The sequence below is a fragment of the Anastrepha ludens genome, chromosome 2 (genome assembly GCF_028408465.1).
Source record: "Anastrepha ludens isolate Willacy chromosome 2, idAnaLude1.1, whole genome shotgun sequence".
Taxonomy (NCBI): domain Eukaryota; kingdom Metazoa; phylum Arthropoda; class Insecta; order Diptera; family Tephritidae; genus Anastrepha; species Anastrepha ludens.
In genome coordinates, this window is record NC_071498.1 from 120,422,859 (window position 1) to 120,675,725 (window position 252,867).

The 252,867-nt window shown below is 37.6% G+C and overlaps 1 protein-coding gene and 4 pseudogenes across 1 annotated transcript; 2 read left to right on the forward strand and 3 right to left on the reverse strand.

Moving 5' to 3' along the window:
* Positions 1-47,913: 47,913 nt before the first annotated feature.
* LOC128871989 (uncharacterized) lies at positions 47,914-188,007 on the reverse strand (annotated as a pseudogene).
* A 15,481-nt stretch (positions 188,008-203,488) lies between these two features.
* Positions 203,489-208,963, forward strand: LOC128871993 (uncharacterized). The gene is made up of 2 exons (XM_054114236.1): positions 203,489-207,371; positions 208,290-208,963. The coding sequence occupies exons 1-2, from the start codon at positions 203,489-203,491 to the stop codon at positions 208,961-208,963; spliced, it is 4,557 nt and encodes a 1,518-aa protein (XP_053970211.1).
* A 21,475-nt stretch (positions 208,964-230,438) lies between these two features.
* LOC128859242 (maltase A2-like) lies at positions 230,439-232,396 on the reverse strand (annotated as a pseudogene).
* A 5,433-nt stretch (positions 232,397-237,829) lies between these two features.
* Positions 237,830-241,706, forward strand: LOC128871996 (putative nuclease HARBI1; annotated as a pseudogene).
* A 211-nt stretch (positions 241,707-241,917) lies between these two features.
* Positions 241,918-247,976, reverse strand: LOC128872003 (maltase A2-like; annotated as a pseudogene).
* Positions 247,977-252,867: the final 4,891 nt, after the last annotated feature.

The window sequence follows — 252,867 nt, forward strand, 5'->3', positions numbered from 1 at the left end:
AGTTTTTGTTTATCGCACCATTACTCATTACAATAATACTGGTAGCATCGCGAAACGTCATGGGGGTAGTCGTCAAAAGACTACAACGTCACGTGAAATGGTTCGCAAAGTATAGAAGCGACTTCAGTGAAATCCCTGACGAAGTGCCAATCAAATAGCGAAAGAACTTAAAATATCTGAAAAATTATCTCAAAGTCAAACCTTATAAGATCCAAAAGGCGCATGATCTCACAACAAAGCAACAAGTCAGACTTGAGAGCGCGAAGGAGCTACTTCGCTTTCTGCGATCCATTTCCGATCATTGTGTTTTCTGACGAGAAAATTTTTCGAATTGAGCTATTTGTAAACTCCCAAAAGGATGCGGCTTATTTGACCGACCGCTCATACGAGAATTTGAGTCATCGATTGGCCACCAGAAGGCAGCACCCGCCACAGGTGATGGTTTGGGCCGCTGTAACCGCAGATGGGTGCTCTCCAATCGTTTTCATCGAGTCTGCCGTCAAGGTAAAAGCCAAATATAATATTATCGGGAAATTGTTCTGAAGTTTGCTTTGAAGCCGTGGGTAGACAAACAGTTCGATGGCAGACCATGGATGTTTCAACAGGATTCGGCACCATCTCACAAAGCTCAAGAGAATCAATAATGGCTAAAAAACAACGCTCCGAACTTCATAACGTTCACACAACGGCTGTCAAATTCACCAGATGCGAATAGAATGGATTTTTCTCCTTGGACCAATTTCGAGAGTAAGGTCCGAACTAAAAATTCCCCAGCCTGGAGGCGCTGAAAAAAGCCATTGCCCGCCTGTGGGCTAAAATACCTGCAAGTCACATTCGGGCAGCTTGCCATTCGTGTCTGGACCGTCTCAAGGTCATAGTCAAGACAAAAGGTGGTCATATCAAGCAAAAGTAAATTGATTCTTAATTTTGTATTATTTTCTCACACCTTTTTTACTTTGAATTGAATAAAAGTAATTTTCACAACTAAATGTATGGGAATTAGTATAATTACATTTAGGATTTCAAGACAAGTGTTGAGAAGAGTAATGCTGTGAAAAATAAATACAAAGCAGTGAAAAAATAAATAGGATAGGTTGAGAAAACAAGGCAGTTAAATCGGAATAACATTCAAGTTATAGAACTAAACACAATTGTGAGTATTGTAGTCACTCCGATTCATAGTAGACTTGATTGATTCTGGAAAAGAATTCGAAAGCCCCACAGCATTAATGAAGAAAAGCCTTGATGAGGGCAAGCAATGATATTTGGGAAAAATCAAAGTTTGATACCTATAAGATTTTGTCAATCCTAATTTGTCGTCAGGGTGTTCAAACGTTTTGAATACAATTACAATAGCTTATACGTAAATATAAAATTTCTGGCCGCAGATAATCAAAAAAACTACAGCCTAAATTTTGGTTTTCTGCAAAGAATAGTGGTGATATATTTTAAGACCCTAGACATAACGCCTATTGAGCGCAACAACAATTTAATTTTAAATTGAAATTATTAACGAACACCAATTTTAAAGCCATATTGAATATCTCTCCCTTTAGTTTGATCATCACTCATATGTCCCCATTTTCTCACCCGAAATCTTGGACTTAAGCTTAAGGATTTGCGTGGGAAGTTGACTCGATGTCCCACAGTATTGTCAATGGTTTTTCTGTTGCTATTATCAAGGAGTTCATCAAGGACCTCAGCAAATTTGCTGTAGCCGCTGCTGCATCTGTTCCAGCTGCTGGTGCTGCTGCCGAAAAGAAAGAAGAAGCCAAAACGGAGAAATCAGAATCCCAAAAAGATGACGACATGGTTCTCGGCCTCTTCGACTAAAGAGCTTCACAGTACTATTCGGGAGTGTGCGGATTCCAAGCCCGCTGTGGGCATGGAACACTAAATAATAGAAAAAGTGTTTTTAGTATCGGTCGCCCCTCCACCGGCAATGGAAAATCGCAGAGTACGTCGAACGAGCTTACTGATCGGAGCAGTTAGGTCCCTATATTTCATAAAAAAACACCCAGACGCACAACATAAATTGGAGGAGCAGCTCGGTCAAACACCATACAAGTGCAAACCTCTATTAAAACTAAAAAAAAACAAAACGCGTAAAAAAATATTTAAGAACCAACAATACTTACATATATTCAGAACATCAAACATTAGTACTTTATTGGACTTATAAAATTTTATTCACAATAAATTATGGTATTTTCCTTGAAAATTCGCTGCCATTTTGTTAATTTTCAAAACAGGACCTGGACTATGCAGAAGAAGAAGTCATCTGCCTCCTCCCACTCACTGACACGCAAGCGAAGGCGGACAGACCAATCACGCTGGCACGCACCGTCGAATCGAAGGTCAACATCACCAAGACCAAAGCTATAGAAGTCAACCACAATTAAGCAAGACATATAATGGTTGACGGGTGTCCCGTAGAATTTGTCGAAGGGTTCTGCTACCATGAAGATGTCAACTTCAGGCTCAGCAAACCAAGGGCGGCGTTCGGGCGTATCTAAAGAGTATGAGCGAGTTCGCAAATTTCCAGGCACTCTAAGCTGCGAATATTCAGCTCTTGTGTGAATTCAGTATTGTTGCACGGAAGTGAAATACCAGCCACCGCTAACACCATCACACCGAGGTTACAACCTTTCGTCAACAAACGCCTCCGCATCATCTGTAGAATATTCTGGCCGAACACCAGCATCAACGACGCGCTGTGGATGTCAACGAAAGAGGAACTCATCTTATGGCATTGAAAATCAAACGCAGAAAGTGGCGATGCGTAGGTCACATGCTCAAAAAACTACCAGATAGCAACACGAGAATGGCGCGGGACTGGAACCAGTAAGGGAGCAGAGATCGCAGTGGCCAAAGAATACTTGGAGAAGATCGATGTTGTGCAAGGCCGCAGATGCAAGCATCACACGGGATGGCGTAAAAACAACAGCGCAGAATCGTGTGCGATGGAAGAGTCATGTTGAGGTCCTACGCTCCCGAGTGGAGTATACAAGGTAAAAATGGAGGCTCCTGCCTGTCTTTAATAGTGATTGCACCCATTTACTGACTTCCATACAAAAAAATGTTTGCGTTTGAGTAATAAAAGACAACAGTCAGAAAACATGATTTTTTTCATGTGTTAATATTTTCATGTCCGCAACTGTATATACCTACATATGTACGCCTGCAAGTGTATGTCTACGTTGTTTATAAAATCAAGCTTTTTTCCTTGTTTTCGTTTTGCTTTATTCCATTTCACAGGCTCAGACTGAATTAGCAAACGCACAAAATGCACAAATACACGCACACACGCATATAAACATAGCATTTTAAGCATGTATTGTATAAAAATATGTTGTGGCACCTGAAGTGCCTTATTCTACAGATTTTTTCGAATAAATCCATATCTCATATTCGTAATGTTACTAAGAGCTGCCAATTCAGATATTTGTTTATGTCAATTAAGTTGGCAGTTGCCTTAGCAACAGATGATAAATATTTCAAATGAAGTTCGTGGAAAAATCATTTATAAAGTAACTAGCAAACCCCGCCCGCTTCGCTGGGCACACTAAAATAGAATAGATATGGTTTAGAACAGAAAATATATGGTTTTCATATTATTTATTTCTTTATTCTTTATTCAAGCGCTTTGGCATAAACAATATTTTTTGTTTTTCTATTTTTTGAGTAAATATATAATGCTGTTGGCTTCCCAACACGTGAACAGCCACCGTATAGTTGACCATGGGTGAATACTGGTTCTTCTAAATTCATCCCGCATATTTCTAAAGTTTGCCCTTGTGATTTATTGATAGTTATTGCAAATGCTAAACGAATGGGCAGTTGCAAACGCTTGAATTCAAATGGCTATTCAGGTGGAATCATTGGAATTCTCGGTATTAGAACGTCTTCATTCTTGAATTTGGCAATTAAAATAGTTGCTTATTCACCAGTCGTTTGACTACAAGTCTAGTTCCGTTACATAGCAGCTTTGTTCAAATTGATGTCTCTTGGTCGATTTGATCTGGACCGTGCCATTCGTTGCCGATTTGCTTCATTTTCTTCTTGACGTTCTTCTGATGTCGCGTTATTCCGAGCATTTCTCATGCGCCTATTATTATTTGTCGAGCGACCAATATGATTACGTGATTGTCTTGGCATTTGTACTGTAATAAACACTATTGTAATTATGGTATTCTGAAATTTTGTGGATTATATTTTTTGTTTTTTTATTTGATTCACTCATGGTGCAACGTAGTTTATCGCATATGAACCGAAAAAATAAATCCACTAAATTTGATGAAAACTTACATTAATTAATTCCAATTTACACGTGAAAATTCCTAAATGTATAAGAAAAATATAAGCACGTGAGCGATTGTTAATTGAAAAAATAATAAATTTCTTTTTTCTTTTTGACGATTGTTTCTTAGGTATTCATTTGCGTTGATTTGAAATTTAAAAAAAATCTTCTTTTTTCATGATCATCAAGTGTTAACAATGTGTGTAAGTTTGGTTTAATTCGGCGCAAAGACACGGCGGGTCCACGTTTTAGCATATATTTCGAGACCCTAGTCATCAATAGGTATGAAAATTACCCCGTATTAAAGCACTTATCGACAGCTTTCATTTGATGCCCATATTGTACATACACAACCAAAGGTTACCCGGGCCCACGTTTTGACCTATATCTCGAGACTCCAGTCACGGCGCGGCATGAAAAATACTCTGTACTAAAGCATTCGCCAACAGCTTCAATTTGATATCCATATTGTACAAACACATTCTAGGTTCCACGTTTTGGTCTCTATATCGAGACCCCAGTCACGGAGCGGCATGAAAAATACTCTGTACTAAAGCATTCACCAACAGCTTCCATTTGATATCCATATTGTATAAAAACATTCTAGGGTCCACGTTTTGGTCTCTATCTCGAGACCCCAGTCACGGAGCGGCATGAAAAATACTCTGTACTAAAGCATTCGCCAACAGCTTCTATTTGATATCCATATTGTACAAACGCATTCTAGGGTCCACGTGTTGGTCTCTATCTCGAGACCCTAGTCACGGAGCGGCATGAAAAATACTCTGTACTAAAGCATTCACCAACAGCTTCCATTTGATATCCATATTGTATAAAAACATTCTAGGCTCCACGTTTTGGTCTCTATCTCGAGACCCCAGTCACGGAGCGGCATGAAAAATACTCTGTACTAAAGCATTCACCAACAGCTTCAATTTGACATTCATATTGTACAAACACATTCTAGGGTCCACGTCTTGGTCTCTATCTCGAGACCCTAGTCACGGAGCGGCATGAAAAATACTCTGAACTAAAGCATTCACCAACAGCTTCCATTTGATACCCATATTGTACATACACATCCGAAGGTTGCCCGGGTCCACGTTTTGACCTATATCTCGAGCCCTATCCACCAATAGGCATCCAAACTATACGTAAACCATCTTCAATACCTACTTAACAATGTGTGTAAGTTTGGTTTAATTCGGTGCAAAGACACGGCCAGTTAGCGAACACACACAAAAAGTTGACTTTATTTTATATATAAGATGAATGCTTGGCAAATATGTTCAAGGTATTTTATATGCAAATATTTATATATATACGCACTTCTTTAAGGTATGTAGCAGTGTAGCTGTTTGGCACTAAAGCAATAATGCCAACATTTTCCGAAAATTTTAATGGGAAGGTAAAGAGAAATATAAATAATCAATCCGACGCCATTTTTTTTATTATTAAAAAGTATTACAAATAATAATTTAAAACTTAGCCTTGGGCCTGAAATGGGTTAGCTGCTTCATTGAATGGTAGGGAAGGTTATTTTAAAACACGACTGTCTACATGACCAACTCTGCATATGTAAAGTATATTCGGTACCTTTGGACCACACTTTATATGCCGTTCTTATATTCCACCTAACAGCTTGAAGTATTTGTATATTGTTCATATAAAAATTACTATTAATTTGAAGGTAAATAATGAAGATATCAATTTCTACATCTTAGACGATGTCAACCTAAATAAAATTATCGGGTTGAATTATCACAATAATGTGGTTCTTACTCCAACTAATATCAACACCTCAAATCAACTTAACTTTTTAGATAGCTTTTTAAGTATTTCCCTTATTCAAGTTAATTATATTTCTTTTAATAAGCTTGGCAACGCACTAGATCGTATTTTTATTAGTGAGTATATTATTTTTCACATTGATGAATGTAACTTTCCAATCTGTAATTCGCATATGCACCACGTGGCCTTATCGTTGCCGCTAGAGTTTTTTGATTTGATACCAGACTTTGAAAATAGTACTTCAACTCTTTAAACTCAATCTTTTGTGATAAAAGTATATATGAGTACTCTGAAGCCTTCTTCTTCAGTATATCTGAAATGCACCAAGAACTGTCTTTCTGACGTTAGCGTTTTGCATGTATGATAACAGTGAGAAGTTTAGAGTCCCTCCCAAGATCTGAACTGAAGAAGCTTATCCAGGGGCATGGAGTAGGTAGTGTTAGCACGAGGAGAAACGTGTTATTGCCTTAATCCTGAAAACATATCGACTAATGTTATTAAATAGTGCATTAAGCTTTTGTTTGCATGCACAACCACAAAATTTTCACAACCATACAATACCGTTGGCATAACATATATTTTAACGATTAGAATACGGAAGCGTAGAGAAGTAAAGTGTTGTGTAGTTCAGAGCGCGAGACATTCCGTTAAACTTATCCACGACTAAATGTATGTGACTATCCCAAATACAAGTTAAGACTTGTAGCCGTATACAAATGATGGCCATGCCGCCAAGTAAGATTTTTGGAAGAGTTGAAGTGCTGATGGGCTAATAGATACTTTAAACTTTTTAGGGTTAGGGTGCATTGTCAAATACCCATATGTTAATGCGGCTTAAGTTTTGATTGCTGCTAGGATAGGTTTTTTTGTTCCTGCTAAGCGTTTTCCCAAAGAATATTCTAGAAATTATTGAGGATACCAACACTTATTTTTGCTTGGTTGCGCTTACGGGAAAGTTTCATACGGCACTAACCTGAGTTAGCACTGGCGTCATAGCCCTGAGTGGGACTAATACACAGCAAAGAGCAGAACGAAATATATCTTGAAGTTACAAAAAAAAAACCCAGTTCTTTCTTCTGACACAGGCTGTATATTAACCAAATTCTTAATTGGCTTTAATTACAAGCTTTACCTATAAACTTGTCTAAAAGGCATGCAGATTCATTATTTTTATTAGAAAATTCTTATTTCTAATCGAAAACGTTAATAAATAAAGTTAGAGTAGTTTTCCTGGGTATCAAACAACTCGACAAATTTTTTGTTGGCATTTAGTGCCATTAAGACTACCAGCTGACCCTTCCTTCAAGTCATGCAACTTCGCGGAAAGCTGTTTAGCACGTATTTCGCATAAAAAGATTTAAATATTTCTTAGCAAATCCTGTATTTTACATATCAATAATAGTTGGATCTCTTAAAATGTTGGCCGCGGCGTATGAGTAATACCGGAACTAGCAAAAAAGAACACATTTTCAATAGCACAGAACAACTAGCACCTAAAATGCGAAACTCGTCTTAGCTCACACTTCCAATTGTTATAATCGCATATTAATTGTAATTTCTTAGGTCCACTATTAGGACGCCTTCACATTGCAATGGCTACGCAGAGGACATCTGTCGTTCTGCATCATTTTATGCCAATGCCAAATATTTTTTCTAAATGCGTTTTATTTCCTACGTACGTATTGCGTTAAACACAATGCAATACATTTTCCAATCATACGGAATTCAGCTCCTGGCCCTGAGCTTTTTTGGTAAATGAGAAATTGACGAAGAATGGCGATTAGCACTCAGTTAATTATCGCACCATTTGACAAATGAAACCACGCTGGCTAGTGCTTTAGTTGCAAAGAAGTATTTGACAACCAGAAGGGCATACTGCGGAATGAAGAAACGCTAACTCAGTGGAAATCGATTAATTTGGTAATAAACTGGATTTATTTGATTCCTTTAGTTGTTAGCTTTGATTGCAATGCCATCTATCTTTGATTATGTAAAGGAAAAACTATAAGAGTTTTGATTGTTCTGCGATAGCCAAAGGAAGTATTGAGCGACAATCTAAAGGCAATAATTTGAGCACAGAGAGTAAAGATTAAATTAACTAATCGCCACCCAAACACTAACTAAATGTGTTAATTGTTTTCTTTTCTACACTACAGCTGACGCGAATTATATGTTAATATTAACTGAAGCCAACTTATTCTACGTTTGAGACTTCCAATACAGCAACAGTCTTCGCTTTACTACATAAGTATATGCACAAACTGTGTGCAGGTATACAAAATAAGTACATCAGTAATTTTTGTGAGCGGGGCCTTTTTGTTGGAAGTACTTTGTAGATGAATTAAGCCTCACCAGGAGCATTTAGAAGCTTAAAACAAAGCTTGAGTAGGAAAATTTGTTCAGTAGAATCGAGTTTTGTACAACTATCCCGACATGTGGTTAAAGCATCCTTATCGTTTAGCAAAGTTAATGCGTCCGTCCAAAGGAATTGTGATAAAACTACTCTGACTAAGGCAAAAAAAAGGAATTCAGCTGTCGAAAGGTTACTACTCGAACTGCGGTGTATTCAAACAGAATGAAACTAAATGAATTCTGCCTCTTCCTCATCTTCCACTGTTGTGAAACAGCAGGACATATAGCCAATAGTCGGGTACTTCGATAGTATTTCCAAGAAAATCGATGTGTTTAGTTCATCTATCAATGACCAGAGTGACCGCGATATTGCGCAGGTGTCCATATTATTCGCCTTGATGACAGTAGCTGATATAGCTCTCTCCTCAAACGCAATGTGCTCGTAACTACGCGAGCACATTTCTCCGCATCATTCTGATTGCACAGCGCTAGCAAAAGGTTGGTGGTTGATTAATGAGTAAACAGGCAGCTGAAAACTTACGTCTGAATGCACTTCTGCTGTTCTGCATTTAAATTAATTTTAATAAATGGATATTTACTATATGGAATGTGAATTTGATGCTGGAATGCTGCGAAATTTCAATTATTTGCCATGACAAATTTATTTCGCTGCTTACAGTGTGTGGGCAAAATTAATTTAAATATACAGACGGCCTAGGCTAATGAATTTGTATGTGACTACCAAACGATTGATCTCAGATTCGATGCCTACTGTGAACGTAACAGAACAAATTATAGAAAGAGTTTTTACCCAATTGCAGTCGCCCCACCTCAGACGATTTCAAAGCTGTAAATACAATTATGACATGATAAAGCGATTCCTGTGTGCAAACAATAAAATATCGTGCATACGTATACCTACGTGCGCATATAACATTTTTTATTTTTATTTTATTTTTAACGAAATTATTTATTGAACGAAATTATTTCGAGAAATGTTGGATATGAGGTTTTTAGTACCCTTCCATTATGATCTGAAAGTACCGGGAATGGTTAAATAAAACGAAACAGAGTTAAATTTCAGGCAAATTTATTGTATCTCCTTCAAAATATGACCCGTCTGAAGCAACACGCATGTGCCAATGTTTAAACCAGTCCTCCATGCACCCTTGGTAGGCCGACGAAGGGATGGCCTTCACCTCCTTCGTCGCATTCTCTGTGATCTCCTCTATCGAAATCTGAAATCTCCTTCCACAAAGTGGTATCTTCAATTTGGGAATCAAAAAGAAGTCACACGGGGCCATACCAGGTGAACACGGTGCTTGTACGGTGGTATTCACTTGGTGTTCTCTCAAATAATCCAGCACAATTTGCGCTCGGTGCGATGGCGCATTATCATCATGGAAAATTCAAGAATTGTTTGCCCAAATTTCCGGCCGTTTGCGTGGTCCAGGTCGACACTAATGATCCGATGGCGCTAGAAAGTGACAAATGTGTGTCTTAAAGTCCTACCAACATAAGCAAAAAATATCGACAGGTTCCCACGTGCACGGTTAGTGTAAATTAAACATTTCCGCTACTTTATAATCATAGGGTATATGCGCACGTTCGGCTGCCGTAGCCGAATGGGTTGGTGCGTGCCTGCCATTAGGGACCGTGTAGATTCGATTCTCCGTGTATGAAACATCACATCATAGCAAAGGTTTTTTCTAATAGCGGTCGCGTCTCGGCAGGCAATGGCAAACCTCCGAGGGTATTTCTGCCATGAAAAATATCCTCATCAAAACTATTTGCCGGTTTATAATTGTAGACCAAACACCTGACGCCAGTTATTTTATTTTTTGCATGCAATTTTGTATACATTTGGCACATGTAATTGCCAGAAGCTAAATTGAGATTTGTGGGAATAAGTATTTGGGTATGGGAATAAGTCTCCATCCTTTCTTAGCCAAAATTACGAATTATTTAATCAATTAAATAATAAACGATATTATGTAAGGTATGTGCCATTGGAAGCTACAACTTTACTCCATCTTTCAGGCAGCATACGGATTCCTCTGACGAAAAATTCGAGTTCTTTTGACTTGCTCTATTCATTGAGCCAGTTTGCGATGCTCTCGTAAGAAGTGAACCGCTCCCCTCTAAGGGCTAACTGCATTGATCGGAGTAGATGGAATCAATGTCTGGGGAATATGGCGTGTGGGGCAAGATTTCCCAATTCAGTCCCTCTAAATATTTCTGGACCGATTTAGCAACGTGTGGCCTGGCGTTGTCATACAGCAAAATCAGTTGGTCATATTTACCGTCCCATTCCGGCCGCTTTCCTTTGAGAGCTCGATTGAGACGCATTAGTGTTGGTTTCAGAGATGGTTTCAGATGGCTTAAGGAGTTCATAATAGATGACACCCGTCATCTTATCCCACCAGATGCACAACATACCCTTTGAAGCAAGAATATTTTCTTTCGCTATAAATGGGTTCCTCTGGCAGGCTCCAACATTTTTGACGCTTAGGGTTATCATAATAGATCCATTTTTCATTGTCAGCATCTCACACGTCACCAAACGGCTCTCCATATCCGCCTCTTTCAATTGATGAGGGACCCACTTACCTACTTTCTGGACCAGACCCATCGCCAGCAAACGTTTGCCGACGGTTGATCTGTCAACATCCAACTCTTTAGACATATCATCAAGAGTTGGACATGCGTCTTCATCCAATAATTGTTGCAGTTGAGTATCCTCGAATTTTTTACACGACACGTTTCAGCTGCTCTTTTCTTTTAAAGGTATGTAATAATGAAGAATGGCTTCCCGCAAATGTTGTTTTTTCGGGACGAACGTCTAAATTTTTGACGTCAGATAAAAAAAAGCCTTTACGCTTCAAACGAATGTCAACTACTGCGACCGAGATCTCGCATATACCTACAAATCCCCAGTATATTACTAGAGCGAACACAAAAGTTGTACCTATTAGCAGCAACACCTCTTTTATAAGGCGGGAAACTTATTGCTATATCCATGTGTGTATGCATGTATATATGAGATAATGTATGTAGAACTGAAATTAAGTCGTCAAAGTGTCAAGTGCTTATTCTGCTAGTGGGGTATAGCCTCTGCAGGCACACTCCCTGCGGGAATAATAATATTTTTCGTACTATTAAAACTGCTTCAAGACTTGTATGGTTTTAACAAATTTCAAGCCACTTTGCTACTTGCGTTAAGTGTAATAATAACTGTATTCAGATCATGATAATTTCTAAGCATAAATGTTGGACAATGACGTCTTTGAATTCAATGAAAGTAGTAAGAGACCGTGTCATCGTTAAATTTCCAGAAAACATAGAGTACAGGGACCAGCAAATATAGGTGAAAGTTAATTACCGGAACTCAAAGTCTCCTTTTGCAAATATTTTTGAAATGCTCAGTTCAAATCTCGGATCATAATTGCGGATTGCTCAGTTTGCCAAGATGTTTTACACCAAAAGCGCAAAAAACGAGATTTTGGCCTGTGTGAGGGGATGTTTTTTCTGCTGCGAGGAAACTATCGGTATCGATAGCTATGGTTTTTCAGCTGAGAATGGCAAACTATGTAGACATTTCTATTAAGTAAGGTTAAGGTAAGGTAAGGTGAGTCACCATGATTCGTTTAACGCCAGAATAATACTTCCAAAGTATGGAAACCTACTTAAAAAAAAAAAACTAAATCTGTTAGCGAAGTTGATAGAGCATCATTGGGCCTTATTTCTTTTGAAATAAGGAAAGTGATGCCGTTACGGTGAATGATGAGCGCTGAATGGCCCACTGAAGTTTTGTTTCCAAAATTTAATCAGCTAAACATCGACGTCATGTTGTTCTAACAAGACGGCGCAACTTGCCACATAACGTGATTAACAATCGATTAATTGCCATATTCAAGCCACCATTAACGTCATACGGCCAGATTTATTGGAAAAGTATTCGAAAATTGGACTGATCGAATAGACCATGTAAGTCGTAGCTACAGCAGACATATGTCGGATATTATATTCAAAACAGATATGCAACGAAATTATCTACCGGACTATTAAGAAAATACAAATCAAAAATCATTCCAGTAATATTTCTGGCTTGTATTAATATTTTAAGGTCCCCAGCTAATAAAAAACATCCCATGTAAGTATGTGTACCATGCACAGAATCTTAAAGCACTGGTCTTCCTCTTTAGAATGGCTTTGAGCTGATCCAATATTTTTTTTTTTTTTTTGATCTTAAAAATTAATGTAATTAGAAATTTTCAAGATGCAATGCCTGAAATACTTAAAATTTAATTCAACACCTCGGCAAATATCTGGAAATTGTATTTCTGGCAAATTTTCAAAATAAGGAGACATCCAGCTTAAAGCAGACAGAATTGCAGCGGACAGAAAGGCGGCGGGATGGATTTCTTGCCGTCTGTTTTTTTTTTTACGGCAGCAAATAATTAGATACATTTCTATTTTCTCCGACGGGCTCAAAATTCGGGGCTGCTTTTCTGATCACTCGATGGCAATTTGTTTGCTTACAAGCAACATCAGGCCAATGCAATAAATAATATCCAGTGTGCATAAGCCACAACCCACAAAATTTCAATAACTTAGAAATAAAATGGTTTTTTGTAACAATGAGCCTCAACGATGTGCTTCACAAATATAGCAAGCGAAAACATTTCACTACCACAAAATGTCAGCTGAAAACCGTTCCGCCGCAATTGTGTTTAACCGACCGAATTTACAACAAAAGTGGATCAGTTGATCACAACCCGTCAACCAGTTACCCACTGTCCCGCTGCAATTCTGTTTCGCGCCTCACTTTCCATGTGCTGTAGGTGCCATCAGTGTCCATTTCTCCATAGGCACAGAAGCAATTCCACTCGCTCCTGTAACAAATCAGGGAGAGACTCTTTATTTTTCTTATTCCACTTCAGTTCCTTCTTTCTAGTTTTGCTGTTATTCATGAAACAAATGAATAAGTAAATTGATTATAAAAAATAAAAAAAATTCCATTCACTTTTTCTACCATTTATTTGTAATATTTTTCTTCTTAGGTCACATGACACTACGTTTTCTCATTGAATAGACTTCGCAGAGTTGCATGGAGCATTTGGAATGTGCAATTAAATGATAAAATTAATTTGATTAAATTAAAATTAAAAAACAAAATGTATTAAGTTAGTTATTTTATTTTAAACTGAGCTCAATTAATCTCTTAATTGCTTACATTCCTTTACTGCGTAATTTAGGTGCATGTCTGAACTTTGTACAATTACTTTGAAGCTTCTAAAAAGAAGTACAAAGCATATTGAAAAAATCTTCCGAATTTAGTATTAGCTTCGAACCAACGAAAAACGGATGCAAGGAAGAGTATTTTAAATAGAGACAAACAATTCCGGCCTCTAAATGCACAGTATAGTGACCTTACCCGCAAGTCAGCTACATACGGATGTGTATGTATGAATGTGTGTATTAATTTATTGCATTTAAATCACATGTTGTTATGCCGCGTATAATTTATGACAGATGCTGATGTTTAAAACGAGGATGATATTTATAGCCAATTTGGTTGCTAACATAAAAACCAGCTGTCAGCTGTTGTTGGTAATTTATCACTGATGTCAGAACGCAACTGCACAGAAATGACAACAAAACCCCTTTTTTGGTAAAATATAAAATCGACCTCATGAAATACGTTCGAAGTGTGAAGTATTAATAAGCCAAAAGTAATATTATCTCGAACACAAATATATTGCTTTTCTTAGTCTAATTTGTAGTCTAGAGTCATCGAGGTAAACTCAGAATGCATTTCGCGCATGTTTTCAGTGCATTATTTCATGGTTGATAGTAGAGCGTAGCCGTAGATGATAGTGCAAAGCACAGAGAAGTATAAGCGAGAAAAACTGCGATACTAGAATCGCTTTGAACCGAAAAATCCCTGAATGACTCAACTGTTAAGAAAAAAATTACGATATAACTAAATCCGCTGAAAGGAATACATGTTTAGCCGGACTTCTGTTCACTCTTAACTCCAAAGAAGCCTTTCTATTATTAAGCCCAAGATGTGTAGTCTTTTTGAAGCATGGATTGTCATACACCTCATTATCACTTGTAGAGCTTAGTAAGAGGCGAGTTTAAGGGGGGAGTAACGTTTTTAAATTTTTTTTTTTGCATTTTTTTTTTATTTGATTTTTTCAATGAAGAACCTTTCAATAATATTCTGTGAAAATTTTAGATGAATCGGAGCAAAACTTACAAAGATATAGCCACGTAAGCGTTGCTACCTACCTGGCTCAACCGCGCGCCATTTGTACCTAGCAACTGTTTCGCTCACTATATATTCTCTTTCACAGAAGATCATTTACCGACTGTAGACAACATCTACGACTATAAGTACATAGTGCCCTCAGGCGGTATAATGCCATAATAACAATAATAATAATAATAATAATAACAATTATAATAACAATGAAAGTAAACATTCGATCGAACAAAAATACACATGTGTTTTCTGAATCATTTCAGTTCCGTTTTCCCACAACTTACGTTTTCAAAGTCGGTGCCCCTCATAACTTTGAAACTACTGCACCGATCCTTTTGAAATTTTGAACACTTTTTCTGTATATGTTTTACAAGGTAACGCCGAAGAGTTTCTTTTCGAATTTGTTAATACTTTTGTTTTTACGGTAACTAATTCACCGATTTTTTACGCGAAAATCGTGATTTTGACTTTAACGAGTTCCCAAAAATCGAAAAATTTTTAATTTCAAAAAACCCTCTCGGCGTTACCCGGAGAAAACGATTATCTAACGAAATAACTTTGGTTTTTTGATTTCAGATGATTTAACACCGAGTTATGAGGGGCACCGCAAAACTACTTTTTTTTGAGATGCGTCCGAATAATTTCTGCCATTGCCGTATTTTTAAATATTTTTGGATGAAAATTTCACAAAATATACTTCAAATGCTATAGTTTTATGTAGTAAAAGATTTGACGAATAAATTTTAACTGAGTCATCAAAAAAAAATCATAAAAATGTGCCTTTTTTTCCATGAATTAACGTTACCCCCCTTGAGACCATTGTAACGCTTTGAAAACTGATAGAAGAAGAGCTCATTAGACCAAAAGCAGAACTGACTGGTGCATGTAGGCGCTTCAAGCCCCGGTTGTAGAAGGTTTGAATAATTTCGAACGCCAACTGAACCAAGATGCGTGCAAATGTAATTATTTTTCAGTTCAATACTCCGAATTTAACTCTTCGACTTTGTATATTTACGTCCAACTGAGTGCACTATACAAAAATATGGTCCAGTCATAAACGTGCTTACAAAACAAAAACAAAAAAAATCAAAAAAAGGAAATCTCTTGTTCTATCAGTGTCTACCGGTGCATATTCCCTGATTTTCTAATCCAAAAAGCACGTGCACGTAGTCTTGAAGATATTCACTTGCAACCTTTTCGGGCCACATATCGTAATTTCGATGAAAGCATCAGCATATTAATAGAAGTGTTTGGAGGTGAGAAGATATCCATACAGATTGAAAAGTAATAAGCCTTCCCGCACGAAGCGTCTGCCAAGCGATCAACTGAATCGGCTGGTGGGGGAAAATGATCGTTGGACCTTCCCCTTCCACTAGAAACCCGGTCCCAGTTCCCTGGCAACAGCGGAGCAGTCAACATCGCTCCAAGCGTGAAAGCTGTTTTAAAAGTGTCTTAGGATTTTGCAGTTGCGAGAATGCAGCGATCGTTGGAGCAACGCTACTCGATCATATTTTGCGTAAAGCTAAACAAAATGAGTACCGAAACCATTGGGCTACTTAAGAAGGCTTACGAGTACCAATCTCTGTCCAGTACCCAGTGGTACACGAGCCAGTCGCCATGACCCAAGAAGGCGCGCATGTCGAAATCCAAGGAAATCCAAGGACAAAACCATGCTGATCATGGTCGATGTCGACTCTCGAGACATCGTCCACAAGTAGTGTGTACTTCCAGGAAGCACTGTAAACGCGGCATTTTACAAAGAAGTGCTCCTTCGGCTGAAAAACCGCGTTGCCCCGGTTCGGCCCGACCTCTTCAACAATTGGACCCTTCATCACGACAATGCGCCGGCGCACACCGCCTTCCTCTGCACCTCTACACTGCGAATTGAACGCAATTCTGGCGGATGAGTTTAAAAAATGTGGAAGGACCGCTACCAGCGGTGTGTTGACGCTCAAGGGTCCTATTTTGAAGAATATTAGTTGTATAACCCTTACGAGCATGGTGGGAAGCCAGGTTCCCACCTTCTTTTTTCTCTCCATATATCAAAGAATGTAACTGAAACTAAGAAAATTGTTTTGCGTGAATTTATAAACAATTACAGATAAACAAATTGAAAAAATCGTCTATTTTCAGGAAAAAATTCATTTTTCAACAAAGTGCATAATGTATAAAGATGGGACATGATACTATAAGGTTTTTGGGGTTGCTGATTACGAATCTGAGGTCAGATTTGAGAAATTCAATATGGCGGATACAAAATGGCGGACATATTTTTTGAAAAATTGTTGGATACTCAATAAATTTGATATTAGGGAGTTTTTGGGGTCGCTGATTACGAATTTTGGGTCAGATTTGAGAAATTCAAAATGGCGGATACAAAATGGCGGACATATTTTTTGAAAACTTGTTGGATACCAAAAACTCCCTAATATCAAACTTGGTGAGTATCCAACAAGTTTTCAAAAAATATGTCCGCCATTTTGTATCCGCCATATTGAATTTCTCAAATCTGACTCAAGGTTCGTAATCAGCAACCCCAAAAACCCCCTAATGTCAAATTTGGTAAGTTTCCAAAAAATTTTTCAAAAAATAGGTCCGCCATTTTGTATCCGCCATATTGAATTTCTCAAATCTGACCTCAGATTCGTAATCAGCGACCCCTGAAACCCTTAAAATTACATGCAATCATAAAAGCGGTTGGTAAGTAAAATGTGTGCTTCAAAGGGATAAGCCAAAATGCTTAATAAAACTGCTTAAAAAAAATAAGGCTTATTACTTTTCAATCAAACCCTGTACATCCTATACCATGGCCTCTAAGATTAGGTATGATTTAACAATTTGGAAGTATTTCCTTCTTACATTTTTTAGTTACAAGTTAGGGAAAAGGGGTGACGGAGCTCAAATGCATGAAGACATTGTGCCTGGAATTTGTTGCAGGAAACAAATTACTGCTATTCATAAAAAAAGATCGTAAGAAAATTATAAAATCTATCTGACTTCCAGTTTTATAAAAGCTAAAAGCAGTTGACTGTTGGAGTCAACATAAAATAAATTTTTTATACGGGGGAATTTTAGATTCAAAATGAGGTAAACATGAACCGAAAATTTTAAAAGCAAGTTTCAACTCTCAGTTTAAGTGTTAAAAATTGCAGAAACTCTAAGATACCGGAAGTAACTTTAAAACATCCAAATAAAAGTGAAAAATATGCGTACCAGAAATATTACAAAATTACGCAATTTCATGTGATGCAATCGCAGAGAAGGAGCGCGGTCAATTAAGCGCCAATTATAAAACCCTGTGTTGAAGCGAAAACAAGTTACCGTGTTTTAACTATTGGGTTGGCAACTAAGTAATAGCGGATTTTTTTTTTTTAGCAAATCATAGACAATTTTTTCATGGAACTAAATAACTTTATTCTGCAATGTATTGCCCATTTTCATCAATGACCTTTTGGCATTTTTCAAGCAGCATCATAATCCCTCGTTCATTAAACTTATGGGTTTTATTAGCAAAAAACTGAATCAGGTACGATTTGACATCATCATCATTATTGCAATTTTTACCATTCAAGGTTTGTAAAGATCGAAACAAAAAGTAGTCAGATGGTGCAAGGTCAGGACTATACGATGGATGTGGCAAAACATCCCAACCAAGCCCCAATAATTTTTGCGGAGTGGCCAAAGATGTGTGTGGCTTTGCATTGTTATGATGGAATAAAATACTTTTTCGATTTGTCAATTCGGGGCGCTTTTTTCAACTCATTGGTCAATTTTGTTGGTTGTTTAATGTAGACATCAGAATTGATCGTTCGGTTGGGTGGTAAGAGTTCAGAGTAGACAATTCCTTTGTAATCCCACCAAACTGATAACAAAATCTTCTTTTGATGAATATCATCTTTTGATGTTGTTTGAGTTAGTTCACCTGGCCTGCTCCACGACCTTTTCAGCTCGATATTGTTGTAACCAACCCATTTGTCATCGCCAGTTATCAGTCGTCTTAAAAATGGATAATTTTCATTACGTTTCTTTAGCAAATCGCAGCTGTTAATCCGTTGCGTTAAATTCGTTTCTTTCAGTTCGTGAGGAACCCAAGTATCGAGTGCTTGAACATAGCCAAGTTACTTTAAGTGATTTTCAAAGCATGCATCTGATACATGAAGCTTTTTTGCAATCTCACGGGTTGTACTGTGACGATCCGAGTCGATTATTGCTTTGATTAGGGCATCAACAACTACAACTGGACGACCAGAGCGTTTTTCATCTTTGAGTGAAAAATCACCAGAACGAAATTTGGCAAACTAATTTTGACACTGCCGTTCTTTTAAGGCTTCGTCACCATAAACAGCCATAAACATAACTTTTTATGAGCTTGCGATGCGGTTTTTCCTTTGGGGAAATACAAAAGGGAAATATGACGAAAACGATCCTTTTGATTTTCCATTTTTCAACGAACGTCAAACGAAAACTACGCAACCGATGAAAACAATTTTGACGTGATAACGTCTTATAATTCGATTTAACAGGCTGCACGCACGAAAAAATGTGTCGTTACCTTGCTCATTAGTGTTACTACCTTGCTCATATGTAGTTACCTTGCTCATTGCATTGAATGAACTGCAAATTCTTTCACCATTCGAAAGCTACATCCTTCACGAGTAACAAGGATTATATTTTGTTTTGGAAATAGGGCTCGAGATATAGGTCAAAACGTGGACCCGGGTAACCTTCCGATGTGTATGTACAATATGGGTATCAAATGGAAGCTGTTGGTGAATGCTTTAGTCCAGAGTATTTTTCATGCCGCTCCGTGACTAGGGTCTCGAGACAGAGACCAAAACGTGGACCCTAGAATGTGTTTGTACAATATGGATATAAAATTGAAGCTGTTGGTGAATGCTTTAGTACAGAGTATTTTTCATGCCGCTCCGTGACTGGGGTCTCGAGATATAGGTCAAAACGTGGACCCGGGTAACCTTTGGTTGTGTATGTACAATATGGGTATCAAATGAAAGCTGTTGATAAGTGCTTTAATACGGGGTAATTTGTTATGTTATGTTATGTTATGTTATGTTATGTCATGTTATGTTATGTTATGTTATGTTATGTTATGTTATGTTATGTTATGTTATGTCATGTTATGTTATGTTATGTTATGTTATGTTATGTTATGTTATGTTATGTTATGTTATGTTATGTTATGTTATGTTATGTTATGTTATGTTATGTTATGTTATGTTAGGTTATGTTATGTTATGTTATGTTATGTTATGTTACGTTATGTTATGTTATGTTATGTTATGTTATGTTATGTTATGTTATGTTATGTTATGTTATGTTATGTTATGTTATGTTATGTTATGTTATGTTATGTTATGTTATGTTATGTTATGTTATGTTATGTTATGTTATGTTATGTTATGTTATGTTATGTTATGTTATGTTATGTTATGTTATGTTATGTTATGTTATGTTATGTTATGTTATGTTATGTTATGTTATGTTGTGTTATGTTGTGTAATGTTATGTTATGTTATGTTATGTTATGTTATGTTATGTTATGTTATGTTATGTTATGTTATGTTATGTTATGTTATGTTAAAGTATATGATGTTATGTTAATGTTAACTCATTCTCTATATCCATACAAAATATCTATCAAACAAATAAAATTAAAATTTTCTTTTGAAAAATGCAACCATTCAATCAGTATTTTCTTATGACGTTATCACGTTAAACTATCGTCAGTAAACCGACTTTACAGACCATCTCTTTTTTTACTTACTGACAGCTGAATTACCAACTAACAAATAACAAAATGTGTCTTATATTTTTACTACGTCTGTTAACCTAAAAATTCAACTAAAACCATCTATGAGTAAAATCCGCAATTGCTTAGTTGTCAACCCAATATTTATTTTTTTGGACTTAATTTTTTTTGTAATTTTTTAAGCAACAAACTTTGTAAACAACTTAGCAAATTTTAAAAATAGTTTCACCAAAATTTCAATTTTGTAACCAGAATTTTTAGAAAACTTCAAGATAAGCAGTTTATTAGCCCGTTCAGTATTAAGATAATAAGGGGTCAGTTTCAGATCGCTCCAAAATTGCGTTGATATATGAGCTGACCTAGCAGTGGAAAAATTAATACAAGCGGTTGAAAACAAATGGTTGGTTAAAACAAGTAGTTGTTTTTCAAAATATTTTATTTGATTTTCAAAATATAAATAAACTCTTGCAGCCGCTTGAATCAATTTTCGAAGCGCATTGTGTAATTACGTTTCCAGAGCGATTTGTAAATTATGCGAGATCCAATACGAACACAGCTTTTTACCAAACAGAAGCCAAGATACCTATGTGCTAGGCATTTTAAATTTTAATATAAATCAACCAAAAATAGAAAGAGGACAGAGTCTGAAGTATTTGAACATAAAATATGATGAAAAGCCAAAATTTATTGATCCACTCGATTATACCATGAGCAAAACAGCAACAAACTTATAATTCATGCAACGTAAGTTACATAGTGTGAATGTCTAAGGACAATGGTAAGATAATTCCGAAGTATAAAACCATGCAGCACTACTTTACGCATATGCAAGAATCGGAATGTGTGCGACACCATATCTCATTGCTAGTACAACATCGGTTTCATGATAGCTTTTCACCATCACGTCAAAATTTGATTTTAAAGAACCCCCAAATTTCAGTTAGAACTAAGAATTTAAAAAATTATCTTAACTCTAAAACGAAGAGTGCCAAGAGAGTTCAAAAATATGTATATACATTAGGGTGTCCCTTGTATGACAAAAATTAGTATTTATTCTACTTTCAAAATGTATACCCACTACATTGTTACTAATGCTATAAGATGCTCAAATATAGAATTTCATCTTTCTAGCATAATCGCAACCAGTGTCGCCGAGCTTCAAAGTTAAGTAAAAATGGTGTTTGGTCCTAATATTTCGGTCTGCTATAAAATCGCTCTAAATACAATAACTTAAGTGAACACAAATAAGAACTAATATGATATAAATGAAAACTAATATTTAATTAAAAACATAAAGTAGTAAAAATCTATCAGGGTCACTTCTATTTACAGGGTCCAGCACTCGAAGTGTAACCAACTAAAAAATCCAAACATTTAGTTAGGAAAATTTCTTTTATTCAATTCAAAGTAAAAAATATGTGAAAATAATACAAAAATAATAATAAATTTTCTTTTGCTCGATATGACTACCTACCTACGAATCGCAAGCTGCCAGAAGTATAAGCCAGAAAAGCTGCGATACTAAAGGGTGATTTTTAAGCTACTATCTTTTTAAACAGCTGGTTTAAACAACTGACGCACGTTTGGTGTTTTGTTTCACTGTCAAAAATCTTCAGCTTGGTACAGAATTTAACCATAAATCGTCTTAGAAGCGAACAACGCTTGCAAATTATTGAATTTTATTATAAAAATGTGTGTTCCGTTAAGAAAGTTTATCGCGTGCTTCTTCCATTTTATGGTCAGTTTAATCGACCCACTGAAGCGGCTATTCGCGCTATTGTGACTAAATTTAGAACCAAATTTACATTATTGGACATCGAACCACCAACACGCTTACGTAGAGTGCGAACTGAAGAAAATATCGCCTCTGTATCGGCCAGTGTTAATTATGACCATCAATTATCGATTCGTCGCCATTCGCAGCAATTGGGCTTCTGTTACTCAACAACGTGGAAAATTTTGAGAAAGGATTTAAGTGTGAAGCCTTTCAAAATACAGCTGGAGCAAGAATTGAAGCCGAACGATCTACTGCAACGCAGAATTTTTGGTGAATGCACTCTTGGAAAGTTGGCCGAAGATCCACTTTTTTATCGAAAAATTATATTCAGCAACGAAGCTCATTTTTGGATCAATGGGTACGTAAATAAGCAGAATTGTCGATTTTGGAGTGAAGATCGACCAGAGGAATTGGAAGAGCCACCAATGTATCCAGAAAAGGTCACTGTTTGGTGCGGTTTATGGGCTGGAGGCATCATTGGACCGTAATTCTTCAAAGATGCTGCGAATCGTAACGTAACTGTGATTGGTGAGCGCTACCGTGAAATGATATCCAACTTTTTTTTGCCCAAAAAGCAAGAGCTTGACTTGCATGACATGTGGTTTCAGCAAGACGGTGCCACATGCCACACAGCAAGCGTAACAATCGACTTGTTGAGAGGCGAGTTCGGTGAACATTTTATTTCACGTTCGGGACCTGTCAATTGGCCACCCAGATCGTGCGATATAGCGCCTTTAGGCAGGAGAGCCTGCTTCGATTAATGCATTGGAAGACAACATTAAAGCATTTATATGGGAGATACCGGCCGAAACATTGGAAGGAGTATGCCAAAATTGGACTAAGCGGATGGACCTTTTGAAGCACAGTTGCGGTCAATATTTGCATGAAATAATCTTCAAACATTAAATTACATGGATTGTACTATCGATTTAAATAAAAATGGCATGCATTTTTCTGAATTTTACGTGTGTTTTTTTGAAAAACTTTTCTAAAAATAATCACCCTTTAGAATGTGACTGGCAGGTATTTTGGCCCACTCGCGGGCAATGACTTTTTTCAGCGCCTAAAGACTAGTGGATCTTTTAGTTCGGACCTTGTGCCAAAATGGGCATCACCATCCAAGTCCAATTTTTCGGGAAGGTCAACTTCAGCGCTATTTTTAAAATTATTAATATTAAAAAATTTGTTTTTTTTTAATTTTTGTATGTAAAAGAAGTTAAATAAAAAACCTAAAAAATCTAAATATAGTTTTTCATTTTTTTTATTGTAAAAATTAATTCCTGAAAATAGTGGTCTAGACCACGGGGACCCCTTAATGGCATAAAATGTGTTTTTTTTTGTGGAATCAGCAACATAAATCACTACAATAATATAATATTTAAGTGTTTCATTTCACTACGATTTATGCAGTATACGACTTCTTATCTTAGAAAATCTTAGATATCTTAGAAAAAAATCACCCTTAACATAAGTGAGCAAAACATAAGATACATCTGAATCTTTATAAAACCCTGACACAAATTCGAATTCATAATGAATTCCAAAACAAAATTTTAATCAACCAAAGTGCATCGCCACCTTTCCTTCAACCGGCTTTGGTGCCTTTTATCAATTTTACAATAATTATAACTCTTAAAACAATTGCCTGGACAGGATTTTCTTAACTTTCACCGCTAATTGAGCCGTCGTCTACATATAACTGTCGCAAACACCGGCAGAGGTGGTGGCGGTGGTGGTGGGTGGTGCGGTGGCAGAAAGTTGCGTTTTAACTTCTGCTGCGGACACTTTGAGTTACAAAACTTTCTACTCTTCGCTAGCGCATTTTTTTCAAGTCACTGTTTGTGTTGATGTTGTTGCTGGGGAGGACACCACTTGGTACCATTTTGCGTTAGTAGTTGTGGCTATTTGCGAGATTGGAGTTTGTTTACTTTTCAAATTTAATGGATTTTAATGGAATTAGCAGCCAGAAGTTTCTGTGGCTCCGTAATTTGGATATTTTGTTTGATTGTTTTTATTTTTTATTTCATTTTCTTTTGATCCATTATTTTTGTCTTGTTTATTTTGAAACATTCAACTGTAAATCGATGAAACTATTTATGGCGCAGTATCAATAAACAAATGAATTTCTACGGCGCCGAATGGGGTTAATGGGCGATTTTCATTACTAACAATACAAATAACAACAACTAAAAATACTCAACAATAATTGCCTGGCTGGTATGGAAGGAGTATTTTTATAGTAAAATAACTGTAAGCACTTTTATTCACCTCAAATGAATTATTTAGTTTTATTTTATTTCTAAACATAACCCTTTTAATAATTGCCAAAAAAGTTTACGAACGTGGAAACATTGCTAGCTAGAAAATATCAATAAAACAGAAACAATAACAAATGGAAATACAATAAAATAAAAACCTAAAATATGCGGTATTTATTGCAGCAGAACTAGTTGGAAAATTAGTTTCATATTTTCCATACCGGGTGGTCCAAATACAAAAAAAAAAATTAAGTTAGAGCTCTGTTAGCGAAGAGTTATAGTGTAATTACCCTAGATGTATACCTACTTACTTAGCTGGCAACTACAACCGATGGTCGTTCTTGGCCGCTACCAAAATGTTGCGCCAATCGCCTCTGCATTGCGCGCGTTGACGCCAGTTAAAAACACCAAGGGCAGGCAGGTCGTCGTGAAGATGTCCTTTTTTGCGAGGTTGGCCAGTGTATTTCGAAAAGAGCACTAGTGTCCAATCGTTCAACGTGACCTAACCAGTGCGCGGAATTTTAATGCGCTTTAATACATCGGCGGCCGTCGTAGCCGAATGGGTTGGTGCGTGACTACCATTCGGAATTCACAGAGAGAACGTTGGTTCGAATCTCGGTGAAAACACCAGAATTAAGAAAAAAATTTTTCTAATATCGGTCGCCCCGCAAGGAACACACAACAAATAGGAGGAGGAGCTCGGCCAAACACCCAAACGGGGTGGACGGGCCAATTATATATATATATAATACATCGATGTCGGCGTACAACTCATATAGGTCTTGGTTCCATCGTATTCGAAATGCATCATTCACGCAAATCGGACCATAGATATTGCGAAGAATGTTTCTCTCGAAAGCTCCTAATAACCGTCCATCGGTGTCCGTTAATGTCCAGGACTCAGCGTCATATAGTAATACGGGGAGGATGAGTGACTAGTACAGCTTTTTGTTCATGTATCGAGAGAGGGATCTGCTGTTCAATTGCCTACTCAGCCCAAAGCACCACCAGTTGGCAAGACTTATTCTTCGCTGGATCTTTTGGCTGACGTTGTTGTTGATGTTAATGCTGGATACTAGGTAGACAAAGTCCTTGACTACGCCGATCTCGTAATTGTCATCCACAACCTGCTGTCCATTACGCGTAGACTTTTTGGTTGTTCACACAAGGTACTTTGGCTTGCCTTCGTATACCGCAAGACCCACTCGACGGTATTCTTTTTCATGACTGGAGAAAGTTGGACTGGCTGCCCGCTGGCTAATGCTAACAATGTCGATATAATCAGCGTAAGCGAGTAGAATGACACTTTTATAGAAAATAGTAACCTAAGATGTGGATGTTGGCGGCGTGAATAATTTTATCCATCATCAAATTGAAAAAATCGCACGTTGAGGGATCGCCTTGTCTGAAATTCCGCTTCGTTTTAAGTGGCTCTGAAAGATCTTTGCTAATTCTCACTGCGCTGGTGGTGTTTGTTAGGGTCATCCGACAAAGCTTTGCGAGAATGCCAAATTCAGATATAGTGACATTGAGGTGATTCCTTATCGTGCTGTGGAATGCAGCTTTGTAATCGACGAAAAAATGGTGGATATCGATCTGCTTTTCTTGGGTCTTCCCCAGGATATGGAGTAATGTGAAAATCTGGTCATCGATTTATGTATAAAACTTGATGTAGATGTATACGTAACTTAAAAAACTTAAAAGCAACCTGCGAAATTGGAAAAATGCATTTTGTCAATAAAATGTTATGACATACTAAATTATTCAATTCATATAAATTATTGTACACTTGCTTTTATTCGCCGTATATCTATAAATTGCTTCAAATTTCTCTGGTACGATCGAGATTAGGATATGTTATTTCCATCCGGGGTCAATACTATGATTGTCGTATCAAAAGTTTTGAGAGAGTTCAAAAATGTTCAGAGAAGTATGTGCGCCTAGAATTAGAGAGATCATTTTCGTAGAGCCGCGTACAAAAATATGTTTCAGATGAGGTTAGCCCCTCCCCACTATATCTGATACCGAAAGAGATTTTTCGTGCTGTAGATTTAAATGACACAGTCACCGTTTTTTTAGGGGCATTTGCTGGTGACATTGATTTCAGCAAAAGTAGAGTTTCTAAATTAGGAAAAGAAATCAACCAGCACTAACGCTGTCAGCCCTGCAAGCAAAAACAAAAACTTTGGCTGAATAGAGAATTTAACAATAAAGTTACGTGCGAAACAACATTTTATAAAGCTTTCTTTATATCCGTCTCAATGTATGGCGCAAACGCTGGTCGGTAGCATTAACTAAAGAGGTGGTCTCTGGGATATGCGCGACAAAGTTTCCGCGAAAGAAATATCAGCTGTTGCTGGCGACGAATAATACAGACGATGAAACGAGCATAGAATCCTTTTTGGTAGTTTGGCCGAGTCACGCCTCCTATTTGTGGCATGCATCTTGATTTTTTTCCACAAGTGGGCACCGACTCCGAACGGCAAATGGTTTTTATGAGGAGCTTTTTCATTGCAGAAATATACTCGGAGGCTTGACATTGCCTGCTGTGGGCGACTGTTATTTGAAAAAAACGTTTCCTATCATTTTGTTGTTTCATGCGCGGATAATCGAACCTACGCACTTCCCATGCGGATACGGCGGCCGCATAGATACATAGATACAGCAAATATTAATACAACGGCTCCGCGGACAGGGTCGAAGCATACAAATAGATGCATATACTGCAGTGGTGAAAGTATTCGATTATTTGCTGGTGAAGGCAAAGTAAGTGAAAGAGCTTTTCTGGACAAACCAAAGGGCAAAGAATGTGGCTTCAAATGAAGTTTCTAAGTGATACCGCCTGGCACGATGACGAGAAAACTACAGTCAATCTTTGTTAAACTCTTACTAAGCCAAAGAAAGAAGAGAAGAATACGACAAAGCTATGCGTGTCAAAATAATACAAATATATGATGAAGAAAGAAACATGTTTCTTGCATCACCCTGTATATGTATTAACACCAACAAATACGTAAATTGGATTAAATTTGTTAAGCAGAATGCAAAATTGTGCACAGCTGCTAACATTTTTGCAGAATTGCAATAAATCATTTTACGAATTCTAATCAAAATATTTTATTTACAAGCTCGCATTTATTTCCAGCTGAGCTATTTTCTAGTTATTTCAAGCTTTTAAATATCGAAAAAATATTTATTAAAAAAGGATATGCATATTTATGTACACATACGCTTTTTTTATTGAAATTTATTTTAAATACTCGTACGAATAATTGGATATTAGCTGATTTTCTGGAATTCGAGAATATTGTTTGAAAATAATATAAGCTCACTAATCGTTATCAATCGTTTGATGAAATTGCAATATATTTCATTCATGAAAACCTAAATATTTTTTTTCAGCTTACAAAAAAAAAAATTTACACATTTCAAAACAAGTGTCATCAGGAATTTTGTGATAATTGCATTTGTAATAAACCTGGAAAATAATAATAGGTAATAATAAACCTTCATAATAATACAAAAAATGTATATTAGAGTACATCGCTTTCTATGCAAAAGAATCGTTGTTTTTTATCTACTATCGGAAAAATAATAAATCGAAACTTCACACATGAAAAACTAATTTCTTTTTTTAGTACACAAAAAAGAAATTTACAACTTTCGAAATAAGAGTGGGAGGAATTTTGTCATAATGGCACTAAGTATTTGTAATAAATCTGGTAAATAATATTGCACACAAAACAAGGACATTAAGATGCATCACTCATCAAGAATCGAGCTAGCGCTTCCGCACCGTTTTGTGGCCACATCCTCGCTACCAAATTTCTTAACGGTTATTTACAGCATGACTACATATATCCAGTCTGTGCGGTTTAAGAACCTTTATAGGTTTGGTTTACGTCTAAGCCAGATAGTTGGCTTAACATTCTCTTCACCCAGTGGAAGAGGAAGGTAGTTTCCCTTTCCACCGGTTGATTATAACCACGGCAGTATAAATTGTAAGGGATACCTAAGTATTTTGGCTGCTTGTCCCCCGTTAGGCCAGAAGCCAGTTATCACAGCCGTGAGTCTGCAGGTATCCCTACGATTCATATTTATCAGTATTTATGTTTGTTTGTAGTAGTAGGTGAGTCATAACGTTCTGCTCACTTTGCATGTTGTCTTCCTCTGCATTCCCCGATTTGCAGGTATTTAAGGAAATTCTTGATTATACCCAGTAGTGTGAGTACCAATTCTGCAAGACTTTTATTCATGCTAGATGCCCCTCTTGTCAGTTCGCCCGCTGTTTCATTTCCTTCAAAGTTCCGATGTTCTGGGACCCAAGTTAAAGTTTTGGTTTTCACTCAAGGTACTGAGGCAGTCTCTGCTTTGTTCCACAGAATCCAGCGCTTGAATTGCAGCTTTGCTATCCGACGGATTAGCGATACTGCCCTTAAAGAGAAGTCTGTAATTAGTAGTGTAGAAACTTCTCTTATTGCCAATACTTCAGCCTGGAAGACAATGCAAGTATGGGGTAGACGCACAGATTTTTCAATTCTAAGTCTAGACTCCAATACCAAAATCCAATTTTATACCATTTGTGTGGACTGTAGTGCCGAAGTTGTTTAGAGAGAGAGATAGAGAGATAGAGAGAGAGAAAGAACTAGAGAGAGGTAAAATTCCTATTAAAAATCACCGTTGGGATGATGTAGTCCGTCCTCCCCGTAGTGAACTGAGTTTGTCGCAATAATGGACCGACATATGTTTTTTTCCTTCCAGCCACCCGCTTTAATTCACCTATATGCACTCATGATTGCCACCTTTTTGATACGGAGTTCTATCGGAATTACATGTATCAGTGCATTAAGAGCCTTAGTAGTTTGGTATTGTGAACTCTTCCAAGAGTTTTCCATCTAAATACCTGCTCGTATGATAAAGTTGGTCATATAACCCCGCCTTATACAGCCATAAAGTATACTCAAATTGAAGGCCCCATCTTCTTTCAAACATACGTTTGCAGGCACACAGAACAATTACTGCAAGTTTGGAGTCCAAGATTACTCCTAAGTACTTTGCGTTGCATAAAATAGGAAAAGTTTGTCCTTTCATTAGTGGTAGAGTAAAATTTCGTAACAGTTGTCTTATGCGTTATCCTGCAAAAGGAAGGGCCAACGCCAGCTCGAACGGCAAATAGTTTCTATGAAAAGCTTTTTTACAGAAGAATGTATTCGTGAGTTTGCCTTTAGTTACCGAAAGGCAACCGCCATTAGCTACAACTTTTAACTTCCTTCCAAATGTCTATTAAGGGCATCGCATCCGGTGCCAAGCTGTGAAAGTCAGTCGAGGCTGCGACGGGTACTCACTAAAACCAAAGAATCCACATATTAAATGGCTTGACAAAAAAAGAGTAAAAGTGCAAAAATGAAAAAGTGTTCACTCAGCAGCATCAGTATCATTAATTAATCTCAAAGCATTTTCATGTCTGACCTACTCTGCACTAAGTGCCCCGAACACAATTGAAGGGAACGCCAAAGGAACCACAGCGAACTTAGGACAAACACACAAGCAGAAGCTTACCCAACAAACCATTTTGGTTGACATCAAGTTGAGATGCATTTGATTTGAAATGACTTTCTCAAATCTTCAAATATTATTACTATTAAATATTACATAAATAAATTACATTAATACTAAGTAGATTAAAAATCAAATATATGAAAAGGAGAATCTTTTGATCTAGTGAATAAAAGAAATTGTAGAATTTGAATTAATACTATTAGATTTTAACTTAAAAGAAACTTTTCGATGAAGATTTTCTTAGATTTCAAGGTGAGAAATTAGTAAATATCCACTTGACTTTAAAGAGATTTCTCCAATTGGTCTTAAATGAAATATTTTTTTTTTTTTGTGTTTTACAATTTTTATTAATTTATTATTTTATTTAAATCTTTGAATAAATTATCTAGCTTAAAAATGTATTACATTTTATACAAAATAAAATTTAAAAAAATGTACTCCATTTGCGACATTAATTGATAGGTGAAACTTACAAGTTGCTCAAAATGCACATTAACTTAGAAACGATACAAATAAACTGAGATTAAAAACGAGGGTCGTTTGGAAAGTCCGTAGCAAAATAAAAACTTTTTAATTATTTGGGATAAATATTTTTTTTTTTTTCGACGTAGTGTTCTTTTAGGCTTACACACTTCGTCCAATGTTGTTCTAATCTGTTGATCCCTTCTTAATAATAGGCTTTGTTCAAGTCTGAAAAATAGACATTCGTTTCTGCAATCAACTTTGCGTTTGAATAAAATAATTTTCCCTCGGGAAAATTTAGCAACAAATAGTAGTCCGCGAGGTTCGAAGTACCCTTATTTGGAGATTATGGGCGATATGAAACGAATTGGAACCTTATTTCCATTAATTTTACCACTACAACCGCTGATCCGTGAGTTGGTGCGTTGTCACGATGGAAAAGGAAAATCACTTCCACGATTCGTATGTGTTTTTCCAAGACGTGCTGTCAGCTAAATGTAAACTCAGTACGCGCTAGTAGTGCCATTTCTCTAACTTTGCACTGAATTTTCAAACGACCATCGGACGCAAGTAGGGTTCACTCCGACACAAAATATCGGAAACTTTATAATTAATCATAGATTTTTAAAATAAATTTTTCTTATATAATATAAGACTGCAAGCAAAATATTATTGATGTCAGAAAGTTGCTATTGGGAATAAAGTTTGCGAAAATGAGAACTAAGAGTTTATCAAAAATTGGAGTACATTTATCTTATGCTTGCTGGGCACATGCATTCATGCATAACTACGTACACACATTCTACTGCTCAGCATATTCCAACTCACTCATGCATTCACACTATCATACAGCGGCCCATGAAACACACCCACCTTCACCTTACTTGGCCAGCTTCCAATCACTGAGATGGTAAAAAACACTTAGAGCTTACAATGAAATTTAAAGCCGCAATGTAAGCTACTTAAGTCTGCAGGATTAGTATGCACACATGTTAAGCGATTTTTCGCAACAAGCCGCCGCAACCAACAGCAGTTGCACTAACCAACAACCAAAGTGCTGAGTGGCAACCAATAAAATCAGAGTACAAAAGGTAGTACTATCGATAGAAGTGAGAGTTTTCAACTATCGATAATTTGTTGAGACTATCGCTATATAAGTGGATTGGGCATCACTGGTGACAAAACGCAAACGCAAGTAAAAATTTTATGTTTTTAATAGAAAAACTTATAACCTTGAACAAAAAGTACCAGGAAGTGCCGCTAGGCGACGCTCAAAGTGAATTGCTGTGGGTTCTGTTTGTTTTCTTTTCTTGTTGTCAGACTGTCAAATCTGTGATAAATATTCCTACCCAAATTTTATAGCCATTGCTGGACATTTGTAAGACTTACGTCGTCTTGGCTAAATCTACCTCTGCACATGTTATCTAGTTTTAATAGATAGTGGATTTGGATTTGTAACAATGAGTGTAAGTACTAAATTTTGCGTTAAAAATGGATTCAATGGTGCAAAAATCTTAGAAATGCTGGGAAATTCTTTTGGTCATGCTGGTCCAAAGAAAAAAGCCGTTTACCAATGACCCGACCGCTTCAGAAGAGATCGTGAGTCCATCAAGAATGACGAACGTAGTGGCATGCCGTTGACATCGAAACCTGACGAAAACATCAATCAAGTGAAAGAAATGTAGATCAATAACCACAAATTAACCATCAGAGAGCTGGTAGAAGACTTGAGCATTGCTTATGATTCCGTTAAAGACATTTAAATTAAGGATTTGGGTTTGCGCCGTGTTGCTGCGAAATTGATCATTGGTCCCAAAGGATCTGAATTTCATGCAAAAGGAGGGCCTCGTTGATGTCGCCCAAAATGTGATTTCCAAGCCTGAATCCGACTCAACATTCATTAAAGGCATCAGTACTGCAGACGAGACGTGAGTTTATAAGTACGACACGCAATCCAGACATAAGGCTAGTGAAAGCAGAACTCCGAATAAGCCAAGCCCAAAAAAACCACGTCGTTTTAAGTCAAAAAAGAAAGCGATGCTCGCGGTTTTTATGGATTATATGTAACATTTACCACAGGTTTTTGCCGAAATATCAGACAGTTAATAAGGACTACTATGAGACATTTACTATTTATGAGACGTTTACGTGAAACAATTCGCCAAAAAAGAAACGATTTGTGGGAAAACAACTCGTGGATTTTGCACAGTGCCATTATTGTTCCTGAATTTTTGATCAAAAACGAAACGAATACCATCCAACAGCCATCCAATTCACCTGATATAGCTCTCGGCGATTTTCTTCTGTTTAATGAAAACAAAATATATGCAAACAGCCGAAAGGGAGTAGCGGAAAACCCGAAGATGGCTCCAATGACCGAAAATCAGAGTTCCAGAAATGTTTCGAGAGCTGGATCAAAGACTGGCATAAGTGCGTAGTAGTTGATGGAGAGTACTTTGACGGGGCTAATATCACTTTTAAGGAATAAACTTTTGAATTTTCTGAGTATATTCCGTTAACTTTTTAATGAAGCTGGTATGTATATGTGCCCAAATAAAATGTTTGATTACCAAACCTCAATTCGGCACCAACAATTCAATTTGTAAAAAAGCCTCTGTAAAACACCACTAAAAAATCGCTTCGAAAACTATCAAGTGGCGCCACTATCGATAGTAGCCCATCTCTAGCAAGCAACACACCTTAGTTCGTTCTTGTTCTCATGGGGCAACAATAATAACTGCAACATTGAAAATTGTCTAAGCTGAAGCTGGCAAAATATACACACGCATATGTATATGAACTTATTCATATACAATACATGTATACATTTACTTGCATACACCTGCGCTATATAAGTATGTACTCGTATGTGTGCAAGAACGTTTTGCAATTTCCATGTAAATCAAAATCAATGGGATTAAAAAGTTAGCTCAGAAAACTGTTGCCAGTATTGCTGACATTGTTGCTTTGGCTGCTGTTCACTCGTTGCCAGTACTTTTTTTATTATATCCTTGTAAGTGCACACTGCCAGTGTGTAAGTTGGCGTATAATTGCCTGCCAACACATGGCCATGGCTGATGGTGTCAAAGGAAAGATACAAAGTGAAACTCTCATTTAGTATTGCAAACAGGTATTCTACCATACACCCGCAAGTTCATACACACATACAACTGTATGCCAACCCAATAAACCGAAGTTCACCTTTTTCTAATGTGGCCAGAGCTTGAAGTTTCATGCTAATTATGCAATTTGCAGAGTGCAGAGTTTTAACTAGAAAAAGTGCCATAATTCTTGGAAAATGAAGAATTGTGCTCACCCGAATTCGACCAGAAATCGCAATGCTTTTCATACGCGTGCAATAGTTGGGATAGTTTCACGGAGCGGGTATTATTAGGCTATATAGAGCAATGGTTTCTTTTATATTCTCCGTATAAATATAAGGAAAGAACAGGCAGGTTCTAGACCGCACAAATCCTGCAAGGATCATAAAAATATCATACGAATATTCGTTGAGCAATCAAATGAATGGTGATCCCCACTCTACCTTATTTTTATTGATTTTGAAAAAGCATTTGACCGCGTAGAACGCAATGCAATTTGGGAAGCGATGAGATGCAACGGCATGCCATGAAAACTAATAAGGTTAGTAAAGGTACTCTATGCAGACGCCAGCTGCAAAGTTAATCACGAGCGGATGGACCGTGAACGAATCCTAACTGAAAAAGACATACGCCGGGGATTCGTACATTCCCCCTACTATTTAACATCGTTCTCGATATGATACTGATGTCGGCTCTCAAAATGAAAAAAATTATTCGCAGGGGCTTAACAAATCATCTAGAAGACTTAGATTATGTAGACTATGTCTGTGTACTGGCACATAATCATACTGACATGCAAGCGAATCTGGACGGTTATGGTAGATAACATTGCAAACTTCACCATAAATGGATCTGCGATAGAGAAAGTTAAGTGAACGGAGGATCCAGTGTAGATATTAAAGAGCAAATAAGGAAAGCACAAGCAGCGCTCAGTCAAATAAGCCCCATATGGCGCTCGTAAACCGCTATTTGCGCAAAACCATGCACGTATTCTGGCCAAATACAATTCAAACTCCGCGCTCTGGCAAGCCACAAAGCAAAATCCCATTTAAATTGAAATCTCTAAACGTAAGTGGAACTATTTTGGCCACTCCTTACGCAGATGAAAAAACGACATCACCAGAAATGCAGTTGAGTGGAACCCGCACGGAAGCCGCCGCAGAGGAAGACCGTTAAACACATGGAGATAGATGATAGAGATGGAGATGGAGAAGACGAATAAAATATGGAACGAAATCAAATTACTGGCGTAGTGGAAACTATTTCTTGAAGCCTTATATTCCATATAGGAATAACACGATCAAATATATATACTTCTAAGAAGCTATAATACTTTGATGATTTTGTTTTCACCGTGGCATAGTTTGTAATTTTAGCAGGCAAGGGTTTATGATATATAATAGAATAGCTGAATAAAAGTACGCAATACCTCCTGATCTAAGACGCAACAACTTCATAAATTACAATAACATCGAAAATAACGGGAAATCATTCAGGGAATCTCTCTGGCCAATAAGTGCTACCTTGGCTAGCCAATTGAACAGTGAAGTGCGCTCTAGTTGAGCAAAACCATCATCGCTAAACGATATACAGCCCCTCATAGCAACATCCGATGATGTTCTTCGTAATCTTCACGAGAAAGATTCTACTTAAGGTTTAAGGACTGTTGGACATTCGAGCGATGAGCTTTGTGAGATTTGTAGCAATGTACTTGTAGATACATATATTACCTCGAATTCAGGCCGCTCCACTGCTAAGACCATATCATACAAAAGGGTACAAACACTACAGCCCTGGAAGTGGTCTCAGCCACAGCCAACCTAAAAGTGACTGAAGTATACCTTTGAGTAGTCAGTTAAAACATGTAATCTTCAGCTAATAATATCAATAAATAAATGAGATTAAAGCAAACAAAATCAAAATTATTCGATGCGGTACCAGATGGTAAGGGCAGAGAAAGAGGAAGGATCGAATGCAAAAAAGGTAAAAAAAAAACAATTAATAGATTGTTGAACTGAATTGAATCCGTTTGAAATGTATAAGGCGTTAACTGGCGAAAAACAGCTATTAGCCAAAAAGAGCAGTTATTGTTATTTGAATGCTAACTCTTAATGATCAAACTATAATTGGCAATAAAAATCGGCAGGCAATGGCAAACCTTCGAGTGTATTTCTACCATGAAAAAGCTTCTCACAAAAAACCATTTGCCGTTCGGAGTGGACTTAAAACTGTGGGTCCCTCCTTTCCATTTGTGGAACAACATAAAGACGCACGACACAAACCCCTAAAAGAAGTGTACGCGCCAATTATTTATTTATTTATTATTTTTAATTAGTGGAATACACCCAATCCTTTCTTTACACGGTAGATACGTTCCTTAGAAAAGCGTGCACACAAAAAAAAAATGGTGTAAAAGATTATATCCGAGATATGATAAATTTGGCAATACGTTCCACAACTTTAAAAAATTATATAAAACAAAAAACTTGAAATATTTTCCCAAAAAACCGTTCACAAGATGTAATAATGAAATCCATAAGTATTTTTAAAACAAAAACAATTCATTTTTATTACAAAAAAAATTATATTAAAATTAGTGTACAGTGGAAATTCAATCCATAAGTACAAAACATATAAGAATTCGAATTGAAATTAAGTAAAAAACAAAACAAAATTTGCAACTATTCAACACTACTTGATAACGCAAGTACATTTATTGCAGACTGGACCAAAAATGCTGTCATCAGTAGATATGTCAGTTATGTTCAGCCCATCTGTTGTTTTTTATTCAAATTATTAACGTTTTCTGTTGTATTTTTCGTTTTAACTGAGTCTGTGATTAGCCATTGCTTTTTTTGCTTTCTCGAGTTGTCAATACAAAGTGGTGCAAATTCAATCACCCTATCGAAAAAAATGTAAAGTTTTTCCAACCTATTTTTTATTCGGTAAAAAAAATTATTCAAAAACAAAATTGGATGATTAATTTTGCGCCAATTTGTGCAGTACTTGTTCCCCAGCTGCACGCGACCTAAAGAATACGTTGAAATTTTAATGGTACAGTTAGACTTTGTTAGTTCTAAGATGGACTTAATGCTCTTATCTTAAACGAACAATTTTTTCTTAAGGGGTGCCGGAGGTCTAGACCTCGAAAATTTAGGGTATTTTCAGGATTTTTTTTTTTTTTTTTACAATGAAAAAATGAAAAACGATATTTAAGTGAAAAACAATTTGTTTGTTTTAAATTTTAATAATTTAAAAAATGGAAAAATTGGACCTGGTTGGTGTTGTCCAATTTGGCTTCTCTATTTATCTGAAACACAAAAACCAACAAAATTATTATTCAGCGTGACTGCAGCTATGTCCCGCTACTAGAATAAAAAATAAAGAAAATATGACAAAATGGCGCGGTTTTGAATTTGACACTCTAAAAATCGGGTTTGATCTAAAAAATAGGAAAGAACTAAATTAATAATATGATTCTAGTCCGGCCGATAGCCATTGACGTTGTGAACAACATATTAAAATTTCTGATTATTCGGTTGAATAGTTTTTGTTTTTTTCAACACCAGGCCAGTAGTTCTGAAATAATTGAGTTCAACGTTTTGAGGGTGGATAATGCGACCATTGATGCCGCCTCCTGACAAATCTGACTCTACTTACTAAAACGGTTATAGAATTGAAAATACTGGGAGCATCCTTCCAAAAATTTCACAGTATATACTTTAGAAATATCGAAAAAAGCAAAAAATCGATTTTTTGAAAATTCTAGACCACCCCTTAATAAAACATCCTTTTAGGAATTGTGTTTTCTTTAGAAACACTTTTTTTTAATATTCGTGTAACAACAAAAATTGTGTATAAAAAAATTTATTAGTTAGCTGTGTCAAAATCGTTTAAAAAATACCGCGTAAAAAACGAGTTTTGTGTACTTTATATTTTACCTATTTTTATAAGGAAATGCTTTGTCTATAATGCAGATGGGTAGCTAGAACAAACGGGTTGCTCTAAACAAGAGTTCACGAGGTAGCCACAGAGTCCCAGTGTGATCCGTAGAAGTAGATTTCCCGCAAACTTTGATTTAAATTTAAAAAAATTCATAATCGTATGCATAGCATTTTTCTTATAAAAATTCGACTCCTGAGTTCCCAAAGTACTGTTTTTTTCAGCTTTTTCAAAATTGTTTTCCCACAATATCGAGATTCAGAATAATTTTTGTTCGGAATTTAAAATTATTTTCGACTGCGGCAACTTTAATTTAGCACACACTGGATAAAGTACTTTCCCACTTCTGCTTTAATCAAACTTTGTTTTCAACATAAATTCCTGAAACTAGTCTTTGCTGTGTTACTACATTCTAAATAGTTATTAAATGCCAACCAGTGGTGTTAGTAATTTGTATTCCTTTTATGTAATTTGCCAGGGAGTATCATCCACATAGCCTTGTTAGAGAGCTGCCCACACGCACAAATTCAGACATGCATGCATGAGACTCTACGCTTTACATACTTGAATTAGTTTCTAATATGGTATTAGTAACTTTGTTGCGCAGAGTTTATTAAAATAATTAAGGTTCATACTTTCTAAAAGTACTTAAAAATCCCTAAAATGAAAATCAATTAGTTGTTGCACACACATAGGTACGGACGAGTATAAGCTAGTTAAGGAGAGATGTTTAATGGCAGGAAAAAGGAAAGTAAGGCTTCGAACTACTCTGTTGTTTAATCTCCCTGCTTCGGCAAATTTTGTTGCATAAAATACGAGAAGAATATTCAAATTTCAATTCTGCATCTAATGTGCTCGTATGTCGATTAAGCACAAAGTATAATAATTTCTTAAACTTTTTGCTATACAACGTCGTCGAGGTAACACCCGAATGTTGAATATAATCGGCGATTACACCCTTTTGTTGGCTGTTTGGATGTTTGGCCGAGCTCCATATAAGATGGTTATACATAAAGGGTGGTTAAATTTTAAGGGCCGATGAACCACACCTAAACGTCGAGCTTTTTTTTGTATTTCATTTCACATTTTTCAATTCTAGACTAACAGAATTTGAACCATGGAAAGATAGATAACCGAGCAACGCGTTAAAGATATTCAGGCTTATTATGAAAACGGGCGTTCAAATCAAAATGCATATCGTGCACTTCGTGAAGAAAATCATCTTCAGTGATGAGGCACATTTTCACCTCAGTGGATTCGTCAATAAGCAGAATTTCCGCATTTGGGCGAATGATAATCCAAAAGTAATTGCCGAAAAACCAATGCACCCACAAAGAGTGACTGCTTGGTGCGGTTTACGGGCCGGCGGCATCATTGGGCCGTATTTTTTCCAAAATGAGGCCGGTCAGGCAGTTACTGTGAATAGTGTTCGCTGTCGTGAGATGATTACGAACTTTTTATGGCTCGAATTGGAAGATATTGATGTGGACGATATGTGGCTTCAACAGGATGGTGCCACTTGGCACACAGCCAACGAAAAATTGCGCGAAAAATTTGATGGCCGAATAATCTCTCGTCGCGGCGATGTCAGTTGGCCGCCAAGATCATGTGATTTTACCCCGTTGGACTTCTTTCGTTGGGGTTATTTGAAAGAAAAGGTGTACGTCGATAAGCCAGCAACAATTCAAGAGCTAAATCATGAGATAATTCGGTACATTAACGTCATAGAACCTCAATTATGCCTCAGCGTCATCGACAATTTGGACCATCGGATGGAGGCGACCATTTGGCCAATATTTTGTTTCATACGTAATTGAACTATACCAATATTATCATAATAAAGAGAAATGGCAATAATTTCCTAAAAGAATTGTATTTTATTCAAAATCAACACCGGCCCTTGAAACTTAACCACCCTTTATATATAATTGGCGCGTACACTCTTTTTGGGTGTTTGGCCGAGCTCATCCTTCTTTTTCTGGTGTGCATCTTGATGTTGTTCCACAAATGGAGGGGCCTACAATTTCAAGTCGACTCCGAACGGCAGATATTTTTATGAGGAGCTTTTTCGTGGCAGAAATACACTCGGAGGTTTGCCATTGCCTGCCAAGGGGCGACCACTATTAGAAAAATGTTTTTCTTAATTTTGGTGTTTCACCGAGATTCGAACCCACGTTCTCTCTGTGAATTCCGAATGGTAGTCACGCACCAACCAAATCGGCTACGGCGGTCGCCAAATGGTTATGTACTTAAAATTAATCATATTTGGATGCTTATTCGTATAATAATTCAGCCGAGTCTTGAAGCGCCGATGAGCATGAGCCAACCCTTCTTTGCCCATCGTGGACTTTCACTTTTATTATTATGTTCCTCAGAGCATTTGAGGATTCGCGTTAGTCTTTACTCTAACTACGCTCTACATTTAAATAATCAGGAAGTTTAGAGTTCCGGCTTGAAGATCCTTATACAAAATTGAATCTTCCTAGCCTCGCAATTAGATACGGAGTTCTGCTAAAATACGTATTCTCTTCCAGCTATTAAAAGATTTATTTAGGGATTAAGGATTAACTCTTTTCAGAACATGATTATCTCGTGTATCTTTCAAATAAACCTACCGGCTAGTTAAACTTTGTACTAATTACTGTCTATAGCAAACCCAAGCGTATGCCACTAATACTCGTAACTAGCTTGCTTTTGCTGTTGCTTTAACTTATGCTTCTGAGAATTTGTCAGTCACTGCCAAGGCAAAAGTAAAAAATGATCGCTGAAAGATTGCGAAGTACTTCAGTAGCAGTTTGTATTCAACTTAGGACAATTGTCACTGCGCAGTTAAGCAATAATTTTATAACTTTTGCACCTGAAATACACTACAGTAATTAAGTAAGGAGTATGAAAGGCTTTCGGAGATCAAATTGCGTATAAAAAATAGCTGCTCCTACTTCTTCCGCCATTTTGAACCCATCTGTAAAGAAATTGTGTGAATGGGATATGGATTCTGCCATACCTTTTGTTCTGTAATGACGAAGGCTTATTGCCGAATTTAACTTGCGGAATTACGTAGTCCGGTCTTCCGTTTGAGTCCAGAATGACTAGAAAGCATCGGTCATGACGTATTCAGTCTTAAAGCAGATCTTTTGACCGAGTTTCTTACTACTACGTAGTTTGATTGGATGACAATTGAGAATTTTTCCATTGCCGCTGGTGGAACTGTGCTCATAGCGCCGGTGGAACATAACACATGGGCTGAAAAGTGTCGGAGCTAACGAAGAAAACACCTTCTTTTTTTTGTTTAAAATTTGCTTTTATCATCAACGTAATATTCATCAAGAACAACGCAATCATTTCAGCGTCGCACTAACATTACAATATCTCTTCTGTAGAACGATTTATCTTTGCCTCAAAATAGTCCTCAATTTCAATTCCATTTGAATTTCGAACGAAATTTCTTACCGTTAATCATTTTTTTAAGATCTGCGAACAGTTGGTAGTCGCTGGGAGCTAAATCTGGTGTATATGGTGGATATGGGAGCAATTCGAAGTTCAATTCATGTAGTTCTGCCATTGTTTTTATTGACTTGTGACACGGTCCGCTGTCTTGATGAAACAAAACAGTAAACAAACGCGGCACCCACTTTGAGCAGAGCCTTCTCATACTCAAATGCTCAGCCAACACATTCTTTTGGTATCTTTACGATGTCAGCTAACTCCCGCAACTTCAATTTTCGCTCATTCAAAACGATTTTGTGGATTTTTTTGATGTTTTCTTGTGCTACTGTCACATTTGGACGTCCACTGCGTTGTGCATCATCGATGTCTCTACGACCACGTTTGAAGTTTGCAAACCATCGTTTTGTTGTTGCTTCGGAGTTCTCAAAGTACTTTTCAAGCCTTTGCCTCGCTTGAACGGCTTTTTCCCCCATCGAGAAGAAGGTTAAAATTAAAACACGAAATTGTTTTGAAAATAACAATATTAGCGTCACTCTTAGCACAATAATGAACAGAATATTATGAAATTTTAACTGCTGTATTTTTTAAGTTAGTTTGTACTAACTGAAAAAAGGTGAAATCAATAAAACTATATTAGTACCATCTATGTGTTAGGCCCGGGACTTTTCAGCCCGCATGTATATTTATTTAAGGTAAGTAATTTTATCGCACGCCGTCCACCATACTAGTAGTTCATTCTCTCATTTTCAAGTTTGACCACAATTGGGGGTAGAGTGTTGTTTTTTTTTTTTTTGTGTCCGGAGGTTAAAATTATAATTTCTGAAACAACATCAAAGGCGTCGTCGCACCTGAGGTTTGAGGGGCATGATCTCACTAATACTATAACAGTCCTCCTCCTTGGGTACAGAGTGTTAGTTTTGTTCATCGAGAGAGGACTTTGCTACTCAATTGCCTACTTAGTCCAAAGTAGCACTTGTTGCTAAGAGAGATTCTACGTTGTATTATTTCAAGTATTTCAATAAAACCTAGGTATTTTACCGATGTTTTTGGTGTCAACTCAACTCCTCCAAGCCTCGGAGGTGACGTGCTTGGAATCTTGTTCGCCCCTGTAAAGACTACTAAGTCTGTCTTATCTGGACTTACGTCCAGCCCGACCAGATCCGTCCACTTGTACATTTCTCTAGGCATCCTTGTATCTACCATTTTTATAAAAAATTGTAATCGCGTAATATGCGTATGTATATTTGTATCTATAAGGTTTTTAATAAAAGTTGTTATTTTCATATTCGAAGAAAAATGCTATTTTTTTAATATGAACGATCGGATTTTTATTTCATTATAAAGAGGAAGGTATGCCGTTAATAGTGGAAAATAAAATAAGGCAAATGATCATCACGACCACGCTTACAGGACAATATCCTTTTCATGAAATTTTCCATAACCGAATTGCAAAATGACTGCCCTATGCTTACGAATTCCATCTTTGAGGTCCTGAATCGACCCTGGGCTGTTGGCGTAGACCTTCTCTTTCACGTGGCTTCAAAGAAAAAAGTCACAAGGTGTTAAATCGCAAGATCTCGGTGGCCAATTGTGATCACCTCTTCGAGAGATAACACGGCCCGGAAACTTCCCGCAAAAGATCAATGGTTTCGTTTCTTGTGTGGCACGTAGCGCCGTATTGTTGAAAATAAATGCTGTGCAGATCAATACCATCCAATTCCGGCAATACAAAATCGTTAATCATCTCTCGATAGCGCAATCCATTCACCTGTAACACCTGTGATTGGAAAACCCTTTATAAGAATTTTCCAGCTATAAAATCAGCACAATAAACAAACAAAAATGTCCATAAATGCATTTTCATACAAATAAGCTTACCCTTCTATAATATGCGGATGTATCAGTTGTGCTCGTATATTAGCGTTTTCAAACAATTTAACGGGTTTGCTCCACATTTATAATTCACAGGCAATTTTGAGCAGCTAAAAAGTGGATAGTGTTTGAGCGCCACTATGGAAGCATATGGCGAAATACATACAATGTGCATATGTATTTGTGTATGTATACTGACTGTAGTGTGTGCCATTTTGACGAAGTGCCGTTGAACTGTGTAAGTACAATAAATGAAGACATTAACTGGAAAAGTTGCACGCAACAGTAGTAGGTAGGCGTTGCAGTATACGGCAACATAAAACATAAACTTAACCCTTCTGCATGATTTTATTCGCCCGCCTCCTCGAGGAAATGTTTTAGCACTGCAATGACCATGGCAAAGGATGATGGGGAGAGCGCCTATCGGGTGGTGAGTGCAATGTGATTATTGGTAATTTTGTGTGCAATAAAATTGCCAATGATATGAAACATGCGAAGACCGGTCATGCACGCCAATCCAGCCACCGGATGGGTAACGTCATTAATAATGCAGTAAAAGCCGGCGAGTCACGGCAAATATGCTTGATTGTGTATGTATGTATACTATATCAATATTTACATGCATACATGCATGCATGCTAGGCGGCAGGATTGTGTGAATAGGTTGCCCTTTTGCCAGCTGCTCGCCCCCAGCTCAAATATTACTATAGTATGGGTAATGATCATACATAATAACGTATGCATGCGGCACACATTTGAATACAGGTTGTGGGGATGCCTCAAATATATTTGCATGGACTTGTATGTTTAGCATTTTCGGTGTTTACTGTTTGGACGATAAATCGTATAAGAGCGTTAGGTAATTTTCCTACTAACTAGCACAACATACATACATATATGCTTGTATAGGTGCATACATAGATTAACTGCGTGCGTATTTAATAGGTATATTTATAAGTTCGTGCGGTTTTACAACAGATGGCGTAACTTGATTATTATTCCATCGATCCACATTTCCAAACATTCATTGGAGAGCTACTGTCGTAAGGCACAAACGTCAGTATAAGTTTTTTATTTGAAGTGTAAACAACAATATTTTTACCACACTTGAAAATGTCGAATTTCGTGCCAAATAATGTGTTTTTGCGGGGAATTCTTCTTCATTATTTTAATATGAAGAAAAAAGCAGCCGAAAGTCATCGTATCTTGGTGGAAGTTTATGGTGAGCATGCTCTATCTGAGCGAACGTGCCAGAAGTGGTTTGCACGCTTTAAAAGTGGTGATTTTGGCTTGGAAGACGAAGAACGCGAGGGTGCGCCGCCAAAGTTCATGGATACCGAATTGGAGGAATTGCTCGATCAAGATCCGGCTCAAACGCAAGAAGAGGTTGCAAAAACTTTGGGAGTTGATCAATCAACCATTTCCAATCGTTTAAAAGCCATGGGAATGATCCGAAAGGTAGGCCATTGGGTGCCGTATGAATTGAAGCCAAGAGACGTTGAACGCCGTTTTATGGCATGCGAACAACTGCTTCAACGGCACAAAAGAAAGGGTTTTTTGCATCGAATTGTGACTGGCGATGAAAAGTGGGTCCATTACGACAATCCAAAACGTCGGGCAACGTATGGATACCCTGGCCATGCTTCAACATCGACGTCGGCGCAGAATATTCATGGCCTGAAGGTTATGCTGTGTATCTGGTGGGACCAGCTGGGTGTTGTGTATTATGAGCTACTGAAACCGAATGAAACGATTACGGGGGATGTCTACCGACGACAATTGATGCGTTTGAGCCGAGCACTGCGAGAAAAACGGCCGCAATACGCCGATAGACACGACAAAGTTATTTTGCAACATGACAATGCTCGGCCACATGTTGCACAAGTGGTCAAAACATACTTAGAAACGCTCAAATGGGATGTCCTACCCCACCCGCTGTATAGTCCAGACCTTGCGCCATCCGATTACTATCTCTTCCGATCGATGCAACATGGCCTGGCTGACCAGCACTTCCGTAATTACGATGAAGTCAAAAAATGGATCGATTCGTGGATTGCGGCAAAACCGACCGAATTTTTCACAAAGGGAATCCGTGAATTGCCAGAAAGATGGGAAAAAGTAGTAGTAAGCGATGGACAATATTTTGAATATTAAATTTGTAACCATTTTACGTCAATAAAGTTTCAAATTTCGAAAAAAAAACCGCACGAACTTATTCATAGTCCTATTACATGAATATCTTTTGTGCACAAAGTACTCGAAATTTCTCAAACCAATTTTTTTTATTTTCTAGTAAGCTGGTGCATACCATTTTTGAGTGCCTTCTCTTAGATGGTGTGTGCGTAATTGCTTTGTAGCCAGCCAATGTTTGACATATCTGCGGATTTTATTATGTGAATTTAATTTGTGCAATGCCGCTGTTGGCGGCCGCCGTAGCCGAATGGCTTGGTGCGTGACTACCATTCGTAATTGACAGAGAGAACATAGGTGTGAATCTTGATGAAACACCTGCCCCTCGGCAGGCAATGGCAAACCTCCGAGTGTATTTCTGCCATGAAGAAACTCCTCATAAAAATATCTGCCGTTCGGAGTCGACTTGAAAATGTAGGTCCCTCTATTTATGGAATAATATCAAGACGCACGCCACAAATAGGAGGAGGAGCTCGACCAACACCCAAAAAGGGGGTACGCGTCAAATATGTATGTATATACTAGCAAACCCGGCCCACTTCGCTGGGCACACTAAAATAGAATAGATATGGTTTAGAACAGAAAAGATATGGTTTTCTTATTTTTATTTCTTTATTCTTTATGCTTGAGTGGACTCCAAAGCGTAAACACCTCCAGTAGTCTAATTAAAAATATTAAAGCAGCACTAAATACTCATCATAAAAAGATCAACTTATTATGGGTCCCGGGTCATGCTAGGATCCCAGGTAACGAGGCAGCAGATGCGGCCGCCAAACAAATCCATCTCCAACCCTGCCTTACTTTTGCAACATTTGAAAAACACGATTCGATTAGGACCGTTGAAGCTTATATTCAAAGTGAGAAATATAAGAATTGGAAAGAATTTTCATCCTGGTACAACAAAGTTAACCCATCAGGACAAAAGCCCCACTTTCCAAATAATAACACTCGGAGCCAAACCACTACCTTTATATGGTTACGCATTGGGCACATCCTCTTGACACACGAACACCTCCTCACAGGGAAACCCAAAAACACATGTCCTTGGTGTGGATCACTTTCCACGGTCGACCACTTACTAGATGAATGCTCCAATCTCCGAAGCCACAGGATCAAAATATTTGGCGACATTAAGCCCTCCGCACTTCTTGAAAAAACTTCTTCTGAAAACATTCATAAAATATGTAACTTTCTGAAACAATGTAAGTCAATAAAGATTATTTAAACTCCATAATTATAACTAAATCAACACAGGTATTATATACTTAAAGAAAGAGTCGTAAGCCCTGGCAGCTAGTACTCCTCTATATTTAGATATAAGCATTTTGATATATCTAATAAATAATAATAATAATTCTTTATTCAAGCGCTTTGGCATAAACAATATTTTTTGTTTTTCTATTTGTTTTTGAGTAAATATATAATGTTGTTGGCTTCCCAACACGGGAACAGCCAACGTATAGTTGACCAAATGGCAATTCAGGTGGAATCATTGGATTTCTTGGTATTAGAACGTCTTCATTCTTGAATTTGCCAATTAAAATAGTTGCTTGGATAACATTATTCATCAAACGTTTGACTACTTTATTTTGTTCTTGACGTTCTTCTGATGTCGCGTTATTCCGGGCATTTCTCATGCGCCTATTATTATTTGTCGAACGACCAATATGATTACGTGATTGTCTTGGCATTTGTACTGTAATAAACATGATTGTAATTATGGTATTCTGAGATTTTAAAACATGTTTTTTTTTCAATTTTGTGGATTATATTTTCGATGCATATGTGTTTAAAAGCCCAAGTCCACATGGTCAGGATTATTTTATTTTGTTGTGATTTTCTTAAATCATCTCTTTTCTTCTGAAAATTGTTGACAATTTGCATGATAAGACTATTAATTTTTTCATCAAAGTTACGCATTTTTCGTGCTCTTCTTTTGCATCCTTTAACATGGTGTATCGTAGCTTATCGCATATGAACCGAAAAAATAAATCCACAAAACATAATTTCATTTAAACATTCGGATTTCACATTAAATTCTCAAATTTCGTAAGAAATTATTCACTGTTCCAAAATCCACTCTAAAAAAATTCACAAAACATGTTTACACTTTGCACTTACGTCTTCTCCTTATGGCGTCCAAATCAGAAAGAAATATTGACTCATTGCAACTCACACTGTCAATTTGACAGTTCAGTTCCACCCCAAGCGTTAAAAAAGTAAACGACATTATGGCTGGTTCAAAAGAACGCTGTACGCGTTGCCGGTGTTCCGAATTACAACTAAACTTTACGAAACCCATTTTCAATACTTACTTAACAATGTGTGTAAGTTTGGTTTAATTCGGAGCAAAGACACGGCGGGTCCACGTTTTGGTATATATTTCGGGACCCTAGTCATCAATAGGTATGAAAATTACCCCGTGTTAAAGCACTTATCAACAGCTTTCATTTGATACCCATATTTTACATACACAACCAAAGGTTACCCGGGTCCCCGTTTTGGCCTATTTCTCGAGACCCTGGTATCCGATTCTTAAAACTTTAAAACACAAACCTTCTCCACATGTGTCTCTTCAATGTGGCAAAGTTTGGTTAAAATCGGGTGAGCCATTCTCCGTAAAGTTCATCACAACGCGAAAAACGGCTGAATTTGTATATATATAGAAGAAGATATAATGCCACTCTCTGATTTTTTTCTCTCCATCGAGCAAAATCAATGCAAATAGTAATATCCACTAATACTAGGCTGCCTAAAGGTACCCGGGAATTTAAAATTTTCGGAACCGCCAAGATGTCCCGATGTAGGCTAAACTATGTATCTTTCATAGTGATCGATGACTTGTTTGCAACTGTTCAATTAAAATTGATAACTGCTATAAGCATTGAACCAATTGCAACACATTTTCCTGCACCTTGGCTGCATTAAAATCATTAACATTCTCTAATGAGTCTTCCTCAGCAGTGGCCAGTTCAAAATGTGATGTAGCCAAGCTCTCTTGTTGTTCACGTATTTTGGTCACTTGTTACATCGTGCATCCGGACCCAAATGTCTTCTGTCTGCCGAAATGAAAATCGTCAAGAGGACCTAAAAGGCAAATGAGTGATGTTTAATAGGACTCTCATCAAATTGATCGAAGTTCGAGCCACTGTCGCCATTGCTGGTGTTGAACAATTTAGAAGGATCAATACTACCCACTTTGTACGTAGCAGGCACGGTTTGCTTTTATTATCTGATCTGTCAACACTTTCTTTGTCAGTAACTCTGTTGTTGATAGCAAAATCTTTTTTATTACAAGATCGCTGCTGACTATCCTGATGCTGTTGATATTGTGTTCGTTGCTGCAGATTTCATCGGCGTCTTTGAGCAACTTGTGCGGTCGCGATTTAACGAGATCATCATTAATACCTACACCCGTAATGGGATTTCCATGTAGATGCGGGCAAGCACGACTCTCATTCACGTAAATTACTCTAGCAAGTTAGCTCTATAGAGCAACTGGCTGTCTTTCTACTACGCGTTGCGTCACCACTGGTCAGGTCATGTTTTTATATTAATTTTTGGGGACACTGAGTTAGGGCAGATATAAGAGCAGATTGTGAAACAGCCGTATGGTTATGATTCTCCAATGTCGATGGGCACTAGTTTTTGTCCTTCTCCAACTCCTCATTAGTCTCCATTTTCTCGTTTCCCAAACGCAAGCAATTCCACGTCCTTGCCAAACAGCAAAATCATTAAATTTCTTAACAAAAGTATAAAAGAACTGTTATTAATAATATATTCTTTTCGCAATTACATGAACTTTTTAATATGTAATTAGCTATTTCAAAAATAAAACCGTGCGAACGGCAGGGTAGAGAGTTTAAAACCGATGTTACTATGACTGATACTTCATTCAGTCCTTTCAGTCGTCCATCAACCCCTATGACTAACGAAAACCACAGAAAAGCTAAGAAAATCACACTTGAGAATAAACGCGCGAGCATCGAGGATATATCAACCGAAATTGGTGTCTCGCATAGACGCGGACGGAGTGCGGACGTAGCTTTTCACTGCGCCAGATTTTGCCTCTGAATTTAAATACTTGGTTGGTTGGTTAGAGTGGTGATTCATCCAGAATCCAACTAGCGCTTCCGCACCATTTTGTTGCCACATCCTCGTTACCAAAGTGTTTAACAGTTATTTGCAGCAGGACTATATCCTGTCCGTGCGGTTTAGGAACCTTATCAGGTTGTTGACATCTAAGCCAGACAGTTGCTCGAGACTCTCGAACAGCGGTTTGCCCCAGCGGCTTGGCTATCCGAAAGAATAGCGATATTGCGCTTAAAAGAGAAATCTGCGATTAGTAACCTACAGGCTTCCCCAATTGCTAGTACTTCCGCTTGGAAGACGCTGCTGGTATTAAGGAGGCGCACAGATTTTTCAATTCCAAGTCTATGAGAATATATACCAGCTCCAACACCACAATCCATTTTACTGCCATCTGTATAGACTGTGGTGTCGAAGTTGTTTAGAGAGAATCCCTTATTCCATTATTTTTTAGATGGAAAGAGCGTGGCAAAATTCCTATTGAACGTTATCATCGGGACGATGTAGTCAGTCCTCACCGAGGTTAACTGAGTTTGTCGCAATAATAGACTAGCGTGACCATAAGTTTTTCCTTTCCAGCGACCCGCTTCATTTAACCTAAATGCACTCATGGTTGCCGTCTTCTTTATATGTAGGTCTATTGGAATAACGTGTGTCAGTGCATTGACAGCCTCTCTAGGACATGATATGATTGCACCGACCGTTATTGCACAGGCTGATCTTTGTATTCTGCCGAGTAATTTGGTATTGTACTCTCTCTCCAGAGCTTTCCACCAAACTACCGAGCCATACGTTAAAATTGGTCGTATAACCGCCTTATACAGCCATAATGTATGCTTAGGTTGAAGACCCCATCTTCTTCCAAGCATACGTTTGCAGGCATATAAAGCAATTTCTGCTTTCCTTACCCGTTCTTCGATGTTTAACTTCCAGCTAAGTTTGGAGACCAAAATTACCCCTAAGTACTTTGCACTGGTTGATAAAGACAGAGTTTGTCCGTTGATATTTGGGAGGGTAAAAATTGGTACCTTGTATCTGGTGATAAAAAGCATAAGTTCTGTTTTACGCGGGTTTAAACTTAGCCCACATCCTGTGGCCCAAGAGTTAAGCTCGCCTAACGCCCTTTGGATGATCCCACTGATCGTATTTGGACACAGTCCTGACACCATTAACACCACATTATCAGCGTACGCCACCACTTTTACCCCACCTCCGTCAAGTTTTGTTAAGATTTTGCTGATCACACATAGCCAAAGAAGTGAAGATAATACTTCCCCTTGTGGAGTGCCCCCGTGGGCCTTCTTGGTTATGTTGATATTAACCATATTAGCTTTGATGATCCTGGTTTCTAGCATGGAGATGACCCAGTTACTAACGCAACTGTTCACCTCCAGGTCTATCAACGCCCGTTGGATGGCATCTGTGCTAACATTGTTAAAGGCGCCTTCGATATCCAAGAATGCCGCCATGGTATAATGTTTGCTCTCTAGAGAGCCCTCTATTGTTCCGATTACCTCGTGAAGCGCTGTCTCAGTAGATTTGCCTCTAAGGTATGCGTGTTGTGCAGTTGATATACCACAATGCTAAACTCGACAGTGAAATGGGAAGTATTAAAAAATTTAGTAAGGATTGTAATAAAACTCCGAAACATAGAATGAGAGTGGAAAGCGGGAAAAAGGCGAATGCAACCGAGCTAGAGCAACCAACAGATGCTTTATCCAAACGAGTTATGTTGAAATAGACGTGACTATATAAGTATTTACGGAACGATTAATGGAAGCGAATGATAGCGTATAGTCGCCATGCACAACTAGGAAGCGAACCTGGACTTAGGTACCGGACTCAGACACAAAGGCGGCTCCCCTTGATGAAATGCTTTTAGCAGTCCCAGTGTGGAATTAGCCGGGCGGGGAGAAATATTATAGTGCTCGTGGGGGCATGCCTCACATATCACTGGCCTCACGGCACCTTTTATGGTGTTTCTGACATTTCGATTTTAATCTCCCCTGGCACAAAAAACACAAAAAAGGCCTTATGTAACAGGTTTAGGAGACGAGGCGATTTGAAGCGTAGCTTAAATTTTTGCAAAAACAGCAACGCATTGCCCTTCCTTTGGGTCCTTGACCTTCTTTTGGGTCCAAATATTATTAGAGACATCGATCACGTGGCATGAGCCTATAAATATTACATTGAAAAGAATGGAATCTTAGTGAAATGGCTTTTCCCAGACGCTGTAGCCGAATAGGTTGGTGCGTGATTGCCATTCAGTAGAGTTCAGGTTCGAGACCCCGTTCCTAAAACACCAAATAATAGCAAAAGGCTTTTTTTAATAGCAATCGCCCCTTGGCAGACAATGGTAAGCCTCGGAGTGTTTTTTGCCATGAAAATGCTTCCCATAAAAACCATCTGCCGCTCGGAGGTGGCATAAAACTGCAGGTCCCTCTCCTGCAGGTCAACTCTCTGAAAGTTATTGGCAGTTGAGAGAGTTTTTATGCTCCAAATCCGAGCCGCTAAACCTGCTTGTGCTAGGGTATCGACTCCGTTCATTTTTGGCCAAAAGTTAATCTCTCCGCGAAACTTGAACTAAGCAAAAACGGGAAAACTGACACTAACTGCGGATATAGTATTAGCGGCGGAAGAAAAGTATACTTCTGCGATTGTCTGAACGGTGCTATTAGAAATTTGATAATTTAAAAATATAATTCCTGCAAAACAGATGCACAAATTTTTTCGGCATTATGTTCATCAAATTGAGCTATGTAATATGCTTTTAAAAGTTTCAAAAAATATGATTCCATTAACGCGAAAACACGTAATTGCGATCGCTCATTTAAAATTACACCACGCAGTTTGCGCAATTTGTATTCACTCATTGGGAAGAATCGGCGAAGCTCGGTCAGAAATATATCCGCATTATGGTCTGACAGGATAGGAAAATAAGTATGCGTCAAGTGAGCAAGGCAAAACCCACAAAAATTTCATTTTCTGATCCATTCCGCTCTTGTGGATGACGACCGAACGATGATTGAGTTATGGTTGTGTTAATTTTGGGAAGTTCATCAAATGGTTTATGTCAAGGCCTGCTATATTAGCAGGCGTAGAAAATAAATGAGGGCCAAGATACTTAACTTTTAGACCTTCGATGATTATACCTCATTATACCTTACAGCAGACTCAAAAAAGAAGTAATACCGAGTCGCAAAGCACGCATACCATTTGCTCTAAGAGCACCCACAAAATTCAAGAGCTGAGATTGCATTGAACTTAGAAGCTCCTTCGCACGCCTCTAAGTCACTCCTGACCAGAATGATTTCACGACCTTGCAAGTTGGTGTACTTGCCCAGTGTTCGCTGAGTTAACGCAAAACCCAGCCTTCTAGCAGCAGGACACAGGTAGTCAAGGGGAACTCAATCCTCGTATTATGCAGCGATTGTTGACAGTACAAGATTATAGGGTTATGCATATCTTCTGTCGATCTTGCATATTCAGCAGTCTCTCTAGAATTTTTTAAGGTGCATGGAATTATTATCCAATCGCTGGAGATATGTGATGATTTTCTTTATCAGACCAGACTTTTTTATTAAAATTCTATAATTCTTACTCAATAAAAGTCGTGCGAGAATTTCCATCAGTTGCTTATTATTAACATCTCTCAATTTTATTACATTTTGTGTACTATGCAGAGAACATTCAAAATGTGATTTCAATGTTTCTTTCTCGAACTCCCACTGAAATATTATATTAATCCTTAACATTTTAAAGTTCATATTTTTAATATGAAATGGAGGTTCAATACAAAGCTGTGTTTATTGCAAGAAAATTACCCATTTGCGAGTAATAAAAAATCTCCTCTTCTTAAGCATGGATAGGCCAAATCTTAGACCCTGGTTTGATACCTACGAATAAACCTACACTAAATCCTAAATTGACCTACAAAATACCATTGAGTTTTGACAATTTTTTTTTAACTGTGGTTTATGTGCACGTTCTTTGTACCAGCACCGTCAACCAAAACCGTCACATGAAATTTGCACCTTGTTAAACTAAAATTCAGGGAGCTATAAAATGCATACCCAGGCAATTTTTTTTAAATTTTGGTTTCGGCAGTTTAGATGAAATTTTTGAAACATTTTGTACAAAGTTCGAAATTTTGAGTTATGTGGATCTTTCTTTAGCATGAAGTATATTTTTATAAAAAAGTAGTGGTGTGTTTATAATTTTTCAACCTGATGCATGTGAGAAAAATTCGTAAGAGTACGAATTAATAATGGTTAGGGAAAGTGTATAAATAGACAAGATTTACTGTCCGTTCCCATGATACCAAAATGTTTTGGATCTCTGGTCGCTCAGACAAAAACCGGTAACATTAGCATGATTGGGGCAACACACTTTATGAAGGGCACCTAAGGGAAATAGAGCATCTCTCAGACTATATATAATCATAATCATATATAAGTATATAGTCAATATTAATAAACAAGTGATCATCGTACAAAGCTGTGCTTCTTCTGGCGTAACTTATAATGCAAGTTGTTAGTCTCAGTCTCTAACCATTCCCAAACTATACGTCGACTTTTGTCATCTTGTCCTTATATTGAAGTATTTTTTAAAAAGTATCGATCCTCTTTTATTTTTAAATAAATAATATCCCTTTGACACGTATTTTTCGTCAAAAATACCGACCTCGTTCAACGCATTTGTTATCGCCCTAACCCACATACCAGCCGAAACCTTCCACTGTCAGCGGTGCGTTGTATTATAGGCTTATGTAATAATTACTTTTTAAGTAAACCTTTTCAAAATAAAATATATAACACATAAAAGATGAAACTGTGAAATTTTCCGTATATTGAAGTGACTTGAAAGCTTTTGAGTCCATTGCGAGATTCGAAAGAAAATAAGATTGTCGCACCAGTTGGCAACTCAAATACACATACATACATGCGTTAAGCATGTGCGTGCATATGTGATGAAAATTTCGCAACCAGGCAGAGACATATCACTTTTGCGTTGGCATCTATTTAACGGTTCCTTGACAACTGGCATATGGTGTGACATCAAATATCACGTAATAAATTAAATAAATGACAAAAGGGACGGCTTGTTGGCAAATACATAAATTGTTGTTTTTTGGAAAGTTCCGAAGCGCACACATACATACGCATACATATATTATATATAGAAATATGTTCATACACATACACATATGTACAAAAAGTGTGCAAAAAAAGCTTAAAAATTAGCTCAACATTACACAGCTGAAAAAAGTGTATTTTAAATAAATAAACACTTTGGAAACTAGGGCAAAAGTAGAAATTCCGTTTACTGTGGAATTTTATTTACACTTTAATTTCACTTTTTTAAATTGTGATTGCCAACTTTTGAAATATTTTTCGCTCATTGAAATATTTAATAACGAAACTATTCTTTAAGCGCTACATCCATTCGCAGCCACACAAACACGTTCTCACTCATACACAGAAAGGCACTAAAAGAGTAGCGCAAGCAGAGTAAAACTAATTTCGTGTGTCTGGGTTTCATGCAACTACTCCACAGCTTGGCAATGTCGCTGCCCAAGTGGCGAGCACTCCACGGCGTATGAGTGACGTAGGTAGAATACGCTGTTTTGCGCGATATGCGATATTTCCGCGATGCCAGCTGCAACAAATTTCGCGTGTGTTTGTATTTTCCCTTTTCTGGTGCACAACACAGCAATTTACGAAGATTAATTGCAAACTGGCACAATGCACGCCCGCTAACACCACCACAATAACTACTATATACATACATATATGGGTGTTGCATGCATATGTATGTATGTAGATACATATACAAACATAAGGGTGGGTCGAATGTTTCTTTTGTGTTATTGGCTAAATTGAAAATCTGTAAATGTCATATAAGAGAATAGTCTGTGCCTCGATTCGCAAGCTTAGTACAAACGTACTATTTTATGTAGTGGAGAGGTGATGGGAGAGGAGAGGGAATGCAGTGATAAGAATTTATTAAAATTGTGAAACTGTGATTATTTTCAGTAAATAATAAATATCCACATCTATTTTTATAGAGATTATCGGTGAATTGAATACAAATCACCACTAAAAGTATGAATTAGCGATTATTGTATTTAATTCATTTCACTAGTACAGGCTCCGTAAGCTCAGAGCGATGCTCCCATATCAATGTAATGTGCTTTCGAATCATATCTCACAGACAGATATTTTAGAGTGAAACAAAGACAAGCACACTCAAACATTAAAGAAATTGAAGCTGGTGTACCACAAGGCAGCATTCTTGGGCCAGTACTGTATTTGCTCTACACTGCAGATCTACCTGTTTCAAATACAAGTAGGATAGCCACTTTTACTGATTACACGTGTATCTTAGCCTATGGAAATAACGCAAATGAATCAACTAGAAAGTTACAGGCATCGATAGACGAAGTTGTCGCATGGACTGAAAACTGGAGAATCAAACTAAATGAAAGCAAGTTAGATCACGCAGACTTTACAAACAAGAAAGTAGCCTATAACCCGGTGAAAATATCATCTGCTACTGTTCCGTATAGTAATACAGCAAAATACTTGGGTATGACTTTGGATGCAAAGTTCAAATGGAAAGAGCATGTCAAAATGAAAGCAACTGAAATCGACTTAAAAATTAAAGAAATGAAATGGTTAATTACCAGAAACTCTACATTGTCAATACAGAGCAAATTATTAACATACAACCAAGTAGTTAGGCCGGTATGGACATACGGCATTCAACTATGGGGATGTACCACTAAATCAAACATTGAAGCTGTACAACGCCTGCAGAATAAGATTCTCAGAGACATGGTCAACGCACCTCGGAATGTGCGAAATCACGACCTGCAGAATGATCTGTCGGTGAAAAAAGTCGCTGACATAATCCCAATTCTTGCAAATAAGCATGAAACCAGGCTGAAAGAGCACACAAACCCGGAGGCCAGAGAGCTTATCAAAACAGTCTGCACAAGAAGACTTCGAAGAACTAAGCCACGAGATTTAGTCGCCAACACTGTATAATTGTTTGTCAAATTTTTATAATTGTTTTTAAATTTCAATGTTAAGGATAGAATAATGTTACTTGTTATCCTAAGCTAGGCGTAATACCATGAAATTTATATAAATTTTATAACGTTTATATAAAAACAAAACAAAAAAAAAAAAAAAACACAAAAACAAAACCAAACTAGCACAGGAAAATTTAAAGCGTGATTTTGTTGGTTATGAAAATAACTTTCCGCCCTCGTAAAAGAGGTATCGCTGCTATTTTTTTGAGTTCACTGTCGTAATATATGGGCGATTTGAACGCGTATATGTGAGGTCTCGATCGCAGTAGTTGGCATTCGTTTGAAGTGTAAAGCTCCTTTTTTATCTGACGTCAAAAATATAGACGCTCGTCCCGAAAAAAAACAGCACTTGCGGGAAGTCATGCTTCATTATTACCTTTTAAAGAAAAGTGCAGCTAAAACGTGTCATATATTGATCAATATTTATGGTAATCGGGCTCCAATAAATACAACTTGAGTGGTTTCGACGCTTCCAAAGTGGCAATTTCGACGTGAGTGATACAGATCGCGAAGGGACATTGAAAAAATTCGATGATATTCAACTTCACCAATTATTGGATGAAGACGCAAGTCGAACCTTTGATGATATGTCTACTGAGTTGGATGTTGACAGATCGACCGTCGGTAAAGTTTGCATGCGATGGGAATGGTCCACACAGCAACTAACTGGGTGTCACATCAATTGAAGGTGACACATTGAGCTTTTCCATGCCATAAATACTCACAGAGGTTAACCATTGCCAGGGGACGACGTAATAAAAAAAACCTTTTTCTATTATTTGATGTATCATGCCGCAACCCAGACTCTCGAATCGTAGTCACGCATCAAACTAATCGGCTACGGCGGACGCTGTTTTGCTTATTTTCGGGAAATAAGTTGTTACATTTTATTGCCTGATCAAAATCTGCGCGAAAAAGTGACTCGAGGTAGAGGCATTGGCATTTCCATGCCGACAAATTCGATAGTTATTTCGACCTCATACCAGTTTTTCGTTCCATTAGGATGGGTTAGAATGAATACCCAAGCAGTGGGCATAGTTGGACGAGTAAACCAAATTCATTCTTTGTGATACCATTGCAAGGAAGTAAGGTGCAGAAAACCGAAAGAGAGAGGAGAAGGTTGGGGAAAGTAAAGGGATTGAGTATTTGTGGATTACGAACGATGACTAAGTTATGATTGTACTAACCGCTTTATGTTACTGATGAAGTTCATCCAATTTTTTATATCACGACCTGCTACATCAGAAGGCAAGAATTAAAACGCCTGCATCTTAGTCCCGCGAGACCAAGGCAACTAGGAAGAAGGTGCTAAGATACTACCTCTTCCTCCATAAATCGGACGCAAAAAAGATTCTAAGTAACTCCAAGTCTCACGGTATGAAGACCTCGCGATAGTGTCCTAGTAAGACATCCACGAAATTTGAGACCTGAGATTTTGTCACCCTCAAAAAGCGCTCAAACGGCTTCGATCCGCACGTGGCTAGAAGGATTTCACGACCTTAAAATTTTGAGTACTTTCGATTCCTTCATTTTTCGATATCTTAATTGAAAATTAGAACTCTGGAACTCTTTGTGGTTAGAGTCATGATAGTATTTTGCGCTTATGCGGTAAAACAAAGTCAGGGGAGGTTTAATATAATCAAAAGAGTATTTCATGAATGCACGAGATGTTTTTTGTGTACGGAGAAAATGATTAAAAATCAACGAAAATTAAGAGCTACTTCAAACTTCCACTTTTTTATAGTAAAATTTAATGGGCTCTGAAACCGTATACCCAATTTTTTTTTTGTTTTTTTTTTAATTTGTTGAATTTTTTTAAAACCTGTTCAAAGGTAAAAATTTGGATTAATATTTCCGTCTTTATTATGGTATGGACTACATTTTTATAGAAAAATCATTTAAATTTCAAATTAAAATTTAAGAAGCAAAGAGTTAAAACATCTCAATATTTGGAGCCTTTATACAAATTTCGGGGCATGTCGCATGGTACTACAACAGAAAGTTAGACTAACAGCTGCGGTTTATAAAACGTGTCGAAACAAAGTGGAGAAATACTAAAAATTTACTTACGTAATGGTGAATCAAACCACAAGAAAATCATAACGTATTTGGATTGAGATGAAGCGCAACTTGTGCAAATTTAATCCGGTGGGAAAAATTATACTTTTTTAAGATTTTTTTGTTCATGCGTCACAGATAGTGGCAAAAATACGTTTGAGTAGTATTTGCCAAAATTTTGTTTGCGGAATATTAAAAATTGAGCGGGTGATAATAAATTTCAATAGCTGCCTCGAAAGGAGCTGCTCTGAGCTGTACATCATAACTCGCAACAGAATAATGTCAAGCAAAAAATTAAAATGCATTTACTAAAGAAGATGCTTTTCGAAGTATAGGATTTTTCAGTAAGAGCGCTTAAACTTTTTTTTTTGAATAAAACACAAACGGTTTGACTTTTTTAACTAACTTTTTCTTTATTATCGAGTTTGAACATATACATTTGAGTATGAAATTCGATTTCTTTTGCATGACCACCGCGTGCACGTTTTACGAAGTCCAATCGTTGAACCCAATTTTCGACCACTCTTTTGCATAAATCGGCCGAAATTCCAGCAATTTCGCGTTCAATATTGGCTCTGAGCTCACAAATCGTCGCCGGCTTGTTACTGTACACCAATGACTTCACATAACCCCAAAGAAAATAGTCTAGAGGCGTCAAATCACACGAGCGCGGCGGCCACTCGACCGGTCCATTTCTGGAAATAATGCGCTCATCGAACTTACTCTTCAACAAATCAATTGTAGCGTGTGCTGTGCGGCTTGGGGCCCCGTCCTGTTAAAACCACATGTCGTCTAAGTCCATACCATTCAATTGCGGCCAAAAATAATCGTTTATCATGTCGCGGTATCGATTTCCATTCACAGTGACGTGGCGATCGCTTTCGCCAACGAAAAAATATGGGCCAATTACGCCGCCGGCATGTAAACCGCACCAAACAGTGATTTTTTCGGGATGCAACGGTGCCTAATGAATCACGTGTGGATTGCTTTCTGCCTAGTAACGCATATTTTGCTTGTTGACAAACCATTGAGCCAAAAGTGAGCTTCATTACTGAAGATGATTTTTTGGAAATAATCTGGATCATTTTCGAGTTGATCTTCAGCCCAATTTACGAATCGACGTCGCTTGAAATGGTCAAACGGCTTCAGTTCTTGTGTCAGCTTGATCTTGTACGGATGTAGGCCAAGATCTTTTCGCAAAATTCGCCACAATGACGACACAGAAATGCCCAATTGTTGAGAACGTCGTGTGAGCGACACATTTGCGTCTTCTTGAACTGAAGCCCTGGCGGCAGCAATATTTTCAACACTTCGTGCACTTGTTGCTCTCACTGGCACCGGAATATTATGTAGCGAAAACGTAGATACAAATTTTTTCACTAGACGGTCGATTGTCGAACGGGACGGCTTGTTAAATGGACCGTAAAATGGCCGTAATGCTCTTAAAGTAGCAGCAACAGAACGATTATTTTCATAAAAAATTTGCACGATTTGCAATCATTGCTCACGTGTGTAGCGTTCCATGATGAAATGTATACTAATGAAGTTTACAAATGACAAGCGAAAAATAAAAAATATTGCGTCGTTCGCCCTCCCTATCGGAAAAAAGTTGAAGCGCACCTATTGAATAACCCTATATCAGAGGTAGAATTTTTTTCCGAATTTTCAGTTTTTCGTAGCACATGCAAGCCAGAACACCGAATTCGCTAAATAGGATTCATAACTATTAAACGAAAAAATATATAATAAGCAAGAAAAAAAAAACAAACAAGATCCAGGGCGATTAGTTTAATAGATTTTGAATTATGGCTCGCTTGGACTTCGAAAATACAAAGTTGAATGTCAAGCAGCTAACGAAACACGGCCTAAAGCAACGGACTCATTACTTCTTCAAGATTGTTTCGATCCACTTGAAAATTTTGAGCGATATTTTTGAGAAATTATGTAGGTATAATGTAAAAAAGTAAAAAAATAAAATAAATATATAAAATTTTAAATCCCTTTACCAAGGTTTGCGTGGCGGCGTTATTTAAACTAAAGTCAACTAAATACCCCTATTACCATATTTTCCAATAACTTTCATATTTCCCCATACATTAGCGACCCACCCTAATACGCTTGTGTACCACATATACGTTTGTGTATGTTTATTACGCTGTTGTTTCCCTTACGTTCGCAACAAGCGCACACTGAATGAAATGCTTGTAATTTTTCTTAAATTTGTTTTGTGTTTGTTTGCTGTGAAAATTGCTGTTTACTGCACACATACTCGTGTGCATGTATGCGTGGTTTCGCTTGTGTGAAAACTCTAAATTCGTTACATGCGGCTGCTCCCTGCCGCTTTCATTGTCTGTCCATTTCAGGGCTCGTGTTAACTGCCACTCTCCACTTCCACTTGTCAGTGATGAAATTCTTTTTTTTGGCAGATATTCATTTATACAAATCATTTGGAATTTTGAAATGGGTTCTGACACATCGTACGAAGAGCTGGCGTGTTTCAAGTATTTATTGGGTTGAGAATGTAGAAAAAAAGTCTCAGAAGTAAAATTTTTCATACGCAATTATTGCACAGAATGGTTAAGTAAATTTTATTTACTGTTATTAAATGGAGTTTCTTTTATTTAAAATTTAAGCGACATCAAATCTAGTTTGTAAGATTTCATCAAAATCGTTCTGTAAATACTTGAGTGAGTAGTATTATTTAATGGGTAGTACTTTTTCATTAAATTTAAACTAAATTATTTACTAAGAAATATTTTCGAAAGTAAAGTAGTACAAATTTTCGAGTTCAAACTTTTCACTTTACTATAAGAATGCAGCCTGAGATAAATACTTGAAGTTTTTAGAAACATTTCTGGTAAGCAGTTTTAGTTTCTTATTATAAAAAGAGGTATTTTTAAAGCTTCTAAAAATTCCGCTGATTTTTTTGTAATTTTTTCCCCTGACTTTGTTACGGATTTTCTCCATATAAAAAACGTGTGCATAAGGAACTCTCAAATATGGGATAAAAAGTCAGTCGAATTTTAATAATTCTTGTATAAAATTTGACAATTGGGACTACATGGTCTTTGTTAGATAATAGACCTATACCTTTATATAACATACCTTTATTAAAAAAAAAACAAGGAAAATTTTCAAAACTGATCAACATACCAAATGTTAGGTTAGATTAGGCTGGAATGGTTACCCAAGAAATGGGCCCACTTGGGCGAAGATAAACGGATTCGTCCTTTGTGATGCCATTGTGAAGGAGGTAAGGTGAAAGAGAAAACCGATGGAATGATGATGGGTTTAGAAAGAGTGCATTATGAGTGATAGCTGTACTGCGTTTGCGTCAGAAGCTTCGTGAGGTAAGGTGAAAGAGAAAACCGGTGGGATGAAGGGAGGGGGTGGGGAGGGGGTGGGGAGAGGTGGTGATGGGATGGTTAGGAGGATGGGCTTAGAAAGTGTGGATTAGGAACGATGACTGTGCTGCTGATGAAATTCATCAGATTTTTAATGTCAACACCAGCTATATCAGCAGGCGTAGCAAAGAAGTAAGAGCCAAGATGCCTAGATCTTAACCCCGCCAGAGCAGAGCAGCTAAAGAGAAGGTGCTGAGATGATTTTCCCTCATCCTCCATACATCCGACGCTAAAAGGAGTAGAGGTAATTCCAAATCTCACTGCACGCATTCCTCGCGCATAGTGTACAGTGAGAAAATCCACGAGATTCGAGAGCGGAAACTTTGTCAACCTCAGAAGCTCGCCCAAGCGCTCCCGGTCCACACGTGGCTAGAAGGATTTCACGATGAGTTGGCGCGAGTCGCATCTTTCCAGAAGCAGACCGCAGTTAGTCAGGCGGATCACGATTCTCTCCCTTCGCGGGGAAATCATCTCACATGTCCCTTGTCTGGCAAGCTCATCTGGCTCACAGTTTCCCGCAATGTCGCTGTGACTACAAATCCAGATGAGGCTTATATCGAAAAGTTCGGCCGCAGTCGAAAATGAGGCCAGGCATTCCCTGACCAGTTTCGACTGCACCGTTACTGACCCGAGGGCCGTTATTGCGGTTTGGCTGTCAGAGTAAATATTTACTTTCTTGACTGTTAAAATGCATGTGAGCAACCAATCAGCTGCCTCCTGGAACACACTGCAGTTGTCCAGTAACCTGAATTTGAATCTAATGGGGAGCTCCTCACAGAATACTCCTCCGCTAACCCTTCCTTCCAACTCCGATCCATCCATGCATAAGTTCACCAGGCCCTGTCCCCAAGTGTAGCTCCTCGTCCATCCTGCCCTTGATGGAATAGGAGTGGAGAAAGTTCCGCTTGGACCAAGCGAGAGTACCTATACATTAATCTGTTGACAGGGAGATGAACTCAAAGTTTCTAAGGATGCTTAAGTGCCCATAAGTGAGGTTGAGCCTATAGCCTGAACCCCTCAGTCTGATTGCGGTACGTGCAGCGGGAATTCTGCCTGTGATGTCTACGGGTACCACATTTAACATTGCATTGAACGCCTGAGAAGGAACATTTGAAGGTGCTATCATTGGGCACGGGCTACATATTTAATCCAAATTAAATTTTATTAAAATATGTCAAGTAAATTTCCACACGAAGAAAATTTCGCCTTTCTTACTTGTTTTAGCATTAATATTTAAGATATTTTCACAAAGTTATTTTGTCAAACCCAAACTGATAAAAGCAATTCAGACTTGCGACAAATATAAAAAATCCAGGCATAGAAATTTATTTTTCTTAATCTATTTGATATTCTGATCTCATTCGCTTTCTTCACAAAAATTCATAAATCACATAAAAAATGCGTTCAATTTAGTCATTCAGCTGTGGTACTGTCTGTTTATTTGTTGTTGTCGGCTTATTTGACGTTAATGTCATACTTCCATCACAACCGACTGGTACATGTATACATATATGCTAGTATAGGTAAATGTATGTATGTGCATCTATACTTTATAATGATTTCTAGGGATTGCCAACAAATACAGTTATAAGTATTCTTCAAATTTATTTTGCTAAAAGTCATCGCATTTGCATAATTTTATTTGTACACACCCATGCAGATTTTTTGCGAAAAATAAGAAAGTGTCTAATTTTGTGAACTTTATATGCCCAGCGCATAATTTTATTGAGGAAAGTGAAATATCTTTTATATGTGAGATGTGAGTGATGCGGGGCTGCTGTTTGATTAGTGAGTGAATTTCGTTTGGAATGTGATTGATGAAGAGAAGCTTCCTTTTTTAGGTAAGGTTAAATTAAATGGATGTTCCTGTAAGAGCCCACTTCGACAAAGAGCTGATTCCTGATACCACTCACAAGACGCCAAAGGGATACAAATTGAAAAATAAAACCAATAATTTGCGCGTACTCTTCTGTTAGGTTTTTAGCCGAGCTTCTCCTCCTATGTGAGTGCGTCTTGATGTTATTCCACAAATAGACTAACAGAATAGAGAGGAAGAAGAAAAAGGGAGCTTGGTTGGAGGAAAATTATGACCAAACGGTGACTAAATATAATTCCATCAATCACTTCCAGCTAATGATAAAATTCACCATGTGCGTCATAACTAAACCAGCAGGTGTAGCAAAAAAAACTGAGTCAAGATGTCAGAATTTTAGCCTAGAATAGCTAAAGAGAAGGTACTGAGAAGATTATCCTCCAAACAGCTCTCACAAAAAGGACTTGAAGCAATACCAAGCCTTACCGTAATACCCGATAAAGATACCCACAAAATTAAATTTTTCAACTCTCTTGAATCTTATGTTATAGTTTTTTTTAATATATATAATATTTAATATAACAATAATTAAATCTAAGTTACTTTAGTATCTTAGTCCGTAATTCATAGACCTAAATATGAATAAATAAATGAATAAAATTCGAGAGCTGCGACTTTGTTAGCCTTAAAAATTCTAGTTCGATTTACTCGCGGCCAGAAGGATATCGCGACTTTGCACCTTTGCGCACTCGTTCAGTTTGCGCGAAGGCCATATTTCCAAGAGCAGACCACAGATTCTCAGGGAGCACCACACCTCTCACTTCGCAGTTAAACCGTCTCAAGGGTAATATTGAAGTATTCGGTTGCAGTCGACAGAGAAATCCACAACGAACAACGAACCCAGACCCCATTTGCCGCTTAGGTGTCGGAGTAAATGTTTAACTTTCATGCAGTAGTCTCCTCTGGTATACACTGTTTTGCGGTATCTAAACGCTTTTCGAATGAGTGTTTCAGGTCATTGACCGCAATCCGGAATGTCCTTCAGGATGTCGGTACAAACCTTTTGGTTGGCCTCAACGGACGCAAAACGTTTTCCTTTCATGGTCAAATGCCATATCAGGCGAATGCAATGAGTGATTAATGGCTAAAACGCAATTTAGAGTCAAAAAATCAGTCACAAGAGTGGAGCGATCAGATGGTGCATTATGATGCAATAAGTGCGCGGTATTCAGGGCGAATTCGATAAATGCGATGCAACGAACACTTCAAAACGACGAGATAGAAAATTGCATTGGCGGTTTGGCCTGTTGGCAGAACTTCCTGTGGACAATTCTCTTGGAAACCAAAAACAAATTAGCATCGCCTTAATTTTGACTTCTCCAAACGCGATTTTTTGGGTAGTGGCTCATCTGGGGCCTTCCATTCGGCACTTTGACTCTTAGTTTTAGGTTCATGTTGGAAACACCACGTTTCATCACCAGTTACAATGTTGTAAAGAAAGTTCTCTCGGAAGTTCTTTTCTCGCCGCATTAAGGGGGGAGCTTGGTTTATGAGGTCTAAAAATTGCATCTTTTTGCGATTTTTTTTTTTTTAAGGAAAAAATTAATTTAGCACTGCAAAGTTTTTTCTATCTTTTAATGAACATTTAAAAAGTATTAAAAATTTTTGTACTGGTTAAAATAAGTTGAAAAAAATGTTTAACATAGAAATTAGTAGAGCGCTGCAACGCTGGAGTTTCCAACTGGCGTACAAGATACAGCTCGTAAATATTATCTAAAGCAAAAAATTCAAATGGATTTCTAATTATCATGATTTTTTATTCTAGATGAACTAAGAAAACTGAGAGAAATTCCAAAATTTCAACTTTTTGGGGGTTTTAAAGAAAAAAATGCCTTTCTATAAAAATAAAATTCACTTCAACTTGGTATAAAAATCTTGCAAAAATTTCTTTCATCTATTTTGTTAGCTCAAATAGAAGAGAATTTAATACTGAAGGGAACGAGCTATGATTCATTTCAAAAGGTTCATTAGTTTTTTTTTCATTCATGTACGCCAATTCAAAGAAATCATAAAAATGAAAAGTCGAGAAAAAAAGACAAAGTTTGTACTATAGCTGTCCGGTCACGCTCGCCTACCTTTGGCTTTGTATCTACGGAAATATCGAGAATTAGGCTCCGTAACTTTGTTTGAATATTCTGAAATATATTAGGAATCGCTTAAAACGAAAAAAAAAATTGATTTTTTTGAACTTATAAACCAGGCTCCCCCCTTAATGAGATCTAGCCGCCAGAACCGGACATTTGCAGAGTAATTTTTGATAAATTTACGAACAATTTCGATGGAGTTTTTTCTGATTACTGATTTTGGGCGGCCCAAATGTTCATTGTCATTCATGTTCTCACAACCATCCCTGAAATGTGTAAATCACTCACGACCACTGGCACGAGATAGACAATCATCGCCATAAACTTTTTTCATCAATTCAAATGTTTTAGAACCAAATTTGGGACTAGCTCTTTGTTCGAAACTCATTTTTGTACGGATGACACAAACGCAGACGCAATAGCTTCGCTTCCACTGACCGAATATCACCAAGCTTTCATTGGAAGTCAACTAGGGATGTAACGTCCAACGCCCCAACTCATTAAAAAGATGGCGCTATCAAAAACATTTTTACGATGCCAGACTTGCCGTTTTCCATATGCCATTTTAAGAAGTTTTGACCAACATATTAAGCTCAAGTACGGGTACAACTGAACTCATTGATTTCTATTGTATGGATATTTAAAATCACTAGCATAGCATCGCAAAAAAGATAAGTTGGCATATGGCTTCGGAATAAAAGAGTTAGTATAGATATCGAACGTAAAAGACGAATCAAAGATAACGCCAGCAACACTGATTTCTTTAGCGGAAACAAGATTTGCGCATAATAATTCGAAAAAGGCGACTTAAAAGGTTCTGGTGTACTTTTGTCTGTACTGACCTCGATTACGTTAAGCTGTTACAAGCAACTGCTGTGTTGGGTATAAAATTATAAGGCTCAGTACTTTAACGGGCACCGGTATCAAAATGTATATGCGCAAAAAAAAAAAAATTTGTATAGAAATGTACACATATACATATGTATATACTAAATTATACAACTAGTACTCTAAGTACTGCAAAGCACCGAAAATCTTATTACTCTCCTTCGGTGTATTCCCCTTTGCCAATCCACAAATGTAATCACATCAGCTGTCATTTATTCTTCGCATTCGTATGTGGACTGATAATATTATGCAAATTCAGCAGGAAATAAATTGCTTACTTGGATTTTCTGATTTAGGAATGGATTTTAATGCTCAGCGTTTGAAAACACAGACGAGACACACAAAGATGTATCATGTGAGAAATGTTTATCAAATGCATAATAACATAACAGATGGCAACTCGTACTACAGCTTTTTTGCAACCACTTGATTGACATTTTTGACAAATATTGTTATCAAAATGGTGCGCAAGTCGTTGGTAAAATGTTTTTAAAATTCAAACTTTACGGTTTATTTTTAGACTGATTGCATTTATCACTATCCACAAAATAATTTTACATATTCTGTAATCAGGTTCGACTAATAAAGGGGCTAAAATTTAAAATTTGAGTTCCTAAAAGTTTGTTCCTATGATCAAATCATCGGGAACCGATAAATATCGTAATAGGTGCGAGTTAACACTTTTTCTTTTTCAATAAATAGCGTAACGGAACTTTTTTTTAACTAGTTAAATTAAGAGGACACAGTGGACGCCCACGACAAACTTGGCTGCCCACAATCCTAAATGAGAGCTCTTCCACCGTCACCTGGAACGAAATCAGACAATTAGCGGTTGATAGAAAGCATTGAAGAGCCTATGATTCCGCCCTAAGCTCGGACTTGGAGTGATAAGAAGTGTAGAAAGATGTGTTTTATAGTAGTTCTTTAGTTCTTCTTAAAGATGTCAAAATGTCAGGAATAAAAAAAAAAAGTTGTTTAATTATTAGGTGCGAAACTAAGTTCTCGCTGATTTGATGAAAATACAACATTATTCTAAAAAACTGGTTACAAGTGAATCATTGAAAGTATTGTCCATCGCTGGCTACTACTTCATCTTTCTGGTAGATGTCGTATACCGTCGCGGTGAAACTGTTCATCTTTTGAGGATATCCACGGATCAAGACATTTGTTGATGTCTTCATATGAATGGAACTGCTGGTCAGATAGACCATATGCCATCGATTGGAACAGGTGATAATCTAGAGAATATGGTGGGTGGGGTAGGAGTTCCCATTGCAGTGTTTCCAGGTAGGTTTTCAGGGGTTTGGCAACATGAAGCCGAGCGTTGTCATGCTGTAGAATCACTTTTTCATGCCTCTCCGCGTATTGCGGTCGCTTTTCGCACAGTGCTCGGCTCAATCGCATCAATTAAAGTCGATACCGATCCCCAGTGGTGGTTTTGCTTGGTTTTAATAGTTCATAATAAATAACACCAACTTGGTCCCACCAAATACATAGCATAACCTTCGCAGCGTGAATATTCAGCCGAGGCGACGGCGTAGAAGCACGACCGGGCAGTGCCCATGACTTTCTTTTCTTTGGATTGCTGTAATGAATCTATTTTTAATCACCCGTCACGATGCGATGAAGAAAACCTTTCTTTTTTTGCCGGTGGAGCAGTTGTTCACAGGCGAAAAAACGATGTTCAACATAAGCAACCCAAGTCCCCTGTTTCTGAATCATTCCCAAAGCATGCAATCGCTTGGAAATGGATTGGCGGGTAACTCCGAATACTGAAGCAAGCTCTTCTTGCGTTTGACACGGATCCTCATTTAGAAATGCCTCCAATTCAGCGCCTTCGAAGGTTTTTGGCCTTCGTTCACGCGGACGGACGTCAGCCTTAAAATCACCGTCTTTGAAGCAACCGAACCAATCTCGGCGTGTTGGTTCACTTAAAGCAGTATCTCTAGAAACTTTTAGTAGCTCTCGACGCGCTTCAGTCGCCGTTTTTTTTCGAATGAAAGAGGAAAATCAACACTCCCCGTAAATGACGATTATTCGGCACAAAATCAGACATTTTCACAAAACCAAAAGTATATGACACCAAAACAAAATCAGTAATGTGTCGAAGCAGATTGTTTTCCATATGTCTGAGCTAGGTTTATGACGTTTAGGTTATGTTAGAATCGACTTGCACACACTGCTGGCGGCATCTATTGACAAACAGCGAGAACTTAGTTGTGCACCTAATAAAATTTGTTTTAAACTTTTTTAATTTTTGTTTATGTTCTTTTTTAATATTTTTTTAATTAAAAATTATCTAGCAGATAATTTTATGAGGTTTCGAATGAATCCTCGAACGGATAAGACTTCTACCTCAAAGCATTTAGTCTTTGTTTAGACACACCTACATAGTGAGGCAAGATATTATGCCTGTCATGTCGTTCAAATTGAACCCCTACTTTTATGTCCCTTTTGTCATGATATTAGCCGCAGAATGCAGTTTTAAATTTTTGTAGGCGGTAATGTAACACCCTATATACGAGATTGCTCAAATGGAACTGTTTCAAAAAGTTTATAAAAAAATGAGTAAGACTTTCGTACTAGCTGCAGTGGGTCGTGACTGGCTATAACTTAGTCTGGCTTATTATTATTATTATATCAGCGATGGAGCACTACAACCAAGCTCCTCCTGCTGTTTGTAGTGTACGACTCGAAATTTGTCCCAAATGAAGGGATCTGCTGTTTAAATCCGCCTTCGAGCGGCATATGGTTTTCTATGAGGAGCTTTTTTTGACAGAAATACACTCGGAGATTTGCCATTGCCTGCCGAGAGGCGCCCGCTACTAAAAAGCCTTTTCTGATGCTTCATGCACGGGGTTTCGAACCTGCGCAGTTCCGGATGGTAGTCTTGTACCGACCGTTTTAGCTACGGCAGCCGCCTTATAGGTTATAGGTAATGTCTTTAATTCGTGTTTCTGTGATAAACTTCAGTATGGGCTCTAAGTCCTTGGAATTCATCATACCGTCCCCTGATAGATTCTCATCCAAAAATCTTTTGCATTTGGTCATTATTTGTAGGGCAATGCTTGATGGTGTGTCTTGCATTTGTGTTCTCACTATGCAAAGCTTGCAGATCTCCCATTTTTTTCATGTTTAGTAAAAAGTCCCATGATAATTATCAAGTAGTTAAGATGAAATTTTATGTAGTTTTTAAAACTCATGCCGTCTAAAAATGATTTGAAGCGATTTAAACCAGATAGATTGACCTCTTATATACCCTAATATTTTTTTTCGATGCGGTACCAGGTGACGTTGGCAGAGTATGACGAAGTGCTCTCCGGGTATGTAATTTTTGAGGCATAAGAATACTTTTAAGCAAAAAACCAATATTTTCTTTCGGCATATACGTAACCCCTTAAGAATTCTATGAACAAAAGTTAGCACTCCGCAAATCCTTCTAGTAAATCATATTCACAATTACTGCATTCAGTGAAACAATTAACTTTCCAAACTTTTGAGTGCGCACTTCTAATTACCATAAACAAACCCATTTAGTGCTAATAAAAAGATACTTTCTTTAGTATGTAATTATCACAGAGTTAACCGTAGCTGCTTCAACACATGATGAACTCAATTAATTTAATTAAAATGAGTGGCACACACTAGACTAAAATCTAGCAAAGTCTTGTGCCATTTAAATAATTTCACACTTGAAAGTTTTCCAAGCAGCGAGATAAGCATTTCCTATGCTACTATGATAATGTGGAATATCCCTACAACAAGTTGGTTTAGTTTACAAGAACCAGTTCAATATGGAGCAATACTAGTTGTCGCTAAATTTTGTATTCGTTTATATGCCCACATTCCACGAAGTGGCAATTATCACTGTATGCAGTTGTGGCCTACCACCTTGATCAAAAAGTCCCCGGAGTATGTTCAGAAAATTCAAAACACAAGTTTATTCCTCAAAAGTGGTATTATCGCCTTCAAAGTACTGATTAATTGTTTGCCCTTCTGCCAAAATTGTATGTAGACGCTCTCATAAAACCAATATTAACCCATCGGAACTTAGTTTAGCGACATGCCTTAAGTACTTAAATAACGCAAGGCCACCAAATTAACCCTTTGCACTCGATGCCGTTTCCGCGCGGACTAACCAGCACCTCGTTGCGTTTCGTGGAGTGGAGTTTAGTGAATTTCTTAGCTGTAACTTAAGATGATTGCACACGTAAAGTATTTTAATCTTGAAAGTATCTTTACATCTTTTCGAAAATAATTTCTAAAGCATTAGTCTTTGTAATTTTTCTTTTCATGATATTTGATGTAACAAATGCCGAGATGCATGCCCATCGAATTTTCGCAGTAAACAAGTGCAAAGGGCTTAGAGTAGCGAACAAAGAACAGTAAAAACAAAATCTTATCTAACAGAGGCATTTGACTCAATTTGACTCAAAGAGTCAGACATGTGAGGAGCTTGGCAGCTAACACAGATTAAAAAATGAACGCTCAGGTATGCTTCACATCCAAACTAGAAACTAGAATAGCGAAATAGTGAAAATTTTCTGAAAAAAAATTAACGCACTCTCCACTACTCTGTTTTCACCCAATGATCCCAGATGGAATATGGAGTGGGAGCGGCGGTTTTCTCTAAAACCGCCAAAAGTTCAGTCTCCTTTAAGCTGCCGAAAACTATGTAGTAGGGATATTCAAGCAGAGGTCTTAGCGATCCTACAGGTATGAAAAATACTTAGGAATCGTTATTGGGAGGTAGACCAAAATATCTTTTACGCTAGTCAAGCTGCGATCAAGGCGCTGCCGTTGCTAATGTTATAGCTCTCTTCTGCTCAACTTCTGTAAGAAGACGACCAAACGTCTGAGATGTGGAACATAGGAACATAGAGAGAAATGAAATTGAAAATGAGTTAGCCAGGAAAAGGTCGCAGTTTCAGTTGTCACCATCTCAGACATTGGTGTCCGATTGACCGTTTTCAAAAGGTAACTGCACAATTTCTTTAAAAAAACACTCGACAGGTGGAGTTCTATCTTATGGTAGTAGTCTGGTCAAATAAATACTCATTTTTTATAGATATTTTATAGGATTTTTTTTTTTTTTTAAATAAAATGCAATCGTTTTGATTTTATAGTGTGTTATTATTGATATCAAATAGTATACAAAAACAATTATATCAGAATGACAAGCCTACAGAATAATAATAAGTTTAACTTTTTCGCAAATTACTTATAGACAGGGAAACCATCAAAAAGGTAAATACAATCTGGCAAAACCTCACAACATGCGAACTAAGCAGAGAGACATGGCCGAACTGGAACAGCGGTCGATCGAAGATCTTGCTACGATTCAACAGAGAATCTATAAGAAAAATGATAGGTGTTTTAACTGGTCATTGCTTAATAGGCAGCCACGCTAGAAGGTTAGGACTCCCGTACTTCGATTTCTGTAGAAGCTGTCTTAATACAGAAGAAGAGGAAACAGTCAGACACCTTTTATGTGAATGTGAAAGCCTAGCTATGAGAAGGCTGCGCACTCTCGATACAGCATTTCTAACCGATGTAGCGGACATAGCCCATCTAAAACTAACGAAGCTCTGTTCGTTTATTAAAACAACCGGATGGTTTGAAAAGGAACACGTAGAGTAAGGATAAGCTCCAGTGGTATCACAATGGACCTGCCGAAGGTCTAAGTGTGTCTTGCGACAACCACCCTACCTACCTACTTTTTCGTTTCAGATGTCCTGAAGAGCCAAAATCCTGTTGACAAGCCACCTACATATATTTTTTTAAGACGCTTACTTTGGTGCCACACTATTGCCAAAAAAATGTAAAAAAAACTGTTTTTGTATACTACTTGATTTTGAGATTATGCTGCGCTATCGCAAAAGCACTTTGGCCTCAGTACGACAGAAGCAGAATGCTGGAGACTCCCCTTTATTCAATTTCCAAACTCATAGTGTGGTCACCGGTCACTGGGTGATCGGAACTCATGCGGAAAATCTAAGACTTCCGCATAACCTCCTGCAGAGAAAGCGACTGTTGAACACTTTTATTGCAAGTGTCCAGGTCTAACGGCAAGTCGCTTTAGGTTCCTTAGTAAACCTTTTGGGTATAGCCTGAGGCAGTTCTGCAGCCTAGATTCCATTTTTCTCCTACACTACAGCAAGAGCACTAGATGGTTATATGTGGGTTTTCTTCCTCTTCTTTCTCTTAAGTTTTGAAATTGTTCGCCAGTAGTGGTATCAAAACGGTACTCTGGTACTACTTCTAATGTACCCGTGGTACTCTTGCCACCTCACCTATCTACACTGATGGGCCTAAATGAATTGTGGTGTTGAGGTAGAGGTTTATTCTTCGAAACTTGGTTTTGCAAAGCAACTTTAGCGGGGCAATCACATCAAAGTCTTTCTAATATAAGTAGGAATAAAGTATCGATATACTCCGATAGACAGAAAGCATAATTCACAAAACCATCTTCTGTAACTAAACTCAACTTATTGAGAAAAAGCAGAATAGAATTATGGTCAGTATTCAGATGATGATTACTTTTCTTATCTGGTGGTTAAGACAGGAGCTGATTTGAATAAAGATGTTACAGTGGGTTCTCTTTCGGTCAAACCTGAGTCTGCCGTAGTCTGCATATTCATGACGAAAGTTCTCAGACATCCAAAATTATAACATTTTGGGTTAGCCTAGATACAATTTTAAAGAACGAAGACGTGAGTTCCCCCAAATAGACCAAGGACAAATATATTTAGAACTGTTACAACTATTGCGAGAAGTGGCATCTAGGGGCTAGAATAGACAAGTCATACCGAAGCCTACCGCAGCTTTAATCTGAACGATAGCAAATACGAGGCCTGTTCAGAAAATAAGAAGAATTTTTAATAATAAATAGAAAGTCGAATGTAATTAGCCCGCGGAATTTGGAAAATCACCTTATTTTTTTAACATACCACGTATAGTAAACTGTCGTTGTTTTTCTAATAACAGCATAAGACACACATTTTTAGGGTATGCGGTTAAAGTATCATAACAGTCCTTGGTCAGATATAAACTCGGCTTGTTCTTGCAAAGTACCGAACCTCATGGGAATGCAGTTAATCATTTTCTACACAATCGCCTTGGCCTAACTTCCTAACTTCATAACACAAATAACGCTCAGGAAATACAATATGAACGAGGTCTGCTATTTATATTTCTAGACACACAATGGAAGAACTAACATTGCTGATTAAAGGCGGTTATATTGATTTTCAAAAAATCAATCGGTTGTTCCCCGGCACACAATGTATTTCTGCCGTGAAGAAGGTCCCTCCATTTATGGAAAACTTTAAATAGGAAGAGATGCTCACACATCAAAACGTTCGAAGTGCGTTTATGGTAAAAAAGGTCAAAATTTGATATAGAAACGTCAGATGGCGCCTAGCAACAATGGAATTGTATAAGGCCAGAAATATAAATAGTAATTCTTGTATTAGCAAACTTATAACTTAAGCCCTAAGTGGCCTAAATAAGTTCTTTAAAAAATTTAGAAAGCCTAAGTGATTAGGATACGGTAGAATAGGTTACTTCCACACGTTTAACCGAGGGTGCATACAATAAAGTGAATGATAACTTTGGTTCCTACACGAGATTATATGCATATGTGCCTTTGGTTCAAGTTAGATTGGTATCGAAAGTTTAAATTTGATACGGGTACAAATAAATAAATGAATGCGATTACAAGAAAATGTAGAAAAAAAATGCGGTGCGCAGCCTATTATTTCTTTGTAGCTGGAAGGTGAGCCGGTAACTAAGATTCAGCTTCATCAGAACTTATACAAACTTACATATAATTTTTTAATAAAAATTGAAGTTGACAAAATGGAAAATAAATACTGCAGTAACGACCCTTTACTTATTATTATTATTATTATTATTATTTTTCCTTGTTAACTCCTCTCGGAAGTATAAGGCCTCGGCAATACTTGTCTTGCGTTGGTTTCGTTAATCTATTTGATTTCTGACTGGGTAGGTGATTAGCCTGCCGCTATCAGTCCTAAGTAGCGCGAATGTCTATCTGTCGTTGCTTAGGATCAACGCCTTCTTACTGCTTGGAGCGCCATCTGTGTGTCACATTTTTTTACCAGAAGGATCAAAGAGATGGTTGCGGACTTCGCTAAGTTTGGTGTGTCTGCGCTATTACCGCGGCTGCCTGCTTCCTCTTGCTAGCGCCACTTGATGCAATATGTAACTGTGTGCTTTTCTTTGTTTTTAGTAGCCACAATGCAAATAATGCGGTGACTATTGTGCGGGAGTAAGGATGTGAAGGATGGAAAGGATAAGTTTTTGGGTTTGAGAAATGAGATTGTTTTTTTGAATTTGTTTTTTGTTTCGTTTTGAAACAGAGAAATTAGGTAAATTTGGAAAAGTGCGAGGACCGTGTTTTACGTGGGATTCGAGCCCAAAACCTCTGCGATGGCAGGCTAGGCTACCGCGGCTGCTTCTTTACTATTTAGTCAAATATTATCAAAAGTTTCAAAACAGTCAAATGTATTTATTGAGTTCGAAAAGCCACATTATTCTATAAGTACATTGCCATTCGCGCTGGCTAAATTCGGCACCAGAAACCTTAGTCAACTCATCAAGGTCCCCAGGTCTCATGGTCTTACCCTTCAACTTTCACACCCACAACATAAGCAGCGAGAGCGAGAATACTGCTGGAGCAAAACAGAACATCAACTATTCCACTCCACACCCATTTTCAACTAGTTTGGAGGCAGTCACACAAAACCTAGAAGCTCTTTAAGATTTTGCCCCTTTTCACTACTTCAGGTATGACTTGTATTGTTGTGCGTTTATGCGTTGTTGTAAAGCATTAAGTGACATGTGGGAAGATAGATGTGCAGCCACTATGACGTAAGACTAACCGCAACAAAACTGAATTTATAACAGACGCATGCAACCATGCAACTGCAAGGGTAGAAAAAATCTATTTGCCAGCAAGAAGTGCACAAAATCTGCACCAGCCGCTGCTTAATTGAAATAAACACCTATCTTTGTTAGCCTTTGTATGTATTTGTGTGGGTAGGTAGTTAGTATGTGTTAGTGGAGGTGAAACTTTAACTGCTGATATTGGAGCCGCTATGCACGCAGAGTCAACAAAACAACCGCATGCCGACGCATCTTCAAGCAGGCAAAGTTCAGGCAAATTCATGCGCGATTACTGCCGCCACTGAAACTTGTAAAGGTGTTGTAAATGTGCGCGGGTGCCTATAGGCGAGCATGACGCACAAGTGTGTATGCGTATGTATGTTAGTATGTATGAGATAAGTAAAATGAAGAAACTCAAATGAACAACTTGCAACGCTTCTCGCAGCAAGAAGTTACTTAAATGGCTGCCTAAGTGAGTGTCAGCGCTTTGTTATGTTCTACACAGACTCGTAACAGCGGAAGTCACTTGTGCTGCATCAATTTTAATATACATATGTATGTATGCATGGTTATGCACTTCCATGCGTGTTGCGTGCATGCATGTATGCGGTCGATGCGGCTTAAGACTCTGAAGGCAAAACAAAACACGGAACACAAAATATGGCAGCAGCAGCAGCATTAGTTTAGGCTTGCGTACGTTACTTGGCGTTTGTGTTGTTGTTGTTGCAACATTTCCGCACTCATAACAAATGCTACTGCGGCAAGAGAACACACACAAACACATACACGGCGCCCTTACGCCGTCTTACCTTACTGCACCTCTAATAACAATTCACAACTTTTGCTTTGTAAATGGTTTGGAGTTGGCAGCATTGGCAGTGACACCAGCAGTGACAGCTGTTGTTGCTGTCAACTAAAGAAAAGTCACAAACCGTGATATGCATGTGTGCGTATGTGTGGACAAATACAAATACATGTTTATGTGTGTGTGTGCATGCAAATTTGTCATATTCAAACCAACACCGACATACTCACTTGCACTCCGACCCGACCCGACCCGAGCTCGGGCGACATTTGTTTATCGTCCTGCTGTTTTTGCTTGTGCTTTGGATTTTTCCTGTTTCTGCTGCAACTCATATCACCACTCACTCTTTGTCACCTATTTATATAAGAAGCAACATTGGATGTGAATTAATTTGTCGCAAAGTTTTTCCACTCCGCCAGTCTGCGGTTGCAATATACCTAGTTTTCCCTATATTGCCTACCCGTCTGTGCCATCGAAGCAAGCATGGCCTTTGCATACCAACTCAAATATTGGTAGACGCTCATATATGCGCACATGTGTGTGTGCGTGTGATAGCTTTGTGTGGCTTTTTGCTTGAGTTAGGTTAGAAAAGTGTATGTATGTAGTGGTGTGCGGTTTTGATGTTTCTGCATGTTTAGTCATGACACGCCAGTTGAAAAACACACATGCAGATAAAAGGAAAAAAAAATAAAAAGACAACATACACATACATACATGCATACGATATGTGCACACATTAGTCGGTCATGGGCAAGTGTGTGTGTGTATACACAGACATTAGGGTGGAATGATTTTTTTATACAGTTTATTTATACATTAAAATAATATACATTTTTTTATATTATTGTATTTTAATCATTTAAAATGGCGGATGTACACTCAATTCTTCCAGGAAGGTCGCAGCGGGGCTTTTCAATCGGCGGGCTTTGTAGCATCGGCGTCAGTGACCTGAATACAAAAAACCAAAATTTTTATCTTGCGTGAACTGAAAAACATAACTTCCGATTCTGATTTGACTATCATGAAATAATCGTATTATGTACTTCGTCTTTTCTTCATTTATATTGCGGCCCGCTGGTCTTGTAAATAAGCTGATAGTGAGTCACCTTGCCTCACGCCGGATTTCATATCGAATTCATCAGATATTTCCCCATTCATTATTACTTTAGCGTTTGAGTGTGTAAAAGTCATATTGATCAAATATATGTATTTTTGTGGTATAGAGAGATCGCGTTGACCTCGCCAAAGACATTCAATCCGACCCAACCTTCATCAAACGCATCGTTACGGGTGACGAGACGTGGATTCATAAGTATAGCACGCAATCCAGACATTAGGTGAGTGAGTGGAGAGAGAATGAATCAAGGCCGAAAAAACTACGTCGCTTTCAGTCAAGGAAAAAATCAATGCTCACGCTTTTATGGAGTACACCGGTATGGTATACCATGAATTTTTGATGGAAACTATGACAGTTAACAAGGAATATAAAGGGTTTTCCAATAACAGGTGTTATTTTGAATAACCAGCTATTTCGGTAGATGTCCGTTTTGAAGCTGTCATTTTTTGATATTTGACAAGTATAAACTACGTCATTAATAAAAATTGAACGATACTCCCTTAAACAACGCACTGAAATTATTAAAATTCACTATAAAAATGGTGAAAATTTGGGAGAGATGGTTCGTAAAACTCGAACATTTTTGGGTCATCGTGAAGCACTTTTTCAGACCGCAATACAGAAATTGGTGAAAAAACTCGAGCTGTTGGGACAAATTAGTGATGTGAAGAATAAATCCCGTGTAGGTCGCTCAAGAACAGCCGAAAATATTGCTCTTGTAGCTGAAAGTGTTTAAGAAAACCTAGGTTTATCCATTTCTCGTCGTTCTTTGGAATTAGGCATTCCACAAAAGTCATTACACCTTAGCCTCTCTATCCTCAACGTGTGACTGTTAGGTGCGGTTTATGGTCGAAACGGCGTACTACCCTGAAAGACTCCAGAGAACACAATAAAAGAATATTACTGCTGATTGTCAACAACATCCTCACCTACAATGCAAGAGATAGAACTCCAAATAGTTTTCTTTAAATAGCTTTTAGCAGGACTGCAATATATATAACAATACCTATGCAAATTTTTGAAAAAAAAGAATAAATTCTATATTTTCATTTTTATTTCACAAACTTATGCACATAAATGCGTGGGACAGGTGTCACAAAATTAATCATCCAATTTTGTTGTTTAATATGTTTTTTACACAACTTCCCATAGAATGATTAATTCTATCGACTTTGCTTTTAGCTGCATGAGAACCAACGATATCGATAACTGGTTTGACAGATAAAAATGTGGACTTTTTTGAGCAAGAGAAATAAGTTTTATTAATAGATAATCTTGTGTCTGATGGAAGCTTTTTTTCAAAATTAACAATGTGGCGGCCTTAGGAAATATTTTTCAGATTTTCGAGAAAAAACCAACAATTTAATTGTTTAAATCGGAGTTTTTGAGGAAAAAAGTCCTTCGACCAGGCACGAGTTTTTTATGTTTTTCAAAAGCAATATAAATTTTATTGAAATCTACCAAGCGGTTTTTAAGTTACAGTGATCACCAGTTCAAAAAACATAGTTTTGATAAAAAACGCACTTAAAGTTTTGATACTCGAAAAGTATTTGTCGGATTCACTTCAAATTTTCACATTTTTAAGATATTATACTTTAAGAAAATGCCAAAAAAAAATCAAAGTTTTTTGAAAATTCTAACTACCCCTAACCCATTAAAGTCAGAAAAACGCTTCAAACTTTTGGAAATTTAATTTGAAACAAAAAATAACCAGTTCTAGAATTTCATAGAGCAACTCGTCCATTTTACGTATGGTTTACGCGCTGGTGGCATCAGCGGTCCTAGTTTTTTTAAATGTTTTTAGTATTTGTTTTATTTTGTTGAGTTTTGGTTTCATCTTTTTCTCTGCACTACCTGCAAGTTCCATTGTGTACCATAAATAAAAACGCATTGCAAACATAAAACTTAAAATTTGGTATAAAAATGGTTGTGTAAAATGTCGTTTATTTTTCTAAATTTGATAAGGCTAGGGGCAGCTCAATTGCAATCCTAAGGAGGTAATATTTTGTGATTTTTTATTAACTCATTGATGTATTGTACTATAACAAAATGAAATGTAAAACAATGCATTCATATCGTCGCTCCACCCTAATGTACATAGACTACATAGAAACATAAGTAGGTACTATATAAAAATTGACATGCAAGCAATATTCGGTATCAGGTGATGGGAACAAGTTGTGTGAGCCGTATCAGATGTTTTGTCAATATTTTACTATTTAGAAGTATTTTGTAGCAAAAGCAGGAAACTCTTTAGAGGAGTTTTGCCAGAAAAGGCAGGTGAGAAGAGTTTTACGAAGCTACAGCATTTAATATCTTATTTATTCTTATTTAAATTGTAGGTAAAAATAGTACTTATTGTTATTGTTATGACAGATTGTATGGAATAAATGGAGTTCGAAAAAAAAAAAAAAAAAAAAAAATTTAATATCCACAAAGGACAAAGTGTAGAAGGGAATAGATAAAGATAAGGTATTAGGTTGTCCGAGAAGGAATCCGATTCAGGGGGAAAAAGTTTAACAAATATTTCAAATACAGCTGTAGATAACTGGGTATCGATCAACTCGAATAGTTTGGTAATCGCTAGAATTTTGTTCAATTTTAGCTCAACTGCTCAAATATTTCTTAAAAATTTTCGAGTTCTTGTACAATTTGAGCAGTTAAAAATCAAAATTAGATTTTATTTGTTAACATCTGTTCAAGCTTTTAAGCGATGTTAGAGCTGCTATGTGTAATTTGTAATACTTGAAAGAAAGGGTTGACACCAAAGCTAAAATAAAAAATTAGATATAATTTTGAAGATTTTAAAAAACTTATATTTGAAGATTTCATGTGATGAATAACGAAGAGGTAAGCGCTACGTTACTCATACGCCCTCGCTGTTTCGAATGAAATCAATGTGAAATGTGCGGGAGCTTTAATTTCTAATATTAAACTTTCTCCATATATTATAAGAGGTGCTTAAACCAGGTCAACCAGGCGATGAAGCGATATTTTATCGTCTTATCAACCTTCTACCAGTTCTGTAAAAAGTTTTTTAGAAAGTTTTCCTTAAACATTAAATGCTTGTTATTGAACGCAAACAAATAATCCGAAAATATTTGTGCAATAGCATTTGACAACTGAGCAGATACATAGTAGATAGAGGCGTCTTGATGTTGTTCCACAAATGAATGGGCCTACAGTCTCAAGCCGACTCCAAACGGCAGATATTTTTATGAACAGCTTACAGGAATTCACTCGGAGGTTTGCCATTGCATACCGAGGGCCGACCGCTATTTGAAAAATGTTTTTCTTCATTTTGGTATTTGCCTGAGATTCGAACCTACATTCTCTCTGAATTCCGAATAGTAGTCACGCACCAACCCATACGGCTATGGCAGATGCATCGACTAGTCGAAAAAAACAAACAGCGCTCGACCAAAAACAAATTTGTTCAGCAGTTTTCCTGGACATATAACTAGCTTCCGACCGAGTGTGGCACAAAGGTCTACTCTTTAAAATAAAAAACATATTACCGTTAAATGCCTATTTAACCAATTAACAGACTGAGATTACTTCAAGAAAAATCTAGAAAATTGCCATTGTCAAGAAACACAAATAATTAATGGGGAGCAATTGGATAATAAGGTTCAAAATTTTACGTCCAACGTGTAACTTGCGGCAAGGAAAACTACTCGAACTATGAAAAAACCCGTAGTCTTTATGCAAACTTCAGAGATCTTATTTCACTAAAGAGTAAGCTGTAAAGCAGTAAATGGCATGAAACTCCAGTACCAATAGATAAAACTGGGTGAAACAAAATGACCAAAGACTTTAGTTGGGACATAAAGAAATTCTAAAATAGTATTTTTTCTTGTCAATTGAATTCATTGTCCAACGATAGTCGTCTGAATTATATATATATATATATTATTGGCACGTACACCCTTTTTGGGTGTTTGGCCGAGCTCCTCCTCCTATTTGTGGTGTGCGTCTTGATGTTGTTCCACAAATGGAGGGACCTACAGTTTCAAGCTGACTCCGAACGGTTGATATTTTATGAGGATCTTTTTCATGGTAGAAATTCAATCGGAGGTTTGCCATTGCCTGCCGAGGGGCGACCACTATTAGAAAACTTTTTTATTTATTTAAGTCTTTCACCGAGATTCGAACCAACGTTCTCTCCCTGAAATCCGAATGGTAGTCACGCACCAACAGTCGTCTGAACTACTTTTTATGAAAATGCACTAAATGTAATACTTAAAAAGGCTACACATGCTCAGCTCCCCTCTCAGGATAAAAGAACCTTAATTAGCTAACAACAATTCCGGGAAAGCAGAATTATGTGGAGACTATCCTAAGCACCGACAGGTGGGCATTCCCACTATTTAGTACTCGTACCACAGGCTGATCACCTATCCTCCCATAAAGCACAATTGATTAACGAAACCAACGCAAGCCTGTGTCTTGTCGAGGTCCTATGCTCCCGAGTGGAGTGAACACGGAAAAAAAATCCAGCTGAAGTTTGTACAAGTCATGAAGCTACATGCAAAGGCCAAAGAGTTTGAAGAAATTCCACGAATTACGAGCGCCGAACTAAAAAGAGAAATTAAAATGCTAAAAAATAAAAAGTCCCCGGGCTTCGATTTAATCACTGCAGAGATACTCAATCAACTTCGACCTATAAGCATCCAAATCCTCACTAACATTACGTTCCCATTTTCTAGAAAACTGCGGAGCTTATTATTCTTTAAAAAGCCATATCCATGTGATCTCAAAGCTATTTGAAAAGCTGTTGATCAAGCGACTCAACAAAATAATAGATCGAAAGAAAAAATTAATTTCAACATATCAGTTTGGTTTTCGAAATATACACTCCACATTCAATCAGGTACACAGAATCACGTACGAAATATAAAAAGCACTCGAAAACAAAAAAGTAACCTATGTTCTATCGTATTCCTCCATGTGGCAAAGGTTTACGGTAAAGTTTATCACACAGGTTTGCTTGTTGAGCTAAAGTTAATACTTTCTAAGCAATATTCCGAAAACTTGGAGCCGTACACTCAAATCAAACAAGATGATGCTCATTCAAGTTTTCAACAAGTAAAGACAGAAATACCTCAAGGCAATGTTTTTGGGCCTCTACTGTAACTTATCTGCACACAGGAACTACCGTCTGATCCTAATTACGTCACAGCAATATTTGCAGATGACACTGCGCTGATTGCAGTCGGTGAAACTGAAAACGAATCAACAGGCACATCACAAACCGCTTCACTGACAAAACACACCGAAACACACTTCACTGACAAAAGCTTTGCAAGAATACCTAATTATAAAATATTTGTCACAAACCACCCTGACAACAAGGCCCATGGAGGCGCAGCGATAATAATTAGGCAAGACATTAAATGAATTAAATTAGAAAAATACGAAAAAGAAAACATACAAGCGACATCGATCCAAATCGAAGATGAAGGCGGCAAACTAACAATCTCTGCTGTATATTGTCCCTCAAAATACATAAATTCCATATCACAATACTACGACTTTTTGAAAACACTTGGCAAACGATACATAGCTGGCGGGGATTATAATGCTAAAAATGCAATTTGGGGTTCAAGATTGACGAACTCCAAAGGACGTAATTTACTGGACGCCATGAAAAGGAACAACAGCAAGTTCATAAGTAGTGGCGACCCAACATACTGGCCAACTGATCCAAAAAAAAGTCCAGATCTGATCGACTTTTTTATAACAAAAAACGTTAACCACGAAGATATGTCAATTGAATCGTTAATTGAATTGTCGTCTGACCATTCCCCAATAATAATGATATATCAGAGCTCATATACGAAGGAATCCTCGAATAGAAACATATATAACAAAAAAACCTGCTGGGATACATTTAGAGAAATAGTCATCCGTAATCTTAACAATAAAATAAGCTTAAAGACCTTTGACGAAATCGACAGTGCGATAGCGTATTTTAATCACACAATAACGAACGCCACTATGAAATCAACTTCACAAGAAACTATCTGTTCCTCGAGCTATAATATACCTGCACACATTCAAGAAAAAATCAAAATCAAAAACCGCTTACGTAAGCGCTGGCAAATAACAAGGCTGCCACTTGACAAAAGCAAGCTAAACGCTGCTACAAAAGAAATCAAGCAAATGCTATTCGACCATAAAAACATGAAACTTAAGAGACGCATCGAAAAACTTGGACCCGGTATAACGACAAACTATTCACTATGGAAAGCTACAAACAAAATCGAAAATAAAATTTTATACAAACCACCTATCAGAAAACTTGATGGCAGCTGGACTAGAACAAATCTTGACAAGGCTGAAGTTCTCGCAAAACACTTCAAAAGTACTTTTACGAACAATACGCCTAATGTAAATCTTTTCCCGACCCACGCAAAAAAAGATCCATGCATACCAAAAAATGTTACATTAGAAGAAATAAAACAATGCATATGTAAGAGAACTGATCCTAAGAAGTCGCCAGGATACGTCCTAATAACTGGAAAAATTTTAAGAGAACACCCAGAGAAGGGGCTTATCTATATAAGGAACTGGTTCAATCAAATCTTGAACTTGAAATATTTCCCAAAAGCATGGAAAATTGCTCAAATTATCGCAATACCAAAACCATGCAAAGATCCTACACAAGTAACTTCGTACAGACCTATAAGCCTACTAACAGTATTATCAAAAATTTTTGAAAAGTTACTTTTTGACAGAATCGATCCCATTATACAAAAGGACAAAATAATACCTTGCCACCAATTCGGATTCAGGCAAAAACATTCCACCATCCAACAAGTTCACAGAGTTACAAACAAAATTTTTGAAGACATCGATAAAAAACGAACGTGTGAAGCAGTATATCTCGACGTGGCCAAAGCTTTTGACACAGTATAGCACGCAGGACTTCTACAAAAACTCTTGACTTATTTACCAACAGACTACTACGAACTAATGAAAAGTTATATAACTGGAAGACAATTTTATGTAAAATTCGAAGATTAGTATTCTGATATACTAACAATGGAAGCAGGTGTACCGCAAGGTAGTGTCCTTGGGCCGCTTCTTTACCTTCTTTACACAGCTGATATCCCTACACCGGCAACTAAGAATTCTCTAATAGCAACATTTGCAGACGACACTGTCTCGTTAGCATCAGACAAAGATCCAAGAACGGCTGCTTATAAACTTCAGGAATTACTTGACAACACCACTCAATGGTTCGAGAAATGGGGAATCAAAATAAACGAAGATAAAACCGCCCACGTCACATACACTAACAAGAGAAAAAAACAATACAATCCAATATTCATAAAGAATAAACAAATCCACCACGACACAAGGGCAAAATACTTGGGTATGATTATAGACAAATGCGAGCAGAACAAATATAAAATTATACAACAAACGCAAAATAAGATACTCCGTATAATATCAAAAGCAGAGTGGTATATACTAAATGATAATATCCATCGAGAACTTAAAGTAAAAACAGTCCATGAAGAAATACGCAACAACAGCTTAAGACACACAAACCGACTACTAGAACATTCTAACAGGGAAATTCGGCAACTTCCATTAAAAGAGGAAACCGAGACGAGGAGACTTAAGCGCAAACGACCAACTGACCTGCAGATATAAATGGTGTCACAATTTTATGAATATATTTATTCATTAAATAATTAAATTAATTAAATAACAAGTTAATTTTTGTTTTTTTCTTAGATAAATGTATATAGTGGTATTGGCTTCTAAATACTGTTGAAACCCAAAAAGAAAGAAAAATTGTAAATATTTTAAGTTGAAATAGAAACAATAATAAAGGGTATAAAAAAAAAAAAAAAAAAAAAAAAACCGCTTTAAATTAGGTCTCCCAGTAGATTTAAAAATGGAAAATTAAAATGTTAATAAAAAGAGGGAAGAATTGGGCATCAAACTCAAAAACATGCAATGGCTCATGGGTAGCTCTAACTGTAGAAAACAAACTATTAAGCAGGCACGAAGCCCAGTATGGGGTTATTGTGGGCAGCTACGAGGGTGCTAGTTAAAGCACGGAAAACCAAACCAGATCCAAAATAAGGTTGTTAATTTCATTGTTAAGGCACCATAGTACTGCAGAAGCTCCAACATTGAGCGCGATCTTCAAATAAACTTCGTCTATACTGAAATTGCAAATATTGCAGTGGCTCATAAAGAAAGACTATTAAATCACATCAATCAAGAAGCAAATAATTTAATTATTTCTATCTTCTTTATTAATTTAGTGCGTTGGGAGTTTCATCCCTAGCTGACTTCCAGTGAAAGCTTGGTGACATTCGGTACAGTGGAAGCGAAGTTATTGCGTCTAAAGTGTCAGGATGTTTTTGTCATCGGTACGAAAATGAGTTTCGAACAAAGAGATAGTATCAAATTTTGTTTTAAAATTGGTAAAACGTTTACTGAAACATTTGAATTGATGAAAAAAGTTTATGGCGATGATTGTCTACCTCGTGCCCGAGTTCATGAGTAGCTTACACGTTTCAGAGATGATTGTGAGGACATAAATCACAATGAATCCCAAATCAGTAATCACCGAAACCTTCATCGAAATTGTTTATCGATTATCACGTTTCAACTGATAACACAGGCCGACAAAATTTAACCAACATTCAGACCCAGAAACCAGACTATATATTTCCGAAGGTTTATGATGCGCTGAATCCAAATCTGGCCTCAGAATTGCTCTATTAGTTTGAGTTTTCGAGATATCCTAACCTAAAAGTGCAAAAACCCCCATTTTTGCCCATATTTGAGGTTATGTAGCCTTGCAGATGTTTTCTTTCACCAAAATTAAAGGATGGCATCTTTAAATACAATCCTTCTTTTTTCAAATGGCGTTTTGTTTGCTCAAATATCATTTTTTTTCGCAGAGATATCGCATTTTGAAATTTTCATGTTTCGAAATTTTCCTACACCTGAAAATCGATTAAGATAACATAGACATGATATAGTCGCTTACTAATTTTCTTGAATTGAGTCTTATTTTTCTTAAAATTTTGTCTCACACCATAAGTGTGCTGACTCACCACATCCTTACACTATCTAACCTTTGGGTACCGAGTCACACACAGCCCTAACCCCTAGAAACCACCCCTATCATACCGCGAGCAGGCTAACCCACATAACCGCAAGCAGGCTTTCCCACAAACTCCAAATTTACATACTATTAATCCATATATTTCAGGCCCTCAAACCCAAGAAAATTAGTAAGCGACTATATCATGTCTATGTTATCTTAATCGATTTTCAGGTGTAGGAAAATTTCGAAACATGAAAATTTCAAAATGCGATATCTCTGCGAAAAAAATGATATTTGAGCAAACAAAACGCCATTTGAAAAAAGAAGGATTGTATTTAAAGATGCCATCCTTTAATTTTGGTGAAAGAAAACATCTGCAAGGCTACATAACCTCAAATATGGGCAAAAATGGGGTTTTTTGCACTTTTAGGTTAGGATATCTCGAAAACTCAAACTAATAAATTAATTTTAGTTATCAATCCGAATTTTGCATGGACAGAGAAGCAGATATTAGTTTAAATTATTTCGGATACTTTTCCTTGTAGACTAGTGTAATTTGCCTTACGAAAGGTCTGTACACGTTTCAGGAGGGCCATAAATTGCTCAGAATTCAACATTCGAAAGACCCAATTAAAGCGGCGAGGAAAGACGAAAACTTCCTTTACAACATTGTAACTGGTCTATGAAACGTCAAAGTGCCGAATAGAAGGCCCCAGTCGAGCCGCCACCCAAAAAATCGCATTTGGAGAAGTCAAAAATCAGGTCGATACTCATTTATGTTTACGATTTTAAGGGAATTGTCCACAAAGAGCTCATGCCAACGAGCCAAACCGTCAATGCAATTTTTCATCTTCGCATTTTGAAGTGTTTGTTGGATTGCATTCGTCGAATTCGCTCTGAATACCGCAAAGGAGGAAGCTGGCGCTTATCGCATGATAATGCACCATCTCATCGATCCACTCTTCTGACTGATTTTTTGCCTAGAAATCGCATTTTAACCATCAGTGGCCATCCAAAAGGCTTGTACCGACATCCTGAAGGACGTTCCGGTCAAACCTGAAACACTCTTTCGTAAAGCTTTAAGATAGCGCAAAACAGTGTATCGAGGCCAGAGGGGACTATTTTGACCCATAATTCCCCCCATAATTCCATAAAAATGCTCAAAATTATGTAGAGGGAAATTGTGGAATGTTCTCATATTTAAGTTGCTTGTAATTCAATTGTAAATATTTATGAACTAATAGCAATAAAAATAAAAAAATAAAGGTTGTCAAAAAAGTCTTGCGGTATTTCCGCAAGCTTGTCTTTGCAAGCGCGTAGTTCTAGTTGTATTCGTCGCATCGGTTCACGCTAGAGCTTTTTGGAAATCTCTTTTCACGTGCTAACACGTTTTTGATTAATTGTTGTTTGCTTTTAGTCCTTCGTGAGTAATAGCGTCGCAAACATGGAGCAAAATAAAGAGAAAATACGGCATATTTTACAGTACTACTACGATAAAGGCAAAAATGCATCTCATGCTGCCAATAAAATTTGTGCAGTTTATGGACCCGATACAGTTTCCATTTCCACCGCACAACGATGGTTTCAACGTTTTCGTTCTGGTGCAGAGGTGATCGAAGATGCGCCACGGTCCGGAAGGCCTGTCGTCAAAAATTGCGATAAAATCGCTGAATTGATCGAAAGAGACCGGCATAGCCGTGGCATCGGCCAAGAGCTGGGCATGAGTCATCAAATCGTTATAAACCATTTGAAGAAGCTTGGATTCAAAAAGAAGCTCGATGTATGGGTGCCACACGACTTGACGCAAAAAAACATGTTTGCCCGTATGGATGCATGCGAATCGCTTCTGAATCGCAACAAAATCGACCCGTTTTTGAAGCGGATGGTGACTGGCGATGAAAAGTGGGTCACTTCCGACAACGTGAAGCGCAAACGGTCGTGGTCGAAAAGCGGTGAAGCTGCCCAGACGGTGGCCAAGCCTGGATTGACGGCCAGGAAGGTTCTTCTGTGTGTTTGGTGGGATTGGCAGGGAATCATCCACTATGAGCTGCTCCCCTATGGCCAAACGCTCAATTCGGACCTGTACTGCCAACAACTGGACCGCTTGAATGCAGCACTCATGCAGAAGAGGCCATCTTTGATCAACAGAGGCCGAATTGTCTTCCATCAGGACAACGCCAGGCCACACACATCTTTGGTGACGCGCCAGAAGCTCCGGGAGCTCGGATGGGAGGTTCTTTTGCATCCACCGTATAGTCCGGATCTCGCACCAAGTGATTACCACCTATTTCTGTCCATGGCGAACGGCTTGGTAGTCGGAAGTTGTCCACAAGAGAGTCCTGTGAAAATTGGCTCTCCGAGTTCTTTGACAATAGGGAAGCGAGCTTCTATAAGAGGTGCATTATGAAGTTGGAATCTCGTTGGGAACTCGTCATCGAACAAAACGGCGTATATTTGACTTAAATCGCATTATTATAACCAATTTTATGAACAATTGAAAATTCAATAAAAATACCGCAAGACTTTTTTGACAACCTATAAATTATATTGTACATAATACAATATTATTTCCAGTACCATCCATACAATGCGACATTTAAGACTACTCTTCTCTAAAACACAAGAATCTAATGAGTGGTTCGAAAGCTCCGAAAACATTTACAAACGCACACGGCGTTCATTCTATGTTTGGATTATCTCACTCTATTTATTTCAATACTTCAATTATCTATGTACGAGTGTAGAACTATTAAATATGAACAACTATAACCGGCAAAATCCTTGTCGAAGTCATGCGCTTGCTACGTTTTCGAAATTTTGCCACTCATTACCACGGAAATCAACTAGCAAAATATTAGAGATTCCCTTACGCTTGTAACTGTCTTCCTTAGCCTGTTTTACATTTTAATCTTTAATGATATATTGTATTTTCCCGGGTGCATAGAAAATTTATTGCCCGTTTCCTTTTCATTTTGACTGTCGGTATGCAGCAGGCAGCAAATGCAGCACTGCATAGTTGTTGTAAAATTGTTGCCATCTCTTTGCTTGTGCGCTTACAAAAGTGCTTGCTACTGCTTTTTAAAGTTTGGTCAAACAGAAGCTTTGTCATGTAGCCTACAAAAATTAAATCAAGTATTTCTTTTTGGTTTTTCCTTCGATGCCAAATTCTGAAGTCCTACAGAGTGAAGAAAATATTATACACTTGTGTGCACAATAATAGCAGTGCCAGATATTGCAAGGCTTTTACTACTTATTTGTATTTTACTGACAATTACTACAATAAAAATTATATAAGCCTAAGTTTTAAACTTTATGTAAAATTAAGAAAATATCAACCACCATAATTTCTTTTTGTACGATTTTTGAATACAAAATATTATTCGCGGAATATAACGGAACTATTTATATTTTTTTGATATATTGTGCATTCAAGAAGTGATTTTAATCGTGGATAGAAGCAGGTGTTGTTAAAAAATAAATAGGAATCAACTGCTGCAGCAGAAATAAACACCGTTCACGGAGAGGATACCGTGAGTGTAAGAATTGCGCAGAAGTGGTTTTCAAAATTCCGAAGTGGTAACTGCGACGTGGAGGGTGCCCCGCGCGCTGGTCGTCCTGAAGTCTTTAACTCCGACGCCTTGCTCGAACTCGTGGAAGCTGAGCCAAATTTCACAGTCGATATGATAGCTCACAGGTTAAATTCATCGCATGGAACAGTTCAGAAGCACCTGGTTCAGTTGGGAAATGTTTCAAAGCTGTGAAAATGGGTTCCGCACAGACTTTCCGTCGCCAACCTTCAGCAGAGAGTGAATGCGTGTTCTCAGCTGCTACAACGGCTTGAAAATGAAAGTTTTTGAACCGTAGCGCTACTGGTAATGAAAAATGGGTATTTTACAATAATCCTGTTTGCAAACGCCAATGGTTAGATAAAAATTAAACACCAGAACCGACCCCTAGAGATGGCCTTCACCCCAAGAAGATTCTCCTGTCGATTTGGTGGGATGTGGCCGGTATTGTTTATTATGAACTTCTGGAACCAAACCAGACGATAACTGCTGATTATTATCCCCATCAGCTATCAAACCTGAGTGAGGCACTTAACTGCTGATTATTATTCCCATCAGCTATCAAACCTGAATGAGGCACTTAACAAAAATCGACCGTCTTTAGTGAATAAAGCAAAGTTTTCTTTTACCACGACAGCGCAAGACCTCATACCGCAAGGCAAACATTAGGCAAGCTAAACGAGCTCGGATGGGTGCTAATGCCGCATCCACCATACTCTCCGGATATTGCGCCTTGTGATTATCACTTTTTCCGTGGACTTCAATCGCATAAGAGTAACAAGAACTACTCCCCAAAAGAAGCTATAGAAAGGGATTTCGAAGCGTATTTTGGCTCCAAAGGCAAACAATTATTTGAGTAGGGAATTAAAAATTTGCCTAAACGTTGGGAAGACAATGTAAATAATGAAGGAAAATATATTGTTGATTAATAAATACTTTAAACATCCTTTTTATTACTTTCAAAACCACCTTTAAAAAACGCACGAACTTATGGACTGACCTGATGATAGCTCATCCGCCTCACAGCCTGGGTTTGGCACTTAATAATTTCATTTTGTTGCCAAACATCAAAAATAAAATGCGATTTCAACGTTTTTCAATGCCTAACGAAGCTGTTGAAGGCTTTAGATAGCTCATTTTGGAGGTATCCACTTCTGAGTGGCGAAAGTGCTTCGAAAATTGGTTCAAGCGAATGCAAATTGTAGGGACTTTGAAGGAGAATATTTCGAAAAGCAATAATATTTTTTCACTATGTTTTCAGTATTGGGTACAAAATATAAAAGGCAACTGTCATGCATGCAGTAACTTATCGGAGTTTTTGCCTTGCTAGCGGCACTGATTACCGATATAGAGCTGGCTTTCAGCACTGAACAATTGCTCACCACCAATGCTCGATAGAGAAGCAGATGATGTTTAACAGTAATTTGAAAAAACCGAGATTAGATACCAGTATTTGAAACATTTCACTCTTCTTCTTCTTTATCCTCGCCTTATGCTATTTCGGGTTGGCTCTCCTTGTGGGAATTCTGCAGATCACGCAGTCCCGAGACATCTCTTCGCTGACGTTTCTGCATTGCGTATGACTTTCAATGGTATTTTTCCAGATTTTTGGTGGTCTATCTAGCCCTCTTTTCGCTAACTCCATTTCCTTCTCATTACATGACCGTAGCAGCGTAGGCGGTTTTGCTGAAGCTTAGTGCTAACTGGGGCAACTTTATTGCTACCAAGAATAAAGATGTTTTGAATCTTGTCCAGCAGTGTAACGCCGCTGGCCCATCTAATCATCAGCAAGAAGTAATAGTTTGCATAATTTTTTAACAAAAAATTTCCAAAAAGGTTCAGCGTAAGCTACGCTCTCTTTTCGCCATAGCCGAACTGAAGTTAAATTGCAGTTTTATGGCCGTATATGGCCGGTGCCAAAATTCGGTCATTCTCTAGTTATATGAGTTTATTGTAGTACAAGATGGCACAAAATCAAACACCCTATCGGACTATTTTTAATTTTTGCAAATTACGTCGTAAGTCACACGTCAAACTTGTGAACTTGACAGTTGCAGTATATAAACAGACAAGCAGTGGTCGAAATAAAAATTGCCAACACGAAAAAAAAAAAATGTTTATTTATTGATTTATTTACTAAGCAAAAAAATATAATAGATTCCTTTAGGTTAATTGGATATATTTTACTAAACACTAAACTTTTACTAAACTATTTATATGAATTATTCTTAAATTTCAGTAGGCGATCTTTTGAAAATGAAAAATCTATCTCAATAAATTCCGAGATTCTGTTAAACTCAAATAAAGTAATAAGAGCATTTTGAGCATAATGAGATTTTGAGAGGCCAACATAGAAGAACTCCGAACTACGAAGAACATTAAAGAAAATCCTCGCAAGAAGCACCGGGCAGTCAACAGCATCACGGATCAAATCCGAAATGAGAGACAAAGATTATTCTCCCGTTCTTGAGTAATTTTAAAAAGTATAAAAGTTATTCAAAAACATGATTACTTTTACGCCACCTTGTATAAATTATCTGTATATAAGAGGCCACAAAATTAAATAAATAGTTAAAACTGTGCACCGCATTGCTCTGCTATTATTGTGAACACAGGTGTATAATAAAAAATTTTACCTTCATGGTCAAAATTTTCTTTGTAGCCTTGACAACACTTTGTTTAGAGTAGGTGGGCATGCAATAATCTCAAGTATTTCCAACAGACTAAAATAAATCAAAGCAAATGAAACGAAAATTTTACTTTTATTAAAACTTTCAATTATGCAAGAAAACTGGACAATACGAATTTGAGGAGAAGTTAGAATTATTTTAGTATAAATAAACCGGTGCAAGATTACGAATAAAACACCAATTTAATTTCCTGCTCTAATAAATCATTTCACGTCGTATTAAAATTAAAATAAATATAGCAGCACTGCTGTTAAAGAATATGAGCAACATGAATAACGTCGAAGGACTCCGTGCAAATTAAATTCACTTTACTCGAACAAGGGAAGGACTCATCTATATGAATGCTAATATTCTTATGCCATCTACAAGTAAGCCATCAATATTAACACTTTATGTAGTCTGTGATTTTCTTCAAGTCATCTAAATGCATAGACAATAAATCCTTATTTCCTACTAGTGCGCCACCAACACTCACTTAGCGCTCTCACTACCAATTCCTTGGAAATTCAATTCAATATCGATATTTCATTTTCTAATTTATTGCGCCAGCATGTGGCAATCGTATCAAGTATTTACGGAATCAGTGCTCGCCAGCTGGCATTTTCTTACAGTTCCACGCCCTACTCTATCACAGCAGGCAATGGCGTGCTTTCAAACAGAAAACAGAAACAAAAAACGAAAACAAGCGACAGCCAACCCCACTTTATTGCTGTACGAGTACACATTTAAGTATGCATACATACAATACATACATATAAGTATACTCCTCTGTATAAAAAAAGTGCCTTTCTCCACTAAGCGGCTTAATTTGTTGGCATTTAACAGCAACGTAACTACATCCCCTACCTTAGAGCCAACCAACGGCTTACTTGCTAGTCGCACTTCCACACCATACCAGTCTTACGGTATCACCAAATGTCTGGGCATACTACTCGTATGTATGTATGTATGTATGAAGAACGTGTGAAGTACAAGTTGAAATTGCAGACCCTGAGGCAATGGTGTATTTTCTATTATCAGATCGACGGTTTTTCCTGCTTCAGATGTTTTCATTGGTATTACTATTGAAATTGTTGTTATTTTACTTTTAATGCTTCTATTGCTGTATTTTTTTTTTTTTCATTCTGTTATTATTGTTAGCTGTTAACTGCTGCAAGTGGCAGCGCTGATAAGCATTGGCGATTCGTTAATTGCTCAGTTTGCTAAGTGTGCTAAGGCAACGAGTTAGTCGTAAATTGAAAATGTTTTGCGGATTGAATAAATGAATGTTTATTGTGCTGGTGGGAATGGCATCGAGGAGGTGAAAAGCTTAGCAAACTTCATTGAAACTTTAGCGTAAGAACAACAACAGAGAACAAACTTAATTCGTTTTGAACAGAGATTAAAATAAATGAAGAGATTTTTGTGTTTGAAATAACTGTACATACATAAATTCATTCAGTTGTATTGTTTAAGGTTTCAAAATAAATAGACGTAGATATTTCATTATTATTACGACACTCCTTCTTCTTCTATCATCTTTATTTTAGGACTAAATCCTGCTTTACAACAATTTATAGCTTAAACTAGCTGACCCAGCGAACTTTGTTCCGCCCTAGAGGCAATAAAAAGGAGGTTTTTGATTTTATTAAGTTCATTTTTTTATTAATCAAATATTTCCATGAAGCTTTAATAGATTGCATTCTTCAGTTAAGCACCTTGTGATACACGACATTTTTTGTTTTATTATCAGGTGCAAAAACAAACAACGCAGACGGTTTCCCGACCCGTGAACATGCCACATATAATTGACCATGTGAGAAACATTGATTTTCTAGATTCAGACCACAAACTTTCAAGAATTTGCCAACGCGTACCGTTGCAAAGTTTTGATTGGCTTATGTTTCGAAGCATGATTACTACGGAGCCAAGTTTTAGGCGTAAATTGTGCGGTGGTAAGCCAGGCACATCCAAGGAGTTTAAAAATTCAATTGGATAGTTGGTGGTTTCATCTTCATTTGTTACACAGTCAGTGGATTTGAATGAATGCATTGTTCCAATGATATCATTTTGAATTATGTAGTTTAGGTCATCTACATCTTTATTCTTAGCCGCTAAAATTGCTCGCTCACTCAATCATTCATTATTTTTGTAGTTATTAATGATGCTTGGGAATACTTTATTGATAAGTTCGTCTTTCGATGAGACAAAGTTACAGAAATTCTGAGGCAATGAAATCAATCCGCTCGATTCGTCGACAGGTACTCGACCATTACCGATAGCCAGTAATTGCTCAGAGAAATCTTCAGTAGATGCATCATTAAGTAATGCAACTCTTATGTTTGTTGTCAGCTGAAGTTTCTGCACAGATTCGATGATTTGAGGGAAGCATTTATTTCGTCGGCAGCCGTTGATCATGGAATTACTGGCAGTGTTTGGCGGAAGTCGCCAGACAGTAAAATCATTGCGCCTCCAAAACATCTGGAGTCATTGCGTATATCTTTCAATATTCGGTTAAGTGCTTCTAATACACGTTTATGCGCCATTGTGCATTCGTACCAGATAATGATTTTCAATGCTGATAAAACTTTGGCCATTGCTGAGTTTTTTGAAATATTACATGTTGGTTCTTCAATTTTTTGAAGATTTATGGGCAATTTTAATGCTGAATGAGCCGTACGGCATCCTTCTAACAATGTGGCTGCTATTCCAGAAGAAGCAACTGCAAGCGCAATGTTTGATCTCGCACGAACAGTGGCTAAAATTACTGACATGAGGAATGTCTTACCAGTTCCACCAGGTGCCTCAAGGAAGTATAAACCACCATTTCCACCATCAATTGTCTTCATTAATGTATCATAAACTTCTTTTTGTTGGCGATTCAACAGTGGTACATTAGTTTGAACTACTAAATCCACTTGTAGATCTCTGTTATTCCCTCGACGATTTCGCTTTGCCGACCGAGCCGTTTCACGGGTTGCCTCGCTTTGCTCTTGTGATTGAGAAGCACGAAGTCGAGCCATACTGACGCGGCGCTCTTCACGGGCAATTCCTTGTGCTTCTTCAGTCGTTTAATTCGCAATGTTTCATGTCCTTCTTGCATTACGGCTTTGTCGGGAAAGATTCGATCGTCTTGCTCGCGGCATTGATAATGATGATTCAAAGAGAAAGGCGTGATTATATATAAGACTGTGATTATATTTAATATTTCTGACAAAACTTATATTATCAAATTTTTTACTTAACCATAGACAAAATTACGTTTAGCTGTCATTTGCGTTTTATATCATTTGCGTATCTATATCAGATGCGTTTTTGTTATACCACATTTTATAGTGACTACACTTAAACGCCTTCGAATGGGATAAAAAGTATCCTATGTCCGTCTCCTGGTTCTAAGCTACCTCTCCAGCAATTTTCAGCCAAAACGGTTCAGCCGTTCTCGAGTTATAAATAGTGTAACTAACATGACTTTCTTTTATATATATAGATATAAAAAATATCTATACCATCTTAAAATCATGTATCGATGGAACTTGAATCCAACATTCTCGCCATCTCTTTGGGGGTCGAGCAGTGCGTCTTGAAGTTGTTGGCTTTCTCTGTGCATTCCTATACCATTTCTTCCGCCTCTTTCTGCTCCACTTGACAACATCCTGAATGTTACGTCGCATATTCGTCGTATCTCTTCATTGCGCATCAAATCCCAGCGATTGGTGACTGCTATAACGCGGAGTATGTGCATTTCGGTTCTTGATACTGCCTTCTCGGTTGTTTTCATATCTGCCCTCATCTTAATAGCATACATCAGTATAGGCTCACGCATGTTTTGCGTATTCTGACTTTGCCTTTGAGACATCCTAAGTCTAAGACATCCTGCTACGCACGCTGCTTTGTTTGTTTGATGACTTGAGAACTGAGGTCTAAACGCAAGCTTGCATCTTAGCGTATGTCTTGAGATTTCAACCGATTTTGTTTTTGATGCGGATATATTCCTATTCATCATGGAAGACGTTACTGCGTCATGTGTATAGTAAACTATTTTTAAATATTTCCGTTTTCAATTTGTGGCCCCTAGCTGTGTTTGTGGCCTTTCCTATTAGATATACTTGTATACTTGTATATAATATATATATAATGGGTGCGTACACCCTTTTAGGTGTTTGGATGAGCTCCTCCTCTTATTTGTAGAGTGCGTCTTGAGGGACCTACATTTTCAAGCCGACTCCGAACGGCAGATATTTTTTATGAGGAGCTTTTTCCAGGCAGAAATACACTCGGAGGTTTGCCATTGTCTACCGAGGGGCGACCGCTATTAGAAAACCCTTTTCTTCATTTCACCGAGATTCGAACCTACGTTTTCTCTAAATTCCGAATGATGGTCGTGCACCAACCCATTCGGCTGCGGCAGCCGCCATTCTTATTATCTCATCCATAACTAAGTCAAAAAGAATAGGGCTTGGACTGTCGCCTTGCTTTATCCCAGAGGAAACTGATTAATTCTTAGACTCTTAAGCTTGTTGTGTTTTCGGTTTAAGACTGATATGATTCGGTTGTCTATTTTGCGTTTTTGCAGAATTCCAATCACGTCTTTCAAGCCAACCTTTTCAAAGGCTTTAATGAGATCAACGAAGCAGAAATAAGAGGGCTTGTCATTCAATCAATCGTTGAGATCGAATTTAACCGATCTGTTTTTTTTTTTTGTTTTTTGTTTTTTTGGTGGTGAGGTAGAGTTGGTTCCGTGTGTAGAAGTCCAGAGTGGTCAAGACCATTCTTTTGAATACGGTTCAAGCAGCTGACAACTTCCGGGCTGCTCCAAAGTATCCTCTGGGTAGCTTCCGAACATCCATTTGAGAGCGATCTAATGTGAGAAAGTGAAGCATCCCAAAATATCTAGTTGAGCGCTGGTTTTGGGACCCGCCACGTAAAAATCCTTCCCCCATGAAAACGACAACAAAGCCTCGGATGAGAACTTCTTATTATATTGTCAACCCCTTCAAACGAACTAAGGACCGCTATAGTCTCGTCTTCTTCTTCGTATATGCTATGGGATCGTCTTCTTATACCTCTTTCTGTGAGGCTTCGCTTTGTTGCGCTTTGTCGAGCTCTATTTTTTTGTTGTAATACGTCTTCCATGTATATTTCATCTTTTATGGCGTTCAAGCATTTTGCTGATTACGTTGGTCGGTGCGCTAACGCTCATCTGCTCCCTCAGAGCATCTCCTTCCACGAGCCATCAGTCGCAATTAAGAAACGTGTGTTCGACGTCATCGCTCGGTGCTTCGCAATATATGCACATGGGAACGCTTACCTTACCCAAGCAGTATAGATGTTTCCCGAAGTGTTCGTGGCCTGAGTGCCACTGTTCGTTGTACAGTCTCCAGTGATTTGCGCCTGGTTTTGCAGTTTAGCGCATCTCCTCATACCTCGCTGCCGTACAAGAGTATTGAGTTTGTGGTAGCCATGATCAGCTGCCGTGTGCCGTATCTGGGCCCAGAGCTTAAGTCTGCAATCAATATGAATAACTCATCATTAGGGACATTTTACATATTTGCATGCTGATCTCGAGTGGCATGTGAGCTCGTGTAAGCAGGATGACTTCCGTCTAATGTTTGCAAGCTCCAGGCCAGGGTCCTCGAGCCATATTTTAGTTCTTAACATGACTTGGTTCAACTTCCTCCTGACGTCCTCGATGCCTCGCGCTTATCCCACGAGATTTGTGTCTTCTTGCATTGCTATGCTCCAAATCTCGTCGTAGCTCAGATTCCAGAGATCGGGGCCGATAATAGATTCTTGTGCTGCGCCAGGCGTTACCACTTTAGTTTTCTAACAATCTGGTGTGTCCTATATACGCTCGCTCAGGTAGCTCTGGAGGATACTTAGGAGGTATGCAGGTATGATATAACATCATGTATATTACAACCGCTCCCATTTTTTCATTTCAAATCTCACAAATTTTTAAGACGGAACAACTTTAAAACCAAAGCTTACCAAGACTAATTATGTCGATCTATGAAATATTATTTTCAACTCTTTCGTTCCGTAATTATTTTTTTTTTTTTGTTTAGCTCATATTCTCAAAATTACTTCAAATGCACTTGCACCATTCTTTTTTTGAGGTTTCCATTTCTATTTCCGCAATTTCGTACCATAACTGTCAGAGTCGAGGTCGTCGCAGTGGTCACCTTTACCTATTAACATTTACAGAATTACTCGCATTTTATCTCATATTAATAAACGTATGTTTGTACATACGTATGCACCGAACAAGGGGTATTACGGAACAACTCCAACATGCGACTTACGTGTGAACGTCCATATACATACACGTAAATACGTTGGTAGTTGTTTTCAGTGAATTTACCTCACTTTGGCCACTTGGAAATAAGTGAAAAATGAACGGGTGCCATGCTGCGAGCAGTTGGCCAATTGTTGTTATGTATGTACTATACATACCCTTATATGTATGTTCAATGGCTTTATGCAAAGGAGCGAAGGGTGCGCATTGGTTCTCTTTGACGCTTGTGTTCGCATGTATGTATGTATGTAAAACTGTGCGTGCATTTTGCTATCTACAGAGATGTGAGTGACTATCGCTGACACATCCGTTGGCATTGTTTTGTGCACAGTAGCTTGGCTTGTTAGCCGAACGGAAATCCGTTTCGGGCAGTTTGCGGAGTGAAAAACTTTTGTATTTTTTGCCGGTTGCTATCAGTGTTGTTTTAGCTATTTCCGCCAGTTTGGTGTTAATAAAGTTCCGTGCGGTGTCAGAAAAAGTTTATTTCATGCTCTGCAATTGGATGTGTATTTAGCTAGTGGCTGCTATATTGGACACAATTAATTACAGATTTTAATGCTTCAAGAAATTTTAGCTACTACTGTTTCAATTTAGAATACTTGGTTTTTTAATATGTGCGGAGAATGATGGTATTAGTGAATCCAACTGTGCCATTTTGTGGGTGATTTCTCGAATTAAGAGAAACTTTAGTTTTGTTTGAAGACTTTTAGAGAACGATATGCCAAGGGGAAATAAGGGAATTCGCTTTTTAATAACTATCATACATACCTAGGGAAAATTTTAGTTCCATGTAATTTTATGCACGTAGAGCTCTCTGTGTTTATTTTTTTGTGTTTTTTTAATTTAAAGCAGGCAACAAAACCAGTATATAGAATTATATATGTAATCTATATAAGAATTATAATAGTAGTGCCTTACAACAATTAACTATTTTATAGCACTTTGAATTACCGGTGGGCTATAAAAAATTCGTAAATGATTCGAAAAGTGATTGAAAAGTAAAATGTTTCATGCAATAAAAATATCTCAGAAATCATAAATTCATATAAATATACCGCTCTAAAATATATAAACCCCTTTCTTGTAGGCACCGTGCACCCGATTTCAATGTAGCATTCACCAATTTGAAAGAAATAACTGTCTTAAGTGCAAAAATGCTAACCCCGACATACTTGTATAAAGACTATGGCCCTTGGCGTATAGAAAAATATGAAAAATAAATTTATATGCCGTGCTTATGGTGAAAACTCGTAAATTGAGTAAAAGCGAGCGAGGCTCCTCCCATATAAACTAAAATTTCAAAATCGCAAAATCGAAAGCTAAGATAATGAAATATGATTCAGTTGAACATATTACCAACTTTTAAGGAAAAGTGATAGATTTAGGAAAAGAGGGCATGACACTTCCCATCCAAACTGAAACCCTCATATAGCTTTTCTCTGGAACTGCTAAAATTTCATACATAAAGTACGAATGCCGCATTTAAGACGAAAATAATCAAATATAGGAAAAAGGGGCATGACACCTTCCATACAAATTTAAACCTTAAGGCCGCCAAAACCTTAAAGCGACCCTGAGATTAAAGTGAAGTTTACGCTGTTTTTTCGAGTACCTTCAGAAATTCGTAGGAAATAAGCAGCAAGACTGTGGAACAATTTTTCTGAGCTTACTCCAACTTGATCACAGACCAGTCGTCCCTAGAAACCTCAGAGTTTTGCGGTTTGAGGCATTGGACGATCTTTGGATCTTCGGTAGTCAAATGCTAGTTCTGCGTCTATTTCGAATCTTCGAAGTACGGATGAGCCTAAGCGAAAGCTACTCGCAGACATTGTTGACCTTAGTAACGCACTTCTCCAGAAATCCCTTGCAAAACTCATCGGCACACTTGATTAACTTACAACCACGGCAAATTTCTCCCGAGTCGAAGAGTAGAACTTGTCCGTTTTTTACCATGAAGAATTCGATGACTATGCCTGACAGCCGGCCCTCCCTGCCACTATGCCCTACCACTATAGCTTTTGCGCCTATGAGGACTACTTGGAGATGATTCCTAATTCGCTATAAGTTACTGACGCAGCCACAGCCGCCGCACTTGTCGTAGAGCTCTCAACACCCTGGGTCGAAGAATTTTGATTTTCTTGGCAGCACGCCCGCTCAAATCTTATGATCGGTTGCCCTTAGACGTTGGGAGGTTTAGAGGGCTACTATTTTTTTGGAGATCACTAGATTTCCTCACTTTTCACATTTCGTACTTTGAAATCACGATCTCATACATGATCTTTTCCCCTGCCTCACATTCATCTGCTCTAGCGGTCAATTCATTCATAACTATCTTACCAGAGGTCGTCGGAGCAGAAAATTGAGAGGGTTAGATTGGCTATAGATGGTTGGGTTTCAGCAGAGGAGTGCCATGGTGTGCACTCGATGTACTAGGTCCGATAATTGTGTCCGGGTTGGAAGTTAGCACCTCGTCTTCAGAGAATGGGCCCAGCACACTCTTAGTTTTGGTTTTTTTCTCTTGGTTTTGAATTTTCGTCCATCACTGGTCCCATCAATAGACACGGATGGGGATGGTCCGCCACAATAGATGCGGCATACTGCGGTAAAGCACTTATTATCATACAACCGACCTTGCCAGGGCACCGCAGAGGGCAGTTAACGACTAGTTATTGAGTCACTATAGCCATCCGGCTCTCACCACGGATACCTAACACCTGAGCTTAAAGTGATTTGCTTGTTTTGGACCGCGAGTGGTATTTTATTTCCCACCCACCCTGCATTATCTGCCGAGTATTCCCCAATCCACCACCTGAAGAGGCGACCGATGGAAGACAAGCAACTCTGCACGAATGTTTGATGAACTTTGAAAATGCGGGCTGATCTTTGATTTTTGACAGGATGATGCACCATGACACATAGAGCGCGTCACAATCGATGTTTGCGCGCCATACTCGGTAATCGTGTTTTCAGCCATCTCGTCGCTTTTAATTTGCCACCTCGAATCTAAGATTTGATGCCGTTATGCTCTTTTCGAGGTGTTCTTAAGCCGAATATCAAGCAAGCCATTTGTATGATAGCCTATTCTAACTAATCACAGCTAGACAACTTCTGCCTGCTTGTGGGATCAGGTTCATGGCCTTTTGTGTATTACTAAAACCCATCATTCAAAAGATTATCTCATTAAAAACGGAAATAAGAATGTAGTAAAAAAAATTTTTTTTGAGTTTAGAAAGAGCAGCAAAATTGATGGGCTTAGAATAAATAACGCCAATTCTTCAAGCGCTTCCTTCAACGTCTTCGGTCTATGTCAGACACAATGTGGGCCAACTACTCAAAATCGGTGAATATAGTTTCAAGTAGTGAAATAATTGAAGTTCTCAGTTGATCATGACAACAAAATTACTAGAGATATTGCTCCAGAATCCGTACGACGTTCCCCTAGCATTTCTCTTTGTGCAATCACCTAAAGAGCCGCCTTCCAGACATGAGAAAGAAGATTCCACTGTACCGTTCAACTCCCATTTTTCTATAGAGTAGTGAAACCTGGTAGCCGTAGCCGAATGGGTTGGTGCGTGATTACCATTCGGAATTCACCGAGAGGCCGTTGGTTCGAATCTCGGTGAAAGCAAAATCAATAAAAATATTTTTCTAATAGCGGTCGCCCCTCGGCAGGCAATGGCAAACCTCCGAGTGTATTTCTGCCATGAAAAAGCTCCTCATAAAAATATCTGCCGTTCGGAGTCGGCTTGAAACTGTAGGTCCCTCCATTTTGTGGAACAACATCAAGACGCACACCACAAATAGGAGGAGGAGCTCGGCCAAACACCTAACAGAAGTGTACGCGCCAATTATTTATTTTTTTATTTTTAGTGAAACCTGGTCACTCAAAGATAAAGAGAACCTAGAAAAATTGTACGTGCACCGGTTTGTAATAACCAAAATAATGAGCAACAGACTGAGAGGTCAGACAACAGGCTACATATTATGGGCTAATACAGACTAATCACACCTACAAATATTCTTTGGGAAGTGCCACAGACTCAGAAGAAAAGGCCACCCACTACTCTGATTGATTGACAATGCAGATGGAGACGCAGATTTTCGGGATTTTGTGCATGGAGGACGCAGGCATGAAGACGACACAATTCCTGCAACAGTCGAAAACCCGACTAGGGTTTTCCAGCCAACAATGATAATGATGAAATAAATTTTAGCGAAGTTTTGCAGGTAATCTTTCGTAAATCTATGAAAGGAACTGCAATATATCGGAACTAAAGGTTGAGCTCTATCAGATGGCGTATCAGAAGCAATCTAATAATCTTCAGAAAAGCATTGTTTAGCGTCGACTTAACTTTTATACCCAAATCTTATAATATTTTCACATCAAAACTACAAGGCTAATTTTCATGAAGCGAAAACAGGCAAATCACCTTTAAGTATTGATATTTTAGCTATTCGTTTATTTTATTTCAGTTTTGCAAGCAGCTGTAGTAGGCCACCTCAGGTAGCTGTAATTTTTGTTCAACCCCATCAGTGAGAGTTTTATGGTAATAAAAGCAGCAGTTACCATTTTCGGTTGAAATACAGCCACTAAAAATTTGTTTAATTCGCCAAGAGGTGCTAAAAAGCCAATAAAATAGAGAAAAAATAAAAAATAAATAAAATATTTAAGCACGTTTTCTCCCAACATTATTCATTACTCATGCACTGCAGGATTACCATTTTATTAATAATTTTCTTTATTTCCTCGTTTTTTTTTGTTTGCTGGTTCAGTAGCTTCACTTATTCACATATAAACTCGAATCCATTTACCACAATCAGAGTGAGTGCACCCGAAATCATAAGTGGTCCATTAACCCGTTGAACCACACAAACAAAAACAAAAAAGTTTAAAAGAAGTCAGGCAACTGTGCGTTTGGAAATAAAGGCGCACCGATAAATATGCCACACGCATTAGATATTTCCTATTTTAGATTCCATTTTCTTTGCACTGCCCTCTTTTGAATTTCTAGTGCACATCCTTGTCAGCCTTGCACTCAATTTATTTCCAAGCACATACAGACAAAACATGCTAAAATTGTGACGAAGCAAAAACTGAAAGCTCAGCGGAATGAAAGATAAAGAAAAAGTGCCCAACAGGCAAATTTAGCAACGAGGAATGAATTCCGGAGCATGCGTTTTTGGATCATCTTAAGCTTCGTTTAAATTATTTTGATAAATATATGCAGGCGCCAAACGCAAGCGACCACCAACTGAAGAATACTAAATAAGGACTTATCTTTCGATTGAAGTGCGTGGTTTGTTCACAAGATGACTTTCCCAATTTCGTGGGTAACATACATTTAATTTCCACAAGGATTGTATACAAAAATCTTATAGGCCACGCAGAAAGAGTACCTCCGGAGTACCAATGCGGTTTTGAACGTGGAAGGTCAACAATAGACCAAATTCGTTCTCTCAAACAGTCCGTGGAGAATATTTTGACACACGCAACACTGGGTTGCTGTTTATTGATTTTAGGCTAGGGATGCTATCGAAATCCCCACAATATTTCGTAAATGTAAAATCCCAGACAAACTAACCAGAGTAGTGCTGATGATCTTGAAAGAAACTGTATCAAAAATGATGATACAAGGCAATAAACCTTAATCCTTCAGAGTAAGAAAGGCGATACACTCTCACCAATAATCTTCAACCTTATGATATGCTATGTCATTGATGAAGTAAGTGACACAAAAAGGACTGGTCGTATAATAAGCAGAACTACCCAATTATTCACATACGAGGATGGCATAGCAATTGTCAGCAAAAACATCCATACCCTATCCAAAACCTTTCCGGATATTCAAATTGCAGCTGGTAGAATTGACCTTAAAATCAACGACGATAAGACAAAATATATCCAAAAAAAAAATAAACCAATATCAGACAAATTGCGAACTGGCGATATTTCTTTTGAATTTTGGCTACCTTTACTAACTTTGGCTTCAAACTGAGTAAAGAAATTTCAACAAGCATCACCATCGATGAGAAAACCCAATCCAATCCGATCATTAACGAAACTCTTAAAATCGAAACTAATACACATACAAAATGTAAATTGATTTTGTATCAAACAGTCATTAGACTAGTCCTATGTTATGGAGCTGAATCGTGGATGCTAATTGAAGCAGATGAAGTAAAATTGCAAACCTTCGAAGGAAAAATACTCAGAAAAATGTTTGGAGAAATCAAATATCACGACGAGTGGCGTATAAGGCGGAAGCACGAGCTAAACCAGCTTACAAATAGCGAAAATGTTATACATTTCGTCAAAGCGCACCAGTTAAGATGACTGTGTCATATAACAAGAATGGACGGTACAAGGGCGCAGAAGAAAATTGTAGAAGCTAGAGCGTTCAACACTAGAACAAGAGGAAGACCAACAATAAGATGGGCTGACGAACTAGAGGAGGGCATCAATAAGTTGTTATATGGAAATGACGATCGAGATATTTGGAGGTCCCACTTGCAGCAGACAAAAGCTCACAAAGAGTTGTAGTCCTAAAAGCTGATGATTATAATACATATCCTCAACGTATGTGCATATGTGTGTTTTCAGTTTTAACTGTATGGCACATTTAGTTTGTTTTTGATAGACACAAAAACTGGGCATGCTTTGGTCAGCTTGGCGATTTTCTGTTATCGAAAATATGTATCAAATAACTTAGCTAAAAACGACACCAAAACCATGCGTCGGCTACTGTATTCACAGAAATTGAGCCACTGCGACCAAGAATTAGCAATTCAGTAATGCAAACAGTTGACATAGGATCAGCTGACAGTGGAACATCCCTAGTCTATTGAATGGGTAAAGGGGTTGAAGCGGTGAAGTTCTGGCTATCGTTGCCAGAGCATAGAAGGAAAGGACTATATCCAAGGAGAAATGAAGGATGGGTTGAGGAAGCTATGGTCGAAGTCTACCTCCAGGTTCTAGACGAAAATCCCTCACCTCTTCCACTCTGCTACGATACCGGCTAGCAAAGATCATCGCTTTCGAGGACCTGATCGCTTTTGAGGACCTCAACCCCACAGGTCGACCGTAAGAAAAGTCGGTGAGGTTTGGCCGGGGGCCAACTCAAAGCAGTCAGCAAGGAAGAAGTTCCAAGCGGGCCCGGGCTTGAGTATGGATTCCGGCCAAGCCGGCGGGCCGGAAAAAATAGAGCAGATCTTTAATTGGAAGGTAGGGAGGATTGCGGAGCCAGTAGAGAATAAAAGGCAGATGTTGTTGCTTCTCAACGCCGAAACACTGCCCCCACTGGCGAAAAGAGGTTGGAAGATCCGATTTGGGTTCGTTGACGCAACGGTTCGGATTTACCGAAGTGGCGCTTCAGCTCTAGAATTTGGTGGAGAAGGTGATAGAGCTGACTTGAACAGCGGTGACGAAGAACGCAGTCAGTACTCGACTGATTCAGAGGGACTTACCGAATGCAGCCGTTGTTTAATGAAGATGAGCTGCTATCTGATAACACCGTGGGTGAGAAGGTCGCCGAGGAAAATATCGACGTCACGATAGTGGAGGCTACACGGACAGATTCGAATGAAACTGCTCCAAATAAGCTTCCACATTTCTAGGCTCGCGTCTGCGAACCTTTCTGTATGCTTGGCTGCCGGTGGGCATGATATAGCCCTCATCCAAGAGCCGTGGATCAATGGCTACAAAATTTGCGGTTTGGGAGTGAAGAGCTTTAGTTTATTTTGCTTCGCCGGATATATGTTGAATTTATCAATAGAGAAACTCAATATCTGTAGTGATAAACCATCTGCCTTATTGGTCAGATCTTGTACCAGAAATGAATTCGAGGGATATTGTCTATACTATTCACACAGCTCACGCCTTCCGGGTTTATTCAAGCATTCTTTGGAAAGCAACGAAATATCAATTTTGTGTATAGATGAAGTGAGAAGGTGACAACTGGTTGGGCTACTACAACGGATCCACGCGTGCATGGCAGTAACCCTACAAAGATCGGAAATCTCTGTTCACTAGTATTTGAGTCTGAAGGCGAGTATAAGTATGTGTTCGCAGTAAGAACGCTGAGCTGGAGACTCGTCACTTCAAAACAATTACTAATAAAAAGTGAGAACAAGCCACGGATGCGAACTTCCTAACTCCTTATTGATGATGTTTATGGCAAACGTTTTAAGGACGATGAATCCCCAGTGCTTTACAGGACTGTTTTAAGGCCTCGAAAGGGCAATAGTTGACATCACCGCCATCCAAAATATCTGATGGAGTGGTAAAGGCAAGAAAACCAACGGACGTTTTAAAGCCTACCACAGCTGAAATGTTTGAGCTAAGGCTGATTAATGGTGCCAAGCACCAGGGTTAATCATTTACTGCGTAAGTTGATAAAGTGTTCAAAAAAAATTGTTTCACGGTGAAAATAAATTTATTTAATTATTATTTAGAAGAAAAATATTGAAAAATGTATATTTTAGTTTTTGTTTTTTGTGGAACCATGTATAAAAACTAGTTGTAAAGTATATAAAACAGTCGAAAAGCGAAAAATTAGTATCCGTCGAGAAAGATGTGTGTACCAACTCCATGAAAATATTTTTTTTTTGTTAAAAAGTACTTACGTTTTTTGAAAATGTATCGCTCACATTGCAATTCTGCTTTTCAACCACTTGCACAAAAGTGAGGCTTTTTCGAAATGTCATAAAATCATAGACAATTTATTTGCGCTTTATTATTGCAATATATATATATATAATATATAGTTTGAATTATTTCACAGTATTTAATTTGGAAATAAAATGAAATCAAAACTGCAATAGCATATATGGGCTGATATGCGGTAAGGGTTAAGCACAAAACAACCAAGCTAAGAACTCGAAACTTAATAGCTCATATTGCAATAGACACAAGGTAAGATTCAAGGGTTTTAGATTGCCATATGGTCCGAGCTCGCTCAAAAACGCTTAGACAGTCACTGAACCCTTGAATAAAGAACTGATTTTAAGTTACGACAAATTTAGGTTTGAAGAAATTTTAGTGAATTTTCGTCGATTTGTTATATGGAGAAAGTCGCAGCCCCGCCAAGGACAAAAAATTATAAAAAATCAAAAGAATTTAATAGCAAATTCTAACATGCACTTTTTTACATTATAATTTAATGGGCTAAAAACCATTTCCGTCAGTTTTTCTAATTCTGATTAAAATGTTTAGACATTTTATGAAAATTTTGCCAATGTTTCTAATTTTTTTTTTTTTGATTTTAGTTTTAAATTTAAATTTGTGTAATTGATTATTAGACAATGAACTGTACCTTTACAAGAAAAAGTATTAACATTAAAAAAGAGCAAACTGGTGATAACTGGAAAAATTTTGAGGTGCTATATTCCTTCTCGCGGGCTGTATCTACCCCTATAATACTCTAAGATATAATGCTTTTAAAAGAAACGCAGCATACAAGCAAAGAAAATTACAGGCTCTACGGGACACCCCATCCGTTTTGGTTTTTGTGGATCAGCTCAGAAGCAATATTTTTTGGCAATCCACAAAACATTTCCACTGGGTAATTACTCTTCGCAAAAGCCAGCCACAAACGTTACATGCGCCCACTTCAATTCAGCTGCAGCTTAAACAGTTGATGTGAAGCATGGTTTTGGATTTTTTTGCCTGCATACGGAATACTACAGACTTTTCCACCAGCACTCGGTCACTCTGTTCAGATAAACTCACATGCAGACATAGCAGATATACACTAAGCGAAATAGTGGCAAAGTTATACGGCATTTTGAAAGAACTATGAAAAGCTGAACCAGAAAATAAGTAGGGAATAAATCGTTTGATCTTTTGAAGTAAAAGAAGTCAATTAAGTTAGAATTTCTCATTAGCTCAATTTTTCATAAAACAAATGTATTTTTCTCATGATCTTAAAAGGATGTGGTTATATGGGGAAACCCTAATATGCATTTCAATCCTAACTTAAACAGTAACTTTATCTTATTATTCCATAAGTTGTGCGTCCTGCATTGTTTCTCGCAACTGACATTAGTCGTTGTGGCATCGAATTTATGAGCAACTGATGGACGTGACTGCCAATTTTTGCTCATTATTTTGAAATAGCTTTTGGGGGTGCAATTATTAGACCTCTTCTTTAAACCAAGCGTTAGCAAGCGCTGGAATAGAGTGGCATACAATTTTCATTTGTTTGTAAAAATATTGAGTTATACCAGTTTTATGAGGCTTAACCATACTCGCTAGCGACGAATCTTGCTCGATAACTTTGTTGTTGCTTTCGAATGCAAATTCTCCGTCAAGTGAGGCGAGCAGTGATAGCGAGCAAAGAAGTGGAGAATATAAGAAGTGTATTATTATTATGAGGGGATTTAACACTGCAATCTGAAGGATCACTTGTGGATTAATGAGTAATTCTCAGAGCACAACTTCCTCAATAAATTTATTTAAAATTTATTGAAATATATGGCATGAAATTGGTACCCGCCTTTGCAAATTAGCTTAGAATGAATGCTACAAAGGCTGAATTTAAGTTCTGACTAATAGAGAACAACTCAATACAGGAATATGTTGTCAAATTTATTGAGGGGTTAAGGGTAGTCAGAGGCCCGAAAATATGATGATTTTCAATTATTCAATTCAAGTCAATTGCTTTATTTTACAAAAATAAAAATATTGCCTTAATATACGCTGGTCTTAGGTTAGACGCACGTTTAGTTGCATACAACTTTGTTTCATATTTATTTATTAAAGGACGATAGAAAAGAAGTTGAAATGCAAAAACTTTTATTATTTGATGATACTTTAAATATAATATTCAAATGATTATACGTATTTAACAAAATTGTGTTTTTCAAACATTTTCTTAAAGCTAATCAAGATATGGCGAGTTTTTCTTGGTCATTAAAATAGACGCACTTTGGCTTTTTAATTTTTAGTAATAACTTCATAAATCCGGTCCTTCATAGAATGATACAAGGAATCTACGTAGTTCAAGGAAATCTCGCTCCAAGCACGTTTAATATCTGCAGTTAATGTTTCCTTATCTTCGTATTGCTTTCCTCCTTCGTATTCCTTCCGTGTTAGCCAGCCCCAAACATTTTCAATTACGTTAAGATCTGGAGAATATGGTGGAAAGGTCATGATATTAACGTTTTAACTCGAAATAAAAAATTTTACTACTCGAGAGTTATGAATAGGAGCATTGTCTTGTCGAAAAATCCAAGGAATTGGTCCAAAGAGATCTTCTAATTTTGGAAATACGGACTCCAACAATGTTTTGAAGCGATCGCCCTTCATCTTTTGATCGATAAAAATCAAGTCAATTGTTCCATAAAACGTGATAGCACCCCACACCATTATTCCCCCTTCTCGGCTATGGTGGCAACTTAAATATAGCTCATCTTTCCGCAAATCGTGATAATAATATTAAAATCCATCAGGGCATTTTAATTAAAACGTTTTTCATCAGTAAATACAACTGAACGCCAATCATTTAGTCAGATTGGACAGTCCACGTCATGTATACTTTCGCGAATTGAAGCCGGTTTTCTTTGCGTATTGCATTCAAAGGGAGTTTTTTCTTGATTTTTAGACGCTTCAGGTGTTCTGCATTTCTGATCGTACGCTGAACAGTTGATAGGGTTGCTTTTACTCCAGCCAATTCCTTGATCTTAGCAGCAGATTTAGTCGAATTCGAAGCAATTCTAACAATTTGGCGTACTGCTTGTTTTGATAGTGCCTTTTTCCCCCCTTTGAAGTTATGGAAATGCCTCTGAATCCTTCAAATATCTGTCACCAGTTCTGGAGCTGCGATTTATTTGTTTGGCAATGTTCCGATTGGACAGTCCTTGGGGGTGAAGAAAGTCTACTTTTTGACGTTCCAATAAGCTCATAACAGCAGCTTTTCCCATTTTTTTCTTCAAATGTAGCTCGAAAACACTTTATTTGTTTATTTTTGATATTTTTTCAATACGAAAGTTTACACTTGTCCACGCAATACGAAGAAATTTAAGCTGCGTCTAATTCAATGACCAACCGAAAACACGTGAGATTGCCATAGAAATTTCTATAATCTCCGAATGTACAGTTATTTTTTCGCAAATCAACCAGCTGTCAGCATTTTTTTTTTTTCGAACAAGATTCGCACTTTGATAAGGAAAGCATTTTGGACAATTAGAACAAGCATGATAATAAATAATTGATTTTGTTTAAAAATAACGATGGTGCGTCTAACCTAAGACCAGCAGTGTATTATGTTTCGACGTGACTTTAGCAAAATTTCAAAAATTTCGTTGTTTGTGTGGAACCCGTTTCTCCAGAAGTCTCTTGCGGCGATCAGCACAAGCCCTTGGCGATTCATTTAAAATCAATCGGACAAGAGAAATTAGTTTTATTAATAGATAATTTTGTGCCTGGTCGAAGTTTTTTTTTCAAAACTAACAATATGGCGGCAATTCATTGTTTAACCTTCCTATACCCGCGCGTTGGTCTGTGAGACCGAGAAAATGATTTTACGTAAATTTTTGTTTTTCCAGAAACTCTACAAATTTGAATTTACTTCTAGCTTCCGGTTTTCTTGCAAGCTCTATATTAGTGTTGATTTGGCGTTTGCACTAGACAGGCGTGTTGGTGAATTTTATAAAAATTGGTCTGTGAGACCGACGCGGGTATATGTGTAATTTTTTGTGAAGTTAAAGCAGTTATTTTGTTTTTTGTTTTTTCTTATTTTTTTACGTTTTACTATTTTGCAGGTAATTTTTAATATTATATTATAATGAATGAAGAGCAAATCAGACTACTTTTGGAGGAAAAAAATTCGACTTATGAGGATGAAAATGAAAATGACAGCGACATTGAAGACTTTGTTGCAGGAGATGTAGAAAGTTATGATACCGAGTAAGCAGATGATGAAGAAATCGACGAGGAGTTAAATGAGATAGATGATAGAGAATTTTATCTTGTTAAAGATGGACACACTAGGTGGAATAATGATGCTCCGTCAAATCGTGTAAGACGTCTCGCTAGGAATATAGTCACTCAACTGCCAGGGCCTAGAAAAGAAGCAAAAAGCTTGAAGGAAATAGGCGAGGTTTGGAGATTATTTTTTACTGAAGTTGTTATAAATCGTATTTTAAAGTATACTAATGAACATATTGATCTCGTAAAACCTAATTTTTCAAGAGAAAGCGACTGACCTATACAGACAACATAGAAATCGAAGCCCTTTTAGGCCTTTTAATCTTTGCTGGAGTTAGGAGAAATAGTCGCTGGAATGCTAAAGATTTATTCAAAACAGATGGTTCCTTTCCGGAGATATTTCGATTAACTTTGAGCTGGAAAAGATTTTATTTATTAATGTGTTGTCTAAGATTTGACAATAAATTCACGTGAGCTGAAAGGACTGCCGTAGATAAACTAGCTCCAATAAGGGAATTATTTGAAGAAGTTGTAGCCGCGTTTCAAAAATACTACAGTGTGTCCCAGTTTAGTTTGATGTTTTTATTGCAAATAAATGTTTTTAAGCTAGAAAAGGCATTTTTTGTTTTTTTTTTAGCGTAAGTTTTCTCTTTAAGGCAGATTTTTACATGAGTTGCGATATGCCATGATTTTTTATTTCAAGACTAAAAACTAATATAATTTATAATTTATGTATTGTCCAAGAAGTGTTTTTAAGTTATTATAACTTATTTTTATTTATGTGAATAAAAAAAAATGTTATTGTTTTGTTTTTGTAGTACTTAAGAAAAAATTATCGATTTTGATGGCGTTTTTGTTAATCACTTAAAATCAATAAAATAAGTGAATACAAATTTAATGCGTAGTTTTATTTTTTTATTACATCTACGGGATTGAAAAATAATAATTTGTTTTTAGTTTTGTTTGAAAAAACTAATATTTTATGTAGTTTGAACTTTCGGTCTGTGAGACCGTGCCCGGGTATATGTGTTACAAAAATTAACGCGGGTATAGGAAGGTTAAAAAAATCTAATTTTTTGAACAAAAATTCTTCGATCAGGCACGGATTTTTTATATTTTTCAAAAGCATTATACATTTTATTGAAATCTACCAAGCGGTTTTTAAGTTACAGTGATCACCAGTTCAAAAAACATAGTTTTGAAAAAAAAAAACGCATTTAAAGTTTTGCTATCGAACCGAAGCACCCGAGCGCCCTTTGTTAATTGTTGCATAACTCAAAAAATGTTTGTCGGGCTCACTTCAAATTTTCACACAATATTTTTAAGATATTATAATTTAAGAAAATGCAAGAAAAAACTATTTTTTGAAAGTTCAGACTACTGCCAACATCTTAACACATCAACCTCTACGAGTACGTAACTTTCGCCGTTAATTTTGTGTGAAACCAAAAAATTTTAATTCTTTCCGTAGTTTATCTAAGATCAGCCCAAGTCAATAATTATAGTACTCAAGATTGGGCCATCTGTTGCAAAATTATGTAGTAAGTAACTATGCCTGCTAATAATTGGCAGCATGACTGTAGCCGCTTATTTCACTCATATTGAAATATCAAAACACTTAATGTAATTTCGGAAGTGTTAGTGCAAATTAGCATTGCATCCAGTCTTTCTTGTTCTTCTCTTTAAAAGTTTGATTATGTTCCATTCACAATAGATATTAACTGCCACTTTTCAGCAATGTTGCCATCAAAAATTTCCCTAATCCGCTTAAGTTACGAGAATTAAGTCCAGTTGACAATCTGCATTAGATGCACTTAATTCCTGAAATAATTCCAAATTAAGTCGTTAATCCGGATTAACGACACCGACTGCCTAGGCTAGTATGCTCTTCCAATCAATTGTTTTTCCGCCGGCAACAAAGAAACATGAACAAAGGCGGCTTTAAATTTTTCGTTTATGACTAGCACAATCTCAGTTTTTCCGACCTCTGTTGTAAACGAACCACGATCGTCTCACTTATGTATTAAGTCAGCAAATCACCTGACTCCTTCAAGTTCGCTGAGAGCCGATAAGCGGTTTGGTGTTAGCCACATCTTTGCATTCTGTGCTTCGTGAGCCCAAGTCATAAGCGATCCACCATGAAAATTTCAAGAATGGCGCGTTTTTCGTGGCTCTCTTACATACTTATCTTCAATACTCCTAACAGCCATCAGATTCTCGCACTGATTGGTATTCATTTATCATCACAGATCTCAGGGTTTTCAGCTGAATTCGAGTGGAGCTGCTTTCTAGCGTGACGTAAGCTACGGTTACTGATTTTCGAATTCGAATTCGTCGAATTTAATGTTTTAAACTTAAATTTTAATATTTGTTGATAGTTGTTCTAGAAGTTGATGGGCGCTGAAAAAGTGATGCAAAAGCGATTGCAAGCATCGAAAATCGTATGAATATCCCGACGTATATTCTCAGTTCACTACTTTGACTATGGAATAATTTTTTAACGAACCCATATGCCTGGGAATGTTGTAGTCAACCAACCAACCGGAGCCGATACACTCACAGCCAAGAGAGATTTTCGTCTTTGCCTACAAGGAGGCGAAAAGCTTCGTCAAAAAACTTTCTTTTTGTATTGTATTGTAAGCCAAAAATTCAGCATGGCAATGACACTTATAGAGGTTTTGCTTTCTTTTCACCGAACTCATAAATAAATATCATTTCTTATTTGACCATAAATTTGATTGTAATTAACCTTTTCACTTCAACCTTCTTCGAAATGAGTAAAAATAAAAACAAAACAAAAAAATCTTTTTTTTTTCAAATCAAATTTTTTTTAGCGATTATTTTTGCTTCTGTAGGTAGCTCAATGTATGCCAAACCCAACGAAAAAGGTAAGAAATTAAAAATATAACCTGCGGTACCCAATAATGAATTACAAATGTGTTGCATTTGGCCCATTTTCCCATACAAATGCAAGTAAATTCTACATAGGGGTCTGGTCCGATCCGTGTGCCCAATTGAAGGTTTTAAAAAAGCACAAATATTTTGAAAAATTAGCCAGATTTTTTTTTTCGATTTGTATAATGAATGACCCGGATTTTGTCAAATTCCACCAGAAAAAATTCCAAATTCCACTCTCAAAGGAAAGAAAATTTGTTCTTAACAAAACTAAATTAAGTTCTGCTAATATTTAAATTTTTTTTCTTAGGCGTTTATGTTCATGAGAATGAGTAATTTTTGCGTAATCATATATAAGCAAACACTAAATACCTCGTGATATATTTGATGATATTTAAGTATGTTTAAGTATTTTGCTTACCTAGATTGTTGAAATGTCGCACTGATTTACGCATTTATAGTACTAAATTATTTTCTTAAGCAGCTCAAGAAAATATTATCGTTTTTTTTTTTCAAAGAAAATTCAAAGCAATATTTGCCCTCTGTAACTCTTTCGCCCAGTGTACTCAGTACTATGTGTCCAGTGCTCATACACATACATATGTATCTAAATGTGTGTACTAAGCTGACTAACTGCACTCGTTTGGTCAGCGCTCAGAGCGGTCAATGTCTGGTGTCTATTTCTAAGTATAAGCGCCATTTTCTTTTGCGTTTTGTCTTTGTGTCTTCTATCTTGTTTTTTTTTGTTTTGTTCCTTAGCTTAGTTGAATGTGTTTTCCGTTTACTCAGCCGGAAATGAAATTGATTCTCGCAATTTTCTTATTCCTACTCAAATATGCTTTTCTGAGCTCACAAAAGTATAGGTGCGTATGTGTGTAGGTGGATAAGTAAATATTTGCTTTTTTTTGTTTGAGGCAACGTAAATAGTAAATCACGGAAAAAAAGTTAATTTATACCTATATTAACTTAGAAACTCGTTCAGAAAAGTTCTGTCTTATTGGATGCAGCAGTTATTTGCTTGGCAGGCTGGATGAATTTATTTTCACATTTTTTATTTAAATACATTTTTACAGAAAGAACAGCTGAAACTTTAAGCGCATATTTTTCTTTAAGGAATTCGCAACACAAAGAGGTGCAAAATTAGTCACTCCATCGGAAGATTTATATTTTTTACAAATGGCGTCGTATGTCAGTCATTTTTGCAGTATACAAACAGATAAGCAACGGGCACTCCAAAGGTAAAAATAAATATTTCCATCGCTCCAAATCATTTTAGTTATTTCATAGAATAGTTATTCAAAGTTTGGATGATTAATTTTGCGCCACCTTGTGTATACAAAGTAGAAATAAATCCACGGAAGAAAACTTAAAACAAATTCAAAAATTTCAAATTCATTCAATTCATTTTTTTTAGTTAGAAAAAAGTTATTCAAAAACAAATTTGGATGATTAATTTTGCGCCATCTGCGCATAAAAAGCACACAAAATATATAGAGTGGAAATAAAACCACCCAAAAGAACTGAAATTTTTAAAATGTCTGCAATTCTCATCAAATTCACGAATCTCAAAGAGATTCAAATAATTTTTTTATTTAGTAAAAAAGTTAATCAAAAACTAAAGTGGATGATTAGTTTTGCGCCACTTTGTACTCAAAATGCATAAAAACTATATAAAGTAGAAATAAATCCACGCAAGAAAACTAAAATGCTTAAATTGTCTGCAATTTTCATCAAATTCAAGAATTTCAAATATCATCAAATATTTAAAATGCGTTCAACAGCAATTTAGAATAAGGCTCCCGGTGCGTACGCCGTAATTGCCATCACCAACAACTACCCAACAATGCATATTTTGACTAATCAATCTTCTTCAAAATAAATTTAATTAATCTTTCACTTTACATTTCACTTTTTGTTGCCTGCCGGGCCCACATCCCACATCCCATCTCACCAACTTCACGCACTTGGCCTCATATGCACAGACATTGCCTGAATTTCGCACAATGAAAATCCTTCCCTACCAAACAGACAAAAATATGTTATGTGTAATACAAAGCATACACACATACTCATATCAATATTTCATTTTGGCATTTATTCTAATGGAATCATCTTAAACACTTCATCATAGAGCTTCCATCCTGCTGCAACCCTAGAAATTAGCATCGAAATTCCAGTTATGGGGAAATTTCACATCGTTGCCACCCCCAAAAAAAGCAATCTGCCACTCTTCATCTTGTCAGACACAAACTTTTCGAATGGTTTATCTGCTGTGATAGCTATCCAGGAGTAATGGGGCGGTTCACCGAAAAAACCAAAAATACCAAAAAGAATATGTCATAATATTTTGTAGTTAAATATGCGGCCAAAGCGAAGGAATAGAAAAATCATTCCTTTTTTATTTTTCATTTTTAATAGATAAAATATAACTGACTTTAACTAGAATATGTGCATATACCTTTTCAATGAAATAACTAAGTTTTACAAGGAGCAATAAAAAATATATATTTTAGTGCAAATACTTTCCAGCAGAAGTAAAAATAGTAGGTTAAGTGGAGTCGTCATTAGAATAGACAGTTCCGATCCGAGGCTTTATTGTCGTTTTCATTGGGGAATGGCGGGTTCCCAACGCACAACCTGGTATGCTTCGCCTTCTCGCATTAGATCGCTCTCAAGCGGATGTTCGGAAGCTACCCAGAAAATACTTGGGTGAAGCCCGGAATTGTGAGCTGCTTGGACCGTGCACAGAAAAATCGTCCTGGTCACTCCCAAGTGAATGGTTATGAGGGACTTCACCCACTTGCGTGGACTTCCACACACGGCACCATCCCCCATGTTAAACTCGGTCAAAATCGCGTAAGTGGTTATCGCGCCAATCAAGAAGAAGGAATAAGTCAAGTAGAAAGTTCAGAGCAGGACTACCTGATTTTCATCTAATATGCACCGTTGTTTCGACAATTCTGTCCCTTTTGAAGAAAATTTCATTATTTCGCGTTTGAAGAGGTATTCGCTTTTATCGATGAAACAAAAACTCGGTAAGCTCATTTTAATTGACGTGGCGATGAAAGTCTGCTCGCCAATTCTGGCCAGTGTGCTCATCACTTGCTTCAGTGTGATCAGCTATTGCTGGCAAATGTCCGCATTGAGTGTTCAGCTCGTTGGGAGCACCTCACAATGAATAATTCTCTTCTAATACCAACCACCACAAAACAAAACATTTTTGGAACTATACAAGGCCAGGCTGTGCACATCTTCAATGACGAGTCAAAAGCTATGAAATATTGATTCGTAAGTTCTTGTGTCACGCCAATCAGTTTTGTATATTCATCTCTTTGAGGTCATCGACAACCGAAGCTATCCATCTTTTCTTTGGCCTTCCCTTAGTGCGCTTGTCATACGTTTGCTTCTTGAAGGCTCGTTTTGGTGTTCTTGGCTCTAGCATTGTTTCTACGTGTCTAAGCCCGCGTATTCGTTGGGCTTTTATGTATTTTATGAAGTTTCGTCCCTTTATAAGATGTTCAAGTTCCAGATTGTATCGAATGAGATATGTGCCACCTGCTAACTTGATTGGGTCATATATAATATTATTCGCAAAAATTTTCTTTTCGAATTTTGCTATTTGGTTCACATCATTCATTTTCACCGCCCATACTTCACAACCGTATGTCGGGATTAGGCGTAGGAGATGACAATAATTTTTGGTCTCTCTTTTTTGGCGCTAAGCACCACTCCAAGATATTTAAATTCTATCACAGATTTGAAACGCGTATTGCTAATAACAAGACGAGCTGGGTTGTTTTTTAATTTGGTTCGCACCATATGCTTGATTTTGTGGTAGTCTATTTATGGTCCAACTTACAGGGTCTCCTTTTCTAGGGATGCCATTTCTTATATGTAAGTTTAGTTTTGATATTTTTCGGTTCAGGCTATAAAATGCCAATTTAATATCTATAAATAGGCAGGGTAAATTAATATTAAATTCCTGAATCTTACAGATAGTCAGATAGTCAAAGATTGATCGATAGGGGATATGTTACTTCGGAATCATTATTTAATCACAATCATGTAAATCAAGCTTTAAAATTTTGCAAAATTCACTAATAGAGTCTCGCTTTCCTTCCTTAACCGCCTCCAATATTTATTTCTCTCACTTCTTATAATAATTTTTTGAGTCTACATAGAAGAGTATTAATCGCGTCCAATCGAGAACAAAAAATATATATATTATCTTCGACTATAGATTTTTGGTATTGAATAAAAAAAAATTACTTTAATTTTCTTAGTCTCCACAGAGGAATATAGATTTTGATCCTTATGTGCCACGCCTCAACTGTCTCCAATCGGGGCTTAATTTTATGTGCTATATCTTCGACTATAGTAGTATCGAATTTTGGTATTTGATTGATTAATTTTAGTTTTTCAAGTCTTCGTAGAGTATTCTGGACTACGACCCCTGGGTGACACATCTTATCCGTGTCCCATTGAATACATATCACTTATTCGGCGGGAGACTGAAAAAAGTCATTAATTTGATATCTTTAAGGGGTTATACGCGGTTATGACTTTCAAAAAAATCATTTTTTTTATTGCATTTTTGTAATGTACATACATATATTCAAAAGTATACGCACGAAATTTGAAGTAATATAGATCTAAGCAATACTTTCGGAGTTATACCTAAATATGTAGAGATGCCTCGGCACGTTTTAAGGTAGGTATTGAAACTTTAAACGTGTTTTTTTCAAAACGGCATTTTTCAAGTCGGTGTACACGATATCTCGAAAATGGCTTGTTTGACCAAATTTTAACGTAAAAATCGAAATCATTTCTTTTAAAAGCTGCCATTTTGTGAAAATTCACTATTTTGATTAGCCGAACGATTAATTACTAGATAATCTAATTAATATATTAACAAAATTTGTTTGGTTTTTTGATTTCTGATAATCCAATCCTGAGTTACGATGTACACCGTAAATCGTTTTTTTTTAAAGCAGGTTCCAGAAATCGCCTGCAGCGCGCTCTATAATCAACACTTTCATAAATAAAATATTTTGTTACGTTCTTGAAGGATGCTTTTATAACCGCCAGAAATTTTCAAATTAAAATATTCCGAAGTTTCTTCAGGATAAATCCTTGACAACCCGTCTTTTATTTGCTTCATAACTGCGTATAACCCCTTAAGAACCACCCTAATGCACATGCTTAAGCTAAAAACATCACGTACATGGTGTTGCTTACCTATCACACGACTCTTTACCCTATTTATGAAAGATTATTAATTTGATTAATGTTACTTTCCCTAATAGAATTATGAGTGCGCTTTAGTAGAATGAATGCAATGAAAAATTATTTTCCTGATTGGACTGTAGTGGAAGCTGGTCAAGAACGAAAGACACATAAATATGTATGACTTATAAAAAGTCGTAGCTGTGAGGTAGAAGAAGGGTAACTTAATTTTGTGTTTACCTTTTAAAATAGTTGCGTTGCGCTATGTCTAAGGCTTACTTCAGTCAAGCTTTTTTAAAGTGTTACGCAAGGCATTTTTCTATTCTGTCACCGCGAAGAAAATCCGAAAGGTTGTGGTTTTTAAACCCGATTTTTCTGATTTGTCTTAATCCGGTGCATGATGCATATGTTGTTTTACTAGCTTTTTGATATTTCTAATCTGCATACCATTTTCCTGAGATTCCAACATGTCCAGGTACCCACATAATTTTCATTGATTTTCTGTGTTGATAGAGAATGTCATGAGTTTTCGAAATTATACGAGTGTATGACATGCCAGAGCTATTTAAAAGTATATACTTCCATCGTCGATTTGCTATCACTGCATATAACAAAGTTTCTGTGCTGTTTAGAAGTAAATAATACCGCATCTAGCAATGCTGTTGATTCAGCCTTAAAAACTGAAAGTAAGACAGATCCAAACTGTAGTTAGGCAGAACTCAGAAGGTTATAAATAGTTGACCGGTATTGCTTGTTACAGCAAAAGATGTGGTTTCCTCGGATTTGGAACTGTCAGTAAAAATAAATTCAAAGTCATTCCTCAGCAGCTCAATTGCCTTGTTATAGTATTGTCAGTATTCAATTGGGCTGGTAGACTGTTTCGGATGTTAAAGTAGATCACTTACGAGTACGCAAGAAGGTAAAGATCAGTGCGGTAAGGTTAGATTTTCAGTCAAAATCAGTTTAGATCTGATATTTAAATTAGTTTAATGAAGTTACTGGTTGATGACGTATAAATTTTTGTTTTTTGTTGTTGTTGGCAGCATCGTACAGCAGAAAAAATGTGTTCTAGTTTTGCAGTACAATAAGCATTATTTTATCGTAAACGTCTCTATCTTGGATCTCTGACAGACCAGCCTCGAAAAGAACGTAAAAAGGGAGGTGTGAAATGTACAAATGCTTCTTCTGGCAGCAGTGTGACAAGATTAGTGTAGAAGTTTGAGATGAGCTTTTGCTCAATGTCCGTAAATGGCAAATACAAAGTCAATTTGGAATTCGGAGAGCGCAGGTTCGTATCTTCGTGAAACACTAAAATGAAGAAAAACGTTTTTTCTAAAACGGCCGCCCCTCGGCTGGCAATGGCAGAGTGTATTTTTGCCATGAGGCGTCATAAAACTTCATGATGAAAGCGCACGTCTCAAATAGAAGGAGGGCCTCCGCTTTTCTCGAAACAGAAAAGAAAAATATTCACTTCTTTGTTCTTAACTTCTATGACTATGCTCTTCTGACTATGAATTAACTGATAAATAAAATTAAAACAAATTTTTACACAAAATTTTGATTTGGGCGTATAATAAAGACGAGTATTAGAAATGAAGACATCGTTTTTGACGTGATAACGTCTTTTAATTCGATTTAGCCGGCTGCACGCACGAAAAAAAGTGTCGTTACCTTGCTTAATCGTCGTTCCCTTGCTCATGCGTCGTTACCTTGCTTGAACTGCAAGCGAAAGCACGGAACGAACGACAAAGAGCACAATCGACCCCCGCATTCGGCAACGTTCGACATCTGCACACCTACTTGAGTGAGCATATATATGTATGTATATGCGCATGTGTATATAAATTCACATGTTTGTATTTGCATGTGTGCATGGTAATGAACCATTTCCCTGTTGAGAATAGGAGATGATAGGAAAAGTAGGAAATGAAAGGGGGTGTTTCGAGTGTAATGTGTCTGGAAGAAGGCAATCGCTGATGTTGCCTTTTAGTGTTGTTGACTTATTAACATCTGATGCACAATCGAAATTGAACATACCTTTCATGAATTTGTTTCGTCATTTTTCACGCTTGAGTAAATGTAACTTGACCTATTCCATTGCGATTCCATTTACCTCCTTCTCTATATCCATACAAAATACCTATCAAACAAATAAAATTAAAATTTTAGGAAACTAGGATTTGTCTAACTCTCCAAATCGCCTCTGTCTCAGCGATGACTTCCTCGTTTAAACTAAAATTTTTTCCCGCGAGGCATTTCTTCATCTTAGGCAACAAGAAAAAGTAGCAGGGAGCCAGATCGAGTGAATACGGGAGGTGTGGCAGCAATTCATAATACAATTTGTGCAGTTTGGTGGCGCCAACTCCGGATGTAAGCGCTGGTGCGTTATCGTGGTGAAACAGCACCTTCTTTTTCGCCAAATGCGACCGTGTCTCCCTCAATTTTTTGTGAAAGCGGTCCAATAACTCCAGTGATCGTGCTTCCTTTTTCTAAAAAGTCCATGAGGATAACGCCATTCGCAGCCGAAAAAACACGCCGCCATCACCTTTCCGGTCGATGGGACTGTATTCGCCTTCTTTGGTGCCGAGAGAAATCCATTGTTTGGATGGTTGCTTAGTTTCTGGTGCGCAAAGATGAATCCAGGTTTCATCAACGGTGACAACTCGATGCAAACATTCCTTCGGATCTTGCTTAAATTGCTCCAAACACTGCTTCGAAGCTAGCAGCCGCATCCGCTAGTTGTTGATTGTGAGCAATCGCGGCACCCATCGGGACGACAATTTTTTCATCGCCAACTTATCATGTAAAATATTAATTGTCATTCCGGTCGACACACCTATGGACTCTATTACTTCGCGCACTTTCGTTCGTCGATCAGCGAGAATCATGTCGTGGACTTTTTTAATGATTTCCTCGATAATCATGTCTTTCCGGGCATCCTGGTCACTCCCTATCAAAAACCTTTAAATTCGTTGAACCAATACCTAACTGTGGTCATAGATGGCGAAGCGTCCCCTTAGACAGCATCCAACTTTGATTTTATCTCCTCGCATTTTTCCCCATCCAAAAACAAAAAGCAAATTACCGAACGATGCTGGTCTTTTTCCATCTTAGCGAAAATCACGAAAAACGTCTTACTCGAAGAGCTGCCAAATTCAAGCTAACCTATCAATCAGTTGGAAATTTGTTTTATAGATGACAGCACACGATGCTAACACCAACTTCCTTCAGAAGCACCCCCTTTCACCGAACACCCGTACTTTTTGAACCGCCCTCGTACATCGGCTCCTCAAACTTTGGCACGCCTAAACTTAGCCAATGCCACAAATGCTGTGTGCCGTTTTATGAGAAATTTTTCTGCTATTAAATGAACACTTTTTTCGTTCCACTCCGATGTGTCAGGCGCACAAAATGCATCCGATTCTCGCATTGAGATTTAGTTGTAAATGCCTTAAAAATAGATGAGAGTTTTTCCTATTGCACACTTAAAAACTATTACGATTTAGAACGACACACAATAAAATTGTGTTTAAAAGTAAAACTTTAACGGTACTTTGGCCGAGAAGCTAATGAAAAATAGTAGTTGCCAGTTTAACTGGAAAACTTTTATAACTCACAAGCTTGCATTGCAATAAACACACAAAAACAACAACAACAACTAAAAAGCAACAATAACAGTAGTAATTGCAGTTGCAACGAGCCAGTGCTGCCATTACTCACAAGTCTTGCTGCTTGCACCACACACGACAGAATGTATTGCTGGTGGCCTTTGCTTGTAAAGTTTCTGTTATTATTTTGCACACACACAAGCAAAACTCGAATATATGTACGAATGCATCACAAATACCCAAGCAAGCGCACGGATGCATTTCTGGAGAATGACTTCGCCAAGTGCTTTGTATACTCAATTTTTCATGTGTTGAATTGTTGAAATCCTTTGTTTTGCTTGCAATTTAAGCCATTATCCTAAGCCCCTGCAGAGCTTTGCCAAAACAGATGCGAACGCTTGAGTCCCTAGAGGGTTGTGATGCTGCCATTGTTGTCGTTGTTGTAGCTGCCGTTTCCGTTTCCATACTTGTCATTCGGTTGGTCATATAGGAACATATCCAGCCGCATATATATGTCGCCGCTTTTGCTTCCATCAGCATTTGTTTATGCCACATAGCCAGCTGTGCATTTGTTGTTGCTGCCTACCATTCTTGCTGAACTGCAGCCCGTCTCAAGTCTGAGTTGCACATAAACTTAACGCTTAACTTCACCATTTTAAGTTTACTTATTTGCTGGCTGTGTGCACTAAACTTGACATGTCTTGTTCGGGTTGCTCCAAAGCAAAAACAACAATAACGGCAGCAAAGAAATGCCTGACGACAAGCAGCCATTCCGATTCTCTATTACTGAGGCAATCTCCAAAGCCGCCTTTCGCAACATATCAAATAAATTGCAAAATATTTTGTTAAGTTTATGTGAGGAATGCAAGAAATCTCACAGAGAAGAAAATATTTAATTTAGTTGCTGTAGAGTTGCATAACATAAATGCATAACTTGGAAATTTTCTACGAAAACTACTTTTCCAACTATTTACGGTGAAGTTTGTAGTAAATTATTTGGCTACCATTAAATCGATGTACACATCCAAAAAATTATTGAGTCAATATAAATACGTACACACGTTCTTGTGCTTGTATAATCACTTTGCATTTCATTTTAAATCGCATTAAAATTCGTATTTTGTAGTCCATGTGCAACAGAAAACAGCGAAGAGTGAAGTGGATGGGTTTTAACATCATCTCAAGCTGGCAGGAATGGAGAAATTTGTTGTAAGATTCGTTTTCTTTCCACAAAAAAATTGCATTTATTTATTTAAATATTGCTAATCTATCATATTAGGTGCGCAACTAAGTTCTCTTTATTATGAAGAAAAAAATGGTTACAAGTGAATCATTGAAAGTATTTTCCATCGCTGGCTTCTACTTTTTCTATCTTTCTGGTAGATCTCGTATGCCGTCGCGGTAAAACTGTTCATCTTTTGAGGCAATCTAAGGCCATCAAGCTATGATTTGATGTCTTCATATGAATGGAACTGCTGGTCAGCTAGACCATGTGCCATCGATCGGAACAGGTGATAATCGGACGGCGCAATATCTGGAGAATATGACGGGTGGGGTAGGATTTCTCATTTCAGTGTTTCCAGGTAGGCTTTAAGGAGTTTGACACCGTGAGGCCGAGCGTTGTCATGCTGTAGAATCACTTTTTCATGCCTCCCTGCATATTGCGGCCGCTTCTCGCGCAGTGCTCGGCTCAATCGCATTAATTGAAGTCGATACCGATCCCCAGTGATGGTTTCGCTTGGTTTTAACAGTTCATAATAAATAACATTTCGCAGCGTGAATATTCGGCCGAGACGACGATGTAGGAGCATGACCGGGCAGTCATGACTTTATTTTCTTTGGATTGCTGTAATGAATCCATTTTTCATCCCCCGTCACGATGCGATGAAGAAACCCCTTTCTTTTTTTTTCGCTGGAGCAGTTGTTCACAGGCGAAAAAAACGACGTCCAACATCCCTTGGTTTTAACTCGTAAGTGGTCTTAACTCAAGTGGATTGGCGGGTAACTCCTAAAACTGAAGCAAGCTCTCATTGCGTTTGATACGGATCCTCATTCAGCAATGCCTCCAATTCAGCGTCTTCGAAGGTTTTTGGCCTTCCCTCACGAGGACGGTCGTAAACATTAAAATCACCATCTTTGAAGCGACGAAATCAATCTCGGCACGTTGTTTCACTTAAAACAGCATCTCCATAAACTTTCTGTAACTCTCAATGCGCTTCAGCCAACGTTTTTTTCGAATGAAAGAAGAAAATCAACACTTCGCGCAAATGACGATTATTCGGCACAAAATCACACATTTTCACAAAACCAAAAGTATGTGACACCAAAATAAAATCACTAATGTATCGAAGCAGTTTGTTTACCATATGTCTAAGTTTAATTTATGACGTTAAGGTTATCTTAGAATCGACTAGCACACACTGCTGGCGGTATCTATTGACAAACAGCGGGACTTAATGGCGCACCTAATAGAATTGCAGTGTTCCTTACAACCTATGAAAAACAGTTTAATGCTAAGTTTAATGCTTATTTCATTTTTTTAAGAAAATGTAACATTTTTTACAGTTTATAGAGAAAGAATATTAGATAATACTTAGGAGCCAGTTAAACGAGTGAAATTGAGAAAGTCAAGCCAAGAAGCACCGAGAGAATGTTAACTCCAACTCAGGCTATAGAGCCCATTGTAATCAAATTTCTGGAAAGTATTATAAAAGGGTAAATAGTCAAGAAAGAAAGGAGAGAAGTAGCATTAAGAAAGGGATAGGATAGAAAAGAGACAGTAACAGAGATACATGGTTCAGTGAGAATTTTCTAGATTCTTTGGTAAATCTAAAAATATCCTCCAGTTTGCGAGAACTAATTTTATTCATTCTCATGAATGTGGAGTTAAGTTAGGTTATGGTGATAGTCGGTCTGCATGACCAATTCACTTAGGCCTTACTGGTCCGTTGTGATATCATTGTGCTGCACGGGAACCCCATTTACATTCCTTCGTGAAACCATTTTGTGGCTCTTATGAAACGTAGAATTAATCCCAACCTCACGCCAGGCAGCTCTGTAAGAGAATTAGAAAAGTATTTACCTAGACAATCTGCTCTGATTTTAGCTAGGGCTGGACAATTGAAAAGGAACTGCTCAACTGTTTCTTCCGCTTCCTCATCTCTGCAACTTCTGCAATATACATGGAAGAAAACTCTTAGTATTGAGGAATGCCTGCCAAATAGCCAGTGACCGGTTAAACAAGCCACGGCCTTAGAGATATTGTCTCTTAAGAGACTAAGCAATTCCTTTGACCTTTTCTTATTTATTTGCGGCCATAGTAGCCTACCTGTTGCGCATGTATCTTCATCTCTCCATGACCTATTGGCCTCTTGGATAATGTTGTTTTTTATTATTAGTTTACTCGTGGCCAAAGGTATTCCGATGGTACCTTTTTCACTGAGTAGTTGAAGAGTAGGACCTTTCCTAGTTAACTCATTGGCTTTACCCTCAATATCTCTGTGCCCTGGAACCCAAATAAGGCTGACATTGATTACTACACTAATATTATTTCGGGCTGCCCGGCTTTACTGTGCAACCTTCGATCTTACTACAGCCGCATTCATTGACTTGATGGCCGCCTGGCTATGTGAGAATATATTTATAGTCTTTTTTGTTACATGCATGCGTATTTAGATATGTAGCCACTTTTTTTATAGCTAGAACCTCTGCCTGATAGACGCTGCAGTAGTCTGGTAGTCGAATGGATAGTTCCAGTTCTAATTCCTTCGAGAAAACTCCATAACCAACCTTATCGTCTAGCTTGGAACCATCTGTATAAAAATTGAATTCCCCTTCTCCATGGACTTAGTGTCTGTCACTCCTTTCTTGACGGTATACTCGTCTTGAAGAGTCTTTTGAAGGTGAGTCTAGGAGTAGAGTAGTCTGTTTCTTGTTTGTGACTATTCGGAGAGTGCAAAATAGAAGCGTGGCCAAACCACCGGTCTATCCATAGCGTCATACTTTTGAGTCTGAGCGCCGAGGCGGCGGCCACATGTTTCCCTACCAGATTTAACACAGGTAAATTGATTAGCACTTCCAGCGTTTTGTTTGGGATAATCCTTAAAGCGCCAGAGATGCCTTTTGAGCAAATGGCCACCGTACAAGTATTCCATATATTAAGAATGGCCTAACTACAGAAGTACAGAGCCAATGTGTAACACGAGGTGTTAGTCCCCATTTAATACCGAGCGCTTTTTTGCAAATATATTTATAATGCAACGTAGGCCTTCTTTACGCTTTCCTCAATATTAGGTTTCCACGTGAGTTTCATGTCTAATATAAGTCCGAGATACTTGACATTCTCTTTCAAAGGGATCTCCACACCCTTAAAAATTAGCGGGGAAATTATAGGGAGCCTATGTTTTTACCGTGTCCCCCGCTCTCAGTCCAGCTTCTAAGTGTGGCCATGTTAGAGCGCAGAATATCCATAAGAGTGCTAGGATATTTGCCTTTAACGGCAAAGTCATCTGCGTAAGCAGTGAAGTGGCAAACCGCTCTTTCCAAGGTGAATGTATTATATGTGAATAAAAACTCAAAACAAATTGCTCGTTAGTTAATAATATTTTTCTTTGTAACTAGTCGCAATGTAAACTTAAAATAAAAAAACCACATGACATCGGAACCCAAAATTCAATTGTTTTCGATTATTGGCCGTTAAGGGGGAACGCCACTGGGGGGGGTCAAAATATAGTCGATTTTTGGAAACTTTTTTTTTCATAAGTAGGAATGATTACTCGAGGATCGGACAAAAGTCAATTTATTATATATGTATTAAACTATGTTGATGTAAACTTTTATTAAAAAAAAGAGGTTGTCTGTAAAGTCGGTTTACTGACGATAGTTTAACGTGACAACGTCATAAGAAAATATTGATGGAATGGTTGCAATTTTCAAAACAAAATTTTAATTTTATTTGTTTGATAGATATTTTGTATGGATATAGAGAAGGAGGTAAATGGAATTGCAATGGAATAGGTCAAGTTACATTTACACAAACGTGAAAAATTACGAAACATTTATCAAATTCATGAAAGATATCTTCAATTTCGATTGTGCATCAGACGTTAATAAGTCAACAACACTAAGAGGCACCATCATCGATTTGCCTTTTTCAAGGCACTTTACACTCGAAACACTCCCTTTCATTTCCTACTTTTTCTATCATCGTCCTATTCTCAACAGAGAAATGGTCCATTACCATGCACACAGGAAGAAGGCATATGCAAATACAAGTATATGAATTTATATACAAATGCGCATATACATACATATATATGCTCACTCAAGTAGGACAGAGCCAGATGTCGAACTTTGCCGAACGCGGGGGCCGATTGTGCTCTTTGTCGTTCGTTCCGCGCTCTCGCTTGCAGTCTAATCACATTAGCTTACATTTGCTTGCGTATGGAGTAGATTCGTATATTTGATATGTCCATATGATTTGTATACATCTTTACATATAGATTTGTTCTTTTTGAAAATTGCGCGAAATTGTATATGTATATGCATGTTTATATACATATATTAGTATACAACATATCTTATAAGGTATATTGTAAATATTACCATACATTTTTTCCTTCATATATAATAAAAAAAATTAATAATAATAACATTAAAACAACAGGTATTATTAACAAACTTGGTTTTATTTTAAATTCTTCAAGTAAATCAAATTAATAATAATCAAAAAGAAGGCATATGCAAATACAAATACGTGAATTTATATATGTACATATGCGCATATACATACATATATACGCTCACTTAAGTAGGAGAGAGCAAGATGTCGAACGTTGCCGTTCGTTTGCTTTGTTCTTTCCGCGCTTTCGCTTGCAGTTCATTCAAGGTAACGGCAATGAGCAAGGTAACGACAAATGCAGCCGGCTAAATCGAATTATAAGACGTTATCACGTCAAAAATATTAAAAATTGACAAATTTATGTAAATAAACGTAAGGAGTTAAAAAAAAATGACGTCATCTGGTGGCAGCGATACAGCAATGAATAATCATGTGAAATCAAAAAACCAAAAATTTTATTACGATGTGTGTTTTTCACCATTTTTTTGATTTTCAACAGGACCAAAAAAATAGTTATTTTCAAAATTTTGAAAATCGGCTACGTGCAACGATAGCCAATGCGACAACAAAAATTTTGAAAAAAAGAAAATTAAAATCGGTTCATTCGTCTTCGAGAAACTGTTGCCGCCGTATTGAACAAAGTCGTTTCGAGAGAAACGCGTTTGAAGTAAAGCATCGTACCGTCTATCCACCGGGGCCGAACCGACGGGCGCTCAATTAAGTACATAGAATCGGAAATAAAGTGAATTTCGCTTTAAAATTTTTACAACATTTTTTTGAGTAGTTATACTAACAATTTATGCAAAAAAAAATCGATTTTTTGAATTTTCACTGTGGTGTTCCCCTTTAAGTAATTTAATTAGTAACATTTTGAAGTAGTACTTTGTGGAAAAAAAATCTCGGCCATATGGTTTGAAAGCATATGAAATTCTCTCAAAGATTCCCAGAATATATACAGAAATTTCAAAATACAAATTTATTACTCAAAAGTTATATTATCGCCTTCAAAGTAGTCCCCATGAACTGTAACACACTTATGCCAGGGTTTGATCCAGCTCTCGAAACATTTCTGGAGCTATTTTTTCCGTTTCGCCATCAACGCCGTCTTCGATTTTTCCATTACTTCCTTTCGGCAGTTAAAACGCGTTCCGCGTAGTGTTTTTTATTTTTTTTTTATTCGTTCAAACAGAAAAAAGACGAACGGAGCCATGTGGAGGTGAATTCGATGCCAGTTGGATGGTATTCGGTTCGTTCTTGGGCCTAATAATCTTTCTTATTAACTGTCTGATGTACTGGGAAAACTCCGTGTTGAACAATACCGTTGTAATCCATCAATCCATAAAAACCGCGATTATCGCTCTTCTTTTTGACTGAAATTGACGTGATAATATTGCCTTGGCTCCTGTAGTCACTGTGTTGCTGCAATTTCCGAAAATGCTTTTACTTCTTGATTAATAACTAATTTGGAAATATATATACCTACATATATATATACAAAATATATTCATATGATGCTAAGTTCGTTAGTTTGCATTTTATTTGCTTTATTTTTTTTTAGTTTAATACGAGGTATCAACTGAAACAGTTGATAATAATTTCCTAAAAAAATTGTATTTTATTCAAAATCAACACCGGCCCTTAAAACTTGATCACCCTTTATGTATATGGTCTTTTCAAGGAATTAGGGGAAAAAAGAAAAAAAACAAACAATAATTTTGTAATTTTTTTTTAATTATTTAAGTAAAGCTCAAAGTTAACCTTTAGATAAGGAAATATTTGCATTTGGTGGTTTTTGGAGGTGTGCCGCCGAGTCCGCGGCAGCCATTTTGCCGATATTTTGTTTCACACGTAATTGAATCATACCAATATTAACACAATAAAGAGAAATGACGATAATTTCCTAAAAAAATTGTATTTAATTCAACACCGGCCCTTACCACCCTTTATGTATATGGTATTATCTAGGAATTAAGGAATCAAAAACAAAAAAAAAAATTTTTTTAATATTTTTTTAATTATTTAAGTAAAGCTCAAAGTTTGAGACACAAATACCTGTATGTGTTTGCTTTGTTAACAAATACACACATATTTCCGATTTTCATAAAGAGAAGTGTTCAATATTTTCCTATTTTTGCAGCACTAAGTCTCTTTCAATTGTCATAATACGAGTATCTTTGATTTATTTACTTCCTGCCATGAAACTGAAATTGAATTGATGCAACTACAGGAGTACAATAATTCTCGTGCATATCTCCCTCACCTCAATGCTCTTTTCTCTTAAATGTGCAACGGTAACCTCTGCACATATACTTTATACACATACATATGTGTGTGTGTAGATAGGCGCATACCTCCCTGACTCTTAGTTGGATATCATTTGTTAGATTTTAATTTGCAATCATTCCTGCCTTAGTATATCAATCACAAACAGAAATTTCACCATAAATTGTAAACGACTGCTTACTTCTTTCTACTCACCCCAACACTGCCAGCTTTGCATTGTACTCACATGGCATCAAATCCGTTATACTCATTCAACTTGTAATCTCATATCCTTTAAATCTTCTTTCGTAAACGACCTACACAGCATCAAAATAATTTCATTTTATCTTTGCTGCATTTATATTGTAGCATTTACTCGGTCCGTATCCGTGGCAGTAGTTCATTTTTGGTTTTTGTTGAAATTGTTGTTATTGTGGTTTTGCATGTATGCTAATCTCTTGGTCGACTCGCAACACTTGTCAGCAACATTTGTGGTTAGCAGTAAATTGTCAACGATTCAATGTCACCGAGCAATTCTTCGGCTCAGCGAAGTGCTCTGCTCTATACGTTCGCTCTTCCCAACAACTGCTTTGAATCTTAGTTATTCGTACGATGTATTTGTTTTTGTAATTTTACACACTTCGCATGATAATTCTTTGCGTGATATGGGTCGTTATTGCAGTGAGTATATTTTTGTGAAGTTTGTTTCATTTTTAAATACAATACATAGTTTTGTTTGACTAATAATAGAAGAGCAACAATATTTTTTTCTCATGATACATTTTTAAGAACAAATCAAATAGCTGTGAGCTTTATTTTTGTGGTCTTAAATAAAAACAGGAACAACATCAAGACGCACACCACAAATAGGAGAGGAGCTCGGCCAAACACCCAAAAAGGGTGTACGCACCAATTATATATGTACATATATACATACTAGCATTTCCCAGTGGGCTTCGCACCACCATACATAAAATGTTTGTTTTATATCGCAAGAAATTTTTCATATTAATAAGTTTTCTTTATAGAACTCGTAAAATGTTTAAACAGTTGAATTAGTTGATTTTTTTCATTCAACATACTTTCTAAAGATGTCACAATAGCCTTTTCTGTACTTTTTTAAAATTTGATTGTGGTGGTCACCTACATATATACAGGTAAGGTGAAAGAGCCGATAAAAACTTGTAATTAAACTTTGATTCTTTAATTTCCATTTCAATTTTTTACGCTAAATAAATTATGCTAAAATAAATAAAGTTAAAAATGTTTTTCCAGTTCCTCCTGGAGCATTCAATTTTTTATTATATTTGCGTCCAAAATGACTTGCAATTCGATAAAAAAATTGATGCGAAAGTTAATAGCATCGCAAAATAAAATTGTTTTCTTGAGGGCGAATCATTAATCGATACTAATAAAAATTCATCGCACTGACGGTTTTCGTTGATTTTTGACCTGCGATGCAAAAATTAATTAGGGTATGAAAACTATTTAAAAATCATATTTAAACAAAAATAAAATGTGTATGTACCAGTTGTTGGATTTATCATTGGTATGTTGATATGATTGCAATGCATCATAACAGCGATGGAGTTCTGAAATACGTTGTAATTGCTCATTTCTACGATACAAAACAATATCTCGTGGCTGAAACTGTTCACCAACCACAACAATAGCTACCTCATCAATCGTTGGTACATTGAATCGTCTGGCGTGCTCCCAATTGGTGTTTTATCGGCTTTTATTATGATTTTGTGGCCATCGGTGGGCATCAGATCGAGTGCCACTTTGAACAATTTCACCAATTCATTGTGTTGATGGAACATTGTTTGCAATTCATTCACGATTGATCTTCTCGTATTCGTCGAAATTTCACAGCGCTGATCTAATTCACGATTCTCATCACCAATAAAATATATTTGCAAAAATTGATGGTCACCATCTGGGAATGGTAGCAAAGACCCAGCTCTATGGTATATTTGACCTTGAATCTGTAAAGTTCGAGAAATATATGTAGATAACGGATCTGAATTTTTAAAAACATTTTAACTGGTTGTAGTACATAAGAATGCAATCTCTTAACCTGAAGGCGAGTTCCCAATTGGTCTATATCTGGAGTCCTTAGTTACCCAGCGAAAAGAAAAGTCCTCTTTCATTAGCATTTATCAACAACTTACAATGGATACTCATGTAGTTCAAACACATCCTAGGGTTATCCAGGTCCACGTTTTGGTCTATATCTCGAGACCCTTGTTACGGAGGGGCATTAAAAATACTCTATACTATAGAATCATCAACAGCTCCCATTTGCTACCCATATTGTACGAACACATCCTTAAGTTATCGGGGTCCACATTTTGGCCGATATCTCGAGACCCTAGTCACGGAGCGGCATCAAAAATACTCTATACTATAGAATCATCAACAGCTTCCATTTGCTACCCATATTGTACAAACACATCCTAGGGTTACCCGGGTTCACGTTTTGGCCTATTTCTTGAGACCCTGGTATCCGATTCTTAAAATTTCAAAACACAAACCAACTACTGAATAGTCCAAACAAAGCCTAAAAATTTGGTTTGGATGGGTGAGCCCGTTCTTGAGTTATAAGATTACCAAGGAAATGTAACTTCTTTTTATATATATAGATATAAATATATAAATAAAAACAGTTTGGATAATGGAGACAAAATTAATAAAAAGAAAAAAATCAATCCCTAGCAGCCAAACATGTCACTTGATATTTCGAAAACTATTAGTCCTTTGAAAAAACCAATAGTGCCAAGAAACCAATTTGAGAACTATTTAACAATAAAAGAGAAATATTCCTAAGCAGAAAATAGTTAAAAATTCATCAGTTTAAGTATTGCTGCAATTTCTCAAAGCAACGACGTATTTTTTTTTTTTTTTTTTTTGGTTTTTGCTTTCCTTTGCCTTTATCCAGTTTCGAAATGGACTGGCCTCAAGGGCCTGCATGTTGCATTGCGTGCGTACTGTTCTTGCCGCACGGAGAAGTAGAGCCAAAACGAAAGTTTCACATTTCAAACGGCGGATTGTGTATCATTGTTGGTGTTGGTGTTGTTGTCTTTGCTGTTGCCATTCACTGTCCAGCGTGTCAGTTCGCCTTTGTTTCACATCCGCCATTGCTAGCTTTATTTCGCTGTCTTGGTACTTTTTTGCTTTTGTCCTTGGTGTCTGTTGGTCATTTGTCATTTTTATTGCAATGCAGCACAGCGAGTTCTATAACTTTACTTGCAGTGCTTTGGAAATTTCCACTGCTGTTGTTGTTGTTTCTTTTTTTATTTAAATCTCTTTTCTGCTGAATAAGTGGGTGCTTTTATTTTGTTGCTATCTACACAAGAGTAGAGCTTTTTAAAAAGCACTAAACCCTACAATGTTTGCCATCATAAAATGAGTGAGTGAGTAAATGTTCGAAAAAGAAAAAAAACGAAAATGCAAGTAAAGGCTGGCGGAAGCAAGAGAAAACTGTAACGAGAAGAAACTTACTGCGCAATGCATTTCCGTTTTGGCAACAACAGGAACTGCAAAAAGTTGCCGCTTGGAGAATTAAGAATGGAACTTGCATTTTGACAACATTTAGCAATTGTGGCAGAGTTGGAATTTTTTTCTGCCCGTTACATCGGAACTAGGCAACAAGATGCAACACGACTGAGACTTGAAAATCCGTTGCGTTCGCGAAAACAATGAAGAAAGATATTTTCATCTCCATGCATACAAATTCGCATATTTTATTCAGTACTCAGGACTAGAAGGTTTGACATACGAAAAGTTTACTGCTAGTCCCGATCAGGCGCACTAGCTTGCTTAGAACTGTCCGGCTTCTATGAGTTCCATGAGATCAGGAGCTGGTACGTTTATTTTGGCTTCCCGTCATCTCAATGCGCCTTGCATTGTCTTCGACCCAAAAAAAAAACAAAATAGAGAGATATCATTTTTTGTTATTTACTTTTTGCTACTACTCTCACTCAGAATTCTGAGCTCAACTTCTTCAATAAGTTTTAGTACTTTGCTTATTTTATTAAGTTTTATTTCCTTCTCTAATAAAATATGTTTACTCAGGTGTTTGTGCCGCCTATGCGTCAGTGCTAGGCACATGCCAGTTGATTTCATCTTCCTCCCTACAGAATCTGCAAGTCCGATTTTAGTACATTCCCGGGTTACTAAGATCTAAAATGATCCGCTAGAATTCCTGTGATGATTTTCAAATTACTTACTCATTTACTTAATTGGCGGTAACAATCCGTTACCAAGTTATAGCCTGCCTAATAATATCTAACCAGGTGTCTCTGTTTTCCGCACACTTTTTCCAATTTCTTAAGCCAAGAGAAGTCAGGTCATCTTCAATTTGGTTCTTCCACCGAAGGTTATGAAGGTTAGAGTTTAACCAATAAATAAAAAACAAATCATACTGTGTATTGTCCATTTTTTGTTTTTCTTTTATTTTTTCAACTATACTAATTCAAGGAAATTTGGGCAATTCTGATTTGATGGAAATTTAAAAGAAAATATTAGTTGATACTTTTCTATTACAGTCTGTGTCAGAAAAAATGAACCGCGGAAAGAAACCGGATTTATTCATGAAGTATAAAAGATATATATTTAAAAAGTATGTACAAAACTACGAGACGCAATTACTCAATAAGCTGTGTAGTCTTCGTCGTTGTCGAGTATAGCATTCAGGCTTTGAACCAGCTTTTCTGCGTAGCTCGTCGACAAACAGGACTAGATTTTGCGAACTTGACGCACGAGTTGCTTTAAATCATGGACTGGCCTTCCGGCAAGATGCGTTTTCATAGTTCCCCACACATTTTCTATGGGATTGATGTCTGGGGACTGGGAAGGCCACTCCAATACTGTGACACCATTTTCTTTTTTTTGTGTTTTCTCAATGTGTTTTCTGAGAGCAGTGGTTTTGATGATGAGTGACGGTAGGATATATTCGCCTCCTTCAGTCGACGTTCGATGGTTTTGATACTTACAGCTATTTCCTTTTTAGAATGAACTGATGGTGCTTGGCGTAGTCGAAAAGAAGGGTCCCGCTTAAAAAGTTGGACGATCTCTTTATCCTGCTTTTTTGTCGACACTCGCTTCAAGCCGCGCTCGGAAAAGTCATCAACATTTTTGTACACCTTATATCGCTGATTCTACATCACTGCAAATTTTTTTGATTTTTTATTATATTACTTTTGCAGCTGACCTTTCGAATGCGTGCATAAAAATACCGCCTCAAACGCTCCGCTTGCTTCTCACCCAATTTTGTTTGGTTGCGATTACGGGAAAGTTTCGAACGACACAAACCTGAGTTATCACTAGCGTCGTAGCCCTTGAGTAGGACTATTACGCAGCAAAAAGCAGAACGAAATATATCTTGAAGTTACAAAAAAACAAACCGGCTCTTATCTTCTGACACGAACTGTTATTCTAGAAAGGTAAACCCCTTAAAAGATGCATTATAAGTGAACCTCGTGAATTTGAAGTCTGATTAAAAAGGACTATAATTTTAATTTCCTTCTTAGTTATTTAATTTCGAAAAATTTCAGAATATTTCGAAATTCCTAGTACGAGAACAGTTATCAGAAGTTCATCACGATATTCAGAGCCATAAGCTTACTTGGGTTAAAATGAACTCGTGTATGTAAGGGTTTTACCTTTCTAGAGTTAAAAAGTAGATGTTACAGAAATGAACGTATGTATATCTTCTATACCTGGAGTCGCTTTGAATTAAAAACTTTTTTCTCACCCACTCACGACCTGTGGGTGCCATTTCAATTAATTAAACCAATCAATTCCTCTCTATCCACGTCACCAGATTATTAATCTCAATATTAAAATTTCGTTAATATATTTATTTATAAAATATTTTTTATCGCATCTTACTTAAATCACCAATATATTTGCTATCATCATTACTAATTTGTTTACTTATTTATGTTTGTGTGTTTTTTTTTTTTGTTTGTTTGTGTTTTTGTCACTTATTGCTTATTTTCATTAACGCGTTTTTATCTCATGCTCGTACATACAAATTTGTTTGTTGATTTTAGTTTCACATTCAAAAGTTATGTCATTTGAGCTTTCAGGGCAGTAAATGTATATATTAGGGTGGTCAATATTACTTAAAATAATATAATAATTATTACTAATATAGTCACAGTTGCAATACAACTTTTTTTTCATGATTTATACGAGTAGCTAGCAGGGGTTTGCAAAACGAACAGCCTACAAAACCACACTCATCTTCTGTAGCTTACGAGCCTGAACATATGATTCCGAGTCACATTTAGATTTCTATGTTTTACACTGTGGAACAAATTCAGGTTAGCAAAAATTAGGTCCATTCTGAAAATAGAGGCGAAATTAGAATACCCGTATCGCGCCGTTTTTTTATGTTAGTTCGAATGTTTTTTTAATCGTAAATTAAAGTAACGGTGAATCTCCAGAGGTGTCCTGACGAAAAGTTGTTTACTTTGCATATTTGCAAAGGAATCATCTGAAATAAAAAAATGAAAACGCATTGGCTAAAAAGAATGTTTCTCATGGTATCCCTGTAAAGATTTTTTTCGGTTTTTCAATTTTTCATAGCACTAGAAAACCAAAAAGCCGATGCCGCTAAAGAGAAATCAGCTAATTTGTTATTGAAAGAATTAAAAAGGTAAGAGCTCGTAATCCATACTCATATAATAAAAAGAAAGAACTTCAATAAATACACTTGTGAGAAAAGAAAGAAGAATAAAAGAGATAATTTCGGAATAGGAATTATGCTGCGAAGGTATCTCAATCATGTTGATAGAGATTTAGTAAACTTCTGCACAAGCCCACTCGTTTTTCTATGCACTCAGAGCGATTTCGCGCGATTGCCGATGTAAGATTTGATTCAGTTTAGCGGACGGTCAGTATTCACTCAACAACAAGTATTAACAAGAGTTGAGAGGCAATGCAGTTCACTCTTCTCTTTTAATAGGCTAATCCTACAACTATTTGCATTGACTTTCGAGTATAGAGCGAGATAACAGTTACAATAGGAGAATTGTCACTTCTGTTCCGTTTTTTGTATTTTTTTTCTTTTCAAATAATAGCAATGCTAGAATGGAAGTAGATATAAGTTTATTTTATTGATACAAATAGTGTTTTTACTTAAGTTTTTAGATAAATATAATATGTGTGTATATACAGGGTTGGCCATATTAAACTGACCCATGTGATTATTAAAAAATATGGAAAAAGAAACATTTTTTTGTGTTTCATTGTGAAAAACATTTAATTTAGTTCAAGGAGATTCGTTTACATCACTTTTTGAATATGATATCGCGCAAGTGGTCGCCCTTAGCTCGTATAGCGTAATGTGCCCGTTTTTCGGCGTTTTCCATAGTTTTGGCCAGCGTCTCGGCCGATATGGCGGCTATTTCCCGTCGGATATTGGCCTTAAGTGCGCCTAGTGTCTTTGGCTTGTTGACGTAAACCTTAGATTTCAAATAGCCCCAAAGAAAAAAGTCCGGTGGCGTCAAATCCGGTGATCGTGGCGGCCAGTCAAAATCGCCGCTTTTTGATATCAAACGGCCAGGGAACAAAGTCTTCAATAAGTTGACGGTGGCTCGTGCTGTGTGTGGTGGTGCGCCATGTTGCTGAAACCAGAAGTGCTCCATACCATTTTCACGAACAATCGGCATCACAAAATCGGTTATCATGGCCCGATAACGCTCTTGATTGACGGTCAATGGTTGGTGTTGACCATTTTCAAAGAAGAACGGCCCAATGACCATATCAGCGCAAATGCCACACCAGACTGTAACTTTTTGGTCGTGGAGAGGTACCTCTTCAATAATTTGAGGGTTTTCAGTGGCGTAGAAACGGCAATTTTGCTTATTTACGGTTCCGTTCAAGGAGAAATGGGCCTCATCACTCATAATGATTTGATGACGTTGCGTTTTTACAATCGAGAAGGAATTTTGAATGTACAGCTGAACAATTTCAGCGCGTTCTATTGGGGTGTACTGTTTCATGGTATAAATCTCCTTCGACTGACGCTTCCAACGCGGTATGTCATTAGCTGATCTGAAATTACAGTAAAAAGTTATAGGGTTACTCAATGGGTCAGTTTAATATGGCCAACCCTGTATTATATAATATATAAATAAATGAAATTATTTATTATTGGGGCGATGGTCAAAATAGTAAGAAATAAATCCTTATGAAATAAACTCGTACATTTTAGGTTAAGAATTCCAAATATTCAATAAAAAAGGACTTACCACTATCCTTAGTTTTTTTCGGTAAAGTGAAGTTGCGAATTTCGTTAACAGCTCATTTATAAAAACACATTTACATTTAAATAATTTATATTTTAATTTTTATTTAGCACAATTTATAGTTCACATAAGATGCGAAATACCAGAATATTTGAAAATTTTCGTTTTATCTTTGTATTTGAAATTCACTAAACTTACTTAAATCAAAAAATTTCGAAAAATCAAAATTTAAATGAACAAAACACAATAAAAGTAAATAAAAATAAATAAAAATTATGAACTGCACAGCCGCAATCGTTCGATAAAGGCAAAGATCTCTGTAATTAATGCACTCAAAATTTCATAGGCTGATGATGATGATTAATTGCTATCGGGTCGATGACTGGGCGCTAGTGCTAGAACATTACATATATATAAGTATGTATAATAAATACCTTTAAATATGAAAGTTCTCTGATTATACCGACTATACAGACTACTTTCAATTACATAGATGTTGTACCCTTCACATGCAAATTTATTGTTGTATTCAATGCGATTGCTTTCCGAAGCAATTTCCGCTCAAGTTAAGAGTACAATGAACTAAATGCAAAAGCAAACATGCCTCTCTCTTCACTGTGTCATGGAGAGATGCGATCTCGCTCTTTGTTCACAAGCCTTTCGCTCAGATGCTGAGTTATGCTGAAAACAGTGAACGACGTACACGCAGTCCCCTGTCAGCCTGTCAGCCTGTCAGCTGTTACGATCAAACTAATGAGAACCCCATGTAAATGAAAAATTACTTCCCTTCCGTATCGTAGTATTGTAGACTTTATTGCAAGATTGCAGAAAATTTCTCTCAGGACTGCTCTGTCACCGTACAGTGTTGCCAAACAGTACATTTTAAAATCATTTACAAAATAAAGTTGGAAAAATTTTAATTTTTGTTGAAATAACTTAAAAACAATGTTGATTAATGCTAATTATAGATAAATGAACTGTCTGCATTTGTTGGTTTTTGGCTTTGGTTTATTAAGTGTGTAAGTAAAAATATCAATGGCAACAATGGCAAACGCACACGCACACAAACCCATGTATTGTGTAAATATGTAACTAAAAGAACGCAGTTGTTCTCTACGGGAAGAGTTTTGCTCAAGTTTGTGCTCTGTAGGGGCTGCGGTAAGGGACTACGTACGTCGGTGACTGTTTCCAGCATTAGAATTGCGCAGATGATGACGTAGAGTTTTATGCGAGTGACTTAGAACGTATAAGTAAAATGTATGGATTGTTGCTGGAGTTTAAGATTTAATATTAATTTATTATTTGAATACGAACGTTTCTGGTTGAATTTATGAATTAAATTTAGCATGCGTGAAGAAATCAAGTAGGCTTAGTCGTAAGTTAGGTTAGACATCATTTTGCAAAGCTTATATTGTTGCATTTGTAACATATTTTTATATGTTTTCGCGGTTATGGAATACCCCGGATATGCATATAGATTGTTGGTGTAATAAAGAACACACAGATTTTTGAACTTATTTTTTCAACGCCAACTTGCCGTCTTGTGAACTTTCTCCATTTAACACCTACTTAACATTTTTTTATGAAAGAACACACCCAAGAACGTCAGCAGAAAAAAATTAAAAAAATCAACGCGATTTTTGTACCTCGTCAAACTTGCACCATAATTCAATGGTCTATAAAATTACATATCCGACATGCTCCTAAAAATTTTGAGTTAAGCGTTTGAAGTTTTGATGAAATTTTGACTTTTAGTACACCAGCAGGAATTTGAGTTAAGCGTGAAAAATCAACATTTACGCAGCCACATTAATATCGTTTATTTTTTTGAATTTTCGAAGAATTTTTATAATAGGTCAGGAAATTTTGGGTGAATGAGTCTTGAGACCCGCCAAATGTGCCTTACGCAGTCAAAGACTTTGTCAGCATTGAATAGAACTAATGCGGTGGACTTTTCATCATTAATAACTTGGTGGAATGTGGCTTAAAAACTGGAGAAGAATATAGGTTAATAAAATCACTCAATTGATTGGTCAGTAGTTCTCACTCTCGACAGGTGGCCTTCCTGGCTTTGGTATTGAAGTTACTTTTAACTTTTTCCATTTCTCCTATCATAAAATCTTAATATTGCGTTGGGGGATAATTTCATAGCATTTTTATCCAATTCTTATTTAAGATTTTAGACTCACCTATGACATCCATACGAGTTGCAAATGTCCCGTACTGTTCCGGCAGTGTTTTGACCTCGATAAAAAGCAAAGAAGAGCTGGTATCTAAAGTGCTGACTTTTGCCTCCTGGGTATTCCATTTCTAAGCCTCCAAACTAATAAAAAATTAAATAACTGAAAAATACAGTTAACATAGTTTTGTAGAGCAGAAAGAGTTCTATCGAATGAATACTTACCATTTGCCAAACAGCAAACAAATCGTTGAGAAATAAAAGAAAATATAAAAACGCTACGAACCTAGTCCCCAAGGCAATAATTTTATTATATTTTAATATTTTATTCTTCAATAAACAACAAAGCAAGATTAATAATCATTAAAAACAAAAGATCTTAGCATCTGTGAAATACTTTACATTTGTTTTGATATTTGCGACGAAAAATTAAGGGGAAAACAATTTTTTGTTTTTCATAAAATGTTAATATAATCCTTTAAGAATATGTCAAAAAAAATTTAGAACGTAAATTTCAGTATTTTCAACCGTGACGACTCTTTGTTTTGAGTTCGGGTGCTGGGAGAGGTATAGTTACGCTGTATTCAAACTCTAGACGCGTTTTTCTCACAACTATACTTTTCGAATTGGCGTACACGATAACTCGAAAAGTTATTGACCGTTTGAGAAGCCCCGCTGCGACCTTCCTGGCAGAATTAAGTGTAGATCCGCCATTTTAAATAATTAAAATAATAAAAAAAAAATTTTGTATTATTTTAATGTATAAATAAACTGCATGCCAATTTTGAAAAAAAATGTATTGGCTTCTTCATTTTAAATAATTTTAATGAAAATCAGGGAAAATTTGGTCATTTACAGGCATCTGTCCCCTTAATTGATTTTTTCTTAATTGTCTTAGTAGAGGATTATCCGTGTTTTCAGGACAAAATGCAAATGTTGTCATTAAATATACTTCAATATCAGCTGTTTATGTGATAAATGGCCTAATCGATAAATGCTGTGATGTAGCGGCTATGGCGTTATGGTTACGGCTCTACTAATTGCAGCTTGAAATCTGTGAAAAAATGCTGTGCTAAGTTGCAAAGCGACTGATTCAGCAGATTTTGGGCTTTGAAATATACGGACTTCAAAAGAAGAAAAATCCTTTAAAATCGAGCAGGTATAGAAAACCGGTCTAAAGCAACGCTCAAATGCTCATAACATCATGAACTTTACTCAGATCGAATTGAAATTATTACCATTTTTTTTTTAGAAGTTATGCATTTATTAAAAAAAATATCAAAATAGCTTACCTTAATAAATAAAGTAATACCGCCATCTGATTACTCACCCATTAGTACAAACATACATACAAACAAACATACGTGAATATGTGGCACATAAACTATTCATTAGCAAATCCTAAACATATTAATTGTCTATAATTGTGCTACAATTTAAAATAATTACCGAGCTGTCCGCGTACAGACACACTCACACACACACAAACACACACACAGCAATGAAGTTAATTAAATCTAATTGTGTGCATTTGTAGCTGCTTTAAATTAAAATGTTAACTACTTTACCACTCGTACGCACCCACACACGCGCAAATGCCTATCTATGCATATCCTCGGCATAATTTTAGGCGCATGGCAAACATTTTTTACGCATTTCATTGCTAGTATTGTTTATTTTTTTCTTTCTCGCATTGCATTTAGTGACGTGCAATTAACTAACGATGCTGTGATTGAACTTCCTGTTAACAATAAATACCTGCAATTTAGTGCAGATTTGCGGCTTTGTTGGAAATTTATGTAATTCCGTAAGGCCTGGCTTTTTGCGCTTACTTTAATTTTAATCAACACAATGAGTTTTTTTTTTTTTTTTTGTTTTAATTAGTTGCAAATGTTTGGCGCATTTTTTATTTTTCGTTTTTGTTTTCAATTTTAATAATATTTGCGTTTTTTTTTAATTTAAAAATTTTTTAACTGGGCCCTTGAATGACGTTGATGTAAAAATGCCACGACTCTTAATGTGAACGTAAGTCCCCAATGATGGTCTTGATCTTCTAACCCAAAGCCATTTTCTCCTTTTTTCCATCTGACTAATTCCTTCCCTTCTCCTTTCGCCTCCCGTTCCCTTTGATGGTAACAACGGACGAATTTTAAATATTTTTCCGTGTTATGCATTTGTCCTAGCCTGTCCTACCCATGACTCTTAAATATAACAAAAAGTTATGCTACGAGGTGGCTCAAAATAAATCACCCTGTCGGAGAATTTGCAACTGGCGCCCTACATCAATCATATTTCATACTTGTGAGCTAGACAACTGCAGTAAATAAAGTCACAAAGGTTCCATCGCGCAAAATCATGTTTCTTGTTTTATTATTTAGTAAGAAAATGTTTCAAAATGAAATGGATGATTTTATGTGAAAGCAATGTAGTCTAGAAACACATTAGAGATACGAAATGTACTCTACGTGGAAGAAAAAACCACCAACCCCTTAAGGGGTTACATACGTCCAGCAGCGCCAAAAATGCGCTATATGAAAAATTGATTTTAGAAGGGATAACAATAGAAATAAATTTAAACAAATTTTATAAATTGCTTATTAGTACTTAAACTTCATAAAAAAATTTAATTAAATTTTTATTTACAAAAATTAGTGTATAAAAAATCACGTGACCCAGAGTACAACGAAAAAAAAAATTGATCCTCTGTTGTCTGCATCATTTCTCCTTGAAAAGTTTACTGATCTGTAAAAAGTAAAAACATTCTTGTAAAATAAAGTTGTAGCTCTATTTTGTCGAGCCGGATTTTTTTAATTCGAAATATTTTGTAATTTACGGCATTTAAAAAAAAAATTAATTATGTTTATACAATTATTTAATAAAAATATCAAAAATCAAATCTATAGAGAAAACAGGATCGCGCGGGCCGCTCTCTACCTAGTTAATGGAGCGTAGAAGCTATAATATTGGGAATTTAAAAACAGTACCTATATTCTTAAAATACTAAACTTTCCAAATACCCAAAATTCCAAATTTACAAAAAAATTCTGAACGTATGTAACCTCTTAAGCCAGAATTTCTTTTACTAAATTTTTTTTCTCCCCCGAATATTTTTTAATAACTAAAAAACAAAAAATACAATAGCATCACCTCCTTATATTTCTTTTTTGATAAAGTTTGATTTAAAAATTTCGATAAATAATATATCACAGGAATTTCGTCAGTATATTCAGCCAACCATTCGCCTCCAGCGCTCATCATTCACCCGCCCTTCAGATACGAAAAAGGGTGTATAAATGAAGCTTCTTGATTGTAAACTTCTTCAACTGGTATTTTTTTTCAATGTGTTTCGATAGTTGGCGAATCAAAAGGCAAAGTGCGACAGTCTGCTTAATCACAAAGAAGGTTCTTCTTCTTCTTCTCAGTATTATTATTCTTCTTCTCATTCTCCCTTTTCTTCCTTCTTTTTTTCACATTCTTCCTCTTCTCCTCATTCTTCTTCTTCTCCTCATTCTTCTTCTTCTTCTCATTCTTCCTCTTCTTCTCATTCCTCTTCTTCTTCTCATTCTTCTCCTTCTTATTCTTCTCATTCTTCTTCTTCTTGCCATTCTTCTTCTTCTTATTCTTCTCATTCTTCTTTTCTTCTCATACTTCCTCTTCTCCTCATTCTTCTTCTTATTCTTCCCCTTCTTCGCATTCTCCTTCTTATTCTTCTTCTTCCCCTTCTTCGCATTCTTCTTCTCATTCTTCTTCTTCTTCTCATTATTCTTCCTCTCCTCATTCTTCTTCTTCTCCTCATTTTTCTTCTTCTTCTCATTTTTCTTCTTCTCATTCTTCTTGTTATTCTTCCCCTTCTTCGCATTCTTCTTCTCATTCTTCTTCTTCCCCTTCTTCGCATTTTTCTTCTTATTCTTCTTCTTCCCCTTCTTCGCATTCTTCTTCTCTCTTATTCTTCTTCTTCCCCTTCTTCGCATTCTTCTTCTCATTCTTCTTCTCATTATTCTTCTTCTCCTCATTCTTCTTCTTCTCCTCATTTTTCTTCTTCTTCTCATTTTTCTTCTTCTCATTCTTCTTGTTATTCTTCCCCTTCTTCGCATTCTTCTTCTCATTCTTCTTCTTCCCCTTCTTCGCATTTTTCTTCTTATTCTTCTTATTCTTCTTCTTCCCCTTCTTCGCATTCTTCTTCTCATTCTTCTTCTTCTTCTCATTATTCTTCTTCTCCGCATTCTTCTTCTTCTCCTCATTTTTCTTCTTCTTCTCATTTTTCTGCTTCTTCTCATTATTCTTCTTCTTCTCCTCCTCATGTTTCTTCTTCTTCTCATTTTTCTGCTTCTTCTCAGTATTCTTCTTCTTCTTCTTCTTCTCCTCATTCTTCTTCTTCTCCTCATTTTTCTTCTTTTTCTTATTCTTATTCTTCGCATTATTCTTCTTCTTCTCATTATTCTTCTTCTCTTTCTTCTTCTTCTTCTTCTTCTTCTTCTTCTAGATTGGAACGACAACCGCTTACTCGATTTTGGCCAAATTTAACAAGGCGCACCAGTCGTTTCTTTCTCATGCTAACAGCCGCGAATCGACACAGTTATGTCAAGGCTTCTGAACAAAAATGCCAAAAATAAGTGTTTGCTCGGACAACTCATTGGACAGTTACTCGCATCCCAAATTCCACGGGCTATAAATAATTTAAACTCAGAACTACCAGTTTTGCCTCGATCACTGCATACAGTGCCCTGCATTCCATCCAACACTGCAATTTTTGAAATCATAAATGAGATTTAAACCAGTAAAACCAACACATTTTTCCGAGAGCAACCACAAAATCAGCAGTCAAAAGCGTTCATTGCGCATTTTCTTCGGTAACACAGGGCGTATAAGTGACGTGCAGCAATCATTTAAATAAATACACACACACGAGTGCAGGATGTGAGTGAAGTGCTTGTGCACATTAATTTCAACATCAAAAGCACCGCAATCAACGTAAAACAGCAACGCACAAACCACATATCTCTACCGCAAACAATTTAATTTCCATATATGCTTCAATTAAAGTTTATACAGTACGCCGATAACGAAGGCAACACATCCATCCGTCTATGCCACGTCAGCCAGCATCAAAGGCAAAAACTGGACATGGCCAACAACAATAACAGTATGGTGCTCACAATTTTTGGTGGCAGTAGAGATTAAAAGTACAAGCCTATATAGAAACTGTTGCGCAATTTCATATGTCACACATACACACACATACCTACACATTTAAATGCTTGTATGTGAAGAATTTCTGTAATAAAAGTCGTTGCCTGTCAAAAATTTCAGTGCGCTACCTTTGGCGTCAGTTGCATGCCTGTCTCTTTTCGTCTGTCTGCGCAGACTATTTTAAACAAGATTTGCTGCCTCAGGCTGTATTTTAGAAATTCTTTGTTCATGAGCTCTCTGACTGCGCAGTGGTGAATGGGGTGAGCAGCCGGAGCTACAAATTACTTAATACTTTCCAAATGCCACAAAAATAACCTAGGAAGACATAAAAATATTAAAAATATACTAAAGGCTACGCCGGTGTGGGAGTCTAAAAAGGCAATTTACAGGTAATTATTCCAAGTACACTCCCGATCAAGTGCTGTTGTTCATCTTTGAGCAGTCAATATAAATATGGTGACCACTATCATCATTCGTAATCTATAGTCTCTGTTCAGATCTACAGGATCCGGCACTCAAAGTGTAACCGACTGAAAGGCCATTAAATTACTTTTATTCAATTCGAAGCAAAATTAAGAATCAACTTACTTGTGCTCAATATTACCACCTTTTGCCTTGACTATGCCCTTGAGATGGTCCAGAAACGAATCGCAAGCTGCCCGAATATGACTTGCAGGTATTTTGGCCCAATTGCGGCCAATGGCTGACTGACTGGTGAATCTTTTAGCCGTTAGGACGTTAGGAGCTGGTGTATTTGAGAGCCGTAGTGTGGACGTTATGGAGTTCGGGCGTTATGGTTCGCTCGAGCTTTGTGCGACGGTGCCGAGTCCTGTTGAAACGTCAGTGGTCTGCCACCGAAATATTTGCTGCAACCTTAAAAATACATTTCCGATAATATTTCGCATTTTCTTTGACGCCAGGGTCAATGAAAATGATTCGAGAGCGCCCATCTGCGGTTACAGCGGCCCAAACCATCACCTGTGGCGGGTGTTGTCTCCTGGTGGCCCAGTTGGTCAAATAAACCCTATCATTTTGCGAGTTTACGAATTAATCAATTTGAAAAATTTTCACGTGAGGAGTCTTGTTATTCCTCCACAAGTGAATCGTTGAACTTTTATGATATTCTTTAGATAGGAGTGTACCTGCACCGCCTCCCATTACATGAGAGCTCCTTACGTCAGACTGGTTTAAATACGGTTTAAGACCCCCATAAATATCTTCTTATAGTTAAAGTCAGTCATTCTTTCCTCGGCGTTCATTTTCCGAGAAAGCTTTGAGTTCAGAATTATACCAAGATACTTCGCATCGTTCGATAGGGTTAGTGTTTTTCCACCTGTAGACAGTAACTTAAAACGCGGTATCATATATCTTCTAGTGAACAAAACTAGTTTGGTCAACAGACCGTTTAGGGTCGCCCACTTAGAGAGTTGTCCTAACGCTGACTGCATGAGCCCCCTGATAGTCGAGAAAAAGTTGTCTGTCATCAGGATGATTACAGCGTTACAGCAACTCTCTTGATGCTTTTCTTGCTCATAGTAAAAACCAATTCATTTAAGACTGGGTTCCACAGTAACGGCGAGATAACAAACCCCCTCAGTGAGGTTCTTCTGGTAAGTTTTTCCCCAAGACGAGTGATACCTAATTTCGAGGTGATTACTCTGTTAGATAGCAGTTGACCCATCGCATAATCTTGTCGTTCGTACCTATGTTCGTCAATGTTGTTGAACGCCCCATCGATGCCCAGAAAAGACGCCATAGTAAATTCCTTAGTTTGAAAATATTACTCTATTGTTCCAACATCTTCGTGCAGTGCTGTTTCTGCTGAAGTACTCTGCATTAAGAGTGCCTAGTGGATCAACCAGTATTTCTAATGTTTTGAGTAAAAACGAAGAGAGACTAATGGCTATGAACCTTTCGCAGTATAATGACCCGATTTCCCTGCTTTGGACTTTCCTCTATGAGTTCGGAATGTACCCTGAAAATAGGGATTCCCTAAAAATCTTAACTAACCATAAATTAATCGTTCCTATTGACTACTGTAACACATTGATATAAATTCATCCGGTTCTCCTGGCAGACGGGCTGGAGCTTTGTACATTGTTCGTGCATTCTTGGCAACCAGAGAAGTGTACTTGCATGGGTTATTCAAGTGTTACCTGCCCTGTTTCTGTGAAGCTGCCATCCTTTTACACTATCTTTACACTATCTAAGTCATAAGAACTCTGATCTGCCCTTCAATTCTTCATGTTTTTTCGTATAAAATGGCGAATAATATTGTCGTAGGGTGAACGAGAACTAGTATCCTTTCCTCAAAATATGCAAAGATATAATAATTCGTACGGATAACCTAAACCTTGAAAAAGAAGCTTTAGGAAAAAGTGTTTAAACCTTTAATAGCCCCAAAAAACAGCCCGGCTTTGTAGATATTTGTACTGTGTCTGAAACTTTTGCAGTACATTTTCAACAAATGGTTTTAAAATATGTGAAAAAAAGTAAATTTAAATTTTTATTATGAACTTATGCACCTTGTCATAACTTTTTATGTTTTTTTTTTTTTTGAATAATTATCAACAGTTTAAATTTTGTTTTTGTCTATTCCGCATTATAACAAAATGATAGAAATAATTTATTTAATTTTGATACCTATATAAATATTTAATAATTTAACTAATTTTCAATATTTTTATACAATTTATGTTCTTTCTATGACTTGTGAAATTATAAATTAGACTTAAAAAACAACTTATTTAAAAATATTGATTCCGTCCTTTCTTAGTAAAATTCACGAATTATTTTTATTTATTTATTTATTTATTTATTAGAAATATAATTATAAGTAACTATATTACATTACGAAAGGCACTAGTAGCTAGGACTATCGGCCTGAAATAATACTAATAGATTTTTTACTTATTTATAAAAAAAATATTAGAATAAAAATTATTATGTGTAGGGAATTAATAAACAAAATTATAAAAGATAAACTAGTCCAATTTGATATATAAAATTATAAATTTACGACATATTTTCTAGAGAAATCTCTTTCAGTAACTCGGAAGGTTTGCTGCCGTTAAAGATATTGTTTCTGCCATTGTTATACTTGGTGCAGTAGTCTATTATATGAATAATGGACAGTGGACAGTTACATGCTGAGCAAATCGGGGCAGGCATTCCTTTTAGAAGGTGTTGGTGAGTAATATTTGTGTGTCCTTGCCGGAGTCGAGTAAAGATTTTTGTCTGCTGCAGTGTCGCTCCAGTTGGAATAATTGCTTTTAGTCGTTCTGGATTTATGGATTTGTAGCTGTGTTGGTATGTAAGCCATTTCTCCCTTACGGTTGAGTGATAGATACTATCGATTATCCTGAGAATGTCGGATTTAACAAAGGTTTCGATACAGAATGTAGGGATATTGCTGACATTTTTCGCTGCTTTATCAGCGTTTTCGTTGCCAAGAATTCCGCTGTGTCCAGGGATCCACATAACTTTTATTTTTGTCTTTTGCTGGGACAATTTATTTCGAATATTGTCAATTAAAGGTTCTCTGCTGTTTGCGCTCGACAGAGCTGCAATGGCAGATTTACTGTCTGTACAGATTATATATTTTCCTTTAGTTGAGGAGGAGTAGTCAATGGCGAAGTTTATAGCAATCGCCTCGGTAGTAAATATCGAGTTGTGTGGGAATAGAAGACCAGTCCTAAGTATGCTTCCCTTATCAGATACCACAGCAAATGCAGTTGAGTCGGTTTCTTTAGAGCCGTCAGTGTAAATAAATTTCCAGCCTTTGGCATCCCAATAGTTCTTGATTTGAAAGAATAGCATTTGATAAACATGTTTAGAGGTGTTTTGTTTTGGATACATCGGTAGGCTAGTGATGAAAATGGATGGAGGAAGTTCCCAGGGTGGGAATTTCGATTGAAAAGTTAACATGGGCTTTATGGAAACGTCGAATTTCGCGGTTTCATCCACCGCTCTGTATATAGCTGATTCACGCTTCAATTTTGTGGTTCTTCTGATGACATTTTTCAAGTCATTGTTTATAATTGGGTTACTGGAACAAACAATATATCCTTGGAATTAAACGAAGTGTATTATACCTTACTCTATCACTCATTTCGGGGAGTCCAGCTTCGGCTAAAATATTTTTTGTCGGGGAGGTTGGAAAAGCTCGAAGACTTTTACGAACGGCTGAATGGTAGATTGCTGATATGTTCGCGAGGGTACCTTTTGAACACTGTCCATATATTGGTAGACCGTAATCAATGCAAGATATTATTAATGATTTTGTTAGATTTATTTGAGAATTTTGGGTAACATTACTATATTTTGAAGCAAAGTTTTTAATGAGATTTAATCTCTTATTAAGTTTAAATTTAAGGTATTTACAATGTTTATGCCTAATATTTTCAGGTTAGTAACATTTTCTATTGTCTGATTATTGTAGGTCAAGCTAAAATTACAATAGGGTTTTTTCTTACATATATGCAGAGTTTTGCACTTATTGTATGATAGGCTAGCTCCAGAAGTAAGTGCCCAGAGAGATATATCATCTAGTAAATTATGGAATATGTTATTTATTTCGTTTAAGTTGTTTCTCTTTGAAAATATTAACACATCATCAGCATAAATAGAGTGTTTGACGTCGTATTTTTCAATAATATTACTTATTTCATCAAAAGCAATAATAAAAAATATCACTGATAGGGGAGAACCCTGTGCAATTCCATTGTACAGAGGTACTCTATCAGAGTATTTATAGTTAACTTTAGTTCGAAAAGTGCGGTTTGTTAAAAAGCTTTTTACGAAGTTGAATATCTTTCGGCCAATGTTCCATTTTTTAAGTTGTTTCAATACAACATGTATGCCGATTCTATCAAACGCTTTTTCAAAGTCGAGACCCAGTACAGTGACATGGTTTCGGCTGGAAATAGCGGTTGACAAGTAATGATCAAAATATAATAGTACATCTGAGGTACTTTGCCCAGATTTAAATGCTACTTGATTAGGAGATAAAAGTTTTTTCCTTAGCGCAAACCACATAATGCGTTTTGCAACAATTTTTTCTAACGTTTTACTGAGGCAAGAGAGAAGAGAAATTGGTCGGTAGCTATTGACGTCAGCTTTTGGTTTATTAGGCTTTAAACTGGCATAATGTCGGCGTTTTTCCAGTTTTGTGGAAATATCCCATGGACGAAAATATTATTATAGAGCCTGAGCAGTCTGCTTATTAGATCAAATGAAGCGTTTTTCAATATAGTGTAACATATTCTATCATGTCCAGGGGTTTTTCCTTTAGCAGACCGTAGGGCTTCCTTAAGTTCTACAAAAGTGATCGGTTTTTCTAAGAGAACAGCTTCTTTGGAAACAGAATGGGGGAGATAATCAGATCCACTAAGGTCCATGTTTTTTTCGGTTATAAATTCTTGATCAAAGTTGGTGTCGCTAGAAAATGCAGACCAAACTGAGGAGAAGTGATTGGCAATTTCTTTACTTTCAGTAATGGTGCCCCTTTCTGTATCTATAACTGAAACTTTGTTTTGTTTGTGGGAGCCGGAAATCAGCCTAATACTGTGCCAGACATCTTTTGGGCTAGTGCTGGGGTTGATTGAATCAGTTAGGTTTGCAAAGCACTTTCTTTTAGCCAATTTGGAGTTGTATCTGAAGGTAGCATTTGCCTTTTTATAGGCTATTAAATTATATTCGTTTTATTGCTTTTTATATTTAGCCCAGGCGTTTTATTTATTTTGCCTTAAGTTTGCTAACTCGTTATTCCACCACGGAACCGATGGTTTGAGTAGTCTATTTTTGGTTTGAGGTATATGGAGGTGGGATGCAGCACGTAGGATCTTTTTAATATTTGCTGCTTCTTTATTGATGTTGTCGGAAGTAGGAATTTTTAAACATTGATCATCGCAGGACTTTTGGAACTTTGGCCAGTTGGCCTTGTCGGTAATGAACCTAGGTGGTTTCCTTATTCTGTCGTTGTTGTGGTTAGATTCTATTTTTATAATAATTGGAAAGTGATCACTTCCATAGGAATTATTTAAAATTTTCCAGGAGCATTTCGCAGCTAAATTAGGGCTACAAAGAGAAATGTCTATATTGGTGAAAGTTTTGTGCGTTGAGAAGTGGGTGGAAGACCCGTCATTTAGAACGATTAGGTTTGAGGCAAGAATTACGTCTTCAATACTTTTTCCTCTTTGGTTAACAGTATCAGAGCCCCAGAGAGGGCTCCAACTGTTAAATTCCCCTAATAACAAAATTGGTGTTGATATGCTCGTAAAGACAGAAAGGAGTTCGCTTGAATTAAAATTTTGATCGGGTGGTATATACATTGAAATTATGGTAAGTTTAAACCCAATGTTTATTTCTATTGCAATTGTTGAAATGTTCGATGTGACATCTAATTTTGTCTGCGGGATATCCTCTTTAATTAACAAGCATATTCCTTGTTTATTACTAGTGTTAATGGGTAAATTGTGATAATATCCACAAAATGATTTGGGTGGTGTAGGAGAGTTCCCATAATGTAAATGGGTTTCTTGTAATGCAATAATTGCCGGATTATATTCGTTTAACAAGAGTTGCAATTCATGGTAATTATTCCAATAGCCTTTGATATTCCATTGTAGTACTTTAGTCATGATTAAATAAACAAAATGTGGCAAAGATAGAATGGATAGAAAGAGTGTATGAACGAAAAAACAAAAAGTTAATCTGTAGGGTATATATGTAGGTAGTGTCTTGTTTTTGCTTTGTGAATTAGTTGATCAATAATTGTTAATTTACATCTTATGCTTTGCATTTTTATTCTTTGTCTGATAACATCATCAGCAGGAGGTAAAGAGTTGATATGAGAGTAAGCGTTCATTACATCTGGGTTGCTGATATGAGAGAAATCAAGAGAGTAGTTTGAAGGTAAATGTAGATAATTTTCTATATTGGTGTTAGTGTTCAAAAATGAATGTTGTAAATTAATATCAATAGCTTGGTTGTTGTTTTGAACTTGCGATTGGGTGGGTATCGAATGTGAAGTGAGAGATTGGATAAAAGATTGAGTGTTTTTAATAAGCTGTGAATTGGATTGTGGAATGCAGATTTCCTGCATTTGTGGCGTTGGAGTGTCAAATTGTTCGCTGACAATAGTCTTATTTTGTGGTTGAGTGTGGTTTAGTTCAATATTATTATTTGGATTAGAAACAATGGAAGCAAATGAAGGAGAATTTTCAGAGAGATTTGGAGTGATTGTTTTGTGTGTTTTTATGGCTTCTCGCATAGTGCACTTTTGAGTCACCTTTATTTTTAAAATTTCTTTTGCTTGGATGAACTTTTCGCACTTGTTGGAGGAAGCAGGGTGATCAGACGAGCAGTTTGCACATTGCGTGCGCTTACATGCTTCGGGCGAGTGAGGGGGCAAGTTACAATTTTCACATGCTGGTGAACGTTTGCAGAATTTGGCTGTATGTCCGAGCAATTGACAGCTCTTGCAGCGCATGGGGTTAGGAATGTATTGCCTAACACGAACATTGTGCCAAGCAATGTCCATCTTTTCGGGGGTATGGAAGAGGTCGAATGTAAGTAATATAACGCCAGTAGGAAATATTTTTTCATTGCTACCTTTTCTTTGGAATTTATAAACAGCGACCACTCTAGCCCCCAAGGAGTTCACTCACTATTTCTTCATCTGGTATATTGATTAGGAATGGTGCATATACTGTTCCTTTACTGTAGTTAAGATTTTCGTGATATTTTACTTTTACACGACATATGCCGGGAAGTTCGTTTAAGGAGATAAGTCTTTCAGCAATGCTTTTGTTGTTCACTAATAATAAAATGTTACCATCGCGGAGTTCTGAGACTGTTTGGAATTCTTTACTCACTGCACGAATAGATTTATGAACCGCAAAGCAAGAGTAGTGAGATAAAGGCTTATTTTTGTCAACAGATTCCAAGACTATAAATTTAGGATTTGCTTTATTGGTAGATGGAAGCTCGGGGAAATTAATGAAAGGGGTATTCAGAGATGTTTTTTTGTTATTGTTTTTCACTCTTTTTTTCTTTTTTATTGTTGTGCTATCGGCTAGCAATGCGAACCGATTAGCGCCAATTAGCGGTGGCCCGGGGGCCATGGTTTTAGCACTTAACCAAAGGTGTAGTTTAATTAGATATTGGCACTGTATGTAAATGAACGAAATCAATTGATAGAAAAAGAATGTCAAAATCGAAAGCCACGTGGACTATGCAGATAGCGAAAAAGTCAGAAAACACACAAAACGAAAGAATGAACCGCTCGCTATGAGTGATAGTCGGAGACTGCACGAATTATTTAAACCGCAAAATAATAAAAGATATTATGTGAAGTATGGGCTACTGGAAGCTACAACCTTACTCCATCTTTCATGCATCATACGGACTCCTCCGATGAAAAATTCGCGTTCTTTTGACTTGCTCTATTCATTGAGCCAGTTTGCGATGCTCAAAAAGGGCTGACTGCCTTGATCGGAACAGATGGTAATCCTAAGGTGCAATGTCTGGGAAATACGGAAGGTGGGGCAAGATTTCCCAATTCAGTCCCTCTAAATATTTCTGGACCGTTTTAGCAACATGTGGCCTGGGGTTATCATAAAACAAAATCAGTCTGTCATGTTCCCGCCGCTTTTCTTTGAGAGCTCGATTCGTCAGTGATGGTTTCTGATATAAGGAGTTCATTATAAATGACACCCGAGATGATCCCACCAAATGCGCAACATAACCTTTGAAGCATGACTATTTTTTTTCGCTGTCGATGGACTGTTTCACCTGGCATGCTCTGACATTTTCGACGCTTAGGATTATCATAATAGATATATTTTTCATCGCCATGATGATTCAATGCAGAAAACGTTTTCTTTTCTGCCGTTCAAGAAGCATCTCACACGACACCAAACGTCTGCCGATATCCCTCTCCTTCAATTGATGTGGCACCCAGTTACCTGCCATTCCCATCGCGAGCAAAAGTTTACCGACGGTCGATCTGTCAACTTCCAACTCTTTAGACATATCATCAAGGGTTCGACATGCGTCTTCATCCAATAATAGTAGTAGTGAGCTTTCCTTTAAAGATTTGAATGATCTCGAAAAGCAAAAATATTTGCGGGCAAAGCAATTGTTTAGGGGCACATGCGAGAAAGCGAAGAAGAATTATTATGAAGAACTAGTAAAGAGAATCAATAAAACCGCAAATTCAAAAGAATGGTGGAGCCTTGCAAAAAAAATAAGAGGAGAATCATATAAAGTTGTTGCAGATATGATGACGTCGGAGTTTAATGCCATCTTTTTAATGAGTTAGTGCGTTGGAAGTTACATCACTAGCTGACTTCCAGTGAAAGCTTGGTGACATTCGGTTCAATGAAAGCGAAGTTATTGCGCCCAAAGTGTCAGTATGTTTGTGTCATCGGTACAAAAATGAGTTTCGAACAAAGAGCTAACATCAAATTTGGTTTTAAAATTGGTAAAACGTTTACCGAAAAATTTGAATTGTTGAAAAAAGTTTATGGCGATGATTGTCTATCTCGTGCCAGAGTTCATCAGTGGTTTACACGTTTCAGAGATGGTTGTGAAGGCATAAATGACAATGGAGACCAAAAATTGCTCAGAATTCAACATTCGAAAGACCTCATTATAGTGGTGAGAAAAGTCGAGACTAGAAATCGCATTTTAACCATCAATTGCTCTCTGTATTCGCATGATATGGCTCCTTGTGACTACTACCTATTCGGAAAATTGCATTTGGCCATGAAAGGAGAACGTTTTGCATCCGTAAAGGCCATCCAAAAGGCTTGTACTGACATCCTCAAAGGCATTTCGAATTCCTATAAATGACCTGAAACACCCTTTCGAAAAGGGTTTAGGTCGCGCAAAATAGTGTATCGAGGTCAGAGAGCACTATTTGGAATAAATAAACTCGAAGTTATCAGAACAAAGCTCTTGTCGTTCCTATTTTAGCTCAGTCTTGTTTATTTTGGACTTTACCTTGTACTTAATTAATTCGAATTGTAATGAATGAAAGAAGATGATAACATTTTTTATAACTTATAGTGAATAAGCAAACAAACGAATACATTAATAAACAGAAATAAGAACTCTTTCCAAGGCAGTTGCTACCAGTTTGTAGATATTCCACTTATAAATCTCTCACAATTTTTATTCCATAATTTCATTAACACATCGATAAGTCATTATTTATATACCGATTATTTATATACACATATATTTATATATACACATGTACAAGAGAAATTGCACTATGATTCCCTGCGTATATGTATTCGGTATGAATATTCACCTTGGCTACAATCAATTACACGCAGATAAGAAAAAACATTTCTGCATGGAACACTTCCTCTTAATTACGTGTTTAGGTGTGACATATTGCCCACGATAAAAATAGTAACGACAAAAAATTACTTCTGACAGTTATTAATACATATGTACATCTCATTTACTTGCTTTCCATTTTCCTACAACGAAGGCCCTTGGCATGTCCTATTCGATAAATATTCATACGGCCACAGAAGTTATGCAGCTATTACTCGCATAATCGTAATTAACTATTAAGGCTTAAGTTGTAATTCTACCCTAAATGTGACAATTTGATGAAGTGATTAAGAGCGCGCGCCCTGCAGGAAAACGTTGAGGTAGTAGGATTGCACAAATTTCAATGTCATAGTACAAATAAAGAAGATGTGACAAACATCGGACCGTTAACCGGCTCTCGTAGATTATGAAGGAATCGGCTGATTTGCTGACGTAGCAGATGATGCTCCAGCGGTTTGTTTACGTTAAAACTGAGATTGGGTGGTGATATAAGAGAACTGATCAAGGCAACCAATACCCAGATCAAGGCGAATTGAGTACTATGTATAGGTGGCGTCTCCCGTCAGTTACTTTATTCTTCGCGCTTTGGCAAGTCTGGCGTCAGGTCAATACAAGCAATCAAAAGGAGGAGAAAATATTTATATGTTTGTGAAAATTTAGTGAATGGCTTCGTAATTTTATAATTTATGAGATTTAACATAAACAAAGTAATGCAAACGAAGTGACGTTATACGGAAGACGTCGTGGCAAGAAAGTGTGAGTGTGTATTGTTTTCGCCTAATCTTCCTCTTCACAAAGAAGTAATTTCACTTTCTTTTATTTGCTTACCCATGACGACGCAGTGAATTCGGAAAGCGCAACCTGGATTTCTATGAAGCTTGCACTCATATTACTTCATTGCCGTCAGACCAACGACTGATTAGAAGAGCGTAAGAATTCGTGTGAAATCAGGCTGGAGAGAATATTAAAGTGGCGACGAAGGTGGTGTCACTACTTTGGCCTCAGCATATTTGCCAATATCAGCTGATTTTCGTGACCTTCCACTGGTATAATTGATGATCACTGTGACCAGATTAACATTTTTGTAACTTGTTTTAGCATTTTTTGTTCTCTACCTTCGGAGTTTTAGTTTCTTCTTTCTAAAAAATTTTCTCCTGATTCAAAAAACAAAATTATATTGTAAATAATACGTAATACGGCGGCCTCCGTAGCCGAATGAGTTTGGTGCGTGAAGAACGAAGGCGTTAAGTTTGAATCTGCGTGAAACACCGAAATGAAGAAAAAGTTGTTTCTAATAGCGGCCGCCCCTCCGAATGCATTGCCGTCATGCAAAAGCTTCTCATAAAAATCCATTTGCCATTTGGAGTCGGCTTAAAACTGTAGAAAACTATAGTCAGAGAAGAATATATATAAATCTTTTTTCACACATCTGTTTCACCAAATGTAGATACTTAAGGGGGCCCGGTGGTCTAAAGCTCGAAAATTTAGAGAAGTTATTTTTTACAATATATAATATATATTTCTACAATTTATTTACATACAGAAATGAAAAAACCGTTTTTTTAATTTTAATAATTTTAAAAATAGTGCTGATGTTGTGAACAACTGTTTAAAATTTCAGACTATTCGGTTGAATAGTTTTTTTTTGACAACACCAGGCCGCAAAAAGTCGTTTTGAGATAAATGAGTTTAAAGTTTGAGGTACAGCAGCGCGCAGACCACTTTCTACCAATTTAATGTGCTGTAGAAGCTATAATATTTGGAATTTCCGCATGAAAATTTTACAGTATACTTTTAAGATATGTACTATATTTTCGAAATATCGAAAAACCAAAAAATCGATTTTTTTAAACTTCTAGACCACCGGGTCCCCTTCATACTGATTATCGGAATTATCGGAAAGGAGACGATAGATGTTTTGCAAGATGACGTTGCTCTACACCAGCAGTGCCGTCAGAATTGGGAAGGACCTCTCCGAGCCGTTTGATACCAAACGAGGTTTCAGACAAGGTGACTCGCTGTCGTGTGACTTCTTTAACCTGATGTTGGAGAGCATCGTACGAGCCCCAGAACTTAATCGCTCAGGCACAAATTTTTATAAGAGCGTACAATTTGTGGCGTATGCCGATGATATTGACATCATCGGCCTTAACAAGCGCGCTGTTAGTTCTGCCTTTTCCAAACTGGATAAAGAGGCAAAGAGAATGGGTCTGGTGGTGAACGAGGACAAAACGAAGTATTTCCTGTCTTCAAACAAACAGTCGGCGCACTCGCGTATCGCCACCCACGTCACTGTTGAGAGTTATAATTTCAAGGTTGTAAAAGACTTCGTTTATTTAGGCACCAGCATTAACACCGATAACAATGTCAGCCTTGAAATCCAACGTAGAATCTCTCTTGCCAACAAGTGCTACTTTGGACTAAGTAGGCAACTGAGCAGTAAAGTTCTCTCTCGACGGACAAAACTAACACTCTACAAGACTCTCATCATGCCCGTCCTAACGTATGGCGCAGAAGCTTGGACGATGACAACATCCGATGAAGCGACGCTTGGAGTGTTCGAGAGAAAGATTCTCCGTAAGATGGAACGATAAGCTGTATGAGTTTTACGACGACATAGACATAGCGCAGCTAATAAAGACCCAGCGGCTACGTTGGCTGGGTCATGTCGTCCGAATGAATACAAACGCTCCGGCTTTGAAAGTATTCGATGCGGTACCAGCTGTTGGTAGCAGAAGGAGAAGGACTTGGCTTCACTTGGTGTGTCCAATTGGCGCCGGTTAGCACGAGAAAGAAACGACTGGCGCGCTTTGTTAAACTCGGCCAAAATCGCGTAAGCGGTTATCACGCCAATTAAGAAGAAGAAGAAGAGACGCTAGATGCACGAATCAATAGATTTCACTTACCTAAATCAGTTGTACTTCTGATTTAACGAAAAATCTACGGAACGGTGGACAATTCACTCCTACTAGGGCATCATGATTTGTCCTGCAGGGTACTAATAGCCTTCAAATTTGTGTGTCTGTCGACTTGCGTGCCTTGCGTGCGTCATACTAATATATTAGGCACGCATTTGTATCAAGGGTTGTCAGCAAAGGTTTCTTATTAAAAAAAAAAGATATTATTTATTAATTACACTTCTCGGTGTAAAAGTTTGATACTTTCGTATGACAGAAAAACTCGTTTCTTAAACGCTAAATTTAAATATTATATATTATAATAAATATATAATAAACAGAAATTCATTATTTTTGCGTTAAAATTTTGCGCAAATTGTTTAAAACTATTTTATGGTTACTAACATGCCAGTCAACTTCAATTATTTCTATGATTTTATCGGCATTTCCTTTAACATCAAAAATATCTGAACGGAATCGACGAAAACAAAATTGCACGCAATTAATATAGCTGTTACAGTTTCGGCACCATAAACACCTTTCGCCGGGTCTGGCTTGCATTTTCACCCTTATCAAAGAAGAACTGTAAAATGTTCCGAATTTTCCATGTATTGAATGTGTTTACTGTCATACCTACATCCTTTCAGTTTTTCACGACTTTTTTAAAAACCTTAAAAACTCGAAATAATAAAAATAATTTATAAACAAATTTCAAATAAAACTAATAGTTCTTTATTGCTTTGACTTATTTATAGAAGATTCAGTTAATTTCGAAGTTAGACCAAGTCAATTCCAACTTTAAAAAAAACATTTTCCTATCGAAGTTCTCACAAAATTTCATATTCATAATAAATTTCGTTTACTCAAAACTAATAAATTTCTTAATCGAAAGGTGGCATAATGCAAAAATATTGTTTAAGGCCGGCGGGCCAATTAGATGTCCTAAATTCAGTAGTTTTCGCGAAGCGTTGTAGGATGAGAAAAAAAACAATTAGCCAAATGAAGTTTTGGGGATAGTTTAATATATATTTGAACTAAAAAAAAAAAAATTGTACAATCTCCAACAATATATTGTAAGCCGAGTTATCAATAGATTCCCAGAGCGCCTTGCCACTGAAGTATCCAACTTCTGTACAAGATACAACTTGCAATTTTCATCTGAAAACAAAAAAAAAAAAAGATTATTAATTTTGATGTAATTATCTTCGATGTGAACTAAGAAAATTGGGAGAAACACGTAAAATTCGAATTTTTGGGGAAGGTAGAAAAAAAAGTGGTTCTTCAAGGAAAAAAAACTCTTCAACTGGGTAAAAAAGTCGCTTAAAAAAAGTTTTTGGATGTTTTTTTTAGTTCACATAGAAGAGAAAACAATACTGAAGATAACGCATTTTGAATGAAATGGATAGCTCGTTTAGTTTTTTTGCAATCGTGTACATAAATTAGGTAAAATCGTGAAAATGAAAAGCCGAGAAAACGCGCTTCAAAGTCAACAATAAGCGCACGGTTGCTCGACGCCGCACTACGCTCGGCTCTGTAGCTCTGCAAATACTTGGAATTTAACTCTGAAAATTTGTGTCTCATATTCTTGAATATCTAAGCTATTGATTTTAGGAAAAAAAAAATCGATTTTTTTGACCTTTTAATTGGCCCGCCGGCCTTAATTGATGGATGGAATGCATTAAATATCTCGAGACAAGAAATATATGACTTAAATCACTTTCATAAATATGGGCACATTTGACACCTTTGGACTAGATAGCTGCACTGCAGGTCAAAATAAAGATTTTCATCACTCAAAATCAATTTCTCTTTTTTATTTAATAAAACGCTATTCAAAAACACCCTTGCATGATTAATTTTGGCCCACCTCATTATAGTATTATAATATTTTAATAAGCATTTATTTATAGAAAGTAACTAAAATAATATACAAACACATAAATTTCTCATTGATCAGCCGTAACCTACCAGTAGCTCTGTCTATTTCATTCACGAATACGAGTTGTGCTCAAAAATAAGGTGAATTTTCTAATTTTTCGGGCTACGCACATTCGACTTTCGATTATTATTTTATTTTTATGTGGGTACACTCGTCTCGAAGATATGATCACGGTTTTAGCAATGTAGCAGGTTTGGTTTATTTGTGAGAGGCATAAATAAGACAAGTGTTGTAGGTGTTCGGTGATTTTCTGCTATCGAAAAAAATGGATCAAAGAAGTTGCATAAAATTTTGTGTAAAAAATGGAATTAAGAGCTCAAAAACACTTAAAATGTTGACAGTGGCATACCGTGAGAGTACTCTGAGTCAAAAATATGTTTAGAAGAGGTACAAATTTTTCACAGAAGGTCGAGAAGCTAAGAATGACTACGCCCGCTTTCGACGCCCCAGCACATCAACAACTAACGAAATTGTTGAGAAGGTCAAGAAAATTGTTATGGAGAATCGTCGAGTCACAATTAGAGAAGTTGCTGAGGATGACGTCAACGATGATCCAGATTTGCTTAAATGGGTCATAACTGGGGACAAATCATGGGTATATAGTTATGACATCGAAACCAAAACCCAATCGTCTCAATCGAAGTGTCCAGGACAGCCAACACCACAAATACCACGCCAAGTTCGATTGAATGCCAAGGTTGTGCTACCTGTTTTCTTCAATTACCATGGCGATGTACATCAAGAGTTCTCACCACAAGGTAGCCCGGTAAATAAGGCGTATTACCTTGAAGTTGTGCGCCGTTTGCGTGAGGCAATACGAAAAAAACGCCCAGAAGTGTGGAAAAAAATGCATGGCTTTTGCATCATGATAATGTAGTTGCTCACTCATCTTTGCATGTGAGAGATTATTTGTCCAAAAACAACACCGTCATTTGACCCCCTGCGAATTTTTTCCTGTACCCAAGATTGAAACGACCCATGAAAGGACGGCGTTTTGCGACGATTGGGAAGATAAAAACCGAATCGCTGAGAGAGCTCAAGGACATACCAAAAACAGCATATCAGAACTTCGAGTATTGGAAACAACGCTGGCATAAGTGTATTATATCTGACATTGATGAATAAAGAAATATTTTTTGAGAAAAATGAAAATTCACCTTATTTCAGATTACTAACGCATATGTCGAACTAAATTGTAATCGCAGTGAAATGTGCTTATATCTGGGATATGCATGCGAGTAGATATCTGCAAAAAAACATAATAAACCCTTCTTAATTATGGCCAAAAAGTTGAAAACATCATTTTACTGCACAGTGAATTCATTACGAAATGCAAAGTAAATATTAGCTAATCAAAAGTTAGACATTCAATGCCCAATTGATAATAAAATCAAAAGCATTTGCTTTTTTTTTGATTGAATGCCTGTGGGCCATACATTCAATTGGCAGCAGTTTATTTCTGTGTGCTCGCTAGCAGCTAAGCTATTCATAAAAATCCAATTTGACGTTTTGAATTCAAATAGAAAAATACTACAAACGCAAATTACAAACATTCATTATTTACATGCCTCACAGGCTGCCAATTGCAGCCCATCCACGTCTGGCTTCTCTATGAAGAAGCTGTAATATAAATAAATAAAATCGACGCAATAGGCAATGACGCAATAATTATACTCATGACAGTTAGTAAATAACACTAATAATACCCAAAAAAGGAGTAAGCTTTCAAAACCTAATGAAGAAAAATCTATATCTTTCATTTACAGTCTGTAAAGCTGATGACTAAATTCAATTTTTAAATTGAAATAAAAGAACAAAAATTCTGTATTATTTTTGTATAGAAACATTCATAACATTTTTATTTTTAAAGATAATCCCCTTCAATCCCATTGCGGCCGCCGTGACCGAACGAGTTGGTGCGTGACTACCATTCGGAATTCAGAGAGAACGTAGGTTCGAATCTCGGTGAAAGACCAAAATGAAGAAAAAGTTGTTTCTAATAGCGGTCGCCCCCCAGCAGGCAATTGCAAAACTTCGAGTGTATTTCTACCATGAAAAAGCTCCTCATAGAAATAAAAAAAGTATCTGCCGTTCAGAGTCAGCTCGAAACTGTAGGTCCCTCCATTTGTGGAACAACATCAAGATACACGCCACAAATAGGAGGAGGAGCTCGGCCAAACACCCAAAACGGGTCTACCATTTACTTTAGTAGTGTTGGCTTCAAATGCCTCAATCGAATCTGGTTTATCCACGAAGCATTTAGATTTTACAAGCCCCCACAAATAACGGGTGATCAATCATGAGGTGCTTTTTTCAATAGTTAAAAAAAAACAAAAATGTAAATTATGTTCAAAACCTTTATTTATCATTTGAAAGGACATTCTTTGACATTTACTTTTTGAATATGACTTCATTCAAATGTTGGCCGCAACTACGCTTAAGGTGATCCATTCTGAAGGTCCAATTTTCAATCACTCGTTCGAGCATTTCGACTGGTATGTCGTGAATAACACGCGTAATGTTGGCTTCCAGAGCTTCAATCGTAGCTGGTTTATCAGCATAGACCTTGGACTTCACGAATCCCCAAAGAAAAAAGTCCAAAGGTGTGATATCACAAGATCTTGGTGGCCAACTCACAGGTCCTAAACGTGAAATCAGCTGCTCTCCGAAATGACTTCGCAATAAAGTCATTGTTTCACGAGCTGTATGGCAATTGGCTCCGTCTTGTTAAAACCAAATGTCGTAGAGATCATTAGATTCAATTTCAGGTAGCAAAAAGTCCGATATCATGGTACGGTAACGAGCACCATTCACAGTTACGTTGCGGCCATCATCATTTTTGAAAAAATATGGACCGATGATTCCACCAGCCCATAAACCACACCAGACCGTTGTTTTCTCTGGGTGTAAAGGTAGCTCTTGAACCTGTTCTGGTTGCTCTTCATCCCAAATATGGCAATTTTGCTTATTGACGTAACCATTGAGCCAGAAATGCGCCTCATCGCTGAACAAAATTTTGCTCGAAAACAGCGGATCTTCTTCAATCTTTTCAAGAGCCCAATCAGCAAAACGGTGACGTGCAGGAAGGTCATTTGGCTTTAGTTCTTGTACGAGCTGTATTTTGTATGCTTTTCTTTTCTGATCTTCATTTGATCCTTCCGTAAAATTGACCAAGTTGTTCCATACGACAGTCCAAGTTGCTGAGAACGGTGCCGAATCGATTCATCGCGGTTTTCACGTACACTCTCTGCTACTGCCGCTATATTCTCAATGCTTCTTGCTGGACGTGGTCTATTCGGTCGAGAATTATCCACCAATGAATATTCGGATTCAAATTTGTTGATAGTATGTCGAATAGTGTTTAAGGCAGGCCGATTATGTTGACCATAATGCGGTCTAAGCGCACGAAAAACATTTGTCACAGAACGCTGATTTTCATAATACAGTTGAACAATTTGTAGACGTTGTTGCGGTGTGAGTCTTTCCATGATGAAATGCCAAACGCTGTTCAACAAATCCACGATGACAGTTTGCCACAACTCGCGCGCGATCTGTAAAAAAAACGCAAATGAAAAAAACTCCTCTTAATTGATCACCCGTTAGAAGTCGTAAGGTGTAATATCACACGAATTTGGTTAGCGATCCACTGCCCGAGGCGTGAGATAAATTGCTCACCGAAACAACGACGCCGTAAATCCATTTTTCCCCCGGCTGTACAGCAACTAGCGCCGTCTTGTTGGAACTGAAAGTTGAAGAGATCACGGGCATCAATACCCGCTATCGAAAAGTCGTTTATCATGGCACGATAGCGTTTGCCATTTACTGTTACATTCGTGCCAGCCTATTCTTTGAAAAAATATGGACTGATTTTTCCTACAGGCCATAAGCCGCATCAAATGCTTGTTTTCAATAGATGTAAAGGATGTTCTTTAATGGCTTCTAATGGCTTCCGATTGCTCTTCAGTCAAAATACTGCAATTTTACTTATTGGCCTAGCCATAAAGCCAAACATCGCATTACCGCCTCATCCCTAAACAAAATTGTTGGCCTGAGCACGCGATGAACACTTTTCACAGAGCGTCGATTTTCGTAATACGATTGTACGATTCGTAAACGTTGTTGAGACGAAGGGTCTTTCCATGATGAAATATCAATGAATGCTGAAAAAAAGTATGATCACCCTTTATTAATCTGTGAAATAAAAACCACATAAAATTATATGTCTGGTACTATTTATTTCAGAAACTTGTTCCCATATGAACGGGTACCTCCACGTATTTAATTGTTCGGCAGATAAATTAGCGAGAGATGACACTACCACTCGCCTCTCTCTTGATGTGGAGACTGTAGGTATACCTCTCTCAACCCACAAACCGCGTGGTGCAAGTCACTTCAGCCCACACGAGATGAGTTGATAGTCTGGCATGTAATGCTAGAAAAAGAATTGGATCAGCATGGGACATCAGGTGCTAAAAGTAACTCAGTCGAAGAAAAACGTTTCTATGTTAGATGCTTTGATCACAGGCTAGGACCACTTCGTAATGCTCAAAGATTAAATATAGCTAATTTCGACTACTGCAGATGCTGCAAGATTGGGCTGGAGGAAGAGTCCATCTGGCATCTTCTCTATCACTGTTCTGCGTGGCTCATCATTATTGTGTGATACTGATAACCTTAGGGATATAAGAGACAGCCAATCAATGGGTTTGCACTTAAAACAAAATATCTTAACGAGGAGTAGCGGCCAAACTGCTTCAGTGGTATCACAATGAATCGGTAATGGTCTAAGTGAGCTGGTTTGGTGACCAACTGTCGGCTCTACCTTCTCCTTTTCTCAATTGGCGCGATAACTGCTGACGAGATTTTGGCCGAGTTTATTACAGCGCCCCAGTCGTTTCCGTCTAGTGCTAACCGGCACCAGTTGGACACACCAAGTGAAGCCAAGTCCATCTCCAACTGAGGCCTTCCTCTTGCTCTGCTACCACCAGCTGGTACCGCATCGAATACTCTCACAGCCGGAGCATTTGTGTCTTTATTCGTTGCATTATGTCTACATCGTCATCCTTCGATCGCCTGCGACATTCGCCGTTGCCAGTGTGCAAAGGTCCCAAAATCCTTCGCAGAATCTTTCTCTCAAACACTCCAAGCGTCACTTCATCGGATGTTATCATCGTCCAAGCTTCTGCGCCATACGTTAGGACGAGGTGATGAGAGTCGATACGCGAGTGCGCCGACTGTTTGTTTGATGACAGGAAGTACTTCGTTTTATCCTCGTTCACCACCAGGCCCATTCGCTTTGCCTCTTTATCCAGTTTGGAGAAGGCAGAACTAACAGCGCGCTTGTTAAGGCCGATGATGTCAATATCATTGGCATAAGCCAACAAGTGTACGTTCTTATATGTACAGTAAAACTGAAATTTCGTTCTAATTAGCTGTTACGCGCATAAAAACAAAAGTAATTAAGGGTATTCCTAAGTGACTTAATTTCGGTATAAAATATTCCAATTGCATTTGGCATATGTGCGTCTACAAATAACTGTCAGCGTGCATGAGCACACACATACATTAACATTATTAACATGTTAACATATGAATTCATAGATAAATTTATCAAAATTTGTAAATTATTGATTTTTTTTTTATGCTGTTGGCTGTTGTGGAATTGATTGCAAATTAGCAGGTAATAGTGAAATAATAAAAGCTAATTTGTTGTTGCACATTGAGCATACTTACGTGTATGTGCGTGGTATGAATGTTTGTTTAGTTAACAGCGATGTAGATAAACTTGGTTGTCCGTGCGAATAGTTGCAATTTACATTATTAAATTTCACTTTTTCACTTCATCAATTGGCAGCTATTTTTGTGCTCATGAAATTATTTAGCGAATTTCTTGTTTTAGCAAATTTTCGCGCTGTCAAAATCATAAAGGCAAATAAAATAATTGATGCAATTAAGTTGCTTAATAAATTGAACGGAAAATTGAAATTATCGATAGAGACATTTAGTTGCTGGCATTAACGTAATAATAAGCGAATGCATGGAAATATCGAAATATGGAAATATGGAAAGTGTTAGCACATTTAATTAGTATAAATATAACTTCACAGATAATAAATTAATTCCACTGAAATAAAATGATAAATGAAATATATCGCGTAATTCTCTAGAAGTTAATTGAAGCGCTGAGAGAGGTGAATAATATTATTTAATTATTTAAAAAATTAATTGTTCGAAAATAAATAAACGCTAAATAAAGAATACAAAATAACAGATATAACTTTACTTAAATTTAATAGGCAAAAATTTGTAATTGTATCTCTTTAGCAGTCGCTGTGCCGTTTGTGGTTGAGCGTGACTATATATGTATATATATATCGTGATACGGTAGGAGTTGGAAATCCATTGTAAGCGAGACACTCAAAAAAAAAAATAAACAACTAAAAGATGAAAAAGCGCCCGGATTCATAATAATTACAGCTGAGGTGTTAAAAAAGTTGCCCTATATGAGTTTGGTTATATTAGTAAAGTTATTTAATCGTTGAATTCATCTACACTATGTTGCATCCCTGTGGAAAGTTGCAGAAATAATAATGGTTCAGTAAATTATATCTGTGCAGTTTCGCATGACGGATTTAACCATGTTGAAAGATTTGAAATCGAATCAAAAGTATGGCCTGATCATAGGCCAATTAAATTGACACTAAACATAGATAGAGCGCCGAACGAAATGGAAAATATAAGCCTGCTACCAAAAGTAGTACTCAATTAAACCTAAACAAAAATCTGATAAGCTGGCAAATCGAGCAGACGTGATAAATCTTGAAAAACTTGGCAGTGTAATAAAAATGTCTGTGCCGAAGACAACAGCGAAAAATACTAAAGCCGTTTTCAAAAGCTCTTGATTTAATATGAGATGTTTGAATGCAAGGGAGCTTTCCTTTAAATATTTGAATGAACTCAGAAAATCCAACAAAACAGACGATAAGCAAAAATATTTGCAGGTAATGCAATTGTTTTGGGGCACATGCGAGAAAGCGAAGAAGGATTATTATGAAGAACTAGTAAAATTAATAAGAAAAAAACGTAAATTCAAAATAATGGTGGAACCATGCCAAAAAATAAGAGGAGAATCATTTAAAGTTGGTGTAGATATTATGACGTCGGAGCTTAAAAACTATTTTCAAGACTTACTAATCAAACTAAACTTAATAATCAGCCTCAGTTAACAAAAGATATTCATTATGTAGCTGCTTTGCATACAGATACGGTCCTTGATAAAGATGTAACAATAAACGAAGTCCAACAAATAATTAAAAATGCTAAAACAAACAAAGCAACTGGAGAAGACAGAATACCTTATGACCTACTATTAAAATAATCAACTAACCTTTATCCCAATATCACAGTTTATTACAGAAGACCTGGTGGCGATTTGGGTAAAAGTGCCAACGAGCATAGGTTGCCTCCGCCTACCATCCAGGAGATGAGGTTACTACTCCAACAAGGGAGGTTATAGCCCTGGTGGAATATTGTCAGCAAAAACGTCTCCGGTGGATCCTCTGCTGTGATGCAAATGCGCACCACACAGCGTGGGTGAGCACAAACATAAATCCAAGAGGTGAGTACCTTCTTGAATTTCCACTTAGGTATAATATATCTATCCTAAATCGAGGCAACGAACCTACATTCATTATTGCAATCAGAGGAGAAGTCCTTGACATCACTCTCTCTAGCCATAATGTTTTGTTCGAAGTCTCAAATTGGCATGTGTCAGAGGAAACGTCTATGTCGGATCACAGACATATTAGATTCGATATAGGTGCAACCAAACCACAAATGACAATTTACAGAAACCCCAGAAAAACTAATTGGGACTACTTTCACTTCTGTTTAGAACAAAGTATTAACTGCTCTAGGCGTCACATTCAGCTTATATCTCAGCTTGAGTTCGAATCGAACGAACTACATTCAAACATAATATCTGCGTTTCACGAAAGTTGACCAGTAAAAGTGAAAAAGCCACAAAGAAATGTTCCTTGGTGGAATAGTACACTTTCCAACCTGCGTAAAGAAACAAGAACCTTATGGAATAGAGCTAAAGCAATGGGGGACTGGTCCTCCTACTCAACAGCCCTAACCAACTACAATAAAGAATTGAGGAAATCTAAAAGGGCTACTTGGAGGAATGACTGTGAAAAGATTTGTAGTCTTCCGGATGCTATTCGTATCCAAAAAGCCCTACTAAAAGATCACTCAAACGGCATTAGTACCCTGAAAAAGCCAGATGGAAGCTACACAAGGAATCCAGAGGAAACCAGTCAACTTCTGCTGGACACTCACTTCCCTGGATCACTTGTGCTAGACGAGATCTCTGTACCGGCAGAAACTACTACATCTGCGAGTGCTGAGAACTTAAAACTAGCAAACAAGCTATTCCATGAAAAGCGAGTACAATGGGCGATATCAACATTCAGCCCATACAAATCTCCTGGTCCTGATGGGATATTCCCCTGTCTTTTACAGCAGGGTGCAACCATATTATCCCTAATTTGACCAGACTATACAAAGCAAGCTTACTGATAGGATATTTGCCTACAAAATGGGCTGAGGTTAAGGTTGTATTTATTCCAAAGGTAGGGAAAAAACCCTAACAATTGCCTAAATCATACAGACCAATTAGTTTCAGCTCATTGTTCCTAAAAACAATGGAAAAAATATTTGATCAGTATATTAGGGAAAACAATCTAGCTAACTTTCCACTGCATCGACTTCAATTTGCCTATCAACAGGGAAAATCCACTGAGACTGCAATAAACAGCCTGGTAACAGTTATTGAAAAGGCTATTGAGTCCAAACAGATAGCTCTATGTGCATTTATTGACATATCAGGAGCTTTTGATAACACTTCCTATGAGGCAATCTATAATGCCCTATATCTAAAGGAGGTACCTGAACCCATCACTAGATGGATAATATTCATGCTGAAATCTAGAACGATCAGCACCGAACTAGGAGGAACAATCAAATCTATTAAAGCCACAAGAGGTTGCCCTCAAGGTGGCGTACTTTCTCCTCTTTTGTGGACTCTAGTCATAGATGAACTTCTCCACAAACTGAATAACCAAGGATTTCACACTCAGGGTTACGCTGATGACCTAGTAGTTTATGTATTAGGCTGGCATGAGGAAACCATTTCGGATCGCATGCAGCAAGCCCTTACAATAATAAACAAATGGTGCACGGAAAAAGGGCTCTCCATCAACCCATCCAAAACAACACTTGTACCGTTTACCTTCTCCTAGGAACATAAATCTCAAATGTCCGACCCTTAATGGAACAACACTTCAACTCTCGACAGAAGCGAACTATCTTGGCGTCAGTCTTGACAAAACGCTTACGTGGAATTCCCATATTGAGAGAGTTACTTCAAAAGCCACAAGGGCATTCTTTGCCTGTACAAGGCTTTTTGGTAAGACATGGGGACTAAACCCTAGAATGACCTTCTGGACATTCACCACAGTTGTGAAACCCATAGTCACTTATGCATCCTTAGCATGGTGGCCCAAGGTCAAGCAAAGAAAGGCAGCAAACGAATGGGCCCAAATTCAAAAAATCGATTCCGATGGGATCCTACCCAAAAATATTCCAGGCAGAAATACATGCCATTGAAAAATATGTGAGAGTATGCCTTAGCAGGAAAATGAGAGGTACTCACATCTACATACTTTCAGATAGCCAAGCGGCTCTAAAAGCCCTTCTATCAACAACTATTACCTCTAAATTGGTAAATGATTGCCTAAACCTTCTAAACACGTTAGGAAACCTCAACATTGTAACACTATGCTGGATTCCGGGACATGAAGGACATGAGGGAAATGAAATGGCTGATGACCTTGCAAAACAAGGAGCAAATATGCAACTTACTGGTCCTGAGCCTTTCTGTGGGCTGACAAAAGGCCACATTAATGAATTCCTTAGGAAATGGGAAGAAAGAAAACTTGCCGCACACTGGCTTAACTGTGCCGGTCAGCGTCAAGCCAAACTATTCCTAAGTCCCAACAAAGGAATATTTGACAAACTTCTCTCTCTAAACAGAGTAGATCTGCGTCTATTAACCGGATACCTTACAGGTCACTGCAGCCTGAGGTACCATCTAAATAATATTGGTCCATCCGAGACCAATGTCTGCCGCGTTTGCGAAATGGACATAGAAAGCTCAGAACATGTGCTTTGTGAATGTCCTGCGTTGGACAGACAAAGACTTCACCACCTTGGTGGTATCGTAGTATCTCCATGCAATCTTTGGAACAACAAACCCAAAATTGTGCTAAAATTTTTAAAAAGCCAAAAACTCTAGGGTTACAAAATTGGCCTTTCACAATAGATCAGCTATGGCCGCAGTGCGTTATGGCCTTCTAATAATAATGACCTACTAAAGACTGCCTCAACAGAATTTCTCATGGAGCTAACGAAAGTATACAACATCATCTTCGAGACCGGAAGGATCGACGAAGCATTATTTAAAACAATAGTTTTCCCAATCTTTAAGAAAGGAAATGCAAATATAGCAAGTAACTATCGGGGAATCTCCTTTATGAATTGTATCGCAAAAGTTTTAATGGGATTTATTAATGCAAGATTTATAAACTGGATAGAAAACAACAACATTTCAAGCCGGCTTTAGAAAAAATGACTCAACGGTGGATAACATATACAGGCCTGCATCTATAGGAAATTTAAAGTTCAATGAAAACAAAAAAGTTTGTGCATGCTTTGTAGATTTCAAAGCGGCTTTCGTCAGAGTGTCCAATAGGTCATTAATTTATAAACCTCGCCAGAGTGGAACATGGAAGTAAATTTAATGAAATCTGAGATGATGGTCTTAAGAAAACGTGGTAAACTAGCCAAAGCAGAAAAATGGTGGTACAAAGATGAGGAAATAAAAGTGAGAGCAGAATATAAATACCTTGGTGTCATTCTCACATCATGTGCAAGCCAGAAATAATTCGGCAAAAGCTAGTATTAATAGTACATGGAACAATTTCTTACCTAAGCCATACATCACATACAAAGCTAAATGGAAGCTGTTTCAGGCTGTGTGCAGAGCCATACCAACATACGCCGCTCAGGCACGAAAAAGTCATTAATCATGGCTCTATAGCGCTCTCCATTGACTGTAACATTATGGCCGACTTCATTTTTAAAGAAATATGGACCAATGATTCCCTCTGCCCATAGAGCACACCAAACAGTGACTTTTTGAGGATGTAACGGCGTCTCAGCAATGGCTTGTGGATCATGTTCACTCCAAATGCGACAATTTTGCTTATTGACATACCCATTCAACCAAAAGTGAGTTTTATCGCTGAACAAAATTTTCTTGTGAAAATCGGGATCGGTGGCCATCTCGTTTTGGGCCCATTCACCGAACGTGCGACGCGCTTGATGGTCGTTCGGCTTCAATTCTTGCACGAGTTGGATTTTGTAAGCCCGCAAACCAAGATCCTTCCGCAAAATCTTCCATAAAGAGGATGGGCACATCTCCAATTGCTGCGCGCGATGGCGGATGTACTCATTCGGGTCTTCCTCGATACTCTGCTCCACAGCAGCAATAGCGTCTTCGGTGCGCACTGTACGACGTCTCTGAGGATGCATATTATCCACTAGAGCAAACGTGGTGCGAAACCGATCCATGGTTAATCGAATTAGTGACTCTGATGGACGATTATGTCGACCGAATATTGGACGCAGCGCGCGATGCGTCGCGCGAACCGAACCATTATTTTCGTAATAAATTTGCACGATTTGCAAACGTTGTTCAGGTGTAAGTCTATTCATTATGAAATGGCAAACCAAACTGAGCATAAATCAAGTGACAGCTGTCAAAAATACCATCTACGAAAAAAGTAGTGCCAACTTGAAAACCTAACCTCTAAAAAAAACACCCTTTATCAGTTAGAACTACATATGAAATACATTTGGAAAACTATCTATAAATACAACAGCAGTAGGCTCCCGCACAAACTTACACAGTGCATATTACGAAAAAACGTGTTTTGGCTCAAGCAACTCAATGAATTAGGTATGGAGTTGGCCTAAAGCTTGAAGAAAATATAACTCCTACGGAGTGGCAAAATCGCTGTATCCAGCTTTTATCAAACATGAAAGTACAAAATTTAAACATGGCAAAACAAAAAGCACTAACAAGCACAACACGATTATATAAATACTTAGATCACTCAAAACTAGAATCATACTTTAGCGAAGATATCCGGCTAGCTGATATCACAACAATACTTAAAGCAATATGTGGTTTGCTAAAATTGAATGCAATAGCCTATGGAAACGCGGCAAAAATTTGCACACTATGCAACTCCAACGAAGAAGAAGACTTGTATCACTTCTTAGGAAGGTACCCTGTACTTTAGAAAATCAGACAAAGATACTTAATTGCAGAGAAGCTAAACGACGCTGAAGTAATATATATACTACCTGCCTAGGCTGATTTCAGCGGCGCTGGAGGACATTTGACGCGGCTCAGCACATTATATTTTACATTTTCTGATATTAAGCCTTCTTTGAGATAGCATAGACAGCATTCGGTGGATGGATGACTCAGATCAGTCACTTTTGCGGCTTCTCCGAAGCCAAGAGTCTGCATACATAGTAGCCTGCCAGTATTTAAGATTGGTTTTATGTTGGCCTCCTTGGATATAGGAGCATCTTTTGAGCCCAGTTACGTTGCACTTTCTTTCCGCGAGTCTGTCACGTAACGGTTCTTACTTTCTGTCAACGGCGATAAAAATTAATCAGGTACTTGGATGTATTAGTCCTTCGTCATCCTGGCTACTCTCCATTTAGGAATATTTGGCGATTTTGGACATGTAGCTCTACTAGATCGGCCAGTTGTGATGCGATTTGCGATTCTGACTGCTTTATTATTTTTTCCATATTGTTTGGTCCGTGAGTGTGGAATAAAGAAAGGCCGCTGTACCATAGTACCCAGTAACACAATAACAACAGTTACTCACTGACGTTGATAGATATTAGTGAAGTGCAATGCTACAGTATGTTACCGCCGACTACAAAGAAAGTCCGATGGACATGTGCTCTCCCGGATTGGGGAAAAGGATATTTAGGGACCATTTCACCTAGCCATGGACCCATATTTGTTTGACATTTCCAGGCTGATCACTCTCACGTACATGACATGGGTGGCCCTAATGCCAAGGCGCCACTGTCTCCCTGATTGACACGCTGAGCGTAATATGAGAAGGAAGAAAAGTATGTCAAACATCTACTCCGTCACTGTTCTGCTTGGCATGGCACTAGGTTTAGATAATTTGCTTCAGAGCTATCGAATGATAGTAAGGGGCCATCATGGGCTTACAGTGAACGACTTCATTCTGCATACAGCAGCATATTTTCTTATTTCCCAGAAAGTATACAATAATTGGAAAAACTGTTGATGTGGTTTTCTTCGTAATTTATGTTTAAGAGCCATTCTTTGACGCTAAGCGCAGTTTGCTTTGGGTCATTGTCTTGCTGGAAAACCTAACCTAGCGCAAGACTCAAGCATTCTACGGATGACCTCAAATGTTTTTCCAATATTTATATTGGTCCACAGTATCTTCAATAAAGAGGTTACTCGATTCAAGAGTAAATAAAACTTTAGACCAGAAATGCATACCATTGCCAAAATGTGTCCGGCAAGCCGAAGCCGACGATTGTTTTCTGAAATCAGAGGCTTTTTACGTGGTCCCTTGCTGAAATATGCGCTATTATTAGGATGTTTTTGACGTGATAACGTCTTATAATTCGATTTAACAGGCTGCACGCACGAAAAAATGTGTCTCTACCCTGCTCATTAGTGTTACCTTGCTCATTGCCGTTACCTTGCTCATTTGTCGTTGCCTTGCTCATTGCCGTTACCTTGAATGAACTGCAAGCGATAGTGCGGAACGAACGACAAAGCAAACAAAGCAAACGAACGGCAACGTTCGACATCTTGCTCTCTCCTACTTAAGTGAGCGTATATATGTATGTATATGCGCATATGTACATATATAAATTCACGTATTTGTACTTGCATATGCCTTTTTATTGATTATTATTAATTTGATTTACTTGAAGAATTTAAAATAAAACCAAGTTTGTTACAAATACCTGTTGTTTTAATGTTATTATTATTAATTTTTTTATTATATATGAAGGAAAAAATGTATGGTAATATTTACCATATACCTTATAAGATATGTTGTATACATGCATATCCATATACAATTTCGCGCAATTTGCAAAAAGAACAAATCTATATGTAAAGATGCATACAAATCATATGGGCATATCAAATATACAAATCTATTCCGTACGCAAGCAAATGTAAGCTAATGTGCTTGAACTGCAAGCGAGAGAGCTACTTGAGTGAGCATATATATGTATGTATATGTATGTATATACGCCTTTGTATATAAATTCACATACTTGTATTTGCATATGCCTTCTTCCTGTGTGCATGGTAATGAACCATTTCTCTGTTGAGAATAGGACGATGATAGAAAAAGTAGGAAATGAAAGGGAGTGTTTCGAGTGTAAAGTGTCTTGAAAAAGGCAAATCGATGATGGTGCCTCTTAGTGTTGTTGACTTATTAACGTCTGATGCACAATCGAAATTGAAGATATCTTTCATGAATTTGATAAATGTTTCGTAATTTTCCACGTTTGTGTAAATGTAACTTGATCAATTCCATTGCGATTCCTTCTACCTCCTTCTCTATATCCATACAAAATATCTATCAAACAAATAAAATTAAAATTTTGTTTTGAAAATTGCAACCATTCCGTCAATATTTTCTTATGACGTTGTCACGTTAAACTATCGTCAGTAAACCGACTTTACAGACAACCTTTTTTTAATAGTTTTTGGATGGACACTTTTCTCGGATGTGTCGGTGTTGCACCGATTTTGAAGAACTGATTCTCGAATTTTGGTCGATTTCCCTTGAAATGGAACTTACATCTCTTCTGGACAGCGGCCGGGTCGTTTTTATTTTCATGCAACGATGATTTCACAGCTGAAGCTTTCGAATAACGGTATTTTACATCAACTTTTTCAATGTTTCCTTGGCGTGAGCGAGCTTGAAATGTTTGTAGACTTTTGTCATACCACTTTTTTGTTGTTTTATTAATTTTTTTGGTATAAAGCATGTGAAATATTTTAATTTTATAAATTTATGAAGAAATATAAATTCTGAAAAAAAACTACATCAACAGTGTTTTTCAATTATTGTATACACATATTTATTTACAAAAAAGTTAAAAAATTTTCAAAAAAAAAATTTAATTTTTTCTGATTTTTTTTTCTCAATTTTAAGCCGACTCCGAACAGTACATATTTTTTATGAGGAGCTTTTTCATGGCAGAAATACACTCGGATGCTTGCGATTGCCTGCCGAGGGGCGAACGCTATTCGAAAAATCTTTCTACCATTTTGGTGTTTCATGCCAGAGATTCGAATCTACGCACTACCGAATGGTATTCACGCACCAAAGCATTCGGCTACGACAACCAATTGTGGCAACCTTGCGGAAAATAAGAAAATATGCTGCTGTATGTAGACTGAAGTCCTTCACTGAAAGCGTCAGCCAGATAAATGACTTGCCACTAAAAAAAATGGTTTAACGAGAAGTACCAAGTAAACAGCTACAGTGGTATCACAATGGATAGGCAACGGTCTAAGTGAGTTCGTTTAAATGCCGACTGGTATTTCGACCTACCTGCCCACCTACATATCTACCTAGGCCCAGTAAAACCACATAAGAGCAAAATCGTATTATCATTTATTCTGAAATGCTTTGCATTTCAACGAGATAGAGAAGTAGAAGAAGAAAAAAGTATGCCATAAGGGCGGCCAAATTTTAATAAATTCTTAAAAATTCATCATTCTGCTTTAGCTCAAGAGCACACATTTTACCAAGGCGTTGAAAAATTTAAAGCAGAAACATGAATTTTCATTCCCCTCCTACAACCCTCCTTGCATCAACTTACTCTGTCTACTTTGATGTCGCTTCACATAATTTCTGTCACATACGCTCGTCTACTAAAACAAGTACGTGCACGCACACATGCGCATATATGTACACACAGATGCAACCACACTCGCGCCGTTTACCTTTACTTAGTTGTCAGCTTTTATTTTAAGCTTTGTTGCATTTCCTTTCTGTTGGAATATTCACCAACTCTTGTGCACACATCGGCGGCGACCTTTGCCTTTGCTCACCTGCGCGAGCATTTTCCTTTGCCTCCACCACATTTATGAGCAGGTGACTGAAGCAGAAAACCACAGCGTCAACAGTTGGCGTCACTGTTGACAGCAGTAGTGTTGCTGCCTTTGTTTTACTCTCGCACCCATGCATACATACATATGAACATACCTTTATTTGTTGCCTATGGCAAAGGGCCACAGAAGGTGATTAAATGGCGCACACATACACACATACACGCGCGCGCATATGCTCGGCTGCTTGGTTGCGCATTTTTGTTTAAATCTCCCTTAGCCCTTTTGCAATCGTACCTCCGCTTTACTAACGGATGTGTATACGCTGTTTGCAGCTCCATTTGTGGTTTGCAATTATGGCCAGGAAATGCGCAGGTGTTTGCAGGCGCGTAATGCAAAAAATTTCACAAACAACTGTATGAAATATGTGTTTGCGAGTGTGTGGTCGTATGGAAAATTAAGCGACTCTTTTTTATAACCACAACTCTTGAATTTTAATGATGTTTTTCTCCTTAACCGCTGGAGTTATTTGTAATTATTTTCTACAACAACTTTTAAGAATTAAAGACGGAGTGAGTTGAGTATTTTAAAACCACTTTAATTCTTACGTATCGTTAAAAAATACTTACACTAAGGTCACAAGCTGACCACTCACATATTTCAGTTCAAGGATTATAAGGTATGATATAAAAAACAATTAGTAAATAAAAGTGCCGGTAATTTTAAAATACAAAACCTTTACTTTAAAACCACCTATGAACACAGTGGGAGTAATGGGAACTATCGATGGCGTGTAGCCTTCATATGCCTGCAGGAGAAAGAGCTGGAGGCAGGTGCCTGTTGTGTCATCGAGTAGAACTTAGCCGAGGTGGGAGGATTGTTATAGTATTAGTGGGAGCGCCACATACAATTGGTGTGACAGCACCCTTGAGATGTTTCTGACATTTTAATTTAAATTTCCTTAAAAAAAAGCAAAAAACATAACACACCATGCAAGATTGCAGTAGAGCAAACGAACAACGATTTGCAGTTGAACAAAAGGCGCATGGCACTCCTTGAACCGCTTTCCGTTTATGGGGAGATTTCTTGTTGTTGTTTTAGTTGTTGAGTATTCCTACTGAAATATTCGTAATTAGCGACTAGCGCTGTTTTACTACCACTGTACTCGTGCGATGAGGTTTTTTTTTGTTTTTTTTTTTTTGTGTCTTTAGGTCAGATCCATTTCGTTAAATCTAGGTAGAGATTTCATTAATTTGCTCTAAAAAGGGGGTGCCGAAAGAGTGAAGTCTTGTTCCAGCTATACCTGGACATTCGCATAAATCGTGGTAGAGACTTTCTTTCACCCCTTCCGCTTCACAGCTTCTTCAGATGGCATTGTAAGGGAGATTAAGTCTGGCTGCATGATCTCCTACCTTCCAGTGACCTGAAAGGGTTGCATTTAAACGTGAAATATTTGGCCGAGAGCATACTAACAGGTAATTCGTCCTCTAGATGTTGTTCGACGACCATCTTTTGCTTGTAATACTACACTATTTATTTTCTTCTACGGCGATTGTTCGCGAGTGGGCCAAAATACATACAAGTCACATTCGGACAGCTTGCGATTCGTTTCTGGACTGTCTCAAGGCCATAGTCAAGGCGAAAGGTGGTCTTATCGAGCAAAAGTAAGTTGGTTCTTAATTTTGTATTATTTTCACACATTTTTTACTTTGAATTGAATGAAAGTAATTTTCTAAACTAAATTTAAAGCCTTTTTAATTGGTTACACTTCGAGTGCGGACCCTATACGAGGGATAATATCAATGAAATTACTAAAAGAAGCCACAGATCGATTTGTTTGCCTTTTACACGAAGCGAAATAGCTATACGGAACACTAAACAAACTAATTTTCGTTAATAAAATAAACTTAATAAAATTTCGGCATTTTTCGGCATGCGGAAAGAAAACAAAAATTAAAATAAAGCATGTTAAATAATTTATTTCAAACTTTTATCGTACAAATTTTATTATTATTAAGGGCGTAAAGGCAAATAGGAAATATGGAACAAAGGTATTGTAAATGAGAATAAGAATGACGCCACAAACTATAGACCTATTACAAAATTGTCAACAGTTTAGAAACTATGTGAGACTGTTGTTAAGACAAAACCGGTTTTTGCTATAATATCATGAGCTTAACCTGCTCAGCTGTACAGGAAACACATCTTCCCATCATTTCTAGGTATTGTCTGATGTTCCTTAAAAGAGGATTCGCGGTCCACTTCTCTTCACAATTTTTATTAAATGACATAAATTCTCGTTTCCAATTTTCGAAATTTTTCATTCACGCTGATGATCTTAAGATTTACTAAGTCAGATCGAACGTCAAGGATTCAATTGTATTGCAATCTAACTTAGACAGAGTTTGGTCAGAGAAAAGTAGTTTGTATTTGAATACAGACAAATGCCTTCAAGTAGTTTTTTTTTTTTAATCAAATCTATGGTATTATATCTATCACATTTTGGGGGTTAAACTCAAAACTGTGGCCCAAATTGAAGATCTAGGAATATTTTCCGACTTTAAACTCATATTCAGTAACCTCGTAGTTATTTAAGTCCGAATGCTTACGATATGTTAGCCTTTGTCCGGTGGAATTGTCCAAATTTCTCATATCCTTCTACTTTCAAAAAGCTATACGTAGCATTCGTTAGGGTACATTCAGAATATGCCGCTTTTATCTGGCGGTGGAAGTGCCGCCACTTACATAGAATGAATTGAGCGTATTCAAAAGGTATTTATAAAATTGTGTTACGACCGCTGAATTTTTCATAGCCTTTGCCTTCATACGATTCTCGATATCAGCTTTGAATTTAATATCACTACACAGCAAAAGTACACTTGATGTTGTGCCTTTGTACTAAATGTGATAACAAGTGAAAAAGATTGAAATTTATAGACTTTCGAAAAACATTCGATATTTTACATCGCGGCGCTATTCGTAACGTCCTCGAGAGCAAAGATATCCCATCGAAATTCATTCATCTTCATCACTCAACGAGGGCACAGACGTAAGCGGTCGGATAGTGCATGAGAAACTTTTAGGTCACAAAATCAGAATATTAGCAGGTGTACTGCAAGGATGTGTTAACTCGCCACTTCTATGTATTTAACATCGTTTTGGACGTTGTCATGAAAAATGCCTCATCATCCGAAGTACTACAAGGACGTCTAGCGAATATTTACTATGTAGATGACATCAGTCTTCCCCCCCACAACTATCTTAAAATGGCAGTTAAGATTCAAACAATACGAGAAGCATCTGATAAAGCCGGCTTGAAGATCAATATCCAGAAAACGAAAGTCATGCGTACAACCACAGGAAATACGCAACATTTCTCAATTGACGGTATCGATATCGAAGATGTACCATCTTTCTGCTATTTAGGCGAGGTTCGAGCGATGATATCAAAAGCCGAATAAAGAAAACTGTGGAGGCATTTGACTCTCGGTAGGCAATTTAGCACACATCACACATTTCACGGCACACAAAAGTGTGAATTTTTAACTCCAATGTAAAGTCGACTTTTTTAATGATTTTTAAACGTGGAATGCGCCGTCAGCTAACACAAGTTTAGTGCTAGTTTTTGTAAACAGATGCCTTCGAAAAGTTCTCCAAAGATTCTGGTCAAATACATATTATCTCGAATGCTGACTTATGGGCCCGAACCCAGCAGAAGCCAATATTATTAGCGATCCGAAAGAGGAAAATGGGCCTGAATTGACCATGTTCTGCGAAGAAGAAATGGTGACTTAATAAGGGCCGCCACTGATTGGAACTCCCAAAGAAGCCGCAGACGTAAAAGACCAGCGAATAACTGGAGACGACTGCTGGAGTCAGAAGCCCGTGATATGCACTTTAGCTGAAATGAAGTTAATTGGCGCAAAACAGAACCGAATGGATGAAATTCGTTGTGTCCCTATGTTTCACACAGGAACTCTATCAATTTATGATGATGAATTTTGGTTGGAGTTCTTCATAAATCACTTAATCAAAGTTGATCGAAACGAATAAGATGGACAAACGCTAGATGGCACGGCATTTAGCGACAAGACGGCGAATGATGACCACCGTCAGCCATTTTAACGTTGTATTAATTAATCAAATATATACTGCAAATCATAAATCAAATTAATAATATTTATACTGCAGATTAATAAACTTACAGATATAAATATCTACTCATTCAATATCAATTCATTCAAATAAAAATAAAATTTCGATGCAGAAATATTAGTTTGACTAATTTGCTCCTGTTAGCTGAAAGCTTTAAAATAATTTCATCAAATTGAAATATTAGTTTATAAAAGCAACCCAATTTAACATAAAACGGGCAAACGCTGAACGATTGTTTCATTTTTTTATGTGGAATAAAATACTGATCACTGACAAAAAATTTCGGAAAAAAAATTCAAACATCATCACAACATCACAATTTTTGGGCCAACCCAAACTTACACTTTATCATACCAAAACTCAATGGGCTATAACACTTCATACCTGTTCAGTTTTTTTAATTTTCAAAAAGTTTGAAGTTTGAATTTCGTGAAAAATTAACCAAATTTGTTTAAAAAAAAGAGGTTGTCTGTAAAGTCGGTTTACTGAAGATAGTTAGTTGAACGTAACAATGTCACAAGAAAATACTGATGGAATGGTTGCATTTTTCAAAAGAAAATTTTAATTTTATTTGTTTGATAGATATTTCGTGTGGATATAGAGAAGGAGGTAAATGGAATCGCAATGGAATTGATCAAGTTACATTTATTTGTACGCATAAATACAATTATGTCAATTTTTTTTTCCAATGTACATAGGGGTTCTGCAAAATGAGTCCCCGTTCAAAACAATTTAACAAAATTTTCCATAAAATTCTTCGTTCAGAAAATCATTTTAAATTTCCAAAACGCTTGAATAAAATGTATTGCTTAAATTTTTACTCGACTGTTAAAACTTAATTTTTGATTTTATTATTTTATAATAATATATTTTGTATTCACATTATTTCTTTCAGCAAGGAAACTGAATAAAAGTTGTGGTTCAATTAGTTACTTAATTATTTTTGCAAATTTAATTGTAATTTGTTGTAAAAAGAGTTGTGTACATCAAATTCAGTTATGCCCTCTTATGTTTTAATAAAACTTTGCTCACTTCCTAACCTGTTGCCGATTCGCGTTTAACTACTGAATACTATAAAATTTGAAATGTGCCAGTCAATGAATGGAATGATGCATTGTTCTTCTCTTAATCTCTTTGCTGCTCATTTATTACATATAAAAGCGATGGTTCGTATGTTTGTTGCTAATTTGTTTACACCTTTTTAAGTGAGTAAAAGCGCACACTCATTTGGCTCTTGGAACAAAATCCGTTATACACATACTTACATATGTGCATACAGGCATGTGGATATGTGCATGTATGTAGTTTCCCATAGGCTTTGAACTAGTCTTGTATTATTGTGTAGCAGCTGTCCGGACGCGTCGCTTACTCAAGTACGAAAGAGCCAGATGTCAAACGTTGCCGAACGCGGAGGCCGATTGTGCCTCTTTGTCGTTCGTTCCGCGCTCTCGCTTGCAGTTCAAGCAAGGTAACGACGAATGAGCAGGGTAACGACGCATGAGCAAGATAACGACGCATTTTTTGTTGCGTGCAGCCGGCTCCATCGAATTATAAGACGTTGTCACGCCAAAAATGTGAAATTAAATAAGAAACAAATAAATGGTTAAAATTTATCACCGCGTGCCTGTGCCTTTTATTTGTGGGAGTATCTAAAGTCTGCCCCCCCGGTAGGCAATGGCAAGCCTCCGAGTGTATTTCTGCCATAAAAACGCTCCCCATAAAAATATCTGCCGTTCGGAGTCGGCTTGAAACTGTAGGTCCATCCATTTGTGGAACATCATCAAGACGCACACCACAAATAGGAGGAGCTCGGCCAAATACCCAAAAAGGGTGTACGCGCCAATTATGTATATATATCTAGAGTCTAAATGCTTCGTGGATAAACCAGTTTTTATTGAGGTATTGGATGTCGAAATTACTAAAGTTATTCATGAGATACCGACCAAAGTCCTCCAGCGAGTCATTTAAAATTAGTGTTTGCGGTTTTAATTTTGGTTGTGGGTAAGACTCCGTCAGAAAATATGAGATTTGCAAGTGGTCTTTCGATTTCTTTGAAACTTTGGGAAATATTAGTTCTAGGTAAGATACATTCGAGCCTAAAAGGATTTTGAAAAATTTTCAAAATTGAGTCATCTACGCCATGTTGAAAATCGGGACCGTGTTTTTTTCAAAAATCAATATTTCTTGAACCGTTGGATGGATTTCAATGCAATTTACAGACAATATAGAAACAAATAAGTAGTTTAAATTAGTATTATGTTAAAAAAAAAATTTCGAAATTTTGACCAAAAAAAAGTCAAAAAAATTTTTTGAATCAATTTTTAGTTGATTTGGCCAGTTTTTTAGATTTTCTGTTATACACGTAACGATTCCTTATGATTTAACCTTTATTTTGAAAAAAAAAATTTTATGCTGTCTATAATAGTTCTCGAGATATTGCGATTTTAGTGGAAGCGCGCACGCACGGTTTAGGTAATAGGTGTGCAATGCGCGCTGCGTTATGTGTTCCTGTATGAAGTGACTGGAGCAGACTGCTGCAGGTCTGTGCGCGTTTTTCTACTCCCGCGCTGCGTAACCGCGAACTTCACGGTGCGCGCTTCCACTAAAATCGCAATATCTCGAGAAGTATTATAGACACCATAAATTTTTTTTTTCAAAATAAAGGTTAAATCATAAGGAATCGTTACGTGTATAACAGAAAATCTAAAAAACTGGCCAAATCAACTAAAAATTGATTCAAAAAATTTTTTTGACTTTTTTTTGGTCAAAATTTCGAAATTTTTTTTTTAACATAATACTAATTTAAACTACTTATTTGTTTCTATATTGTCTGTAAATTGCATTGAAATCCATCCAACGGTTCAAGAAATATTGATTTTTGAAAAAAACACGGTCCCGATTTTCAACATGGCGTAGATGACTCAATTTTGAAAATTTTTCAAAATCCTTTTAGGCTCGAATGTATCTTACCTAGAACTAATATTTCCCAAAGTTTCAAAGAAATCGAAAGACCACTTGCAAATCTCATATTTTCTGACGGAGTCTTACCCTTGTTTTATTGTATTTATTGCATTATTGTGGCGCAAAATTAATAATCCCATCGGAGGATTTATAATTTTTTGCAAATGGCGTCTTAGTCATTCATATTTGACACTTTCCAACTAAACAGCTGCAATATACAAGCAATGAAGCGCATAAAGCTCAAAATAATGATTTCCATCACTCAAAACCATTTATTTTTATTTAGTAAAAAATTTTTCAAAAACATAATTAGATGATTAATTTTGTGCCACTTTGTATTAATTAAGTTCTGTGTAATTAGTCTTATTTGCACTGTAAATATCTGCTCATTTAATATCAATTCATTAAAATAAAAAAATGTCGGCGCATAACGGGCTTAAAATGTTAGTGTAACTAATTTGCCCTTGATAGCTGACAGCTTAAGAATAATTTCATCCATCACCATAAAATATAGCTTTTCCATATTTATGATATTGTGCAAATATGAAATTTTGCAGTAGCGAATTTTACTTTAGTTTCAGTTTAATTTTCATCTGCGCTTCGAGTACAAAAAAAGCTCCCTTAACGAATTTCCCATTCTTAACTACACCACCCACTAATGCATGGAATGAATAACAACAAAAGCAAAAAAAAAAAAGCAAAAAATAGAGGTCTTATTTCATAAATAAAAATTTTCCGTTGCAAGGGTAACTTTTTTCTGCGCTTAACTACGCCTTTGAGTGCATTTAATCACACTTGTTGAGCGCGCTCTTGCCACTTCATAATTTATTCTAACTGCGATTTTCCGCAGGGACGCAAAAACTCCGTCCCATTACACCCATACTTACACATTTGCTTACGTACTCGGCATTTTACTTGTCTGCTCTAAAGGAGCGTAAGAAGATTTGCAGTGACACGAGACGTACTAATGGACTTTCGCTTATTTGTTCTTTCGTTCGTTCGGTTGGTTAGTTGATGCAACTGCGGCAGCTGCCAAAAATGTCAGACTGCTTACACCCCGCCATCAGTCTTGCTTATTTGTTGTCGATTGCGCTTTGTCTGGTCTCTTCTTTTTTTCTTTTTTTGCTCACTGCCAACTTTTTTCATTCCTCTTTTTGTCTTCTTAGCGTCGCCAAGAGGCGGCAAATGTACACGCAGATTAAAAAACTTTAAGTCCACGTTAAGTCGTGCAACAAAAGTCGAAATGAATTTCGTAAGAGTAAAGTACTTTAACCAACCAACCGAGCAACGAAACAATATTTCAACTTGGTCATGATTTACTTACTTGCCTGAGAGTAAACTTTGGATTTTGTTTTTTTTTTCATTTCGTTTTTTTTTTTCATTGTATATTTTTTACGTGGTATGCAGTGCTCCCGGCGCCTGCTGCCAAAAATGTGGCACACAAAAGGTCCACAACATAATTTATTTATAAAAACTTTTCGTCAATACAAAAGCCCAAATAGAAGAACTTATTGAGCGGCAAAATAAACTCTTAACAACGGCGAACTGTAGCAAGTCAGCTTGGCCCAACTCTGTGCGAACGGCGGCGCTCTTCACCGCCCGCTCGTCAAAGTCTGCATGCGATTGAGTCAGAATTGAAGTCACACGTACGCGAGAACTTTCGAACACTTCAACTTCCGTTTTAGCCTCGTTAGCGCCAATGTTATTTTATTTTTATTGCATTTCATTTTGTATGCGCAGCAACAACTTTGCGGTTGTTGATTTTTACAATTATATTACTCGTATTTAATTTTTATTTCTTTAACCCGCTCCTCATTTTTCACCTCCACCCAGCTTTTATGCTTTTAGCTTTTAACCCGCTCAAATGAGAAGGTAAAAGAGCAAAGTAGTGAAAAATTTTACAAGTTTCACTTCGTTCGAGTGCAGGTAGAATTGTAAAAGTTTGTCGTTGGCCAAATGGAAAATGCACAGCACTAAGCAAGGGGTAGTGCCTCAAGGAAATCAGTTGGTGCGGTGCGGCACATCAGCTACTGCAGGTACTTCTTTCACACAGTCCTTTTTAGGCTCGTTTGCGATCAGGAAGTCACTAGTGCGCTTCACTGTTGCATGCCACATGCTTTGGCAGTCCAACGAGTTGAGTTGAAATTCGTATTTTGGCAATTGACTTGCAGTTTCCGTTTGTGCTTTTTCCTTCACAGATTTCGCCAGCTTACTTAATGTGGCAACACACATATTTGCAAGTCTCCTAACTTTTTCACAAAAATTGTGCAACTACAAAAAGATTCACGCGCAGAGTTTTTGTTCTAAATTAAGCAATTTGTCAAATGTTTTTGTGAAGTTTTTGAATTTATTTTTTTCGCCAAAGCGGTTGTTTGAATATAATTTGAGTGAGCGAAAATTATGGTGTATTTTTACATAAAACCGGTAAAATATTATAGAAAATAAAAGTATTTTTCGAGAAAAGTTTTACATTTAAATTACCTAAGCGGCCGAGCATTGCCAGGCGCTTATTTCTTAAATTATTTAGAAGCTATACATGAGAGGTGGAGTTTGTTACGAACTACAACTTTTTGTTGTTGAGTAGCTCGAAATTGCTTTTTGCACTTAAAGTTTGCTTAGCCTCGAATAAGAATGGAAACAACGCAACTATTCTCCAACACGAAGTTTTTAAAAGCTGCCACTGTGCATGTTAAAGCAATTTTTTTATTTTCTGTGAACTATTCAATGGATTAAATTTAAGGAAATATATCAAGACTTCATAGTCCATAGCTAACAGAGGTATACCCTGGAGTCTGGGCGGCCACCTTAAACATCCTGACTAAGCCGACGACATAAGTCTGCTGTCGCACAAATACTCACATATCCAGTTAAAGATCGCAGCTGTAAGCGAATGTGCAGCGCAACTGGGCTTAAAAATCAATATTGCGAGGACAAAGATGTTGTGTGTCAACACTGCGGGCGCGTAAACCTTTCAAATCAACGGCACCAAATTCGAAATAGTAGATGAGTTCTGCTATCCCGGAAGCGTCGTGAGCAAAAATGGCGGCTGAGCAGCCGACATTCGCGGTCTAATATCGAAGGGTCGTGGTGTGCTTAGTCTTTTGAACAATGTGTGGAGGTCATCACATACAGTACCTGGCCATTGAATTATGACCGATGATAAAAATTACATATTTATGACTTTGAGAGCGAATAAAAAACAAACGGTTATAAAGCATTTAAAAAGTTTACGTATTTGTTCTTATTAAAAGCTTCTTGACATTTGCATTAGGAATATTTATTTTAAACTAATATTTCGTGGCTCCTCCCCTTGCTGTTAAGACGGCCGCAATTCGTCGAGGTATACTGGCTACGAATTGTGTTATCTTCATCTTAAGATTTTGGTCATTATACCACACATCTTCGATCTTTTCCTTAAGCTGTTGTATTGTGGTAGTATTCCGCTGGTTTACTGCCGATTTGAGGTATACCCAACAATTTTCGATCGGGTTAAAGTCCGGTGAATTGCCAGGCCAAAACCATGATTTCCCTTGAATTCAGACAATTCATGCTCATCCTGGATGTGTGACATGAAGCTTCATCTTGCATAAAGATGTATTCGTCTCTCGGACACGACAGAGCGCATTGTTCCCTCAATAATGGACCAGGTCCACGTCCCCCTGAAGTTATACAGCCCCAAACCATAACCCTGGAGGGGGGTGTTTGACACTTGGAAGCACGCAATCTTCAGAATATAGTTCTCCGGCTCTTCTGCGAAAAAAATTTGCGGTTTTTGTGACCGCTTCCAATCGGCATTCATCGCTGAAGATGATCTGTAAGAAGAAGAACACAACCACAAAAAAGTGTGAATATTCACATCTTCTTACTGCTATTTGACAAAGGAAAAAATGTTGTTTTTAAACTTACTTTTTTCCAATACTCCGCGTCGAAGTCTCTGTGAAAGTGTGCCTAAAGTTTCCGCCAATTTCGCATACTCGGTGTCAGTTTTGGCTCTTTTGCTGGTCGTCTGCCAAAAAGTCCATTTTCGTATAAGCGTCGTCCTAACGTGTTTTCCAAATATTTACTCCAGATTCCTGAACCTCTCTTAAAATCATCCGACTTCAGGCATTTCTGTTCTGTTTGCACGATTTTGCGATACTGCCTGGTTGAGGTGATGCGTTATCGGCGATATTTTTGGCGATTGTTTGAAGTTACTGCTAAAACGTTGTTGGTATTTTTTCACTTTTTGGCAACATTTACCACAGACGGCTTGGGTATTCCAACGGTTCTTGCTATGTCTGCATAGCTCAGGTTCTTGGCTCTCACAAGAATTTGTGCAATTTGTTACTTTTGTCCCGATGTCAAATCCGTCTTTCGGCCCATTATCTAAAATAAACTGGTTAAATTGAAAAAAAAATGATAATCCACGTGATAAATTCTAAAGATATGTATATTTAGTACTTACTGTTGTTATATTTTAGATATATGAATATTCACTATTCAATTCTTTCACTTATCAGTCGATCTCAATTAGTTTTTTTATACTCTTCACACAAGATCAAATTAATTCGCACTGGCACTTGCACACTTAACTTTTCACTCATAAGCAAAAACCTGATCCGATTGACCGGAAATTGTTGAAAACATCTAAGAACAGGTTAAAAACCTCTTAATACCTTTTTTTTGGAAAAGCCCAAATTAGATTGAAAATTTTATCTGATATTTGAAGTTTTCAGAAAAAATGCCTTCAGTCATAGTTCAATGTATTGTATATCCAGGTGCACAAAATTGAGGATCTTTAAATCTAATACAAATTCTTTTGTTCTTTATGGGTGTGAGTCATGGAACATAACAGAGCGTGATATAACGCATGGGCTGAAAAGTTACAGGCCTAATAAAGAAAACACCTTTTTGTTTTGTTCAAAATTATCTTTATTCATCAACGAAATTTCCATCAACAACAACGCAGTCATTCCAGTGCTACTCTAACATTTCAATACCAGTTTGGTACGCTTTATCTTTTGCATCAAAATCGGCCTCAGTTTCAGCGATAACCTCTTCATTCGACCGAAAATTCTTACCCACGAGCGCTTTTTTAAGTATGCTAGTAGTCATATATTAAGCCTGGGAAACAAATCTGGCGAATACGCCGAATGTGGGAGCAATTCCAAATTCAATTCATGTACTTATAGTTTTGCTATTTTTTTGATGGACTTATGACACGATGCGTTGCCTTGATGAAGCAAAATTTTCTCTGCCATATGCGGACGCTTCTTTGCAATCTCGGGCTTAAAAAGCTCCAATAACGCTATGTAATGTTCATCGTAGATGGTATTTCCCTTCTCAAGATAGTCAACAAATATTACACCACGTACATCCCAAAGCACCGAGGTCATAACCTTTCCATCCGAGTATTGTGCTTTTGGGCGCTTTGGACAAGGTTCACCAGTTCCTGTCTCCTCAGATGACGATCGTTTTGATTCCGGAGTGAAGTGATGGATCCATGTTTCATTCATTGTCACATATCGATGCAAAAATGACGGTTTATTACGTTAAAACGTTGTGAAACACTACTCAGTATAATTAACACGTTCTTGTTTTTGGTCAACAGTGAGAAAAAGCGACACACTCTTTGAACAGAGCTTCCTCAAGCCAAATACTCTTGCAATATATAGCCGACTTGTTCTTTGATATCTTTACGGTGTCATCTGACTAACGCAACTTCAATTTTCGATCGTTCAAAGCGATTTTGTGGATTTTTTTATGCTTTCTGGTGTTATCGCCTCATTTGAACGTCCACTGCGTTATGCATCATCGGTGTATCTACGACCACGTTTGAAGTCAGCGGACTGTCATTTTATTGTTGTTTCTGATGCGGCGGAGTCCTCATAACGCTTTTCGAGCCTACTACAAAGACTAAATTCTTGTTGCCCATTGTTTCGAAAATAACAAAAGTAGCGTCACTCTTAGCATAATAGCTCACGAACTAATGAATAGAATATCATGTAGAGCTGTACTTTAAAGTTTAAGTACTCAGGCAAATTGAAATAAATTTTTAGAATCGTAAGAAATCGAAACACCTCCAGAGATAGATTTACTGAAGATGGCGTAACTTTTCCAAATATTCAGCAATAGAGACAAAATTTTAAAAGGAATGTTAATCTCAGATATGGGAGTCCTCTGAGAGAGTTTCCAACTTCCCCAGCTCGCTAGTATCCACCCATCTGCTTGTCCATCCGTTTTAGCTTTGTGTTAGTCCGTTTTTGTCTGTGTGCTTGTCTGTTTATTAATGTTATCCGATTTTTTGATTTTTCCTTTGTTCATTGTTGTGTTTCATACGGTCAGGGGGCTGGACATGTTGCCTTGTCATGTGCCTGTCATGCTTGGAGGAGAAGGATAGCACTGAGCACTTTCTCTGTGAGTGTCCTGTCAGGCTTTTTAGCCTGAGTGTTTTAGGAGCCACCAAATCTCCTGGTGCTCCTTGGCTCGACCTTTTCAAATTTCAATTTCAACCAGTCGACATGGCAGTGCCCTATACCATGGGAAGGCCACCGTTACAACCTGAGGTGGTCTGGTATCAGGAGATCTTTGTTAGAAGACAGTCTTATTTAATCCACCGGCTGCCAAACCCACCCAATAAGCATCACACCATGGACTGAGGTAGTTTTTTTACGAAGTTTACATTTTTGACCTGTGTGGTTCGCGGGAAATGTTCTTCTACCACCCATATCTGAGAGGTGTTCCCCTAACCTCCACCTAAGAACGGGCCGTGTAGGGATAACAGGTTCGCCCGAGGGCAGATATATTAAAGATGGAAACGTCTCTGACCTAAATAAAGATTACTTAAATTTGGTAGAAATAATGAAGACATAAAGAGAAATACGACACACTAACTCGATAATGATTGAATAAAACTCGCTCACATACTTCCCCCCATCTCATTTAAATCAGACTTAAAGTATGATAATTGAAATCGGATAAAAGCCACACCCACTTTTTATATGTTAGGACAACATTTCCGTCCGCCTTACTAGTGTACAATTTTACTAAATTGATCGCAGATAAATAAATTGTGGACACTCACCATATTTCGTCGATTTCAAAGCTGTATTCGACAATACGAAAAGGAGTTATCTGTAGGCCACAATGTCTGAATTTGATATCCTTGCAAAACTAATACGGCTATGCAAGATGACGTTGCTCTACACCAGCAGCGCCGTCAGAATTGGGAAGGACCTTTCCGAGCCGTTTGATACCAAACGAGGTTTCAGACAGGGTCACTCGCTGTCGTGTGACTTCTTTAACCTGATGTTGGAGAGCATCGTACGAGCCGCAGAACTTAATCGCTCAGGCACAATATTTTATAAGAGGGTAAAATTGTTGGCGTGTGCTGATGATATTGACAACATCGGCCTTAATAACCGCGCTGTTAGTTCTGCCTTCTCCAAACTGGATAAATAGGCAAAGCGAATGGGTCTGGTGGTTAACGAGGGCAAAACGAAGCAACTCCTGTCTTCAAACAAACAGCCGGAACACTCGCGTATCGGCTCCCACGTCACTGTTGACAGTTATAATTTCGAGGTTGTAAAAGACTTCGTTTTTTTAAGAACGAGCATCAACACCGATAACAATGTCAGCCTTGAAATCCAACGTAGAATCTCTCTTGCCAACAAGTGCTACTTTGAACTAAGTAGGCAAATGAGTAGTAAAGTCCTCTATCGACAACAAAACTAACACCCTACAAGGCTCACATTACGCCCGTCCTAACGTATGGCGTAGAAGCTTGGACGATGACAACATCCAATGCAGCGACGCTTGGAGTGTTTGAGAGAAAGACTCTGCCTAAGATTTTTGGACCTTTGCATGTTGGAACGGCGAATATCGCAGGCGATGGAACGATGATCTGTATAAGCTTTACGACGATGTAGACATAGCGCAGCGAATAAATATCCAGCAGCTAAGTTGGCTGGGTCATGTCGACCAAATGGATACAAACGCTTCGGCTTTGAAAGTATTCGATGCGGTAGCAGCTGGTGGTAGCAGGGGAAGAGGAAGGCCTCCTCGGCGTGGGAATGATCCAACTGGCGCCAGTCAGCACGAGAAAGAAATTCTGTGAAGCAGAAGTCGCGTCCAACCAAAGAACGCCTGGAAAAGATCCATCCTGCTTGACTTAGCCTCATTAGCATAAGCGCTGGGATACTGTTAAGATGAAGCATCTAACCGCGTACGTTGGAGAAGTTTTGTAGAGGCCATATGCTCCTCAAAGGAGCAATCAGGAGAAAAAAGTAAATAAAATATAAATAGAAATTGTGCGCATACCGAATTTAGCCGGCCTTAATTGCTTAAATTAATTTTTCATATTACTTACACTCGCCCTCAAAGGCTTACGAACATCTGTCAACTTCGCACACTTCCCCACTTAAACTTCATGTGTACATCTCTGTCCACACTCAAGTCTTAAGTTCTACAGCACCAAATCAAATATTTACACAAGTCCACATTAAAGCTGTGAATCGACATGTGCGCAGCGCAACTCTTCAACCATAAGTGGAAAAAACAGAAGCAAATAAGTAAATACTCACAAGTGGAGAAGTAAATAAATAAACGCATACATACATACACACATACATTTAATACGTATGTTAGGCAACTTTCAGTGACCACTTTTACCGTTAATATATTTATATGTCAGACAAATAACACACTACATATTTAGCAAGCAAATACAGACACACACACACACACAAATGTGCTTATACGCGACAGTATAGCCCACCGGCCAAATTATTGGCAAGGATTTTTAGTGGCGCGCTCAATTGGTCCCGTGGGTAACGTTTCCGGGAGTTTCGGGTACAACCACTGCAGTTTTTTTATGCCTATTTTTATTTTGTTTATTTTTTTGTTTTTATTGGTTTTTATATGGTCACTTTTGTTTTTTTTTTCTTTTTGATTCTGATTTTTGTTTTTTTTTTCATGAAGTTTTACCAGGAGTAATATTTATAACACGTCTGTTTATGGCAGCTTACGGAGCCAGCGCGTGTGTGCGTGTTCATTAATTTATGTATGAATTTACTTGCTAAAGTTAGCTGTTGCAACTCCTGCTTCTCAGTTAAGTGCATAGTACTGAGGGCGTGCTAGTGATTTAAGCTACCTTGGGTGGATTTTATGGTGATATAAAATGACTTGATATGTGCAAAACTTCAGTAGCTTGAAACACTAAATAAATTGTAGGCGGGGATGCGTTGGGGAAGAATTTATTAGAGTGAACATTTTTGGCAAAAAGTTCATCTACATATTGGAGTAATAAAGTTGTTGAGTTACTATGCCCGCACTTGATAGAAATTTAAGGTAATGGACTGAAGTCTGGCCGATTGACTTGCCAGCATACGCAGTTGAACGTATACTTCTATTATCCATGAAGAGGGAAAAGTGCTGGCAGTTTGTGATTTTATTGTGGGCAACAGATTGCACACATATTCTTGAAATGCATGCGAAATTCGCATTGGAAGCGCTTCTCATATTGTTGGGTAAGTTTTTGAAACCTTCAAAAGAACAAAAGTGCTGCTTGACCTGGCCATGATTTAACGATGGGAACTGGTGGAAGTCGGTAGACGCTGTAAAAAGTCTGTATTTTCGCATATTGCGTTCATACTCTGAATAGTCTTGTCTGGGCGCTTACGAAATACGTGCCCGTAAAGCTTCTCAATCGAATTTTTGGCCTCTTCGTGAGAAACAAAATGCTACCCAGATGAGCAAGAACAATATGCATATATAACATCTGTGTTATCCCATATTGCAGCCAAAATGTTTGTTCGGTAGCGAACTCATCTCAATACTCGTGCACTACGCACAACTGGCTCCATCACATTCACGGCATGACTTGCGAGCTATGAATTTTTCTTTTTTTTTTTCCTTGTGCTCTTCTCTCGGGAGCATAGGGCCTCGACAAGACTCTTCCTTCGTACACGATGTTGTGCTGTTGTTTTTGCACCGTCCAATGTGATGTCGGCATCTGCTAGTTCGCGCAACATCGATCGCCGTTTTGCTCCCTTGTGGGTTCCAGTCGAGTGCCATTCTTGTGATAATATCGAGTGTTTTTTCAATCTGTGACCTATCCATGGCCACCTTCCGTGTTTGCTTTGCCTAAGGATGGGTTCCTTATTCGTTGATCTCCACAGTGCGTCGTTATTGATGGTGTTCGGCCAGAATATTCTACAGATGGTGCGGAGACATTTGTCGGCAAAAGATTGTAGCTTCTGTGTGATGGTGTTAGAGACAAGCCATGTTTCACTTCCGTACAACAATACTGACTTCACACATGAGTCGGATATTCGCAGTTGAAAGCGCCTAGAGATTTGCGATTAGCCTGCATCTTCATCTGCACCGTCGTCTGCCGTGATAGTGCAGCCGAGGTAGCAGTAGCTTTCGAGAATTTCACTTTGCACCAGTCAACTATTATATGTCTTACCTTACTGTGGTTAACCGCAACAACTTAGAATTTCTACTTTTAAGATAATCGTGTATGCATAAAAGTCTCAATCACATTCTGAGTTTGTCTTTTACCATAAACTTCGACAACTGCCACAATCTGCCTTCTACATTGTAATAGCATCAAAATAATTTGGGATGCATAGCTTCTATGACATTTAACAACTGTTCCCAAATTACCACATATGTACTTATATTATTATACAACTTCCACCTGAAATCCAACATTTCCTATTCAACATCACCATCGTCTAAGCAGCCTTGACAGAGTCTGTCATAAATGTCTTCACCAACCAGGCAATTAATGATTCGCTTTTCTGTTTTAGTTTATTAACTTCCAAATTAAAATAGAATTTTATACTGACGTGCACGCACTAATCCACCTCAACTGTTGGCATTCGTTGCACTTCAAAGACAACGACAGCTGTAATTACTCTTCAACTTTTCATTCTCCCTCGACTGCAGCAAAAATAGTTTTAGTCTCACGCCACACACCATAACAACAACTTTGCGTAGCACATGTGCATAGGTATATGTATATGTAATTTGTGTGACAGAAAACTGCCACACATTCTCAATTATACCCATACAACTGTGTTCGCAATAAAGGCAGCGCGATTTATTGCAAAGATTTAATTTTTTACTTCTTTTATATTTTTTTTTTCTATATAAATATAATTTATACTACAACAAAAAACATATATGTAACTCATATGAGTTGGAAGAAATTACAAATCCCGAAAATGACGGAATTCTTTGCTAACAAAATCACCGAAGTCATTGTTACTTTTTTGCTATAAAAAGCAATTTTTCTGATTCACTCCTCATGTTCTTTCATATGAGTTGTAAGAAATTACAAATCAACAAAGTGCCAGAATTGTTTGCTCACAAAAATACCGAAATCATTGTTCCTTTTAACTATAAAAAGGGGTTTTTCATAATATTTTCATATAAGTCATATAAAGGGTTTTCCAATAACAGGTGTTATGGATGAATGGATTACGGTATCGAGAGATTATTAAAGATTTTTTATGACCGGAATTGGATGGTATAGATCTGGAAGATGGAATTCGTAAGGCTATCGAGGACATAGGGCAGCCACTTTGCAATTCGGTTATGGAAAATTTCATGAAAAGGATATTGTCCAGAAAGTGTGATCGTGGTGGTCATTTGCCTGATGTTATTTTCCACTATTAACGACATACCTTCCTCGTTATAATGAAATAAAGGTCCGATCGTTTATACTAAAAAATATCATTTTTCTTTGCTTTTTAGCTGTTATCTTTTCAAAGAGTTGGTTTAAACAGCTGACGCATTTTTCGTGCTTTGCTTCACTGTCAAACATCTTCAGTTTGGTCTATAATTTAACCATGAATCGTCTTACAAACGAACAACACTTGCAAATCATTGAATTTTATTATAAAATCGCGTGTTCTGTTAAGAAAGTTTATCGCGCGCTTCTTCCATTTTATGGTCAGTTTAATCGACCCACTGAAGCGGCTATTCGAGCTATTGTGACTAAATTTAGAACTAAATTTACATTATTGGACATCAAACAACCAACACGCTTACGTAAAGTGCGAACTGAAGAAAATATCGCCTCTGTATCTTCCAGTGTTAACGATGACCATCAATTATCGATTCGTCGCCGTTCGCGGCAATTGGGCCTCTGTTACTCAACAACGTCGAAAGTTTTGAGAAAGGATTTAGGTGTGAAGCCTTTCAAAGTACAGCTGGTGCAATTCACAAATTGCTGAAGTCGAACGAATTTGGTGAATGGACTCTTGGAAAGTTGGCCGAAGATCCACTTTTTTATCGAAAAATTGTGTTCAGCGACGAAGCTCATTTGGTACGATGAAGCTCAATGGGTACGTAAATAAGCAGAATTGTCGATTTTGGATTGAAGAACAGCCAGAAGAATTGCAAGAGCTACCAATGTATCCAGAAAAGGTCACAGTTTGGTGCGGTTTATGAGTTGGAGGTATCATTGGACCGTATTTCTTCAAAGATGCTGCGAATCGTAAAGTAACTGTGATTGGTGAGCGCTACCGTGAAATGATATCCAACTTTTTTTTGCCCAAAAAGCAAGAGCTTGACTTGCATGACATGTGGTTTCAGCAAGACGGTGCCACACGCCACACAGCACGCGTAACAATGGACTTGTCGAGAGGCGAGTTCGGTGAACATTTTATTTCACGTTCGGGACCTGTCAATTGGCCACCCAGATCGTGCGATATAACGCCTGTAGATTATTTTTGTGGGGCTATGTTTAAGCTCATGTATATTCAGACAAGCCTGGAATTGGAAGACAACATTAAAGCATTTATATGTGAGATACCGACCGAAACATTGCAAAGAGTATGCCAAAATTGGACTAAGCCGATGGACCATTTGAAGCGCAGTCGTTCAAAGTATTCAAACATTAAATTATATGGACTATACTATCGATTAAAATAAAAATTTCATGCATTTTTCTGAATTTTGCGTGTGTTTTTTTTTTGAAAAACTATCCTATAGCTCTTAAAAAATCACCCTTTATATATAATTGGTGCATACACCCTTTTTGGGTGTTTGGCCGAGCTCCTCCTCCTACTTGTCGCGTGCGTCTTGATGTTGTTCCACAAGTGGAGGGACCTACAGTTTTAAGCCGACTCCGAACGGCAGATATTTTTTATGAGGAACTGTTTCAAGGTAGAAATACACTCAGAGGCGTGGCATTGCCTGCCGAGGGGCGACCGTTATTAGAACATTTTTTCTTTCTTCATTTTGGTGTTTCACCAAGATTCGAACCTACGTTCTCTCTGAACTACTCCTAATGGTAATCACGCACCAACCCATTCGGCTACGGTGGCCACCGTAAGGAATTACAAATCCCTAAAATTCGGATATTGTTTACCTGCCTAATTTCGGATGTCTTGAGACTGACATCTCTAGTGTTATCATTTACTGAAAAAAATAAAATATATCTACGAATAAAATCCCTCATTTTCAAATTCACTCCAACTTATATTCTCACCACGAACAAATTTTCAATTGTGAAATTTGCTTTAACAAAAATGTCTACTTTTACCCACCAATTAGCCAATCCATTGTTAAATAAATCGTTTTATTGCTGATACGGACGTCCGTGTCACTTAAAAACGAATTCCTTTCTAATCATACAAAATTGCAGCGAGACTCCGTGTCGTGTCGTGCTTTTGTGGGTCACTTGTGAGCCGCATTCGCGATATATGTCGCAAAGTCGGTTTGCTATGCTTATTGTATACTGTTTTTGTTGTTGCTGTTGCTTGCGCTGAAGTTGTTATGCTCAGCACGAAAATTAATGTGGGAAAAACGTTGCGCTGCACTGGGCATTTGTCCAAAGCCGAATGTCCAAGGAAACTCAGTTGTTGTCCATTCCATTGAGAAATAACTGAAGGCACGACGAGGGACTAAAAAGTAAATGGACTTTACCGTTTTTTCCTTGTTATGGTAGATTTTTTGCGACACTTCTATGCTTGCGAATGCAGTAAATATACTCGTACGTAACTATATGTGTTTGTATGTGTGCGTGTATTTGTAGTTGCAATGTCCACAACAATGGCATATCGGATATCAAAAAGCAGCACATGTCACTGCTTTAGCCATTTGGCTTTTGATTGGAACAAAATCGCTATCATAAGCGGATGTGTGAAGTTGCAAGTCCAACATAAGCAACAATAGCAGCAACAAAAGTGGCTGGGGGGTACTGTGGAAAATGGCTGAAAACTAGAAAATACGCTTTTATTCCAGCGGCATTTCCTACATTTTACGACACTTAATTGACTGGTGGTATTGTTTCACCAATTTCGCTGCAAAATACGCAATCATAGAATACACATACACATTTTGGCTTAACTCGAAGCAATTTTCCCTCTCATAGTTTGTATACGAGTACTTACTTACATATGTATATTAGGTAAATATGAGGGCATGAACGTACATAGGTCGGGTTTTATTATATTAGAAAATATAAAAAACAAATTTAACCGAGTAATGCTTTCGAGCAGTTTTGATATAAGACATTCCGATAGACTTACGAGGTATGTTCAAAAAGTATCGCGAATTTTGTGTTTTTTTTTTAATTATTTATTTGTTTACCTTGTTCAGCTCCTCCTTCGATGCCGTCTTTATCTCGTCAATCGTAGCGTAGCGCCGTAGCGACCCGTCTCATGCATAAATCATTGAAAGAAATCGAATGGCACCAGCCAATAGATATGTCTAGGTCCTCAGCAACTTCCCTAATGGTGATTCGACGATTGGCCATTTTCCCACTTCATCCGTTTCCTTCACCTCATCAATTTTTTCGTCTGTTGTTGAAGTGCTCGGGCGTCATCCCTACGGCGACGCCTTAGTCGTTCACATTTTCTCGACCTTCTGAGAACATTTTGTACTACCGATAATCGTTGCTTTGGTCCAAAGTAGCTTCTCCTTATGACACAGTCAACATTCGGAATGCATCCGCTCACTTAATTTCGTGTTTCAAAAATTTGATACAGGTTCTTTGATCCATATTTTTGAATAGGTAAAAATCGAAGACGAGTCGAGTCACGTGCAAGCAAAGCAGCTGTCAACAATTAACTGAACATTCAAAATAGCCGAACTCGTCGGCATGAGTGCGAGGCATGAGTACCAACATATCGCCACAAAAAAATCGAAATTCGAATATACGTAACCTGCGAAAATTCTAAATTCGCGATACTTTTTAAGGGCTGCGTCAGTAAGCAAAATTGCTGTTTGTAGAGTAAGAGCAGCCCGAAGAGCACCCCGAAGCTAATAAAGAACAGCCATTACATCCCTTGAAAACAACCACTTTGTGCGACCTATGGGCTGAAGGAATCATCGCCCATATTTCTTCGAAGATGAGGCTTGTGCAGATGTAACAGTGAAAGGCGAACGCTATCACGCCATGACGAACGATTTATGAATGCCGTAAATTGAAATCCGTGATCTCCACAACATTTTGTTCCAACGAGATGGCTATTAGGGCTACTTGCCATCCAGTCCTTGAAACAATGGATTTACTGCGTCGTCGGTTCGGTGAGCAATTTATCTCTCGTTTCGGATCAGTGGATTGGCCACCAAGATCGTGTGATATCAACCATCACCGCGAGGCGTTTCGAGGCGGTATTTTTATGCACGAATTCGAAAGGGCCGAAATTATCTTACGCCGCGGCTGCAAAAGCGATTAAAAAATCAAAAAAGTTTGTGGTGAAGTGGAATCAGCGGTATAAGGTGTACAAAAATGTTGATGACTTTTCCGAGTGCGGCTTAAAGCTAGTGACGACAAAAAAGGAGGATAAAGTTATCGGCCAACTTTTTAAGCGGGACCCTTCTTTGTGACTACGCCAAGCACGATCAATTCATGCTATGAAGAGAATAGATGTGGGTATCAACACTATCGAACATTGACTGAAAGAAGCTAACATATCCTACCGTCCCACATTATCAAAACTACTGCTCTCAGAAAAACACATTGAGAAACAACAAAACAAGAAAATGGCATCACAGTATAAGACGGACCTTCCCAGTCCCCAGACGCCAACCCCATTGAAAATGTGTGTGGAACTATGAAAACGCATCTTGCCGGAAGGCCAGTCCATGATTCAGAGCAACTCGTGCTACAAGTTCGTAAAATCTAGTCCTGTTTTTCGACGAGCTACGCAACTGGTTCAAAGTCTGAAGAAGATGTCAGGCTATACTCGACAACGATGAAGACTACACGGCTTATTGAGTAATTGCGATTCGTAGTTTTATACATACTTTCATGTAAAAAAAATTTAAATATATGTATATATTTTATACTTCATGAATAATCGAGATTCATTTTTTCTGGCACAGTCTGTATTTGTGAAGCCTTATAGTATCCTGTCCCTGGAAGTGATATGTCTGTAATTGTAACAGATTGTTTTGTCGCCTTTTTTATGTAGTGGCACTGTTCCATTCTTCCGGTAGATGGTCAGTTTCCCAAACTTTTCTTATCAATTTTGTGATCATATTATTGACCGTTTCTCCACCGTATTTTAGAAGTTCTGTATTTAAAAAAAAGGCTATTGCCGTTCAATTCTTCATTTTCAATGTTGTCATGAACATCGTCTGGCAACGTACTAACAACATATAACAAAATGTACTTTATCCACATACTGGCCAATATCCATTTTGTCTGTACAACTATGACCTTCCGATTACAGCTGCTCACAAGTAAATAAATTTCTTTTCTTTTTTTAATGTTTTCTGAACTAGTAAGAAACCTTTTATAAAATATCAGTATTGTTATGTAATTTTATTTGCTTTCACTCCGCAAAACAGCTGATTTCAACTATATCTTAAGGCACACAAAAGTCTGCCAAATTTCACATTCACTAAGAATCCCTTCAGCAGCCTCTCAAGTATGGCAAAATTTACTAGCCGAAGCTTTCGTAAGGCAAATGCTATCTCCTCTGCAAGCTGTTCTATAAATTAAAATCCAAAAATCGTGCAACGAGGCTTATTAGCAGGCAATAATAGGTTAAACATTATCGTTAAAACGTTATTTTCAATTAATTTCAACGTTAACAACTTCATTTTTAAGGTAATTTTTCTACTTAGAAACTACTAACACAAACTTCAATGAACTTCCAAAAAAAACAAGGATTTTAATTAAAATAAGAATTCAAACCTGTAAATAAATTAAACAAAATATTCAATAGCGCTCTCCGTCAAATGGAGAGAGTAAACATAAATAATAAATAATTTCTGATGAATTTGTATGTACGGAACTTAACCGTTTGCGAGATATTTGATTTTAAAGATTATTAAAAAGAAATAGTTTTTGAAGTGAAACTTCTTAAGCGTCGATGGACGAGCGAGAATGGAGAGTAAAGCTTCAAGGCCATTGTTGCCGACTTAAGCAACCCGTAAAAATTTACGAAATAGAGCAACTCTGTGCGAAATTATGACTTGTCACTATAACTAAGCTTTGCTCTTTTATATCGCTCATTTCATTTTTATCGGTGCTCGCGGACACATATAAGGCCTAATTGAAAGAAATAAAGAATAAGAGAGGAAAACTAAGGTAAAGAAAAACTGAAATATAATTAAACTACGAATTGTAAAAAATATGTAAAAACTAAAAGAATAAAATAAATAAATACCTTTACAGGTTTTTTAAAGCATCAATCAAAGAAGCTATTAAAAATTAGAATCCTCTTTTCTTTACAACAAAATCTTTAAAAAACCTTATTAAATGATGGCGGAATTAAACGGTGCTCCAGCAACGCTAAACACAATGGCTGAAGAAGTTGTAGTGCAAAATGATTGTGAGTATAACGTCACTAGTCCTGCACCGCCTGCAGATCAAAATTTACAAATAAATCTAGATGGCGACGGTGGCAGTCTCAGCGCACCACAAGAATTGCTAATCCATAGCAGAAAAAAACAGCTCCGTTTACAGCAACTAGAAGAGACCATGCGTTTAAGAGAAGAGTATTTACGGGAAAAATTTCGCATTTTAAACGCAGAAGATGCAGACGAGGAAATAGAAGGTTCATGTGTTATTGGCCCCACCAAAATGTGTGGAACTAATGTGAGCGGTAACACAGCATTTTCGCCTACTCCAGTGCAGCCTGTACAAAATAACAGAACCAACATATGTCCAGCGCGTGAGGTACCGGTACATACGGTTATGCAGTCACCACGTCAGCCGTCGACGCGGACTGCGGCAGAGCGTAGTCAGGCCTTACATGTAGACTGCAACGGTAATTCGCCAAACATATTTACAACGTTCACAGCACCAACAAGTACAGCACGTTCGCCAAATCAGGTATTCGCAAGTCAATCAGCCGAAACCTGTAATTTGACGACTTCGCAGTTTGCAGCGCGGCAATGCGTGCCAAAAGACTTGCCGGTATTTAGCGGTGACCCCCAAGAGTGGCATATTTTTGTTAGTGCATATGAACAGAGCACACTAATGGCTGGTTACTCTCATCATGAGAATTTAGTTCGTCTTCAAAAGTGTCTACGTGGTAAGGCTAGGGAGGTCGTGCGCAATTTACTGGTATTACCGGAGATGGTACCTGATATTATAAATACGCTCAGAATATATTTTGGACGTCCTGAGCAAATACTTAGAGTACTTATTGATAGGGCGCGTCAATTACCATCGCCTAAGGGTAAACTTGATCTACTCATCGACTTTGCATTTGCTATCAAGAATATAGTAGCAATAATTCATGCAAGCAAACTAAGCGGTTACCTCAACAGCCCATTACTATTGCAGGAATTCGTTGAGGAGCTCTCTCAGGAGTCAAAACTTAACTGGGCAATTTATTCAACTGGCATGAATAACCCTTGCTTGGAAGATTTTTCTACCTGGTTGTCCACATTGGCTGAAGCAGCTTGCCGTGTTACGAATCCGGCATCACTCTCAGAGAAACTTAACAAGCGTGAAGCTCATTTGCACACGCATAAATCTGATGCCGTTTTAAAACAATACGAAGAAGCAAAATCTATGCCCAGATGCGCAGTATGTAATAACCCGCATAAGGTTCCTCAGTGTGACCGGTTTAAAGTACTCACTATGAATGAGAGATGGGACTTTGTTAAGAGGAAAAATCTATGCCGCCAGTGTTTGGGAACACACTCTCGCCGCTGCTGGAGTAACAAGTCGTGTGGGGTGGATAGCTGCACAATACGTCACCACAGGCTCCTTCATTCTGATGTTAACAAAAATAGTGAAGTTTCAACGATGCTGAATAACCACCGTTCGATTTCCAGCAACAACACCACATATTTTCGAATCTTACCGATAGTTTTGTATGGAAGAAATAAAACAATATCCACATACGCGTTTATGGATGATGGATCTACACTAACACTTATAGATCAAACACTTGCAGATGAATTGGGTGAGGCTGGCGTTCCCGATCCTCTATGCATTCACTGGACTGGAGATATAAACCGATATGAAGCTGATTCGCAACGGCTCGATTTACGAATTTCAGGTAATATTCAAGGTGCGAAAATATATCCACTCCGAGGTGTTTACACGGTTAGTAGCTTAAATATGTCATCATCAACATTGATTGCTGACCAATTGAAAACAAAATATGCACATTTAAAAGGCATTCCCTTGCCAAACTTTATTGACATAGTTCCTAAGCTAATTATTGGTGTAAATAACCCCAATTTGATAATGGCACAGAAGATACGTGAAGGTGGATGGCAAGATCCCGTAGGGGCGAAAACCAGATTAGGGTGGACAATTTTTGGTGGCGGTAATAATCAGAGTAAAGGTAACGGATTAAACTTACATAAATGCGACTGCGAGAGCGATAACAACTTGCATGAACTCGTAAAGTCTTTCATGTTGAATGAAAATATTGGAATTTCAGTGCCAAAGGTAAATCCAGTTTCAATGGAAGATCAACGAGCCATAGAAATTTTGGGTAACTGCGAGTTGCATGAGGGTCAGTACACCGCGAGCTTGCTGTGGTCAAATGATAATGTACGATTGCCAGACAGCTTGCCAACAGCTCTTAGTCGCTTTAAGTGTCTGGAACGTAAGTTATCTAGCAATCCTGAACTACAACGCAATATGCAGGAACAAATTGACAACTTAGTTAAGAAAAATTATGCGACCAAGTTACCGAACGAAGCTATAAATGACCGTGGTGACAAAATTTGGTATTTGCCGGTTTTTATTGTCCGCAATCCGCACAAGCCAAATAAAATTCGACTTGTGTGGGATGCAGCCGCAAAATCTAGAGATGTATCCCTAAACAATTTCTTACTGAAAGGGTCAGATATGTTAACTCCACTAGTAAATATATTATTCAACTTTCGAATGGGTAGAATCGCAATATGCGGTGATATCGAAGAAATGTTCCACCGCATTAAGTTACGACACCCAGACGCAGATGCTCAGCGTTTTCTCTGGCGTACTAACATGAATGATCCGATAAACGTTTACAGGCTCAACGTTTTAAGTTTTGGTGCTTCTTGTTCTCCATGTATAGCGCATTACGTGCGAAATCTAAATGCTTCGGTACACGCTGCTCAAAATTCTCAGGTAGCGTGTGCAATAAAGAATCACCATTACGTCGATGATTTTATTGATTCGGCTCGAACCGTCGACGAAGCTATCAAATTGGCAAAAAATGTTCGAGATGTTCACTCTAAATGTGGTTTCAACATGCGTAATTGGTCAAGCAATTCGCCAGATGTTTTAGCAGCGCTTAATGGAGATGGGGAGCCACAACTTAAATCATTTGACTGCAGTAAGGATGTCATAAATTTCGAAAAAATACTTGGTATGTACTGGGAACCAAAATCCGATACATTCAGCTACGTGCTCAAATTTGTTCGGCTTAAGCGCAATGTATTCGCGGACAGGGTCGTCCCTACAAAGAGAGAAGTATTGCAAGTGCTCATGTCAGTTTTCGATCCGCTGGGACTAGTAGCTTGCTTAACTTCATATCTAAAGATTCTTATTCAAGATATCTGGCGAAGTGGAATAGACTGGGATCAACCGTTAAATTATGAACTTTCATTGAAATGGAAAACTTGGATTGAATACATTCCCGTTATTACTAGCGTGTCGGTACCGCGTTGCTACTCTCCACTCCTTTACGAGGATGACTGTAAAGTACAACTGCATACGTTCGTAGACGCAAGTGAAAATGCATACGCAGCCGTATCATATTTTCGTATTGAAGCTGGAGGTCACGTCGTCAGTAGGTTGGTGGTAGCTAAAGCAAAGGTCGCACCGTTGCGCCCGCTCTCAATACCACGACTGGAACTACAGGCTGCGGTAATTGGTGCACGTTTAACAAACATGGTTGAGGAAGCACATCATATAAAATTTGAGAAACGTTACATCTGGAGCGACTCAAAAACCGTTCTAAAGTGGCTTCATGGTGATCCGCGTAAATTTCAACAATTTGTAATGTTTCGTATCGCTGAAATCCAAGAAGCAACTGCTATCAGTGAATGGCGTTGGATACCAACAAAAATGAATGTCGCTGATATTGCTACGAAAACGAGGCCTTGCATTGAGGTAGCTCATCAGTGGATAAATGGTCCCGCTTTCCTTACTTTACCTACTAAAGAGTGGCCGGAACAAGAAGATCTGGGTACGGTGAACCCTAGCGAATTTCGAACTAAGCTTCTAATTCACAACGTGCGAAAGGTAAATATCAACTTTGAATATTTTTCGAATTGGCTTCGACTATATAGAGCTATAGCAAACTGTGTGCTTTACATCGAAAAACTTAAACAACGGCTCCAAATCACATCGGAAGGCAGTCATCTAACCGCATGTCATTTTCGGCGTGCAAAACTGTTTATTTTTAAGACAATCCAAATGGAACATTTTGACGACTGGTCATTGCTTAAAGTTGGTAAGCCTGTATGTAAAACTGGTCCGCTACGAAACCTGCAAGTTTATATGGACGACGAGCATCTCATTCGCGTGAAAAATAGGGCAACATATTTTCAGTCATGCGACCAGCCTCAACGTGATTTCATTGTTCTACCACCTGGTCATCGAGTAACCTATCTTATAGTAGATCACTATCATCAACGCTTTTACCATATTCAGCACGAGACAGCCTTGAATGAGGTAAGACAATTGTTTTTTATACCAAAACTGCGATCGTTATTTAAAGCTGTGAGGCGAAATTGCCAAGTATGTAAAATCGCGAACGCCGCTCCGCAAGCTCCACAAATGGCGCAATTACCCACAGCCCGGCTTGCCGCATATTCTCGTCCCTTTACATATGTTGGAATCGATTATTTTGGGCCGATCTTAGTTACTGAAAACCGCAAGGCGAAGAAGAGGTGGGGAGTATTGCTGACCTGCCTGACAATAAGAGCTATACACATAGAAATAGCCCATTCTCTAAGTACTGACTCCTGTCTAATGTGCTTGCGAAATTTCATTGCTCGCCGTGGCTGCCCTGTTGAAATATATAGCGATAACGGTACGAATTTTCGCGGGGCAGATAGCTTTTTAAAAGACGAGCTGCTTAAACTGAATGCTTCTATCGTAGAACGTGAACTTGCTCACAAAGGTATCGCCTGGAAGTTTAATCCACCAGCTGCACCTCACATGGGTGGAGCATGGGAACGCCTAATAAGAACAACAAAGGCAGTGCTGTATAAGATTTCGCCGTCGCAGAGATTCTCTGATGAAAGTTTACGTTCGGCTTTGCTGGAGGTGGAGATGAACATTAATTCTCGACCGCTGACATATCTATCGCTCGACTATGAAGACCAGGAACCGATTACCCCAAACCATTTTTTATTGGGCAGTTCAAATGGAGCCAAGCCGTTTTGTAAACCTGAAGAAATTAGCTTAAAAATGAATTTACGTCAAAGCGAGATGTTTGCGAATTTATTCTGGCGTCGATGGGTACGTGAAATGATTCCATCACTTACACGTCGCAGTAAATGGTTTGAAAAAGTGAAACCCATAAGCGAGGGTGACATCGTATTGATTGTCGATGAAAACGCAGAAAGGAACACTTGGCTAAAAGGTATAGTCGTCGAAACAACGATGGCAAAAGATGGACAAGTAAGGCGTGCTAAAGTAAAAACGAGGCAAGGTGTTTTAGAACGACCAGCAGTAAAGCTTGCAGTTCTCGACATCGGCAAAGACAAGGCAAGCTCCGAAGATTCGTCCGCTTACCGGGGGGACATTGTTGCCGACTTAAGCAACCCGTAAAAATTTACGAAATAGAGCAACTCTGTGCGAAATTATGACTTGTCACTATAACTAAGCTTTGCTCTTTTATATCGCTCATTTCATTTTTATCGGTGCTCGCGGACACATATAAGGCCTAATTGAAAGAAATAAAGAATAAGAGAGGAAAACTAAGGTAAAGAAAAACTGAAATATAATTAAACTACGAATTGTAAAAAATATGTAAAAACTAAAAGAATAAAATAAATAAATACCTTTACAGGTTTTTTAAAGCATCAATCAAAGAAGCTATTAAAAATTAGAATCCTCTTTTCTTTACAACAGCCATGCAACATTTTGGGCATTTTCGTTCCGCGAGAGAGAAAAAAGATATAACATAGAGGAAAAGGAGAGAGAGAGCTATACCTCATATATATCTTAGATACACTTTAGGCTTTTTTCCTGAGTTTTTCGTTGTGGTTGCTAAATTCTAGTGAGCAATAACACTGCCTATTTTCTGGCGCTTGTTTGTTAGTGCAAACTTGTAGGAAGTATATTTTTGGTGCCTACTTTTTGGCGTTATATTTCTTTGGTGCCTACTGTTTGGGGCGTTTTTTGGTCAGAATTTCTTGGCGTGTTTTTTTGGTGCCTACTTTTTGGCGCTTATTTCCGTTGCTTGTGCGTACTATAAAGTGCTATCCATTCCGGCGTCGGATTTATTGGTATTGCCTTGCGGTAATTTGTGCCGTTGCTGCGGTCCTGGAATCGCTGCGCTTGTGCGGGTGATAAACGCTCGGAGTAGTGCGCGTTGTTGCCACGGCTTGTGTCCGGCGTTTCCCTACACCGGTCAACCCTTCTCCGTTTTTTGTAAATTTTGTCTATTTGTATTCCCTGCAAATGTTGTGAATTTATTTAGATATATGCTCTTTCTCTCTCTCCTTCTCTCTCGGGTCTCTCTCTCTTTCATTCTCTCTCGGGTCTCTCTCTCTCTCTCATTCTCTTTCGGGTCTCTCCCTCTTTCTTTGTCTGCCTTGAAAGTTTCACTTCAGTTATGTGTACTACGCTACACGCACTTTTCTTCTGTACGTCTACTTTTTTTATATGACTAATCAAGGGTTCGGGTGTTGTTCTGTTTTTCTTTAAGGGAGCAGCTCCTTCAGACAACGATTTTTCAATTATTTTTGTCGAAAAACTGGAAGTATTAATTAAAAAAAGTGACGGTGCTACTGCTGCTCAAACGTGTCTCCTTTAATTTGGGCCGTGGAATGTACAGCCTCTTGTTATCAACCAGATAAAACTGTTTCACTAAAATAAGTTGACTATTTTTAACAAAAAAATTTAATTTGAGGTCAAAAAGAAAAAAATTGCACTTCTTTTCATAAGCAAATTGATCAAAACAATATTCTTAGTGATAATTAATATAAAATTTGAGATAAATGCAAAGGCCAACATGTTGAATATCTCTCTATAATTTTAAGTTGATATCTTCACCTTTTTGATTTATATTCGACAGTGCGGCTCATCACTTCACTGACTGTATAGAGACACTTAGAATTTCTATTAAGCTTAATACATTGAAAAAGGTATTCTTTAAATTGTAAATGAATTAAAAAAAAACAAGGTATATTTTCAACCCACTCACATCTAGCTGAAATTCTGATACTAAATAACCGTTTAAAATATGATTCATTCTAGCAATAGTCAACTGGGTTCTTTGGACCCAGATCGAGTATTATGGAGTGCCCAACCCCTAAATCGCGCCATTGACTAGTTGCGGCTAGCCGAGCAGAGGGTTTGCTTGCATTCTGTTTACCAACTAAATCCAAGGGAGGCAAGAAGAAAATATTATTCAGAGCATCGGAGGTTGTGATTCTAAGAGCGTCGCTTATGCATATTAGCGTCGTACGTTGAACTTTCGGAAGCCTGTTTCTAATCGTAGTCTTGTCGAAAGCCGTCCACTAGACTATAATCCATAAAGGAGGATAGATTTGAGACGGTCCTATACAGTCAGTGAGTGTTCTTCTGTGAAAGACCGCCTCTGCGTCTTACCACTAGCCTGCCTCTTGGAATAGTGGTTATAGGTATTCTCCTCTCAACCGACAAACTGCGTGGTACAAGTAGCATTGTCAGCTAAATCGAGACGGGTTGTTATCATCACATATAACGCTACGAAAATAATTTGTAAACAATGGAACATCAGGCACTGAAAGTAACTCAAGCACTACTTAATCAGTCGAGGAAACACTTTGCTATGTTAGTTGCTTTCATCACAGACCAATGTCTCTTAGGTTGACATGCTCAAAGGTTGAACGAACCTTATTTCAACTATTGCAGAAGTAGTAAAAAGAGGAGGAGGAAAAGTATGTTAGACATCTTCTCTGTTACTGGCTCATCGCTCTTGAATGATACTGGTGACCTTAGGGATATAAGTACCAACCAGATCAATGGGTTTGCTCTTAAAACAAAATGGTTTAACGAGGAGTAGCAGGTAAACTGCTGCTGTGGTATAACAATGGAACTGCAATGATCTAAGTGAGTTGGTTTAGAGACTGACTGCCACTTCTATCTACCTACCTAACATGCCAAATAAGAAAAAAGCTCAATAAAAATTGAATGAAGCCACGGCAATTAAAAATTACTGCTCGATAAAATTTAATTTGCAATTTTCAATACGCTATTCCTACTTCACATTGTTAAAAAGAAAATTTGAAAATGTTTAAAAAGACCTGTGGTGACCTGCACCCTATCGCGCCAACGACTTAGCATTAGCATATTTTCAAATTATCGAAGTTGTGTAAAGTAATGTGTTTCACCAGCTTGATAAGTGGAATTCACTTAACTGAGGATTGATAAGTAAATTATCACTCAAAGTCATTCATAAGAGTTCGGCCAGAATTTGAAATGCTAAACGAAAAGATCTTAGCGGATCAACGATAAATTATGCAATTCATAAAATTTGTTTACCATTTCGTTGAACCAAAAATGTTAACTTATCATCTTTCATTAAATTTTACCTATCATATCAACGATATGTGGCATTTATGCAGCCTGAATTAATACGCCCTCTAACACGTAATTCGATAAAATGTTGTTACAAAAAAATGCTGCGATTCGGATTTATTAGAGGAGTAAAGTATGGAGGCCGACGTAGCCGAATGGATTGAGGCGTGACTGCCATTCGGGAGTGCGTAGGCTCAAAATGATAGAAACGTTTTTTCCAATAGCGATCGCCCCTCGGCAGGCAATAGCCAACCTCCGCATGAATATCTGGCATAAAAAGCTCCTCATAAAAAATATCTGCCGCAGAAAGCAACGAAAACCTCCCACTTCACACAAACATAAAATTCTTCATTTAAAACGCACATTTGAAATATCTGACTATAAAACAAAAAAAAAATTCGCAATTTTTATTAACTTTTTCCATTTATTTGTTTTTGTGTTCTTAGTTCAAATATGCAAATATTTTTTTCATTTACTCTAATCAAAAACTTGCTTTTTTACTTATTTCACCTTTTCTTTATTAAAAACGAATAGCATTGCCGGCGAAATTCCGTTCTTTGAAATATGAGAGTATGAAATTTTAGTATTGTATGGAATCAAATATTTTTCTGTACGCTTTGTTTATGAGTCATAAAGTGCGTATTGCAAGCCATAACTTAGAGCTAAAATATGATGAGCTGTGAACCGGCTAATAGTAAAATATTTCCAATAAATAGACAAAAAAATATTTACTCGCTATAACAATCGCGTAGAAGAGTGAAAGAGTAGAGCATTTTTCCACACAAAAAAAAATATAGCCACGTCGACCCTCATAGGTTACCATACCCCGCGACGTTATAACCTAAACAATGCAGTTCTTTTATTTTTCATAGTTTAGTAAATCTTTAATTTAGCAAAATAAAAATGGCTAAAATATTACGAACATTTACTTATTTATAAATTTGTGTGTGGAAATAGACAAAATGAAGCGAGCACCAATGACTTTTTTATTCCCAGTATCGACTCGACAAAGTCACCGCTGAACTCATAATTTCAGCTATAAGCAATTTTCAAATGGAAGTCTCCGCAATAGAAGGATGCCATCTTTCCAACCGCGAACGTAACTACAACAACAGACAGCCAGTCAGCAATAAAGGCTGAGAAGCTCTTTTTAGTTTACATCAAAACTGGTGCTGCACAGTTTTGATAAGCTGAATATCTTACGACAGAACAAGCAGGCTCGTATTCTTTTTTTAGTGTTGCGCACTGATGACCGAAAGTGTTATGCAATTTCATCTTCCTCACTACAGAACCTGCAAGTCGCATTTGAGGTACATTCCCAGGTTAAGAAGATCATAACTAAATTTACAGCACCTTGTAAGAGTTCTTATGCTGATTCTAAAATTATTCTCATTTAATTCCATCATCATCATCATTGTTGACTAGACAACCCTGGTCGGGTTTTCGCCTACTGCAGCATATGTCTCCGATTGTCTCGGTTTCGTGCCTATGTCGTCTATGTCCGAAATCCCGAAAAACCTGCGTTTTCCTTCTAAAGAGTATTTGTTGGGGTGGGTAATTTGTATTAGCACATAATATGGAACTTACGGATCACAGCCTGTTTGGTTATCACAGACGGGTGCACGTACAGTTTTTGGAGTTCATAACTGTAGCCCTTTCGTCATTCGCCTTTAGGACACAAAAGATTTTTCGCAGAGCTCTCCTTTAAAAGATCAGCAACTTCTGTTTAACTATCAGCGGTTCGTCATAAAGATTCTATAAGCCATTTTTTTGGAAACCAATTTTGTATTCTTGATCAATGGTTACACTTAAGTACTTGAATTCCTTCACTACTTCAAAACTATAAACACCGATATTTAGTACTTGACCCTCAAAGCAATCTGTATGTATATCGGTTATTAGGTTAAAGTTACCTATAATTGATTTTGATTGCGATAAACCTGAGAGATTGTTCCCGTATATCCTTCTTGGTCTCTTCTCAACTTCTCGAATAAGAGAAGAGAAGTTATCCTGTCCTAAGCCACAAAATGGATCTGGGCATATAAATGGGGAGACCGCTCCTTTGCTAAATTATTATATTTATCTACCACTTCGTTTCCAGTGATTCCTATGTGCTTTGGAACCCATAGCGTACTGATCGTTCCTAGGTATTCAACTTATAAAGACATTCAAGCATCAGTTTTGATGTAACCTGGAAAGAATTGAGAGGTTTGATTGCTGCCTGGATATCCGTAGAGATAGCTATGCTTCTGTTATTTGCGTTGAAGGTTAAAGCGAGCGCATCTTTCTATGGTGTAGGCTGCAGCTTGCAATATAACGGGTGATTTTTTAGCTATTGTCTTTTTAAACAGTTGGTTTAAACAGCTAACGCACGTTTCGTTTTTGTTTCACTGTCAAACATCTTTAGTTTGGTCTATAATTTAACCATGAATCGTCTTACAAACGAACAACACTTGCAAATCATTGAATTTTATTATAAAAACGCGTGTTCTGTTAAAAAAGTTTATCGCGCGCTTCTTCCATTTTATGGTCAGTTTAATCGACCCACTGAAGCGGCTATTCGAGCTATTGTGACTAAATTTAGAACCAAATTTACATTATTGGACATCAAACCACCAACACGCTTACGTAGAGTGCGAACTGAAGAAAATATCGTAGCTGTATCGGCCTGTGTTAATAATGACCATCAATTATCGATTCGTCGCCGCAATTGGTCCTCTGTTACTCAACAACGTGGGAAATTTTGCGAAAGGATTTATGTGTGAATCCTTTCAAAACACAGCTGGTGAAAGAATTGAAGCCGAACGACCTACCGCAACGCAGAATTTTTGGTAAATGGGCTCTTGGAAAGTTGGCCGAAGATCCACTTTTTTTATCGAAAATTTGTGTTCAGCGACGAAGCTCATTTTTGGATCAATGGGTACGTAAATAAGCAGAATTGTCGATTTTGGAGTGAACATCAGCCAGAAGAATTGCAAGAGCTACCAATGTATCCAGAAAAGGTCACAGTTTGGTGCGGTTTATGGGCTGGAGGTATCATTGGACCGTATTTCTTCAAAGATGCTGCGAATCGTAAAGTAACTGTGATTGGTGAGCGCTACCGTGAAATGATATCCAACTTTTTTTTGCCCAAAAAGCAAGAGCTTGACTTGCATGACATGTGGTTTCAGCAAGACGGTGCCACACGCCACACAGCACGCGTAACAATGGACTTGTTGAGAGGCGAGTTCGGTGAACATTTTATTTCACGTTCGGGACCTGTCAATTGGCCACTCAGATCGTGCGATATAACGCCTTTAGATTATTTTTTGTGGGGCTATGTTAAAGCTCATGTCTATTAGACAAGCCTGCTTCAATTAACGCATTGGAAGACAACATTAAAGCATTTATATGTGAGATACCGGCCGAAACATTGGAAAGAGTATGCCAAAATTGGATTAAGCGGATGGACTATTTGAAGCGGATGAACCATTCAAACATTAAATTATATGTACTGTACTATCGATTTAAATAAAAATTTCATGCATCTGAATTTTACGTGTGCTGTTTTTTTTAAACTATAGGAGCTTTGGAAGCTATTTTGAGCTATAGGAAGCTCTTAAAAAATCACCCTACATATGTGTTCTTGCCAGACGCAGATACATACCCCTGCGCCTTCTTCGGTGACTGTTCCCATCCCAAGTATTTTTATTGCCCATGTTCCATTCCATTGAGATTTCAGGGGTAAGTGCAGCAAGAATACTTGGTACGATTCTAATGATTGGCTGAACCAATGTTAGTTCGTACGATAGCCCTCTTCTCTTGGGATTGACTATGAATGTAAACAGTTGTGAGCTCTAGAAGAACCACCATTTATACCGAGGGGCATGTATGCATGATGGCCATCAATTATCGATTCTTTTATATCTGCAAGCCTTTGTAACCGTTGTAACAGAAATCCATTATTTTCTCGATAGAGTAAAAAGCTTAAGTGGCACTGCCAAAATTGTTTTTTTTTTTTTTTTTTTTTGTTTTTGTTTTAGGAAATAGCAACCGCGGCAACTTTCAGAGAGCATTTTCGCATAAACTAGGGTCGACAGAGTTTCAAACAGTATGGACCGATTATGATACCATCGGTCGAAAATCCACAGGAATTAGTCACTTCCTTTCGAATGTTGAGACATTTAACGATATTCGCTCGCACTCATAAACGGTCTTTCAAAAGACGTGTTTAGAAGTTATTTTAAAATTAAACATGTAAAAATCTGTGTTTCTTCAGGTTTCACTATTTTTAATCAAAATATGTGAAAAATGTCCACCATGAGCACGTCCACAAGTAAAATCCGCCGAACGATCGATCCATGAATGTTTGAATACTTGTTGAGAACGTCGAGAAATCGACATTGAGGATTATTCAGCAACATTTTGCTCTATGGCAGCAATATGCTCGGCAAAGCGTCCAGTTCTCTCTGTCAATTCTTTTCTGTACTCGACAGAACCAGTTTCTTCTGTGTTAAGGTCCACAGTTACATACTTTATGGCTAAGACTTCTGCCTGGTAGACGATACAATAGTCTGGAAGTTAGACAGATAACTAATCCTAATTCTTTTGAAAAAACTCTATACCCTATTTTATTTTCTAGCTTGGATCCATCCGTGTAAAAATTTAGTTCTCCTCTTCTCCATGGTCTTTGAGTTTGCCACGCATTTCTTGACGGGATGCTAGTCTTGAAAAGTCTATCGAAGGTAAGCTTAGGGAAAGAGCAGCCGATTTCTTGATTACAACTACTACCCTACACAACCTGGAAGCGTGGCCGGACCACCGGGTCTTCCATAGCGCCATACTATTAAGTCTGGAGCGGCGGCCACGTGTTTTCCTACCAAATTTAGATTAGGCAAGTTGACCAGCACCTCGAGTGCTTTATTAGGGGTGGTCCTTAAAGCGCTGGTGGTGCATAAAAACGTAGATATTTGGACCTTACCCAGCAGCTTCATATAACTTGCCTTTTGAGTATTCCATACGGTACAATAGGCCGAACTGCCGAAGTGCAAAGTCCTTTGGATGTCGACTGTCTTTTGAACCCTATTCTCAATATTAGATTTCCAAGTGAGTTTCATCATCATTTCATCATCAAGTTTATCATTATCCTTCAAAGGCATCTCCCCACCCTAGGAAATTAGCGGAAACACCGTGAACAGTCCATTTTTCCTTGTAAAGAGAATTAGTTTAGTTTTATCGGGGTTTATTCCAAGTCCCCTACTCTCTGTCAGTTACTAAGCGTGGCCATATAAGAGCGCAGAATATCCATGAGCATACTGAGATACTTGTCTTTAACCGCGATTGCCAAGCCATCAGAGTTGCTTATTATTGTGTTGCCTAATCTTGCTCGGTGAAACACCAAAATTAAGAAAAACATTTTTCTAATAGCGGTCGCCCCTCGGCAGGCAATGGCAAACCTCCGAGTGTATTTCTGTCATGAAAAAGCTCCTCATAAAAATATCTGCCGTTCGGAGTCGGCTTGAAACTGTAGGTCCCTCCATTTGTGGAACAACATCAAGGCGCACACCACAAATACGAGTAGGAGCTCGGCCAAAAACCCAAAAAGGGTGTACGCACCAATTATATATATGTATATAATCTTGCAGTTACTTGTTGATTAGTATGGCGACCCGCAGATACTCAGTAACAATACTTTCTAGAATTTTGAGGAGGGAAGACGTCACACTAACAGGCCTGAAATCTTTAGGATTAGTGTGTGAGGACCTGCTTGCCTTAGGTATGAAAGAGACTTTCGTCTTCCTCCAATTTACCGAAATGTAGCCCTTATTCAAACAGGTTCTAACAATGGCAATAATGAATGAAATTGCAACCCGTGATTGCTGTAACTCAGCCGAATAAATGCCATCGTATCCCGGTGATTTTTATGGACCAATCGTACTAATAGCTCATTTGATTTTCTCACTTGAAACTATTTGATTTCCTAGATTTGATTGCCTCCAATTTTTAGCAGAGAAAGTATGCGTCTAGGAGAAGACCTAAAGATTCTTTCCCTGACGTAGCCCATGTATTTGGCGGGCCCTTGAGATAGCCAAGGCTACATGGCATCTTTGTAAGAATTATTTTTAATCTGGCCGTTTCTGTAGTTTCTTCAATTTCCTTACAATAGTTTTGCCAGGATTCGCCTTGCGCAGTTCTAACTGTTTTTTTAAAGACATTTAAGTCAGCTTTGAAGGCTTGCCAGTTTCCGAACCTTCTCGTGGTGTTGATCAAATAGAATAGAATCCTATAGGGTTTTCGTAACGAGGTTGTTTCTTTTTTCCACCAGTGTGGTTTTGTCTTTGCTCTCTGGCGTGCAACCGGTCACCCAGCTTCTATTCATGGCTTACGTAATTAACCTATTTGTCCAGTCCTTGACTGGTTATCTTTGGCAATAAAGCTCTTAATTTGTTTTTGTATGATCCCCAGTCAGCTTTTCGGACTTGTACTAATTTAACAGTTTTTGTTGAACCACCCTAATACTCGTATGAAAAATTAAAATTGTTTGTTTTGTTTTCCATCTTTTTCTTTTTCATTTTTTTTTGTTTTTGTCTAACGACACAAGCAGCAAGCAGCTTGAACCCAATTTTCGCTCAATTTGAAGTGAATTCGTGGATAGCAAACTAAAACGTGGAGTTAGATAATTTGCTCAGTGTCAAGATAGAAGTTCCGAAAGGAAATGTGACTTTCACGTTCAAGCGGCCGCTTTAAGAAAACCAACTACGTAGGTATGTTGGCGTGTAAGTATATTTCATTAGTTGCATTACAATTTTTCTTGTAAAGGGTGGTAAGTTTCAAGGGCCGGTATTGATTTTGAATAAAATAAAACTTTTTTAGGAAATTATTATCATTTCTCCTTATTATGATAATACTGGTATGACTTAATTACATATGGATCAAAATATTGGTCAAATCGATGGTCCGAATTTTCGATGACGCTGAGGCATAATTGAGGTTCTATGCCATTAATGTGCCGAATTATTTCATCCTTTAGCTCTTGAATTGTTGCTGGCTTATCGACGTACACCTTTTCTTTCAAAAAACCGCAAAGAAAGAAGTCCTACGGTGTCGTTGACGTTTAGGAGTGGTTCACATTCAACATCGGCCCTTGAAATTTAACCACCCTTTATTTTGGCACACCTGAAAACTATTCTAAAATGGAAATTAATTTTAAGAATGGATATAAACATACCAGGTGGCGCAAAATTAATCCCCTTATCGGAAAATTTTAAATTTTTACAAATAGCGTCGTACGCAATAATATTTATAACTTGTAAACCAGACAGCTGCGGAATACAAACAGGCAAGCATTTGAGCGCATAAAAGTCAAAATTTCCTACAATCAGTCTTATTTTCTGGTATTTAGTTTACTTTAAAAAAAATTTCCACAGGCTTGAGTTGGCGTCGAAAGTCGAAAAGTAATGAGTAACGAATTTCCTGCTGCATCGCTGACGGAATTTCTACTGAGATTGTGTCAATTATTTTACGTTTTTTCGCCTCAATTCTAACCGATTTTTCTGAAAAATTAAGTGAAACACCGCAATACTTTTAATAATCGCTTTTTAAAATTGAAATTAAATTACCATCGACTTACCGAACTTTTGTTAGTCCACCCGTGTATACCTATGTTTTTTTTTATATACGAATTCACTTTCATGACTGCCACCTCAATTCGTCGTATAAAATTTGTGTTGCTTGCATTTATTTGCTCCCCGCTATTTCGCCTTTTCATCAATAATATCGTGCATATGGCACATTTAGTATTACGGAAACTCGCAAGACACCGCAAAACCACATGGAACCGCCATATGGCCTACCTCAAATCAGCTTCTCAAAACTGATTCCTTATGCATCTACCCTGTTGAATGTTGATGAGTTGATGAATTACCCTGCTTCATGCGAATGCTCATAGACAAACTACGCTATTGGCACGAACTTGCATTTATGTGTGTGACTTAGTGTCTTTGTATGTGCTTGATGCTCCAAGGGTGCTGTGCGAATGTGCGCATCTCTTAGCGTTTGTCATTTGTGTGCTGAAGTATTCAACCGCTACGCTGCGTATCTCGCATTTGCCGTCAACATCAATTGGCGCATAATAACTTGACACTTTAATCAAAGAAATTGCCTCATATTTCATAGGGAGTACCAACCAGCCGCTACACAATACAGTTGAATTTACGAGCTCATCATCTCGCCAACACACCAAACCGAGCGCCTAACTTTGTAGCCAATTCACGGCACAAACGCACTCCAGATGAGCTGGGTTTGGTTTTCTTCGCTCTGATTGTTTTTCTGCCTATGCTGCTATTCGATGCCTCGTACAATTTGAAGTGTGCCAGTATACAGTGACGGGGGCGTTAGAGCACAGGATTAATTAGTAATTTCACGCTCAATTCATTGGCCTTATTTCCATTTTGAGTTTGCGAGGGAGTGTGAGAGGAGAGGTGGGTTGTTACAATTGGAAATGTTAATCACTAATGATGAATAATACAATTCCGATGTGGATTAGTGCACACCTAGAAATTATTTTTTAGATACTGAATTTATATAAAATTTTGTAGTGTTGGAATAATACACGATTTTTATGCACATCAGACCAGTACCACCTTACAAGGAGAAAATCAACTTTTTCTCAAATCTTTAAATAATCGTTTTTATTGCTATTGTTTTAAATTAATATTGTAAACGTTGAGATGATCTCATAGGTAAGTACTAAAATGGTGTACTTGAGGTCAATGCCTTTTCGAAAAAACAAAAATTTTCTCCTCAAAACAAAGCAAACAAACATTAGTTTGGGGAAAATTAAATCCATTTTTTGTTTTACGTAAAATTTTTACGAAAATTGTTTAAAATTGTTTTATGATCCATCTTTAGCTCGTGGACGATGCTACGACTACCAACATTCCGGCCGACTTTAAATATGAGCAAAGGCACTTAATGTCATGATCTACCTACCAAGGAACGAATACCGCCTTCAGGATAAAATAAGGTGGTTTCTGGAATGCTAAGACGTTTGGTTATTGTGTTATCTTAAACAGCCAGAGGCCTACAAGCAAGATTTTACTACCGCTACTCTAGACTTCAGAAAAGAGTTTAAGGTAAAGTTCCACACGCGAAAGGAATGGGACTTGAATTCAGTGGTCAAGGAGAATAAAACTGCACTTTACACTGACGTGTACATATAGTTTCGAAAGGCCTCGAAACTTCCAAGTCTTTCCGCCTGGGAAACTGGAATAATATTTTTCAAGCAGAAGTTCTCGAGATAAGAGAAGCTTGCAGGATGATTAAAAACCAACCACAACAACTATAGGAAATATGTATTTTTTCAGATAGTCAAAAATCCAACTTAGCTGTAAAGTCACCTATAACCAATTCAAAAATCATCAGACAATGCAAAAGAGAGCTTAATGACTTTGCGCGCACGACAGAAATCACTGTCATCTAGATAACTGCCCATAGGAACATAGAAGGAAATGAGAAAACTGATGAATTCACATGTTATGTGGCATCCTATAACGAATCCGAAGCAGTAGAAATAGGTTCCTCCCAAGGAGTGCGCAAAAGTGATAATTTCTCGCTATTCCAGAAGCAGCCTGTTGACAGATGGACTAACATGGATACCTGCAAAATAACTAAACAAACGCGGCCCAACTTCAAGAATTCCAAAACTGACAAATTGTTAAGAAAACCACAAGCAGACATTTACATTGTGGTACCCTTCACTCGAAGAAGGAAACTAGGTTTAGGAACCATAAGACGCAAACTTAACTCTATTCGAGGATAGGAAGTATCCTTGATAAAACCTGGACTTGGAAAAGTAATTTATCGTACATCACAAATAAAGCTTTGAGAGCAATACACACCTGCTAAAGGCTTTACGGTAAAACATGGGGTCTGCGACCAAAGCTGATGACATGGTCTTATAGGACAATAATAGTGTCAATGATTATCTACGCCTCTTTGTTATACTGGCCAAAAGTAGACCAAATTAAGACTCAGATTACACATATCAAGGTATGCAGAATAGCCGATTTGAGTGTAACGGGAGCAATGCGAACCTGCCCCATAACGGCTTTCCACTTAATCTTATAGCCAAACGGTCGGCAGCTAATGCAGTCCTAAGGCTTCCTAATCTATTTCATCTTAAAGAAGGGAATCTTACAGGGCATGTAAGAATTCTGGGTTCAATCCCGTGCCTGACGGTCTGTGACAAAATGAAAAAAATAGAATTATTCAAGAATTTCAGCGTGGTTATCAGAGATCGCTCAGCATAGAGAAACAATGAAATACGAGTATCTGTAAAACAGGGCGCACAGGTATGGTTTACTGGTGCATCCAAAATGGATGACGGCAGTGTCGAGGCTGGAGTAGGAGAAGGCTATTGCACTGGGAAAAATTACTTCCATTTTTCAGGCGGAGGTCCACGCTTCGGAGCTATGTGCTAAGGAATATCTTCATTGAGGCACGCGCGGTGCGAATATCAACATTCTCTCTGACAGTCAAACTGCTCTAAAATCGCTAGGTACCTACTCATTTCATTCAAGTTTGCTCTGGAAAATTTTAAAATTCTCTAGCATCAAGAAACTTTGATACTCTTATATGGGTACGGTGACATGGGGAGCACGAAGGGAATGAAATTGGGGATACTTTAGCGGAAAAGGGTGCCAACACTCTCTTCATTTCTTCTGAACCTTGAAGCGGGTAAATAACAGCTTCAAAAGTGCTTTTTTACGTGACGTCTAGTCGAGTACTGGGGAGCCCAAACGGGCGCCATCGAAAATACTCATTGATCCAGAGCGTATAAAGGTAGAGGCAATCCTTAACCTCAAAACAACAAAATGGGCAGTCGCAGACTAAATAACCTGGGAAAGGGGGTTATAGATCAAAACCTCCTGGTAGAAATAACCCTACAGCAGTTTTAGGACTTATTAATAGCCGAAAACTTTTTGAGTAGACTTCATGGCTGCTCAACATATCGCTTTACGTACCAGTGCACAAAAAGCCATTTTATAATAAATAAAATTAAAAAATGACGTCTAGGTGTCATTTTTGAAAGACCCCTTATATGCAGCTAATAATCATTTAGGTGAATAAAGGGCTGAAAGCCACAAATCATGTATCTATGGGTATACATACGGGCCCCAAAACTAAACAACAATCATTTTTAAAAGGTGATTTAGAATAAAATGTTCGCTATAATTGGACATAGCACCACTGAGACATTAGAGCAACGTAAAATGATTTAATCTGAATGTTATGTCACCCCTTGTTCCACCAGAAGATTCCCAAAAAATACAATAAGAAAAACCAAACGCAAAGGAAAAAACATCTTCCATCACGAAAATACAAGCACACATTTGTTCAATTTGAATTTTTGAGCACTCTAATTTTATAACCAATGATTTCTTACCATTCCCGCAATAGGCTTCAAATCACATGTTTTAAAGTTATCGCAGTCCGAGTGATTCGTAAATTGGTTCGAACACGTGCGAAGGTGCATTGATTTTCGTGGGCAGTATTTTGAAAATGAAATAAGCTGTTTCTTAGTGTACAAAGACTTATTTTTTTGCCTATTAAATACCGGGCAATCGGATTTACGTATTTAAGTACAGTTTTGCAGTTGAACTTGGAAAGCAATTCAAAGGTATTATCTGAAAGTACACACACGAAAATTTTAATACTTTTCAATATACGCTTTTTTCGCATGTTTTTATTTCAATTTTTTTTTGTTTTTGGCTTTGGTTGAATCTATATAAAAAAATTTTCATATGCCAGAGAAAAATAAAATTATCAGAAATTTATTCGCAACTTATTTTCTATTTATTTAACAGAGAATTTTTACTTAAATTCCAAAGGATTTACGCAGCTTATTTATATTCTGTCATCCAATAATATATTTCCTTTTTTTTGCATTGCCATCGCCAAGGTTTAAAGCAATAAAATTGAATCATTTTATTACAGGGAAGAATGAAAAAGAAAACTGTCGGCGAACGTGACTTTCATACAAATAACTGCTTGCCAACGACTACCCCAACCTAACCGGAGTTTTAATCCAATGTTTACCTTCCATTTACCCTACCGTTACTTATTTATATGAATATGTATGTATGTATGTATGTGTGTATTGGGTGCCCCACTAAGACCGTCTATTTGGAATTTAGCGCACCCTCTTGCCGTTGCTGGTTGACAGCTGTCATGTGACTAGATTGAGGTTTAGTGGTCGCACAAGGCTTCGAAATTCTGAAAATGCATCACTGAAATAATGAAAGTTTTAATAGACTCTTCGAAAATGTGGTAACGTTGGGTATAAACGATGTGAATTATGCACCAAGATGTGTAACGGTATCTTCGGTATTGCTGGATTTCTCAGGTTTGTAGTTAGATTCATAAAATAAAACAGTTCCTCTAAACAACTAGTTGCCGCAGAATGTCCAAATTTATCAACTGGTATTAAATCTTCACTTAAATTGAAAAAATGTGATAACTACGAACACACTTAGTCCAAGAACTTCCGCGGCATCATTTTCCGATCCTTTTTCGTAGTTTACTTATTTACACTCTGCACTCAAAAGTAACAGACTTAATAAACCTTTGTTAGATGTGACGCACTGCATTTCCCTGGTATGATTGAGTCTGAAAATCTTTATGTCAGTAGGCAAAGCGCTTAGTCAATATAAATTGAACATTTTCTCATTTTTAAAAACAGAGCAAAAACATTTTTTTTACTATTTGTTAATATGGTTACCAAGGTTTTTTTCATATGGAACGAATAAAAAAAACACAGTAATAACTTTTCTAAATTCCCGGTGGGCTGGGCAATGCGTACGCTTTTCAGAAAATCAAAATCGCTTTAAAGACGAGCAGGTAAAGTTGCCCAGTTGCTGTGCCCATACACTCAAATTCTCATAATTTAGTTCCGGTCGAAATTCTGCTGTTAAGCGAGCAATTGAGCATCGTAGTCAGTGTGCACACTTTTACCCCTTATTTTTGAAATTTGTTGGGCTACCACTTCTACCGCACAAAGTTTAAAATCTGTAACATTTAAGGATGCACACCTGTCTCTTTTTGGCTTGCAACTTTTGTTCAAAGTACCGAACTTTGTAACAAAATTTGAATATAAGGTGCTACAAAACCATGTCTAGCAAAAAGGGGAATACTTTTAATGAATTGTTATTTAGTAACTTAGGCCGATGTAGGTGTAATCTGACTACTTTGCCTCATAGCAGTGCGGCCGCGGAGCAGTCCTTTCCTTTTATGAAAATACTGAGAACCGGAAAAAGGAAAGAGTTAAAAACTAAATGGGATTGACATTTCGTAAAAAATGCGGAAGAATGCCCACGGCACTTAATGTTTTCTGCTTTGACGTGACATTAGGCCTCTTCTATTCACCACTTCTCTGCTCGCTGTCTCTCTGTTCGATTAACTTGACGAAAAATTTGCATGTGAAAACAACAACTAAGTTATCGAGCAAGATTCATCATTATCGAGTATGGTTATACCTCATAAAACTGGCATCTTTCAAACAACTAGGTGCCGGAAGCATTCGACTGTGAATACTTTTAAGTGCATACAGTCGTGGTCACAAACTTAGCACTCTACGCCAAGACAACATCTCTCCATAGCTTTTCTTCTTAGCAAACTTAATGATTACTAAAATTTATTCTTGGAAAATAGGGACTATGTACTGCTATAATCGGTGTCTGGTGCATTCTTACTTTCCCCATAAAAATCATTTTTATGCAAGTAGTCGTTAGTGCTCACAGAGGTATTTTGCTTCTTGTTTTAAATTCGTTATTCCAACAAGTTCCGTTTGTTGATTTTTGTAACTGAACTGGCGCTACTAGTGTGTATTATTATTAAAAATACTCATATATGAATTCATTTTGTTCACAATTATGTTTGTTGTTGAAATGGTTGAGTATTTCCCTGAAATAATCCTAATTAGGAACCAGCACCGTTTTACTACCACCGCCCTCGTAAGATGATTTTTTTTTTTTTTTTTTTTTTTTTTTTTTGGTTTAAGGCAGGTTCATTTAGTGAGGTCCAAGTATAACAGCAAATTCTTTATGTCGATATCTGAGATCTCATTAATTTGCTGCAAGAAAGGCTTACCAAAGGAGCGGAGTAGTGCCCTAGCTAGCCCTGGACATTCACATAAGTAGTGGAAAAGACTTTCCTTTGCCTCTTCCGCTTGACTGTTTCTGCAGATAGGATTGAAGGGTAGGTTGAGTCTAGCTGCATGATCTCCTACTTTCCAATGGCCTGTAGTGGTTGCAGTGATGCGTGAGATGTTTGACCGAGAGCATCCTACCAGATTATTCGTCCTGTGCTTTTTTGTTGTAATACATGTAGTTAGTTGATTCTATCTTCTTTCGGCTAAAGCATGATAGTGTGAAGCAATGGATGTTTTTAATCGGGGGTGCTTTGAGCGGGGTGGGGACTGCCACTGCCTCTGCTATTTCTAGTGTGGAACCTTTTCTTGCTAGCTCATCGGCTACCTCATAACCCCGTATGTTCTTGTGACCGGGAGCCCATATCAGATTGATTTCGAGCCAATGACTAAGCAATTCCAGCGCCTCTCTACACAGTAATACTAGTTTGGATGAAATGGAGTTGGAGTCTAAGGCCTTTATAGCTGCCTGACTGTCTTGCACCAACTTCACCTCACCGAAGTTATTCTAGTTTTAAGCATGTTCTCTATCCATTCGTTGAGGGCTATGTATGTCAGTGCCTAACATATTAATAGCCTCAATTATGGATCTTGTGCTAACATTGTTGAACGCTCCCTCTATGTCGACTAGTGAGTATTATTTGTATTCTATGCTCCATGAAGAGCTGTATCTGTGGATTTTACTTTGAGGTGGGCATGTTGAGATGGTGAAATCGTTGTGTCTGTAATCTTCTCTCTGAGATATACATCCAACAATCGCTCGAGAGTTTGAGATTACAAGAGGGTAAGCTGGTGGGCCTGAAGTCTTTCGCTGTATCATGACCGCGTCTACCAGTTTTGGGAATAAAAATCACCTTAACCTTCCTCCAGCTTTCTGGAATATGCCCTAGCATAAGACTTTTCCTGAAAAATAGCCAAGGATCGTCGTCTCTCGAGTGTTCCACAGCATGGCTGGGAATATCCCATCTGGGCCGGCTACTTTGTATGGTTCAAAGTTTTTCATCGTCCATAATATTCTATCTTGGCATACGATGTGACTGATTGTATTGGATGACAGGTTGGATGTTTGAGCACTGTTACTATTGTTCTCAATATATTGTGTATTATCTGGGAAATGTGTATTTATAAGATATTCTAGTATGTCGGCCGAGGATTTTGTCCATTCTCCGTTATCTTTCTTAAAGAAGGAAGGGCAGGAGTGCTCTTTGGATAAACGCTTACCTAGTCTGGCCGTATCTTTGGTTGATTCGATGGAACTACAAAAATATCTCCAAGCCTCTGTCCGAGCATCTTTGATTGTTTTCTTGTATTCCCTAAGGCAATCTTTGTAGGGTTTGAAGTACTTGTGTTTGTAGCAGATATTGTAGAAAGCTCCTACTTTCTTATCTAAGTCTTCACTTGACGTTATGGTTGTATTTATGTGTTGAAGTTTAGACTGGGTTACTCTACGGAATATGTGCCAGTTTGTTCTTCTAGGGTTTCTATATGAGGTTGGTTTCTCAAGCTTAAGATTGATATCGAAGAGAATCCAACTATGGTCCGAAAAGAATTTCTTGTCGGATACTCTCCCAATTTGTGACTATTTTGGAATTATGGTTTTTGGATAGGGTAACGTCTAAGACCTCTTCTGAGCCTGGAAAATTTGTCGAGCTCAGAAAAGTGAAGGTTGGGGTGGTCCCTACGTCAGGCCACTTCTTTTGGCGGCGCGGGTTTATCATGTGGCATATATGTACACCGATGCCAGGTATATTGCCGATTTCTGCAGCTCCACTTTCACCACAGTAAAGTCGGGAGTACTAAAATTAGAACACAGAAAAGCTTTTAAGTGTTTTTTAGTGATTGTGCATAATCGGGCCTCACCGTCTGCTTTATTGTAGAATATATTAATGTTGTTGTTGTCTTGGAACCCTTTAACCTCACTGTCTCTGGCCCAGGGTTCCTGTATAAATCCGATGTCGATGTCCCCTTCCCTGAGGAAGACATCCAAGTTCTCTGTAGCACATTTCGAGTGCTGTAGATTCACCTGTATGGCTCTAGGCATCGGGTTTGTTGTCGTCTTCAGCTAGGTAGAGTTTTTCTGGCATTTCTAGCTGTATATTGCTATCTACCTCATCTAGATTGGCCTTTCTTAGACCAAACCGCATTTTGTTGTCAGTTTTTTTGAGTATTGGCACGCACTCATCGTTGATCTGCAGAACGAATTGCATGCTGCTCTTTTGCGGTTTTTCTGCCTTCACGATTGCCCAGTCGACCATCGGCACCACAGGATTGTGTGACTTTAAGTATTTTAGCACATCTGCACCGCTTAAGTCCATCATAGGTAGCCAAATGCGAGCGCGAGTAGGGCAAGGTATGTCCTTGGGCGGAATAACCTTAAGCTTTAAGCCTTCCAGTGAGCTGCTGATCTCAGCAACGCACCTTTCTAAGACAACCCTAGATGCTTGTCTAGTACGAGCTTGGGTAGTTTGGCCTCCACCTGCCCCCACCTCTGCAGGACTACTTTGCCGCTGTTAGTGGTTTTCGTTTTGACGTATCTTCGATTCTGTTGGACACCTTAGGTCTCTTCGGTGTCTGATCGATCACGTACTGTGACCTGTTCCTCCTCGTAGCATCGCCTTTTCTGTTGTTGTCTATTTTAGATTTCTTGGATAAGAAGTTCTCATACTACTTGACAATCTGCTGGTATCATATTTTATCGGCCGCGTCACGCTCGTCAGTCGCTCCAGCGAGTTCGTTCTTAGCAATCTTGCTGAGAATGAACCTTGCCTTCGTATAGCGAGACTTCATGAGGGCACCCTCCGCCTTAGGTTTTTTTGCGGCCTGACTCTCTCTCTCTCTGAGTGCCAACAGGATATCCTCCTCGGAGGAGGATATTGTGTGGCAATGCGGCACGATTTTTTTGTTTTTGTCTTTTGTGTTTGTATTCATTCTGTTTCTTACGGTTGCTTCACCTGACTGCGTCAAGCTCCACAACCTATGAGTTTCGAGAGGAAGTAATGGGGCCCCCCGAGGCAGCGCCCCTTACCGCGGTGAGGCCACAATTACTCTCGAAGGCGGGCAGGTATTCGAGAGGAAAACTCCGTTCGCGATGCACATGATTCAATTCCCTACACCAATCAGCCCTCGGCACGATTCCAAGAACACCTTGGCTTGGGAAGGTGTGGGAATTAATGGAACAGGACACGCGCCGTTTCGCGAATGGGTTGTTCGCCAATCCCCATACCGAGCTTCCATCTTAGTTCATGGTGGGTGAAATTTTCAAATAGAGTTTAACTTCGATTTAAGCCCCATCCCCGCGGCAAGGAGACCAACATGAAAGGGTCATAATTATGATACTGTGCATATCGAAAACCCCAAAGGGTAAAAGTTTGATTAGAGCTGGAGAAGAAATTCTTGCTGAGAATCAGATAAAAACGCCAAATATTGATATAAAAACGCGAAAGCCCTCATATATTAGCACCTCAATTATACGACGATGCAGTACGCAGAAGTCAAATGAAGACTGGGCATCAAAAACCTTAAATCCACTGTTGAGAACGGTGGGGGTTCTATCCTTGTTTGGGATTTATTGCGGCTCAGGGAGTCGGAAAACTACTTTTTTTATTTGTCCATTATCAAGGAAAATTTAAATTCCAGTGCAGGTAAAAAAGGCATGTCAAGGGGCGGGTTTTTTATTTCAACACGATAACGATCCCAAGATTAAGACGTATGTGTTAAAATGGGATATAAACCCTATGGAAAATCTTTTGTCCTATATCGAGGCTGAAGCCCGGTAATACAAAAATACAAAATGAAAAAAATGCCTCCCGAATTTCAGCGCAAGTTGGTATAATCTATGCCAAGACACTTAAGAGCTGTTTCCAAAAATAATGGTTGTCATATGAAATATTAAATGAACATATTATATGTATGTACATACATACATTTATACCCCATGCAGGACACGTTTGGGAGCAATAATTCCTAATTTTTTATGCATTGTTAAGTTTATATATATATTGTAATATATATATAATATCTTACAGATAAATTTAAAACAAAAAATCACAAACAATTTAAAGATTCGTCTTAACGTAAGAAATACTTATGTGTTCCACTGTATGTTCAAAGATATAGGGGTTTTGTTTTGATAATTTTCATACGGGCACCTTATTACAATTTTTTTCACATAACGGTACTGAGAGTATTAAACAAGATTTTGCGCACTAGAATACAATTAAAGTTGTTATAACAAAAGCTGGTTGCAAGATGCTAAAACGATTTGGGAAAATATATTAGAACAGTAGCTCGAACTGCCGACACATACATACCTACAAATGTACTTTACGCAACTCATCGCAGAATAACCGCTTCATAAGGCATCAAATAAATTCGTTTGCTTAAATCGACCTTGTCGCTGAAATGTAAAAACAAGAAGAAACACATTTGTTTTTATAAACTTTTCCGAAGTGTCACCGCTCAAGACACTTACCCATAATTGTGTGGTGAATAGGAAGTGAGTAGCACGTACTCCATAGTCTTATTCGCCAAGCCATCTAAATATTCTATCTGGCTACCGAAGTTAGCTAGTAAACGGTACTCCTCACGACCAACAGCAGTTCTGAAAACGTTATTTCAATCAGTTGTGAAATTTAAACATCTGCTCTTCAACTAACCTCACAACTTGAAAGACCTGCTCCTTCAATGCTCCATACGAAATTCCACCATCTTCTTTGAACGCCTTGAATGCTTCCGTTTGTTTCAAACTGGTCATTCCCTTGTATATGTTCAAGGTGCTACGTGCCACGCCTCGCTGAGTCCGTACATTGAGATATGAGTAGTTAGGATTGACAGGTAGCCAAGTGGAGTTTCCAGTGCTAAAGCCAGCATTCTTTGAAGTGTCCCATTGCATTGGAGTACGCTCTGGGTCCCGGAACTCACAACTTATTGTGCAGTCGATGTCTCCATCAGTCATGCCGATCTCATCTCCCTAAATTAGAAATAAAAATGACCACTCGTGACAAGGATTTCCTTAAGTGACAGTTAGCACTTACGTACGTAATAAGTAACAGATGTGCCGGGCAATGCATGCACTATCATCGTCATCATATCTTTTCTAGTTTCCTCTAAGCGAGTAGCTGGACGACTGCTGTCATGATTTCCTACTACCCAATTAGACGACTTGTGCCTCTCCCATACGGCATCCATCCAGTCATTGGCGGACCTTTCAAGATCCTGTGCACTGATAGAACCTTCCAAATTAATAAATAACATATTCATTGGCACTTGACTACCAACGTGAGTGCCATTGCTGATATAATCGCTCAACGTCGTAGAAGGGGTATACACTTCGAGCACTTGTATCCTAAAAAGAGATATATTTAATTAATTCACACACAATTAATACTCTGTTGGTTATCGTTCGAATAGATGTGTCGCACCTTGTATCACCGCCATGTTTTTGTTGGTATTCATCTAAAAACTCGCGCCATTCATATATTAAAAGGACATTTTCTAGTTGATTAAGTGTATATTCTCCAAATATTCTCTCATCGGGATATGTGCCATTTTCATAACGCTTCTCTGTGAAAAATGGCACAGCGTCAATGCGAAAAGAAATCCAACCCACGATCAAGCCAAAATTCCAAAACTTCGATCAAATGTTTTTTTACCATAGGATTCGTGAGATCAAAGTCAGGTTGCTCAGGGAAAAACTGGTGTAAATAGTACTGTTGGCGTTCTTCATTCCAAGTCCACACAGAACCACCAAAAATAGATATCTGTGCGAAGAAATGAAGAATAGTCGTTGATAAAAGGAAAAATAGGAACCAATAGCTAAACCGATTACGCACCCAATTACTTGGCTCACTATGCTCGCCTGTTTCCGGATCGATTTTACCGTCTTCCATATTCACGACGAATCGACTTTTGAAACCACACACACTCAGAACTCGAGTGATTTGGTACAAAATCCAATATCATTTTTACACCCAATTTATGCGCCTTTGCAAGCAATTCATCAAAATCCTCCATTGTACCAAAGAGCGGATCAATGCTGGTGAAATTAGTTATATCATAACCCATATCTCTCATCGGCGATTCGAAGACAGGCCCAAGCCATGCAGACGTCACACCTATTTCCTTGAGAAATTCCAAACGAGATGTAATGCCATTCAAGTCACCTATACCATCACCGTCACTGTCCATAAACGATCGAGGATAGATCTCATAGAGTGTGGTGTTCGCAGAAGCGCTAAGAGCACAGAAAAGCACAATTGTATTGTAAATAACCGTAATAAAGCGGACGCCATCTCGGGAAGTACTGGTAATGGCCAAACTTATATTTATACTTCCAGATATACTAAGATAAGAACGTTTATTGCCCGAAGAGGGTATATGATTGCATAATATATTAGAAATCTCATAACACTTCACATCAATTCCGTACAATATTCGTCAATTGAAGTATAAGTGTGTGGAGCGATTTTTATCACCAATGAGCAAATTGGTTTACCAAATTTGTAGGTAAAGTGGCTACAATCTCAACGTAGCACTTCGATAAAAATATGTAAATATATACAAATGTCGATTAGCCTGATATAAAAAATCCCTCGTTTTCTAGGTAGATGGTTATAATGTTCGATATCTCGTATAGCAGTGGTCGCCAACCTTTTCAATGTGTTGAGCTATTTTCAATATTTTGAAATAAAGAGCGAGCTACATGCACAAGCCATCATAAGTTAAATAATATACAGTTATATTCGACATACAATACATGCATTTATTTTACTAATATACGTTCTATATATGATATAATAAACTTATGACTTATAGTGCTTATACTTATGCATAACTACATGCATGTTCACACCTATCAATCGGAACAAAATTTTTTACAGTCATAATGGCAAATCACAAGCGACTTAAAAAAACAACAAAACAGTAATAGTACATTAATAAAATAATTTGATACAGTCATTTGAATACAGTTATCCAAATGTATATCTGTAAGCCCATTGCGGTATTTATTTTTAATAAATTTCATATTGGAAAAAGAAGATTCACACAAATAAGTTGAACTGAATAACGCTTTCACTTTCAACGCAACACGACATAAAACTGAATACTTATCTTTACATACTAAAGTCCATATACATTTTGTATTTGAACCTAAAGATTTTAAAGTCAAGTCACTTTGAACAGCAATCAGTTCCATTTCTGTCACAGCAATGTCTTCGCCAAAGTTGTTCATAACACAAGTTGCAAACTGTTGTATATCAATGTCCATGAAGGGTGAAACAACAAATTGCGTCACTAAAGCAATTTTGCTGAAATCCTTGAAACGATTTTTGAAGTTTTCCTTCAAGTTAGAAACTATTTCCATATGATATTTACTGTCATAGGGCTCTAATAGATTTTTGGATATCTTTTCGGAAAGAATAGGAAAATGCTTAGTATCGCGGTTTTTTAGGTTTTGTTCCCAAAATTCAAGTTTTGTAATAAATGCATTTATATCAGAAATCATTTCCGCTAATTCTTTATACCTGCCTTGAAGCTGCAAGTTAAGCTCATTTAATTTCTCTGTAATGTCCACAAGAAAACCAAAATCTCTGAGCCAAGTCGAATTTTCCAGTTCAGGAATCGGTTCATCGCGTTCTTTGAAAAATTGGAGCATAGCAGGCAGGACATCATTGAAACGTTTGAGCACTCGCCCTCTGCTTAACCATCGCACTTCAGAGTGAAGAAGTAGCTCTCTGTATTGACAGTCAATTTCATCAGCCAAGGTTTTAAATAATCTTCTTTGTAACGCTTGAGCTCTAATCTTGTTTACAATTTTCACCACCAATTTTATAACGTTGTTCAAGTTTAGAAAATTTCCACATAATGCTTGCTGATGTATAATACAGTGGCAACTAAGAAATTGTGGAAAACTTTCATCCTTATGACATAGCGCCACGAGCCCCTTATCACAACCCACCATAGCTGGAGCACCGTCAGTTGTCAGGCCTACCATTTTTGATATTGGAATTTTCTCAGAAGAGATGAGATTTTTTAAATGAGAAAACAGCTCTAGCCGAGTAGTATGTCCTTTGAGTGGAATTAACTTCAAAATATCTTCTTTAATTGTAAAATCACTAAAAGCCATCCTGACAAATATCGCCATCTGTGAGGTGTCAACTACATCTGTTGATTCATCCAGTTGCAGTGAAAAATAAATACAGTTATCTAAGTCACTTCTTAACTGTAAAAAAATATCATTGCTCATTACTTCTACTCGCCTCATCACTGTATTAGCAGAAAGTTGCATAGATTTTATAGCAGACACTATTTCGTCTTTATTTCTAAAGTTGGCGAATAAAGAATCTGCAGCTTCCAAAAATGCTTGTTTTATGATTTCTCCGTCTTCATAAGGTTTTTTCTTTTGTGCAATTATCTGGGAAACACGATAAGATGCTTCAGTTGCAGCCTTATTTTTGTCGATTGTTTTCAAAAATATTGACTGTTGTCCAATTAACTGGATTTTTAAATGTTTCAGTTTTACTTTTCTGGTGGCAGAATTTAACGGGAATGCCTTCTCAAAATTCGAATGTACAGTTTTATGACGCCTCTCAATATTACCTTTTTTAGGAACTGACACAGATGTATTACATAACAAACAAACACTTTTGCCTTTAACTTCTGTGAAGAAGTATTATTCTTCCCATTCCGAATGGAAATGGTATGTCTTCGCCTTCTTACTACTGCTTGCCATAATGTTTCGAACTCTAATCCAACCGCTGCACGCAGAACGTTGCTAATGCCGTTCAGTATTAAACTGAGCGCAATGTCGACGTGCATTGCGTACATGATGCAAAGAATAATGAGATGGCGCCCATCGTGGTCCCGTTACTTTGCGCTTAGCGAATTTGACAACTAGTTACGTGATTTTAGCTCCAATATGGCCAGATTACCATTTTCGTAACTTGATTTAGCATTTTTTTTTTTGTTATTTTCATTATTTTTTGTCTCGGAGTTTTAGTTCTTTCTTCATGACATTTTTCTAGCTGTTCTAATTAAAATGTCATGTTTATAATTTTGTAAAATATGCATTTTTTAATAATTATTTAAATAATTCACTCAGTTTTATTTAGCTTTACTTTTTTTTAACATCTGGTGGCATTGCCCGCGAGTGCAGGTGTTGTTGGTGTTCTTCTGCTTTCGGCAGTCAAATCTCTCTCTCGCTACTGCAGTGTTGCCTAGCTTTGGATATAAAAACGCATTAAAATGCCCATTCAAAGAAAATAACCCAACAAATTTTTATTGAATCACTTAAAGAACTTTGTATGCGTGACAAATTGTCTTTAAAATGTGCGTTTTTTTAAATAAATATGTCATGCTTATGTACAATTTAATTTATGAGGTTTTTCTTAAACGAGACTCTTTTGTTAAGGGAACGGCTTTTTTGCTATATTTGAAGTTATGTAACTAGATAAGGTACTCTTTTTGTAAAAATGTCAGTATGGTTTCTTTAGTATTTTCTGGTAGTTTGTGGCTTATTTTTACAATGAATACAACTCTTAATGTCCTATGTCTCACTAAAGATTTATGACCGGAAGAAACAATTACACCTCTAAGGTTTTAATTCGCATTCAATAAATTCAAAGGCTTTTTAAAATGTGTAAAAAGGTTTTCAATCTTAAGAAGAGTTGGGAGCGGGGCAAATAATATTTTTGCATAACCTTAAATGGAGCCAAAAATTAAATTTGCACTTTCAAATTATCAAATTTTATAAGAGTAAAAAAATTTTCATTAGCACTAAAATCTTCTCAGAGATCTGGTCACATTGCCCATGATTGCGGTTATTGTTGATGTTTATGAATATTCGTTTCTTATTTGAAATGTGCGTTAATAAGAACAAACGGTAACAAACGTTTTAGTGAATATTTACGCAAAAATAAGATATTTCGTGAAAGTGTACTCGTATAAGTGAAAAATAAGAAAACATGAAATGTGCAGTGAAAAATTGTGCTAGTAAGAACCTCAATAAAGCGTGTGATATAAGCTTTTTTATATTATATTTCCAAAGGATGAGGCGCTCTGCAAACAGTGGATGCATTTCTGCCGGCGAGGAAATGCCTTCAATCGAAAAACGAGCTTTATATGTATGAAGCATTTTACTAGTGATAGCATTGAAGCATTCGGTAGCTTTAAATTAAACGCAAAAAGAAACAAACACGAAACTTCAAAATTTTCGCATTTTCGGTATAAAAAAGCACTAAATTTATTGCGAAGAGCAAATGGTTGGCAATACTGCACAACTCAGCAAACGTGACGACACGTACGCTCTGATGGGCGCAATCTTGTTTATATCATTCTTGCATTGCGTATATATAAAGCCAAAAAATTCTCGAACACGCTAATCGGTTCCAGCCGATCCTAGAACGGAGACGCGACTTCGCGTCGTGTTTGTCGGCGCGAAATCGCTTACCGCAGTGTTGCCGCTGTTTATCTATTTATTATGAAAATTCCTGAAATTTGCTAATGCTGGTATGATTTTCAGACTTTTGGATTTTTTGCAACGTGAGCAGCGCTAGCTACCAAAATTGCCTTTGCGAGCTACCGGTAGCTCGCGATCGACAGGTTGGCGACCACTGTCGTAAAGTATCGATCAAACAATTTAAGGTTTATTCTCGATGTCAAGGTAATATTCAACATAAAACATTTATCTTGGTATATTTTATTTGTTCCATTCAGTAATGAGTTACAGGGTGTTAACAATAGACGAAAACAAAGAGAAAATTTGATACATTATAGAGTTTTTTTGATAAAGGCGAAAATGCAAGACAGGCCGTTGAAATTATGAATATTGTTTATGGTGCCGGTACTGGATCAGCTAATGACGTGCAATTTTGGTTTATTCGATTACGCTCAAGCATTTCTGATGTTAACCCTGCAGTAGTCGCGCGGTCTACATATGTAATCCACCATTGTTAAATTTTAAATTTCTTGAAAATCATGCTTCGATTTCATTGGAGATTTTTACTACTTGTAACTAACAAATAGAGAATCACTCTCAGTGTTCCGCTGTTAATTGTCGCATGCAGTAGTGTCGCTAGAGGTTCGTGAAATTCATGGTCTACGTATGTATGCCGCGCGACCCATTACGTAAGTATTTTAAATTAGGTTTTATGCTAATAGCTAGTTATACTTTGTAAATAAAAGTGGACTTTTGGCATACTTTTTCATTTTACATTTTTGTGGAACTTTTCTGATAATAATATATTTACATATGTATGCTACTCTGCTGAAATGACTTCGACGAACAACTCTTGGCCTTCAGAGGGCGTTGTTCTTTTCGGCAGTATATTCCAAATAAACCTACTAAGTATGGACTGAAAGTTTTTGCACATGTAGATGTTTATTACCCATACACCTATAACTTAGAAATTTACGCCGGCCAACAATCCGAAGGTCCATTTCGGTTAAGCAACGAGAGATTTGATATCGTGATGAGAATGGTGCAACCAATTTTGAATATACATATCAATATTACTATGGACAATTGGTTTTCCTCTCTGAAAATAGCAAAGCAATGATTTGATAATGGAATTACAATGGTTGCTACCGTTCGAAAAGATAAAAGAGAAGTTCCCCGGGAATTTAGAATATCTAGAAGCAATCCAATATGCTCCTCAAAATTTGGATTTCACTGTCCATATACTCTGGCTTCTTATGTACCAAAAGCCAACAAAGTGGTAATAGCCATGTCTACAATACACAACGATACAGCGATTGATTCTGACACCGGAGATCAACGAAAGCCGGATGAATCTGTCAAAAGGCGTGATTTTCTCATAGGCTTAGCCTTGTCTTGACACTGACATTTAAAATAAAAGACTTCTTGGATCTTCCACAAGTTGTAACTCATCAAGGTGCAACACACAATAACTACGTCGGTCGTTGCTACGATTGTGGAAGGGCCCGTAATAAAAGCACCCGTAAAGTGTGTCACGCTTACAATAAATTCATTTGTCCTGATCATTCCAAGACTGTATGTTCGTCATGTTTCGAAAACAATTAAAACATCTCAATAATCTTCTGGTTATTTTATATATATTTTATACTTTTGTGAAGTATCTTAATTTTTTGTTAAAAAATGAAGTTTTGGTTTTTATTTATTTTATGTAAGAACAGAAAGTTTATTTATGTTATTTTTGATTAATATTAATAAATTAAAAAATAACAAGAATACTTAAAACAAAAGCAATGGAAGAATTAAATATTTATCTTTTGTATTTTTAATTTTAAAATGGATTACATATGTAGACCGCGCGACCAATTACGTCAGTTTCAAGGGCGCGACTACTGTAGGGTTAAAGAAGCTCCTCGCAAAGGGCATGCCCATTGTCGAAAATGGCGATAAAATCACAGAAATAATCGGAGTTTACCGACATGTTAGTAGTCGTAGCATCGCCAAGGATCTTAAGATCGATCACAAAACAGTTTTGAACCATTTGCTCAAAAATAATGTATGATATTGCTTCAAACTTATACATATATTGACATTTGTACCTGTAAACTAAGCGTACCGAAAATGCCAACTTGGCTTCAGAAGAGCCCAGGGATCCATTACTGAGTGGTTGAAGCTCACTCCCAGTTACCACCGCTGATGACAGTTTGCTATGACACATTTTTAGAAACGATTTTCATTCACATAATAGGAAGTAATTAATAATCAGGTAATTTTTTTTTCGTTTTTTTGAGTGAAATTCCAACAAAGTACTTTTGATACTTTACCATATCTGGAGCATTTCTTTATGTATTTCCGAACTAAAGTCTGCACCAACATTTGGTAAGAGGTAAATGAGACGATTTCTTACGCAAACGTGTAAATGGCGAATATGAACCTGGTTTACCAGAAGCAAATGTAGGATATTCAGCAGATGTTGGTTTTTAGCGCACTGGGCAACGCATCATTGGTACGTTAATACAGAACTCAGCAAAGCGTAAGTTAGGCTTTCCAAATCTTTATAGGGTTGACATCGACACCATTGACGCACAGCAGATAAGGCAGCTACCACCGCTCGATAACGTGAACTAATTCAAAATAAGGCAGAGCACGTTAACAAAAGTGTTTACGTTGGAATGCCCAAAAAGACTAATAGCGTTTTCTTTTCTACATGAAAATGTTGCCCTGTGCTGCCACTTTCGAATTTTGTGTTCTTTTGTAAAATTAATGCAATCTTCCCAAGGGGCAGCTTTATCGTTTCTCCAAGGGCAAACCTAAAAAAATGTGAAAGTGCAACATTTCTTGCCCTCTCTGGTATCGACGGTGGAGATAATTGCCCTATTAATCAGCTGATCAGTAACAAAAGTAGCCCCTTATTTGACTCTTTCTTGCTTACATTAATCGGCTGTGTCCGAGCAGCACAGATAAAGTCTACACATTTTTGACATTTCATTTTAGCAGTCGTGAATTGAAAATGCGAAAATTGAGATTATACATAGAACTATTAAAATATTGTAGCTGCCCGTGATATTTGCAAATTGAAATTACTAAAATCAGTAAAAGAAATTGTATTTGGTCTGGTAAATGTGTTTACGCGAAAATATTGAATTTACATACATACATATGTATACATAGTTAAATCCATACAAATAATTGGTGTCATAGGTGGAAGAACATTGTTAGCCGGGAAATGGAAAAACGATACTTGATTTTAGCAAACAGTTTAATAAATGACCTCCTGGAGTCGTCATCCTCTTCTTCAGATGACGAGGAGCTCGGCGTACTTTTAAGTCCAAAAATTAACTGCTTACGCGTAAATGACTTTTTAAATGAAGTAGTCAACTTGTACACAGGCCGCGAGGTAATTTTTTCATAGGGGCACGGTTTAGTTTTCGCCCACCAAGTTTCAGGAAAGATGCATACTATGAAGAATGGTGTTAACGCTTTTTCTTTTTTCTGAGTGGAGTTTCTTGAAGATCTCTCGCCCAATCCGCTTACCGCTCTCAAACTAGTGGGCAAAATACTAGACACTATTTCAATAATTCTGTTCAGTGCTTGTTTATATACAGTATGTTTTTATAATTTATTAACATTTACAGTTTAAACAAAATTTTCGCATTGAGCGTGAAAGTGCGAATGATTTAATCGCAAAATACACAAACAGCTCGTACTATATAAGGAGGAACTATAAAGGAGGGAGACCACAAGTAACGCCAAACACACACGTGTTATTGTTTTTATGGTAACAATGGAATGACTCCAATGTGTATGCATTTAATTCAAATAATTTTCCTATGTAGGTTTTGCTGCAATAAAACTACCACACGTGAGGTTAGCATCCTGTTTAATGTGTCATATTCTTGTGCCCATAACGTGATAAACAATGTTGTGTCGTTTCTGATTGGACTTTCACCAGACATCATAAAATTCCCTCAAAGTGCTACTGAAATAGAGATTATATCAAATGAGTTTGCGGCAATCTCTGGTTTTCCTAACGTATTAGGCTGAATTGCCGGAACCTACATTTCGACAAGGGCGCAGAAAAAAAAAATTCGTTCAACATATAATATATAAATAGGCATGACACAATTTCCGTGACTATGCAGGGTATATGTGATGAAAATCTAAAATTTTTAGATGTTTTCACTGGCGAGGCGAGTAAAGTGCACGACTCGCGTGTGTTGAAGTTATCTTTCATTGGTAAAGAACTTCCAAAGCTATGTTTACCAAAATATCATGTGTTAGGGGATTCTGCATATCCGATCCGAAATTATTTGTTAACGCCGTATAGGGAATACGGGAATTTAACTGAGCAAGAAAAGAGATACAATTACAAATTTAGTCAAACACGGGTCCGAATTGAAAACGCCTTTGGATTGTTAAAATGTCGTTTCCGGCAACTTATGCGATTAGATTTTCATGAAGTTGACACTACAGCGAAATTTATACTAGCATGCTGCGTACTTCATAATATTTGCATAGACAAACAAGATTTTATAGAGAAAAAAGAATACTGTGTTGATCCTGCTTCCGTTCAGGAACAACATTTTCCTTTCGAAGTAAGCGACACTGTTCTTACTGAGCTGGGCGAAATAAAAAGAAGCCAAATAAAGTCACTTTTTTGGCATGTTTTTTAAAGTACCTAAATTTGTTTAAGAAAATCGGAAATTTTCTACTTAGCAACATTGAATAGGTTAGTTCAAAAACAGTAAATGTTCAAAATTAACGTTCCGAGGAAATCAAAAAATTATTTTTAACTTGGCTCGGCATTTCCCCTTATTTGTACAATATTAACAGCTAAGTAACGTTTTAAGGTCAATGAAGAGACCAAAAATGTAAAATTTTGGACTAGCACGGTTTTCGAACGCACTAATTGCATTAACGAGATGTACTTTGAAAGAAACTTCAATAAATATTAAAAAACTACTTTTTCTTTTGTTTTATATATTGTATTTATTGAAAATAAGGGAGATCATATTATTATTTTCTTTTTTTTTTTATTTGGAAATTGGAAAAGTAATGAATTACAATCACAATAAATTAAAAAGCAATTGCGACTAGGCCATCAGCTTTACGTAACATAAGTATTTATATAATAATATTTGTGTATAATTTAGATTTCGAAATACTAATTAATTTTGTAAATAAAGTGTATAAAACTTTTAATGTTTTCTGCATTAACTTCGGACAGAAGTTCTTCTATTGTGTGGCTTGATATTGATTGTCTTATTGAATGTAATGCTTCACAATTTGTAACGATGTGTTGGATAGAAAGTGTCTCTTCGTTGCAGAATTGACAAACGTGGTTTTGTAGGTTGTTGCTTTGAAAGAGGTTGCTGTAGGTCAGGCGTGTATGTCCAAGCCGAAAACGGGTATAAATAATCGTGTTTCGCCTTGTGGTTGTTGCTGGGAAGATTTGAGGGTTGAAGCTTGGATTAATGCATTTATAATAATGGTTGATGTTTTGCCATCGTTGTAACATTTGTTGTCGATTTGCTTTGTTAGTTGCGTTTTTTAGGTCGACCTTATTAAAACTGTATATTGTGTGTAACGGCGACTTAGTGGCAAGTTTTGCTGCTGCGTCTGCTAAGGTGTTTCCACGTTTTCCAATATGGCTAGGGATCCAAAACAACTTGATTTCTTCAGGGTTTGAAATTAGCGTATCTTTGAGATATCAATATATCGTTGTTGTTTATATTTTTTATTGAAGTCAAAGTTGATAGTGAGTCACTGCAGATAAGCCATTTTCCTCCGTTTTTTCTGCTATTTTACAGGCGTTATAGATGGCAGTTGCTTCGGCTGTGAAAACGGATGCATAATATGGTAATAAGGCGGAAGATAGTGTTGCATTTTCGTTAACAATGCTGAAGGCGAGTACATCTTCATTTTTCGAACCGTCAGTATATAGTGTGGACCAATTATGGTAATGTTGCGTATGCATTGAAAGTTTTGCAGAAATACGGACACCGGGAGTTATTTTTTTTTATATTGTGTTAACAGAATGCTGTTCGTCGGTAGTGTCCATGGAGGATTCTTTATGTTGGAGGTGATATTGTTTTCCAACGGCATGTCAAGGTGTTTCGCTATCTCTATTAGCCTTTCTATTGAGAAAAAAGCGTGTGTCCAAAGCGTCTTTGGTCTTTTATTGCTTATCATAAGATGTAATATCGAATTTTGCATGCGTTTTGGTGCCATAATTTTTTGAAACCTCAGTTTGTTTTCACTGATGCACTTTTCCAAAAGGCTTTCGATTCTTGCAGCTTTCTCCATTCTTTCCTTGTGTCGCTTCTCTCTGGCTTCCTCCTTCCTAGCAGCAATTTCTAACATAGTTTCTTGCAGCGTTTTCCTCTTTCTTTGCTTTTCTTTTGCTGCGATATCTTTTTTTATCATACATTGGCTACTTATTTTTACTGCCGGCTCAATGGAATAATCTAGTTTGCATATTTTTTCGAGCTCTTCTTCAAACTGTAGCTTTTGGCGTTTTGCACCTGAGGTGCTGTTATTTTCCACCGCCACTTTTTTACGTTTCATGATGGTCTTATACCTTTCTTCACACTGCTTCCAACTTTTCCCATCGAACTCTGCGCCAATTTTCATCCACATGCCCTTTTTTGTCTTTAGCTGCTTGAAGGGACCAATGTCCGGCAAATAGGAGGCGTATTTATCCAGCAGAAGTCTCGTTTCGCCTTCCGTCCATACTACCAAAAAGGATCGTTTAAATAATTAGCATTTTTCACTTTTTCACATTTGATAGAAAAGTCAAGACATTCTCATTTTACCTCTAACTGTTTTGCTGCTAATAGGACTTTCTTCAATAGCTAGCATTCTTTTATTTCTTTATTTTAAAGTGTCCACCAAAAATTTCTGCAATTCGTTGTCCGATTAGCGCGCAAAAAAACAGCTGATTGCATTTCAGGGTTACAGTTTGTGTTCTTTTATGTTTGTTTTCGTTACATATTTATTGAAAATTAAATCATACGATAGTTTTATTTAAAAAAATCAGTCATCTTTTTTTGTATCTCCTATTTTTCTAAAACTTGAAGCACAGCTTTCTCCCTTAATCGTCTTAGCACACTCATACCATTTTGATCGACGTCTTCATGACCAGCCCATATTAACGCGTTGTTGAAAATTTCAACTGCTTCAGTCTGCTTAATTTTCTCCAGTAACTGTGATACGCTGTCATCATCGGGTTCGTCCTCTGATGATCGTCATCTGCATTGCCCTCCTCGATATCTTCGTTCCATTCGTGAATGGCTGGTAACGTGAATTCAATCTAAAATGTTTAATAAAAAAAGTTTTTTCAATAACCCACATACATATCTTTGAGCATATCTGCGAGCTCGATCGAATCTCAGGATTTAAACTACTAAGGAGATCGACGGTGTTACTCATCAAGGTGCAAAGTTCAGTTTCCCATTTTTCTTTTAAAACCGCCAACGGAACATTATCTTCAGGATCATCATTGTTGAACACAAAATTTAAAATACTGTTCCAGCACTTAGCTAATGTTGCTTCACCAACACGAAACCAAGGCGCATCCAAAAGATTTATAGTTGTTTTTAAGTTGATTTTTTTCAACGACTCGAGCAAAACAGACTTTGTCGCAGTTATTGAAGCTAGAAGGGTGTTTCTGTAATGCAACTTAGTAATTTTTATTGCATTCTGATCCATCGGTTGAATGAGAGGAGTAACGTGGCATAAACATTGCCGAAATTTGCCCCTTCTCCGTTGTCAGTTCAGCTTCATTTGGGTGAGAAGGAGCGTTGTCGATTAGGAGGAGAGCTTTAATTGGTGAGGCTTTCTCCTTCAAAAACGATGTAACCTTAAAAAACAACCAGTTATCCTTAAAAATCGGGCAAACCCTAAAAGGAATATTCCCCTGTGGAACAAATGACTCATGAAACCATTGCTTGAAAATAGCCGACGTCATCCAGGCGGATTTCGAGCTCTTATGGTCGGTGTGACACCAAAAGTTTTTAAAGCAGCGTGGATTCTTCGCCTTTCCAATTACCAAAAGCTTAAGCTTGTGAGATCCAGGGGCCTTTGAATTGAACAGCATAAAAACGTGATTCTCTGCTTCTCAGACTTTACCCCTGGGGCTCTCTTCTCTAAACTTGACGCGTACGTTTTCTCTGGCAAAAATCTCCGGAATAACCCCGACTGATCAGCATTATATAATTGATCGTTGCACAACTCGAATTCGGCCATTTTAGCTTGAAGTTTTTCTTTAAACGGATCCACTAGCTGAGGTTGCGAAGACAGTTTTCGATAAAGAGTTCTCTCTATTATGGGCAACTCTGAAGAACGCAGGGTTTTCTATTTCCAGGTCTACAATACGTGTTGTTTACGCATTTTAAAATCACTTGCTTTTTCGCTTTAATGTTACAAATTGTTGATTTAGCAACATTATATTTCTTTGCTAAAATCGTCACAGATGAGCCTTTTTTTGAAAAGCCGACAGAGAAGTCAACAGAAAACATAAGACGAAACATTCTTTGCAAAACCAAAACCGCGACGGAAATATTTTACTTGTCACAATCCAGCTATCCAAGAAAATTATACATCTTGGAGTAATCCTCGATAGTAAGCTCCTACGGAAATCACACGCTGAAACAAAGACATCCAAAGCACTGACAGCTTTCTGGCAGTGCAAAGGTGTCTTTGGGAAAACGTGGGGTCTTGGGGACCTGGCAAGGTAGTATGGATCTGCACGGCTATGATAAGACCTATTATCACCTATGCATCAGTGGTATGGATGAGTAGACTCTCTCGCGTGGGAGTCAGGAGGACCTTATCGAGACTACAACGCACTGTGGCCATCTGTTGCACCGAAGCTTTTTCGACTACTTCAGGCCCGGCATCTAATATGCCCTGATTGGTTTACCACCACTTGATGCTTTCATCCAAGGAGAGGCCTTGAAAGCCAAGTGCAGGCTAAAACACAATGGGAATTGGTACGGCCCCTGTCCGGCATTGGAAAACAAAGAAGGCATGGACGTCGATCCAGCGATTTTCTCCATGTCTCTTGACTCCATGCCACCAAGAGTCGTACTTGAAAAGAGATACAGTGTAGTGCTGCCAGAGGTTCAGTTGTGGTCAAACTCAGAAAATGAGTTCGGCAAACACGGTTTTCGCGTTTTTACGGATGGCTCCAGGACCGAGCATGGCTCCGGCTTTGGGGAGTACGTGGAATCCAGCGGCACAAAACTGCACTTTGCTCTTGGAATGCACGCATCTGTGTTTCAAACAGATCTACATGTACCGTAGCCACGTTGCGCTCATGGCCTTAGACAGCCCCTCAACCACATCAGGGGTAGTCAAGTCCTGTAACTCCAGGCTGAGCTATGTCGGTATATATAATAGCCTGATGCTAACATGTGTCCCGGGACACGTGGGTATCGCGGGTAACGAGACCTCTTATTCCTTAGCTAAGATGGGCTCTGAGGCCAACTTCTTAGGTCCAGAGCTCGTTTTGCCACTCCGTTCTGCGGCCATCACAGCCACGGTTAGCAAATTGGTAACCACCACCCACAAGCGAGCTTTGCGGGCTGAAAGAGGCTGCAGATGGCCTAACTGATGTTACCTGTCATGTCCGATCGACTGTCGCAAACCCTTTTGTCATTAAGCAGAGGGGAGTGCAGACGGCTGGTTGGACTAATGACGGGCCACTTTCTGTGGGTGAAGCACATGGAAAGGTTGGGCATCTCAGGCAGTTTATTCTGCCCAGCTTGTGAAGAGGAGGATGTGACGGCGTCTGTCCCGTCTTCGCTCGAATCAGGTTCCTTAGCACCACAAGATCTACTCAGATTTCTTCGGAGATCGGGTAGATTTAAGGAAAATTAAAAGGGAATCCAAGTGTAGTACAATGGACTTAATTCATGTCTGAGTGCTGCACTTGATAGTTCTCCCGACAAAAAAAGTCAATGCACAAAAATATCTGTTCACGTTTTGGGGTGTTCACGCTTTAGAGTGTTCACGTTATCGAGCGTGCGCTGTATTTCTAAATAATACGAAATATTGCGATGTTGACTATTAAGATTTCTTAGAATTTTTGTTATCGTCAAGATAATCGCTACTAAGAACTCACACACAGAACAATAGAGTTCCGGCCACCGTTGTTGGCGCGTAAATAAGGTATAGAATAGTGTTCACTTGGATGGTTAAAACCGATCATTTAAATCAAATTATTGCGTGAGTCCATTTGTGGAAGTAAAAATTGCAGCTTGTAATAAAAATTTCCTTAAGTGACAATTAACACTTACGTTATAAGTAACAGATGTGCCGGGCAATGCATGCACTGTCATCGTCATCAGATCTGTCCTAGTTGCTCCTATGCGTGTGGCTGGACGACTGTTGTCATGATTTCCTACTACCCAGTTAGCCATTTTATGTTTCGTCCATATGGTATCCATCCATTCTTTGGCGTACTCTTCAACAGTCTGTGCAGTGGAACTTTCTCTTAATCGAATAAAGTTGAAATTCATTGGCAATTGACTTCCAATATGAGTGCCATTGCTGACATAAGTGCTTAAAATCTCAGTAGTGGTATAAGCTTCGGCAATTTGGGCTCTGTGGAGAAATACAATTAGACAAAGATTAATTTAGTTAATAGAGTAATTTAGACAAAACTATAACTCTATTGATTATTTGGCATCTTATTAGGTAAGTCTCACCTAATATCGCCGCCATGTTTTTGTTGATATTCATCTAAAAATTCGCGCCATTGATATAATAATTCGAGAGTTTCTGGTTGATTCTTTGTATATTTTTGATCAGTCCTTAGTGCATCAATTGAAATCGTCTTATCTGTACCACGCTTCTCTATGAAAAATGGTACTGGATCAATGCGAAAACCATCCACTCCACGATCAAGCCAAAATTCCAAAACCTCGATCAAATGTGCTCATACCATAGAGTTGGTGTAATTAAAATAAGGTTGTTTGGCTAGAAACTGGTGTAAGTAATACTGTTGGCGTTCTTCAGTCCAAGTCCATGCAGAACCACCAAAGACAGCCATCTGAATGAAAATATATGAAATGGTTGTTTATAGAAATAAAACTAGATTTATGCGCCTTTGAAATCATTGCATCAAAATCCTCCATTGTAACAAAGAGCGGTTCAATTTTGGTGAAATTAGACACATCGTAACCCATATCTTTCATCGGTGAAGCGAAGATCGGTGAAAGCCAGGTAGCTGTCACACCTATTTCCTCGAGAAATTCCAAACGAGATGTAATGCCATTCAAGTCACCTATACCATCACCGTCACTGTCCATAAACGATCGAGGATAGATCTGATAGAGTGTGGCGGACTCCCACCAGTCGACTGTGGTGTTCGCAGAAGCGCTAAAACCGCAGAAAAGCGCGATTGTAAATAAGGGTAATAAAGCGGACACCATCTCGGTAAGTACTAACGCACCGCTAATGACCAAACTTATATTTATACTTGCAAGTAGACTAAGATAAGAACGTTTATTGCCCGAATAGGGAAATTATATTAAGTATTATATGACTGTACGGATATTTGATTGGCGAGCAACGGAAATCCCTAAATGCTTCATATAAATTCTGGAGCGATTGTTATCACCAGACAGCAAATTGTGTCACCAATTTTGTATTTATTCATACCTTTTTTACCCCTGCGTAGCTCTTCGATAAAAATTTGTACGTCAGTCTGAAACGTGTATGTAAATACAGATTGCATATAAAAATTTAAGGAAATTTTATGTTTCAATAAACCAACTATTAAATTAAAAATTTATGTCGACATTTTTAATTTGAAAACATAGAAACTTTGAGCACCGAAAACGTCTACACCTCTTTAGAAGGTCATTGAGCTCAATGAACTGGAACTGGTGGTGGTTAATCGAGCATAAAGATAGAGAATCGAAAAGTGGAGAATAGATTCGCCTTGGCAGTTGAAGACAAAAATTTGAGAAGTGAGCGATAAGAGTGAACACAGAACAAAACGATATTGGTGACATTGACTGCTATTGCAGCTGCGCTTGAGATCAAGAATACGTTGAGAGTGCACGTTAGAAAGTGAATATAGCGAACACGAAAAGTTTGCGTGGGCGATGATATTTTTGGAAAAAGAGGCGCAAACAGTAATATTTTCGGTTAGAAAATGGGAGCTATAAGCAATTGCATTTTACGCTCCTCTGAAGCATTCAAATAATTGTAGACAAATACAATATCAATGAAAACTGTAAATTTATTTATCTAGCGGACCTGAGTGCTATATAATTTTAGTTAAAAGCTGGTTTTAGAGTGTCTATTTTCTTTCTTTTTCTACTTTATAATGAATGAAATGTACAATTTGCGACTACAACTACGATCCAATCATTTCAATATGAGATTGTACTAAAGGTATTACGAAAATAAATCCAACAACTGAACCCGGGCAAATATTCTCAATAGTAGGCATTGAGGATTGCTTTTGACGTGAACAACCATACGTTGGCTTATCTCAAGTGGAATCTTCCAATATACTTTGATATCAGAAGCACTAGAACGTTTGACGTTGATGTGAAGTGATGTGATTACCTATAACTACTAGAAATATTCATATGTGCATAAGTGTTTGGAATAAGTATTGAATAAATAATTTCATGTAGTATTTAATAGTTTTATATAAGTTTATTGGAAGAAATCATTAAAAGCCTAGCAGAGCTAAAATTCTGACATTCTGCAACTTTTAAACCACTTAGTGTCATCTTTTGATGTACGGAAATCAGAGGCAGCACCACTCGTCATCCAACTCATTGATTTCTATCAAAAGTTTTCTGGAAATCTATTTACAAAAATAGATATGTTTTTTGCGAGTAATCGTAATAGGCTCCGACGAGCCTTAGCCTTAACAATAATAGCTCATTGAACTCACTTTTGAAAAATACATAATATGTCCAACAATTATTAAACGCCAAACTCGTGATTTCCATTTGCTTTTATAACTCAATAATGTAATGAAGAAATATACATACATATAAATAAAAAATGTAAGTTTTGAATTATTATATAAACACAGTTCGTCAATGAAGTATTTTGATATCTACTAATCTAGCAAAATTCGAACCAATTACTTGAGAAAAAAAGTATTTTTCCGTGGTTTGCTTTCAATCTTTAGTTTTGTTTGACTAATATAAAAAATTGAGAAGCCAATAGTAGAATATACAGTTATTCCGTTTAAAGATAAACAAACATTAAAAAAGCAAAAACAATATACACTTCAACAACACTTCAAACACAGCTGTTAAAAAAGGCTTTTTACATTTGCATTTAATAGATTTAAGTTATAATCCTGGGGTTTCTTGAGCCATTCCTCTAAACTAACATTCTTGTTTTTTTATATTTTGGATCGCTATCCTGTTAGAATTTAAACTGAGATTTCTTGTCAACAAAGAAGCCAAATTTTGGTGCCCTATTTGTCTCTATTTGTGGAACAACATCAAGCCGCACACCACAAATAGGAGGAGGAGCTGGGCCAAAACCCAAAATTGTGTAAACGCCAATTATTTATTTATATTTAATTTCTCAAATGGCATATCAGACATCCATATTATCTACTATAAACACCAAATCACTTATTTCCAACCTGAATATGCATCACCCCGCCATGACTGAAAGTTTGCCATATTTCACTGTGGGCATAATACTCCGCCTTTCCAGTGATTTTAATGCTGCCTCCACACTCTATTGGCTTCATTGTTGTTATACAACAGGATTTAGTGTCGTCGCAGAATATTCAAACATCCCAGAAGCTGGCTGAGCTTGGTACGTTCTAGCAAAGGCTTCTTTCGAGCAACTCGTGAAGTATAATTGAGGTTTCCGGAACTTGGCGGACTGTTTCATGAGAAACCACTACTCCACACTCATTTCTAAGTTCACTAGTACATTTTATATCCGAAATCCGTGGTTTTGTGGCTACTTTTCCCAACAAAATACGTTCGGTTAGATATTTTCCGTGCTCTTCCACTTGCAGATTTAAATTTTTGCGCGATTTATTATGTTATAAAGGCTGGTTAAGTTTCAAGGGTAGGTGTTGATTTTGAATAAAATACAATTTTTGTAGGAAATTATTATCATTTCTCCTTATTATGATAATACTGGTATGGCTCAATTATGTATGGAACAAAATATTGGCCAACTGACCGCCGCGGCCTCAGCGGCCCACCTCCATCCGATGATCCAAATTTTCGATGACGCTGAGGCATAATTGAGGTTGTATGCCGAAAAGTGCCCAATTATCTCATCCTTTAGCTCTTGAATTGTTGCTGGCTTATCGGCGTACACCTTTTCTTTCAAATAACCCCAAAGCAAGAAGGCCAACGGTGTCAAATCACATGATCTTGGCGGCCAATTGACATCACCGCGACGTGAGATTATTCGGCCATCAAATTTATCGCGCAAAAGAGCCATTGTTTCGTTAGCTGTGTGACAAGTGGCACCGTCCTGTTGAAACCACATATCGTCCACATCCATATATTTCAAATCTTTGCTTCTAAACATGTACAACGCATGCCTAAAAGAAGGAATTTTTCCAGAAATATGGAAAAAACAAATAGCTAGAGTAGAACATGCCCAGGCAGGTAATCGATACTCCAAACGCCTAGTATTACTAGCCACACTGGATATTAGAAATGCTCTTTCAACAGTTTTAGCTGGGACGACGTAATTGAAGCCTTAAAGGTAACATTCAAGATCCCGAATAATCTATTGAAGATTATTCGTAGCTATCTCAGCAATCGCGTGCTCTTATACGAAACGCGAGAAGGGTGTAAGACTAAACAAATAACAGCTGGTGCGGCTCAAGGTTCAATACTTGGACCTGAACTCTGGAATATAAGCTACGATGAAATCCTTCGAATAGAGATGCCTGAGGATGTGCATTTAGTGGGATACGCAGATGACATTGCACCTGTAATAATCGCCCGAAACACTGACGAAGCCAAAAGGAAGTTAAATCAGGTGATGATCCGAGTCCAGACATGGCTAGAAGACCATGGATTAAAGCTGGCCACAGAGAAAACAGAGCTAATCCTTCTAACGAACAGACATATCTCATTAGAAGTAGACATACAAGTACTTGATGCCACTTTATCCACAAAGAGAGTGGTCAAGTACCTAGGAGTGCAATTAGACACAAGGCTAACCTACTGGGCGCATATAAACCATGCTGCCACAAGAGCTGCCAAGGTAAGCGGCATGTTAAGTAAGCTCATGGCAAACATTGGAGGTCCAACGCAGAACAAGCGCAAACTTTTAATGGACACGACGAACTCGATTCTCTTATACGGTTGCGAAATATGGGCAGATTCGCTAAGGGTGCAATGCCGGCGGAAAATTCTGCAATCTGTGCAACGCACCTGTGCTCTCAGAGTGGCTTCGTCATACAGAACAGTATCTGAAGCAGCGGTGGTAGTTATCAGCGGAACCATCCCTATAGATATTCTAGCACAAGAGCGTAAACGGAGATCGGAGGCAAAAAACACAGGAATCCCATTACCACACTTCTCCGATAATAGAGTTCAAACACTCACACTTTGGCAGGTAAGATGGAACTCTGAAAGGTATGGTAGATGGACAGCGAGACTAATACCCGATCTAAAAAAGTGGGTAGAAAGAAAGCACGGTGAGGTTAACTATTACCTCACACAGTTTTTGTCCGGGCATGGGTCCTTTCGCAAGTATCTGTGTCGAATGGGAAAAGTGAGCCAACCAAACTGCATATATGGAGATACTGAGTATGATGATGCGGAACACACTTTCTTTAAATGCGAGAGGTGGAATGTAGAAAGAATAGGTCTGCAGCGAGCTATTGGTGTATTTACACCTGAAGAAATTATCGAGAAAATGATGATAGACGAAGAAAAATGGAATGCCGTCGCAAATTTTGTGGAGGATATTATCCGAAAAAAGAAGCGCGAAATGGAAAGCTATGCTGAAGAGCATTGAGCATAGGTTTCTCAAAACAGGCAACCCTGGACGCAGGGTGAGTAAGTAAGTGTCCTTCTTAGGACGCCGTCTTGGCCCTCTACCTCGAAGCAATGTGGAAGCAGTCCCGGGGTGGAGGGAAAAATCCAAGAGAAGAGGAGGGATATTTTTAGTGGAATCTATATGGTTATTCTATGGTCGGGGGGTTATTATATGGTCAATTCGGGCCATAAAAAGTTCGTTATCATCCCACGATAGCGAACACTTTTCACAATAACTGCCTGACCGGCCTTATTTTGGAAAAAATACGGCCCAATGATGTCGCCTGCCCATAAACCGCACCACACAATCACTACC

Coding starts and splice junctions, on each gene's coding strand:
- LOC128871993 (XM_054114236.1), top strand. CDS start 203,489: ATGGCGGAATTAAACGGTGCTCCAGCAACGCTAAACACAATGGCTGAA. Junction 207,372..208,289: donor GCCGGAACAAGAAGATCTGG/GTACGGTGAACC, acceptor CTTCTATCGTAG/AACGTGAACTTGCTCACAAA.